Source organism: Panthera pardus, unplaced genomic scaffold (genome assembly GCF_024362965.1).
Source record: "Panthera pardus isolate Hobbes unplaced genomic scaffold, ASM2436296v1 HiC_scaffold_24, whole genome shotgun sequence".
Classification (NCBI taxonomy): Eukaryota; Metazoa; Chordata; class Mammalia; order Carnivora; family Felidae; genus Panthera; species Panthera pardus.
In genome coordinates, this window is record NW_026526810.1 from 107,693,814 (window position 1) to 107,945,070 (window position 251,257).

Below are 251,257 nucleotides of genomic sequence, written 5' to 3' on the forward strand. Positions count from 1 at the left end.
GGAGCCACCCTGCCAGCTGAGGTGCTGGCTGGGGTCCCATGGAATGGCTGGTAAAAGATGACAGCGTTACACAGTAGGAGGTGTATGCATAGAGACTACCACTCACCGGTAGCCATGGTACCGTACTCTCACCATGTAAGATGGTTGTAATATTTTAGGGTGACCGACCATTCCAGTTTCCCAGGACTCAGGGTTTCCTAGGACATGGGAATGTCAGTGAAAGAACCCAGGAAAGTCCTTGGAAAATGAGAATAAGTCATCCTATTTATGCTTTTCACTTTCTGCATTAATAAATACCATGAAATAAATAATGCTTGTCTTACATACCCAACAGGTGCATGTGAAGATAATGAGTGGCTACTTTGGAATCTGGTAGACCTAGACGTTAAATCCAACTCTGCTACTTACTTGTGGGATAATCTTGGAGAGACTATTTAGATTCTCTCAAGGCTTCACCTCCTTCTGTAAGCCCAACGGTATTTCTGTCCACCATTATCCACCTTATTTATTACGTATCACTCTTTCTTTGATATCAAACATAGGGGTCTCACTTTTCCACCGTGCCAAGGGGCATCCCTGACTTGGGGGTCCTGGTGCCCATTGGTCGTCCCTCCAAATCTTAACTTCTGTGTCCCATACAGGCTTGCTCCTTCCACAGAAGCAAGACTATGGAGTTTTTCTCCATCTCCATGGAGCCGGCCTGGCCCGACACATGGAGGGATGGCATGGTGGCCTTGGTCTGAGGCCATCCACCTACCTCCCTGGAGCACTGCCAGACCTCTCAAACATTTCAGAACTTGATGACACAAATTATAAAGTATTTTACCACAAATAAAGTGAAAGGAACATCGCCAGGGTGCCTGCCAGGTACTAGGCACTATGGTATTTGCCTTAAAAACAATGGTTCATTTAACCTTTGCAACAATTGTACATTTGTATTGAGGAAACTGAGGCACAAGGAGGTTAAAGTCACTTGTTTAAAATCCCACAAGTGTAAAAATGGTAGAACCTGTAGCACCAACATGTGAAAAGCCAAAAGGCAGACACCTCAAGCCTTGACCCCATAGCAGGTGTCACATGTACAAATACTTACAGGGGCCAGGTGGGTCATGTGAATGATAGAGGTTGGCTGGGAGGGTCTCTAGTGATCTGACAGCACAAACCCTGTCTACATGGGGTGGCCGCTTATCAGTTCCATTGGATTTCCACATGATAATGCCCATGTAGTATTTTTTTAAAAAATTTTTAATGTTTATTTATTTTTGAGAGAGAAAGCGAGAGCACGAGCAAGGAAGGGGCAGAGAGAGAGGGAGACACAGAATCCAAAGCAGGCTCCTGGCTCTGAGCTGTCTCACAGAGCTTGAACTCACGAACCACAAGATCATGACCTGAGCCAAAGTCAGAGGCTTAACTGACTGAGCCACCCAGGCTCAGTCACCCATAATGTCCATGTAGTATGGCCAAAGAAGCCAAAGTCCGCGTTTTTACACAAAACGTTTTAATTTCAAAACATTAATAATTATTCCCAAAAAATACCCCGCTTTGTTGACCAAACGTGTCAAGCTTCCTGGCTACCAGGTTTTAGCTGCTATCCTATGGTCATGGAAAGAAAAATTTGATTGAATGAGGATCCAAGCCAGAGGTGTTGATCATAGCAGAAGAGTGAGTAGTTATCACACAATGTAGAGAAGCAACGCCATTCATGTAATATGCAATTCTAATAAAGGGGACTGGGGAGAAACAGAGTGACAACCAGCTCCACTGATGTGGATATCAGGATGAACCTGAGATACAGCAAAAAGGACTAAGACTAGAAATCAGAATCTGAGGATTTTGAGGCACCAGAATAGTTTCCCTTGGGTCACCTCCTTTCCAGATATTTAAGAAAGAATGATGAGGGGCACCTGGGTGGCTCAGTCGGTTACGTGTCTGACTCTTGACTTCGGCTCAGGTCATAATCCCACGGTTCATGGGTTCAAGCTCCACATCAGGCTCTGCACTGACAGTGCTTGGGATTCTCTCCCTGCCTTTCCCCCACTCTTTCTCTCTGTCTCTCTCAAAATAAATAAGTAAACTTAAAAAAAAAAGAAAGAATGATGAATTCCCTTTGAGTTTATGAGTAAAAGCTAATCTCATTTCTTATAAGACAGTTTGATTCCCTTGTAGTCTTCTGAAAATGTCATTAAGTATCACATGATTTACCTACTAGGGCAGTTTTCCAGGAATCTCTTTGGGGTACTCTTTCCCAAGATGTTTTTTGAGTCACCCCTTCTCTGGGGCCTGGTAACTCTCCATCATTAATTGTAATTAGACTCCTCGATCCAAATCACTTTACCATGGTGTAATTTCCCCTTTGGAAATTTCTACCAGTTTGGCTCCTACTGGAACATCAGTCCATTCAGCTGCCTCTAGAGGAAGGTCCTTGATCAGCAAGGATGGAGACAAAAGGGAGGAGAAGGGAACTGAAGGAGAATAAGAGGGCCAGTTGCTGGCTGATTTCTTTTGCCTTCCCTCCAGACCCTGGCTGCTTCCAAGGGACTACCTCCCTGGCTAGATCAGCCTCCTGGGGGTCTTATTCTCTGTTCTGGTGTTCGTCATCAAAGGCCATGATATTCTGGGAAGAGCTTAGATTTGGAATCAGAAGACTTGTGTTTGTGTCCTGCTTCGATGATCTATGTACTCCTGGCAATCAGCCACTCAGAACTTCATTGATAAAATGAGAATAATATCTACCTCCGTGGTTCTTATCCAGCTGAAACACATGTATATAAGATACTTTTTGTAAACCATGAAACTTCACATACACATTGGTCAGATTGCTTTTGGCCGTTGATACTATGCCTGGATGGCTCTGTTGGTTAAGTATCTGACTCTCGATCTCAGCTCAGGTCTTGATCCCAGGGTAATGAGTTCAAGCCCCATGTTGGGCTCCACCCTGGCTGTGAAGCCTCCTTAAAAAAAAATTCTGGGGCACCTGGGTGGCTCAGTTGGTTAAGCATCCAACACTTGATTTTGGCTCAGGTCACCACATGGTCTCATGGTTCGTGAGTTTGAGCCCTGTGTCAGACTCTGTGCTGACAGCTCGGGATCTGCCTGGGATTCTCTGTCTCTCTGTTTCTCTCAAAAATAAATAAATAAATAAATAAATAATAAATAAATTTTGTAAAATTCTATCTTTAATCACAGAGGGGTTGTGGCAGAGGCACACATTCACAAAAAGTTCATCCTCCTATAAAATAGAGCGGTCCCTGGGAAGTGTTTGGCCAGCTAGGTCTGTATTTTCCAGTCTCCCTTGCATTTGGGTGGGATAGTGATTAGTGTTTACTAATGAGATATAAGCAAAAGTAAATGAGTATCGCTTCAGAGCCAAAGGTGATTAGAAGTCTGTGTTCCTTAATTTTCTTCCCATCTTCCACTGGATGAAGAGGGCTCTAAGGCCTCAGAGAGTGGCCGAATCACAAAACGAAAGGAAATCGAGTTCCTGAATCATCATGTGGGAGAAAGCCACCTGCTACCTGGGAACTTCCTCCCTGGATTATCACGTGAGTGAGAAACAAACTTTCATCTTGCTCAGGGTCTGCAATATTGGGGCTTATTTGTTATAGCAGCTACCATTAGCCTAAGTAAGAAATGAATCAAGGGCATGGGAATGTGTGTCTCAGGCAGTAAAAAGTGCTGAAGATGGACGTGTGCACAATGGCTGGAAGTGTCTTTTTTCACACTAATACACAGACCACAGGGCCAAGGTATTTCAAAAGGACATCTGCAGTGCCGTCAGATAAGGTGGATAGGCAGTTTGATGTTACACACACACACACACACAAACACACACGTGCATGCACACGCACACGCACACATCACTTAGTGTGTATATTCCGGAATGCCAGTGTTAAAGATACAATAGGTCTCCGAGGCCATCTCTTAGGACCTTATGTGTAGTTCAGGAAGCTGACCCAGATGGAGACAGCGGTGCAAGTCCATGGAACTAAGCAGTGGTGGCATCTAGACTGGCACCCAGGTCTTCAGATTCCCAGGCTCTTCTTCTCAACCCTCTTTCCCATTCTCTCTGGTTTATCCCAGCTTCTCCCTTGACAGAGTCTAACATCAAGATAACCCAGAAATGACTCAAAAGGGGGGAATGATAGGTATGAATGGATTTCATGACGTTACACCTACCATGTAATCAGCTAAAGGGCATTTTTCATTGTCAACGTGGTGGCTGGCAAAGAACGAAGCGAGCCCGTTAGCCAAACCCTTCTCCTCGCCTACTTTCTTGTGTTGTTCTGTGTCCTCTTGAACTCTATCTGCCAGCCATGCCAACCATCATTATTCCAGGACCACACCAGATCCTCTTCTATCCCTGTGCCCTGGAGCGTGCCGCTTCCTTCTGCCTCTCCTTCAGCACCAAACCCCCTCACCAAGGTAATCACTGTATTCTTCCTTCAAGACCCTACTTAAAGGTTATATTCTCCGTATGATTTCCCCAGTGCTTCCAGGCTGAGTTGGGTGTTTCCCATGGCACCTGTTTATGACATTCCTAGAGCACTCATGGCATAGAAAGGTAATTTTTATTTCTACCTTGCTGGTTCATATGCTTCAGAGGCTCCTTCCCATCACTTCGCTTTTCAGAAAGGGCAATAGCACATACAATGCTGTCACCCCTCTTCTTGCCTGAGTTGTTCAGACCAGGAATTCGGACAAAGCTACCAATCCACAGGCACTCCAGCACCATGATGCAGCCGGCTACAGAGGATTCTGCCTTTTGGGAGTGGCCCTTTGAGGATGGGGGTGGGGGGATTGGTCACATTCACTCCATTGAGAATTCACGCTCAGAGAAAAAGAGGGATGTCCCAGTCGGTTGGGGGAATGGAGCTGTACACTCATGACACAGTGTCAGGGCTGGTGGCGGTGCCTGGCCCTGTGTCAGACAAGCACAGTAGAGGGAGCACCTCAGAAGGGAGGGGAAGCAGCTGGTGATGGAGAGAAGGAAGCGAGGACCGGGGAGACAATGCCACTTGGGGAATGGGGAGAGTGGACTTGGTTCCTGAGGGCTTTCAGCACCCCATCACCAGCTGTGGTTCTGCCTTGGCTTCCACAAGAGCCCCCACCGGCCCTTTGCAGCACTGTCCCCCTCCACTTCTCGGGCTAAGTTAATGGGCTTCTGTTTCTCGTAACCAAAAAAGTCTTGGTTAAAAAAGTGTTACCTCCCCCTCTGGACTATGAGTTGCTTGAGGTCTTCCTTGTATCACCAGAGTGTAGATCGGTGCATAGAAGGTGTTCAAAATCCACCTTTGGAATGGGCGACGAGTAAACGCATGAACGAATGCGCCTCTTGGTGATCAATGCAGGGCGCCGTTTGCCCGGCTGGACTCCTGCCCCACCATGCCTCTCTGATTCAAAAGGCTCTTTCCTGTAATCACCACAGTTCTGCTACCTCTGTACCCCAGTGTCCAAACGTCTAGCTTCTGACAGGTGGCATTTCCCTGAAGGATTTTTTTGCTTTAAAAATACTGGGTCTGGCACACCAGCATCTGAGGGGACAACAGATGCCAACAGGAGATACAAATAGGAGAAGACACTTTCACCTCAACCACATCTGCTCCAGAAGAAACCCCACGTGGCCCCCTGGACCTTTTCCTGAAGAAACATGGGAGAAGCAAGCTGTATTTAGAGAGATATAAGTATAGCTTTTATTTTTTTTTTTTAAACCAACCCAACATTTCCACTGGCAACTGTCAACATAGCTTATGACATGAGCACTGTTTCTTTTTTAGTTATTTTTTTTTCTTAAAAAAATGTGTTTAAAATTAAACAGGTGTTTTTTAATTTCTTTTTTTTTTCCCCTTAAAAAATGTATTTATGTCAATGCAGAAAGCCTAAAGATCTGTGGGCAGTTTTGTGATGATTTCATATGTGTGTTCGTGTGTGTGTGTGTGTACACGCGTGTGTGTGTTTTAAAGCCAGGTCCTTTTCAAATTTGTTGGGAAAAGGTCTGTAGGCCACGGCAATCTCTTTTTCTATAAACCCAGTCTCCATGGGATGACAACAACTAAGATTCCTCTTTACTGGGGCAAGAAACGGCCCACAGGCTGGAAAAAGAGCTTCATGAGGTTTAAAAACAAGCAGGAATGTGGGAGAGATGAGAAATTCCAGTTCTTCTCTTGAGAAAATGCTCTCAGACGTGACCGGAGGGTCCAGGAGAGGTGGAAGGAGCCCCTTGTTTTCTTACCAACCTCTAGGTTTTTGCATTACCTCGAGAAATACAGTCAGACCTCTTGGTGTGGCATGTTAGAGAGCAAGGGGGTGGTGAAACTGACATTTCTCCGAAGCACTGACATTTTAAATACAATCTTTCCTCTTAAAGATCTCGCTAGGTGGACAGCTCTTCTCTGCCTCCGATGCGAAGCCAAAGATACTCGAGAAGCCATCTACTCCTTTTGTTTCCCCAGCTGCCCTCCTCTGTCATCACATACCATTCCTATTTTTGTCCCGCATCTCCTGCTTGGCGGGTCTTCCTGCAGAAGGATAAACATAAAGACACGGACACAGCAGACACAGCGAGGCGGACAGAATCAACTGGAAAGGCAGGGAAGGGAACCATGACCTTGTGTTTTAAACTGGATCTGGACATAAGCACATAAGGCTCCTCCTGCCCCCATCTCAGGCCGAGCCTGTTCTTCCGCGCCCTGCGTAGGTGTGCAAACATAGTTCCACCCAAACACCCTCACTCTCCCGCTCAGAAGAAAAGGAGCCTGGGGGGCAGGACCCTGATGAAGCCGAGAGACCCAGCAAGAGGGAGAGTGCGGCTGAGAATCCTTGCATCTACCTGTTGGCTCAGACCGCGAGCTCCTTCACAGCACCTGTTACTGACTTCGGAAAGAAAAGACACAACAAACAAACAGTGAGCAACACCTGACGGGAAAATGAAAACGAAAGCAACCGCAACAATGACTACCACGAAACGAAAAGGGAGCCCCAAAGCAGCCACACGGATAGGCCTCATTTCCATCCTGGCCAGCCGAGTCAGAGAGCAGGGATGAGCGGGACCGGACAGACAGGGGACGCCCTGTCCCCGGGGAAGGAGAAGCAAAGGAATAATCCAAAGGCGGTGAGAGGCTCTGACCTTTGCGGTGGGTCGGGGACATGGGTGGGAAGATGGAGAGGAGGTGGATTTGTTGCTGTTGTTGGTTTGTACTGAATTAAATACTTTGTAAAGTGGGTGTCTCCTCCACTCTGTTCGGTTGGTCAAGACACTGCCCTTTCAGTCCGCGGCCGGGGCCTGGGTCGGGTGAGGTTCCTGGGGCTGGGCCCCTGCCTCTGCCTCTTCTCTGCTCACCCGGAGAGGGGGGCGAAGCGCCCTTCTCTCAGGAGGAGTCCGGGGCCTGCGCTGCGGAGGCCCCGCGCTGTGGCTCAGAACCCCCTGATGTAGCAGTAGGCCTCCAGCGTGGCAAAGAGTATGTAGAGGAGCCACAGGCTCACAAAGAGCCACGTTGTGGCCAGCTTGCAGCCACGAGGGCCGCCCAGCTCCCCGCCCAGGTGGGGCCGCCGACGGTACAGGAGCACACTGACGCACACGAACGCGAAGATGGTGAAGAGGGTGACGGAGAAGGCCAGCGTGCCGGCGGACACGTAGAACTCCTGTCCCTGCAGGGCCCAGTAGATGGCGGCCACGGACCAGGCCAGGCCGATGCCCAGGAAGACGTTGATGGCGTTGCTGCCCGTGACGTTGCCGATGGAGGCATCTGAGTACATATCCTGGATGGCAGCGGCTTTGCTGGCAAACATATCTGGAAAAGGGCAGAGACAGCAGGAGCTGGAAGGAGCCTGAGACGCGGAGGGCCCACCTGTGTGTCCAGAAGGCTGAGCTCAGGAAGGAGAGGCAAGAGCTCTGTCATGAACAGGCTGTGTGGCCTTGGACAAGTTACCTCACTTCTCTGGGCTTCAGGTTCCTCATCTGCTGGAGTGTGAAAGGTCCCTAAGGGCCTGCTGGTGCTGATATTTACTGAGTGGGCTTGCTGTTCCTTTGGGGTTATTTTTTTAGTAAGGGGAGTTTGCTATCCCACCATCTACCCCAGGGAACCTTGGCCTCCTGGGAAGCTGCTTTGCGTAGATGCCTGATTATAACCATCACGTGGGGCATTCTCATGGAACACAGTCGTGACCCGATGCCCCCGGACTCAGCAGTGTGTTAGGTGCTGGATTTACGGGGACAGAGGACATGCCAGGGAACCGTGAGGTACGGGCTCAAAGAAGACAGGGCTCTGCCTTTGTAGTTAGTATGTGGGGCACAGAGCCCCTCAAGCTGTTTGACTTCAGATGCTGGCATGGATTGTAGGCATTGGAAGGACTGTCAGGGACATCTAGCCACCCTTTTACTTCACAGGTAAGGAAAATAAGGGTCAAGGAAACTACCCAAGGTAACAGGGGAAATTAACAAGACATTTGGCCCTAAAAACCTCGTGGAAGGGTCCTCTGTCTATCGTCATCCTTCATCCAGAGAGTTTCAGGCCAAGCCACGAAATCAGCGAAGCGGACCATCACATAACCTTTTTCAAGCCCCTAATGCTGCCAGCTGCTCCCTGGACCAACTGCAAGGACTTGGAAGTGCCCCAAGCTCCCTCCTTGCCCGCTTGTCCTGGCTTGCCTCCTTGTTGCCAATTTTCTCAGATCTCCTAGAGAAAACCTCTTGCCTTTTCTTGCCTATGACCTTGATTTTTCACCTCTGATCCTTTGCACTTTCTACCCACATGTGTTCCTTTTCCCCTGTGATAGTTCTTCTCCTTCCCCTCTGATAGTTCCAGTCCCCGGAGGCCCGGAGAACAGGGATCACAGGGCATCTCCTCCACAAAGCCTTCCATGGATCATCTGTCTAATTTCCCACCACCCAACACATTTCCAGGAGAGCCAACTCTCTTGCATCACTAATGTAGACATAATCCCACTGCTCTGTGCTGGGGCTTGGGGAAGAGGTTTTCCTGGAGGGTGATGTCAATTTAGCTACCCTCCAAAAGGATGTGTTCTCTCAGTCCGGGAAGGGGTTCCCTAGGTCCAGCCAGCAGGGTCCTGTCTGATGGGACTCAGCCGAACCCGCTTGTCAGAGGATGCTCTCTCTTCCTTGCTGTGGCAGTGGGGAGGCACCCTGGCAGGAGTTCAGGTTCAGATGCCTTGGACACCCAACTGAACCAAGTAAGAAGCCGAAGCTAACACAGCCCTCTGCCTACTAACTGCTCCTTGTCATTCCAGCCCAGCTTCCATAAGCCTCTCTTGGAAGCCATCCCTGATCCAGCCCAGGCCCCCTGTTTTATGCTTGCACAGCATCTCTACTTGCCCTTCATTGAACTTATTGAGATGGTTTCAACCGCAGTAGTTGAGTATGGTTTCTGTCACTAGCTGACGGACTCCACTCAGAGAGGGGAGCACGTCTGCCCTGCCTCCCACGATTGCCTCAACAACTAGCACAAAACTGCATCGGGCTCAGTAAATATTTGTCTAATGAACGAATAAATTCATGCCTGTTCCTGTTCGCCTTTGGGTGTTTATAAGAAAAAAAAAGGTGTAATTCATCACATGCAACGACAACAGCTCACTAAAGCTGCCTCTCCTGTGCTGCCAGGAGACGCTTTGTACCCCACAGGTGTCCCTCGAAGGGAGGAGGCCAAGAATGCTTGGAAACATTTCGGACGTGGCATCTTCAACTGGGCCAAACTTCTATCTCAGAGACCGCCAGAGGGAAATGGAAGAAGAGCAGAATCTATGTTCTTTGAATTACGTTGTTTGTGGCGCTCATACAACATGGAGGTTAAGAGAGTGGACCACTTACACGGGCAGTTGACTTAACTCTGTGCGCCGCAGTTTTCTCATCTGTCACGTGGGGATGACAACTATGTCTAGTAAATAGGGTTTTAGTGAGCATCACAGGGATAAAACGTGTCAACTGCTTAGCATACACAGTGGGTGACACATCAGAAGTACTCAAGAAATGTTAGCCCTCGTTGGCAATATCATCAGGAATCCCTTTGACTTTTGTGCACCTTAGGGGGCAGAGGCTCTGTTAAGCTCAGATCTGAGACAGCAAGGAAGATAATGAGGCAAAGTGTAGGGGTCACCTGACCCCAGGAATATCCTCTTTGCAAACCCGAGCACCCCTCACTCTTACCTGGCACAGAGGTGCCGAATGCCACAAACACAACAGCCGTGACTGAGTCCTTGAGCCCAATGGTGCAGCCGAAGTGGGAGGCCAGGTCCCCGATTATGGCTGTGAGCATGCCAATGATGAGAATGGACACAACGAAGCAGGCCCAGCCATGGCAGTACTCTGTGGGGGGCACGCAGGCAAACAGCACCTTCCAGAAGACCGTCAGAAAGTGCATGACGTAGTCAAAGCAGGATGGCAGCCGCTCCTCTCCTGACTCGTCCTCATCCTCGTCCCCTGCTGGAGACAAGAGAAAACAGGCCCAGGAGAGGGCAGCAAGGTCAGATCCCCACTCAGGAGGAAGTCGAGTCAACCCACATGACAAGCATTACTGGCTGGCAGGAGACCTCAGCTCTCTCCTGAGGAGTGGTGTGGGCCAGGGCACGGGCACCAGAAAACAGCTGGGAAACGGGACCTGAGTTGGGGTGCCCCACTGGTCGATGTGAATGCAGGGCACCGCGGGAGACTGGGAAACAGAGGACAGGGGAATAGGGAGAAAAGGGAGAGAGAGAGAAAGAGACTGGGGGAAGAACACAGGAGGGCCAAGGCAATGAAGCAGAGGAGGGTGGAGCCGGCTGCGTCAGGTTGCCTGCGTGAAGAACAGCGAAATCAGCTGTGTGTCCCCTCTTCGCTGGACACCGGTGGAGTGCCTAATTTTCCTGATATGCCTGCTGCAATAACCTCGTGGTTCTGGTTGTTATCCGTCCCCAGAGGGGCGGCTGTCATTCCAGATCATGCAGGCATACCAGAGAGCCCGCGCCATCCTCCAAATATCCCATGGGACAGAGCAGGCATGGGCCCCATGGTCCTTGCCAGGAAATGTGGGCAGAGTTGCCCATTCAGCAGTCTGGGAGAAGAGGATGCGCTGAGGCATGCTGGCACCTTGTCCAGGGCAACCTCTGTAAGGTTTTGACACCATCGGAGGAAGCTGGGTTGTGAAAGAGGAGGAGTTAGGACGCTTGAGTTCCAGTCACAGCTTTGCCAGGAAGAGCAACCATAAGCTGGGGATAAATCACCTCTTGTTTCTGAACCTCAGTTCCCCCCTCTGAGAAAGGAGGGGATTACATGACGTGGCCTATATTCTGTTTATTGTCTCTGTAGGGTCAAAGCAAGGTCACCAGAGGGGAAACTGGGAGTATCTGAAGCAGGCGACATGAAAAGTGGGGCAGCCGCGGCAGCCACAGCCACCCTGTCTTCCTGGCCGTACTTTTGCTCTGGCTCTGGGGCCTTAGGGATATGACCCTGTGGGTTGTTGCTATGACGACAAAGCCTCACGAAAGCAGACAAGGCTGGTGGAGCTGGGCAGTACAAGGGGGCCTTGGTGATGCCAGGAGGCGCTATTGGCGGTGGCGGTGAGACCTTGCCTGGGACCCTGGCTGTGCTGTGGGCCACCACTGAGGGAATCTGTCAGTACATGCCAAAGGAGAGGTCTGGAATCATCCAGGGTGGAGGTCTGTCAGAAATCAAGGCATAGATTTTACAAACTCCGGACCCCCACATGTCTAATCAGAAGAGTCCCCTATTTTACAGAAAAGGAGGACCAAAGTAATGAGAGGAAGTAATAATGGAAACAGGATTTTAATCAGTTTGTGTTGGTACCAGATGCTATCATTCTATTTACTTTGCTGAGAAAGGTCGAAACGGTTCCTTTTTCGAATGAGGGAATTGTGGTTCAGGGAGGATAACTTGTTCCAGGTCACACAGTGGAGCCAGGATTTGAAACCAGAAATAGCCATGCTTTTTTAGCTACCCCATGATTCTTTTCCAAAGTGACCCAGTGAAACAGGCGAACATCAAGGACTAGAGCTGGGGCACAGAAGCCTTCCCAGAAATTGGTAGCTGCTGATGGGGCTGTGTTCTCCCTTCTCTGGTGTTGCCTGCTTCTCCCAGTGAGGCTAGTACCCGTCTTGAGACCCTCTTACCTGCGCTGACAGTGATGGCCTCCATGAACTGGTCCCTCCAGGAATGGGTCCCCACAACCATGGCCAGGTTTGTCTTCTTGATCAGTTTGTCCACCGTATTCTGTCAGGGAGAGAAAAACTTGGAATCATGAGGTTAGAACGCTCAGAACTGTTGCATTCCAGGCATGTCCACATGGATTCTCAAAGTAATGGCCTTGGATGATATCTGCTGGGTCAGTCTTTCCACTTCCCTTTTCTTTGGTTGTGATGACGGATAGTGGATACTTAGAGCAATACAGTAGAGCGTAACGGTAATGAGATCAATAAACTTTGCCCCGGAGCAGAAAATTTTAGAATTTCTGTTTTTAAAATGCAGTTAACAATAGTGATAATACATCCAGGGGCTTTATAGCCCATTTATTCTATATGTTGTTTCCTCCCAATGTTCCTAGGATCTAAATGGCCGGCCCTATTCATTCCATGTTACAAATGGGGAGACTGGCCCTGGGTGGTTAAATGATTTGTTCAGTTTCAACTTCACACATTCAGTGGTGAACCTGGAACAGAACTTCTATCTCCCACCACATTACCCTATTCTTCAATTTGAGCTCACTTATAGCCTGACCTTGAACTCAAAGGACTCTTCAATGATGACCTCTAGTTTGGGGTGTTCGCCCAGTACTGGCTTTCCCATTTCTGCTATCCTCTTGGCCTCCTCTTCCTCCACAGTCAGCTTCCTGTCTGTCACCTCTGCAACAAAACAAAATCAGACTAGCTTTAGCACATTCGCCACTCCCTAGGAGGCTAAAGGTCAGAGTGTGAGGCATGGGTAGTGGGCACAAAGCAAACTGCTCTTGAGAATGGGTCCTTTGTGTACTTTTTAGCGACTCTTTCTACACCATGCTGAACATTTTATAACCATCAGACCATGAGAGGGTCCCTTTCAGGCCTGGGATAAACATTCCTATTTCCATTTTATACCGGGGTGAGCAACCTGATCCAAAGACCTTTGGAGAAACAGCACCTAGGAAAGTCACCATGTCATCTGGTGAGATATTGGAGAGTTGGGAACAAAAGGCTTTAACAATTTTGAATTACTGGGCCTGACCGTTCAACTACTTAATGTAAAAATTCTTGGGGGTCAGAACCACACGTTAATCCAAAGGGTATGTCTACTGGTTCCCATTAACATCTGTTTCCAACACCACTGGGGTTGTGCCCTCTATAAAGGAGAAAGGAGGAATATCTACACTCCATACAAGTGAATGTCATCCTCATAATGAGAACTTGGAAGATTTCCTGAAAGATTTCAAGATTTTCCAATGAAAGATCCCCAGGATTTCTGTAGGAACCAGGCCCATTTCTTCTGGAACAGAAATACTTGTTCAATCAAAATCCAGAGGAAGCTCTTCCTTTACTTTCTTTTGAGGCATTCCCTGTATCCCTCAGCATCTTGACTCATTTACCAGTGGTCCCTTCTCATGTTGAATGGTGGGAAAAATTTTCCACTTCAGCTGGTGAGTCCATTTTGAGACCACTTCACCATGAAGACATGTTTTCTGGATTAGAGTGAAATAGAGATTGAATCTTTTTATTCCCCTTTGATTAGGAAATTGCTCTTGGCAGACTGTTTCTTTCAGAGATCATTTAAACATCTTTCCTTCCAAGTCCACATTCTTACATGCAATTAATTCTTTTATTGAGTTCCTTAATTGCTTTTATTCCACACAGTGAATCTCCTACGGAAATCCTTTGGTCCTTGGATAATCTCAAGGACAAAGTGGGTCAGAGGCCAGGGAGGTCTTCTTTTCTCTCTAACTTGGGAATCGCTGAAACATAGGGACAGGTGAGACTCGAGCTCTTGAAGTTGCAAGGAAAGGAATTCACTGGAAAGACGATAAGCCAAGAGTATAAGTTACTAGAGAGGCTGTTTTACATAAGGATTTTCTTAGTTGTCGTGAATGAAGATGGTAAGAAAGTATGTGGACGATTGTTGAGCTGGCTGTTTTACTCAGTGCTTCTGGCAACAAACACAGAAGGCAATCCCAAAATGTTTGGGAGCTGTCCGTGGTGCTGTCCTCCCGGTAGTGTTGGTGACGGCTTTCGGAAGCAATTATTTCTCAAGGATCAATGTCCTGTCTATTTCTAAGTAAACAGACACCCTCTGGCAGCCTGATTTTATTCAATTCATTGATTCTGAGTTTTTAATGAGTTAATTATGAAGGTAAATCTGGGTGCATCCAGGGTTCTGGCTATGAAGTCAGTGATCCTAGAAGCCAGACTGCAAGCCACTCTGAGAAAAAGCCTTTAGGAAAAGACTCACAGATTCTTTAAAACCATGGGTACTTTTTTCTTCCCTCGACTTTACATTTTGGCACCATATCACAATGGCTATCCTAGCAGTGACCGTATTATTCTATTCCTCCCTCCCCAATTCCCCCATGTCATACTTTACATGTGCCACAAGAACTTTATTATACCAATATAATGAGCTCTCCAGTGACATATAAATGTACCTGTCTAACCCCGTGTCTATCAGTCTGGCACTACATCCATCTGGCAAGATATTGATCTACCTACTGACCTGTCCACCCCTGTGGCAATAGTCAGTTTTTCCATCTAGCTTTTTGCAAATATCTCTTTGACAAATACCAATCCTTTATCTTTGGCTCTCCCATAGCTCCACAGAGGTACTCCATATAGATGGGTTAAGTGATTGATTCACATGCCTTTAAATCAACTCTGATTTAGTGTCTTGGTTTGGTAGTAATTCCTGCCTTTTCCTATTTTTATAATTATCATTCCTTTACATTTAAATTAATTTCTTGAGAGAGTGATAAGTCTCAAATCTAAAAGACCATAATGATTCTGATAATTTGTTTATGTAATTACTGAGAATTTCAAGTGAAGAGAATAAATGATAGGTGATTTTGACATTTGGGCTGACTGAACAAACTCTCAGATCTCAGAAAAGGGGGAGGGGGAAGAGAGAGAGAGTGATAGAGAGAGAATATGAATAGGATGAAAGATTGAACAAATATTGGAGGAACAAAGAGCTTGCCAGGCCAGACAAGAATAGATGTTGTGAATGCTCTACAGGCATCCTCAGGAAGCAATGGGGCGATTTAACTAACGCCCTCACTCCCAGGTTCCTGAGCTTGGCGGGGTAGCTCAGAACGAAGCGTATCTACTCTCCATCTTTCACCACCAGGCATTGTTAACCATGTTTGCCTGTCCACCCAGGAAAATTGAAACAAGAATTGGAGATTTACCATGAATTTTAAGTCTAACCATGGGCTCCTAAATAAAAAGTTTACAGACTGAAAGATATAGAAAATGACACCTTCTTTTCCTATTTCGGTTTCTACTGGTATTTTAACAAATATGTTAAAAGTACAAGAAAGCCTAAATTAAATCACAAACTTTGTTGTGTGCATATGTGTGTGGTTGGCGGTGGGGGTGCATAGAAGCAAGAGTTGTAACAAAGAAGCTCAAACACCTTCTCAGGCAAGAAGGTAAGTGGAGAAGTAACTCCCAATGCCATGGCATTAATACCCTGGGGGAAGAGTGGAAAATATGGAGTCAGAGGTAGTTCTTATCCTGTTGGTCTAGAGAGGAAGCAAGTGGCCAAGGAAGCTAGAGTCATTTTGTTTTCCAGAAAGTAAAAATGTAGGGGTTTCCCTATTTATATTGTTATTCTTGTATAAGGCTGCCAAGAAGGCAAATGTCCTTACTATATACACTGCCCCTTCTCAAAACGAGGCTGCAGCCTGTATGTAATTTTGAATACTAGCGAATTCTGTAAGTCGTTTTGCTTCTCAAATGCTCTTAAAAATTTTTTGCATGCTCAAAGACCTGATGAAATTTAAAATGTTATCTTAACTTACATTGAGACATCTGGTATAGCTCACGCTGTCTATACTGAGAGTTAGAGTATTACTGATATGATGGCAATGCTTGTCTATCCGCTCGCGAAGTTGGATGTTGTTTATGATCTGATTCCACTGATGCAAGCATGCTCTCAAAGAAGGTGTATGTCCTACAACAGAACCTAGATTCTGCATGCGAATATGTCCACAGTAAATTCTCCAAGATTTCTATTTTCAGCCAGATAATTGTCCCCACCACCCATCATATCCTAATTCTTCTTCTTGTTCACGGCACCTGTGACTTCAAGGGTAAATGACAAATGAACCAAAGTTCTAGCAATTTAGGTCTCAGCTGTAATGAGATGCAACATCTCCAGGATCAGTAAAATTCCAGATTCTTTAAAAAGTGCGTTTCATGTTCTCACAGCAGCTCCTGGTTGTTTTTCCCCGGTTCCCTCAAGATCAAAGTATTTTCTTTCGAATCCCATCATGACCCTATCCGCTCCTGCCCCACAACATGAGATGACAGATGATTAAGACTCAGAAGTCTTGACCCACTATCTCTTTGGTAAGTTTCAACTCTCTTCCTGGTCCTAGAGAAGACCAGCTATGCCTTCACCCACAACTGCTGACAAAAGTGGTGCTCAGTGAATTGTCAACTTCCTCACAATTACTTCAAGTAGGGAAATAAACCTCTCAGTCCTTAGGAGAACTTGTCAGGTTAGCTCGAGCCCGCAGTTCCTATTAAATAAATCAAAGGACATTGGTCTTAAACTAAATAATGGCACTGGCAAGAAGTAGAAAAGATGGGGCAAGACACCTCTTACCTGGAGACAACAGGAGCGCTGTTTGCAAATGGATACCAGACAAGGGGAAGAAAGAAAAGGAAAGAGCATTAAGGTCCCATCTTGAAAGTGTCCCCAGGCTTTGTGGTTGCAGCAGTATAAGGAAAGCAGTGAGCTTAGTGGGTGAGAGCTCTGCAGCCACATGCAAAAGGCAGCATTTGGAGCATGCGCAACAGCAGCAGCAGCAAGAGGTATGAGCCACTGGAGGGACTGCTGAGCACCAGAGCCCTGCAGCCTGACTTTCCCCCCAGACCTTCCCTGTAACTCTTGGGGACTAGGGAAAAAGCAATGAGGATGGGAGGACCATTTGAGTGGAGCAGGGACAGAGTTGGTCATTCATGATCTTCTAAGGAATCAGGTTATCATATCAGGTTATCAGGCTATCATATCATATCATAGCATAGCATATACCATATCATATCTGTGAAGGAATGAGAATCCAGTTACCAGGAAAACTGTAGAGGTCGCAACCTTGCCAGCGTAGCTGGCTTGTCAGTGGAGAATATGATGCTGGGGCTTGAACAGGAGTTCAGCGTGGGCAGTGGCATAAAATAGTGAACAGTGCTCGGTCCCGCGGCTTCTATCCCTAACCTTATAATCAGATCATGCTTAGCTTCTCAGGGACTGTAACATTTCCATGGCCACAAATAGCTTCCTAGCTACCACACTGGCCAGAACTTTTGAGTTCCCCTCAAAGAATGACCTAGTGAAAAGCTAAGTTCTGCAGAGTATTTTTTTGAATGGTTTATCTTTTTATAGATACAGCCTGGAGGTTAGGGCCAGGGACTCCTACCATTTGTATCACCTGTGCCCAGCAAAGTCACTGCAACTAGGAGGTTTTCAATAAAGCTTTGTTTTTTGCCACATATTTTGGCAATTGTAATAGATCCAGTGGTGCTGCATCTCTGGATGCTGGTCTTTTTGTTCCAGAAAGGACAGGCTAAACCAGAGTCGTACCGAAAGCTATTTGTAGATGAAAGATGACAAATAGCAAGGCCCCTACATGGACTGGGAAGCTGGGTTAGACGTACCTAACACAGGGCATCCCTAGCCCCTGGACTGTACTTATGTTAAAAAACTCTTGTGACATACCACATTTTCATCTCATTGGTGTCTTAGCACAGCCCCACACTCCCTAGCTCTTATCAAATAAAAGTCTGGGCACATCCTACCACATAGTCTTGGTACAGCTGGTGACTGATGGTGCTGAGGAAGGAGTGGGGGTGGTGTCTGTGAATTGTTTCCTCTAGAAATCTCTAGGAAGGCAACTCAGGTCTATGATCCATCATCGCACAGTTGCAACCACTGAAGACACATGTGGATCAAGAATCTCTACAGTACATAAACAGGGCCAACGGGTTGACTTTCTGCTTTCTCCCATATGGAAGTCCAAGGGAGTAATTGATGAGTGAATCTCGTTGCTATATTGAGATAGATAGAAGGATGACAGAAAGATAGATAGATAGATAGATAGATAGCAAGAAAGCTTGTTCATTCTGCTCCTTCTATGGATCTGCATGGAAGAGCCTCTCCTGGCCCCCAAGTTCCAGTGGAAACCAGAAACCTGAACACATTAGTGTACCCATGTTGGCAAGACAAGGGGTAGCTCTTCCAAAAAGGTCCCTGCTGCCCTGATTTTCACTCAGATGTCCCTCCCAACACCAGTCTCATCTCTAACACAGTGAGAGGGCTTGCAGTCAGCTAGAGTTGTACTACTCTCTGGTCATTGTCTACATGATTTGAGACTTTCCATTTAGCAGTTATAGATGGGTCAGCAAGATCCAGATAGGCCAATTCTGAGTGACATAATACCTCCAGGGTGTTTTTCCTGCTGCTGCTGATGAGAGAATCTGCAGCTGAACTTTCCCCTGTATTGATCCCCAGGGTCAGGTGAGCGTCATTTATCCCTGCTCACATACCCCAGGGACATACAGGAACTAGCATAGTTCTGTGAGTAATTGGAAGCATCTGGGCAGCTTGTCAGGGTGAGCCCATTGATGTGGTAAGAGGGGGCACGAACAGGCCCTATGACTGGGGGAGAATGCTATCCTTTCCACATGAGGCTTTCAGTGTCCAGGCCCAACAGCCTTGACCATGCTGCTCAGTATTGATCTCAGATGCCTACTTCTGGACTCGGGTGTTTACTCTATGCCAGGGCAACCGTATTTCCTATTCATCCTCCCTTTTCCCCTCCTCTAGCTCGTCTAGAGCATTTAATTTCACCTCTCAAGTCTGTTTTGTTTGCCAAGAATAGAATCTGCTATTTCAAATACAGGCTTTTTTTTTTTTTTTTTTTTTTGTAATGCAATTGTCATTTTGACCATGCAAAGTCTATGCTGTTCTGAGTGCCTGAGACTCTCCCATGCAGCAGTGATAATGAAAAGCAATTTCTACTGTACAGCTTCTCACCCTGAGAACACCAGGGAATTCTGAAAATCAGGACGGGTTTTCATTTGATTCTGAGTCTAGACAATCAAGTTGTATGATCTTTTACCTTATGGTCTAATGCCAAAATATGGGAAAATCTGAAGAAACTGAAATTAGACAAGAGACCACGTCTGGAAATGCACATATTTCCTATTGGCATCTTCCATTTTGGCATCTTGGTCACCGAGAAGATCTGGAGGATACCTGTCTGCTCACCTACTCCCTCTCCAGGACTAAGCTCCACTAAGCCTTTGCTGACATCTCGTTGGACAAAGAGCCCAGTTCAGAAAAGGGGGTGGGGGTGGTGGGAGAGTCTCAAATGGAGAGTAGACAAAGGCATTTTTGCATTTGGCTGAGTCTCTTGAAGAGCACAAGGTGTATCTTGGGTCACTCTCTGTCCTGGTGTTGATCAGGGTTTATTGGGGAGGCAGAAAAGAAAAGCCTCTTTAATGGTGGAATAAAGTCATGGGTGGACTTGTAACCCATTCTTCTTGTCTGGAGCCACTGCCTTCTTTCCAGCTACCCTGATCATTTGTGCTGCTTTCATTTGCACCTAAGTAGCAGAGACTGTGGAAATTGATTAAGCTAGTTTACAATGGATACAAGGGAGGTGGGAATGAGGTGGGGCAGGTGTTGAGACGATTTCTGGGAATATTCTCAGTGGTAGTAACTGGAGGATCGGCAGGAACATAATCTAAGCAATGGAAATAGAGATTTTTTTTTTCCCTGCACTCTGGAAGTCAGGTTCATGGCGACATCTTATCAGGTGGCGAGGGAAAGATGAGTAATGGAAGATGGAGATGGCTTTTGTCTCTAGAACACTAGGCATATCCAGACCTGGGTGGACATAGAACTGGTCAGATTTGCAGAGAGAGTCCCCAGAAGACAGTGAGAACTGATCAATCATACCTGTCGATAGCCTTCAGGAGTACAGTTGCTGGATTTCTTAGCAGCTGTCCTTGAATGAAAGGCTTTATGCTGCTCTCTGTCATGTGAATATGAAATAACTGAAGAATAATCATCCTTTTTTGAAAAACAAGTGGGTCTCACTGTTCCATCTTCCATGAGGGTCCCAGAAGCATACCTCTTCTGAAGGGGAGTGTGAAAGTCCTTCTCTTGGTATTTCCCAAGAGCATCCTTTTCCATTCCCACATAGATTCCTCCAACACTTCTGAAGTAGTGGTTTCCAATCATTTTCTTCAAGGGAGGAAATCTTTCCTTACATCTTCCTTGGTTGCAACATAATCAGTCCCTGAGTAACGGAGCCCTAGCAGGTATTCCAAGATGCATGTCTTCAGGAAGAGAGGAGATGAGGCCACTTCTCTGGTGTGGGATGAGGGTTATCTTGGGATCTGGGTGACATGCCTATTTGCAGGTGCCAAGCAAAGGCAGACTCCTGTGGGCCGTCTTGCTTCTCGGGGATCAATACCAACTACACCATTTAGAGGCCCTTCTATTAGAAAACCCATTGAGTCAACACTCTGGGCCTGCTCAATGTCATTCCTTTTCTGAGGCCCTCTGGCTGGGGAGATTCCCATACCTGGAATTACTTCCTTCTTTTTGCAGACTCTCAATTTTCTGCTTTAGGGATTGCACTGTCCTCAAGTAGTCTAAATAAAGTTCTCTACCTTGGGCTAGGAATAGAGGTGGAATGAGACGGGATGGATATCAAGTGGAGGAAGAATATTTCAGGACTCCAGATTGTATGACCACCTCAGAAGCCAGCTGTCTCTCAGAGAGGTCTCAGAAGCTGTGGGCTCTGACAATTGGTATACCCTTTCATACCATGGTCTCCCCAACTGTGAAATAGTCAGATAAAACACTTACCTCCATGAAGGGCAGAGGGGCCTATGAACCCCTCTGCAAGTGAATAACCTGCCAAGCACTCAAGGAAGGTTGGGGAATGCAGCAGAAAACTGTCAAAGCATCATTGCAACATGGGCCCCGGCCCCCAGCCCAGACCCTTCCCCATTCAATCCAGGCTCGAGGGTAAGGGGTGGGAGGGGAAGAAGGCAGGGAAGGGGCACAGACATGCATGGCATCACATTCCTTTCTTTTTCTTCTCCTCCCCACCCCCCAAGGAGTTTCCACATTTACAGGTTACATGTATGTGTGGGGGCTGTGGGGGAGAGTGCAGGGGACAGTGGTGATCAGATCATTGGAGCACAAGGCGGAAGGAAGTAACTCAGTAGGGTAATGAGGAGTTCAGGCTGCAGCGCTGTCCAGAAGGTGGGAAAGGAGGACTTGGTAATCAGCTAAGGCTAAGAAGGCAGAGATGACACCGAAACAGGGTGAGAGCGAGAATACAGGAGGGAAAAGAATAAAAAAGTCCATTGGTCAAAAAGAGGAAAAAGGAAAAGGGAAGAAAATGGGGGGTGAAAAATAGAGTTGCTTTTTGCTGCTGTTGCTTTTCAGTTAAATTTTTTTTATCTTTCTTTTTGTTGTTGTCGTTTTATTTTGTTTTGTTTTTTAAAGAATCTCACACCTGATATTCCACGTTCCATCCATTTCGGTTCACCAAGGACAATGAAGAAATTCTCTTGCCTTTCGTATTCCTCCTCATCTACTATTTTAACCCTTATGGTTTTCCTGTAGGGACAACAAGAGAGAGAGTGTGTCGACTGGGTCGGTAGGTTGGTTTGTCATTTGGAGCACAGCCTTTAAAATCATTCCCCATCACTCCTGGTACATGCAGCCCAGTCCCGCCATGGTGGCATTTGACGGGACTATGGTGGATTGTATATTTCTCATATAAAAAAAATGGTCTCAGCTTTTCTTGTCTCCTTGGTCGTAGTTGTCCTTCTGGGTGTGAAGGAAAGGGAGCCAGGGGACAAGGAAAAGTGGGCAAAGGAAGGGTTCCGGGGGGACAGGAGGGAAAGGGGAAGGACAAAGGGGGTGATGGTGGGAAGGAGTCAGTTTAGATCCTGCTAATAGTTAGTAGGAGGTGAGTCAGGCAGCGCATTCCATTGGGTGTCACATGGTAACTGGCATTTCTTTGGGAAGCAGGTAAATTACCGGCCCATTGGAAATGATTCTTCTACAACAGGAAATGTGTCAACAGTGCCTAGCTGGGGTCTCGTTTTCCTTCCTTGTGTCTATACTCACTTCTTATGTGAGCCTCATAAAGAAAATTTTAAAGTATTTATGAGGAAGGGAAACGAGAGAGAGAGACAGCGAGAGAGAGAAAGGAAGGCAGAATTCTATTATCTTTGTCATTCTTTACCTCAGGGCTTCAGTGGTGGGAACTAAAATAAGTATGTATTAACTACAATATGATATAGGACTGCTTTAATATTTATGGCTGATGCACTCCTGGGAAAATGTAAAGAAAATGATAGAAGTCATCAAATTCTAAATCACCTTTATACTTCTATCACATAGGGTGATATGTCCCAAGGCTGGCTTCCTTAAATGCTGATTATCTGGGCTCTGGGGGAAAAGGTGATGGAGGTTCCGATTCATTTCTGGGTTATCTCAACAAAGCATGTTGTCTTTTAAAAACAAATCATTCAGGGAAGCAAAGTTTCCTGGAAAATCACTCCCCTCCGAAGACTGGCATGACGCTGGTTCAGCCCTGCTGTCGTGGGAGAAGTTGCTATGGGGCCTGGATCATCCCCATCTTGGTCCTTCATGGAACCACAGTGGGGTTGGCGGGTCTCAGTAGTGAGCCATGATTTTTCTTTCCCATGTTGGTCCTTCATGGAACCACAGTGGGGTTGGCAGGCCTCAGTAGTGAGCCATGATTTTTCTCTTCTGCTTGCTTTGTTTTTGGCCTGGGACCTAAATGCTCTCTAAAGGGCAAAGAGGTGCTAACAAACAATAACCTAAGATGTCTAATCAGAGCCTCTGATGTTCCCCTTCCATTCTGAAGACGTGCTCAGCTTTGCCATCTATAAAGTGGTAGACTGACCTGAGATGGTTTGTTGAACACAAGATTTGGTGTGTGTTTGTGTTTTGTGTGTGCGTGTTTCACAAGTACATTTTCAGTCACCCTTTTTGGTACTATTTTGGGACACCTTTACATACCTTGCTGAGTAGACAAAAGACAAAGCTAAATGACTAACAAGAAGAATTTTCTAGGGGCGCCTGGGTGGCTCAGTCGGTTGAGCGGCCGACTTCAGCTCAGGTCATGATCTCGCGGTCCGTGAGTTCGAGCCCCGCGTCGGGCTCTGTGCTGACAGCTCAGAGCCTGGAGCCTGTTTCAGATTCTGTGTCTCCCTCTCTCTCTCTGACCCTCCCCCGTTCATGCTCTGTCTCTCTCTGTCTCAAAAATAAATAAACGTTAAAAAAAATTAAAAAAAAAAAAAAAAAGAATTTTCTAGGAACCTCTCTCTAGGCCCTAGATATGGGAACCTCGGGCTGTCTACGAAATAGGAGCCTGGCAGTTTTTCCCCTGCAGGGACTCTGCCATGGGTTGGAAATGGGGTGCTCTATGACCAAGGGCATGGCCTTGAGGGACATGATTGATGGCCCTGCCAGGGAAGGAATGCTTCCCCAAATACTGGCCGCTCCCCTCTACATAGATGGTCTGTCCAGAAGAGGATGTTCTGACCTGCCCATTGGAAGTCCGGGATATGTGTGTGGTCATTTACATTGAAGTCAAAGGCTCCATCTACTCTGAGAAATCCTGTGATCTTTTGGGAAAGCTTCCACTCAAGTCAGAATCCCCTCTCCCACTATTCTAGCTCGTCTGCCACCTGTCTACCTGGATGCTCTTTTCAGGGAAAACAGAGTCCAACAGGTAGGCCTGCGACCTAGACCTGGAGCTCAAACCTGTACTTTCAGCTCAATCAAGGTCAGAGAGAGAAACACACCTCGACAACAGGACTATGGTGAAAAGGATGGCTCCTAAAGGCTGCTTTGGGGAATGGGATGAACCACAAATAGAACCCAAGTCCAAATACATTGATTCTCAATGTCTGCCCATGGACATCTGTGCTGAGCATCTGCGCCAGTTTCTCAAGTGCTGCCCTCCTGCTGGTGCTGTGCTATATGGTCTTTTTCTTTCCCGTATATAAAGCCATCCGGGAGAAGCAGAGAGCCGCACATATAATACTCTGGGCTCTGGCTGACTTTCTCTCTCTCTCTCCCCACTCTCTGTTTTCCCCCATATCCATTTCCCCGTCCCACAAAAACTACCACCGACTCTTGAACATCCTTCTTATGGATACCATGTGACAGGCTGGCAGGTGTTAGGACAGAGCTAGGATCAGAGAGAGGAGAGGGAGAGGTGGAAAGAAAGGAAAAGAGAGAACAAGAAAGAAAACAAAGGAACGTGAACCAGAGAGGTAGAAGAAAGGGGAAGAGAAGACAAATGGATTGGAGACAGGAAGAACCAGAAGAGGAGGGAAGAGAAGAATGTTAACGTTAGTGTGGAGGACAGGGTACTACACCTTTCTGAAAACTCATATCCACCATGCGGGGGCCCATCATCTCAATGAAGTAATTCTTGTTTTTCTCATACGCCTCATCATCAATTACCTTGATGTGAATTGTTTTGCTGTGGATGGAAAAATAAGTATCATAAGCAAGGAGCACAGTGGGGGGCCAGCCAGCTGGGAGAAGGAACAGGAAGAGAATGAAAACAGTGAAAAGATCCAGAAAGGTCAAAGTGTGTCCCCAACACCACGAGGGCACAGAGGAGAGGGGCTGCCCCAGACCCCCTTCCAGGCTCACTGGGCTCCTCTTAGGCTTTGTGTGGTTTCGTGGCATGGTCAGACTCGAAGACTGGAAAGTCAAAAGTTTGGGGTTCTAATCTGAGATACGCCACGTAACCCTGGACAAATAACGTAACTGATACACAAACAGGCTAAATAATGCTTACAGCATCCCAGGGCAGTCGTCAGAGCACTGAATTAAAGATATATCACAGCTCAAGCACTTAGGTCCTCTGTAGTGTTTGTTTCCTTAGCCCTCTTGCTTTGAGGACAAGAGAGAATTTTTTTTTTTAAGTTTTTGACTTTTGAAATGAGCAGGTGTTTCTCTGAAAGGCTCATGTTATAGAAAGGACACGGATGGGGGGGCACGTTGGCCTGTGGGAGTCTTGCCTGGAAATAGAAGGACTTTTCCCTTTCTCTGTGGCAGTGACTACCACGGGGAAGCCAGGAGGGCCATGTGGCTCAAGTCACGCATTCCGGTAATTCATAACTGGGTGCAGAAACTACAAGGCTACCTGCAAATGAACCCTGCAGTCCCAGGGGTGCGCTGACTGGATCACATTAACTCTAGGACGATCCGAATCACGGCTGCCTTATAAATCCTACAGTGATTTTGTGACTAACACAATTATATTGTTTTTATGTTAAAAGATGTTTCATTAATTTAAACATTGAAAAATATAAAGCAATTTTAGTAGTCCTGATTTGCATTTTTCTCTTTTCTTTTCTCTCCCTCCCCCTTCCTTCCTTCCTTCCTTCCTTCCTTCCTTCCTTCCCTGTTTCTCTCTTTCTCTTTCTTTCTTTTTCTTTCTTTTCTTTCTTTCTTTCTTTCTTTCTTTCTTTCTTTCTTTCTTTCTTTCTTTCTTTCTTTTTCTATTACTAAAAGCTTTAAAAACAAAGATGGACCTGGGCCTCTCCCAACCTTTGCTTAATAATGGGGACATTTCAGGACCAGACTCCACTTGAGGCCTTTCGCAGAGGGTATGGGACACTGGTGGAGGGGCGCGCATGCAGCTGAGTCTCCCCTCAGCAGCGGGATGAAGGGATGCACACAGGAGCCCCTGGGCATGCGCTCTCTCAGACTTGGGGGGCCCGAGGCCTGCCCTTTGTTGAGGAGGCTGAGGCCTTCAGCACCTGCCTTTATTTTCATATAAAGTAGGAATATCTTTATACTCTGACTTGGGACAACCTCTCTGCTCTCCCAAGCTTTCCTGAGTCACTGTTAAGAGTGCTGGATGTCTACAGAGCTTCCTCTGTCCACATTGTGGATCCTACAGAAACAAATGTAGGTCTGTCGTTCCTGAAGTGAATTAATAGCAGTTACTAATACATCCTGCCCCCCGCCAGCCCACTGTTTCAAAATCAAAGACTCCAAACCCACACCCATCCCTATCCCATACAATCCTGGCTAGCCACCACAGAAAGCATGAACGTTCAAGCTCTGAGAGGCCTCTTTGGCCTTTCTTCCTTGAGAGCAGCGGCACTGGTATTAGAGACGAGGACCTGAGATCAAATCCAGCCTCCAATTCTCACTAGCCGGGTGACCTTGGACAACTTGCTAAGGCTCTTCAAGTCTCATACGTAAAGCAGAGTACGAGTATCTACTTCAGAGCGTTCTTTTTTTTTTTAATATGAAATTTATTGTCAAACTGGTTTCCATACAGCACCCAGTGCTCATCCCAACAGGTGGCCTCCTCCATGCCCATCACCCACTTTCCCCTCCCTCCCACCCCGATAACGCATGTGAAGTGCTTGGTGGGGTGCATGATCCTTAGTAAGTGTTTACTAAATAGCAACTATTATTCCTTAAAAGTAATATGACCCCAATTTGATGTCTGAAAGTATTATATCTCCAATCATTAAGGCAGAAAATAAGGGGAAATCAATACATAGAACTGGTGACCCAAGACATGGAACAGGTTGCAAAGAGAAGTCAGGTCAAGAAAGGACTGGCTAATACAGGATGATCGACCCCAAATGAGCTCTTAGAGGGGCTTGTAATGTCAAGGGTGAGAGTACAGATACTGACTCACATTTTTCAAATTGTGGCCTTGTCAGCAACAAGCTCTGGGCTGGACAGACCACACGTCATAAGACACTGCGCTTGTGATTTTTAGTGAACGGATAAAATAGAATAAGAGATGCCATCGACAACTCAGTGGAAGACAGGGCAATGAGGACAGACATTAGTGGTGGCATAAGGAAGTGAGGGTAGCTGGCTGGGGCCACTGGCTGGAGGGTGTAGTGAGGGGAGGAGACGGGGTGTGAGACGCCCTCACTGAGATCAGTCACGGGGAAGGCATCACATCTGTTTGGAGTTAAGGCGTTACCTTGCCTGGAAGCATGAGAAATCCCTTCCAGCTCTAGAAAACCAAGTAAGCTCTCGGTTCTGCCCAACCCAAATGAAGCCACAAGAACATTTAAACTGAGTGAGAATCACCAGCCAGGTCTTGAGTTCTCTTTCAGGCATGTTCTTCCTCATTTCAGTCAACAGCAACATCGTCTATCCAAACCTGGGATCACCCCTGATCCCTTCCTTTTCCTCACCCTTCCCTCTCGACCCCACCTCAACCCTAATACATCTGCCACCATCTTTCCCTCTGCTACCAAGACCTAGAGCAAAACAACATTGCCTCTCCCTTGAACTTGGTAATAGCCTCCTAAGAGAGATCCCTGCCTTTGCCGCTTCCCTCAATTCCTAACCCCGTAACAACCCAGGATTGTCCATTAAAAATGCAATCTGGGGGCGCCTGGGTGGCTCAGTCAGTTAAGCGGCCGACTTCGGCTCAGGTCATGATCTCACGGTCCGTGAGTTCGAGCCCCACGTCAGGCTCTGTGCTGACAGCTCAGAGCCTGGAGCCTGTTTCAGATTCTGTGTCTCCCTCTCTCTGACCCTCTCCTGTTCATGCTCTGTCTCTCCCTGTCTCAAAAATAAATAAAAACGTTAAAAAAAAAAACTAAAAAAAAAAAAAATGCAATCTGAGTCCCATCACACCCCTGTAATTGGAATAAATACAAAGTCCTTATCATGGTCTATAGTATCTTAGATCATCAGCTGCTGGTGACCTCAATGATTCCATTCATAACGTTCTCCCCTTGCTTGTGAGACCCAGATACACTGGTCTTTCTTCCTGTTCCTTCAATTTTTAAAAAAAAATTTCTACGTGTATTTATATTTGAGGGGGGACGAGGGGCAGAAAAAGACAGAGACAGAATCCAAAGCAGGCTGTGGGCTCTGAGCTGTCAGCACAGAGTCCGATGCAGAGCTCAAACTCACAAGCCGTGAGATCATGACCTGACCTGAAGTCGGATGCTTAACCAACTGAGCCACCCAGGTGCCCCTGCTTCTGTTCCTTAAATCAAGCCCCTTCCCACTTTGGGCATTGTCCTTGCTTGTTCTCTGTGCCTGGGTCTGTCCTTACCCTCAACCTTTGGGTCTCCACGTAAGCATGGAAGGCCTAGGAGAGGCCTTCCACGGCCATGTGACCTTCTTCAGTATCTTTCCTCCCCATCGTCTCTACCTCCCCGCCACAGGTCACTTTCCCTCGTGTCCCACCTGCTTGTTTCCTCCAGTGCACTAATCACAGCCTGAAGTTAGCTGGTTAGTTTGTTAACTTACTTGCCCAGTCTGTCCATACTGGAAGGTAAGGGCCATGGTGACAGGGAGCCTGTCTCACTTGCTGCCCCCGTCCTAGCACCCGGCACGGAGGAGGCCCTCGCTCATGACTTGCTGAGGGACTAAAGGTGGATTTCGAACACGCCTGAGAACACATCTGCCTCTTTGCAGCAAAAACTCATTAGGATCAACAACAAAAGCCTATTCTGATAGAACGCCTAAGGATTTCCAGAGGGACAAAGAGACCAGAAGCCCAATGTCATCCATCTAAACCCTCAGCTGACTAGCCCGCTCCATTTGTCTGTCTATGGGAGAAGCTCTACAACAACAAGCCAGGACTGAATGCATGGGGTGAGGCTGGGCAGGGCTCTGACCTGCCCGCCCTGCTTCTCCTTCCAACTTTCTGCTGAGGGAGGAGCCAAAGCACGTAGCACTTCTCGCTAAGACCGGGCTACACTGCTCGGAAAAGATGTCCCCGGGGAAATCTCCCACCAACAACAGAGGGATTAGGAAACCCATTTCTGGGCTGCCTGGCTGGCCTCTCAGAACATTCCTTTGCCTTGAGGACACCCAATTCCAAATCAGGCCTCTGGTCCTCAGGGTACTGCAAAGGGAAAGGCGCTCTTTAGCCACTGAGTTCCTTTAGGGTGAAAGGGAGAGGAAGCAGCATTTCTTTGTTGAATGGTGAATACTGTATTGGAGGAGGGCCCTGTGGATTTGGCTTTATACAAGGAAGGAATCTAAGATAATATATACATTTACAATCTCAACACCATGGGAACTTTCTTATTTCATTCCCACGTCAGCCGAACAACATAGGTATTATTGCTTCCGCTCTAAAGAGGAGAAAACAAATTCTCAGAGAGGTTAAGTAACTTTCCCAGAGTCACAGAGCTCGTACCCAGCAGAACTGGGATTTTAGCACATGTACCTTATTACTCCAACAGTTTGTTTCCTACAAGCAGGTGGATCAACTCTGGATGCCAGCCCTGAGCTGTGGCCACAGTGAGGAACCACAGAGGTCTCCCATTTAAATTCAGGCGGCAGGTGAGAATTAAGGTTAACACGCGGATCTGCATTGTGTTGTTGAGTAGGTGGCTTCCTAACCCTTTGGCCTCCCTTGCTAGAAGTAGTCTCTAAATAGTCTCTGACTTGGTGACTTCTTCCCTTCTGATTTCTACTAAATGACTCTTCACCGCATCGAGAAGGGTCCTTTTTCATCGTTTCTAAATGTATCCTGGCTGCTCCAGGCCAGCTAATGCTCAGAAAGCTTCCTTGAGCCGGGGCTGTGGGACAGAGCTGACCGTGGACCTTTCAGCTTTTCTGGGGCAGCGTTCAGAAGCCTCACATCTCTGTGTTGAGATATTTTAAGTCTTCTTTCTCTCTCTAGTTGGGCACCAGAGCAGACCCCTCCTCTTCCCCTGGCAGGTTCCTGGCCCTGATTTGAGGCAGAAAAGCCCCTCCCATTTCCAACCATACCCTGACAGCCCAACACTGACATTCCCCTCACCCTTACCAAGGTCTGGGGGAAGATTCCTCATCACATGAAAAGGTTTAGGGTGCCCTGATTGATTTCCTCTTGAAAACAGGTGTCCATAGGGTCCCCAAAACAGTGCTTCTCAAATTTTGATGTGCCTATGCATCATCTGGGATCTTGTTAAAATGCAGATTCGGATTCAGTAGGTCCAGGGTGTGCCTGAGATCCTGCATTTCTAACAAGCAACCAGTACACCACCATGCTAGTGTCGGTCTAGGGCCCAAGACTCCTTGGAGAAGTCTCTCTGATTCTATTAAAAACTTTGGGAAAATAAGAGAGCTTCTCAAATGTTAGTGCCAGTCAGGGAGAAGGAGGCTGGAATCAAAGGCTAGCGTTTCAGCCAAAGGCTGGAGTTATCAGGTCCATTTTGAGACCACATTTTGAAGGGGAAACTGGAGTGCACCCAGAGTAGGGTGACTAGTATGGTGAAGGGTCTAGAAACCAAGTTTCAAATTAATTTACTAATATTTATATGGTGCTCGCCTCATGCCAGGCACTGTCCTATTCAGACACTTTACTTATATTAGTAAATTAATCCTCACGACAAACCCGTAAGATAGGAACGTGCCAGGTAAGGTGCTCTTCTCTCTGCGTGTACTATCTCATTGAATGTTGACCATAACCAATGAATTAGATACTATTTTTATCTCTATTTTATAGCTGAAGACCTGGACACTCAGAAAAGTTAAGAGACTTGCCCAAGGCCATAGCTAAATAAGGGGCAGACTTGGGATTTGAACTCAGTGTGGGTCTCAAGACTGTGCTTCTAAATGAGGTCTGATGTGTGGACCCATAGGAGAGAGGTCTGTTGCAGAAGATGACACCACTCCAAATGATTCTGGGGCTGTCACAAATACTGTTTCCAAAGCACCGAGGCCGTTGGCAGGGAGGCAGGCTTCGACTCTACCAAGCATCATCACATCAATATGATGAACTGGCTTATAAGGGAGTGGCTGCCCCATTCCTGGTGGTATTAAAAAGTAGGTTGGTGACCATGCATGAAAATGGTCATGGAAAGGACTCCTGCATGCTATAGAAAGTCAAGTAGATGACCTGTAAAGGTCCATACCCAGTGGTATACTGGTAAACCAGCTGTCTGGGGGAGAAAAAAAAAAATAGGAACTCTGATTTGTGGCATACGCCTTCCATAGTGTAAATACTCCCACTGTAGTCAATTTCAAGCTACTAAGTTTTAATAAGCAACTTGCAAAATTCCCAAACATTTAACGATAAGCTCTTATGAACTAGTAGGATTTCGTTCCAGCACATGACTGACAGTGTCAGAGTCTACTAAAATGTTTAAGAGATGTTAGGATGACAAAAGGTGGTTCTGATTGATTTACAAAAGATTTTACCCATGCTAGTGGCTCCTCAAAACGGGTAACTATCTGATAAAGTAAGGTATGAGTGGGTTTATTCAAACAAGCCTTTGGAAAAAAGACTCGAAGATTTGGCTTTTAAACGAAATCTTGCCATTTACAGTGACGTGGATGGAGCTAGAGTGTATTATGCTAAGCGAAACAAGTCAGAGAAAAACAAATACCATATGGTTTCATTCATACGTGGAATTTAAGAAACAAGACAGATGAACTATAGGAGGGGGAAAAAGAGAGGGAAACAAATCATAGGAAACTCTTAATGAGAGAGAACAAAGGGTAGATGGAGGGAGATGGGTGGAGGGATGGGCTAGCTGGGTGATGGGTACTAAGGAGGGCACTTGTTACGATGAGCACTGGGTGTTGTATGTAAGTGATGAGCCACTGAATTCTACTCCTGAAACCAATATTGCACTGTATGTTAACTAACTAGAATTCAAAAATTTGAGAACAGAGATTTGGCTTTTAAAAGGAATGTGGGTGGGTGAGGAAGCTGTGGTAGGTCAAATTTCTAAAAGTTCCATTGAAGATGTTCTGTCCTAATCCCTGGAACCCATGAATAAACTCTGGCAAACTTCCATAATGTTATATGATATAGTATATTATATAGCACAGTTGAAATATCACTCCCATAATGTTATATGATATGGTATATTGTTGACCTTAAAATAAGGAGATTATCCAGGTGGGCCTGGTTCCATCACATGGGCCCTTAAAAGCAGGGAGCTTTCTCTGGCCCAAGAAGAAGGGGAAGCCAGAGATTTGAACCATGAGAAGGACTCAACACATTGTTTCCAGTTTAAAGATGAAGGGTGTCACATGAGCGGGAATGCAGGTAGCCTTCGGCAGCAGAGTCGTCCCTGAATGACAGCAAGGAATGAGACCTTCAGGCTCAAAGCCCCAAGAAATAGGATTCTGTCAACAACCTGAGTGAACTTGGAGGCAGGCATTTCCTCAGAGCTTCTAGACAGGAGCCCAATTCAGCCAACATCTTGATTTCAGCCTTGTGAGACCCTGAGCAGAGAACTTAGCCACACAGTACCAGAACTTCTGAACTACAGAACTGTGAGATACTAAATGGATATTGTGTTAAGCCTCTCAGTTTACGGACAACGTGTTACACAGCAATAGACAAGGAATATGGGAGGCTTGCTTATTTTACAAAGTCAGGAACTGAGCCAAATGATCTCTTAAAACTGTCTTACTGTATCTATTTTGTAATCAGAATACTTTGTCCTGATGGCAGGGCCACTGCTAGGCTCTACGCACCTTTGTACAAAATGGAGAAAAGATACAGCCCTGGAGATACACAGCCTGGCAAGGGCAGGGCGCTTTCCTCTGGCTTGCATAGCCACACGTGATGCTGGGCTTGGCATGGAGAGAACTGGTTGGATTTTTAGCCTCCATTCAAGGGTCTTTATGCAATGCACAGCCTGCACAACTGTAAGCAGCAGCCCTGCTTGGCAGACTCTTGTGTGATTCACTCACTACTCCACACACATGCCGGAACCAACAGCCACATAGGACAGGCTGAGGCACAAAGATGGATTTCGCTGAAGAACTTACTACAACTTGTGGGGCGGGTGGTCAAGTGGGTGGGAGGGTGGGCAGGCAGGGAGGTACAAATTGGGAGGGAGGGGGTTTGGGTGTGCACGGAGGAGCATGCACATGATCTCTGTTCTTTGGCATCTATTCTGGACCCTTCCAAGCTGCTTGTAGCTTCTTTATAGCTATGACTACCTGAGCTGATCAGAGAAAACCCACAAAGATACAGCTTCCCCTGGGCAAAACTGCAGGAACATTTTGTCTCCACTTTTAGTTAACTCGTGACTGCTGGGCATGTCCATGGGCACAGAACCACAAGTCTGATGATTTGGTGGTCATTCTGTCCATTCTGGAATGTCTGGGCTCATAACTGAGAACTGTAGCTCATGACTGATTCACTTGCTCTCCCAAATATCCACTTCCCCAATGCCTGAAGAGCTTCTTACCTGTGGCTAAAGGGAAAAGCACATCTGAGATGACTGTATAATTACAGATCTAGGCTTTAGGATATGGTCAGAGGCGAAGTGGTACCAAAAATCCCCAAAGGGCCCACTCACTCTGTTTCCCAAAGGTCAGGGCAAAGTGATGGAACTTTTATTTCTTAGAAAAAACATTTTTTTAATGTTTATTTATTTTTGAGAGAGAGAGAGACAGAATCTGAAGCAGGCTCCAGGCTCTGAGCTATCAGCATAGAGCCTGGCGCACGGCTCGAACCCACGAGCTGTGAGATCACGACCTGAGCTGAAGTGGGATGCTTAACTGACTGAGTCACCCAGGCACCCCAGAAAAGCAGTCTTCTAAAATAGGCATCCTTTCTTCTGAAAGCTGTCATGCCTTGTAGGGCAGCTCTACGGTAGAAAATATTTTACATAATAAATTTTTATTCTCTCCATTCTTTCATAGAGGATAAAGACTGAACCCTTCATCCCAGGAATTGAAAGCTCTCTGTAGTGTCCGTCCATCCATCCATCCATCCATCCATCCATCCCTTTATCTTCTCACACTTCCCCACACAAATTCTACACTTCAATTCTCCTCATTATGCTCAAAACATGCCATGCTTCTCCTCACCCTGGAGATATTCCTTCTTCTCTCCCTTTCTCCCTTCCTTCCTCCATCCATCACTCTATGGACCCATCTATTCATCCATCCATCCATCTATTCCTTCATAACGATAACACTGAATAATGAAACCACTTAATGAAGCTGCATTAAACTGTATAATAAAATACTTCACTCAGCAAGTATTTATTAAGCACCTAATGCATGTCAGACATGATTCTCAAGCAAGAATTTCTGCCTTAAGAGTTCTGTGTAATGGGAATTAACCAAATGATTACAGTAAAATGTGATCAGTGTGACGATAGGGGAAAAATAGAGCTGAGGAAGCACATGGTCTAGAATGGCCTCACCAGAGGAAGGGGTATTTCAGCAGAGTCCTGAATGAAGATTCAAGTTGGTTTGGCCAAGAGGAGGAGAAAGAGTCTTCCAGAGAGAGGAGATGCCATGTGCAAAGGCTTGGTGATGAAAATATTCATGGTGGCTTCAAGGTGATGAAATGAATTCAGTTTGGCTACAGCACCAAGAGTGAGAGGGAGGAAGTGGGAATAGATGAGTCAGGAGAGAAGGCAAGGTCAAGGACATAGAGGGCCCTATGAGCCACATTAGGGAGTTTGGGATAGCCTGCCCTCCTCTCTACCTATCTAGGTTCCCCTTATTCCATTAAATATTACCTAGGTACCGCCTAGATCTGGAGGAGACTCTTGAATATCCAGCCCATGCTGGGTTCTAATGTTCTGACTATTGCACTAGACTAATCATGTATTGCCTGATGCATTTCCTGGCAGCCTCACAAGTAATTATCTTGCCTCCCGAGCTAGGCTGGATTTCCAGGGCTCGGAATATGTCCTGCTCCCACCTCCTTCTTTGGTTCTTCTTCAGGGCTTAGCTCAGGTCTGGGTACAGAGTTCCAAAATGCTTGCTGGATAGATGGCTCCTGATTTATCCATCCATCCATCCATCCATTCACCTGTTAGAGTAGGCAATTAAATAGACATGAGGAGGAGGAGAGAAAGGAGCATAACACACAGACAACTTCCAGGCACCACCCGGTCTCTGCCCAGACACAGCCCCATCTCCCTTATACCAACCCCTTTTGCAGTGTAGCACAGATTGATAGGCAGAAGATACAGGCTACAGAGACCTGCCCAACATTGGATCATGCACACTTAAGAAAGTTATGCACACGTATCCACTAGTAACCCTGAGGCTATTATATCATTACAATACCATTTGCATTGTGGTTTGGCCTCCCACCCCCACCCAGCGGGTTGTGCTTAGGAGGCTCATGGGAAGATGACACAAAAGGTTGGAAGGGAAGAAACCAAGGCAGATTCAACGGTGGAGCAATGATAACAAAATGGAGGAGAGGAGACCCAAAAAAAAAAAAAAAAAAACAACCCATAAAAGAACACAATGAGAAACTCTGCAAGCTGCCACCCGCCCTAAGGTCAGCAAGCTTCTCTGCTTCTGGAGTGTACTATTGCTTTCTGCTAAATAAAAAATCATTTGCAGGGCACCTGGCTGCTCAGTTGGTTAAGCATCAACTCTTGATTTCGGCTCAGGGGACAGCAAGGAGCCTGCTTGAGATTGTGTGTCTTCCCCTCTCTCTGTCCCTCCCCAGCTTGCACACATGCTCTTTATCTCTCTCTCAAAATAAATAAACTTTATGTAATTTTTTTATTTTTAAAATTTTTCTTCGACGTTTATTTATTTTTGAGAGACAGAGCATGAGTGGGGGAGGGGCAGAGAGACAGGGAGACACAGAATCCGAAGCAGGCCCCAGGCTCTGAGCTGTCGGCACGGAGCCCGACGTGAGGCTTGCACCCACGAACTGTGAGATCATGACCTGAGCTGAAGTCGGACGCTTAACCAACTGAGCCACCCAGGTGCCCCAAAATAAATAAACTGTAAAACAAACAAATAAAAACCCTTTGCTACTTTAATTCTCTGTTGAGTCTCTTGACTGAATTCTTTCCTTGGAGAAGACCAGGACTAAGGAATCCTACCACCCACCACCCCCGGGAACACAGCCACTCATTATTTATCACAAGCATGTTCCTGCTGTCATGAATCTTACACTCTTGTGATGTGAACGTGCACAGAAAACATCCCTTTTGCTGCTTCCCTTTGCTTGTGTGGAATCTCCACAAGGTAGGGGGTGCTATTCCGCTCTAGGAAATGTACTATCTCGATAGAGGAAATCAGCTTACTCACGTGCCTCAGGCAGCCCCAGGTCAGTCTTGCTTTGACCATATCACAGACCTCAAGGAGGCTCCTAAGCTTGACTACTTCTCACGGCCACCAGGCAAAGATGACAGCATGTGGGTGTGTGTGCACGCATGCTCGCATACTGGGAAAATTAATGTGCTCGTGCATTGTCCAATTACAAGAGTGCTCTCATCTCTTGAAGTCGTGAGACAGATTTCTCTCCCTCTTCGCTGCGCTGTGGCGGGGAGTGCTTCATGTTCCTGATTGTGCGTGTGTGCAGGTGAGTGGGAGCATGATGGGGTGGAGTGAGGGTTAGGAAGTTCCACTGTAAGGGGGAGAATTTGGCCTTCTTGAAAGTAGTCTCTGTAAGGGCCTTGCCCAGTTACTCTCACGAACTGTGAGATCATGACCTGAGCCACAGTCGGATGCTTAATGACTGAGCCACCCAGGCGCCCCAGGGATCTCATTTTTTAAGAATGATTCTGATCCGGGGTGCCTGGGTGGCTCAGTCGGTTGGGCGTCTGACTTCGGCTCAGGCCATGATCTCACGGTTCGTGAGTTCGAGCCCCGCGTCAGGCTCTGTGCTGACAGCTTGGAGCCTGGAGCCTGCTTCGGATTCTGTGTCTCCCTCTCTCTGCTCCTCCCCCACTCATGCTCTCTCTCTCTTTCTCTCAAAAATAAATAAAGCTTAAAAAAAAAATGATTCTGATCCAAGCAGAAAAGAGAGAAGACTATATTGTATGGACATGAAACTTCAGATCCAAGAAAAACCTTCTAGTAATTAGGAAGAGAGAAGGGCTGGTTTCTAAGGACCTGAGTCAAACATTGTCAAAGCTCCTTACGTCCTCCTTAATTCCCTGTCCACTAGAGCACATATAAAGTCCATACTGTTGGTGGATAATTTCTAGAGATCCCAGTGAATAACAAGTTCTGCGAAGATTACTGTCCCCGGGCTGGGGGGAGAAAATCCTTCAATTAGAGACTTAACTACATGGAAGATCAGCTTATTCTACAGACATTTTCTTGACTGAATCAATCAGGGACTAAACTAAGGCGAAGCCGCAGCCTTGAACAACGGCGGTGGCTCTGTTCACACACAAGGCAGAGGGAATGCCGCCCCCTGGGGTTGTGCAGTGTAGCAGCGGCTCTGGGTGAGGAAACAGCACACCGGTGACATGTCAGCCATTGTCACCGTGTGAGTGTATTGTGTTGTGGGTCCCAAAGGAGTTGTTAGAAATTTCTGCCTGTAAGACTTCTGAATGAACTGTTTTCCAGTTCACTGGAAAGGGCTCTTCCCTTCTTCTGCCAGCCAAATGGCAAATTCTTGTTTTGTACCACACAGAGGCAAAACGGGGCCCAGGCCGTCAAGGTTGGGAGCCAGAGGGCCTGAGTCCCAGCTCCATCTCAGCTGCAGGAGTGCTGAGCACTCTGTGTCCCCTGCTCTGATGTGACAACCTAGCCTGCTGCTAATTTCACAGAACCTGGCGATCTTGTCAGGAACGTAGTAGGCAAACTTCTTGGAGGACAGAGTCTAAAGGCAGAAGCTAAGATTTTCACAAGGGTAAGGGGAATAAAAATCCTATTTGCTTTGTGTTTAAAGCTCTGACATTCTGCTGATGGTCAACAGAAGAGGCTGATACAGAATAGAGAGTAACAGATCCAGGACAAGGACCGGGGCAGGGGGGGTGCGGAGGGCAAGTGAGGCATGGTGCAGAATTTAAGGGTACGCCAAACCCTTGATCAGCAATCAGATAAGTGGTAGTTTTTTTTAAACTTTATTTATTATTGAGAGACAGAGAGAGACAGAGCATGAACGGGGGAGGGTCAGAGAGAGAGGGAGACACAGAATCGGAAACAGGTTCCAGGCTCTGAGCTGTCAGCACAGAGTCCGATGCGGGGTTCGAACTCACAGACTGCAAGATCACGACCTGAGCCAGGGTCGGACGCTCAACCGACTGAGCCACCCAGGTGCCCCTGGATAAGTGATATTTTAATGCACCGTTTTAATTTATTTATTTATTTATTTGTTTTTTATTTTTTTAATATGAAATTTATTGTCAAATTGGTTTCCATACAAACACCCAGTGCTCATCCCAACAGGTGCCCTCCTCCATGCCCATCACCCACTTTCCCCTCTCCCCTGCCCCCCCATCAACCCTCAGTTTGTTCTCAGTTCTTAAGAGTCTCTTATGGTTTGGCTCCCTCCCTCTCTAACTTTTTTTTTTCCTTCCCCTCCCCCATGGTCTTCTGTCAACTTTCTCAGGATCTACATAAGAGTGAAAACATACGGTATCTTTCTTTCTCTGTATGACTTATTTCACTTAGCATAACACTCTCCAGTTCCATCCATGTTGCTACAAAGGGCCATATTTCATTCTTTCTCATTGCCATGTAGTACTCCATTGTGTATATAAACCACGATTTCTTTATCCATTCATCAGTTGATGGACATTTAGGCTTTTTCCACAATTTGGCCATTGTTGACAGTGCTGCTATAAACATTGGGGTACAAGTGCCCCTATGCATCAGTACTCCTGTATCCCTTGGGTAAATTCCTAGCAGTGCTACTGCTGGGTCAGAGAGTAGGTCTATTTTTAATTTTTTGAGGAACCTCCACACTGTTTTCCAGAGCGGCTGCACCAATTTGCATTCCCACCAACAGTGCAAGAGGGTTCCCGTTTCTCCACATCCTCTCCAGCATCTACAGTCTCCTGATTTGTTCATTTTGGCCACTCTGACTGGCGTGAGGTGATACCTGAGTGTGGTTTTGATTTGTATTTCCCTGAGGAGTGATTTAATGCACCATTTTTCAAAGTCAGAATTAATCCAAAAGTCCACGACGAACAAAATATCACAATCCACTTGCAGGACCCACCTCACCTTGACCCTGATCTACGCTAGTGGTCATTGGGTGCCTTCTGGTGTGACGGAGAGAATGTCAGATTGAGAAGCAAAAGACTGGAGTCTGAGTTCAATGGCTTAACTTACTGCCCTATCTTTACTGCTTTTTCCCTAGCCATCCACGCTCTCTGCGCGTATCCGAGGGCAAGAGGCCTCATTTCTCTCCTGGGATTTTTTTGTGGGTCATGATACGAGCGGAAAAACACAACCCTTGCTTTTGGAAACTGCGGGTCCCACTCAACTCAGTGTGTATGTATGTGCGTGTGATGTCAAGTAGGGCTCCTACTTCACTCTCCGGAGCTAACAGCTTTAGGCTTCCGGGAAGCCAGCCAACTTCCTCAACCTTTCAGAGTCCATCACTTCATCACAGCTCCCCCTCACCTGTCCTTCCTTAGCTGAGGAAGCACCTGCCCTGTGGGACAGGCCGGATCTCCACAGTGCTCCCTATTTTTAGACAATAGGGAAGGACTGGGGGCGGGGGGAGGGTGGAATGTCTTCTCTGAGAACATTGCCTTTGCACTGGGCTCTGGACAGATGGCGGCCAGCTGTCTGTGGCCCCCGCTTCTGCCTCCCTGACCTTGTCGGTCCTGGTCCACTTTTCCTCTCTGCCATTCCGCCCAACGCAAACCACCGTCACATCTGGCTGGGACCTTTGCAATAGCCATCCAACCCAACTCTCTGTTTCCATTCCTCTTGCCCTGTTGCAGTCCATTCTCCCCTCTACAGCCAGAATAAACTGTTACAAATTTATTACAGAAAATCATAACATTCCCTCCTTAAACCTTCAGTAAGTTCCCCTTGCACTCAGCATAAAATTAAAATTGCATAATGTAGCCCATGAGTTCTGAGACACCAGCATACTCAATATCATCTAGAGGGCTAGATAAAACACAAAATGCTGGGTTCCATCCCCAGTGTTTTGGATTCAGGAGGTCTGGGTCAGGGTCCAAGAATTTGCATTTCAAACAGGTTCCCAGGCAATGCTAACCGCTGGGCTTCCTGCTCCAAAACCACACTGAGAACCTAATCAAGCCTGCAAAACTCAACCTTGCTTCCCCACAGCTCACCTTCTACCGTTCTTCCTCCAAGACAGTTGATACTCTATCCTAGATGTGTTTGCCTTCTGCTTTCTCAAACCCGTCAACCTCATTCCTGCTCCAGGGCCTTTGCAATAGCCGTTTCCTCTGCCTGGAGCTTTCCTCCTCCAGATATTCAGCTTAATGTTACTTCCTTGTCCACCCAGTGTGACTGGCTCTCCAGCTACTACCCATCAAATCACCCTGTTTTGTTTCTATCGTGTTTAGTTGTTTGTTTATCTGTATATGGCCTGTTTCCCTCAACCTAATGCAAGTTCCATGAGGGCAGAAACTGTGACCATCTGATTTACCAGCACCTAAACTATCTTTGGCACATAGATGGTACCCACTATATGTTTGTTTGTTCAGTGAATGAATGGATGAATGAATGAATGAATGAATGAATGAATAATGGATACTACCAAGTGGGGGAGCCAGAATTTGAGCCAAGGACTGACTGCAGAGCCTATACCCTTAACACTTCCCATGTGATGACACTCGTCCAAGTGCTGTGGCAGAGCTAAGGCTGGTCTCCCTGACTCCATTCTTGCCCATACAACTCAGTTCCCTTCAGAGCACAGACACTGGGATATTCTTATGAAAAGGTCACTTTAATCACTCTCCTTTCCCTTCCCAAGCAAGTCTAAACTCCCTTCCTGGCCTTCAACACATGCATGAAAGGAGTCACCTTGGCTAGAACCTGGCTCTGCTGTCACTTCAATTACTCAGTCGTGACTTCATTTGAGTATATTTTCCATTGTTCCTTCCGGTGACTGATGCCATGAAAATAATCATTCATTCTGTCATTCAGGGGTTCAGAACGTGGGCCCTATGGTCAGAGATACAGTAAAATCTTAGATGGCAAGTAACTTGTTCTGTGAGTGTTCCGCAAGACCAGCAAACATTTCTAATAAACTTAAACTTGATAAACGAGCCATGTCCTGCAACAGAAGTAGTACATGACGCCGAATGTCACAAGATCATAAATGAACCAATGGTTCTCTCTCTCTTGCTGCAGGATTGTGGGTGATCATCAATGCAATGTCACATTTCCACAAAATCCTCAAAAGAAGGCAAGACCAAGTGTCATTGGATAAGTTCCTTGTTAAAGTTGCATGAAAAGAAAGATCCCTTTGAGCCAATAGATAGCAGTGATTCCGTGACAGTGAAAGCTGTCCTACCCACAATCCCTCCTGTCTCTTGTCTCTCTCACACCAGCCACGAAGGTTTTCAAAGGTAAGTACAGGCTAATTTATTTTTCTTTATATTTTGTATTATATTACAGTATTGTCATCATTTTTACATGGATATGTTTGAGTTGTAGAATGAATCATCTGAGTTTCCATTATTTCTTATGGGGAAATTCACTTTGATATACAAGTGCTATGGATTATAAGCATGTTTCCAGAATGAATTATGCTCACAAACCAAGGTTTTACTGTATCTGGATTCAGGATGCAAGAGTTTTAGGACCTGGCAAATTACTTAGTCTCTGTGAGTCTCGGTTTCCTTGTCTGAAGTGGATATGATAATAAAACCCACCTCATAAGGGTTTTGAGAGGATTGAGACAATGAAGTAAAGTTTGTAGCATGGAAACTGACACATAATAGGCAGTCAGAAATGTCGCTTAGTTTGGTGATGGTCTGTTGTTTAAGTAATAACTGGAGCGACCAGTAAAAGGATTACTCTTTCCTGGGGCACCTGGTGGCTTAGTTGGTTAAGAGTCTGACTCTTGATCTCAGCTTAGGTCATGATCTCACAGTTCGTGGGTTCAAGCCCCGCATCAGGCTCTACGCTGCCAGCATGGAGCCTGCTTGGTATTCTCTCTCTCCCTCTCTCTCTCTCTCTTCCCCTCTCCTGCTCACGCGCTCTCTCTCAAAATAAATAAATGAACATTTTAAAAAATATTTTTAAAAAGGATTATTCCTTCTCTAGTCTCCAGGATAAGGTCAGAAGAGGGTGCGATGGTTGGAAGTTTGACAAGGGCAGGGCATTTTCAAACTCCATGGTTGGCCTGAGGAACAATTATAGACAAAGGAGAGGACTGGAGAGGACTCAGCATCCCCTCAATACCATTCGTCACTTCACATCACTGCGTATTGATCTTAGCCTGTTTTAGGAAGGCTGTTCACAAACGGGGATCATCTCGCCCCAGCACCTGCCCTCCCCAGTGTTACTGAATGCCTTTCAGAGGGCAGCCTTGCCTACTATCCAACACTTCTTTTTGTTCTCTCCTGGGGCTGAGGCTGTTCATTTACATATTTTTATCCCACCCCATATTTCATGAAGAGAGAGGGTCTTTTTCGAGTCCCCACGGGGGTTTGTGTGGAGGAAACAATGGTGCCAATCTGTCCTACTGAAGGCTCCTCAACCTTGGAGAAGTTCTCCACAAGAGGTCAGGTAAGTGGAGGAAGCGTTTCAATTCACTTCCACCTAGCCTGATCCTGGCTGTTCCTCTTGACGGCTAAGCCCCGCATCCACACCTTTTCTTTTCCCAGAGATGCAAGAATTTGACCTTGTAGTCCCAATCAGTGCCAATTTCTGAAGCCCCCACTCCAATGACTTCCCCTGATTCCCCTCCCTCACTCTGTTGGCCTGGCTGGCTGGCCCAGCCCAGCTTGGCAGTGGGAGAGAGTCTGCTTCCCTTTCACCGCACATCTGTTTTGCCTCCAAATGCCGCCTCTCAACCCTGTTCAGGGCTGGAAGGTTTGCCGTCAATACGCATTTCGAGCACAACACGTGCACCCTTCTGTCCCGGTGGTGGAAATAAAATGGGCTTGGGAAAGCCTGGCCTCACAGAGGCATAAGGACCAGCTGACAGGAGCCAGCCCAGAACACCTCTGGAACCCTCGGTTAAAGACACGTTTGTTTATACCGCACATCTGTGGGCAGCTGCCTTTCTGACGACATTCGGGGCATGAAACAGTCAGGCAGAGTCGTTCACCTGAAACAGAAGGCGGTGACACTCCGGGGTGATCAAAGAAAACATATCAACAGTGACAGTAATATAATACATTTAAGATTCTGCGTCTGCCTGGAGGGCCTTTCATCAAGGATTCCAAAGCACATTCTCCAGATCTTGCCCATTCATCTGTACGGCATCCCTGGGAAAGAGCTGGCAGGTAGGTAGGAGCACACACTATAAATAGAGTACCGTATCATTATCTTTGATGCGAATACTATGTATTTAGACAGCATTTCTCTGAAGAGCTAAAGGGCTCCACACACATTAGATTATCTAATTCTAACTCATTCATACGGCAGCCCCCACACTGGCTGCCTTGCAGGTAGTCTGGAAAAGCTCTGGATCCACAGACACTCACCACCTTGATCGCTTCTCCCTCCTCCCTCGCCCCTGCTTAATTCACAGGCACTTCCCAGCGCCGCTCCCGCTAACGCTCAGCAGCCAGTACCATAGCTTGACTCACCCTGTGTACGTGCCACACGCTTGGTCTTATGCCAGTGATGCCAAGGGCCGTAGGAAGAAGACGTGATACGTGTTCTTCCTGTGGGCTTTCATTCGGGTCCAGTTTGTTGAGTTTTGAAAGGCTCATTTGTACGGACTTCGTGATTACTATGAAGATACAAGTCAGGGAACAGGGGGCGCTGACCACACAGGCCCCCGGTCGAGGCTAAGCTACGAGGATAGCCCCCCTGTTCACCTTGAAAATGCACATCACCTTTAACACTGATCAAGAGGGAAAAAAAAACAAAGACAAAAAACTGATCAAGAGGATTTTCTTCCGTTGTAAGAGCATCTATATTTCCCCTCCACTGATACCATCAGGGACGTGAGGTTCTTCGTTTACGTACTCGTTGTCCACATCACCGTCGTGAAGAATCAATCAAGCGTGTAATTATTGCCTCATTTGTCTTCCCCACTGTCCTAAGCAGTAGGAGGGCAGGGCGGTACTTGTTTTAAGTACAGGCGCGTAATAGAACTATTTGTTGAATGACTGAATGAGGGAATGAGTGACGGTGTGAATCCCAGCGAGCATTCTAATCATGCCCTTTGTTGTACTGGTTTCAGTTCCATTTTAGGGCATCATAAAGGCCTCCGCTCCCTCTCTGTGTCATCACGCACCTGGGAAATGCAGTCTCACCAACGCTTGATCCCCTCGGCCCTCAAGGAGACAGAGGGGCTGCTTGGGAAGAAACCAAATTATTTTCCCTCTCCTCTCTGTTCCCAACACACTCAGACGAATCTCACCTGGCCTCAGCTTGGTTATATGACTTTCTCGAAAAGCCCACTGTCCCCAGCAAGCTCTCCCACCTGCGCCTGTATATGTGGTGTGGTGGGGAAAACACATGACCTCTGGGGTCCCAGACACCGGAGTTAAAATCTTAGCTCTAGTGCTTACAGCTGTGTGACCTTGGCCAAGTTCCTAAGCTCTTTGAGTTTCTGTGTCTTCAGCAGTAACATGGAGATGATAACATCCACATCGGGTGGTGTGCAGGCTAAATGAGAAGACACAGCAGCAGGCTCAGTAAATCACTATTCCCTGCCCTTCTCTTCTATCCTCGACCCTTCCTTTAACTCATCCTCCCTCCTGGCTGCCACTCATCCCTTGGATGCTTCTAACTGTCACCCCTAAGGTTTTAGACTCCATGCTGGAAGTGTTGAGACTCAGACTATATTTAGATGCCTTAGCTCTTTTATCTTTTACACCACTGTGTTGCTATGGTGATGGCTGGGAGGGAAGGAGGAGGACAGCCTGAAAGGGAAGATGGAGCTCAGCCATGAAGATGGGTAGATCTGGCTGGGGACTGCTCCCAGTGAACTGGTGCTCTCCAAGGACCCTTACTGTGTATTCCATCATCAGGAAGTGCACAAGGAGACAGGAGGAGGCCCTGCCTAGTAAAGGTTCTTAAGAAAAGGGGAGATAAAGAAGAATGACTATTGAAAATTGCTCGCTCTGCTGGCCCCGTCACAGCCTTAGCTTCTGGAGCCTTCCTCAAATGGTTTCTCTATCAAACAAGTCCAGAATCAGAAAACGGGTTTGGCAGGAGAATGGCATCATGATGTTATAGTTTGGAAGATGCTCAGACCAGACTCCTTCCCAAGAAGAAAGTCCCCTTTCTTGCTGCTGAATGTGGGGAAACTCTTGTCCTGCTCAGCTCTGAAGAACTGGTGGAAGAAACAAAGAGATCAGTGGAGCCACATCACAGCACAGGATTGTCATGGATTCAGTTCGTAGGGGGAACTAAAGTCACACAAGGGCAGAGAATGATTCTTTATCCATAATCAAAACTCTACATGCTCATTGGATTTGAATGTGAGCGTGGCAGGCTCTAAGCTGATGATAAAAACTTACACTGTAGAATAAGCCAGTTTTCATAAAGGTACTACTCACACATCATTTCACTGGATCCTAAAAATGGCCTGATGAAGTAGAATTATCTTTACATGAGGAAATGACACAGAGAGATTGGCAACCTGCCCAAGTCACACTTTTAATCACACAAGATTTTAACTCCGGTGTCTGGGACCCCAGAGGTCATGTGTTTTTCCCACCACACCACATATACAGGTGCAGGTGGGAGAGCTTGCTGGGGACAGTGGGCTTTTTGAGAAAGTCATATAACCAAGCTGAGGCCAGGTGAGATTCGTCTGAGTGTGTTGGGAACAGAGAGGAGAGGGAAAATATTTGGCTTCTTCCCAAGCAGCCCCTCGGTTTCCTTTGAGCTGGTAAATGGCAGAGCAGGGATTTGAATCCAGGCCACCTATGCTCCAAATCCAGTGTTCTTTCCATACCAATGAATATCACAATTTCTTAAAGCTGAAGAAATTTGTGTCAAGAAGGAAGCCTACAGTGAAGTATAACCAAGCATAGCAGTCAAATCAGAGGTGCTGCTGTTGAAGTGGGGGGGTTCCTCTTGGACAACCTCTCCTCCCAGCCTCACATGCTGGGAGAGAAAGTTTCTCAGAGTGTAGTCATGGAAGCACCCATATTACAAACATCTGGGGTAACTGTTAAAGTGCTAATTCCCAGAGCCCAATCCCAGATTCTGATTCAGTAGATCTGGGGATGATGCCTAGGAGACTACATTTGGACAAACATCCCAGGAGATTCTTATAAACACTAACTTAACTGGAGGTAGACTAGCAAACTCTTGAGCCAAAAAATTGGGAGATGGGACATAACTGTATGACCTCTTTCTCTTTTCCTATCTGATTTCGCAAGTGCATTTATAGCAGCCTAGCCTGAGGCATCTCAAAACAATCAGGCTGGACTGTTTTTTGGTTTCCAACTGCCCTTTGGGTCTCCGCCAGTTGCTAAGCCCTGGGCTCTAGACTACAAGCTGGTCATCAGGGTCCAGATGAAATCATAGCCATTGTCTGACCTTGGTGGGTCATCATTGTGCCTAACACAGCAGATATGCATCCAAAGAAGCTCTAGGTCAGGGTAGGAAGAATGGGTACCACACGCAAGAGCACACAAGTAATGTTTATCAGGTGAAAAGTCCCAAAGGAGCATGTGAGATTTGGACTAAAATATACTTATTGGCCAAGAGCAAAGTCTGGAAAAATATACAGGGATGTGAAAGCTCACTCGTTGATTTTTCACTCACTGAAGGGTTGAGAGAACTGTACAACAAAGGAAGGAAGTTCTAATGATGCAGCTGAAGGAGGAAGTCAAGATTAAGCTAAGGTTTTTAGCTTCCCTATGTTCTAAAGACCTAATGATGCCCCCCTCCCCTAAAAGTAATGGCTTCCTCTGCTCCAGACACTGTGCTTTACACAAATAAGTCATTTAATCCTTCCCAGTGTCCTATGAGGCACTATTAGAGTTTCTAGTTTGCAGGTGAGGAAACTGAAACTATTAGAAGTTAAGTAATTTTGCCCAAGGTTACTCAGCCATAAGTGACAGAACCAGGATTTGATCCCAGTGGTCTGATGCCAAGGCCTGTGAATACTCTTACCCAAAACTAGCCCATAAAATAAGTGTAGGTCCAATTAAGTTATCATGATGAGGGTTTTTTCAATCTCAAATTATTTCAATTTTTCCCCAATTTTTTGGCGGGGGGGATGATCCCTATTTAGCTGATATTTTTGAGGAATCCGGTACTGGGTAAGTGAAGGAATGTCTCCAAGAAGGTTATTTTCCCAATTTTCCCCCCTTTCGGCTTCCTGATCTTTCAGTAGATTGCATTTAAAAAAATTTTTTAATGTTTACTTACTTTTGAGAGAGAGAGACAAAGCACAAGTGGGGGAGGGGCAGGGAGAGACAGAGACACAGAATCCGAAGCGGGCTCAAGGCTCAGAGCTGTCAGCACAGAGCCCGACGTGGGGCTCGAACTCACAAACCGTGAGATCATGACCTGAGCCGAAGTCGGACACTCAACCGACTGAGCCACCCAGGTGGCCCAGCAGATTGCATTTTTAAAGCTGTCTTTTAAAAAATGTGTTTTAAAAAACCCCACAACTAAGGACTACAATACATTTATTATGTAAGTCCTGCCTCTAAGGCAGAGCCACTGTCCCATCTGCCCCAGAAACTTTCCCCAGTGACTTGGCCCACACACCGCCTCCCATTTCTAGTTTGTAGCAACCACTTGGCATCCAACACCGACAACCTCTCTCTTCTCCCATCCTTACTGTCCTGTGAGCTCCATGAGGGCATGGCCAGGTTGTACATCTCTGTTTCTCTAGCGCTTGGTTACAGTGAGGTTAACTTGAGCCACTGAGCATTTATAAAGGAACAGGAAGTTGAACGAAGGGAAACCAAAATTGAAGGAGGCCAAGGAATTATGGGTACAAGGGGAGGTGAGAATGGGTAGCCTGAATTCACCAGCTTCCTGCGCCATTTTAATATAGGTGGAAACACTCTTGAATACATCTTTCCTTTCCCATTTGTATGATTCTCCGGGATCATAATCTCCTCTACTTATCACTTGTCCTGGGGTTAAGAAGGGATAAGTAGGAGAGAAAGGAGGATAAGGACTGAAGGAGACGTGACCTAAACTTAAATCGTGATCCCAGCTTATGATCCAAAGGAAGTTGGCTGATTCTAGTTTTAAAGCACTCCTAAATTCATTCGGCAGCTAATGGACATTTAGGCTCTTTCCATAATTTGGCTATTGTTGAAAGTGTTGCTATAAACATTGGGGGTACATGTGCCCCTAGGCATCAGCACTCCTGTATCCCTGGGTAAATTCCTAGCAGTGTTATTGCTGGGTCGTAGGGTAATTCTATTTTTAATTTCTCGAGGAACCTCCACACTGTTTTCCAGAGCGGCTGCACGAGTTTGCATTCCCACCAACAGTGCAAGAGGGTTCCCGTTTCTCCACATCCTCGCCAGCATCCGTGTTGTACGGAAACCATTTTGTCAATACATTATATTTAAAAAAATAAATAAAATAAAGCACTCCTAAATTCAGATGCAACATGACTGGTTTCTACTGTGCCATTTTGGAAACTGACCTGGTTCCTCACCCCAGCGTGTCCCTCAGATTCTGGCCACATACGTACAGTAATTCATTTTTTTTCAAGAATTCATCCCTCAGGCATGTGGCCCTCTGCTTGAGATTTCTTCTCTCTGGATAGCCCTTCACAGTTTATGAAATGCTCTTTCATGTATGACCATTCAAGAGTTTCCCAACTACCCTGTGGGGTAGGCAGGGCAGTTATCAGGGACCGCACCCTGCTTACTGCTGAAAATGGAATTGTGGGGTTAGTTTGGGTCTATTTCCTCTCTCCCAAAGGAAAACGAAATCCTATTAGAAAGGCAGCTGGCGAATGTCTTAATTTGGGGAGAAAGAAGAGAAAGAGATGAGCCAAAGTTAGTGATAATACCAGACAGCAGACAACTGACCATGTTTTGCATTCCTAGCTGCCTAAGTACCAACTTCCAACACAGGAAGAGTAAGGAAGGAATGCCACTAATTCTTTGCATTTGCACTGGGTGCTTCTGTTTACAGAGTTATTTCATTTTATCCTCACAACAACCTAGTGACATCTGTGTAGTTACCACCACTCACCTTTGAGGGGTGTGGCAATTGAGACCAGGAAGAATGAAGGGATTTACCTGAGGTCACACAACTGGTAAATGGCACTGCTCGGATTAGGCTCACATCTTCAGATGACAAGCCAAGGATCTTTTCAATACTCTATTCTTCCTTCCTCCGAAGAGCTCTACCCAAGCCATACCTGGGGATTCTGAAGGTAACAGAAGAAGTGACAGCAGCACTGACAATTAGTCGCTGAATCGGCTTTAATTAAATGATTCTGAACAAGATCATCTCATCTTGGTTATTTTCCAAGATGGAGGTGGTATCCCACATGCTTAGGCATCTTCTTTATTTCACAAACTTCCCTGTCTTGCTTCCTACAAGTGGCTGTAAAGTTGCCTTTTTTTAACCATACCCTCCATTAAGAGTAGTTTCAATGCTTTTCGCTGACAACTTTCTTGGGCTGGAGGATAGAAATCCTGTGGGTGGGTTGTTTTCTTTTCACCCTGTTGGTCATTATTCAGCCAAGCTTAACACATTTCTGCCTTTTCATTCCCCACCCCACCCCCACCCCCACACACACACTCTGTCTAGTCAAGTTTCTAAAAAAGCAAATTTGTCATTGAAGCCATCAGACAGAGCACTTAGCATTTTCCTCACATGCACACACTTTCAAAGTATTTTTCCATCTCTCTCCTGGGTTCAGTCTCTAGAGGAAATATGGTATCCGGGAGTGTGGCATTAAGAGAGTGGAACATGGAATATTTTCTGGAATTGCTAATGCCTCATTGGGATGCATCAAATATTCACGGAGGAAGACAAGAAATGGAGTTGGGGAGAGACATTAGGGACCCGCCTCAGGTCAGAAGCTGGACTGCGTGGTGTAAAGAGCCCTCGATCTCCAGAGTTCTAGAATTCTGTTTCCCAAATGACACTTGAAACATTTGAAATGGAAGACAAAGAACAGTGGACATGTTAGTACAAGGATGGAGGAAGAAGAGGCTTTATAAGGTGGACAATGGAAGGGAAGACATGACCAGACAAACTTGGGGTGGAGGAAATGGGGGAAAGTGAGTGCTTTCCTGGGCTCCAGAAACTTAGTCATTTACATATGGCTATGAGCGTGTTATGGGCAAAGAGTGTGATAGGTGTTAGGGGCTGAAGGAGTTACAAGCATTAAGTAAGACATTGTTTTTTAGCTCAAGGAGCTTGGCATGAAGCAGATCACAAATGTAGAGAAACTGGCCTAGAAGATCCGGCCAAATTCAGAGTTACGGATTCCTGTCTGTGGCCATTTCACCCAGGCTCTAATCTTAGGAAAGAGAATGGATTGGCACCCCATTTTCCATGCGTGAAATGAAACGTACAACCCATACACAAAACCATAGAGTAGTAGTAATAGTAACAATAACAACAACAACAATAATAATAATAATAAAACACATAAAAGCAGATTATAATTTTCTCTTTCTTTCCACCCACTCTCCTAGGCTCTTTTTGGTGTCGACACTGAAGAGGAAACACGGACCTGATTTCTCCTGCATAACGGTATTTGTAGTTTGTGTTGGTGACTATTTAGTGTGATGTCCCTGAGGCCCTTCTCTTAACTTTAACCTGCCCAACTCCTCACCTGCGTTGACCCACATTGACCGAATCCCTACAACAAGGCCAGTACTGTGTTGGACACCCAGTCAAGCATCATAATACGATGGTAGAGATAAATAACAAGAGTTCTTTGAGAATTCACAGTCGAATGGGGAAGGCAGACATGTAAGCAGATACTTACACTGCAAACTCAGTCTGATTACGAAACTGGGAAGGACTCTGAAGTTCCTATAGGTCTCAAGCCACACATCATTTCAGAGTAACACCTATTACTTACATATCATTTAATAGTTTCCAGGCATCGTCTCACATGCCTTATATGTGCTGACTTAACAAATCTCCACAATCCAACCAGGTAGAAACTATTATTTTATTCACTATCCTTTCAGAGATGAAATAATGGAGGCACAGGGCAGTTAAGCCACTTGCCTAAGGTTGCACAGCTAATAATGACAGAGACGGAATTTGGACTGAGATAGCCTAGCTCCACAGTCCCTTAACCACCATACCATACTGATGAGATCATAAAAGTTGCTCTCCAGTGAGACAGAAGGAGATAGTGGCCTCTGTCATCCGCTATCACCTTTGGGTTTCTCTGGCTTCTTTTCAACCAACATTTATCGAACATTCCTGATGTGCCAAGCACCATGCTAAGTGCTTTCAACACATCTCACTTAACCCTCATTACAACCGAGTGAGGCAGGTGCTAACACTATGCCTTGTCACAGACTGAACGTTTATAGGTCTCCCCCCAACCCCCGCAAAATTCTGGAGTTTCAAGAACAGTAAGGTAAGATCTTCCAGTTTCCTTGGCTTAAGACCAGCCACACCACATTCTTCACTCTGGGAATGTGTTTGTATCCACGTCTTGCTGAGACTGACTCAGAATGCAAAACCCAGGCCCCCTACTCCACAGAGCCAGTGCTGAGTTAGGAGAGCTGGAGTCCCTTGTGGTCCCCAAGGTCCTGAGTGACTGGAGCCTGGGGCTGCTGCTGCTGTCACCTTCCACAGGTGCCCACCGTCCAATGCACAGGCCTCACCGACCATCTTTGATCATTATTTAAGAAAACAAAAATTCTCCAAGGATCGCTAGCCACCTAACAAGTTTTTAAAGCCATTACAATTGCCCAAGGGGAAAAATGATTCAGGATCATTCCTATCTCCACATGTCCTGGCCAAAGTCCAAGCTAGAGTATTATTAGGATAACCATCATAAAAATGAGAAAAGGAAGATAGTTTAATAAAGAATAAGGAGCCGGCAGACAGGCAGATGGTACCCTGAAGGAGTATTGCCTTCCTAAGAAGGCTCTTGGGTTGCTGTGCAACTCCCGTTCATCTCCTGAAACTTCCTGGACCACTGGCTGCGGGTGCAGGATATCTACTGATGGCCCAGCAGTCACGTAAATGCTGTCCATCAATGGCCATAGGGGCTTGTGTCCAACAGGTTCAGGCACTTGCCACTTGATCTCATTTATCTTCACTTTTTTTTTATTGCTTTGCTCTAAAAAAAATATATATATATATATATATATCCTGAGTGCTACAATCTCCTCTCTTTCCCGTCTTAAGCAGCTACTCTTTATCAAATACTCAATTCCATTTTCTGCGTGCACAGAAAAATCACTTGAGCTGCCATTCACACTTTTGGCTCTTAAGGCAAATCAAACAAATTCAAAACAATTGCTACAAGAGCTAAAAGGCAAAAATAATTCAGCACCAACTTTTACACCCTTTGGCTTCATGGAACTTGAGCTCCATGTGCTATCCGTCATCCCCACTTTATACAAGAAACACAAGGGTCAGAACTTTGCAACCCGTGCGATTTCCAAGTGGGAAATTAACTAACCAGTCTTCCAAATATTCATGGTTCATCTACATTTGCAAGGAAGTGTGCTGGAAGCTGACAGAGTATAAGTCAGATTTTGTGCTCACCAAGAGATTACAGTATATATAGTACTTGATAGTTATAGAACAGCTACTGCAAGAAATGTGCAGGCAGTGCGGAGAAGGCTCACTTGGTAGGTATGAAAATGTTCTTGGAGAACTACCCTACGACCCAGAAATTGCACCACTAGGTATTTATCCAAGGGATACAGGGGTGCTGTTTCGAAGGGACACATGCACCCCCATGTTTATAGCAGCACTATCAACAATAGCCAAAGTATGGAAAGAGCCCAAATGTCCATCCACGGATGAATGGGTAAAGAAGATGGGGTACATATGCACAATGGAGTATCACTCGGCAATCAAAAAGAATGAAATCTTGCCATTTGCAACTACGTGGATGGAACTGGAGGGTATCATGCTAAGTGAACTTAGTCAGAGAAAGACAAAAATCATATGACTTCCCTCATATGAGGAGTTTAAGAGACAAAACAGATGAACATAAGGGAAGGGAAACAAAAATAATATAAAATCAGAGAGGGGGACAAAACAGAAGAGACTCATAAATATGGAGAACAAACTGAAGGTTACTGGAGGGGTTGTGGGAGGGGGGATGGGCTAAACGGGTAGAGGGCACTATAGGGAACCTACTCCTGAAATCATTGTTGCACTATATGCTAATTTGGATGTAAATTTAAAACATAAAATTAAAAAAAAATTTTTTTTAATGTCCTTGGAAGAGCTGGGATGGAGCTGCTCATTAGAAATACATATGATTCCTGGGGCGCCTGGGTGGCTCAGTCGGTTAAGCGTCCGACTTCAACTCAGGTCACGATCTCGCGGTCTGTGGGTTCGAGCCCCGCATCGGGCTCTGGGCTGATGGCTCGGAGCCTGGAGCCTGTTTCTGATTCTGTGTCTCCCTCTCTCTCTGCCCCTCCCCCGTTCATGCTCTGTCTCAAAAATAAATAAACGTTAAAAAAAAAAGAAAAGAAAAGAAATACATATGATTCGGGTAGATGAAGTGAAGAAAAAACAAACAGTGTGGCATTCAAAGAGGAAAATGCAAAGTGCATCCAGCAGGCCATGTGGCCAGAGCACAAAGGTTGTAGGAGCCAGTAAGTAATGGCTTATACATCCGGTTGGTGATATTCAGCAGTCCCTTCGGAATAGAATCCGTGTGGGCTTGTTTTCTGGAGAAGCCAGTGCCTACCACCTCCTATGCTACTGCCCTTTCTTTCCCAAGGGCTGCCTGAGAGGCGCAAACACTCAGAGCTGCATCAGCTGGGATAATTCCGTCCTCCCTGCCGCCCTCACGTAGTGGTTCCTTCCCCAGCAGGGCCACAAACCCCTTTCCTGCTGTTTCTCCCTCCTGTTTGCTGATATGTGGGTCACTTGCCTTAACATTGAAGACCTTGGTACCTGGCTCACAATCTTCCCGCCGGCATCCTGGCCGATGGTAGTGGCCCCCAAAATGACTAATCCAAAAATCCTTGCCCCTCGACCCATGGACCTTGTCATCTTTAATGACCTTCACCACTACTTCAGCCACCCACTCTCAAGCCTAGGCCCTGAGCTTTTTCTCATCCTCTAGAATTGCTCCGTCTCTGGAAGAACGCGTTCACCCACCCCAAAGCTGAACTTACCATCTTCTTTACCAAAGCCGCTTCTCGTCCTTTCATCCCCACGCCAGTAGATCACAGCACCGTGCATCCATTCCTGCACCTGGCTCCCTCTCCGGGCCACCCTCACTCCCGGTCAGGCACCAGATCCTGTGCTTTCTGCCTTCTTTGAGCTCACAAATACAATGTCTTCTTTCCATTCTCTTCTCAAACTCTTATTCACTGGCCACCTCCGGCCTGGATTCCAGTAACAGCCTCCCAAACCCATCCCTGGGACCCGATTTGTGCCCACTCGGTGTCATTCTCACAACCGAGCTACAGCCATCTTGTCAAGCTGCAAATCTCACTAGGCCACCCCCACTTCTTTATTGAATGGTTCTTCACTGTCCTCCAAACTTCTCAGCATGCTGTCAAAGGCCCTCTTCTCCAATGCTGCTACGCCCAATTCTTCCTTTCTTTCTCGCCCAATTCCTACACACACCCCCAGCCTCAGACATCATGCTTTCTGAGACGCTTTCCCAACCTCCCTGGACTGGTTTGGGGTGTTTCTCAGGTCGCTGTCCCACAGCACCTTGTGCTTGCCTCTGATGACAATCACGCTCAGTTGACATTTCTTGTTGATAGACGGTCCCCAGCACCAAGCAGTTTCCAGAACACAGCAGAAGCTCATGAATGTTCGTGAAATAAACAAATCAATGATGGAAGAAGAGATACATGAGAAAAACATTTTGCTCTAAATTTTTAAAAAATGTTTAATGTTTATTTTTGAGAGAGAGAGAGAGAGAGAGAGCGAGTGGGGGAGGGGCAGACAGAGAGGGAGACACAGAATCTGAAGCAGGCTCCAGGCTCTGAGCTGTCAGCACAGAGTCCACATGGGGCTCAAACTCATGAACTGTGAGATCATGACCCGAGCCGAAGTCAGAAGCTTAACCGACTGAGCCACCCAGGCGCCCCAAGAAAAACATTTTGAATACAGAGATGGAAGGTAAGGCAAAATAAGAGATCAATTTAAGGTTTCACACTGGATGATGGAGGTGGGGGATGATGGCGCACTAGACAGAAAGAGGGAACTTCCAGAAAAGGAGAAGGACTTGGCTTTGGTGAATAAACATGAGGCTCTCAATGTGGGCCTGCTGACTTGTATGGTTAGCCATAAAGGAGCAGGGCCCAGGAGTCACAGATTTGGGATTTACACACAAAGAAGAGATCTTTGAAGCCATCTGCATGGATGGCATCTTCAATATCGAATTTAGATAGAGAAGAGCAGCTGGCAGAGGCTTCTGCATGTAGAAAGTTTTCCCAATCATCCAGAGAATTCAGGTCTAAGCGAGGTTTTTTCCCCCTTAATTTTCTGAATAATTGTCTCCGTTGCTTCTGACTTTGAAGATCTGCTGTGTGTTTTTTTTTTTTCTTCTCCTAATGACTATTTCTCCTTTTTTTGAGCATATTTTCCTAACTCCAGCTGTTAATTACCTCATCACACAATCAGGCCATTGTGACTTCTGCAGGCTGCTTTATGCAGCAAGATGCTTATTTTTCTATTGGCTTCTACTGTTTTCCCCCAAAAGATCATTTCTTTGACCAACACATTGACTGGCTATTGATCCATCCACATTTTACCAGATACATACTCATACTTGCTTACTCTTACTCCTGCCTCCTGTAAGTTGATTTTCCATATAAAGTCTGTGTTCTGAATTTTCTTCTCCTCCATTTCCAGTGACTCTTTGTGAGTCCTCAAACATATTACATAATATGGACACATCCTTACACCTGCTTGTCGAGTCCAAAAGCACTGGCCCTTCACAAGGACTACATTTTACCCCTCGAACCTAAAATCAGCCAATATTTTCCTAACTGGAGTGTAAAGGTTTATTTAGTGAAATCTCAATTGTTTTTCAGGGCGGAAATATAAATGCATGAGCACTTTGTGAATCTCAGAATGTACTTTCCTATTCAGGACAGAGTCTTTGGTCTTTGGAAAGAACGTGTTGTATATAGTGGTCCTTACTCTAAATACATCCCCTGTACTAAATTTTTGCTCCTTATGGAATTACCACAGGGGCGCCTGGGTGGCTCAGTCGGTTGAGCGAGATCAGGTCATGATCTCGTGGTTAATGAGATCAAGCCCCGCATCGGGTTCTGCGTTGACAGTGCGGATCCTGCTTGGGATTCTCTCTCTGCTTCTCTCTCTGCCCTTCCCCCACTCACACACTCTCTCTGTCTCTCAAAATACATAAATAAACATTTTAAAAAGAGAGAGAATGACTACAATACATCCCTGATGAATTTGTACAGTTGGAGGTAGATTTGCCATTGAAGTGTGAAGCCGATCTCAGTTGCTTGAGTTGCCCTGGTCAATTCTGAAAGTCCCTACATGTAGCAAAAACTTCCTTCGTTCCAGGGAATGGGTCTTTGCCCCACGGGGGGGTCACGAACCGTGTTGATAATTCAGATGCCCTTTCCCAGAAAAACGTACACTCTTACACACAATGTCCTGTATATGATTTCAGGGAGTTCACGAGATCCTATGAAAAACCAGCCACTGATCCCCTAAAGGTCCCTGGGCTCCAAGTTAATAACTCCTAGACTAAGGGCTAAAGTTCAGTTGCTGATGGGTGAGGATTTCAGTAACCTCTGAACGTGCAGAAAACAGCTGCAATGAACATGTGAACGGCTGGGCGTTAGCTACAAGTCCCAGCAGGAGCTGCACGGCTTGTGTACCGTCATGCCCAGCATGGCCATCCTTCCTTCTTCAGGGCATCAAGCGCTCTACTCATTCCATTATGAGGTTTTATTTTATGGCAGCAGAGCTCTGATTTGATGATGGGAGTCAGCACAAAACAGCTCCTTTTTTTCAAACAAAAATTTGCCTCCCAGCCACTTCAGCTAAAACAAATGCACTTTATAGCAAGAGGGAGGGGAGGGGAAAAGGAGGCTCCTGTGTTAGGACATCTGTGCTTTCTGCCACCCCCCCCCCCCTTGCTCCCCACAAACCTCTAGCTCCTCACTTTCTCTAATATCTTACACTCCCTTGACCTCTACTCACCTTTATTAGATCTCATTTCATTTTCTTGAGGCTGGTGTCTGAAAATCCTAGATCAGTGCCCATCTTCTGAACGTCTGGTATTTATCTCACTCCATATTGCTCGGCACATATCTGATCTCTGAGCCGCACACCATTCCCTTGAAACCTAAGCGGCAGCTTGGTGCTTTTGATCATTCGAGTCAACATCTCCGATGTTCCTTCCCAACTTGAGACAACATAATCTCCCTCCTTCAATATTTTTTTTTTTTATCTTAGCTGACCTTTAATTTTTGAAAATATGTTTAAAACTGTGACCTGAAGGACATACCAACTTAGTAACCACCGGTTGCAAACTGCACCATAATCTAGTTTGTCTACCTCACCATCACCCTCAGAACTGCATCTACTAAGATTTTATATGTACAAGGAAACTCATTCGTTACTGGGATGACTTGAGATTTTTCTCTCTCTTCCCAAAGGACAATCATCTAAAACAGCATCAGGTTAGACTGTTTTCAAGCCAACGTTTCTCACCACGTTGCTTGCTTTCCAATACCTCCTAGCCCTCATACTTCGTTCAGGTTAGTCTTTGATTCTACTCCCAAGCAAATTTTTTCAGAGTTCTTATGGTCCTAATCCCACAAATATTTTTGAAGAACTTTATTCTTCAATCCTTAACATCAGGGCTTTACCACCCTCCCTCTGTGGATTTTTGCCAATGTGTTTGTTTCTGGCTGGAATTCTCTTCCTCCTTTGTACATCTGAGTGACTCCCAGTCATCAAGTGTCCCTCAGCTTTCCTGATGTCCTTCCTCACTCCAACAGAGACCCACATGGATGCCCCTCCTCTGGCTCTCAAGGCTCTTATGTCCTAGGGCTTAGGGTGCTGTGTCGTAGCTATTGACTTACTTGTCCAGAACCACACTCCCCACTAGAGCAAGAGCTCCTTAAGGTCAAGGACTGGGTATTATTCATCACCTAGAGTATCAACCTCCTTCTTCCAACCCTCTGCTTTGGGGTATGCTCATTCCTCTACTTCTAACCATGTAGTTGAAATGGAAGCTGCCATCTTCTTACATATCCCACATCCCTGGCAGAGTGAATGGTCTAAGTCGTTTCTGACACAAGAGGGACAGCCTGTCTCCAATATTTAAGCTAAAGATGTGAGCCTGCTGGCTGCTTGCAACTGTCTCCAACTCAGTGAAGGGAGCCAGTCTGAAAGAAGAAAGCTGGCATGAATGGAGAAGAAAGAAAGAATTCCAGAGGCATCTGAATGCCTGGTGGCGGTCATCCCTGGGACTGTCATTCTCATGCCTTGCTTATGCGAGCCAATGAATCTCCCTTCCTCAACAACAGAACAGCAAGTTGTGTTTCTGTTATTCACAACCAAGTAACATTCCCTGCCTTTTTCATCTCTTTATCTCCAGTTGCCGACTCAGGATTTGGCATTCAAAAGGGACTCCATAAACTTAGCTCTTGTTAAGCTTAAAGCCTGAAATCATGTTCGTTGTCATGTGAAATCAAAGACTAAGGCAGGAGTCAACACACATCATATTATGATAGTGTATCGGGGTCACACCTTAGAGCTATAGTGATGACTCCATACACATTCCGAGCATCTGTTTGGGTCTGAGTTTGTTCTACTGGTATCTGATCAACTGGCCTGAAGAAATGTTGACTGATTATTTGTTATCCAACCAAGAATAGTCAGCTTTTCTAGGATACAGCCCTGAAAGACAAAATGAGGAAGACTGCGTGCATACATTTACAATAATGGGCTACGTGACTGCTCAAATGGCCTTCTTTTCTTTTTTAATTTTTTTAATATTTATTTATTTTTGAGAGAGAGAGAGAGAGAGAGAGAGAGAGAGAGAGAGAGAGAGAGAGAAAGCATGACTGGGGGAGAGGCAGAGACAGAGGAAGACACAGAACCCGAAGCAGGCTCCAGGCTCTGAGCTATCAGCATGGAACCCGATGTGGGGCTCAAACCCATGAGCTATGAGATCATGACCTGAGCCCAAGTCAGACGCTCAATCGACTGAGTCACCCAGGCGCTCCCCAGTCGGCTTTCCATTTGCATGGTGGGAGAGAAGACAGTTGAGATGGACACTGTTTACGAGCTGTGGGGCTCTGGAAAAGCAACTTTAATTCTCTGGGCCTTGCTTTCCCCATTTGCCAAGTGGAGGGACTTGCCTCACGTACCTCGTGGGAGTATTGAGAGGATGAAACGAGAACACACATCTGGCGGCATTTTGTTGTTGTTGTCAAATCCTTTCGAGGGGAATCATGTCAGGCCCTTCTCTAAACACAGAGGCCACTGCAGGGCTGACAGGTCCGCTTTGATAAACATATGGCCTAAGGCAGGGTCACTGCTTCAAGAGCAAGGAGCTGAGGTGAGCTATCCCATGTCCAACATATCCACTTTCTTTCCTCTCCTCTTGGCTCAGTGGTCATACAAAGCTTCTACACACTTCCCACTCTGCCACTGCTCAGAAAGCCTCTCAGCTCAGCCTGTGGCCATGAAAATGGACGCTGAGTCTCCTGTCTCCAGGTTCCGTCCCTTGGAATACACTCGTAGGTATCTGAGTTGGGCTGAACCTCAGTGAAACCTGACAGACTGTTTCTTCACAGGCTCCCATCAGCCTACGCAATGTCCAGGATGCCTCTGCAGAACACAGCCAGCACAGTCTAAGACCCAGTAATGACAGCTGGCCAGACGGTGTGGGCCAGCATGGGCAAGCTGCCCGGGAGCCCCATCCAGTTCTGACTCTGCTTCCTTCCTTGCTGACCTCTGCAAAAGTAGTTTCCAGCAGCTTCCTAGTCTTCTTGGCTAGAAAGGGACATCTCTAACACCTATTCCATGGCCTCCCCTCCAATAGGACGCAGTGGTAGAAAGACAGAGCCTCTGGAGACTTGGGTTTAAATCCTAGCCCTGCCACGACCGTGAGAACTAGCACATGGAACACAACCTTTCTGGGTCACATTCCCAGTCTGTAAAATGGGGAGAATAAGGCCTGTATTACACTGCAAGAATGACCAGCCATCACATAGCTTCCCAGTATACAGTAGGTGCTCAGTAACTGATGTTTCTTTTTCCATCCTTCAATTATAAGAGCCCCCATCATTGAGAGACCTTCTATCTCTTGCAGAAACTTGCATGCAAACCTGAATCCACAAATAAAAATACTTCGAAATAAATTTGGAGGGTGGGGGTGTGAATCCATTTTCCTCAACCTGCTGAGACCCAAAAGCCATGTTCTGCATTCCCGTGGCAATAAGAGAACAGATAGTATGAGCTATGCTCCTTCCAGGCATGGGAAGGGGGCCGGAGGGGTAGTGAGGCTCACTTTGTCGGCATTGCTCGGGATGGAGACAGTCTGCTGCTTTTGGTGGGGAGGAGATCTGAGCTAGGTACAGCTCAGCCAAGCCCTGGGGGCTGGCAGTGTGCGACAACAACAAAAATAATTCCCATCTGCATAGGCTGCTTACACTTTCCAGAGCACTTTCTCTTCTTTCATCTGTTTTTCCCCTACAATATCCATGTGAGATGGGCATTATCGTTCCCATCTGACAGATGAGGAAATGAAGCAGAGAGCAGAGTATCACAAGTGGCTGTTGGGAATCAGAGCCCTGCTCACATCCTGGCTCAGCTGTGCGACCTTCGACTCGCTGCTGACCCCAACTGCTCGTCTGTGACATGGATCTGAAGGCACCAGTCTCACAGGGTTGTTGCGAGGTTCGTGAGGGTTTGTCACATGGGAGAAAGGCCAGAGATCTACCCCTCCCCCCCCCACCCCCCACCAGCCAGGCTCGTCCTGCACCTCAGTTTCTCCGTCTGTGAAAAGGACCTTTTAAACCATCACTTACTCCATGACAGCCTCCCTGTTTGCCAGAGGCCTGGCCACCATGTCTTTGTTTCCGTTTCCGTGCCCTTCGGCTGGGCCCTCGACCCACCGAATGTGGAGTTTTAAGGCTACTGTGGCGGCCTGAAATGAGGCTATGTCAAATTGGAAGTGCTGCTGCAGGTTTTTCCATGTGCAAGATGAAGCAATGAAAGATAGTCTGCAGACATGGAGAGAAAGGAGGCGAGATGTAGGGAAGCAGGTGAGAACCCATTGAGTTCCAGAGGAAAAGACAGGGAGGTGCCGGCAACATCCCAGTTCCTATTTTCAGTACCTCAGGAGGCACATTTGCCCTAACTTGAGTTCTGCAAGATTCCCTTATCTATTAGGCACTCAGCTTCTTATGTTTTTAATGTAAACTAGCTTTGGTGGATTCCTGCTTCTTATAACCAAACAAGGATAGTATGTGTGTGCTCTTCCCACCTTGCCCTTGATGGGCTACATCGCTGATGAAATGACAGTCATCGGCTATTCTTGGCGGTGCCCAGCTGTCACAGCACCCGAGCAAAATCCTGGACTTTAGGGGCTACAGCTGAACACAAGCCACTGACAATGAACAATGAGGCCAGTGCAGCTCCTGGACAGTTGGCCTCTGCTTTACTGGGCAAGAAGACTGCAGCTAAGCTCTCTCAAACATTTCCTTGGGCATTTCCAAGTGGGAGGCAATACAGAGTGGTGATTAAAAGCATAGGTTCTCAGGGTGCCTGGGTGGCTCAGGCGATTAAGTGTCGGACTCTTGATCTCGGTTCAAGTCATGATCTCATGGTTCGTGAGTTTGAGCCCCACGTCGGGCTCTGCACTTGAGATTCTCTCCCTGACTCTCTGCCCCTCCCCCTCCAAAATAAATAAATAAACAAACTTAAAAAAAAAAAAAGCGTATGTTCTGGAGCCACACTGCCCAGTGTTGCATCATGGTTTCAACCACCTACTGGTTGTGTGACCTTGAGCAAGTTACTCTCTCTCTCTGTGCCTCAGCTTACTCATCTGTAAGATGGAGAATATTTGTGGTACTTAGCTCATAAAGATATTGTAAAGACTGAGGTGCACAATAAATCGTCAGTACAGGTCCCCTATGGTTTTCAAGTCCTACACAGAAAACAGAAAGCACTTGGAGGAGAGGCTGTGGCAGGTGGCCCATGAACAGGTTTTGGTTTCGTCTTCTCCACTTTGGTTTTATGAGGGTTGAGGAGGGAAGCTGGTAACTGCAGAGAAGACCAAGAGGGCAGGTTGAAAAAGAGATACTCAAAGAGACTGGCTGGCTAAGAAGGGAAGCAGCTTGCCAAGTTCAAGGCAGGACCCCAGAGCTCTCCCCTGGGAGAGGAGTACAAGGAGAGAAAAGGGAAATGAAATGCTGTCCTGAGACAGGAGAAGCAGGACCATGGAGCCAGACGAAGAGAGGAACACCCACTTCTGGAGTAGGAAGGCAGGGCTCAGTAACACAAGCAACTTTAGGGAGCCATGAGGGCTCAGGAGAGACAATGCAATAAAACCAGCTGGAAATTCAGGAAGAATGGCAATGCAGGAGAGTCAGAAGGAAGCTCATGGAAATCTTGATTGTAAAGATTTTTATGAATTTGGATACCACCCTCAGAAAACCTTTGAGAAAAAAAAAAAACAACACCTCTTTGAGGATGAATGAAATCCCAGCAGCACATTCGCAGACTACGTCCAGCTCATCAATACAAAGTTGCTATAAATGGTTCTGTGCACAGAGAGTTGTGGAAAATGTATGACAGGCCAATGACACGTTACTGATTTAGGACTGCAGACTCTCAAATCAGGCTCCTTGGGTACAAAACCTGGCTCTGCCACTCATTAGCTGGACGAACTTGAGTAAGTTTCTCTACTTCTCTGAGCCACAGTTTCCCTGCCTATAGAATGGAGATGGGAATTGTCTAGGCATTAAAAATGCCTAGGAAAAGGAAAAATGAGTTAACATGTATACAATGCCTAAAACAGCATGTAGCCACGTAGTAAGGGCTCAATAAACATCAGTTGCCATCTCTCCCTGGGTGTTATCTCTCTATGCTATACATGGATATGCACTTGTACATCTCTCTCTCTCTCTCTCTCTCTCTCTCTCTCTCTCTCACACACACACACACACACACACACACACACCCCAACACATACCAACAGCTCCAACGCAAACAACCAAAACAGTTATTAAGAGCTCTCTCAAGTGCAAGGGCAGGCTGAGGGCATATTACGGCCAAAGAGCAGAAGCAACAGTTCTGAGAACCTCAGCAGCCAAAGGATGGACTTGGTTTCAGGTTCCCATCACACTCTATGCCCTCTCTCACCCCCAAATCCTGTCTTTGGGTGGAAACCTGCAATGAGTTGAGATGCCCCTCTCCCTGCTATCACTCTGGGGCCATTCCACACTATAGACCCCAAGGGCATCAGCCCTCCCCTCTGTTGTTATTCCTTCCCTGCCCCCTCCCCTCCCTGGTAGGGAATCCCATGAGCAGCATCTCAATCAATCACTACCCACCCACCCCCCCACCCTGGTTTAAGTGACACCCTGGCTGGGGCCAACTAAGCTCATGGAAAGGGAGATCAGAGGTTCCCCTGACATGTGACCAGTACGGCTGTCATGGCAAGTGTCCACAGGCTTCCAGTGGGATGGAGCTCGCCAGGAGCAGTAGCCCCAGCCATCCAAGAGGAGTGTTCCATCCTTCCCACCCTTGGTGAAACCCTCTCCTCCTTGAGGTTTTCTTTCCCTTCCTGCTTTTTTTTTTAAATCTTCTCTCTGTCCATACTGTCCCCTCTCCCTCTCTCAATCCCTATCTCATTACGCAACTGCATGGACTAAAAATACTTCTGGCAGCCGTGATCAAACCCAAACTGAGCAAGATGCAGATTTAATGAGGCTTCCATGGAAACAAGGTTCCTTTTGCCAGGCAGAAGAATGTGTCTGAGCCAGGGAAAAGGGGTGGGCAGGGAAGCTTGTTGTGAGGAGACAGAGATGTTCGTTAGATGGGACAGTGGGGAGTGAAAGACAACCTCTTGGCCCTGAAGCCTTTTCTGGAAGCCTTTTCTGGAAGGGCTTCAGCCCCATAGTCGGGGACTGCACCCACTGGAGATGGTCAGCTGCCCCATCAGCAGCAGGGGAAGAGCCACACTGTGTGAGCTCAGCAAAGGGAACCTCAGCTTCTTCTGGGCAGGAGTTAAATATTTATCACGGGAGTTCCTGAAGCAATCAAACACTTGGCAGCTGAAAAAAAAATAAATTAAAACATAAAAATAAAAGCTGCTGACTCTAGGGTTCCTGATAGTGCTCTGATTATAACCAAGAAAATACAAAGGAGAAAAGTTGAGAAGGGTCAGATGTGAAGACAGTTTCTTCCCTGCACATTTCCTTCTCCCAAGAGGAGGCATTGCCGTCCAGCCTGCGTGTCTCTGTGCTGCTGGAGGCATGAAGCTCCTGAAGAATCTAGAAGGGAAAGCTCAGTCCATCCAGGGCACAGCTGCCAGGTGGTTAAATGACCCCTGTCTTCATCTCTCCAGAGCAGGGATAGCACCTACTGTAATCCTGCTACCTCTCCTAGGCCCTTACTATTTTCTCGCTACTTTCCACTGGAAACACTGAGTTTCATATCCTGAGAAGCAGTGCGTGCACTGATGAAAAGCAAGGATCAGCAAACTATGGATGTGGCCCAAACCTGGGCCAAATTTGGCCCATGACCTGTTTTTGTGTGGCTTGTGATTTCAAAATAACTTTTACGTTTTTAAGGGTTGTAAAAGAAAGAGAGATGACTATGTGACAGACACCATATAATCCCTGCAAAGACTAAGATATTTACTATCTATACTTTACAGAAGCAGTTTGCCAATCCCTGGTTAAGAGCAAAAACTATGGAATCAGACAAACAGATTTAAGCTCAAATCCCAGCTCCCCTATAGACTAGCTCAATGAATTTATGGACTTTATCTCTTTGCCTCTCAGTTTTCCCAGTTGTAAAATGGACTAAAAGTACCTATCTTACAGAGAATGTAGGTACCAGCTTAGCACAATGCTGGTTGCATAAATGCTTATAATGCTCCCTTGGTGTGCGCTAAGTATCAGATATACATCCTCATCATTGGTTCAGGAATTCAAATTCCCAGAGTTCTAGGGTATTCCATGTATGCAGGGATCCTGGGCTACAAGGAGTTTGACAAAGGCTCTGATGATACGCATTTAAAGCCAGAACTTGCTGCTCACCCAATCACCACCCTACCAGCTGTGCTCTAAGTCCCGTCCCATTATGCACAAGACCTACTAAAGCCACTGTCATCATGTTAAGAATCGTGTGTTGACCTACCTATGGTCTTTGGAATTGTGAAATGGGAGAAGAGTGGCAAAGAACATGCAGTGAGAAGTCGGACAATCTTTCACAGTGCGAAACTTCTCGGGCCGACCTTTTTCTCATCTTCGCCTTTTATAGGAGATTGAATAGGTAAATGAGTTCAAAACCCTTGAAGAGACAGTAGCGCTGCATTCAGTCATTCCTTGGAAGAAATAATGAAGGTGCTGAGTCAAAGTGGTGCTGAGAAAGTAGAGCTGATAAGGTCAAGGTTAAACCTAGAGCGGCCACGCAGCTTTGTGTGGTCAAAAATTCAGATGGTGTTCCCAGCCAGCTGTCCTGTGAACCCCCGCGCTGGAAAGAGAAAGTGGCTAGAGGATGTAGACCTCAACACGTTCACTTCTACCCAAGGACAACACACAAATGACTGCAGGCTTTCTCTAGACGGATGGTTGACTTTTGGCACAGTCTTTGTTCGCTTTTCTAAAAAGAGGCATTCGAATTTTTGAAATACATAATTGCAATGAAAAGGCCCAAGCAACTTTAAATCATAACTGAATGGCAAAGAGCTCTATAAGGCCAAGAATGGGAACACAGAGACTGCTCAGCGTGGGAATGGACAGGAACACAATGACTGCAAACCTACATAGAGCATCCTCTGTCCTCACTGATGGTTTTGAAGGGCTTAAAAAGCCAATTTCCAAAAGAAGATTATACTTTATACACATTTTCCCCTATGAAGTTAGAAAGAACCCTAGGAGAATGGGAGACTAAGGGGTCTTATGAAGAATTCCTGATTAGATGCCAGGAGGCTCTTCTAGTCAGCTTTCTGCCTCTGGCAGCATAAGCTTAGCATATTATATGGATTTTCCATGTCTCAAAATCTTTACCTGATAATGGTCACAAACCTTCCTTATTGGGTTTTGTGAGGCCCAGAGGCGTCATGCAGGAACCCCTTCTTTGAAAAGTAAAAAAAGACTATAATAATGTAAGGTGTTATATTTATTATCAATGATGAAACGAGTAGAAGATTTCAAAGGCAGAGGTAAATTCATTTACTCAACAAGTGTATATTAAGTACCTACTGGGTGTCAGGCACTAATAAATACTGGGGATGTGGAATAAATAAGGGAGATGGGATCTCTGTGCTGCTGGATTGTGCATTCTAGAGGCAAAGACGGACATCAAATAACCACATAATTACAATTTTAATAAGTGCTTTGAAGGAAAAATACAGGGTGAAACAAGAGCATATAACAAGGGATGTAACCTAGACTGGCTGGGTCAGAAATGGCCATCCTCAGGAAATGACATCTCTCAGATGAAATCTGAGGAAGAGTTGCAGTGACCAAGGCAAGAAGATGGTAAAGCATTCTTTTTTAATTTTAATTTTTTTTTTTTAGAGAGAGTGCCTGCATGAAAGCATGAGTTGGGGGAGGAGCAGAGCGAGAGGGAGAGGGAAAGAGAAACTTCAGTAGGCTCCATGCCCAGTGTGGAGCCCGATGCAGGGCTCAATCTCACAACCATGAGATCATAACCTGAGCCAAAATCAAGAGTTGGACACTTAACTGACTGAGCCCCCCAGGCACCCCAGTAGAACATTTTTAAGGTGGAAAGAACAACATGTGAGAAGTGCCTGGGGTAGAAGTTCACAGAAAGCAAGAAGACTAACAAGAGGGTAGTGTATATGGGGGGGAAGAGTGGTACAATAAGAAACTAAAGAAGCAGGCGGAGTCCATGTCATGTAGGGCCTTGAAGATGATGTTATGGATCACAAATGTATCCTAAGAGCAGTAGAAAGCTACCAGTGGGTTTGGGGCAGGAAGTGATATGGCCCAATTTGTATGTAAAACAAGATTCAGGTTAAATTTGTGTGTCTGGCCATGACACAGTAACTGGAACAACCAGACTTGACTCCCACTGAAAACAACCATAAAACTGGACAAAATATTTGAAGAAACTCTCTTTACACACTGAATGACAAACAGTACAGAACTGTGATCCTTGAAAGAAAGAAAATACATGAACCAAGCACCACAATCGCACCACAGTCGTCCAGCCTTCCTTTCTGGGACTACTCTCCTGTTGTGGAGCAAGAAGATGGAGCCCAAAAACTGTGGTAGTTTAGCTCAACTAAGGAGGCAGAGATTAGAATTCTGGGTTGCTGAGGTGGCTGAACTCCTCAGGGCAAAGTCCCTGAAAAGGGGGAGTTATACAAAGGCCGAGGGCCCAGAAGTCTGCATGGAGGTTTTGTGCAGGTCCCTCGCAGAGAATTGGGCTGCACAAGTATGTGCAAGATTCCACAAGGCCTGAAGGGATCTTCTCCTGCAGGCCTGAGAGCTGAGTAACAAAAACTGAGATGAGGCCACACTGGGAAACACTGCAGCTCCAGCCCAGCCAGAGTGGTAAGACCCTACTGAGCATCTCAGGCGTTAGGAATAAGTGGGGTAGAAGAAAGGACCATACCATAGATCAAGGGCCATACCCTGGGGCTAAATTTAAAACTAAAAGAGGCCCATCCTAACAAAAAAATAAGACTAAGCTTGAGAGGAACAAAAGTTACAGCAATGTAACTACTTTCCAAACAAAATTCAATACTCTTTAAAGAAAGATGGCATTATTCAAACTGTTTACAATATCCCATTTCAATGTCTAGCATACAATAAATGATTACTAGACATGCAAAGAAACCAATAAATAAGAAAAAATCCCTCAAGATAACATAGATGTTCAAATTAGCTGACAAGAACTTGAGAACAGCAATTACAAATATGTTTAAGAGCTTAAATGAAAATGTATTATAATGAATCAACAGATGAAGGATCTTAGCAGAAAAATGGAAACTATAAAAAAAAACATAGAAATTCTAGATCTGGATAGCTTTGATATCAGATTGGAAATGGCATAAGAAAGGATAAGTGAACTTTGAGACAGATCAAGGTTAATTTCCCAGTCTGAAGAACACAGAGGAAAACCTTGAAGGAGGTAAGATAAGAGGGAGGGAGGGAGGGAGGGAGGGAGGGAGGGAAGGAAGGAAGGAAGGAAGGAAGGAAGGAAGGAAGGAAGGAAGGAAGGAAGGAAGGATATATATACACTACCCCCATATACACTACCCTCTTGTTAGTCTTCTTGCTTTCCGTGAACTTCTACCCCAGGCACTTCTCACATGTTGTTCTTTCCACCTTAAAAATGTTCTACTGGGGTGCCTGGGGGGCTCAGTCAGTTAAGTGTCCAACTCTTGATTTTGGCTCAGGTTATGATCTCATGGTTGTGAGATTGAGCCCTGCATCGGGCTCCACACTGGGCATGGAGCCTACTGAAGTTTCTCTTTCCCTCTCCCTCTCGCTCTTCTCCTTCCTTTAAGGAAGGAGGAGAGGGAGGGAAGGAAGGTAGACTTTCAGTGATTTGTGGGACAACATTAAGTGGTATAATCAATGTGTAATTGGAGTCCCAGGAAGAGAGGATAGGAATTGGGAAGAAAAAAGCATAAAATAATGGTTTATGATGGTTTAAACTTTCCCAAATCTACTGAAAAAAATTAACTTGCAGAGCCTAGCGGTTCAGTGGACTCCAAGTAAAATGAATGCAAAAAACAACACTTAAGCATATCAATGCACTGATAGCCATAGAAAAAGAGAAAAATCTTGATAGCAGCCAAAGAAAAGCAACATGTTATACACAGAGAAGCAGAAAATAATGGATAACTTCTTTCATAAATAACAGAACTCAGAAAACAATGGAACTCAAAGGAAAGGAACAAAACTGACAACCTAGATTTCTATGCCCAATAAATATATATTTCAGAAATGAAGGCAAAATAAAGGCTTTTTAAGATAAATGAAAACAGAAAATGTTGCCAATGATCCTGCTCTAGAAATGCTAATGGAAGTTTTTCAGACGGAAAGAAATGATACCAAGTGGAAATAGGTCTACAAGTAAGAGTGAAAACCATGACAAATACGTAGGTAAGAACAAAATACTATATATTTTTTCTACTCATAAAATCTTTACAACTCACATGAGGGCTTAAAGCAAAAGTTACAACACCATATTGTGGGTTTTATAAAGTATGTAGCTATAATATGTATCACAACAATAGCGCAAAGGATGGAGGGATGTAAAAGGGCATAGACTTCTGCAAATTTTTACATTTCAGGTAAAGTAATGTACAGTAAACTCTAAGTTGACTATAATAAGTTAAAGATGCATATTGTTATCCCAGAGAAACCAATTAAAAATAATGCATAGAATTATAGCTTTAGGGGCGCCTGGGTGGCTCAGTCGGTTAAGCGTCCGACTTCAGCTCAGGTCACGATCTCGCGGTCCGTGAGTTCGAGCCCCGCGTCAGGCTCTGGGCTGATGGCTCAGAGCCTGGAGCCTGCTTCCGATTCTGTGTCTCCCTCCCTCTCTTCCCCTCCCCCGTTCATGCTCTGTCTCTCTCTGTCTCAAAAATAAAAATAAACGTTAAAAAAAATTAAAAAAAAAAAGAATTATAGCTTTAAAGCCAACAAAGTACCTAATATGAATACTTAAAAATGTTAAAATAAGGTGATAAATGAAGAGCAGCAATGAAAAAGATGAGAGAAAGGACAAATAACAAAATGGTAGACTTAAACCCAATATATTAAGAAGCATGTTAAGTAAAAAGCAGAAATTGTCAGGAGTAAAAATAATCAAGATGCAATAACTATATACTGTTTACAGGACAAGCACTTTACATACAAAGACAGAAATAGTTTGAAAGTAAAATAATGGAAAATATAAACTATGCAAATAATAAGCACAGGAAAGATGAAGTGACAATATTAATATCAGGCAAAGATTTCAAGACAAAGAGTATTACCAGAGATAAAGAAGGACATTTCATAAATAATAAAGAGTAAATTCATCAGGAGATACAGCAATCATAAATGTATATGTGTCTAATAACAGAATTTCAAATTACATGAAATAAAAGTGATAGCACTAAGGACAGGAATGGCCAAATCCATAATCATAGATGTAATTTTTAACACACTTATATTAGTAATTCATGAAACAAACAAAATTCTATAAGGATATAGATGATCTATAGATTATCAATCATTTCATTGACATTTATAGAATTCTATACCCAATAACTATGGAATACACTTTATTTTTAAGAGCACATGAAATGTTCACCAAGATAAACCATCTATCTGCTAGGCCAAAAACCAATTCTCAATAAATTTCAAAAGAATGAAACTTTTTTTTTTCAATTTTTTTTTTTTAACGTTTATTTATTTTTGAGACAGAGACAGAGCATGAACGGGGGAGGGTCAGAGAGAGAGGGAGACACAGAATCTGAAACAGGCTCCAGGCTCTGAGCAGTCAGCACAGAGCCCGACGCGGGGCTCAAACTCACATACTGCGAGATCGTGACCTGAGCCGAAGTCGGACGTTTAACCACTGAGCCACCCAGGCGCCCCGAAACTTTTTTTTTTGAGATAGAGAGAGAGGGCTCAAGTGATCAAGGGGGAGAGAGAGAGAAGAGAGGGGGCACGAAAGAAGGAAAGAGTCTCACAAGGGGCAGAGAGAGGGAGAGGGAAAGAGAGAGAGAAGCGGGGCTCATAAGAAGCAGGGCTCACCTGAAGCAGGGCTGTGTTCACCCTAGGCGGGCCTCAAGCTCACTTGAAGTGGCACTCAAGCTCATCCAAAGTGGGGCTTGAACTCACCTGAATTGGGACTCAAATTCACCAAATCATGACCTAAGCTGAAATCTGATGCTTAACTGACTGAGCCACCCAGGCACCCTCAAAAGAATGAAACGTTATAGAATATGTACACTGATCATAGCAGAAATAAATTATGTATCAATAATAATAAGCTGTGAAAGCTCCCAAATAGTTGGAAATTAATATCATACATCTAAATAAGCTATGGGTAAAAGAGGGTCATAAAGAAAATTAGAATATGTTGAATTTAATGATAATGAGAACACAGTGTCAAAATTTGTGAGAGGGAAATTTACCAGTTTAAATATACTTATAAAAAAGCTTCAAATGTACTTGTTAGAAAATAAAGTTTCAAAACCAATGATGTAAGCTTCCATCTCAAGAAGCTAGAAAAGGATGAACAAATTAAACCCAAAGTAAGTAGAAAGGAGAAAATAATAAAGATAAGAAATCAGTATAACATAGACAAAGAGGGAAAATAAACAAAGCCAATGGTACTTCTTTGAAAAGATTAATAAAATTGATAAGCCTCTATCTAGCAAGAATTCTTGAAACTAAATGAGGGGATATCACTACAGATCCTACAGACAATCAAAGGATACTGTAGGAATATTATAAATTTAACAACTTAGATGACATGGACAAAATCTTTGAAAAACACAATTAAAAAAACTGTTACAAGATGATATAGAAAACATAAGTACTATGTATTAGAGAAATTGCATTCTTTATAAAAAGCCTTCCTATAAGGAAACTAAGTTCAAATGGTTTCACTGGTATATTCTAGCAACCATATAAGGAAAAAATAATTCAAATGCTACACAAATTCTTTCAGAAAGGGGCACTTGGGTGGCTTACTCAGTTAAACATCTGACTCCTGATTTTGGCTAAGGTTATGATCTCATGGTTTGTGAGTTCAAATCCCACCTCGGGCTTCACTGACAGTGAAGAGCCTGCTTGGGATGCCCTCTCTCCCTCTCTCTCTGCCCCTACCCCACTCACACACACACACACTCTGTCTCTCAAAATAAATAAATTTTAGACAAAAAAAATTCTTTCAGAAAATAAAATGGAAGAGTACTTCTTGACTTCTTTTGTGAGGCCTGCATAACCTTGACACTCTAAGCACCTGAAAAACTTTACAAGAAAACAGCAGGCTGATATCCACCATGAAAACAGACACAAGAAAATCCTTAACAAAACAGTATTAGACTGAATCCATCAGCATTTAAAAGGGACAATATATCAACGACCAAGTACAACTTATGCCCATAATATAAGGTTGGTGTACATGTGAAAATCGATCAATGTAATTAAACCATATTAACAGCTTTAAAAAGCAAAACCAGGGTGCCTGGGTGGCTCAGTCAGTTGAGACTTCAACTCTTGATTTTGGCTCAGGTCATGACCCCAGGGTTGTGGGATTGAGCCCTGCATTGGGCTCTGCACTGAGTGTAGAGCCTGCTTGAGATTCTCTCTCTTTCTCTCTCTCTCTCTCTCTCTCGCTCCCTCTGCCCCTCTCCCCTGTTCATGTACTCTCGCTCTCTTAAAAAAAAAAAAAAAAAAAAAGCAAAACCATATGATCATCTCAATAGATACTGGAAAAAATTTGATAAAATTTTATAAATGCAAATGGTTAAAATGAATTATCAGTCAACAGAAATAGAAGGAAAATTCTTCAATTTAATAAGAGGAATTTATGAAAAACTTATAGAAGACATCATATTGAAGGAGACTGGGAACAAAGTTAGGATGTTCATTCTTATCACTCCTATTCAACATTATACTAAAAGTTCTAACTGGTGCAATAAAACAAGAAAAAAAATAAAATTCATGAAGATAGGAAAGAAGTAAAACTGTTTGCAGACAACATAATTGTTTATATAAAAACCCTAGGAAAAATATAAAGCAACTATCAGGTGCTAATAAGAGAATTTAGAAAGGTCATAGGACAAAAGGTCAATAGACAAAATTCAATTGTATTTTTATACACTAGCAGCAAAAAATTGGAAAATGAAAATTTGTTTAATTTAAATTTTTATGTAACACAGTATCAAAAGCAAAAATACTTTGGAATAAATTTAAGAAAATATACGTAATACATCTCCATTGAAAACTATAAAACATTCCTGAGGGAAATTAAAGATCTAAACTAATGTAGACACACATCATGTTCCTAGATTAGAAGCCTCAATCTTTTTAAGATTTTAATTCTGAAAGGGACCTATACATTCAACATCACATTTCCAATTATAATCGTAACCACTTTTTAATAAAAATTGATGAGCTGAGAAGCACCTAGGTGGCTCAGTTGGTTAAGCGTCCGTCTCTTGATTTCGGCTCAGGTTGCGAGTTCACAGTTCATGGGTTCAAGCCCTGCATGGGGCTCCTCACTGACAGTGCGGTATCTACTTGGGATTCTCTCTCTCATCCTCTTTCTGCCCCTCCCTTGCTTGTGCTCTGCCTCTCTCTCAAAATAAATAAACTTTAAAAGAACTGATAAGCTGATTCTAACATGTACATGGAGATGCAAAGAACCTAGAATAATCTTTGAACAAGAATAAAATTGGGGGATTAACACTTCTTACTAAAAGGCCACGGTAATTAAGCTAGTGTGATACTGGCAAAACGACAGATCAATGTAACATAATTGTGAGTTTCTCATTTCCACTGAGGACAAATGGATAGAAAAGGGATCATAACTAAAATTGTTCTAAGAAAATTAGGTTACCTGGAATACAAGAAGAAAATGCATGTGAACAGTTTGTACTCTGTGCAATAATTAATTGCAACTCTTAATACTACAAAGAACAGCAACACTGAGAGAGAACTATCAATTGTATGGATAACATTGACCATCACTCTTTCTACTCTTAACACATATGCATCTTATTTCCTATCTGACTAAATCAAATTTATTTTGCAGCTCCTTTGTGCTAATACTCTCCCATGCATTTTCAATTTTCTTTTTTTTTTTTTAAACATTTATTTATTTTTGAGACAGAGAGAGAGAGAGAGAGAGAGCATGAATGGGGGAGGGGCAGAGAGAGAGGGAGACACTGAATCCGAAGCAGGCTCCAGGCTCTGAGCCATTAGCCCAGAGCCTGATGCGGGGCTCGAACTCACAGACCGTGAGATCGTGACCTGAGCTGAAGTCAGACGCTTAACCGACTGAGCCACCCAGGCGCCCCTCAATTTTCTTTTATGAAATAAATATCCATGGGAAAACAGACTGTTTTCAGTATCTGTAAATTGAACTCAAATTTTATCATAGAAGGAATTTGAGTATTTAGAGATGCTTTTAGAAAATAATCATCTTTATAATACAAATAATCATCCCATACATTGTTGATTTAGAAAATTCATGTATTGGGGCGCCTGGGTGGCTCAGTCGGTTAAGCATCCGACTTCGGCTCAGGGCATGATCTCGCGGTCTGTGAGTTTGAGCCCCGCATCGGGCTCTGTGCTGACAGCTCAGAGCCTGGAGCCTGCTTCGGATTCAGTGTCTCCCTCTCTCTCTGACCCTCCCCCGTTCTGCTGTCTCTCCCTGTCTCAAAAATAAATAAATATTTAAAAAAAAAAAAAAGAAAATTCATGTATTGTTAACCCTGTTTTAGTAATTTGACGATCATGATGGTGGTCAGGTTGCTGCGATCGTAATGAGAATGGAGATTACTTTGTACAAATGTGGCCAATGTGCCTTGGAGTGTGCCGGCGTAAGATCATGACACCACTGGAGCAAACTGGGAATTTCATAATGATGGACGATCCCTATGTTTGATGCGATTCAGTTCTTTATTCGATATCTCCTCTTCTACCTCTGTTATAGGAAGCTGCACATTGTATATCTCTTTGTGTCTGCAGCCCTCTCAGACTGTGAGGATTTACTTGACTTTGAAATTTTTTTTTTTTTAATGTTTATTTACTTTTGAGAAAGACAGAGACAGAAGGCGAGCGGGTTAGGGGCAGAGAGGGAGGCACAGAATCCGAAGCAGGCTCCAGGCTCCAAGCTGTCAGCACAGAGCCTGACGTGAGGCTCGAACTCGCGAGCTGTGAGATCATGACCTGAGCCGAAGTCGGACGCCCAACTGCCTGAGCCATCCAGGCGCCTCAGGATTTACTGGACTTTGAATCCTCAATGCCAAGCACAGGACTTGACCTATGAGAACCCAGGAGAAAGATTTCCAGTAGGACAGCAAGAATGTCAGCAACACAGATTTCAGCTGGGTCATAAAGGTTAAGAGAAAATTGCCTAGAGCCTTCCTGGTGAAAGGACCAGACAGGACAAAGTTGACAAGAGGCCACAAGTAGTTTGGTTTGGAGGAGCAAGCATAACAAAGAATAGGTAGGAGCTGAGGCTGGAAAGTTTAAGTTGGGACCAGCTGTTCTGACATCAACAGAACACTATTCAATCTGATCGTTTTGTATCTCTTCCTACAGAAAACCAAATAACCACGCCCTGATGACTGAAAAGGGAATTTGGTGAGCAGCTTCTTGCTTCCTCCCCAATCTAAAAGCGGTATATAAATAGGAAAGAAGATAACCAATCAGTCACAGTGGAGCCAGCTACCTTATACATCCACTACTGTGGCTGACAAATTTTATCAGAATCCTTGAATAGAATGGAATGTCTCACACTCAGGTTGTAATAAACGTTGCCAGCAGCCACTGAGTGCTTGTAGACATGCATCTATACATCAGATCTTATCAGCAAGGGCACCCAAGGCATTTTCAGTCTCAGCGTGGGGAGATATTTGGCTGGCCCAGTGCATAAAGCCTTGGGACATTTCCAGTAGAAGTCAGCCTTTTGATTTGTAGAGATACTGCAGTAGATTAATTTCATGCCAATGCTGTTCAGTGGGGTCCTAACATTCTCACAACAGCTCAGAAAGCCAGAGCACATCCTTTTATGTAAGCTGCTTTCTACAACAGGGATGCAGGATGGGGAAGTCTGCAAACTCAGGGCAGAAGTCATCATTTCTGCTCATTTGTTTATTCCAGAAATGAGTCCAGCAGAGCTCCACCTGGCAATCCTTGCAGATTTGGGGCTGGAGTGGAAAAGGATTAGAGAGAGGATGAGGGACCATAGTGGACAAATTTTGTCACCCAGATAATTTCCCTTGTCCTTCCTCTCTATTTTCCTTTCCAAAAACCTCCTTTGCCTCATTCAGGTCAGGTCTTAAAATTCTTCTCTCTCTCTCTCTCTCTCTCTCTCTCTCTCTCTCTCTCTCGCCTCTGATAGATGTTTGGCATCAATGGATGTGTTTGTCCTTAGCCTTTTTTTTTCTTGGCTGTGCTTACAATGACTTCCTAAAGGTCTGTTTTCCACCCCCTCATGTCCACTGCTACGGAGGCTCTCTGATGGCAAGAGCTTTGCCCGTCAGGTTCATTGTCATCTCCTCAGTGCCTGGTACAGCCTTGCATGTAATAGACACTCAATAAAAATCCACTGAACAACTGGATGAACAGGCTGTTGTTTTTGAGATTCCTTTCCAGTTCTCTCCAGCCATCACATGGACGTAGTGAAGACAGGCTCCACTGTGTGACCCAACTGAACGTTGCGGATTAGGGAAAAGGGCTCAGCACCCCATTCCTGTTTTCACCCTTACAAATCCCTATCCCAACAGGTTGTCTTCCCTTGCTGCCTTGTCTCCTTCTGTAGGCAGATCGCTGGGTTCCTCCCAGGGAAGAAATGCCCCCGTTATGAACCAGAGGTCTGTCCCACACAGTGTTTGCCAGGAGGACCCGCTCTGAATTAGAACAGCTACTGCTTATGTTGGCGTAGTACAAATTATACAGGAGTTTATTTACTTTTTAAAGTTTATTTCAGAGACAGAGAGCATGAGTGGAGGTGGGGCAGAGGGGGAGGGGGCAGGGGATTCGAAGCAGGCTCCGCACTGACAGCAGAGAGCCCACGCAGGGCTCAAAGAGATCATGACCTGAGCTGAAGTCAGACACGCAACTGAGCCACCCAGACGCCCCCGAAGAGTTTTGGGGTTTTTTTTTAATGTTTTATTTATTTTTGAGACAGAGAGAGACAGAGCATGAACGGGGGAGGGGCAGAGAGAGAGGGAGACACAGAATCTGAAAGAGGCTCCAGGCTCTGAGCTGTCAGCACAGAGCCCGACGCGGGGCTCGAACTCATGGACCGCGAGACCATGACCTGAGCCGAAGTCGGACGCTTAATCGACTGAGCCACCCAGGCGCCCCCCGAAGAGTTTATTTAAGAAGCTGCCATCCTTAGATGAATTACCCTGTAAACAGCAATCATATCATTTAAAATTTTTTTTAATGTTTATTTATTTTTGAGAGAGAGACAGAGTGTGAGCTGGGGAGGGGCAGAGAGAGAGGGAGACACAGGATCCGAAGCAGGCTCCAGGCTCTGAGTCGTCAGCACGGAGCCTGACATGGGGCAAGATCACGACCTGAGCCGTCAGATACTTAACTGAGTCACCCAGGCACCCCCAATCATATTATTTTAGAATGTGTAACTACCTTATGACTTTCCCTGGTTTCCTAGTGCATTGAGAAGAAAATCTGAACTACTCACCGTGATCTCAGAGGCTCTGTCTAGGTCTGTACCTAAACCTTTGTCCTGCCACACTGGCCTTCCCTCATTTTAATTTCTTCTCCAGGCTCTTCTCTGCCTCGGGGCCTTTGCATTTGATGTTTCTTCTGCCTGGATTGCTGTTTCCTCAATAGCTGCCTGTGTAACTTCTGCTCTTTATAAGCTGCTTTCGAAGGGTCTTCTCAATATAAAGTGCCATAATTGTCATCTTAGTACCCTTTCATTTTCTTCATAGCACTTTTCACAAATCGCAATTTTTACACCTATTTATTTATTACCTAAAGCAGCCTTTTCCGGTGGGCCGGAAGGTCCTCAAGGGGAGGAACTTTATTTTTATCACCTAGCACTCTCGTCACGCAGCACAGTGACTGACAGACAGATGATTCTTAAGGAAGTGGGTGGGGGACAAGCCAAGGCTGGGGGTTTCTGGTTCTGTCAGTTTGTTCTCATGTGGCCTCTCAAGCCTGGTTGTATTCGTATCCTAAAGCTGTCATCATAAATTTCCACACATCGCGTGGCTTGAACAAACAGAAATCTATTGTCTCAGTGGTCCTGGAGACCAAAAGTTTGAGATCAAAGGGAGGCGGGGCTGGGATCCCTCCAGAGGCTCTAGGAAGGTATACTTCCTTGACTCTTCCCACCTTCTGGGGGCTGTGGCCCCCACGTTGCTAATGTATCACTCCAGTCTCTGCGTCTGTCATCACATGACCTCATCCCGTCTGTGCGTGTCTCTTTTCCTCTTGTAAGGATGTAAGTCAGATTGGATTTAGGCCCCACCCTACTCTGGTGTAACCTCATCCTAACTTACTGCATCTGCAACGACCCTATTTCTAAATAAGATTACATTGTGAAGGGGACATAAACTTTTGGGGAACACTCTTCAACTGAGCACGCTGGGCTTTGTGCTCAGTGCGATTATAGCATGGGGACGTGTTGGAATGTAGTGTCTAGAACTGAACTCCTGGGGCCGTGATGACTAGTGTGGCAGGTGGGGACAGCCTAAGGCACTGGCTCACTGCAACAGAGAGCAGACCCTGCCTGCTTCTTCCTTTTATACTCTCATATTTATAAAGTCATTTGTATTCCAGAAAGGACTGTTATTTAGCCATTCTTACCTCAGTGTTAATCCCCCAACACAGAGAAAATGATCCTGCCAAAGGGAAAGGGAGATTAAAAATGAGGCGAATTAGTAAATTGTTAGCACTATAACCACAGGCTAAATCAACATGCACAGACAGAACCAGGATCGCTTAAAATTGGTTCAAAAATCCACCTCTGTGCTAAGGGAAGCAACACATTTTAAAGCGTGCCATTAGGTCACTTGTCCATCTTGTTCAGTTATAACAAGTTCAAGGTCAAACCAGAATACGGCAGCCTAACCTGACGGTGGCACAGGGGACACTTAACTTTTTCTGATGTTCCTAGGTGTTGGTGGCATTTTCCTCTCTGAAGACTCATGAATTCCCACCGCTAGAATACCTCAAACTATGCCCTTCCTAGATGGTCCTCATAACGCAGAGAAGTCTTGATTTTGTTGAAATCAAACACAAAAGGAGGCCAGACAAAAATTTTCTGAGCAGACAAAACCGGTTTAGTCATACAAGCCAAGCTTAATTTAGCTTATTTTGCAAGACAAGTGAGGCTAACTTGACCTGGGCGCTTCTTGCAAGTGGAATTTAAATTGTTCCCCCAAATTGACATGAGGTAACCACTAACCAGTTCCCTCCCGTTTAAGAAAATTCTCATATAAATCAATTACTATGGAGAATAAACACTCAGTGCCTCCATAATACAGAAGCTGCCTAGAACAATACATCTCTAAGCCTCATTCCATGTTTTGGTTGGAGTGTTCCTGTCTTTTCAGCGTGTGCGCAATAAACTTATGCTAATTATTATGTCAGTGATTCACTGGTTTTACTTCCGGCTTTTTTCTCCCCCCTAAACTTTTGATACCTTTTTCTCCAAGAGAGTTTGTAAACAGAGCCCTAGGTTCTAGGATACTTGGTAGGACAGGCTAGGCTGTATGAACAAAGATAAGTCTTGGGGGCAGCAAAAGAGTTTAAGCAGGAAGAACTTAACCCTTTGTGGACCAGATGACATTTCGCACTTGTGGGGCATTAGCACTGCTAATATCTGAGGATCATCTAGGATTTGAGAGCTGGAAGAGACATTTAGTTCAACCTTCTCATTTTGCAGATGAGGAAACTGATGGGGGAAGGAACTAAACTCAAGGACACATTTAGGGCTTTTAGCTGAGCAGGGAATGGACTCAGGTCCCTTGTCACCAGTCACCTTTCCCACTGTGCAACAGCATCCAGAAGAAAAATGTAGGTGCAGAAAAGTGAACGCAACTCTCCCATATAGCTGCTATGATTTAATTGGCATTCTCTAATCCCTGTCCCCCACCCCGAAAAATCAGGCCCAATAATGCAAAAGGCTAAGATTTTATGAGACTTATTGGCTTGAAAAAGCATTCTCTAAACATCTCTTCTCCCTGCTCCCATCCCTACCATCCTTTGGCAATTCCATTAAAAATAGCTTTGACTTGAAATTGGCCTGGAGATCATCACTCTGCAATTATATAAGCCCTCAAGTGAACGTATTATCATACCAAGCAAACCCCAGATGACTATGGTGGGGCTGTGCTGTCTGAGCCCAAAGCCAAATCCCTGCTGGGTCTGCAGATGCGATGAGGATTTCTCAGACCTACAGACGCCTCACCTAGGCAGGAGTGTGTGTATGCGTGTGTGTGTGTGTGTGTGTGTGTGTGCGTGTGTGTGTGTGTGTAGATGTTCCAAAGTCCAAGAGGTGGAGCTTCCTAATCTCAGCCTCTCTCTATGTGTCATGGCCAGGCAGGGCTGATATGAAGTGGACTTTGCAGGCTCCACGGGGGGCTGATGAATGAGGGTCTGGTTCCCTGCAGGATATGACCAGGAATTCTCTACACGGAGATGACTTGAAAGATGGAGTCACAGATTCTGGAGATGCTTGTGCTCTAAGAACATTCAAAGATCTTATCTGTAGGCCTCTGCCCTTTTCTTCTCAGATGAAAGACCCGTGACCCCATGGGATAAAGTGACATCCAGGAAACAGCAAGAGAGAGGCAAGAGTTAGGCCTAGACACCATGGCACTTCACTCCGTGCCCAATGTGCTTTCCTTATACCAAGCTTCAGGATGTGTAATCTTTTTCCCCACTCCTCCCCCACCAAAATTTGAGAAAGGAGCCCCTTCCTCCAATAAGGTGCTAAAAAATAAACTTTTGCAAAAAGTAATCCAGACACCAGCATTTTCATTGCTAGCCACTTGTCTGGGGTAGTGAGCTGGTTAAAAGAAGGGATTCTTTCGGGGCACCTGGGTGGCTCAGTCGGTTAAGCATCCAACTCTTAATTTCAGCTGAGGTCATGATCTCAGTTTCATGAGTCTGAGTCCTGCGTTGGGTTCCGCACTGACAATGTGCAGCCTGCTTGGGATTCTGTCTCTCCCTCTCTCTCTGCCCCTCTCCTCCTCCTCTCTCTCTCAAATAAATAGATTTAAAAAAAAAAAGGATTCTTTTGATTTGAATCCCAGTGCCTCAGTCTTCCCATCTGCAGAACAGGGTCAATAATGCTCTTCCTTCACAAAGTTCTCATGAGGAGTAGGTGGATTAACTCATGTGAGGCACTTGGCACAATCCCTGGCACACGGGTGGTACTGACCAAGCCGCGCTGCTCTTACTGCTACTAAGCCCAGACATGAGAAGGAGGGAGACTAGAAGAGCAACAATCAGGAACTCCAGCAGGAGGAGGGAAGGGCGTTACAAGAGAATATGAAAATGACAGGTGGTTGCAGATGCAGAGTAAGTGTGGCTTCAAACAAATCACATTTTAAAACAAGGCACTGAAGAGAAGCTTCTCCAAGCCAGCGAAATGTCTCAGTCCCTATGTACATCCTGCCCTTACAGATGGAGGAGCCTTCGGGAAGACATCAGGGTTGGTCATTCCCCAGCAAGCTGCCTGCTGCCCAGTAGCCCAGCCTACAACAGGCAGATCACAAGTGCTCCATGCTTCCTACCCTGCTTCCGCTGACATTTGACTTCTTATGTTCTTCTCTTATTCTGGAACAAGGATGGACAAGAACCGCTTACTGCAGAGGAACCACCCAAACAAGTTCTGGGGTCTTCCGAAGTTGCTCTTGACTCCTCCCTGCCTATAGCTCAGTCCCCTCAACTCTGGCCACTGGTAAGCTCTACGTTCAAGTCTTTATTTTCTCCTCGCTAACTTCTTGCGGATAATCCTTCTGGGGGCACAATTCATTCTCAAGAAAGGATGCCTGTTCCTTAACAACCTTTCCAACATGTCACCAAAGAAGACTCCAAAAGACATCATAAGAGGCCTTTTTGAAGGTTCTCCCACCCTCAAGTCTGGGGCTCTCAAGAGGAACCTGGGTTGGGGCAAAGATGATGTGGGTGGGAGCAACAGGGCGATGCAAGTAGAAAGAACATATGCACGCGTACACAGATACACACACACACACACACACACACACACACACACACACACAACTGGTCTTCTCGGCACACAGTAAAATATAGCTTTATTGGATATAGCCATTCAAATATTATCCTTCCCTTAAATATTTGAACCTGGAATGAGTTTAGACTTACTCTCCTACCATATGAAACCTCCAAGGGAAAGGAATGCTGAGCAGTTCATGCTATCTCGAACATTCAAGAGCTGTCAATGCAGGGATCCTACAGGACACTGCTCAGTAAAGTCCTGAAGCTCCACTCTTTCATGGAAGTGCAAAGGTTTTTGTTGGGAATCGTTTCCATGTGACACATTTTGCTTTTGGGAAATCAACAATCTGGGCACAAAACCAGTATTCTTCCCTCCACTCCAGCGACAAGAGCACTGGATAAAAAGCTTGATTTCCAAGGATGCCCTTAAGTCACTCATGCCTTAGGGGTAAAAGCACTCTCAGTTTTCTGAATATTGATTCCTTCACTAGGTAAATGGGAATAATTTGACCTGCTGTCCCCTATATGGATCCCCTAAGCCTTCATGTTTCTATAGGGAATTAGGGAACTTTGTGAGGGCTTTGTTATAGTCAAGCAACACTGGGGATCCCATTGTTATGGACTAGATTGTATTCCCCCTCAAAATTCGTATGTTGAAGGTCTAACACTCCCCGAAGTGATACTAGGAAGTGTGTGATGGGGGAGAGGGTGGTAAACTGGGTTTAGATGAGGTGATGAGAGAGGAACATCCGTCACGGGACCAGTGCCCATATAAGAAGGGGAAGAGACACCACAGCTTTCTTTCTCCACCATGCAAGGAAACAGCGAGAAGGCGGCTGTCTACACCTCTGGAAACATGCTCCCTCCAGACATCAAATCTGTCAGCACCTTCATCTCGGCTTCCCAGCCTGAAGAAATGTGAGAAATAAATGTCCATTGTTTTAAACCATCCAGTCTAGGGTACTCGGCTCTAGCAGCCCAAGCTAAGACATGCACGCATCTGATCTGTTCACCCCAAGAATCATACAACGTCTTAGCTGGCAGACTACCTCAGATCTCATCCAGTTGGACTTTATGAAGGATGAAACCAAGGTGTAGAAGGGAAACATAAACTGCTGAAAAAAAAAAACCACACAGACGCTCCCAACGGTGGCATGTAACCATCATGAACAGAGGGCTCTTGAGTTACGGCTTGAATTTTGGATTTGCTGCCCACCGCTGTGTTAAGCTTGCACTAGCCATGTTATGCCTCACAATCGGTTTTTCACCCTTTATGGGTTGTTGTGAACAGTAACTGAAATAATACTTAGCACACTGCCTGGTAGATAGTAAGTGTTGCATAAAGGCTAGCTAGCTACATGTGGTAGAGACCGGTAAAGACTCAGCCTCCCCTTCTGGAGTGTAGAGCTGTTGCTGGAACACGGCTGACCGGCCTGGGGTTACATTTCCCAGCCCCTCTTGCCTCTAGGGAGGGCCACAGGACTGCGTGATCACCAGAGGAGTGCAGGTAGACGCGATGTGCGCCGCTGCTGGGCCGGCTGGGTAAGCAACGGGTGCACAGGCTGCCCGCCTCTACGGGTTGGATTATGCCAGAACAACTGTGCAGCCCCAAAATGGAGGCTGTGGGGTGGAAGCTGTGAGATGGAAGCAGCCGACATCCCTGAGTAGTGGCTTGGAGGAGCACTACCCGTCCAGGACGTGAGACGTGGCTTGAGTGAAAAATACACTTTTACTGTGTAAGCCAATGAGATCGGGCGTTGTCAGCGCAGCTAGCATGAAGCACCCTGACCAATATGCTATTGCTATGATCACTAAAGTAGACAAATGCTCGGAAAATGAGAGGGCAACTGGAGGGTTTAACCAGTGTGACTCTTGCCTTTAACTTCTGAGTCTAAGGGTGGGAAAGGGGTACATTTGCAACACCCCTACTGACACTAATCCTCATGCTCAAGGGCCTACATTCTCCTGCTATTAAACAGCAGAGGGCAAAGAGGTAGAGTCCAGTCTGGCTCCGTCCTGCCCGGAGACTGACAGCCTTCCTGGTGAGTGATAAGAGGATTCTAAATGATCTCAGCCCTGGCGGTAGGCTCCTGTAAACCCCTGGCAAGACTGGTGAAAGAATTAGAAACACCACAGGAAGGGCAACGGCAGGAAGGCACTCAGACAGCCCGGTCCTCCCTTCACCGTGAGCTTGCTTATAACCAGCGACATAATTGAGCCTCGGTTTCCTCATCTGTAAAACGAGGCACTGAAGACCCAAGGATCCTTTGGGCTCTAATGATCTGGGGCTTTTACAAGTTCATCCATTCAACAAACATGTATTGAGCTCTGAGCTGGGTGCTGGACGTACAAAGATCTTTAAGATACGGTCTCTGACCTCAAAATGTTCACAGTCCAGAAGATGTTCACAAAATGTTCACCGTTCACAGTGCCTGTCGTGGGGTCAGGCGTGATGGAGGTGGCCTTTATGCTGTGTTCTCTGCCCATGTGGCTGCTTACGAGCTTCGTTTACCACCTTTATATAAAATACAAAGGCAGAGGGGGAGAAGGTCTATTTACAAGTCAAGTACCCTAAGAAAGGTCTTCATTCTGGAGCAGCCCAGAATCTGCAACATGGCAACAATTCAGAAAAGTCTCTTTTTTTCCTCCCTAGCAACTCAGGAGCACTGCATTTTAGACCCCCCCCCCCCCAAAGGAGCCCCTTATCTCATACTCCCTCGTCAAATAAAACTAAGGCTTAGAGAGATTAAATAGCTCATCTGAGGCCATTTACCTGAAAATGAGGTCAGGTCCAGGCTCTCTTTGCCCATCATCTTGATCATGGCCTTGGAAAAGAAGGGAAATTTGCAAAAGCTTCCCTGCTTTACACCCATGGGAGTCCAGGTGAGCGTCTCCCGCTGCAATGCCACCCAGACCCCTTGCTTGGAAAAATCTCTGGATTTCTTTAATGGACGCCCATAGTTCTGATGTTCGGTCGCTGAGAAAACTTGAGACCAGTTGCTTCCTTAAGTCTCCCAGGCTCAGTTTCCACATACTATACCTCTTTTGATTATGTTTAAAACTCCAGAACTGCAAAACTCGTCCTGCAGCCCAACAAGGGTAGGGGGTGGAGTGCAGATTGTGAGCCAGAGCCAACAGTCACCTTCTGGTTGAAAAGATTCCACCCTCTGAGGAAAACAAAAAGCCCCTTCCTCTGTTGCCATGGGAACAGTTCAGCAATGTTATGGATGCTCTGCAGGAGGCCGCCATGGAGCAGAGCTGGGGAGAGGGCTTTCTTGCCAAAGAGCCAGGAAGGCTGTTTGTGAAAAAGCAATTCTGTCAGCACTCCTAATCTTGTGGGGGGTGCTGGGAGTGGTTCCCCAACCTCTGGCCCTAGGGCATCTTCGTACATGGCATTATCCAGCTGGCAAGAAAAGGGGCCAGGACCCAAGGCTCACTTCAAATGACTATGGAGTAGGGTTCTCTGTGTAAAGACTCAAAGTCACTGAGAAGAGGTTTCCTCATCTCCACTGGTACAGCTGTATCCCTGTCCCACCAGCACAGGGTGACTGAGCACCTCTCATCTGAAGAAGCCAGAGATAACCAGAAAGCGAACCATGTTAGAGACGATTTGGTGGAGCAGGGGGAGGAGGGCATATATGGAGACAGTGGGCAGCCTCGAGCCTCCCGTGCGACTTTAGAATCCTTCGTGACTCCCACACCACACCACACATTCACACAAAGGTTGACACTGATTATTGTCTCCTGACCCATATTTCCTTTTGCTCTGTTTCACAGAAGACTCATTTCTCAGCCTACTGCCAGCTGTTTATGACTCAGACACACCCCTGGGGAGCGCATCCCCTGTCCAACCCTCATGAAGAGCTCCGGCTTTCCCGGCCAAGGGCAGGAAAGGGGCTCTGATTATGTCAGATGGGCCTGGGGCTCTTTGACCTCAGTCAGGATAGTAAGCTTCAGAGTCTCGGTTTCCTCATTTGTAAATTGCATGATAATACTACCTATCCATAGGATTACTGGGAATAGTATCTATTGCATGGATAGCCTTTAGCCAAGAACCTGGAGTATAACCCATATTTAATTAATGTAGATTTAGCAGCAGCTGGGTGGCTCAGTTGGTTAAGTGTCTGACTCTTGATTTCAGCCCAAGGCATTATCTCACGGTCCATAGGTTTGAGCCCCATGTCGGGTTCCTTGCTGGCAGTAGGATGCCTGCTTGGGATTCTCTCTCTCTCCCCCTCTCTCTCTGCCCCTCTCCTGCTTGCTGTCTATCTCTCTCTCTCTCTCTGTCTCTCAAAATAAATAAGTAAACATTAAAAAAAATAAATGTAGACCTAGCCAAAAAAATAAGTTTAGGCTAAATAAATTTTATAGTTTTCCCAATTGCAGGAAGCTGTGATTTCTTTCCCCACTTCTCTAAAAAAAAAAAAAAAAAGTATTATGACTACCCTTCATGGTTAGGATTATTTCAACTATTTTTTTAATGTCTTATTCTCTCCTTTTCTTTTTTTTTTAATTTTTTAAAATGTTTATTTTGGAGAGAGAGAGAGAGAGAGAGAGGGAGAAAGGGAGGAGCAGAGAGAGAAGGAGACACAGAATCTGAAGCAGGCTCCAGGCTCCAAAATGTCAGCACAGACCACGACGTGGGGCTCAAACTCACAAACCACGAGATCATTACCTAAGCCGAAGTCAGACCCTCAACTGACTGAGCCACCCAGGTGCCCCTCTCCTTTTCTTATTCTCCTTTATTAATATTTATTTATGTTGAAAACAAAACAAAAAAAAAACATGCAAGAAGGAACTACAACAAAATGTGAACAGTGCATATGATGGTAGGAGACTATGGAGGTTTACTTTTTTGTGATGGAGATAAGATAAAATATTTTTAAAAGTGGTGTTATTCAACATTCTATGTAAACTCCACCTCTCTTTCCGCCATCTACTTAAGAGGTCTTAAACATCGCCTAACTTTAATCATCTTTCCCACAGCAAATTTATTTTCAAGTCTCCACCTCCAGGCCTGGCTTCCCTCCCAGACTTTGGGCCCCCTGGGCCAGCATACATGCATGTGGATGAGCCAGAAGAATCCATAATTAATCAACTGCTCATGATCTATTACTGTTTACAAAGCCCTACCACACGGGTCTCACTTGATCCTCAAAATAACCCTGTGATAAGGAAACAAATATCATCGCTCCCATTTTACAGAAGAAACAACCAAGACAAATTAGAAGGCTTACATATTCCATTGCCATTTCAGTCGCTAGATAAATGGGGGAACTAGAAGTGTGAATCCAGGGGTGCTGATTCCACTTCAGGACAAGTTTCTCCCAGAGGAAAACACCTGGACAGCCATGCTGATTACCTACCTCTCCCCCATATCCGGTGGCTCCTCCAGCCTCTCTGTAGTGATGGCCTTACCATGTCCCCACTCACCTGGTACTCGTCTGACTTCTCTCGTGCTCTTCTCTGCCACCTCACTCTGTCAGTCATGGAGCCCTCGCACTTCTTCTCTTTCAGTGTCTCTCAAGTTGTCCCCATCCCTCCATTTCCACTGTGACCCCTCACGTGCTGGCCCTGGATGCTGCCATATATGCACTGAGGACCCAGCTATGCAATAGCCTTCCAGTTGGTCTCACTAACTCCAATCTCTGGGTCCTTCATGGTAACCAGTAAATCTTATTTACTGTCTCTAGTGCAAAAACCTCAATAGCTCTGAATTGCCTACAAAATGAAGTTGAAAATCACTGCCTGACAGACAAGACCCTTCTCTAGCTCCTGAATCTACGGATCCTTGGTTTAATCCTTATGATTCCCCCAAATCAGTCATTCAACTCTAACCATATACGTATGAGTTGCCCCAAAATGATAAATGGGTTTCTTCTCGGATGCCAAGAGATCAAAAGGTGATGTCTGCCTAGAGCCCTGGGTTAAAGAGGCTTATTATAAACATATTTGGGTCAGAGAAAAAGGGTGCCAAAATCAATTAGCAATATCTGCCACCGTTAAAAGGAGGAGAGGTGGAAGAAGGTGGCATTTCATTTGTATCCCTGGTCTTTTCTATTAGAATGAAGCTCATCTAGGCCATAACTTTACTTTTCTCCCCCAATCTAATTTTCCCTACAGCCACTTAACAGTACCTTGCACACAGTAGATACTCAATAAATATTTTTAAATGGACTCATACATTTTTCTGAACTCATTTTGACCTACAATAAAGCAGAAGCCCCATAGGATAGAGCAGTGGTTCTCAACCCTGGGGAGCTATATATTAAAAAACAAAAACAAAAAAAACAACGGATGTTTGTGCCTCACCCATATAGGTTCTGACTTAATTAGTCTGGAAAGGATTCAGCACTAGTAGTTTTTTAAAGCTCCCCAAGGTTGGGAACCACTGGTTGAAGGGAAGGGCAATAGCACTCAGAAGTCCTGCTTTTCCTGAATAGCATGTGATCATGAACTAATCACTGGGTCTCCATTTCATCTGTTCGAAAATAAAGTAGTGCTACTGTGTTATATCTAAGGTGTGTTCAAGTTCTCCCAGTTTTCTCTTCCACTTCCTAAAGAATTTCTCTACCAGTAGAGTCCAGCTCTTATACTAGGGATCTAAAAGCCTCCATCAGGGGCGCCTGGGTGGCGCAGTCGGTTAAGCGTCCGACTTCAGCCAGGTCACGATCTCGCGGTCCGTGAGTTTGAGCCCCGTGTCAGGCTCTGGGCTAATGGCTCGGAGCCTGGAGCCTGTTTCCGATTCTGTGTCTCCCTCTCTCTCTGCCCCTCCCCCGTTCATGCTCTGTCTCTCTCTGTCCCAAAAATAAATTAAAAAACGTTGAAAAAAAAAAAATTTAAAAGCCTCCATCAGATGCTCCTAGGATCAGAAGAAATGGAAAGCCTGATGTATTCTTTTTTTCCCCATTTTTCCAGCCTGCTCTAGACATTGGAAAGATTGCTTCTTATGTCAATCAACCAACCAACTCTACTAAATGATGATACGTAACTTGGGGGTCATGAAACCTCACCCACCCTTAGATGTGTGCAACTGACATTTTCTCATATTTGTGAAAAATGCTTTAAGAAAAATTCCTGAACTTCTCTTGCAACCAAGTTGTTGGCTCTAAGACTTCCTATGTAGAAAACCTAGAGCTGCCGAAATTAAGGACTTGAATGAATCCCTATTATTGTTTAGAACTATGCAAGGAGCTGTCTGGAGAAACACAAAGCAGCACAGAACTTTGTCCAGAGAAGCTTAGACTATAGCTGAGGAAAGAAAATCAACACATACGTGCGTCCACGCACGCACACACATACACACACAATTTAGAACTAAATACAGGGCCCCAGAATAACAGTGTTCAGATGGCACCCAGGGGAGGGAAAGATCTATGTTCTTCCCACCATTTCCAGCAAGGCCTCTTTGACCTTAGAGTGCTGGTATCATCCCAAACCTACTATCAAGTTTATTCATGCCATGACTAATTCCCGGCAATGGGTGGGGGTTCCCAGAATGCCTCCTAATTGCTGAGCACAGCAGGAAGTAGCAAGAAACATCTACTACCCTTCCCATCGTCTCTGCCTTCTACTCCCCTAGTAATGGCCCCCAAATTCATTTCCAAGTAATTTACATGCAAATTAGATTACAGGGTCACAGAAAGGATTGGGGTGGGGGAGTAAATGGTATCCCAGACACTTACAATTAAGGACCAAATGTCTGATTCATTGAAAAGTGAGTCTGGGTGGTGCAGAGACTAGGTTCATGGAGGATGTGGTGAACGTGGACCTGGTACAGGTCAGACATCTGAGCAATGTGTGGTAAGTGTACCGCAAGGCAGATATTTTGAACTTGCCCAGTAGCATTTCATTGACAGGTCTTGCAGACCAGTGTTCTTTGGCCATCTCCCAAGGGTTAACTCTCAACTATAATTGTTTCTCTTCCAGTGAGTGTGACCAGTAGTAGCCGAAGGCTGCTGATTGTGATGGTGAGGAATTATGCTGGGTCCTGCCTCCCTGGGACCAGCACCAGAAAGTGTCTTCCCCTGTGGTGGGCTTTCTTGGCTTAGTTCTGCCTCAGAATGTCCTTCTCTGATAGCAGCTGGTTTGTTATGTTCTCTCCAAACATGGCTTCACAGAACATGGACCATCCTGTCCAACCGCTGATTTTACAGATGAGGAGCCAGGCCCTTCCAGAGTAGGGACTTGCCCAGGGCCACCCACTAGGTGGTGTCAAGCATCATGACACTCTGATGGTTGGTACTCAGGTCTGAAGGGTACCATGAGGAGAAAAGACACTACACACTTAGCCTTTGGACTTGTTTTCTTCATTCGAAACTCTCCCGTTTGGTGATCTCATATACCTCCAGGTCTTCAGGCTCATCTCCACTCTCACCTCCCTCTAATCTGTGTCCCTCGCCCCGAACCTATCCTGAATTCCAGGACCATATCGCCATTTGCCTACAACATTTTCACATGGGTGTCCCATTACCATCTCAAAACAACATGCTGTAAGTGGAATTCATCACTGACACCCCCAAATGCCTCCACAAGCTTATTCCCCATTTTCAGATTCTCCAACCTATTTGAAGGGCAGTCCTAACCATTCTGCCATGCAGAATTGAAACTGGACAGTCATCCTTGGCTAACTCTTTATTTTCCCTCCGTAGTGCCATTCAGTCTCCAGATCTATTGGTTCTCACCATAGAATGCCTTCTTACCCGTCTCCTCCTGTCTATTTCAGTGGACACAACCCAGGCCCCATCATCCGCCACCTGCATTACTGCGACAGCTATTTCATCGGTGGTCCTCTTTCTGGATTCTCCCCATCTGCCCCTTAGCGGTCTTCCATATCCCTGCCAGACTAACTCTTTAAGAACACTGATCTTTCCTGTCATTCTCTTACTCAAATGAGCTCCTATGGTCACTTTATTGTCTAGCGAGTAATGTCCAAACCCTTCTACGTATCATCAAGGCTCTCTACAATGTGGCCATACTCCACTCCACCCTGCTCCTCCTTCCACAGGCCCTGCGATTCCTTCTCTTGAACAGACACGCTCTTCCTCCCATATTATCTTGACAAAATGCTACTTCTTCTTTAGGACTCACTTCTTTAACAAAGCCACCCCCCATCCCACACATTCTCACAGAGTGGCGCCGTTAAGAGTTTAAAGTGAAATTGACGACATGCTGGCTATTGACTTTGATATGAAGATATTAGAAGAAGCTGTACAAAAGCAAAACCGTGGACAATCTGAAGTAGTTATGGGGTGACACCTTTTAACATGTTTTATTTCTCCCAATCAAGGACCAGGCCTCAGGCTGTTAAAATCATTCTCCCTCCAGTCACTGTACCTCGTCGTACCTCCATGTTAGCTCTTACTATCCATCTCTCAAGATAGGTGTTGGCCAAAGAGTTTTCCTTCCCAGTTTAGAGCTCATACAGAGCACCAAGGAGTCTGAACTTAGGGTGCCTTGGTATTTGTCAATGTTATCACCAGGTTAATTAGCCTCTGTTGTAGTTATGGGCATAGTCCTCATTATGGTGCTAGTAGGATGCAGTGGCCTGCATGAAGTGGGCCCCCTTTTTGGCTTGGGCTCTTGGCCTAAATGCCCATGAGTGACTCCTCCACAGAAGGCCAAACAGACCTTGGGAAGGCACATTTTCCTATACAGGGTAGACCTGAATAGAATCCCCCTACACTCAAACTCATCTCAGATGATACCCTGCTCAAGACTGGGCAGGCCACACTCAATGCCTGTAAGGAGAGGAAGAGAGTTCAGATGATGATGGGGTGAACCTGAATAACCTTATCTAGACTCCTAGGGAAGTGCCTATAGAAAACATGGTGTTCTGGAATCTGACCATTCTGTTCTGGACTCCTTTGTAGGAGGGGTAAACAATACTGAGAAAACTTCCTCCCAAAGGCTACCATTACATAATAACTACTGTGTCACTGTAAGTCAGGTGTCTATGCTAAGAGCTTTATAAACATCATCTCCCTTAATCCTCCCAGGAATCCTATGTGCGTATTATAATTATTATTATTCATCCTTATTTTACAGAGAAGAAAAGCAAAGTTTAGGAAACTTTAAAAGCATTAAGTAAGCTTCATTAATGTTTTAATGCATTTATTGAACGCTGTGCTCCAGCCACTATGCTAGACACTGTGGGAGATACAGGGATAAATCAAATACCCTCCCTGACCCAAGAAGTTCACAGGCCAGTGGAAGAGACACTTAAGCATTCAAGTAAGCCTGATTTGTTAGGGAGATGGTGAGGTTGTCAGTGACTCGGTGGTCTTAATTAGAGAAAAGAATTTGGGCCAGTGGAGTTGCAAGACAGGTCAGACTTCAAAGGCAGAGATAGGAGGGCGAGTGCTTTCTGCAAACTGAACTGAACTGTAAACTACTTGAGGGCAGAATCTAATCTTCTGTTTATAATTCAATGCCAGAGATATTTATCAAGCACCTTCAATGTACCTGCCAGGGTACAATGTATCTGCCATACAGAAGGGGGGGATAGAGAGAGAAACAACACAGAGCTGTTGCCCTCAGACCTCTGGGCAAACCTCCCCTTAGTCACTAGTAGTATGCCTTCCTCTAGACACCCCCGGGATCCCCTTGCCCTCTTTCCCTCAATGAATACTTGACTGACTTCTTTGATGGTCTTCTGCTTCCTCTGGATCAGACAACCCAGAACAGCATCTGGGGATGGAATTCTGAGACCAGAAAGACCCTGGGAAAGAGCTTCACAGCCTAACGTATCTGAAGGTCACTTACCCAGCCTGTCTACACACACATTTCAGAGGAAATGTAATAAACTTCCTTAATGATACTCAACTCACCTGAGGTTTATCTGCTGCCCCACATGTGCCCACCCTTAATGGACGTGCGACAATGCTGATGACTAGGAAGTCAGAGATGCTGGGTTCCTGCGTTTGCTTCTGTGCTGTGTGTGCACGTCCTGAGGGTGTGCACGTGTGAGCACGCACGCGTGTGCGTGTGAGAGAGAGAGACAGAGAGATCGACAGTGCGCAGGTAGGTGCAAGCGATACTTCTCAGGATCACCCTCCACACTGAGAGCACCCAGGTCTGGCTTCCCCCGGCCCTCTGCAAGGGTAATGAAACCTATATCCAGGAAAACACTGGCAAGCCTAGCTAATTGACCCAAATGGCAAGGCAAGTCCTCTGGGGATCCTCGGGGGCTTGTCTGAGAAGAGCCATGAACATTCATAATAACAAAGGCAGAAAACATAACAACAGTCCATCTTGGCGCCCTGGCTGTAAATGGCTCATTTACTCTGGCAAGAGGAATGGAGTTTTAATGACAAATTGAAATGCCGCACAGCAGGCTTGGTTTTGTGCTGTAAATTATTTCGAAAGAGGCACGATGTCTTCATAAAAGAGGATTGCTCTCTGCTGTGGAGTGAGGGTGACTGGAGTCCCCCCCATCCTCACGTCCCCACCCCCACCTCCAGCGCTTCCCTGCTCCATCCGGAGGCCTACTTCTTCCTGCCTTTTGGACATTCAGGGCAGTGCATTTCATAGTGGGTTTCATAGTGGGTTTCATAGCATGCACCCTCTCTCCTGGGCATGCAAAGGAATAAAGCTGAATTTCACAAGACCAGGAGCCAGAGGGCACAGGGTTCAAGGGGCATCTGCTAATTTGCCCGGTTGGGACTTCCTGGTCTCCTTTCCACACAGGATTCGCTTTTACAGAGGAGGAAAGAGGTCTGAGAACTGTGCTGCACAGATTCCACACCTCCACGTCCATACCACCAACATCTGTTCACAAAGCAACACCGTTTAACAGCCCGTGCGGATAAGAGGCAGGTACCCCTGAAGCACTATGGTAAAGCTAGTGCTGGCTCAGCAGCCACACCCTCTGCTACATTTTCCAGGTTCCCGTGCAGTTGCAGCAGGCCACGTGACCCGTTTGGGCCAATGGACTCTAACTGAAAGTGCAATGTGTCAATTCAAGGTGAAAGCAGTGCAAAGCCTGTGTGACCCCTCCCTCCTTCTCCCCCTCCGTCCTCGCTCCCCATCTTTCCAGGTGGAGGAGCCGCCAGATGAGGGAGGGCAATATGTCCCGCCTTGGGCGTTGTGGTCTAGTGAACAAGAAATAAACTGTATGGTATGAAGCCAGTGAGAGTGCAGGGGTTTTTGGTTACCGCAGGTGCACTCGAGACTAGCCTGCCCAACGCAGCCAGCATCTCAAGGGCTCATACTCAGAATCGCGTTTCCTGGTACAGGGAAGCTCATCCCCCTTACCCCCCATTGCACAACCACGCAGTAGCCCTGTCTGCCTTGAGGCCTGACTGTGGGCAACGTCAATGCCATCAGACAGGCCTGTGTCCCACTCTGGCTCTGCCACTTGCTAGGCAATCTCAGACAAGGAGCCCAGCCTTGCCGAGTCTTGGTTTCTCCATCTGTAAAATAAGAACACCTATTTTGTCAGGCTATTGTGACAAGTGAGACAATCTGTATAAAACCCCTAAGGCACTTCTTGACACATACTAGGTGCTCAAAAAGTATCAATTCTTACCTTTTCTTTTCCTTTCTTCCTTCTCAAGATGCAACGTGGTTCTGAGTAAAGCGAGGCTAATTGGCTCACGAAAATCTACCTGCAGAATTGGCTTCATCAGCGATTAACGCTATCTAAATATCCGAATATCTGTATGTGCCACTTATTGGTTATGTTGCCTCAGACAAGCTACACAAGTTCTCTGTACCTCAGTTTCCTCATCTGCAAAATGGGGGAGCAAAGGGACCTCACTCACCAGGTCATTCTGCAGATTACGCAAATTATATTAACTATGTAACTTGCTTGATACAGTGCCTGGCACATGTAACCACTACATCTAAATGCTTTCTATTATCATTATTAAAGGTTATCTATTATTATGATTACTCTGCCCCTTGGCTAAACTCACTTTTCCAAAGCCATCTCTCAGGAGGGGCTCATCTGCGTATACATGAATTTGAGAAAGCCGAAGAACCAGAAATGTTGCTCACGTACTAACAGAAAACAGGTGACATATTTTACCAGGCCCTAGTGTGTTTCAAAGTACTCTTCACCTGTCTCTAGGCTGGCTCTCAAGATTGTTTGGTCTAGTCTTCTCAAGCGTTTTGGTTTAATTGGAATGAGAGACAAAGGTTAAAAGAGGAGAGAGGAAAAGGAAACCCTATCCAGATATCCGAGCTAAAGATCTGCTCTGCACTTGGTGCGTCCACTCATTTATCCTCCGAGCATTTATTCAGTGCCTGCTGGGTTCCAGGCATTGGGTCAGGCACCTGGGGTGAACGAGTCATTGTCTTCACACTCTGATCAGGATGAGAGACACATGAACAGAGAGTTGTACAGGACTGTGAGTGGGAGGGTGGAGATTTGTACAAAAATTTTTTTTATTTTTATTTTTTGGACAAAGAATTTTCAAGAAGACTGAGAAAGGATACCCAAAGCAGCCTGGTGTGTGTGTGTGTGTGTGTGTGTGTGTGTGTGTGTGTGTGTGTGTGCGCGCGCGCGCACGCGCACATGAAGTTTTCCCGGATGAGGTGACCTACAGCTGAGTTTTATAGGGTAGGTAGGATTTTCCTGGGCAAGAAAAGGGAGAGGGCATTTAAGGCAGATGGACCAGCTCAAAGGCACAGAGATGAGAAACAGCCAGTTATGGGCAGGGACCAGAGGCTGTCATGTGCAGCTAAAACATAAAGCCTGAAGCAGCGTGAAGGGAGATGAGGTGGGCGGGGTAGACACGACCAGGTCACAGACAGTACCATCTTTCGGATGAGAAGCCTGTGTCTCGTTCTGTTAGTGACTAAAGAACTTCAGGAGCAAGGTTTACTTTGGTGACCGTGTGGAGGATAGACTTGGAGGGGGAAAGACTAATGACACAGACCACTTAGGAAGTGATGGCAGTACAACAAAACGAAGATGATGAAGGCCTGATGTAGGCGCGGCGACAGGCAGAAGGAAGAAGGGCGTGGGGTTGGACGGAATGCAGAACAGAGCAAGCTTGGCTTGAAAGAAACTCAGGTGAACGGTGGTGTTAGCAGCTGAGGAAGAGGCAGCTCCCTGGGGGCGCGTAACCGTGAGGCACACGGGCAGGGCGTTTGGGCAGAGATGTCCAGCAGGCAATGGGATACGTGGCTAAAGGTGTAGATCTGGGTCTCATCGATCCAGAAATTGTGGACAAAACCTGAGTGAATGAAATAGATCAAGAAGACTATACAGCAAGGAAGCAAAGGTGGGACACTGAGGAGGGCCATATTTATGGGGTATGGTGGAGAAAAAGCTACCAGTGAGACAGATGGAGACATAACAGAAGAACCAGGAGAGTGCTCTGTTCTGGAGTGCATGGGGGTACAGAACTTCCAAAAGACTAGTGATCAGCACCATCGAATACAGCAGAGAAGCCTCACATGATCTCAGAGAAGTCATACTGAGGAGGGCCGAGGCGTGAAGGTACAACGGGGACACAGGGATGGTGAGACGCCTGAGAAGTCTGGATGTGAAGTCCAGGAATTGGAGGTGGAAGAGGGAAGGAGCTGAAGTGATACAGGAGAGGAGGCAGAGGATGGGGCTTCCATGCTTTGGAGCCATACAAGGCTTAACTAGATGCTCAGCTTCCATTCACTTGTGTGGCCCAGAGTAGATCATCTCACCTCTAAGCCTGTTTCTTCATCAGTAAGGGGAACATAATAAAAGCTAGACCATAGGGCATACAGTAGGTGCTCAATAAATGGAGCCGAAGGAGGACGCAGGGTCATAGGAAAGGTTTTTTTCAAAGATAGGTAGACCAGAAGTGACAGGGATGGATAGGTAAATTCAGACACCAGCCCTAGTATCATCAAATGGTGCCATTCAAGGGCTGCTCACTTCTCTTGCTGACACGGGGAGAAATCATGAGTTTCCTAGGCCCTTGCACTTGATGACAGGAAATGTGTCGGTTACAGGATGTGACAGCGTCCGTAATTGTTTATTTAGGAAGGCACTGTGTCTGTGTGAAAATCAGGCGGAAGTTCAGGGACAGTGGAAAGGAAAGGTCACAGCGATAGTTTGGAAGTGATAAGTACAGTGAGAGAACAATGGAAAAAACAGAAAGAGGATCAACCATGAAACAAGGTCCTGGGGAAGGAAGGAGAGGCTGAGGCCGAGGGCTGACTCTAACCAGCAGGAGGGGCCGTGAGACACCCACACAGCCTCCTGGAAAGTTCCCGAGGGAGCAGATTCTCACCCCGGGAGGGGAGGGAATGATCTGCCGTCACCGGGTTGCCCGTTGGCCGTGCAAGAAAGAGCTGGAGGACGGAATGGCTGATCTACATATAGTTAATGGTAGACCTAGAGCTAGAACCTGGATCCCTTGGCTCTTTCTACGGCATCTGTTGGGTTGAAATGAGTTAAAAATGGAAGAATTCGCTTGTCTTGTTTGGGTGAGTTCCCCTTATGGTGATCACTTCTTGATGGACTTGAATTGGAAAGAGGAAGCCAAACTGAGAAACAAAACGCCTCCGGTCAGAGAAAGTAGCAAATTTGGGAAATGCTGCAGGCTTCACCGTTATATTTAGGGGACCACCCTTTTGTACTATACACTATTGGAGCTCATTAGCGAGAGTCCTAGCGTCTCAGCACCAAAAACAAAACCAAAAACAAAAAGTTACCGAAGAGCAACTCCTCTTACAGATGAAGACCTCAGTTTGCCAAGCACACAGGGAATCCATGGCCAACCTGAGGCTAGAGCGGCAGTGCTCGGACTCCCAGCGGCGGGGGCAAGCGCGGCTCTGGCGGCTTTCACTTGTGGCTCTAAGTAGCTCAGAAGGCAAACGGGGAAGAGATAGGAAGCTCCTTGTCCCATCCCCCAGTTGCGTCTCAGGGCAGCCTTTGGAGGTGGCCGTCCTGGCAGTGTGGTGTTCTGAGAGGGGTATCTAGATTGACCAGATAAATTCAGCTCTTTGCTTTGCTGCTGAACACCCGGCCTCTGTGAGCAAGTGTGTGCTCTTTGTCAGTTCCCCAGGGAGGTGAGAGGAGACAGGAGCTGCAGGAGTCCACGGCCCATCCTCGGGCATCCGGGGATTCACCACATGACACAATGAGACCTTCAGATCCTTTTAGTGGGGCCAGCCAGCAACTCACCTTTCTCTGCTACCTGGCCCAGGCAACATCTCTGGCCCTGCCTACCACCGGCTGCTGTCTTCTGATTCTAATGTATTGCCGGGATCTGCCGCTCAATAAAAGCCACAAAAACGCGAGCTAGGAAATCCTTCCTTCCTCTAGCCACCGCCCCCTCCTCCAATCTCCCAAACCAAATAGATGCCTTTTGAAGTTATACAAGGGGGAGGGGGGCTTCCTTCCCCACCAGCATGGCGATAAAACTGCGGCAAGGTTGGCTTGGTGCCTTTGATGGCTGCCTCTGCCATTTGTTCAAGCTCAAAACAATGAGACCTTAAAGGAAGAGAGGAAAGAAACAATGAAATAGGATGTTAAGTGATGCCTCAAATGCTTTTGTGCTCCCAGCTCCGGCTGAGTAACCTCCACTCAACAGGCTGGACAAGTGGTCCTGATGCCAGGTTCTGAAATAGGAGACCCGCAGCCACCCTGCTTCCACCACCACTCAGAAAAAAGCAACAAAGGGGCTAGGGACTCCTTTTGGCAAAGGCAAATGCCCTCATATGCCCTTGGGTGGTAATAGCCTATTCAGAGCAAAGTGCCTGGAGGCTGGAGAGGAGTGGACACTGAGCATGTCTTTTGGCGAAGTCCAGGCATGGGTGGGAGAACCCAGGATGGGGCCGCAGCACACCAAATGTTGGGAACCACTGGGCCCACCATGCCAGGTCCCAAAGCCAGCATGCCACTCTTGATGGTTAGCATCTCAAATGCCCAAATTTCACTGATCTGTCAAGAATTCAAACAAAAAGGGATAAGAGAATACAAGCTTAAAGGGATGCTGTGATGAAAACAGCTCTGGTACACACAAAGCTTCTGGAGCTTGGAAGCACTATTGCTGGGAAGGCAGAGGCAGCTGAGGTATGGAAAATGATCGGGGGGAGAGAAGGCCATGGAGATCGGAAAGGGGGGGTCAAGCTCAGGGAACAGTCCACTTTTAAAAGGCTGGCATTTAGCCCACGTTTCACTCCAAGCCCTATCCTGTCCTCAGTTTCATGTAGTTCTCTTACTGCCCCATTGTCCCCCCCGCACCCCCCCCCCCACCGAACTCCCCTCTGTCTTACTTTCTTCCAGCTGGTGCCTATGAAGGGAACTTGCAACTCCCACTCCCTAACCCCATTTTGCTGGCATTTTTGGCTATCTCCTTTTGGTTCTCCTCCAGCACGGAGATGGAATTAAATTAAGCACACACTCCTACAGTCTAAGGAGCAACTGCGACACTGGGACGCTTTGCCTTGGATCTCCATCACTCTCTTTCCCGAACACGTTCTCTCTGCTGTCTTATTTGCTGCCTGTCTCATCTCCCAATCAATAGGTGCTTCTGGGAAAGGTGCTCTGGCTGGCCGTGTTTCCTCTCCCAGGGATGTTTGCATTTTAACAAGGGATTGAGCCTTCTCACAAAGAAAGCTTTCTTACTTAACGATATTTTAGACAGAAGCAAGATGATGGTGACCGGGAGTGGGCGAGGCTTTCTGATTTTCATCCCTGCATTTTTTTTTTCCCATTCTGTGATTCCCCATCCAAACCACTTCCGGCCCCAAACCTGGTCCTCCCCACGTTTGCCTGAAGAAAGTGAACAACATCATCGTCCCCTTACAATGAAGTAAGAAGCCTGAACACCCTTCCCATGACCTTCTTTTTCCTCATTCCACATCCAAGCCATAGGCCCAACTTGTCGTTCTTCCTGTTCTTTGATATCTAGGCTCCAATCAACTGCTGTCACCTTGGTCCATGCCATCATCACTTCTCACCTGGAACAGCTCTTACAAGTCACCGACTAGTCACCAACTCTTACCTGCACCAGCCCTTATTCCACGAGCAGCTCACCCTCACACAGCAGCCTTTCAAACACCCATCCACTTGCATGAGACCACTCAGGCCTTGCATGCAGAATAAAATCCCAACCTCTTACTATGGTGATATGGGTTGACCTGTGCCCCGCTAAGATTTAGATGTTGAAGTCCTAGCCTCTGGTGGCACAGAATGTGACCTTATTTGGTAATAGGGTTGCTGCAGGTGTAATTCGTTAGGTTATAACGAGGTCATTGTGGAATAGGCTAGGCCCCCAATCCAACATGGCTGGTGTCCTTATAAGAAGACGGCCATGGGAAGACAGGGAAAATGCCACGTGATGACGAAGGCAGGTTGGAGTGACATAGCCACAAGCCAAGTGACACCAAAGATTGCCAGCAACCCACCAGAAGCTAGGAGTAGGCAAAGAAGGATCCCCTACAGTGGGATCCTGGCTCGGCCGGCATCTTAATTTCAGCCGGCTGGCCTCCACAGCTGGGAGACAGCAAATTTCAGTTGTTCGAAGCCACCTGGTTTGTGGCACTTGCTACAGCAGCCCAAGGAAGCCAAGACACGTGGCTTCTAAGAACCTGCGTGAGGAGGACTCTGCCCCCTCCACCGAGCTCATTTGATGAGCTGTCCACATTGGCTTTTTCTTCAAGTTCTAGAACACAGGAAGCCCACACTGCCTCTAGGGCCTTTGAGTGCACTAGTCCTTTGCCAGGGACATTGCTTTTACCTCTTCACGTAATTGTTCCTTTTGGTTTTGCTTTAAATATCAGCATTTCAGAGAGACCTTTCCAGACCATCCAACCTACGTAAGTTCAGAGCACCCTGCTTCTTTCCTTCACAGCATCCATCTCAACCTGATTATTTAATATTGTTAGCTACTTTACTCTTCCACTAGACTATTGGCTGCATCAGGGCATGGACCGTTAAAATGGGATTGCTGTTTTAAGCCGAGCTCGCAGTCATTGTCTTGAAAGAGTTAGTTCACCAATACATCCTTCTCACAGTGCTTGGCACATGGGAGGTACTCAATAAATACGTTTTCAGTGAATGCTACATTCAGGGCACATCTCCCTTAAATGAAGGCAGGAGCACCCACTATGAAGCACAGAAGGGCTACTCAGCGTAGGTGACCGCAGGCCTTCATTGGAATTAGGAACAGAATCGGAAACCAGGCCTCTAAGACTTAAAACTCATGCTTGTTTTTTTACTCTCATGCTAAGACTAGCAAGAAAATCTGTTCATATGTCAAGTTTTTATCAAGCAAGTCACGTTTTTCAAGTACCGAGCAGGCTGGCCACTTAAAAGGAATCCTGAGGCAAACTAATTCGTAAAATGCGCAACAACTCCCGAAGTCGTAAGTTGTGAAAATTCAGCTTTGTGCTTAAGAGGTGGCTGGTGTTGTTGGGGCACACCCATGGGTCCTGCCTCTGGAGACACAATGGTGCTTATCTGTACCACCTGCTCAGAGGTGGATGAATTTTTCATATAAACTCCTTGCCTTCAGTCCACTTTCAGGGTTGGATGCCAAACACAATGATCTGTTCCACAAAACAACGCACCAGTCTGTTTGGTTTGAAAGCTTCCTTGCTTTCTTTTTTCTTTTTTCTTTTCTTTTCTTTTTTCTTTTCTTTTCTTTTTTCTTTTCTTTTCTTTTTTCTTTTCTTTTCTTTTTCTTTCTCTTCTTTTTTTCTTTCTCTTTTTCTCTTTCTTTTCTTTCTTTCTCTTCTTTCTTTCCTTTCTTTCTCTTTTCTTTCTCCCTTCCTTCCTTCCTTTCCTTTCTCTCTCTCTCTCCTTCCCTCCTCTTTTGCCAATTTGGAAATCTCTCAGCATCTCCTTCCTTCCTTCCTTCCTTCCTTCCTTCCTTCCTTCCTCTTTTTTTGTCTTCCTTCTCTTTTTTCTTTCTTTCTTTCTTCTTCCTTCTTTCCTCTCTCTCTCTCTCTCTCTCCTTCCCTTCCTCCCTCCCTTCTCTCTCTCTCTTTTTTTTTTTTTTTTTTTTTTGCCAATTTGGAAATCTCTCACATCTCATCGATTTCATTCTCTGGGGAAAATGGGATCTTCAGTTCACCTCCACAGGGCCAGAGGACAGATGACTTAGCATGGCCTGTCTTCGTTCTCCATGCTGGGCAATGATTCACATCCACGGTGCCCCAATCCATCACACCTCTGAGTCCCCTCATATGCCTTCCCCGGTGCAGATGTGGGGGAGGAGAAATGGGTGGCAGATGTTCCTGGGATCTGGCTTTCAGGCGAGGGGAGGCGGCAGGGTGGGGATGGCCCTACTCACACTGCCAATAGCTGCAGTCCCTGCCCTTGAGGGAGCCTGTGGCTGCAGGGCTTCCAATGGCCTGTGTGACTCTGTGGAATAATCGGCTCTAGGCTGAGAGGAGAACAGCCTGTGGTTTCTCAAATACAGACAGCAGCTGCTGAGAAAGGGGCTTCCAATATCTGGGCTGTAGACTCCATGGAGCAGGGATTTTACCCGCTTTGTTCACTGTCGCATCTTCAGTACCTAGAATAGTAGGGCTTAGGCATCTTTGTTGACTGAAGGAAAGAATGAATGAATGACTGACCATGCTTCCCACCAACCATAAAAAGCAGCTTCGACGTGACGAACCCTTCCTTGAACCAATGGTTTCTTCCCGCTCTGAGAGCATAGCTCTGGCCGCCGTATCACCCACCTACATCAAGCAGGTTGAATCTTGGTTCAAACCTCTCCTGTCATTCACTGACTGGAAGCTGCCGGAAGGTAGGGGCTTAGAGCTCCGCTTACAACAACCATCTCTTTCCTTGACCCCCCAAATTGAAGCGACCCAACCACGTGCCCTGAATTGGAGTTCAGAAAAAGCGGGCTCTGTAGCTCAGTGCAGTGCTTTGCATAGAGCAGGCTCCGGTAAACACTTGAGAATGAGGGTGTCCAGACTCCTGGGTAGGATAAGGACACAGAGCAGAGAGCACCACAGTCTCAGTGCTCTGCTTGTCTGCCATGTAGGGACAAGCAAACAGCCACCTCGGAGGTGAAGCAAAGAGGAAAATAATACAGTAAACCTTGCATTGGCTACCACTTAAAAAACACTCGCCCAGTGCCAGGCACTATGCTAATGTGCATTACGTATTTAACAGGATGTTGGACAGAACTTTCTCTGCTATCCCAACACTGGCAGCTGGAGCGCAGAGCTGAGGCAGAGAGGTCTTAAGTTTCCCCAGACTTAAAGACAGAGCCCACAGCTGACCCGATACCTCCCTCAGGACTTGGCAAAAGGCCACTGAATTGGCTCTGCCCACCCCTTCCCCTTCTCTCTCCCCTTGCTCCAGCAACCCCCCTTCCCAGTCCATAACACAGAGAAGAAGAGAGGGAGGGGTGCCTGAGTTGTTGAAGAGTGGGATTTTCGGCCTTTCCCGCTCCTTTCATGAAATAAAGGAAAGAAGACCTTTCTCTCACCCCCACCAAGCCAAGCGAAGGGGGAGCCAAGACAACTGCTCAGAAACATGGGGCTGCCTCCGAGAAGGGGCACTGGCATTCCACTCCCAGATGACAGTCTGCACCCTCCCTGGTGCCGCCATCAAAATGAGCAGAGCAGAGTACTGAGAGAGTCTTTAAGGGAGCCAGGGTGAAACCCCAACATTTCGGGAGCATATGAGAACACAGGGCTTCAAGTCTGCTGCTTCTTGCCAGGCAGGAGGCTGCTGGATGGCTAGAGCCAGCTAGTTGAAGAAGGATGGCAGTGCAATGTCCCAATGTCCCACTCCTTCCTCCAGGTACCTCTGGGCCTCCGAGGGTATCAAAGAGGAACCCAGAGGCTCCCATGGCTACACAAAGGAGAATATAAAGGTAGAGGGCAGGAATGAGCCGTAAGGTGCCCAGGCAGCTTCTGGATCAAGCAAGGTGATGGGAGAGGGGCTGGAGAAATGGGCCTGGCCTAAGGGAAATATAAGTGCCTCTTCTCTCAGAGGGTCCACAGTGACTACAGGCTATGTCAATAGAGTGAGTGACAACCCCAGACACTTCTCCTCTTCATCCTCCCTGACCCAAAACATCAGAGGAGTTGAAATGTAGAAGCGGGACAGGGTGGAGGTGTCCCAGAGGCAGGCCCCGCGTCTCCAGCGGTACCCCCAAGAACCGCGGTGGAAGTTTGAGATTGGTGCTTTCAACTAGATGGACAGAATAGCTTTCACAATAGAGGTTGCCAGGAAATCATGGACTCTGTTCAAGACATCAATCAGTTTAAGGCATATGCCCCAGAGGGGAGGGCAGTCAGTGTAAGGCTTTTGGAGACAGTGAGTCAAGAACAATAAAACTGTCCCACATACTGAGTCCAGACTGCCTAATGAACTAGTTGCACGGATGTTATGTCACTGCATACTTATGGCAGCCATGTAAGGTGTGATACACAACCCCCACTGAACAGATGAGGAAACTGAGGGTTAAGAAGGTAAAATAACTTGCCAGAAGAAGTCACACAGGAGTAGGAATCAGTGCTCTTAACTTTTGCAGAACACTGCCTCCCCCATTCCTCCCTGCGCACTGAGCCCTGGACGTGTTTGCAGGCAGAAGCCATGGGGGATTGAGAGCATGGATTCGGGGCAAGACAGCAATGGATTTGTGTCATGGCACCGCGGCCTCACACCTTGGGGTTCAGGACACATGACTTCATGAGTCTGGGCTGAGGTGCTATGAGGGTTTAAGAACACTTTTGCATACGGCTGGCAGGTAACGTAGGTATACTTGACTAATTCTTGCAGCCATTTCCTTGAAAGCCTAGCTCAAGGTGCACCCTTCTCCCTTGATCTCACATGGCACCAGTAAGACCTTCTCGAAGGAATCCTTTATCTGCAACACTTGGCACTTCCCGTGACCTGCTCTGCATGTGTTGAGTGCCCTTTCCATTGGATTACATCTCTCCTTAATTAGACTCTAAGCTACTTAAGGGTGAAACCAAATCCACTCGTCTCTGTGTTCTAAAGCATCTAGCCACACACATTGTAAGAGCTAAATCCTAAAGCAATTCAATCTATGCTCTGCTGACATAATCACCTGGGTTTTTTTTTAATTTTGTAATGTTTATTTATTTTTGAGAGAGACGGAGCACAAACAGGGGAGGGGAAGAGAGAGAGGGAGACACAGAATCAGAAGCAGGCTCCAGGCCCTGAACTGCCCAACACAGAGCCTGACAGGGGGCTTGAACTCACAAACCATGAGATCATGACCTGAGCTGAAGTCGGACGCTCAACCAACTGAGCCACCCAGGTGCCCCTGACATAGTCACCTGTTAAACAGCTGGGGAGACCTGAGGCCTATGGAAGAGAAAGATGACGACAGTGATACTGAAAAGAAAAACAATTAATTTATTGAGCACTTACTGTATGTCAGACATGGTACTAGGTGCTTCAAATGCATTCTCTTGGGGACTCCTTCCATCAACCCTGGCTAAAAGGTTTTGTTTGTTGCTGGGTCAGTTAGTTGGTTGGCTTAATTAAGAGTTATTAAGAGCTTACAGTAAGCACGGACACTGTTCAAAGTGTATTCAACATGTATTATCCCATTCAGACCTCACTGAAAGGCTATATGATAGATACTAGCATACCCATTCTGTAGGTAGAGACACAGATAGGTTACATAGATTATTTAAAGTCACAGAGCTAGAAAATGAAAGATCCAAGATTCAAACCTTTGAAGTTTGCCTCCAAAGCACAGTCTTAATCCTTGTGCTTTAGTGCTAACAAGTTACGGGACTTTCCAAAGAGTACGTAGCTAACGATTGACAATACGGAGGCGGGATCCCTCCGGCTCTAGAGCTCAGTCAGCTCCAATACATGGTAGCAGAAACAGGACTCCAAGCAGCAGTTCATAAACACAGCACTTGTTTGTTTCAACCTGTGGAGCCCTTCCCTAGGACAAGATGTCATGGGGCCCGCTTCTAACCACTTGTATTGTCAACAGGACAAGCTCTCCCCAGCTCTAGTGGGAGGAATGGTAAGGCTTTGGATGTGACACCCAAGGAAATAGTCCCAACTTTCAACTGATCAGAAATCAATTAATGCCCCACCAAAACCTAAGTGCTATAATACAGGAATATTACCATCCCAGAGGGCTATCTCTGATATCCTCCGCTAACACTCCCAGAGACTCAGTCCCTTTCTGAGATCTGTTCTCTCTCTTTCTCCCTGGCTGACCTCTTTCATCTTGTAAGCCACTCTCTCTGAAAAGGTGCTCACCTAGCTGCCACCCCTGGGATCTACAGATCTAGCCCAAGGGTCCCAGTGGCCTCTCTCTCAATAATGACAAGAGTCCTGCCATAGAACCCAGCTCCACAGAGCCCAGCCCAGCACCTAATGGCCAATGCAGTCCCATGTGAGCCAGAGCGAAAAACTGGAAGTCACTCGAGTTGGACTGAGTCAGAAACCCTACTCAAGAAACAACAGGTCTGATGTATAGGGTGACTTTTTAACTGACTGACCTTACTGCTATAAGCAGACAGGCTCCCAATCTCTCCTGGACAATCAGCCAGGGCTTTCTTGAGAGATGCTGTACCCTATTCTTGCAGAATCCGGAAAAAGAGCTAGAAACCTTCAGAAACTCTGGCTGACTGTAATCATCCAGATTCACATAAAAGTCAGGTGGGATAGATAAGCGTGGCAATGCAGACGATCATCGGTTTATCTGAAAGAGTCTTCATTTGAGTACAGGGCTCCCCAAAATATGATTTAGCTTCCATCAGCTGTTCACAAATGTGTGTAAAATAAGGCATTTGGGTAATTTTTTTTTTTTTTTTTTTTGCTAGAATTAGTGTAAAGCTACGTTCTTAGACCCAACTAATCTTGCATAGGCTGGTTGATTTTTCTCAAAGACAAACAGGAATGATCTTCTCTTGGGAATCACACTTAAGTCCAGTATTGGCTTCCAATGATTGAATGGATAGAAATCTACTCATTTCTGAGCGCAACCTACTCTCCAGAAAACACCACTCAAAAGCAGTTAGCTAAATGTTACCATTTCAGTGGAGGATTCTCTTGTTCTTTCTCTAATTCCACTTTTTTTCCCCGTCTAGTCTAGAGGGTAAGACTCTGTCTGATGCACTGATTTGGATTAAATGTATCCTAGAGTCTTCTGCTAAAAAAAAGAGGTCACAATTCTAGAATTATCCCTCAGTGGATGCAAAATTAACTCATTGCCTTTGCCTCACCAACAAAGTTTTGGTCTGGGGCCTGCACTCATTTTATTATTCACCACTGAGCACAGCCATGTGTGACACTCTAGTGTTTTCCTGAAGAACTCCATTCCTTTCCCATGTACCTTCACATAACCCCACGGGGCTCATCCTTCCTTCTGCAGCTCATATGTCCCCTAGATAAGAGCTGTTGGGGACAAGCTTTTACTTCTCAATAGCGGTCATGGAATTTTGACTTGGTGGCAAAAAGTCCTTACATCTTGGATCTTCCTTCTGGTTTCAAACATTAAGTGTTTTGGGCCTTAGCCCCTAGGACCTGTGTGAGTGCTTATTTATGAACACAGTAAAGCTCACAGTAATCCCGCGAGGAGGTGCTATCGTCGTCCTCGTTTCACAAATTAAGAGTTTTAAACTTAAGACCGTTTAGCAATTTGCCTGAGTGGCAGCCATTAAGTGGTAGCATAGAGTCTTAAGCCCAGGTGTGCTTGGTTCCAGAGCCTTGGCACAGAACTCTCTCCATCTCCTACTGCAAAAAACCTGTCCACCCACAAAGGGTTGGGTCTAAAAGCACCTCTGGAGTGTGGACAGGTAATCTGGAGCAGCAGTTCTCAAACCCAGCTATATATCAGAACCCGCTGGGACGCTTTTAAAATATACTGATGCCCAAACGCCACCTCAGCCCTATGAAATCAGAATTTCTGGAGGTAGGACCCAGCTCTCAGTATTTTTTTAAGCTCCCTGGGTAATCCTACTGAGGAGCCAGGCTTAGATCCACTCACCCACAGGAAAGGACTGAGTTCATGCCTAGGAAAGTGTTTTGATTCTAGACCCCAGAGCTGATCTGAGTTCTAACAGCAACAGTAACTTGGTGGTTTTGCTGCTGCTATTCTAGAATCCCACACCTCTCGCTACCCCCAGAGAGCCTATGCCCTTCTGAGTGCTGAAATGTAACATGGCTGTTAGCTGTACACACATTTCACGGCACCCAGGTGCTTACTTATCCTCTGTGAATTCTTCCCCCGACCCGTGCCCCTCTCCCTGTCCCTCGCCCATGGTTGGCCATTCCCTCTTGGAAGTTCCCACGACACCATGATCACCCACCCCGTACAGGACTCATCTCACTGTTCTGTCAATATCTGTAAGTCCACCCTCCACCACACTGGGAACCACACGGGGACTGAGGCTGGGTCTGGACTCTCCCTCTATCCCTGCCGTGTGACGGAGCATGGACGATGGACTCGAACGAGGTTGGTTGAAAGAATACATTCAGACCTGATACCGGAAAAATCTGTAGAGAAATCTGTCTCTTTCTGGTGCCACAGCCTCTCCTTCCATTCACCTCCATTTGACACTAAGACTTTTTAGAGGAAGCAAAAAACAAAAGTAACTCACCCTTCAAGATTTGGCTCCAAACCTACTTCTAAAAGGAAGTCTCTTGGATCGTCCCCAGCTCATAATGATCTCTTTTAGTGAATTTTGATAGTCATTAGAGTCTGTATAATTCAGTTGTCAATTGCGTTCCTCTGTTACTGTCTTCAATGGTTGTGTTTTGTTTTGTTTTTTTAAAGCTCACAGGTTTGTATTTTACCTTCCTAAAAAGAGTGTAAATTCCACGAATTTAGGGACTATCTCTAAAATGGTAAGCCATTTTGTTGGCTCACTTGTTTGATGTCTCCTGACAAACGGTCCGCTCTTTGAGGCCTGACACTCTCTGACATTACTCTTCGTGGGGCGGGCCCTGGCAACGAGCTGGCACAGGTTAAGGGCTCAGCGGGACTTTGTTAAATGAAGACAATTGGTAACCCCTTTTAGCCCGATGCCCTGAACCCACTAGGTTCCCACTAATCATATTCGCTGACTGGGCATGAAGAGGAAAAGCATAATTCTTATTGTAAGACGTGGTTCGTATGAGGCCTGGAAATTCTCCGATTAAATCCTGTTTCAACTTCTCGTTTGCTTTCGGTAAGTGCTTGATTACCTGGCTCCCAAACTGAATGAGAAGTATCAGGGAAGAATCCCTCATCTGCTTCCAAAGCCCTCGTGGATCAATTCTACACCAAGCCTCTAAAGCTTCAATTCGACTCCCTCTGGATTTCATACCTCCCCATTATTAAATTCAGCAAGTCGCTCCGGAGGAAAGCTTGCGGTGCCAGCTGGGTTGCTTGGTGTCTGCACACCCACAGTTGCACCTACGTGTGATTTCTAAATATAGAATCAGGTCTGCTGTTTCATTTCTTAATGAAGGAAATGGATACCCTGGTCCCCTCAGCAGAGATGGTGCTCCCCTCCATCAGATGCAAAACACAGGGCTCTCCTCTGTTCTGCCAACTGACGATACAGAAGGGTTCCCCGCAGATGGCAGGCCTGGTACCCAAAAATAGCCACGTTGCCAAACAGATCATTGGTTTCTGTCTTCCTTAGGTTTAGTAAAAGGGGTGGGGGAAGGAGAACAGAAGAAGGACAAAAGGAACAAATGAGCTCACCTGCCCCAGAAAACCTCTGCACCACCCTGAATCCCCAGACCCATTTTTGGCCCCACAATGGTTGCTGCCCAGCTCATGCAGCTGTAGCTACTGGCTTCGAATAAGCCACAGTTAGGGTAGCGAGAAGGGAAGGGTTCCAATGTCACCAATGAAGAGGTGCAGAGACAGGCACTCAGCAAAGCTGGTTTCAAAGCTGATGAGCATAAGGAAGGAAGGCAGAACCGAAAGACAGTATGTCCCAAGGATCCGAACTACAGGCTCTGTGTAAGATTTCCACTGGCACGCTATGCAGGTGTCTCAAAGCCACCACCAGTCGGGGATGCTCGCAATCCTTCACCACGTGCAAAAGAAAGAGAGAAAAGGCATTTTGCTTGGCCAACCCACACCCAGCCCTAGCCACTTGGGCTTCGGCTCTTCGACCTTCTTGGAAATGTAACAGCCACTGTGGGTGCTGCCCCACCCTGGGCAGTGCAAGATCTGTAGCACCCAGAGTGCCGTGTCCAGGAAATCCAAGCCAAAGCTCCTTTGGCAGGAATCTGGGTCTGCAGCAAAGCCTAGGGGCTAGTCCTTGTCTTCAAAAGGCCACCCAATCACATTTCGCCTCTTACTACCGAGCGACAGGCAAATGGGGTTTTTTTAATCAGCAGTGACTCAGTTTCCCTCTTTTAATGGTACCTGAGAAAAGCTGTGAAATGTATTAAGGGGATGAATGCTCTCCAAAGAGGACCAGCAAGGCAAGAGGGGGAAGGGCGCTTGCTTCTGGCCTTGGCTCCCACGCCTCCATCTAGCCATGAAAAAAAAACACACACACCTGTTACACATTAAAGAAGGTGTCCGTAAACAGAAACGCACTTAAAATAAAGTTCCACCAGCTAATGAAAATGTTGTTATCAGAGAAAGGCTCACAGGAACGAACTGTATTTGGAGCGATGCTTTAGTGTTCGCTAATTCAGTGTGTGCGACGACTTTATGGAATATAACTACCTCAAATAACGAGAGTCAGCTATACTTTCTGGCACAATTTTCACTACTCAAAATGGTTTTCTACAGTATTTCAAATCACAGAGACACCAGGACAGATGAACAACAAAAGAAGGAAATCATGTGCTTGTGTCTACTGCCTGCCACTTTTTACAACATAATATACGTCGCTTAGTCCTTGTAATAACTCCATATGGCTGGTTTTGTCATCCTTTTTATCCAGGTAAGGAAACTGAATCTTAGAGAGGTTAGGCAATTTACCTAAGGTCATGTAGCATGGCAGGCAGAATCCTAAAGTGGCCCTAAGATACTTTCTGCTCCCTCCGCACATGCCCTGTAGAATCCCCCAAGTGTGAGTGGGTTCTGTGAACATGGTAAAGGTTTTGGTACAGGTGAAGGCATTCTGCAGATATAATTAGGGTCCCTAATCAGTTAACTTTTAAACCTTGATTTTAAGGGAAATGATCCAGGGTGGGCCTGGCCTGATCAGAAGAGCCCTTTAAAAGAGGTGAGAGTCTCTTTGTAGCTGGCCTTGAAGAAGCAAGCCATGCAAGGAAATTAATTCCGCCAATAACCACTTGAATTGGAAAAGGATCCAAGCCTCAGGTAAGACAGAAGCCCCAGCCAACACCCTGACTTCAACTCAGCTATGTCTAGATTTTTGATCCACGGAAATTGAGAGATAATACATCAGTGTTGTTTGTGGTAATTACTTATGCAGCAATAGAAATCTTATATACACAGCTAAGGAGCTGCAGAGTCAGGGTTCAAACACAGGTCCACTTGTCTCCAAAGCTTGTCCTTTATATTATGTGAGGCCACATCTGGTTTGGTTTTTGTTTGTTGGCTTCCTTGCTTGGTTGGCATGGAGGAAGGTCTTAGCAGAAGGAGATATGAAAGACATTCAGACACCACGGCTAAGGTCTAAGCCCCAACACAAAGGACTTGAATGATGGCAGTAACAGTGACCATTTAAAAAGTGGGGAGCCTCCAAGTGTTGGGAGATGAAGGATGGGAATGGACAAGCATTTTATCTCCTCTTGCCCAGGAAGTAGCTTGTGGGAATTTAGAGGCAGCAATGTTCATACAGAGACAAGCTGATCCCTAGTGTTGGATGAGCCACATGAAATTGCCAACGTGATTGTTTTTGACATACACAAATGCAATTACATATGCTTCAACAAGTACATGCAAGGACAAGATTTAACCAGCAGTTAGGAAGTGCCAGGTCAGAGACCAGACGCTGGGAAGAAACCAAGAGCTCCGCAGGGAAGGTCTTCTTGAGTGGGAAGAGAGATGAACGAGGATATGTCAGGGCAAGGGTTCAGAGCCAAGAGGAGCAATGTCAGTGATCACATTCATGCCCCAACCATGGGGAATTTTAATTGAAGACTCTGCACAACTGTGGGAAGGATGAACACCTTATAAAACCCAAGCTTAATCTTCCAATATCTGACTTCAATTTAGTAATATCCTGTGCATGAATGAGGAAGCACAGGCAGAGTGTTCATGGCTGGGATGGGGTTATACCAATATGGAATTAACACAAGGGTCATAAAGAATACATCCCACACACCTAGTGTAATAGTTGGCATGTGGTAAGTACTAAATAAATGGCAATCTTATTATCTGGCACTTATTTGGCGACAGAAAATTGCCTTGCCACATAAGACGAAAGCAAGGGTGAGTCATTTCCAAATACAAGGATAAAAAGGAGACGTATGAGGCCCTCACAGAGAAAGCCAGAATCAGGCTGGAAAATATTTCTTTGGTCAGTGAACTTCCTCTTTTGCGTGGCACGGGAGAAGGGCAGCACCCTGGACAGCACTACAGGAGTCATGGCGCTCTTACTCCAGATCACCTGTCCATCAAGAGCAGGGTTCTCCATCTGAAGGAGTCCAGGACCCACAGGCGTGTGGTTTTCATCACAGGAGCCCATAGACGGGACTCCACTCTGGAACAGTAATTGTTCTGTTCAAGCCTCCTGATCAGCAACAGGATCTGGGTGGATAGTGTAGCATGAGGCCCGGGGGAGCAAGTCAAGTGAGAGAGGCCTCGCCACTGCCTACATGCCAAGGACCCTCAGGAGCCTGCACTATAATTATTGTAGTTGTCCCAGCCCCAGAATCCCACCAGCAAGTAATTTCACACGTAGTTATGCTTTCGGCCCTTCCTCTCCTTTTATTCTCTGCCTCTCTCCACGTTCCTGCTCCACGTTCCGCCTCTCTCCACGTTCCTCCATCTCCCAAACAAATCCCATAAAGTCCATCTCAGGATGCAGAGGAATCAACCCCAAGGTCACCTCTCACCCCGGCCCGAGGCTGCTCTCCAAAGAGAGAGCAGCCTGTCATGTTCCCTGACATCGTCAAAGAAATCCCAGATGATGATATTTCCCTCCACCTTCCTCCAGACAAGACTCTTTGACTTTCTATCTTTAGATCAACTGTCTCTTCCTAAAACCTCACCTTGGGCTCAGAGTGGGAATATAATTACTAATAGGAGAACCTGAGCAAAATGCTGGTCCACATAGGTCAGAATGGCTGTGATATGGCCAAGGTTCTATTAATTAATTACTTAACTGATAACTAGCACAATATGCCTGATGAGTGATTTAGACTAGGCACCGTGTTAAATGTTTGACAGTCGTTTCTAATCCTCATGTCAACCCTACGAGGGAGGTACTATTATTATCCACATTGCATAGATGAGAAAAGTGAAAGGTTAGGTAACCTGCCCCAGCTCCCATCACCAGGAGGTAGCCGTGCTGGGACTCCAACTTGGTCTGTGTGACACCTGGTCTATGCACTTAATCACTCTGCCCTATTACCCTCCTATGTGTATACGGGCTTCTACCCACACTGTTGCTCTTACACCTGTCATTGGCAATCTCACTGGTGATAAAGCAAAGTCCTGTCTTCCAACTCCCTGATGCTCATCCTGTGCCCCCTACTCACCTGAGTGCCACCCTCCTTACATGACAGTCATGGCTCTCTTGAGGTCAGGCTGTCCTGCCCCAGCCAGGCCTGCCTCATTTGAAGAAGGAACAAGGTAACATGTCTGCATTTCAGGACAAGCAGGTGACACACCTACATCTCAGGACCAGCCGCAAAGCACCAGGGGACACCAAAGGGAGAGAGGATCGGGAGAATAGGCCCTTCTGTTGCCTCCCAGTCACAAGATGCGAGAGTCTTGACCACATGGGGGGGCACTGTTGTCAGTGGCCCAGAGTTTAGCCATTGGAAGGGTGGGGAGGGAGAAACGAGCATGCAGTTCATAGAGCATCACCTAGGGCCTCTGGGCAGTTATTTAAGAACTACCAATGGGCCAGGACCAAGAAGACAAAAGAGGAGGCCATTATAATAGCTGTAATAAAGTAACCTGACTTGGGTAAATGGCTTAAAGGAAGTGGCCTTTATTCCCCTGGTTCCTCATATAATTTACAAGCAGGAATCCAAATTATATGGACAATTATAGTCCATATATAAGCTGCTAAATGAGGTCTGGCCTCCTTTGCCCTGGGAGCTGTGGGTCAGCGGCGTAAGGACAGTTCACCCCACCGGCACTGCTCTCCCCTGCACCTGTCCTTCAGCCATGAGCGCAAGGTCCCTCACTCCCTGAAGTGTAGAGTATGCATTATGCGGGGCTTGGGTATCAGCTTCCTGCAGCTGCTATAACAAACCTGGCAGCCTCAAACAATAGAAACATTTTCTCTCGTGGGTCTGAAAGCTACAGGTCTGAAATCAAGGTGTTGGTAGGGTTGATGCCTTCCTCGGCGGTTCCGAGGGAGAATAGATTCCATGCTTCTCTCCTAGCTTCTGGTGTTGGCTGACAACGCTTGGCACCCCCTGGCTTGTACCTGCATCCCTCTGCATCTTTGTCCTCGGTTGTCACATGGACTTCTTCCCTGTCTACCTTCACATGGCCTCCTTAAAAGGATGCCAGTTGTAGGATCTAGGTTCTGGGTAGACATGAATTTCAGTGGGTCGGCGGCGGGGGACTCTCTTCAACCCAGTACATGTTGCCAATGACGTTTTTGGCAGATCCCACATAACAGCAAGGAAGGGATGTGGGCTCCTCAAGAGGAGGGCTCAAGATGCAGGTGGGGAGGTAGAAGGAGGAGGCCACCTTGAGCAGTCAGTGTCCCCGCCACACTGAGGCACCGCCCCATTTAAAACATTTCACAGAAATCGAGCCCAAAGGAGCAAAGAAAGTCATGCACAGAACTAAGGCAATTCCCCCCACAGCTCGAAACAGCAGGCGTCCTCCCCCACAACGGACAACATTTGAATCATCCAGGTAAAATGCCAGGTAACTCAACCCATCTAACCTCCCCTCCCCACAAGCTACCATGGAAAACAGGCAAATGCCTTCAGTCTCCTTTCCTCTCCCTTCTAACCCCCAGGAGGGCTGGAGGACCCCAAGGGGCTCTGACCATGAAAGGAGAACGGGGCCCCCGGCCTCCCACTCAGCTAAGAACAATCCTGGGCAGGGGGGTTCGTGGCAAATCACAGAGCAGAACAGGATCGACCCCCAGGTTCCCTCCTTTCTGCTGGTGCGGACTCTGCAGAACTGCATCCAATCTGGGCTAAGCAGATTAGTTCCCTCCCAGTGAAAAGTTCTGGGCAGCTGAGCAGGGCAGCTCCCTGCACAGTGGCAGGGGGCTGTCATTACAAGGCCCAGATAGGACATAATTACATGCTCCCCGGAGGGAGCTCCTAATCGAATTACAGGGTGTCTCCTGAGCAGGAAAGGCAGCCCATGCTCAGAGGTGGCCGAGCAGTCCAGGAACAGACCCTCCGAGGAGCTGGTGCCAGGCAGGGGTTGGGCCGTGGAGAAGTTCAGGCACGCGCAGGCCCAGAGGGCTCCATGGATCTCGCTGAAACTGGGAGAGGAGAGGAAGTATGCGTGGAGAGCAGGGGACCCCTGGTCTTCGTGCCTTAGAAGTGAGTTCCAGTCCCATGTCCCCCTGGGCTTGCTGCAAACTGGAAGTGGTACAGAGCCAGAGGAGACGCCAGGAATTCATTCTGTTCGTTCGTTCATTCATTCATTCATTCATTCAACGGACATTTTTTGGTGTCTCTATGATATGTGACAGGCATGGGGAAGAACTGGCTGCTGTTCTGGTCTGAGGACATGGCCTGGCTGGATACCATTTACTCCTGAGGCCAACCTGTACTTATATCTGTGTGTGCCCCATAAGCCAAGCCAATTAGCCAATCTTCTTCATTTTATTTTATTTTTTATTTTGAGAGAGGGAGAGAAAGAGAGAGGGGGGGAGAGAATGAGTGGGGGAGGGGCAGAGAGAGAGGGAGAGATGGAATCCCAAGCAGGCTCCGTGCTGTCAACACAGAGCCCGACGTGGGGCTTGAACTCACGAACCGTGAGATCATGACCTGAGCTGAGATCATGACCTGAGCTGAGATCAGGAGTCGGATAATTAACCGCGCTCCAGCCATTCTTCCTAACCAGTCTTCCTGGGGCGACTGCAGGAGGAGGTCACCTCTAACGCCTCCAAACTGAATCCCAACAAAGGCCGGTGGCAATGCCTCTGTGAGGCCACAGCCTGAGGAGGACCCCTCTTCTACAGAAACTCTAAACGGGATGTGAACTGATTAGTTTTTATTTCAATTCTACCTCGTTACCATCCAGTGTTCTATTAGTTTCAGGTGTACAATCGAGCGATCCGACACTTGCATACATCACGCAGTGCTCATGACAAGAGCACTCCTTCATCTCTATCCCCTATTCCCCGCCCCCCCCCCCGCCCCCCCCCCCCCCCCGCCCACCTCCCCTCTGGCGGCCATCAGTTTGGGCTCTATAGTTAGGAGTCTGTTTCTTGGTTTGTGTCTCTCTTTCTCTTTTTTTTCCCCTTTGCTCGTTTGTTTTGTCTCTTAAAGCTCCACATACGCAACTCCTTCAACACGCTTCAAATCCTGCCAGACTGGGAACTCCCTGAGGACAGGGATTGGGTCTCTTCTCACTGTGTCAACTCACAGTGTGAGCTCACCAATGTCTGCTGGCTGTACCCGTAGTGCTGGACAACGGCCTCCTGCTTCCACTCTCCTGATGCTTCCAGCCTCACTGATTGAGCCTCTCATAGGCTCTTGGGGGGCTGCGGCGGAGCCCCTCCTGCTCTCTTTGATCATCCCTCCCTCTAACTCTTGGTCCTAAACGCCCTCAGACACGTGAGGCTGATAGGCACAGCCTCAGAGGAGGCGCCCCCGGATCTGAACACGTGGTCCTGTGCCAGCCTTGCCCTGTTCCCCAGGCAGCAGGCCAAACCATCATCTGTTGGTAGCTCCTGATGGTGCCGTGGCACAAATAAGAATCCTCTGTGCACCAGCCTGGGCACGGGTGGGGCTGAGCCAGCAGTCAAGGGTGACGAGTCCAGACTTCTGAGTTGGGCGTTAAGGAGTTTATTTGGCCCTGGCCAACTTCTCTGAGCCCAGCTGCCCCTGAATTAAAAGGAAAGCAGCCAACTCTTGCTGTTAAGGAAGAGATGGGGGGATGCGCCCTTAGACTCTTCCATAGGAGGAGAAGAAAGCCTGCTTTCAGCTTCATCACCTTATTCTGATGCTAAAATGTGGGACATAGTAGAAAGAATATGTGATTTAGAAACAGAAGATCTAGGTTTTTAAAAAAAAAATTTTTTTAATGTTTATTTTTGAGAGAGAGAGAGACTGAGACAGAGCACTAGCAGAGGAGGGGCAGAGAGAGAGGGGGAGACACAGGATCCGAAGCGGGCTCCAGGCTCCGAGCTGTCAGCACAGAGCCCAGCGTAGGGCTTGAACTCATGAACCATGAGATCATGACCTGAGCTGAAGTTGGACACTTAACCGACTGAGCCACCCCGGTGCCCCAAGATGATGTAGGTTTTGATACGTCCTTAAATCCCTGTGTTCTAGGGCAAATTACTTCATGTTTCTTGGGACTCTGTTACCTAATCTGAAGAAAGTGATAATGTTAGCCCTAAAGTATTACAAAATCCTTATTTCTTTTTTATATTTTCAAATAAATATTCCAAGTTTTATTGAGTAAGAAAAATAATAATAGTAGTCTTTTCCCTGCAGGTCTGAACGGTAAAGCCTAAGTAACCAATACTATGCCTTATAGTCTGATATATTCTGATATATTTCTAGTACCTTGATCTTCCCATGAGGTCACCTGCATCAAAATAACTTTAAACAATTAGTGCCTAATATTTTTAGAGCATTTCACATCAGACACTTACTTTGAAAGTCAGCCCTTGGCTATGTTCATTCTACTCACTCCCTGACCCCCAAACTAGAAAGTGTATTTTCTACCAGCAGTCCACATGGGTTAATTAAAATGCCATTTGTCTTTGCTTTGGCTACAATCAAATTAACTCATTATAGTAACGTGAGTTATCTTTTGCTATGTTTTATGGGGAAAAAAATGAAAATCTAATTAATTTTCAGTGAATCTTCTAAAACACGGGTTCTATGAGGAAGGACAGATAATTAAAATGGCCTGTGATGGGGAGCTGGCAGGGAACCACTGGTCTAGCTGATGAAACCCACTAGCTTAGCAGGGGTTCTGAAAGATCATGGTCTGACAAGTAAATTATCTGCTCCATGTGTCCAATGGGCATTTGTGGATCTATCCAGGGAACAGGACAAAGTTCTGCTTTGTGTAGGATGAAGAAGAGAGCGGTTCCTTGGGACTGGCCCCATATCAGAGACAGTGGCAACTTCACACTAATGCAACTCACTGAAACGGAGACTCTTGAGTTTCTTCATCCCGTGAAGTTCCTTCCATTTCTCCACCCAGGACTAGCAGTGGTAGATATTTGGCCTTCCCTTCTCATAGCCACAGTTGGCTCCGGCCACAGCCTCAAAACTCCTTTCCAAGATGGCCCCCTGGACAGTCACTATGAACTGACTGCAGCTGCCACAAAAGGAATCCTATCTTACACCCCAGCCCGGTGCCCAGGAACACAGGCAGCTGACAGAGTCACACACCGTGTCACCTGGAGATGGGAATACTCTGGCTTCCGGGGAGTTCCTGGAAACGCGTCCAGTTACAGCTCCAGACACAAAGAGGGGGTGCCTGCTGGCTCCGGCTAAGTCCAGCTGACCAGCTGTCGGGCAGGGGAGGGGTGGCAAAGGAAAGGCTGTCACTCTGTCCCTGGCGGGCATGGGAGGTAGGAAAGCTTTCTGTCTTGGTCTGGAACACAAGCCAGTCTGGAAACCCACACCCAGGAAGAGGCTTTGAAAGTGACTCAGTACCCAAATAACACACTCGAAAATGACAGCAGCTCATCTGCTGACGCTAGTCTCCTGGAGAGGACAGACCAGAAGAGGATAAGGGGGAGAGGGGGAGGGGGGGATGACCCTGGTAGCCTTGAGATTTGTGCCACTGAACATCACCCACTAGGAATGCTTTCTGTTGATCCGAGCAGAGGCCAATTTACTCTTGGCTACTGAGGCTGCGGTCAATGTGAATTTGATCCGGCTGGGGCCTCCAGAGGCGGCTATTTCTCCCATTCTCCAGCCTACCGCCCCAGCACAGACCACGGTAAAATCAGTGTTCTCTCTGAGGCACGGCAAACCTCGTTACGTGCCAGTTTTGAGGTGACAGATGATTGTCACACCTGGGATGTTTTTCGAAGTGACACTGCCCCCACTTATAGACACAGCTGCTTGGGTAGCTTACCATGGAATCCGCACGGTAACTTCGTTTTTCCACTCCGCCATCTGGTTGTGGTAGATTAACTGCTGGGGCGAGGAGAGCTTGGCTTGACTCAGGGCAACCAAGACAGATCTGGCCAGTGGCCTCTGACATGGCCAAGCTGGCAAAGTATGGACCCGTTCGATTCCCTCTCTTGAGAATCTGAGGTAGAAGGTCTTTCCAGATAGGAGCCGAGAGCCACACGGAGAGAGGAGCCATGAAGCAGGACGGCTGGTCTGTGAGGTATCACTGCAAGCTAGGAAGCGGCACGGGGGAAGGCCACAGAGAGAAGCGGAGATGCCTGGAGACAGAGACCACGTGGTCCAGAGGGGAGAGCATCAGAAAGAGAAGGTAGCCCCCCAGGGCTCCCCTGCCTGCCTGACAGCTTTCTGCTACCAGTTCTAGTCTAGGCTGATCCTTACAGTTGAACCCTACTGTCTCAACATACAGTCAAGGCAAAGACTTTGTGGGTAAGGGAAAAAGAGCACCACAGTGAGTGATTTGCTAGCTGGGGGATATCAGTCTTCTGGGTATTATCGTGAAGCCCGTTCTCTCTGTCCAAATGACAGGCTTTCGTAAGGGATACCTACAGCTCATTCTCGATCACTCGAAGAAATCGCAGATCAGACGGCAGACACGAGGCAATCCAAGTACAGATGCCAGCAGTGTGAGGGATAAGAATACAGAAGAAGACTTAAAGGAAGCGAGGAGGAAGGCGCTGAGTGTGACAGGGGTAGGAACCACAGCTTTCGTGGCGCCAGTGCCTGGAGCATGTATGATAGAGAGAGAGAGAGATGATGCACCACAGGGCGTGTAGAAGAGACGGCGAGAATTAACAACAAAGTATTCCAACGGGAAGTAAGGTGTGAGCAGGGGAATAAGGCAAACACGTGAAGATTTGCAGCCAGGGCCGTGAGCCCTAGCTACGGTGGCGGAGCACATCCTAGATGACCACAGCTCAGACAGAGAGGGTCCGGCGACAGTGGGGTTCACAAGGAGAAACCGTGTGGGATTCACAAGGACAGCATCGAAAGGTAGACAGATCGAGGCCAATGGCTCTGGAGAGAGATGGACGACGAGGGAAAAGCAGCAGTATTAGTCATCCGTAATCCATAATTCGTTCTGCACTCATATTCTGAGTTTGAGTTATTATCAAGATGTCACTCGTTTTGGGGGCGCCTGGGTGGCTCAGTCGGTTTAAGCAGCCGACTTTGGCTCAGGTCATGATCTCGCAGTCCGTGAGTTCGAGCCCCGCGTCGGGCTCTGTGCTGACAGCTCAGAGCCTGGAGCCTGTTTCAGATTCTGTGTCTCCCTCTCTCTGATCCTCCCCTGGTCATGCTCTGTCTCTCCCTGTCTCAAAAGTAAATAAAAAACGTTAAAAAAAAAAATTAAAAAAAAAAAAAAAGATGTCACTCATTTTGAAAGCACCAACTAAAGGACCCAAGACAGGGCATGGTCTGTGTCATAAAGAACTGGTTCATGAGCCTCCCCACCAAGTGGTGACCGGCTTGGGCTCAGGCTCAGGTTAAGGAGGCTGCATCCATTCATGCTGACTGTTAGCTAGAGGGGCCCAGGAGGGTGCACATCCGTAGCTGAAGTCAAATGTATACACGTACCTCATGGTGACTCCATTTTCAGAAAAACAAATTTCTCCATAATGAGTAAGTTCCTCCTTCACTTTACCTTCTTCTCTGTGCATACAGGTAATTTCCCACTTGGGTACCTGGTAGGTGGTAGGGATGGGAATATAATTCCTATGAATGATAACTACCATGCCCCCTGAGAATGTTGACCTAGTGCTTTCCTTTGTGGTCATTTAGCAAAACTCTCAAAGCATTTGATTCCTGCAAAATGTTTCTGGACTGTGAAGAATTTAAATATGAGGACTTTGCTCTATTTGCAGATCAAGGAGTTCTCTCTTTCCAACTGTCAATTATATATGACTGGTTCTAGGCCAGGGCTTCCTATTGCTTCTAGAAGTGAAGCTTAGTTTCTCTTTTATTTTATTTATTTATTAAGTTTATTTGTTTACTTGAGAGAGAGAGAGAGAGAGGGAGGGAGAAAGCACGAGTGGAAGAGGAGCAGAGAGAGGGAGAGAGAGAATTCCAAGCAGGCTCTGAGCTGTCAGCACAGAGCCCAACACAGGGCTCGAACTCACGAACCATGAGACCGTGACCTAAGCTGAAGTCAGACGCTTAATAGACTGAACCACACAGGCGTACCTACTTTCTCTTTTAAAAAACAAGAAAACAATAATACACCTGGGAAGGCGATGAAAGGCTGGACAGTTAGAAAGTCCTGCCCACTCACCCACCTTGCTTTGTCCCTTTCTATCTTTCTTGTGAATGAACAAGGAAAACTTTGACCTTAAGAACCAGAAAAGTCAAAACAAAATAAACAAGGCTGATGGCAGTACCTTCACTGGTATTCCTTTATTAATACTGCCCAAAGCCCAACTAGCTCCTCTCTAAGAAAGGAAGCCTTCTTTGAGGAGAAGTCTATTTCATTTCCTGACTGGCCAGTCATGTGATCCTCTCGAATCACAATATTCCTTTCCCCTCAAACCAACCTAATGTATCCTCAACCCCGCAGCACTGAGCTGTCTCATACCAGAGGGCAATCCAATGTGAGAAGAGCAGGGGTGGTCACACAGGACGCTCTGCTACATAGGGTCTCTGACCAAGTGAGGTACAGGGAATGCTGACCGATCCAAGGTTGCCAGGAGACCCTGCATCTTAGACCGCAAACAAATTAACCAGGAAGACTCTGGACTTCCAGAGATTTTTATAAACGTGTAAAGTTTAAGTAGACTTTGGGTGCTTTGTGGATCCTGGAGTTGGGATATGTCCTTTTTTTTTTTTTTAATTAATTAATTTATTTTGAGATAGTGCATAAGTGGGGGAGAGGTGGGGGGGTGGGGCGTGGAGGAAGAGAATCCCAAGCAGGCTCCAAGCTGTGAGCGAACCCATGCACCGTGAAATCATGACCTGAGCCAAAACTGAGAGTCAGACGCTCGATGACTGAGCCACCCAGGCACACCGGAATATGCCCTTCTTTGACATAATCTTTGACAGTTTCAGTAATTAAGACGAAACAATATATATCAGGGCCTTTCTGGGCACAATATCCAAAGCTTCTGCGAAGAAAGCCACACAGCCACATAACCTATAATCGTTCCTTTGGACCCAGAAGGAAAAGAGCTGTAGTTGAACAACCCTATTTGAAATGTCCATTGTACTGTTAAGAACCCCATTCAACTACTGGCTTAGGTACGGATTCCCTTCTCCAGGACTACTTGGAGCCAAGTACATAGCTCTGCTGTGAGTTCCACAAAGCCACGGGTCCTGGTGACCGACGGTTTCCCTAAAGCTGGAGAGAGATCTCCTTACTGGAAGTCCGGCACTGAAGGCAGAAGAAAAGAGAGGGGAAGGGATGTCACCTGATCCCACCCTCACAAAGTTTGCAGCTTGTGACTTTTCTCAAGCACAGGAAGGGCATTCTCCGGGCAAATAATCTCCCTTGCTGGCACGGGAAGAGTCTATTCTAACACCAAAGAATAAGGAAAAAGCCTAGTATGTTTTAGTTAAAGTGTAGGAGGGGCGGATTGTGTCCTGGAGCAGTCCGGAGTTTGATGGAAAGATTCCCTGAGGTTGAAACTTTATAGAGAAAGCACCTCTGGAAGGGAATGGCCTGCATCATTTTGAAAGAAAAAAAAAAAAAAGTCATTATTTCATGGAACAAGGTCTTGTCTGCAATTTACCAGCATTGCCCAAAAGATGTCCCAGCTATGCTTGTCACCTTTTCTCAGTAAATCACTAAGATGGTTTTTCCCCCACCTTTGGGCCCAATAGTTTTCTTCCTGAACAGTCTCAAGGTGAACCAAGAGATTAAAAATAGCCCATAATACGTTATTATTCCCAGTTAAGATATTAGTCACATAATACTGTTGGATTTGTACTTCCCAGAGCACTTTTCACCCAAGAAATTCTATACACTTTCCAAAGTTAACATTGTTCTGATGGATAAAAACAAGAAAGTCCAAACTGGGAGGGAGAGACATTAAATCAGTAGCGTCTACAACGTCCTTGCCAACTCTTAACTTTCTATCCTATCTAGCTGTGTGATATTAGACAAGTCACTTCCCCTCTCCGAATCTCAGCTTCATAATTTGTAAGTGGGAGGTCAGGTGCTTTCTGGCTTTTGCATTCTAATTTTGTTGGAAACTACGTGGCACAGCTAATACTCCATTCTTCTTTGAAGGAGGCCTATGCCATTTAATTACAGGAGGTCTTGACATTTGCCTGTCTGACATCAGGGACTCTGACTATTCTCAGAGACCCCAAAGGTCTATGAGCTGCAATATTCTATTATTTTGCAGAAGCGTGCTGTGAGCCTGGGATACAGGTGCAGGCACATTGTTTAGTGAGTGAGATTAATGTGCCAGCAGCACGCATATATATCTCCACGAGGTTTTGTTATTGTCTGCAGTAGGCTCAAAGGCCATAATTCTAAGGATGTGCTTTAGTGGTAGCCACAAAGGTGGGGATTCTTCTAGATCATGAAGATGTCAGTCGGATCCCTCGCAAATGTCGAGAGTTTATTGTGATGTGGGTTTAAGGTCGTCACATACCCACCCCCCCCGCTTCATCTGCTTCACCACTACATCCTTGGTGAAGGCTGCTTTCGAAACTTGAGTGGTGTCACACATACGGCAAAGAGCTTTCATTTCTCTTTTACTGAGCTTATCTCAACCACAGCACTTCTCCCATGTGTTTTGATTTGTCTATATGCCTAGTACCCTCTTCACTGGAGAAGATTCTTGAGAGCTGAAATGCCAGCTTGTCCTACTCACTTATTTATCTCCAGTCCACATAATGTATCTAGCACGTGGCAGACATTTAATAAATGTTTGTTGAATGACCGAGCACCTTTTTTGAGCAGGCACCGTGCTGCAGGTACAACTTCTGCGTATTTGTATATCGTACTTATCACTCCCCTGCAGGATAGATACTACAATTCCTGTCATCCCAACAAAATATCTGGGGCTTGGCCAGGTGAAATGACTTGTTCAAAGCTACACAACTGGTGACGGATTCACATCTGTTTGTCAGACTTCAAAGTTCATGGTTGTCTATCCTACCGTGGTGCTAAGGACGTCAATGAAGAAGTAAAGCATAAAATAAAACCACACGAGTGAATTCATCGCCCAATAGCATTGATAGGGCACAGGCCTGGCTTCAACCTGAATAGGTTTTTGGAAGAGTGTAATGAGGGCAAGATCGACGGTGCTCCGGAGACGGGTAGGCAAAGAAAGCTGCACAGAGAGGGAAGGATTGGAAGGAGGAACTGCTCCAGGCATCACACAGCTTCTGTCTAGGTACCCTGAGGGTTTCAATTTCAGTTTCCAGATTGGCATTGTAATTAGCAAGGTCTCAGGGTAGGAGCTGGGTTCTAGCTAAGTTGGAGTTGCAAGCTGGAACTGGAAAGCAAGCCTTCTTGATTCAATTAAGCAGGTCATCTGAAAAGCCACTTTGCTTCCTGGGTCTCATGGTTTGGCTCAGAGCTCTAACGCCTTTCAACTCTAAGTTGGGACCAATAGCATCAGGAGCTTCTTAGAAACACGGGATCTCAAACCCTACTCTCGACCTTTTGAATCGTAATCTGCAAGGTTCCTGGGTGGTTCAGAAGCACGTTAAAACCCGAGAAACATTACTCTAGAAGATATTCTAAGGTCCTTTCTGGCTCTAATATTTTGGGAGTTTAGATTAGGAATCTTCACAATAACCAAAAAACTAACATGTTTATTAACTAGGGTTACACAGAGATTCAAGAAGCCCGATCACCTCAACAGCGTCTTCTGAAGAATACTGTTAATTCACTGAGACTGTTATTAATGGCCTCATGTACTGAGCACTTAGCATATACAGACAACACTGCATATGGTATTTTGAATCGTAACAGCCCTCCAAGAGAGACATTATTATCCCTTTTTTACCGATGAGGAAATCATCTCACAAATTAATAAAATGTCCCCCAAATACCTGGTTCAGTCAGACCTAGAGCCAGAATCTTCACCCAAAGTACATAGAGCCCATGGTTTTTCTGCTACATCATACTGCCACTATTTGTAAAATTACAATCTACAGGATCAAGGGTAGGGCTACGATGTGAAGACAGACTAGCAGGTTACGAACTCATCCTTCCGCAAGGAAGAAAACCAGAAGGGTAGCCCAAAGTCTACCGAAGTCTAAAAACTAATGGGGAGGAAGAGACGGCGGCGACAAAGCTTGTTCACGAAATCCTGGGATACCTGGACCAGAATCGGAAATGTGTGGAGGCTGATATACATGTAGAACCGATATCAGAAGTGATCACTCATGAGGTCCATTTACACCAGGATATTATTCAAGCTGAAAACACAAAGAGATTTGAGGAAGGGTTAGTCATACTCAGAGATCCAAAGTGCACAACTGATTCTTAATGGGACAAAGAAACCGGGAGCCAAGCCTCTGATCTGTCAAAAATTACTCTTCAGTGCCTTTGGTAGATAGGCACTGAACTGGAGAAATCACTAGTCCGTCAAATCATGGCCAATGCTGTGGTCTCGAGCTCACCGAGTGCCCGACCAAAACCTCTTATATACTGACACCGCCGCACGTGAAGTTGCGTGGAGTCTGTCTTCCCAGCGAGAGCCTGTCCTTCATTTGTATGTACAAACACTCTCTCCAGAGCACATATAAACGGACAGTATTCTCTAGAAGCACAGGTTTTTACTTAGGCTAACGAATGATTATCCCTCCCAGCAAAATGACTAAACAGAGCTCTAATAAATCAATTTGTCAATGCCTATTTCATTGTGGGAGACGATATCCCCTGCTCCATCTTTGGCTAGTGCAAACAGGACCTAATTTGAGTGCCCGTGTCTACGGTTCCGAAAATCCTGGGGCTGGCAGGAACTGCAAAAAGATCCGACCCTGCCTCCAGGCAAGGACACGACCATCGTTCTCACTTTGCAGATGAGACAGTGCGGTTCTAGAGCCGAAACTAAACGTCTCGCCCAAAGTCACATTAGTAGGAAGGAATTGAGGGAGGACAAGAACAGAGTCCCCGGATGGCTGGTCTGCTGTCAGCAGGATCCAACCCCTTTTGAGCCCTGTCGCATGACCGGACCTGGGAGGAAGCACTTCCATGACACCTCTCCTTCGGTTCTATGGGCTCCCTTCTCTGTGCCCTCCTTCCTTCACCCTCTTACAAACTATGTGTTTTCATTTCCCACTCAAGGTGTTTTTAGCAGGTTCTCGGAGCAGTCTGACATCCCCCTCCCCTTCCTCAATGCCCCTTTTGTCCTTCATGCCTCCTGTTTCTACTTATTGTTTGTGGACCTGAGCAAGAATTCAGAGACAAGTTTACCCCTTACCACCCCCACCTTTTCGGCCACCCTGCAAATCCTGGGGAAAGTCATTCTGTTGCTTCTTCAGAGCTATCCATCTGAGAAAACAGAAACAAAAACGGAATACCCAGCACAAGAAGGTTCAATGGGGAGAGCCCTTATAGTGATCGAGGTAACAGAAGTGCAATAACCACGGTGTCTGAAGGACTCAGTGGACCTTCACTAACCAGAGAAGCGTTCCAGGAGCATTCTAAACTACGAAGGGAGACGACCACACTGAGGATGTATTTTCTCCCATAGTTCCTAAGAGGGGCTTCCCTATGTTGCTCAGTCAGATCTTGGAGCTCACACCTGTGACTAAAGGCAGGCAGCCACTGCCCTGGGAACTCTGCTTCTGCAAGACACCTCCAATACCCAAGCTGTATTGACTCATCTCACCTAGACTGGGCCGGCCTCACACCATAAAATAGCCTACGGGCATGTACGGTGATTGCCAAATTTCAACCACCTCAGCAATTTCCAAATTGAAGGAGAGACGCCTGGAATCTGGCTATACAAGACAACTGCAGTGTGGTCCCGGGTGGGGGGAGGGGGGGAGCCAACGGCACTTGCTTCCCTGAGGATGCCCCCGACTGAGCTGGCACCACCTCAGAATGGAAAGGAACAGCCTCGAGGTTCCTATGAGCCTTCGGCATGAGGACAGGAGGAGGAAGGAGAGACCCCACGGGTCTCCCAGCTCCTGCTTAGTCACGAGAACTCTCCAAAATCGGACATCAAAACTTCTGTCACCCCACACCTCCACCAGCCATCATTCTGAGTTCCCCTGAGGAATGTTCTGTGTCCTTAGATCCTGCCACAGGATTCCCTGCCCAGAAACACTGTAAGGTGAGAAAACCGAAGGAAGGTTTGGAAGTGGAACCAGCCAGGAGTGCCTGCCGATCCTGCGCACCTGTGCTGGAACCCAAGTCTGACATTAGCGCGCCGCGAGGAAGAGTTTTAACGACAGAGGAGATGACAAGGGATGGAGGGGGGCGGATAGAATATGGAAAGGTTACTTACACAGTTTCGTCATTCTTGAACTCCAGCTCCCCGTACACGTCTTCAAAATCCTCACCACCACCCTTGGCTGTCCCCTCTACTGTCCTAAAGGGGACGATTACTGTGCCCCGGGCACCTGATGTCCGCAGAACCTTGACTTCCAGGACACCAATACTCTCACTGACACGAATAGTGTCACACTCAAAAGTGAAGATGCCTGCGTGATCATCATCCAAGATGGTGACTGTGGCCACGTAAGGGGACGCCAGGATGGCCCGAGGCAACGGCAGACTATTGAGTACTATTGGAGGAATCCCTTCCTCTGGTTGCTCCTCCTCCATCCGGACGTTGCTCAACCTCACGAAGAAGTGTTCATCCTCCTCAAAAATGTCATCATCAATGATGCCCACAGAGAACTCCTTCTGGGTCTCTCCTGGCTTCAGAACCACAGTGCCCTCTGTGAACTCGTAGTCAGCCCCTGCATTGGCAGAGCCATCCTCTGTTTTGTAGTCCACATACACGGTCTTGGACATGTCCCCCCCTTTCCTCACCACCGTCAGGAGTACAGCCCCGCAGTTCTCCAGGCACTGGTAAGAGCATGGGTCGAAGAAGACCTTTGAGACGAAGTCCTCGGGCTCATTGGTGTGCACCTCGCTTATGCTGGAGGCCTTTTTGGCTTGTTCTGCTGCATGCTTCTTCAGAATATTGCCTGCGCCGGTCATCATACGGGTCGCTTGGATCCGGTAGAAGGCACGGCTCTTCTGTTGATGGGAAAGAGCATAGTAATTGGCCATCTCTACCAGTTGATCTAAGTCCTTCTCTGGGTATTTTTGCTTCAGATCCTTTAGAATCCGGATCATCTCCCTGCGGGACTCATCCACTTCCTTCCCTTCCAGGGGCACCAGGTTCCCATCCAGGAAGTGGGAATTCATCATTTTCCCATCCATCTCAATGCCCTTGGGGTGGTTACCCTCTGTCTCTATGATAACCCCTCGGTGTTTATCGGTGCGGTACTTTTTGTGCATGTATTTGTAGAAGAGCAGTCGCCTGTCTGCCACCCAGGCCAGAAGGACACACACTGGAAAGAAGAAGAGAGTGAGAAGGCCTTCCCAAACCTGAACCACACCAGGAGAGAAGACTGCCAGGATCATATAGAGCCAGATGTAGGCAAAGATACTCCAGGCAGCGGTGATGAGGAAGACCCGGAGGTGCTTGATCTTACGAGTCTCTCCGTCAGGGATCACGGAGACGCAGATTCCAATGATGATGAACATGTTAAAAGCTGCACTACCTACGATGGTAGAAGGTCCCAGATCCCCAGCGATGAAGCCATGACCACACACCTCAATTAAAGACAGAAGGATCTCCGGAGCAGAGGAACCCAGGGCCATGAGGGTCAGGTTGGAGACAGTTTCATTCCAGACCCGAATTGTTGTCGTGCTGGTCTCTCCGTTGGGCTTTTTGACGGTCACCTCTCTCTCTTGAGAAGTGATGACTTCAATAGATGCCATGAAGCGGTCAGCAATGATGGACACCCCAAGGAACATGTAGATCAGGGCCACAAAATAGACAATGACCCTGGCAATCTTGTCCCCAAGGGAAGGGTTCTCCGGGTACCAGATTGGTAGGATGACACCCTCCTTGCAGTCCGAGGACTCTGAGCAGGACTCATTGTTCTGTCCTGTGCTGGGCACATCCCCTGAGCCACCAGCCTCCGCCCGGAGACCATTCAGGAAGAGCACAAAAGTAATCAGCCCAAAATGGAGGAAGGCAGAGGTGAGAGGCTGAAACCTTAACCACGCCATACACAAGACTTAGCCGCTGGCTTCCACTGCAGCACCAATGGTCCTCCCGATGGGCCAGAGACCTAGAAAAGACCAGAGAGGCAGGAAAAGGCATGAGGAAAAGGGGGACAGCAAATGGCGGGTTCCCACCAATACAAACCGACGTTTCACCTTGAGCGACATATTGCACTAACATATGGGGCAGTCTCTCACTCGGAAAAAAAGATGTCAATGGGAAGCACGAATAGCTGCTCTGTCCACAGGACCATCTGGTGGAGACTCAGTTGAAGAATGGCTTAAAATAGCTGGGAATACTGGTAATGGAAACATAAGTGATACCCTTCTAGTCCTGTCTCAGGCCCCACTGTTATCTGTGAGAGTTAAGAATCAACCGAAAATAGGCCAAGCATGACCTGAATCTTCATCCCCACTTATACTATTTCCAGGCTTCTTCACCCCTACCATTTCCACACTCGAGAATTCTGCATGGCATACGTGCGCCAGGGTATATACCGAACTTTTTTCACGGATGACTCCCCCAAAATAAAATACATTGCCCTGTGTGCAATTGAGCCCACCTGGGAAAACTTCCTTCCCCAAATGCAAAACTTCTACAGGCAAACCGTAATTCTGACATTGCTTGGGGAATCAAGAGGGTTGATCGGGTGGCGAATGCTACCTGCAGTATAGCTAAACGGGGGCCCTGAAAGCTGTGCTCAAGCCCCAATACCCAGCAGCTCTTATGAAAACTTGCTTAGGAAACAGCTGAGGCATCCAGTTACAGGAAGATGAAATCAGTCAGCCGCTCAAACTCCACCCCCAAACCCTGGAAGGGCCGAGTGATAGAGATCACCATGACTGAAACGTACAAGTGGCTCTCAAATACTTTTTTTTTTAATCGTAGACACGATTTGGGGGTGAAATGCAGCCTCATCCGCCGGCCTCAGACCAGTAAGAGCGGAGCACGAATTCAGGAGAAGGAAAAGAAACTCAACAGAAACTACGGATTCATCTTTCCACTCATTGCCTCATTCAGACGCAAGGAGAATGCAAATATCCATGTGATAGCTCTAAAAAAATTAAAAAAATAAAAAATAAATTAAAAAAAAAAAAGGAAAAAGCTATTTGCCCATTTTTCCACCTCTGCTGCGCCCGTGCGGGGTACCTTTAGTAACAGAAGAATGCTAATTTGCGTCTGTACAGTACCTTAAAGGATTCAAAGTCCTGTCCTCCACATCTGTCCCCCTTTCTCCACTGTTTCCCATCTCAGAATATGGCACCTCCATCCACCCTGTTACTCATGCCAGACAATGGGTATGTGTCTGCAGGCCTTCCCCCTTGCTCCTGTCCCTTGTGCACCCAGCACTGAAGCCTAGACTCTCCCCCCACCTCTACCAAAACCATCACAGCCACCATTACTCCTCACCTCACGAATCTACTGCAGTGACCTCCTGACCGAACTCTCCACTCGATTTCCTCAGACAGCAACAGTCGCCTTTTCTAAAAACTCCAAACCTACACTGTCACATCCCTACGTGAAGCCCTTCCGTAGTTTCTGCTTATCCTTAATATAAAGGTTCTTTACCACCACTTCTCGGCCTTTTGGCTAAGATCAAGTGTACTATCTGTTCTCATCAGTTTCAAGATTCTTTACCATGACCTTCAAAGTCTCCCCCTTTATCTTCTGCCACTCTCCCTCTTACTGCATTTCAGCAGCAATGGACTTCATGTCTGGCCCTGGATGGCACCAAGTTATTTTCTACCTCAGGACCTTTGCACACACGACATCATCCACGCACGCCTGAAATGACTACTTCTTCTTGGTACCCCTACTCTTAACAAGGTTTTAGATCTTAGCTTAATATCACTGTCTCAGAAAAAATTACTCTCACTCCTAGAGACGGTCAACTTTCCCTGTTATGTCTTCTCATCACACTCTCCTTTTCCTTCATGGCACTTATGAAACTTTGAAATTACATGTTTATTTGTGGGGTTATAATAATGAATGTCTAACTCATCCATTAAACTGTGAATAAAATCAAGGCAAAGACTGCGTCTATTCTGTTTACTGTGGTGTCCTAAGTAGTCAATTAGTGCATTCTCAGCAGCTGTATGTTTTTGGAATAAACAAATATAGCCACTAAGGAAGCGTCCTCAGTGCTATGGACTGAACTGTGTCCCCCAGCCCCCGCCATTCATATGATGAGCCCCTAGGCCCCAGTGTGACTTGTACTGGGAGGCAGAGCTTTTAGGAGGTAATTAAAGTTAAGTGTGATTATAAGGGTGGGTCCTACTCTGATAGGATTGATGGCTTTATAAGAAGAGGAAGAGAGAAAGCACTCTCTCCCCACCACATAGCCAGAAAGTGGCACAGGCAAGCCAGGAAGAGAGCTCTCTCCAGAAAATGAAATGGCCAGCACCTTGATCTTGGACATTCTAGCCTCCAGAACTGCGAGAAAATGGGATTTCTATTGTTTAAGCCACCCAATCTGTGGTATTTTGTTATGGCTGCCTGAGCAGACTACCACACTCAGACATCAGCCTTCTTTAAAGCCATTTTATGACCTGGATTATAGCCATTTGCTTTAGAAAACAATATAGAGATCTCATAGACATATCCTGACTAGATTTTAGAGGCTATGTATGACCTCTTTAAATTGTACTCAAAGAGAAATTCCCTTCAGGACACAGTACAGCTTGGTGCATACTGTAATCATGAAGGCCTCCCTTCCAAAGAGCTCCATGGATTAACTTGGTTTCATATTCCCCAGAATGGCAGCCAAGTGCTGAGGCCCACATTCCCCACGGCCCAGGTACTTGGGGTCATCACGGCAGGTGCCTGGGGCTCTGACCGCCCTCAGAAAAGAGGATATGAGGATGACAATGGAAGAGTGGGGCAGCTGAAGGTGTTCCGTATCCGTGTTCAAAGGTCGAAAAGTCTCTCAAAATCTGCGATGAACACAGATCCCTCCACCCTGGAGAAACGTGGACAGAGAAGGATCTTGGCACTTTGCCTTGACCTCTGAAAACCCTCCATTTTGTGGATTCTGATAAGCCCCATGCAGGAGACAGAAGGTGGGCACAGCTGGAGCAGCTCTTTGATCAGAAGCCAACATGGTGACCGGAGGAGGCAGCTGCGTGGGCCAGCCAACCTGAAGGAGGTGGGCTATCCACAGGTTAGGGAAGAGGGCTGGCTTTCTGAAGCCAAAGGACATGGGACACTTAGGTAGTAGAGTTTTCCTGATTAACAGGGGACAGGGCTTCCTCTTCTCCCAGCCGGCAGGGAGATAAGGATCGTGGTCTTTGCTCTCCTAGGTCTTGCAAACCACCTGCGACCACTGGTTTTCTGGAGAATACGCTGTCATGTGGTCAGAATGAGGGGCCACTCTAGAAAGAGTGTTCCCTGGGGGCCCCTGGGGGGCTCAGTCGGTTAAGGGTCCGACTTCGTCTCGGGTCATGAGCTCGCCGTTTGTGGGTTCGAGCCCCGTGTCGGGCTCTGTGCTGACAGCTCGGAGCCTGGAGCCTGCTTCGGATTCTGTGTCTTCCTCTCTCTCTGCCCCTCCCCTGCTCATACTCTGTCTCTCTGTCTCTCTCTCTCTCTCAAAAATAAATAAACATTACCAAAAAAATAATAAAAAGAAAGAAAGAAAGAAAGAAAGAAAGAAAGAAAGAAAGAAAGAAAGAATGACTGTTCCCTGAGAAACAAATAAACTGAAGGCAAAGATGAAAGAAAACAAGGCAGGAAGGTAGCTAGTAAATGCCTGCACCAAGTTCTTGGAATTGACGGTGGAAAATGATCTGTGAATTCCCAGTTGTTCCTTCCGGCCCTGCCAGGAAATGGTTTCTGCTCGAGATGTCAGGGGGACAGTGGACACGGTGGACAGACACAGCCAATAGTCATTTTTGTGTGTGTGCTGTTACCCCAGCCCCAGACACAACTGAGGCAGCTCCCGACCTACTGGGGACCCACCCCAGCTCCTTAGAGAACCAAATATCTCCTGTGGTTCCAGAAGGCTCTTAATCAGCCCTAAAATACATATACTCAGGTATCTGACTCCGTTTGAGAGCCCCAACACCTCCCCAAATGGTGAAGATGTTAATAACTGTAACTAACACATCTAAGTGCTTCTCATGTGCATAATGCCCAGTACTTACTTCCTCACTTGATCTTCAGAGCAATCCTATGAGATTAGTACTATTTTTATCCCTGCTTTATATTTTGGGAAACTAAGCCTTAATTAAGTCATTTACTCAAAGTATAAAGCAAGGAAATAGAAAAGCCAGAACTCACACACAGATGACATAAAATTTATGTTTTTAACCACTCCATTTTACTAAGATGTCCCACTTTGTCGTAGAATGTCCATGGCCCCATCAGCTTCCACTTTTCTTTTTTTTTTTAATTTTTTTAATACTGTATTTATTTTTGAGAGAGACAGAGAGAGAGAGAGAGACAGAGTGAAAGTGGGGGAGGGGAAGAGAGAGGGAGACACAGAATCCGAAGCAGGCTCCAAGCCTCTGAGCTGTCAGCACAGAGCCTGACGCGGGGCTCGAACTCACAAACGGTGAGATCATGACCTGAGCCAAAGTCAGACGCTTAACCGACTGAGCCACCCAAGTGCCTCTCAGCGTCCAGTTTTCTGTGGACTTAGAAGCAATATGACTGACCCATGGACCCTGACAGGGGAGACCAACCATGTGGCAGAGCTACCTAGTCCCCAGGCGGCTTACTGGTGCGCCCTGACTGGCTGAGGCAGTCTCCCACCTGAATACTCTCTTCCCCTTCAGTTCAGTGTGACAAAATTAGCCAACGCCTATGATCTGTCAGGACTCTACCAGATGCCAATGGGCAAAATGAAAAGTAACACACAGGCTTTGCCCTCAAAGGTACAATCCAGCAGGCCCGGACAGCTGCACAAATAGGCATTTTTACTGTGATAAGTGAAGGCGCAGGCAGAATGCTGTGGGAACATGAGGAAGGCACTGAGCCAGCTTGGGGATTCAGGGAGGCGTTCTGAAGGAAGTGATCCTTGAAATGAGTCTTCAAGCCTCAGTGAGCTGTGGTCAAAAAGAAGAAGGAAGAGAGAAAGAGAAAGAAAGAAGGAAAGAAGTGAGGAAGGAAGGAAGGAAGGAAGGAAGGAAGGAAGGAAGGAAGGGTGGAAGGAAGGAAGGAAGGAAGGAAGGAAGGAAGGAAGGAAGGAAGGAAGGAAGGAAGGAAGAGTGGAAGGAAGGGTGGAAGGAAGGAAAGAAGGGAGAAAGAGGGACATTTGAGTCAAACGGATAGACCAAGAAAAGACATGGAGACATGGAAAAGCCTGCTGTGTGCTTGGATTTACAAGGAATTCAGTGTGAGGGGCACCTGGGTGGCTCAGTCGGTTAAGCGTCCAACTCTCGGTTTTGGCTCTGGTCATGATCTCACACTTTGTGAGTTCGAGCCCTGCATCAGGCTCTGTGCTGACAGCGCGGAGCCTGCTTGACATTCTCTCCCTCCCTCTCTCTCTGCCCCTCCCCCACTCACTCACTCTGTCTCTCTGTCAAAAATAAATAAACTTAAAAAAAAAAAACAACAAGGAATTCAGTGTGAGGCAGGAGGGGCGAAGACGAATGGCCAGAAGACTGGACACGTAGGAAGGACTCGGTTCATGGCAAGTCTTATATGCTAGGCTGAGATGACGGGATTTCAACCCAAGGTCAGTAAAAGGCCAATGAAAGGATTTTAAACAGGAGAACGACATGGTCTGATTTGTATTTCAGAAAAACCAATTTGGCTAAAGGGTTTAAGATGGCTGTTAAGAAGAACCAGACCGGAGCAGGATGATCAGTGAGAGATCTCTTGGAAACACAGCAGATACAGATAAAAGAGGGTGGGCCTGGAACATTTTCTGCAGATGATGACCCTCTGTCCCCATGTCACATTCTTCTTCCTCAGCTGAACCAATGCCCCAACTCAGCCCATGGCTTCTCATCCCTTTCCTGGATTATTTTCCGAACACCCCCAGGGCCATCTGCAAGGTGTCTGTGTCCTCAGCAGTGGCTCCCGACATCTTTTAATATCACTGGCAAATTTAATTAAAGTCACTGTTCCTCTGCTCTTCCAGATCATTAATAAAACAGTGCCACCAGGCCAGACTGAGCAAATTCTCCCTCCTGCTACGCCCTCCACTTTCTCCAATGGGAACACTGCTCCAGGCCTGTCACCAGCCTGGGTAGAGTCGTCCTGCTCTGCTTCTAAATCTGGGCCCCTGCACAGGCGTCACGGCCAATTTACATTAAAGTTTTAGTGCAGCCGGGCTGCACTGGATCCAACGTGTCACCGGAGTCCCTGAGCACTGCATCTTCTGTACCTCTTCTGCCTACAGGGATGACCGTCGGTACAGAGTCCTCTCTGGCAGTGCTCCCCAGAAACACAGGAACGAAATCCCTTGCACCTGCAAGAGTGGGAAAGATGTGACCTCGGCTGCTTAGGTGGTTTGTCACACTGGAGCTTGGATCCAAGGAGGAAAACATAATGGTGCTGGATTTTGTACATTATTATCTCTTTGAATCTTCACGGTGAAGGAGCTGCTATCATCATCGTGCTCCGTTTTGCAGGTAAGCTAATTTGAGCTCCCAAAGATTAAGTAATTTGCCTAAAAATCACAGTAAGTAGAAAACTAAGCATCTGAGTACTGGCAGCCCGACTCCGAGACATACGGTGTCCACCACTGGCTTGGGACGGACCCTGGATTTGGGGACCCCTTTGAGCAAGGGCCCAGGAAGGATGGGGTAGGCCTTTCTGGGTGTGCATGAGCTTGGCAGTTCTCCATACTCCAAGGCAGCCTGGAGCACTGACAGAGCCCCAGATTTGAAAGCAGGAGACAAGAGCTTTTTCCACAAGCTGTAAGAATTCAAAGAGTCAGTGAACCTCTCAGGGGGTTAGCTTCCTCGTCCAGAAAACTCACGTCGGGTTGGATGGTCTCCATAGGTCCTCTTTGACAAAGGTGCCCCGACTGCAGGCAGGCCTGTCTCTCCACGGGCAGGGAACCGAAGGGACACATTCAGGTTAGGTTGGCCCATAGCCCTGTGAGAACCAGGCACAGGATTCAGACTCCCATGGAGCCCTGAGAGTATAAGAGGGTAGGTTGAGGGAGGACAGTAGGAAAGGGGGGGGCCCAAAGAAAGAGTCAAGGAGAGCCTACCTTCTGGATCTGCCAAAAGCACATTGGATCAAATCCATTTTTTAAACAACTGCTCTTTGAATGCCCATTTGGGGCCAAGCTCTGTGCTAGTGAGTGGGAGTGCAGCCACGAATGAGCTACACCACCTCTCCACCCTTACAGCGTTTTTATCTTCTGGTGAGGGAGGGAAGCAAATACGCAATTACAAGAGCGAGTGATTGCAATGATGCCACGGGAACGAAGATCTTTTACTTGTGCTGCTCTAAGCCCTCAGGTTGGTCACTCCCAGCTGTCTCAAACCACGAGGGCAGTGGCTGCAATGCAGCACGGCTTCATGACAGAGAGAACCTCGCAGTAGTACGTGGTATGGCATCTCACCGTTCTTGCTTCTCCGATCTCCTGAGCTTGTCGTATTTGCCTTCCCTGACGACCGTCAAATTCGTAATAACATCCAAACCACAGGAAACCCCATGGGACCCTGCTGACGTTCTCCTCGGTGCCGTCGCACCAGAAGTGGCAGCCTCCCCGGGGGGGAGTAGAGCACCAGCAGGCCCTACGCACCTCATGCTTTGCACACACCATCTTAAAAATGACAACAAAAACAATAATCGTATCTATCCATCAAGGACCAGCTCTATGGCCAGAACTGCATTAAGTGCTTTTATGGCTGCTATTTCATACCCAAGCACCCCACGATAAGACACGTATTATTACCTGTGTTAGAAATGGGGGGATTTAGGGGCGCCTAGGTGGCTCAGCTGGGTAAGCATCCAGCTTCGGCTCAGGTAATGATCTCACAGTTTGTGAGTTCGAGCCCCATGTCGGGCTCTCTGCTGTCAGCACAGAGCCCGCTTCAAATCCTCTCTTCTCCCCACCTTTCTGCCCCTTCCCTGCTCACTCTCTCAAAAATAACATATATAATTTTTTAAAAATTTAGAAATGAGAGGATTTGGGCTCAAAGATTAATAACCCACCCAAAGTCCACTAGATGAGCACTACTAGGCTATGAAATTTGGTATGTCCAATGCCCAAATCTGCTTTCCAACCCCAGGGGATGAGAGGGATGGTGGAAAAGTAGGGTAGGAATCTGGAGCCCATAAGTCAAGAACCTCGGGTCCCAGAACCCTCGACCTCCTTTGGAAAACCTTCCCCGACAACACCCTCTTCCTCCACCTTCTACACCCTCATGGAAACTCCCTGAGGGACCTCAACTCTATATTGGGAAGCCTTATTTTTTCACTTTTCTGTTTCAGGACAAGTGGCCACACTCAGTGAAACTCTACTGATAGGACAAAGAGGTTGGACGTGACCTCTGACATCCTCTCTGCCTCTCTGCCTAAAATTCTACGACTCAAGGGCTCATTGATTCTATGATTCTAAGGTTTACCGGACTCTGTAGAAGCCAGAGGTTTTTGCCCTCTGCAAGTCTCTGGCAGGTCTAGGATGTCATAAACAATGAGAGTGGGCCGGAGACGTGGGAAGAGGAAAGGCTTTGCCCTCCGAAATTCTGTTTCTCCCCCTGCTGGATCTGCATCTGCCTTTAAGTCACCCCCCAGCCCCCACCGAGCTGGAGGCAATGATGGAACTAGGACCACATGCTGAAGAAGGATGTGCATTAGAATAACTCTGGAGCTCTAAAAACGTACAGACACCTGGATCCAGCTCCAAACCTACGTTCTGGACTCTCTGGGAGTCCTAGATATTGAAGTGCCTTAAAATGTCCTTGCCTGATTTTGAGGTACAACCAAGGCTGAAAATCCTGGAAGAGAAGACAGGAATGCAGCCTGACCATGACATTTGTGTCTTAGGGATTCCGACCATGAGAGACTTTCTTTGGACCAGGAGAAGAACTCTTAGTGTATAGTGAGCTGTGACATACAATGGGTAGCACAAAGTCTTTCTGTGTCCCGGACAGATACCCCACACTCCTGGACTCTTGCCTTCACACCTTGCCAAGGATTGCCTACCCATCCAAGTAGACTTTCCCTCTGTGTCTCCCGAAACCTGCCGTCTGCTTGGTTTACACGTTTACTGAGGAAACAGAAAAGATCCAGAGGTCCCTCCCATTTTCATAGGAAAAAATGACGCTGCTCTTCCACTGCCAGCAGGACAGATTTCTAGTTATTTTCCCTTTCAGCGACGATGGCTTAGTTGGCTTGTCCACACTTGTTTCCTCATGGTCTCTTAGCTTGCTCATTCATTTATTCTTTCATTCACGCATGCATGCATTTTTTATGAAACCCAGTCGGCGTGCCATGGGCTGACTTTCACAGAGTTATGAAAATTACTCTGATTTGTGCCCACCTCGTTTTGTTTTGTTTTTTTTGTCTTTGCACACTCCGAAAAATTAGAATAAAATTTCCTAGAGGGTGGGAATTTTTATCCCTTTGGTATTTCTATATCCTCAGTGCCTATATCAGTGCCTGGCATATAGTAGTTACTCAGTATATATTTACTGAATGAATAGATACATTGAATAATTGTGCAAAAATAGAAAGCAGAAGATCCAGTGATTTCTCCCACTCTTGGCAGTGTTCATATGAAGCATCCCATCTGTCGGGGATGCTGTGAGCACGGTTTTTCAAGTCTGAGTAGTATGAACAAAAAATAATCCCCTGTGAGGAGCACCCACTTCACTTGAGGCCAGTGACAGAAAACCAAATAATTACAACAAAACAAGTACTAGATTTGGAAGCCTGTGCAATGTGCCAAGAGAGCACGGAGGAAGGGAGGCCTCATGCTGTGCCCGGAATCATCAGGGCCAGATTCATGAACCAGGCCACTTGAGATGTAGGATTTGAAGAAGGAACAGGAGTTAACTGGGTGGAAGCCAGTGTTTCTCAAAGAAATAGAAAGCCTGTGCTAACGAGCACGGCAGCCTGAATGAGGGTGAGCAGTGTGGCTGAAGGAACCGGGCACCGGAGCAAAGCTGCAGAGATAAGCAAGAAATCGTTCGCAAAAGGCCTTGTACACCCGGCCGAGGAATTAGAGCATTATCCCGGCGGCAACGGGGAACCGCTGAAAGTGTTTCAATCACAGGAGGGACAAGACTGATGTTTTTCCTCGGGATAGGAGGCCTAGCACGAAGACAGCGGGGAACCCAGGTAGATGAACAGAAGCAAGGAAAGACGGGAGGCAGGAAGACGAGTCCAGAGTCTCCCAAGGCATCTGAGTATGAGGGGGGCAGAACCCGAAGCAAGGCAGTGAGAGCGGGCCTGTGGTGGAAGGTGTGGACCTGTGAGCTCTTTAAAGTAGAATCAATGCGTTCTGGGGCGCCTGGGTGGCTCAGTCCGCTAGGCGTCCGACTTCGGCTCAGGTCATGATCTCATGACCGTGGGTTCGAGCCCCGCGTCGGGCTGCGTGCTGACAGCTCAGAGCCTGGAGCCTGCTTCGGATTCTGTGTCTCCCTCTCTCTGTCCCTCCCCTGCTCGTGCTCTCTCTGTCTCTCAAAAATAAACAAACATTAAAAAAAAAAAAAAAAAGTAGAATCAATGCGTTCTGGAGACCAACTGAAAAGAGGAGGCTGGTGAAAGAATATAAATGAGGCACAGCAAAAACCAAACCACATCAGACACCCTCTTCTTCCCCAGGGCCCTGCAGAGCTCCTCCCGCATCAGGGATCTCCACAGTGCCCAAAGGCACAGAGGCCAAAGGAATCAACACAAAACCACTGAACTGAGATACACATTTTGTGTTAGGGACATCCTGTAGCAAATGAGGCCAGCGAGGGTCCTGGACTCTCCAGGAAGGGAGCAGGAGGGCCCTGGAATTCAACCAAAGCATGGGGGTGCTCCCTAGTCTGGTCACCGTCATCGCCATTTGCTCATTCGATCATCCAGACTGTGATAAACTCTGGAGACGCAGCAATGAAGCAGGTCTGGTCCTTGCCATGGAGGACAGCAGAGAAAAGCTCCCAAGATCAGGATCCAAATGCGAGCAAAGGATTTGGGGATTTGCGTACACTGGCTGAGAACATCACAGAGCGGGCGGAGTGGGATTTCTCACGTCTGTCTCGAATGAGCGTGCAGTGTCACAGACGAGAAAACAAACTCGTGAGCACATTGCCCCTGTGAAATACTGCCAGCTAGAAAAATTAGAAGTATTTTTTAAAGATCCAAAACATTGGGAGGAACTCAAATCCTAGAGTGACTCCAAGAAAAGCCTGACTCTGCTCGTGGTTCGTGAGAAGCGTCTCTGTGTGCCCATCACAGCTGCAGGTTTTTGGTTCGGCCCGGGTTTGTGTTCCCGAACGTACTGCCCATAACGTGCCACGCTCTGTTCTAGCTACTGGAGATTCGCTATTAGACCTCTCGCCTGGACTCCCGCCGTAGCTGCCGATCTTGCCCCTTCTCTTGTAGTCTACTTTCCACAAAACGGCCCAAAGTGTCTTTTTAAAACCTCAATCAGACCACGCCATCCCTCGCAACCTTCTCTCCCTGCAGAACTCCTCACCCCCTTTCTGCCTTCACCTTCTAACTTACTGCCCTTCCCTCCTGCCACTCTGTTTTGCTGCCTGCGTACTCCCCTGTAGCGAAGGCGGTGTTCTCTGAGGTTTCTAGAGCACATCAGGCGCGCACCTGCCCTAAGACCTTTGCATTTACTGTTCTCCCTGCTTCGAACACCCTTACCCTAAAGATCCCCATGGGTCACTGTTTCATATCATTCAGGTCTCAGATGCCAGCTTCTCAGAGGCTCTTCCCCTCCTCGCCTTATCCAAAGGGGGTCCCAGCGTCCCTGCCGGCACTCTCTGGAACACCATGGTTCGTTTTCTTTACAGCACGTATCTCCTGCTGAAATCATCATTGTTTCTGTTAGTCTGTCTAGTGGTTTATCATAGACTATAAACCCCACGGTAGCTGGAAACCTGTCCCTCTTGTTCGCCTTCTTGCTGACAGCATCTTCAGGGCCTCGGCCGGCGCCCGGCCGATGTGAGCGTCGTGTTTGCTGAGAGGATCAATGCTGCCTCTGCAGAACTGAGCAAATACGGGAAAGAGGCACCAACGAGGGGGGCTTCAAACCTCCTGGGAAGCTGGAGGGTAGAGAGGTAAACGGTTAAAGCCACTGGCCGCACAGGGCAGTCCGTTTCCTTCCTTCAAAAGAACAAGAGCACACAGTGTTTGGACGGCAGTTCTGGGGCTATCCCTAAACACGATTTCTTCTCTGCGCCACGGCCCCCCCCGTTGGCACCTTATCCCACAGTGTGTAGCATAACAATAAGCAACACGTGGGGTGCATCATTCGCTCTACAGATCTTAAGCCAACACTACATGCCAACGGTTTACAAAGGCCTCCGCGCTCACCTGGTGTCACGTAATCCTTTTGTGAGATCGCTCATACAGATGAGGAAACCGTGTGGGCTCAGGTAATTGCCAAGAATCTCTATGCCAATTAATAAGGGAGCCGGAAGCAAACCTTGGTCCTCCGGCTCCCCGAGGGCTCCTTCCACGAAGCCTCCAGGAGTTTAGTCATTTCAGAAAGGACCAAGAGAAAACCTCTCCTGCCAGGGCTGGGTCAAGGGAGTGAGAAGCCCAGGGCGGCTGGAGGGGGTATTGCTCCTCCCTCTCTCTGTTCCCCAGAGAAAGCCACCCGTGCTCTATCTTTTGGGGTTGCCCACGGAGAGAGGAATGCCACCCCTCTGCCCTGCTGCCTACACACCAACGGGAAGCTGGTGATTAGCTGCCTTTATGTACCTTTTCCCCGGCTCGTTCTCCAGGAGCCTGATTTATTTTAATGCCATTTAATTTCTCTTAATTTTCAAATGTTGAAATATGGAATTAAATCATATCATTGCCTGAATGGAGAACAAAGGGGCTCTGGCGAGCAGTCAAAATCATCTCTCTGAGCCACGGCTGGGGGTTCTCTTGTACCATCAGCTCTAGGGCACTCTGGGCCTCCTTCAACAAGAAGGTGCCAGGGGCAGACTCCGAGGATGGGAGGGGGGTCAGCTGTGCTCTCTCCCCACTCCTGTCACGATTCCCCTCGAAGGCGACTCCCCCACTGCTTCCTCCTGAGGGGCCAGAAGGCACAGGCTCAACTCAGCTCTTCCAGTGTCATAGGGGAGAGAGGACGCTGGTGTGGCAGGGGGTGGCCAGAGCCTCTGGAAAGCTCCCGAGCAGAGCAGTCCCACAAAGACCCTCAGCAGAGTCTGCGTGGCTCCAGACACAGCCTTCCTGGACGGAAAAGGAAGCGGGGTGCGGTGCAGGAGCATTTGGGGTCTAGAGCATTACTGGTCATTCTGTGAATGCCCCGCAGTGTTGTAGGGGGAGGGGACTCCGTGCAGGAGTGCCAGCCGAAGGCCATCAGGACACTCAACCAGCTCGGGGCCCGGTGTAGGCCACACATCCAGAGAGTTGAGTTGGCTGGCCATGCTGATCTCTAGAAACCCAGTGAGACAACAGACACACCGGGGACTTCACCACTGGCTTCTTTTATGCTAAATGGGACAGATCCCCTTTCCTGACCCCTCAAAAGTAAGGGAGGTTATTCATTTATTCACTCCTTCCTTATTCGTTGAAACGCCCACCGCAGCATGTGACAGAGAGAAAAAGCACGTGGTCCAAGAGGGGTGGGAAGCCACCTGGAAAAACAAAACAAAACACCTGCATTTCAGCATGTCCGCAGATGCGGTGTTAAAATCCAGAGGAAGGGACTGCTCTCCGCTGAAGCCTTCCCATCAGGAAGAGGCACTGGAATGGAACACTGAGGAACAGGTGAGAAGGAAGCCATGAAAAAAGGCACAGAAGAGGAAAGGACAGGTTTACTGAGGTGCCCACATAGGAACTGTGGGGCGAGAAGCTTCACGTGCAGTGGCGAACCAGGCCGTGGAGAGCCTTGAGTACAGGCAGGTGGACAGCGGCCAAACACAGGAGGCCCCTCAGGGTTTCTGTGTAGAAAAACGGCAGGCCCAGAAGGGTGTTTTAGGAGGGGGTTCTTGTACCAGTCTTTTTTTTTTTAACGTTTACTTATTATTGAGAGACAGAGAGACACAGAGCGTGAGCAGGGGAGGGGTAGAGAGACCGGGAGACACAGAATCCGAAGCAGGCTCCAGGCCTCTGAGCCGTCAGCACAGAGCCCGACGCAGGGCTCGAACTCACACACTGCGAGATCGCGACCCGAGCCGAAGTCGGCCACTCAACCTACCGAGCCACCCAGGCGCCCCCATCCTGTACCAGTCTTAATACGAATTGGAGGGTGAAGCTGGGAAGGCGTCAGGAAACTATTTTATGTAGTTTAACAATAACAGCCACTACTTCACAGGGTATGGTAAGGACTGAATGGGAAAATCAAAGTCAAGCATTTGGCAACCGAGTATCTGTCAGGTGGTAAACTCCTAGAACAGTAACTATCGTCGATACCGTTACTACTTCGTAAGAGCTTATCAGATGTACTCAGGTGCAGGTGGTAGCGATAGAGAAGATGGGGAGGGACTTCTCGGACACTAGCAATATTCAGGCAAATAAGGCAGAGGACTCAAAGATAAACTTGGGGATTTTGAGTCAAGGTGACTGGAAGTCGGATGGTGCCATCAACAGAAAGTGGGAAGTCAAGAGAAGTAGCTTCTAAGGACAAAGACAATTTCAGTTTAGCAGAAACTCGGTTTGAGACGCTGAGGTAGCACCTTGTCAGAGATACCGTGCAAGCGGCTGGAAACAAGACACTGGGCGTGGAGAGCTACAGTGACGGGGAGCCACCATCACGGCACCAACCACTGAGGGAGACTGCCGAGGGCCAGTGGGGGAGGGGAACGCGAGGGAGGAGAGACCCCTGGAGAGGAAGAGCAAGGGGGCCGCCTAGAGAACTGAGGGTCCTGGAGAGCTCAGTGTGGTGGAAGCCAAGAGGGGCGAGTTGTCTAGAAGGAACTGTCGATCTTACCTGATGGCGGGGAAAGAGATCAGAAACGAGTTCCTATATCTGGGGAAGTGAGAAGTCCTCGGCGGACGGCAGTCGAGCAGAGGGTACCGAAAAGTGGGAAAGCATGGGGCTAAGTGAATGAGTGAGGTGACGAGACGGGAGACAGATGTTTACTCTAAAATTTCAAGAGTTTGGTGAAAGCTGGCTGGAAAGGGAGCAGGAAGGGGTAGGAATTGGATGAGGGACATTCTTTTCCAGATGGCGCTTGCTGAGCATTCTAAGAGTTGGAGGGAGGGGATCCAGTATGGAGGAGAAAGTGCACAAGGCAAGCTGATGAAGGCAGCGCAGGGGCGGCCGCCCAGGCCCCGTGCAGGAGAGGAAGGGAGACCTTTTCTACTCTGAGACTAGTGGCAGGGCAGGTGAGGAACGAAGTGGGCAGGTCCGGGTGCAAAGGAAGAATGCTGACCAAGTGCACACTGCCTGCCTTCAATCTGTAGGACAAGCGTAGCAGTGCCCGACTCTAGGGGCCTCTCTTCTCAAATGGTTTCAGAAACGACCACAGGGAAGCCAGGGCAGGATTTCAGTTTCCAGTCCCACTTGGGGATCCAGGCCCCCCACGAACCAGCGCCCCTGCATACGACCAGGGAGGCATGATTTGTCATGGCAAGTATCAAAGCAGTACATTTCATCCAGGATGAAACAGAGCTGCTGTTTTGGTAGACGTGATTCTGTATACCATCCGCAAATATGTTTGATTCTGGAATTAGTCTTTATTCACTCTCCATGTTATCAAAAACGACACATATACATACACATACACATACACACGTACATATGCATATACTTGTGATTCTCTCTATCTAAACATCTTGCTCAATAGTCTCTATGGATCCAAATACGGATCTGAATCCTCCTTACCCTTCCAGACCTCAGAGATCTCAGGTCTTTGGCAGATCACCCGGCTTTGCAGCTCAGTAGACGAGGAAGTGTGTTTTACATCTGCTGGAGCCACTTTTCCTTCTCTTCTCCCTAGGGCGCCTTGTCAGTGTGGGGTTTAGAGTGCCCATACAAAACACAGACAAGCAAACACAAGCCAATCTCATTGAAGAAAATGGGGGAATGTCTTCCTAGAAGAGCAGCTCCGGCTTGTGGGCTAAAACAGAATGAGGAACCCATACCCCTCCCTCACAGGCCACCCAGAAGATGCCCAAGAGTTTCTACTGAGTTTCTACTGAGGCCTCCCAACTCCCTGCCTTGGTCTCTCTCCCTACATTCCAGTCTCAACATATCTTCCCAAATGCAAATCTGAGCAGGCACTTCAGTGCTAACAACCTTCCTAAAGCCCCCACTGGAAACAGTGAAATTCCTTAGCACGGAGTACAAGCCCTTCAAGGTTTGGCCCCTAGGGTCCTCCAAACCCCTCTCCCAGAATTGTACCCTCTGTCTTCAGTCATTTGGAAGAGCCATTATCCGTGTTAGGCCTTTGCATATGGATCCCCTGGGTCATAACACTTTCTCCCCACTCCCTTCTCTGCTCTCACCAAAGCCAACCCCTACCCATCCTATGGATCCCTTGGGTCATAACACTTTCTCCCCACTCCCTTCTCTGCTCTCACCAAAGCCAACCCCTACCCATCCTTTCTTTGTGGAATGGCTGTCCCTAGAAGTCCTCCTTAAGCCCCCAGAAGAGCTGATCTCCCTACATGCTTCCACTAGACCCAGGATTTACCTTCCACTGAAAGCAATCACTTTATACGGTAACTGCAGCTAACTAGTTGATGATCCCTGCTGGAATGAATGTGTGTTTATGAGGAAAAGGACCATTCTATTTTATTTGCCTCTGTACCAGGCAAATGGCTGGCAGAGTAGGCTGTCGTTGAATACTTACCGAACAAATAACTAATTGAATAAATGAGTGCTTTTTCCTTTCGGAGACTGACATATTTCGGAACTTCACCAAATATCTGAACCTCTAGGCAAAACCCCCAGGCGTGAGTGAGAAGGGGGTTGCCCTCTCTTCTCACCTAACCTTGGTAGTTTAAAGGGAAGCCAAGACGTGTGACCCATTTCCCCAAATCCAGATTGGAAGCAGGGATGGACCAGGGAACAATGCCCCAGTGACTACCATGGACAATACCAGCAACTATGCCCAAAGACTGGCTCAGGGACAGGGCAGGGATGGGGCAAGAACACACTCCCCCAGCTTCAGGGTTCCAGCCCAGGAAGGAGCCTAAAGGAAGGAAATGTTTTTTTTTACAGGGTGAGTTTGTTATCCTTGTTCTCTTTTCTCTGATCAGGAGACCACGGAAGGTAAGTACAAGAGACACCAAAGTGGAGATCAGAGGACCAGGAGCGGAGAGGAGGGATAACTTGGCTCTTCAAGTTCATTCGTTCATCCAGCATTTACTGAGTGCCTACAGCATGCCAGGCACAGTGCGAAGTCTTGGGGTTACAATGTGAATAAACACGAGCCATGCTCCCTCTCTTCATGCAGCTTCCTGTCTAGAGGTGTGACAAGCTTACTCAATCACGTAAGTAAATTTAGTGTGCATCTTTAAGAGACTTCAAAATAATAGGTTCAGGTTATGAATGTATAGAGAGGCTGGCCCAGTCAGAGAAGGTCTGGAAGGCTTCCTGGAAGAAGTAACCAATGAACTAAGAGCTGGAGGTGGAAGAGGAGTACATGAGACAAGAATAGGGTTGGAGTTTAGGGGTGCTGGAAGAACAATAAAGCATTCTGGGTACAGAAAACTGCATGAACAGCCTTCCTATCTCCATCAAGCTCAAGAAGGACTTCAGCCAAGTTCATTTCTTTACACTCCATCTGCTTCTTCTCAGCCCAATACCTGTATTTTATTTAAAGGAAAAGGCTAGGAAGTAGACCTGTGGGCGGGGGCTGCGGGTAGGACTTGTAGATGGTAAGCTGGGGTGATCAGCCCCCACCAAGTCACCCTCAGCTCTGGGATCAATCATCCTGGGGCGAGGAGGTGCAAGGCACAAGAACGCAGGTTCCTCTCCAACTTGGGAGGCCGGCACAAAGAAGGGCCGGCGGAAGGCCAGCGCCCCAAGAGTGCACGGGTCCCCCTATTTCAGGAAGAGCATGGCGCAGCAGCTATATTTGAAAATCGAGGTAAACAAGCGCTCGGCTCAAGTGGATGGGGCACAACAGCTGTGGAAGATTAATCACACGCGGCCGCAAGTCACGAGGTCGCCAGAGGCCCTGAGGGTTCCCTTTCGGTGCCCCACCAGCAGGCCGGCTGCTCGCCCATCACGTACCCACAACTCCCCAGTCTGGGGTGTTTCTTGACCATCATGGGGCTCGGAGCCTCGCTGCCTGCCCTTCTGAGGAACTGCCCCAATTTCTACCCTCTGCCCAGGAGCCCCAACCACCAAACGTTCAGGGTTTGTTTTACAGTCGCCAGAAAAGACCAGCGAGCGAGTGAGTGAGTGAGAGTGAGAGAGAGAGAGAGGCGGGCAGCAAGCGGGTAAATTTATGGCACTGCATTAAAGGCATTTGTTCTATTTAAACCCCCCCCCCCCACTCCCTCCACGGTTAAAAATAAAACACACTGAATAAAGACGAAATACTGCTTCCCACCCCCCACCCCCGGAGCAAATCGCTTTCTACATCTCCCCCAGTGGCTCAGGTCCTCGGAGCAGGTCAGGCAGGGTCTGCAGAGCAGCGCTAGCCTCCGAAAGAGGGCCTGTGTGCGTGCGTGTGGTGTGTGCGCGTGTGTGTGTGTGTGTGTGTGTGTGTGTTGGGGGGGGGGGGATAGTTACACACCTCCCTTCTCTACACCTGGCCGCGGACCGCCCAGACCCCCGCGGTCGGGAAGGCCCAGGACCGGAGAAGCCCTCTCTCTCCCCGCCCCCTTGGCCGCGGCGGGCCGGTGCGCCCGGGCTGCGGTTCCCGACCCGCGGCCGCGGAGTCCCGGGGTTGGGCGCGCGCGTGCGTGTGGGGCCGCGGGCGCGCGCCGCGGGGGACCGCTCTCGGCTCCTAGCCCCCGACCCCGGCGGGCACTCACTGCCCCGGGAGCGCCGCACGCCCCTGCACGGCCGGCACACGGGCACACACGCAGCCGGCCCGCGCCGCAGCATTCGGTCCCCCCGCTGTGCACCCGCCGCCCGAGTGCACACACATGCCCCGGCGTCTCGTTCTGCCCCCCCACCCCCGACCCCCCCCCCCCCCCCACCAGACACTCTGCCACAATACCACCCCCACCCCGGGCTCCGCAGACAAAACGTTCACTTTCCGGGGCACCCTCCCCCCACCTCTCCAGGCACTAAAACCCACAGGAAGGCAGCCCGTATGAATGATCTTGAAAAATAACTTAATTAACACAAGCATTCCCAAGCGAGAGCCCTCCGGGGAGGGGGGGGGGCACCCCAACCCCCCAGCCTCGGCCGCCCGCCGAGGGGGAAGGGCAGGAGGCTCACCCCATTACTCACCGTTTCCTCTCGGTCTCCGGAGCCGAGTGGCCAAGCGAGGGGGAGAGGAAGGTGCGCGACGCCCCGCCGCCCGGCTGCTCAGCGGCCGCAGCGGCTCATCGCCCCCGCGGGCTGCCCGCCGGCCGCAGCCGCGTCCGGGGCATGTCAGTCGGCGGCCGCCGCCGCCGCCCGCGGGGCTCGTGGGCTCGCAGCCTTCGGCGGGGCGCGCGGGCTGCGGCCAGGGCAGGGGGCCTGGAGAGGAGCGGGGAGACCCCCCCTGCCGAGGACCCCCGGAGGAGCCCGGGCCGGGGCGCGGGCTCGGGAACTGAGCCGGGGAGGCCCGGAGTCCCGGCCGCCGGCAGCGGGGGGATCCCTGCCGGGAGGGGCGGGAAGGCGGGCGGCCCGGCGCGCCCTGGCGGCTCCGAGGGACCCCGGCTCGCGGCCGCGTCGCCGGGGCTTTCCCGGGGCTGGGCGCGCGCCGGCTCTCCGCCTGGCACGCCGTCACCGCGGGGGACGTGTCGGCCTCGCCGCGCGGAGGGTTCGCGCGGAGGGGCTGGTTTCTGGGCGAGCCGCGAGCTTTGCCCATTAAGCTGCAGCAAGAAGCCAAATCAAAAAGCCAATCTCCAAGCCTCCCAACCGAACGTCACCCTATCAGCTGGGAGCCAGGGAGCCGCACCGAATGACAAGCCGCGCATATTTATCCTCGCGCGCCGAGGGGGATTTTCAGATAGCGCCCCGAGCAGCCGCGGGCGAGTGGACCTGCGCCTCGCGGCCCGAGGGCCCCCGGGGGGCCGAACGCGGGCGGAAGCCCTCGCCCGCGGCCACCCACCCAATCGCCGGAGCCCGGCGCCCGGGCGCCTCCCGGCCGGCGGCACTCCCGACACGGCGGCGCGTCCTGACCTGGATTCCGCGGAGTCCGGTGCTCCGGGCGGCGGGCGGGGAGGGCGGCCAGGCGGGCGCGCGGCACCGGCTTTCCCCTTGTCCTCAGGAGACGCCGCCTGCAATTCCGAAATGAAGTCTCCACCAACACATCTGTGGTTTTTAAATATAGCAGGGGACGATTACCCAGGCAGGGTCCACCCAGGCCTAAGGGAGGAGTTGAGGGGGGGATGGAGGTTGGCAGGGGAGGGAAAAGAAAACTCCCTTTTTCCCCTCTTTTTTTTTTTTTTTTTTTTTTTTTCCCTTCTGTTCTTGGTGCAGAACTCTGTCATTTTCTCAACCCAAATCAAACAACAGCTTGTGCGAGACGCTTGGGTGAGCGCTGGTATGTTGGCTTTTGGGTTTTTAAGGCTAAAAATAAGAGGGGGCTGCGTCCCAAATTGCTGCCTACCCTGGGCCTGGAGCCTGGAGGAGACATGGTCTTTTGATGCAGCAGCAGAAGTAGGGTTTGGGGCTTGGCTCAGACAAAATGTACACACGCAGCCTGAAATCGGATGCCTGTAATTTCTTCTATATTTGTCAGGCGTGGTCCTGGAGGCAGGAGGGATGGCCAGGCCTCCCCTAAGAATGAGGTTTCATCTAGTTTATCGGTGGCCATTAGGCAGATCTAAAACGAGCTTGGTGGCTGGCTGGGCCTTTGGAGAGACAGCAGTAGGGGTGCTGGGGCGGAACAGAAAGGTGGGAAGTTGTTCACCTCAGGCCTCTGCAGCCGGAAGCAAGTACGAGGGGCCAAAAGAATGATACTTAGCAAGTATCAACACCTCCTTAAGGCCTGGCGCCTTGCTAATGAATCTGATTGCATTATTTTATGTCATCCTCGTGAAACTCTGTGAGATAAGTAGAATTATTAACTCCACGTTTCTGTTGAGGAAATTGAGCCTTGGAGAGGCCAAATAACCATCCCCGGGCCACGAACAGCAGAGCCAAGGATTGGAATAAGGTGGAACCAACTAGAGTTTTCAATGATAACCACAGCAGTATGTGCAACTCCCAGGATCCCCAGCTCCCCTGAGTTCTAGAACAAGATTGGTCCAAAGAGACAAGTGAGCATAGGAGTTAGAAAATGTCTGAGCCTAGGACGACTTGAGTTCTTTTCTGAGCCCTTGACTCAGTGCTCCTTCAGCACATCATGGGTGGCTTCCACCCTGAGTTGAGTCCCGGAGGTGCTCCTAACTGAGCCTTGTGATCTCAGCCCTGCACCTTCATGGCCCGGGAGTTCGGTGGTTAGGACTGAGACACTGACTCTGTAGGGTTTCAATAATTTCTAAAGTTTGAGGATTTTAGGGTATGTCACTGGTGGGATTTTCTTTGTGTCTGTTTCCATGGAGATCCACAATGTTGATCTGTCCACAGTCAAGACCAAGAGATGGCCAGCGGGCGCATAAATTGGTGTAGCTTTTAGGGGAGGGCACTTTTGAAAGATATATCAAATTCCTTAAAAAATGTGAACTTCTTTTGACTCAGTAATTTTACTGGGAGAAATTTATTCTAGGGCAATAGTTAAGGGTGTGCTCAAATACTTACAAGGATATTCATGGTAGTGTTTAGAATAGTGAAAAATTGGAAACATCTTAATTTTTCCCCCAGAATTGGTTGAAGTCGATCATGTTATGGAATGATGTATTCTATCATTATAAAAATGCCAGTGCAGCATTCCACGTACTGACATGGAAAGGTTTTCATGATATGTTATTGAGAGAGAAGAAAAAACAGAACATGGAGTGTGTGTGTGTGTGTGTGCACGCATGCCCCAGCAGCATAAACATACCAAAATGGTAATGGTGGTTGTCTTTGAGTGGTGAGATGCCTACTGGTTTATTTTTCTATTGAAATCAAATGTGTTGAGGCATAATTTACATACAAAAAAAATCACCTGTTTTAAGTATACACGTTTGATGGATTTTGACAACAGTACATACAAGGACAACAACTGCAATCAAGATACAGAATGTTTACATCTCCCCCCTGAAGGCTTCTAGCTCCTTTGCAGTTCTCCCTCCTCCCCACCCCCACCCCCACCCCCAAGCAACCATTGATCTGCTTTCTGTCCCTGGAGATTAGTGTTGCTTGTTCTAGAGTTTTCTTCTCTTTGTGTGTTTCTAGCTCTTGCTCTTTCTTCGAGGAACATGACCCATTCACTGAAACAACAACGGCAACAATACAGACAGAATGGGTCTTGTCCTTTTTTTAGAACTACCCACAAACTGCCAGGAGCCTCCTCTTCTTGTCACCTGTGGCAGGGTGTGACTGCGTAGAAAGGTAGGAGGTGAGGGAAGCGTCACACGTTCACCCACTGCTGTAGGCAGAGCGATGCGTGTGGGTTTATCTGACCTCTAGGTACACCGAAGCGAACAAAACCCAGCCCTCCCTTCTGAGCCTCTGTGTCCTCACCAGTTCCATGGAAGAAGTAATAATAACAATAACATCCACCTCATGGGGTTGATGTGAGGATTCAGTGGCTCAGCAAGGACTAAACTGTTACGGGCTGAAGGGTCACCCCCACCCCCACCCCCAAATGTGTAGGTGGAACTGGTAAACCTCCTGCGCTTCAGAATGTGAGGTGAAGAGGTAGTTAGTTAAATGAGGTCATGAGGGTGGGTCCTGATGGAATGACTGACATTCTTATAAGAAAAGGAGATTAGGACACAGACAGGGGGAGGGAAGACCACGTGAAGACACGCCAGGAAGCAGCCATCTGCAAGTCGAGAGAGAGGCTTCGGCAGAAATCAAAACCTTCTGACACCTTGATCTTGGACTTGTAGCCTCCGGCGAGGGAGAAAACATATTTCCGTTGTTTGAGCCACCCAGCCTGTGGTATTTTGTTATGGCAGCCAGAGCAGACGAATTCAGAATCCAAGTATTCTGGCTGATTCTATGTGTGTTTGCTATATTCCAACTTTAAGGAGTTACCTGAGGTTATTTGGAAGCTTGAAACAACCTGACTTTTAGAATTAAAAAAAAGGCTGGGGGGAAGGAGACCAGCTTTTACTGAATGCACGCTATGACACTGTGCTATACACTTTTGTGTGTGTTTTTTCTCTCCGTAAATATTTGTGGAACACCTTCGATGTGCCAGATACTATTCTAAGTGCTGGGGACACAGCTACGGATAGTGAAGGTAAAAATCCCTGCCCTCATAGAACCTACATTCTCAAGGAAGAGACAGATGATAAAAATGAATGAACACAATACACGGGGCAGTGGAGAAAAAAACAAAGCAGAGGAGAAGGGTAAGGGACTGCTGAGGGAAGGAAGGGACACTGTTTGGCTTCTTAACTGAAGCGGCTTGGGGAGTTTGTCCTGGAAGCTTCATTGAGAAAGTGGCAGTGGAGTGAGAACTCAAAAGGGGAGGGGAAGGGAGCCATGTCGATGCAGGAGGCGGTGATGCCCTTCTTTCTCCAGGGGCTGGCAGCCCAATGGGGCAGATGGTGAATATTGAGAGCCTGCCATGTGGATTCTCTCTTATGCCCCATTATTTACCGTGACGCCCCAGGGCTCCACAAGTTGGTGGCACATCGCAAGGAACAGCGCTGCCTGCCTTTGCTGCCTCTACCTCTGCTAGTTTCAGGCACCGCTGTATCCAGGTGCCAGCCTTCCGCGGCCCTGGGACTAGAAAATCTGAGAGTAGCTGAGGAGAGGAAGAAGCAGACAATCAAGTTGAAGCTTAAGGTAAGTCCTGGAGCAGCTCTGTCAGAGAGAGAAAAGTTTCATAAGGAATTTTTGACAATAGGGTAGTTTAGTAAGATCTAATTCTTCCCTGTGGGTTATATAATTTGTAACCTTCTTATAACTTATATTTCCAGAATCTTTCACTGAATTATTTTTCTTCAGTTTTCCTTTAATGAAATTGTCTACTGAAGTAGAACACGCATACAGACAAGCGCACAGGTCGTAAGTATAAGCTCAAAGAATTTTCACAAAGCGATTATAATTCATTGAATCATCACCCAGAACAATAAATATTATGTGTCCTAGGTACTCCTCAGGTCCCACCCAGTGGCATTTCCTTGTCTTCAAAGGTAGCCACTCTCCTAACTTCTGAAACGCTACCTGAGTTTAATGTGATTTGGGGATTTTGTGCAAAAGGAAGCATAATGTGTACTATTGTGTCCGCTCACAGTATGTCTGGAAGGGTCACCCAGAGTGTGTGTGGCAACTGTTTGTGACTGGTCTTTGCGTGGCGTTTCCACTGAACGAATACGCCACAGTGCAATTTTTTATTCTGGTCATGATTGACATCTAAGTTGTTTCCAGTTATATGTATCTTTGGGCTATTTTGAATAATGCTGCTATGCACATTTTCATACGTGTGTTTTGGTTCACATGTGTACTGGGTTCTCCTGGGCGTTTACCTCGGAATGGACTTGACGGCTCGTGAACATGCACCTATAATGGATAATGATGGGTTTTAGCTGCTTGTAGCCGTTAACACCTGCCCCTCCCTAGCATTGCGGCATCACGTTGCTGGCAGTGCTTAGTATTATCAATCTATTTGATTTTAGCCATTCCAACAGGTGTGTATTTCCCTTTAATTGTGCTTGTCATTTACATTTTCCTACTGACTCTTGAAGTGGGAACTTTTTCATACACAGTCATTCGCTTTTGAATATCCTCTTTTGTTAAGTGTCTGATTGAGTCTGTGGCTTATTTTTCTATAAGGTTGCCTTTGTCTTACTGACCTGTGGAGGGGGGGTCTTTATATATTCTGGATATGAGACTTCTGTCATTACAAGCATTGCAAATATCTCCTCCCAGTCTGTGGCTTGCCTTTTCATGTTCTTCATTGTGTCTTTTGATGAATAAAAGTTTTTAATTTTTAGTTTTGTTGTTTTAATTTTAGAGAAAGAGAGAGAGAGAGAGAGTGTGTGTGTGTGTGTGTGTGTGAGCAGGGGAGAGGGGCAGAAGGACAGAGAGAATCTTAAGCAGGCTCCATGCTCAGTGGGGAGCCCATCATGGGGCTTGATCCCACAACCCTGGGATCATGACCTGAGCCGAAATCAACAGTCAGAGGCTCAAGTGACTGAGCCGACCAGGTACCCCTAAAAGTTTCTAGTTTTCGTGTAGCACAGTTATCATTTTTTTTTTCTCTATCCTAAGTGCTCTCTGATCCTTTGTCTGTCCAAGGTCATCAGGATATTTTTCCATGTTATCTTCTAGAATTCTTAATTTTTATCTTTAAAGTTTGGCTCTATAATTCTTCTAGAATTGTTTTTTTTTTTAATTTTTTTTTAACGTTTGTTTATTAACAGAGACAGAGCATGAACGGGGGAGGGTCAGAGAGAGAGAGAGGGAGACAGAATCGGAAACAGGCTCCAGGCTCTGAGCTGTCAGCACAGAGCTCGACGCGGGGCTCAAACTCACGGACCAAGAGATCATGACCTGAGCCGAAGTCGGCCGTCCAATCGACTGAGCCACCCAGGCGCCCCTAGAATTGTATTTTTTAAACGTTTTCATTTGAGTGTAGTTGACACAAACATAAGTTCCAGGTGTACCACGTCATGATTCAACTTCTGTGTACATTATGCTGTGCTCCCCACAAGTGTAGTTACCATCTGTCACCGTATAACACTATTACAATATCATCGACTATATTTCCTACAGTGTGTCTTTTATTCCCGTGACTTATTCATTCCATGACTGGAAGCCTGGATCTCCCATTCTTCCTCACCTATTTTTGCCCTTCCCCTCACTGCCCTCCCCTCTGGCAACCACGAGCTGGTTCTCTGTATTTATAGGGCTTTTGATTTTGATATCTTTTTTGATTTAACGTAAAGAAGGGGTGAAATTTCGTTTTCTTCCCGTGTGGACATACAAATGACCCGGGACAATTTGTTGAAAAGAGATCATTTCACCCGCAACGTCACCTTCTGATACAAACCAAGTATTGGTGTATGTATGGGTCTGTTTGTGGACTCTCTGTTTTATGGGTTTATTTTTCTATTCTGTACCTCATATGTCTTAATTTCTGTAACTTGTAAGAAATCTTGCTATTTAGTAGAGCGAGTGTTTTCGCTTCGTTCTTTTCATGAGTATCTCGGTTATTCTTGTATACATACAAATATGTATTTATTTGCAATTGCATATAAATTTTAGAATCAGTTCGTTGATTTTCACAAAAATGCCTGCCGGATTTTTATTAAGATGGCACTGAATCTATAGATCAATTTGAAGATAATTTACATCTTTATAATATTGAGTCTTTTGACTCATGAACAAGGATTAGCTATCTATTTATTTACATTGTCTTTACATTCTCCCAGCAATGTTTTGTTTTATTTGTTTGAGAGTAAGAGGGCAGAAGTGAGAGGCAGAGAGAGAATGCCAGGAGGGACAGAAGGAGAGAGCGGGGAAGTGGGGAGAAGAGAAAGAGAGAAGCAGGGCTCACCCCAAGTGCAGCTTGAACTCACCTGGAGCAGGGTTCCAGCTCACGAATCGCGAGATCATGACCCAAGCCAAAGTCAGCAGCTTAACTGACTGAGCCACCCAGGTGTCCCTATTCATTTCTGAGAGAGAGACACAGAGTGCGAACTGGGGAGGCACAGAGAATGAGGGAGACACAGAATCTGAAGGAGGCTCCAGGCTCCAAGCTGTCAGCACAGAGCCCAACGTGGGGCTCGAACCCATGAACCATGAGATCATGACCTGAACAGAAGTCAGATGCTTAATGACTGAGCCACCCAGGCGCCCTCCCAGTAAAGTTTTAAAATGTATAGGTCTCACACATACTTCTTTAGATTTATTCCTAGGTATTTAGGTTTTGTTATACCAGGCAAATGGTATTGTTTTCTTTTTGTTGTTAAACAAAATTTTATGTTGCACTGTTTTTATGGTAAATAAAATACAACTGATTTTTGTGCACTTACTTTGAATACAGTGACAGCACTAAAATTTTTAGTTCTAATAGTGGCAGACTTTGCTTTGTTCATTTTCCTCATACATGATCATGTTTACGAATTTCTTCCTTTCAAATCTCATTTTTGCATTGGGTAGGATATCAAATACAATGGTAAATAGAAGTGGACATAGTGGGAATCTCTCTGTTTTTTTCTTTATCTTAATGTAGTTCCATTAATAATGGATAATAGTTTTGATGTTTTTATTAATATATTTCTGCAATAATAATATATGCCCATAATAGTGGAGAATATTTCCCATAGTTCAATATTTTCCCATTAAATATGATGTTTGCTGTATGTTCTTTCTAGAAAATCTTTATATTAAGGAAGTTCCTTTCAATTCCTAGTTTCTTAAGGTTTTCTGAAATATCATAAACTTGTATTGAATGTTATCAAATGCTTTCTTTATATCTATTGAGATGACTGTATGAAGTTTTTCCTTAATCTGTTAAAGTGGTAAATTATATGGACTCATTTGCTAATGTGAAATATCCTTTTATGTGTATTAATGGATTTGGTTTGTTTCTAATTTGTTAAGGATTTCTGTATCTATATTCACGGTAGAGATTGGGCTGTAATTTTCTGTTCGTGTAATGTCCCTGTCGGATGTTTTCCGCAAATTTGTCTTTTCACAAAACCGTGTAGGGTGTTCTTGGTCGTTAGGATTCCCATTCATCCAGGTTCCTTTGTCTCAGTTCAGAGCTCACAGCTTCTCCCTTCCCTCCCACTGCACCATGACCTTGAGAATGGTCAAAGGGATAGAAGAACGGTTCATCTTCTGTGCAAGAGAACAGGTCTCTTTAAGAGGAGCTCCTGATTTTCATGCCTTTGAAGTTTGGAGTTGTTGTGTTCTTCTAACCCAAATGGGCCTCCCTAAATGTCTATGGCGGATGGAAAGAAAGGGCTGCTCTTGGACGCACTTCCTGCCAGTAGCAGGTAGAGGACAGTTGTGGAATAAAGAGAATGGCATGTCAGCATTAAAGCATTCTCTTCGGGGCACCTGGGTGGCTCAGTTGGTTAAGCCTCTGACCTCGGCTGAGGTCATGATCTCGCGGTTCGTGAATTCGAGCCCTGCGTTGGGCCCTCTGTGCTGACAGCTCAGAGCCAGGAGCCTGATTCAGATTCTGTGTCTCCCTCTCTCTCTACCCCTCCCCTGCTCACACTCTGTCTCTCTCTGTCTCTCAAAAATGAATAAATGTAAAAAAAATGGTTTTTCATTCAAAAACAAAGCATTCTCTTTGCCCTCTCCTCCTAGACACACTTTCTTTTCTAGCCATAGGTTACAGTAATTTGCTTGATATTTAGTGATCAAGCCCCTCATCTAATATCCAGCGGCACATCCTTTTACCTCTTACATATTTTCCAGATTTGTTTATAAAGGTTTTATTGCTAGACTGTGAGTTGCTGGAGAGAAAATATTTCCATGGCGGAATAAGCAGGCCTCATTTGCGGATTGACTAACAGATGACAGAGAAGGGGAGTCTAGCACGACTTCCAGGTGTCTGGCTTGAGCAGCTAGATGGATGGCTGCACCCGCTTAGGAAATACAAAAGGGAAAACACATTTGGAGAGCAAGGAGGAAGGTGTCATTTTGCACCTGCTGAACCTGTTGTGACGTTCAAATAGGAAATCTCAGAGGCGGCTGCAGAGACATCTCTGAAGCTTAGAAGACAAGTCTGGCTGGACACAGATTGGGAGCCATCAGCACGTAGGTAGTCACCTACGGCCATGGGAACAGAGAACACCCAGGGAGGATGTGTGGAGCTTCTTACACACTCTCTGAATCCTTTTTTTTTTTTTTTTTAATGTTTATTTATTTCTTGAGAGAGAGACAGAGTGTGAGCGGGGGAGGGGCAGAGAGAGAGGGAGACACGGAATATGAAGCAGGTTCCAGGTTCCAAGCTGTCAGCACAGAGCCTGACGCGGGGCTCGAACCCATGAACTGCAAAATCATGACCTGAGCCGAAGTCGGACACTTAACCAACTGAGCCACCCAGACACCCCTCTGAATCATTTTTAAATGATTATCCTAGAGCGGAGCTTAGCAATCTGTGGCCTGTGGGCCACAGTCTGTGGCCTATGGTCTGCTTTGCAAGTAGAAGTTAATTGGAACACAGTCATGCCAATTTATGTATTGTCTACAATTGCTTTTGCTCTACGACAGCAGAGAGGTGGCAACAGACGCTGTATGACCTGTAAAGTGGGAAATAGTTCCTATCTGGCCTTTTACAAAAACGTTTGCTAATCCTTCGCCTAGAGGTTACAACATGCACCCTTGCTTTATTAAATTTAATGTAAATTAGGCAGTTGAGAAGTCAGTTGTCAGTTTACTGCAGCTAATGAATCTTGCTCTGTCGCTCTTAAATTTTCTCTTTGGTTCTTATCCATTTTACTATCATGTGCCTAGGTGTGGCTTTCACTGAGTTTATCTTATTTGGATTTTATAGAAATTTTTGAATGTGTCACTTAATGCCCTTAAATGATTTTGGAAATGTGGTAATTATCCTTTTAAATAATATTTCTGGGGGTGCCTGGGTGACGTAGTCGGTTAAATGTCTGACTTCGGCTCAGGTCATGATCTTGCCGTTCGTGAGTCCCAGCCCCGCATCAGGCTCTGTGCTGACAGCTCAGAGCCTGGAGCCTGCTTCAGATCCTGTGTCTCCCTCTCTCTCTGCCCCTCCCGTGCTCATGCTGTGTCTCTGTCTCTCAATAACAAAGAAACATTAAAAATTTTTTTTTTATATTTCTCTCCTGTTGTCTGTCTCCTTTTCTTCTGGAACTCGTTACAGTACTGTTCAACTGTGTTACTATGCCCCACATTTCTTGTATGTCCTCATCTGGATTTTCTATTCCTTTTTATCTCTATGTTTTAGTCTAGTATTTTATGCTACCCTATCTTTCAGTTCACTAATTTCCATCTGCTCTTTTTCTTTTTTATAGATTCTAGGTTTTTGCTGAAAATTGCCATCTTGTTATCTATCCATCACGGCTATTTTAAAGTCTGGATATGATACCTCCAGTATCTAGATCTCCTGTGGGTCTATTTCTAGATTTTATTCTCCTCCTTCCTCCTTCCTCTCTCCCCCTCTCCTCCCCTCTCCCTCCTATTCCCCTTTCTCCCTCTCTCTCCCTCCCTACCTTCTGTTTTTCTTGTCCCTGGGAATGCCTGGGTTTGTTTTTTGTTTTCATTTTTGTTTTTACTGAATACTAACATTATGTGTGAAGATTTGTACACATTTTGAGTGTACAATTTGAGTCTCTGGATATTAGCTTGTTTAGAGAGGAATTACTTTTCTTTTGGGTAGGCGGTTAGGATAGAGATGACGTATCTTAATCTTGTCAGCACGTGAGTTTATTCCAGACTGTTCCATGCAGTTGTGAGCAGCGGTCTGTTTCCTGTCACCCCTGTTTCCCAAGGCTCACTTCTGTAGTGAGCCAGAACTCCAATTTTTTTGTCTCTATGCCCATCAGACTGCTCAAAATTCTACTTAGTATCTCAATCTCTTAGTTGCTACGTTCTTCTTAGCTTTTCAGTAGACCAGAGTTTATGGGTGGGTCTGCAGGTGCTTCAAGGAGTAAAGCACTAGAGAATTTCAGCTTCCTTCTCAGTACTTTCCATTCCTTTAGTTTTTTGATACTTCAGGTCCTTACTTCCTTGGTAGCTCTGTTTTCATCAAACCATAGCCAGAAGTGCACATCACTTGATTATTTTTTTAAACACAAAAGAAATACATGCTTGTTCTATCAAGTTAAATAATACACACACACACACACACACACACACACACACACGGAATAGTTTAATAAATCCCCTTCCCCAATATGTCTCCTTTATTGAATTAACTAATGTTAAGGTCTGATGAGTTTTCTTCCATTTTTTTTTTTTTTATGCTCATGTATACCAATATAGAGGTTGCTGAAGACAATTAGTTTGGGTTGGTTTTACAAAAATGGTATCACATATACACATGATTCTGCAATTTGCTTTTTACTTAGAACTACATCAATGCATTAAAAATGCATTTAAAAAATTAACTGCATAATATTTCATACTATATTTGTGTCATATTTATTAAATCGGTCTTGTTACTAGACATTCATATTGTTTCTATTTTTTTCCAACCTCACAAATACATTACTACTTTCTCAATTTTTGCCAATCTACCATGTGAAATATGTATTTAATTCTACTCCAAGATATTTAAGGTATTTAAAAAGTGTTTATTGGCCTGTGCATAGACTCCTTTGAAAACTCTTGTGTATATCCTTTGTCCATTTTTCTGTTATCAGATGTGTAAGAGCTCTCAATATAATTCATGATATAAACCCCTTATTTGCCACATATGTTGCAAATACCTTCCCAAAGTCTATTTGCCTTTTAAAATGCTCCTTACAGTACCTTTTCTCATGTGAAGGTTTTAATTTTTACATGTATAACATGCCCATGTTTGGGCTATGAATTCTGGCCCTTGTTTTCTTTAAGGCTTCCCCACTTCAAGTTTACGCAAATGTTTTCCTAAAGTTGGTTTCCTAAGATTTTATATTCCACATTTAGATTTTTCATTTATCTAGAATTTTTTTTTGTACATGGCATGATGCATGGGTCTAACCTGCTTTCCCTCCGGATGCCAATTCTATCAGCATAATTTTCTCAATAATCTACCCTTTTCTACTTGGTCAAACATTAAGACTCATATCTACTTGAACCAATTTTGGATTCTGTTTCATTAATTTGTCTATTATTGTACCAAGTCCATCATTGTTTTAAGTTTATTTATTTATTTTGAGAGAGAGAAAGAGAGAATTTGAAACAGGCTCCACATTCAGCATGGAGCCCGACATGAGGCTCATCTCACGAATCATGAGATCATGACCTGAGCTGAAATCAAGAGTTGGTTGCTCAACCGACTGAGCCCACACAGGGGCCCCTTTTTTTCACATTTTAATCAGGTTTTATGGTTGTAGTTATTTAGGCCTTTTGCCTTTCTTGTGAATTTCATTTCTAGGCATTTTGTCATTTGATTTTTTTATTAAAAATGAGATTTCCGGGGGCACCTGGGTGGCTCAGTTGGTTAAGCGTCCGACTTTGGCTCAGGTCACGATCTCTCTGTTTGTGAGTTCGAGCCCTGCGTCGGGCTCTGTGCAGACAGCTCAGAGCCTGGAACCTGCTTCAGACTCTCTGTCTTCCTCTCTCTCTGCCCCTCCCCCGCTCATGCTCTGTCTCCCTCTCAAAAATAAATAAACATTAAAAAAATAATAAATAATAATAATAAATGGGATTTCCGGGGTGCCTGGGTGGCTCAATCAGTTAAGTCTCCAACTCTTGATTTTGGCTCAGGTCATGATCCCAGGGTCGTGGGATCGAGGCCCATGTTGGGCTCGGCGCGGAGCTCAGAATCTGCCCCTCTCCCCTTCTCGTGATCATTCTCTCTCTTTCCCTCTCTCTCTCTCCAAATAAATAAACATTAAAAAAGTAAAACTACTGGAGCACCAGGGTGGCTCAGTTGGTTAAGCATCTGACTTCGGCTCAGGTCATGATCTCACTGTTCGTGAGTTCGAGCCCCGCGTCGGGCTCTGTGCTGACAGTTCAGAGCCTGGAGCCTGCTTCGGATTCTGTGCCTCCCTCTCTCTCTGCCCCTCCCCTGCTCATGCTCTGTCTCTCTCTCCCTCTCTTAAAAGTAAATAAACATTAAAAAAATTTTTTTAAGTAAAACTAAACTTTGCATTTCAATTTTGAGTCTAATTACTTTATTCAATTATTTTAATAACAATAGCCTAGCAATAACAAGAACTACCAATGGGCTAGGCATTTGTCTAAGTTTTTTATGCATATTAGCTCATTTAATCCTCAATATTTCTAAAAGCTAGATACTATCATATCAGTTCTACAGATGAGGAAACTGAGACCTAAGGTAGAATCTCTTAGTCATTCTAGGAAAACAATCTTCTAATCTGAAAATGAAAATTTTACTATTTACCAATATTTATACTAATTGCTTCATTTTATTTCCTTATTGTATTGGCTAAAACTTACAAAACAATATTGAATAAAAGAAGAAATAATAGGCATTTTTTCTTCTTCCTGATTTTAATAGAACTGATATAAACAGAAATTACAAGTAAACCCAAATGTACAGTAGAAATATGATAAAGAATTATCTATTTACAAATAATGATATAATAGTAATAACATTATTATTATTATTATGGCACAAAAAAAAAAAAGGGCTTTATATGTACAAATATCTCCCATCCTTAAAGAAACTCTTGCTCAATCCCACACCCTGTTAGGACTTCTTCCTCTGTAAGTAACAGAGTGCCTGCCCCACAGCAGTTTAAACTACAAGAAGTCCAAAAGAAAGTGATCTCAGGGCAATTTAGCAGCTCAGCAAGGTCATCAAGAAGGCAAGACCTTTCTGTCATTACTGTCCAACTGTCCGTGACACGTTTGACTTTCCTCATCGTGTCTGTAACTTCAGGAGCATGCGATGGTAGCAAACGTCCACAGTTGGTAAGAGGGTTTAATTCAGGACTACCTGTTCCATTTTGTTAGAGGCGAGGAAGTTGTCACATTGAGTGTCGGGGATGAACTAGGCCTCACGGGAGCTTCTGCAGTAACAAGGATGCTATTGTGGGCTTTTCTGGGTCACTGCCCTTGGACACTAGTTACAGTCTCTGACATTCAGAGGCTAGGTCCAGATGGGAAAGAAGGTGTTTCTATTACGATAAAGAGTGAAAGGGAAGGAAATCCTGCCATTTGCCACAACATAGAGGAACCTGGAGGGCATTATGCTAAGTGAAATAAGCCAGACACAAAGGCAGATACTGTATGGTCTCACTTACGTGTAGAATCTGAAAGAGTTGGACTCACAGAACCAGGCAGTAGAACAGCGGTTGCCGCGGGCTTGGGAGGTACGGGGAAATGTTGGTTAAAGGGAACAAACTCAGTTATAAGAAGAATAAATTGGGGGACCTAAGGTACAGCAGGGTGACTACAGTAAATCAAACTATATTGTATGCTTGAAATCTGCCGAGTAGATCTTAAGTGTTCTCGCCACTGAAAAATGTATACATATATGAAGTCATCACATTGTACACCTTCAAAAAAAATCACACTGTACAACCTAAACTTATACAACTTCCGTTTGCCATTTCCACCTCAATAAAGCTGGCCAAAAACATTTTTTTTTTTAATTAAAAGAGCACAGTGGTGATGCCCAGAAAAAGGCTGAGGCTCTAAGGGGACTCCCCAGAGGAAAGGTTGAAGGGAATGACCTAGACAAAGCGACAGCGAGTGACGTGAGCGGGAGGCAGTGCTGCTGGGCAGTGATCATGGAGGCGGGCGAGGGCGACCAAAGGGAAAGGCAGTGACACTGGACTCGGGAGTTTCGGCACCTGAGTGAGGCGCAGTCCAGCTGCCACAAAGTCACCTTCACGGCGCGGGGGAGGGCGATGACTTGTCCGTTCGTCCACTGATGGCTCAACTGTTTACTGCAAGCCAACTATACCCGGCAGCGATCCACGTGAAGACTAACCACCGGTCAACAGGACGGGTTTCCTTCTTTCCGTGAGCTTCCCTCCTGCCAGAGCGGAGGAGATAAGCAACAAGCGAAATAGGGCGCGTTTTTATAAAACTTCAGAGGAAGACAGGCGGTATGAAGACAACTCAAGCCCGGGGAAAGGCCGGAGGGTGGCTGTGGCGGCGGGGGGGGGCGGGGCCGTGCCCGTAGCAATTTAGGTGGACTCCTCAGGGCAGGGCTCTCGGAAGAGCAGGGACTTCAAATCAGTGACCCAGAGAGGCTGGTGTGGGTTGGAGGAATGAGGAGAGGCCACCCAGGCCAGAGCCCAGTCAGTGATGGGGGAAAGGGGCACGAGGTGGCGCGGGAAGCCAGGCAGCCCGGAGTCCCTGGGGCCTTCAGCCTGGTCTCATCTTCTCCAAAGACCTCCTACCTGAGATACCCTGCCATTCTTCACGGTGGGGTGAGTACTCCTCTTCCCTTCGCGGGGCTCTCTTGCCCACCTGCAAGGTACTTTGTCTAGTGCATGGTTGTTTGCAGCCAGCTGAGAAGTCAACAGAGCTAAAAATAACAGTCTGGGCTGGAGCACGGTGATTAATCTGCTAAATTCTGCAGGGAGCCAGGAGCGGCAGGGAGACAGGCAGAACAGGCCGCAAGCACCCTGGGCAGTCTCTTCCCGGAGAAATCATCACAAAACTTCTGGTCCTGATCTATTGATTATTCGCTCACCAGTGAGAAATGCACCTCTTGATGTAAAGAAAAACAGCTCTTGGAAGGTTTGCTCCTTCTGAAGATGGCGAACAGCACCAGCTGTCGTAATAGCCTCTTCCTCTGTGACGCTGATTAAAAGAGAGAGAGAAGAAAAACAATGGTTATTTACCTAATTATGAGAGCAGTATTTATGGTTGGGGAATTACACATGCAGAAAAGTATGAGGAAAAATCACCCAAGTATCACCACCTAGAGAGAACTATTATTAAGGTTTCTAATTTTATATAACTGTACAGTTAATATATATCTGGATATACCTGAGATCATCTGGGAGCTACAGTTTTGTATCCTAATTTTAAATTTGGCATTACTTAGCCATCGCTTTCCCACTGACAGTATCTTTTATAATTTCCCAAACTGGGCTCCAGGCTCCAGCCATACCAAGGGAAATAAGGCAGAGAGAGAGAGAGAGAGAGAGAGAGGTTGGGGTGGGCAAAAGCCAAAAATATGTCCCATGTGGTTGTTTTCTGAGGTAACACTATGGTGTTAAGCCTTGGCAGTTTCCTGGCTTTCCTCTCCAGTTCGTAAGAGGATGTCATACAAAGAGAACAGGAGAGACTCAGAGACCCAGGGACTGGTTTTTAGAGCAGATGATTTTATTGGGCATATAGTGGTCAGACTTCTTGCAATGCCTGGTAGATGCATTGCTGAGAACCATGCACAGACACACGCACACAAATGGCATGTAAACAAAATTTTGACCACCTGTATCGTGGCACACGTCCTGACTTTTGCCCTGCTAAGTGGGCCTCTCTAACCAGGGAAGCTGGCTGATTTTTAGTCTTAAGACATAAGGAGAGCTGTCTTCAGTGAAGATACTATCGGAGATGAACTGTTGTCTGCCTGACTCGGAACCACAACTCCAACTGCCTCCTCATTTTTGGCCCACGTGAACTCCTTAATGGTATTTGTAACGAGTTCGGCCTATGGAACATTTTAATCAGCTTTTGCATTCTTACAATTTTGGTGTCTTTGCTGTAGTTTTCACTGCTACTGTTGGCCAGGCTAAAGCAGGAGCCGAGCATAATCCCAACTCACTTCTTGACCGGCCCTGTCACAGTATATATGTAACTTTATTGTCCTTTCTTACTTATCAGAGTGCAGAGGGTCACGTGATGAACCATTGTCACTTGAGGAACAGGCACTGTTGGTTGCCTGTCCAATAGTCATTTCCTCCTTTTGCAGCCTTGACCACGGTAAGAAAGAGCTAAAAAAGCACTGAAAAGGTAGGAATAAAAAGGCTGAATAAATATAAACTGTGACTGGTCTAAGCCAATCATGGGAATCTTAAACCTCTTTGCCAGATAATCACTTTTCAGCCTGCCTTGCTGCTTGACATGGCCGTGTGATCCAGCTCCCATGATGGGCAGAGGAAAAAAATCTGGAAAATATTTCCTTCCTGATGAATAGGATCCTTTGCCCCCCTTTTCTCATCTTTGAATGTAGTAGGAAGACCTTATGCCTAGAGCTGAGGGAGGCAGCCTAGCCATCTGGTGACGGTGAGGTGACAGCAGGAGGGTGAAAAAGTACCGTGCTCAGGATGCCTATGCTGAAGGGCACAAAGGAACTGGATCCTTGATGACATTTTTGAGTTAGCAGTCAACTCTGGAATTGCCCACTTGGGGAATCTTTCTCAAGAAACAAGAAAATTCCTTCCAGTTTAAGGCACTCTTTCTTGCAGGTGAACCTATCCTAATTGATACATGCCAGTGGTGGCCAATGCATGAGAGGCTCAACTTTTCTCAAAGGCGGTGTTGATATTGTAGTAGCTGCAAAACTACAAACTAACAAATCCAATGTCAGGAGCTGACCGGGTGGGTGAATAGGATGCATTTTTCTTTCAACTGGTGGAAGCCGATCTTTCCAGAAGATGGACAGATTAAGATGAAGAAGTGGGCAAAAAGGAATCATCCAGAATCTATATTCCACACTCCTTGAGTACAGTTAAGGTGGCATACTTTTTAACTGTTGTTTTCTGTTAAGCCTAAAAACATATGTTTTTGACAACATTTAACAGAGGGAAGTTAACCTATATGGTCTAAGAACAGGGAGTCAGACTCACAAATGGAGACCTCTCAAAGAGCTTGGGACAGGCGCTAAGGAACGACATGGGGTTTAACTTGAACATGCGTTCATCCCAGAGCAGATGGCACAAAATAATGTGTATTCAGGATCAAAGGAAATTAGAAATACCTCTTAATTTCAGCTCTCTTACAACCATACATTTTAGTTTCTATCAATTTTTAGTGAGTGGTTATTCATTTTGCAAATTTGTTCACTGACAGTTTTAAATGGCCATCTTCCACACAGCATCTAAAATCGTGTTGGATCTATACAAAAACTGAATTATGGAATCTCTTCAGGAATATGGTTAAGGAAAGTTCCTGAACTTTGAAGTCAGACCAACAAGAATTCAAATTTTCTGCTATTAACTAGCTGTGACCTTGGACATATTACTTTACTTCTTGAGCCTCATTTCTTAAATGAGGATAATAATATGCATCACAAACGTCTATTGGGTGATTGAAGCAAAGAATTTAAAGTACATGGGCACATGGGTGGCTCAGTCCGTTAGGCAGCCGACTACTGACTTCAGTTCAGGTCACGACCTCACAGTTGGTGAGAGGGAGCGTCACATGGGGCTCTGTGCTGGAACCAGGGAGCCTGCTTGGGATTCTCTCTCTCTGAAAATAAATAAACTAAAAAAAAAAAAAAAAAAAAAAAAGAATGTAAAGTACAGAACATGCAGATGATAAGTAATAGCTTCTCTGTCAATTAGGGTCTAACAGGAAATGGATGGAATATGCAAATTAGGATGTTTTAACATTTTTTTTCTTCCTTACAAATGGAGTTATTTCCAAAGGAGGGAAGTACCGAGGGGAACCACATCTAGGAAAAATTTCCAGGTTAAACAAACAGAGCTGCTGTCCAAATTTAATTCACAAAGCTGTTTATCACCTCATTGTTGTCTTATTGAAAACCAGGAAACAATCCAGATGTCTGAGTATGGCGAATTGATTACATCGTACAGCTGAATACCATAAAGCTACTAAAAATAACATTGTAAAAGTAAACATATTGACACCAAATATATTAGTAATATAGTGCTAAGTGAAACAATAGTTTTTAAGATATTATAGAATCTATTTTGTGAAAATTACATTTCTATTATATTTATAATCTAGATTTATATCTAGATATAATTATTTAAAGCCAGACCCTTAAGATTCTTTGGGGATCTTTTATAAACTGCCAGCCTTTTTTCAGTCCTGAAAGTGGTAGAGAGTTGATTTCACATTTTTTAGGGGACTGGGGTGGGGGGGGGGTCATCCTTGATTCACAATACTTGGTCAGTATTGTGTTTGGTAATAGGCCCTCTCAAGTGTGTTTGAACCAGAGCTGTCTCTGAGTCTCTGTAACTTCTTTGGGGTGGGGCTCAGGGTCAAGATGGAAAAAATGCTGTCGTTTGCCTAGTGGATTTAGAAAGCACTCCCTTGCCAAGTGTTGCTTTTTTTTTTTGGTTAATTACGTGCAGGGTATCTGGAGCTAGGAAACCAATCTTCCCTTTAGAAAAGAGACTCTGAAAAGTCATTGGACTGACCATGGTTTAGCTCCACGTGGGCCAGATGACTGATGTCCATGTGTGCAATTACTTAGGACAGAATAACCCAAAAAGTACAGCTGCCGGACTATTGTGATCTGTTTTCATTGTCTGGCTGGAGCCATACCTCTGAGGGTGGAGGGATGAACTTTCCTCTACAGCAAGGGAAGTGAACTGAAGTGGTTACAGTGTGACAGGTAGTAATGATATTAACAGGAAACATACATGTCCAAAAGTGTTCTAAGGATTCTACTTGAATCACCCCTTTAAATCCTCAAAATACCCTCTGGAGAAGATACTATTATCAGTGTAATTTTACAGAAGGAAGGAACCCATACATAGAGAGGTTAAGTACCTTGTCCACAGTTAAAGAGCCAGAAAGTAACAGAGATGGAATTGGAACCTCAGTTTGGGTGCAGAGCTGGGTTCTGACATTATGATCTGTTGCCTCTGTGAAGTGTGTGTAATGTCCTTGAGTGAAGCTGGCAGGACATAAGCAAATGGGAGAAGGGGGAAGTGGGCAAACTGGAGATGAATGTCCTGCCTGAAGAGACAGCTACCAGTCAGCAACTGCTGTTGTAGAGGAATGTGGGCTCAGTGTTTCCAGATGATGTGAGCTTTCAAAAGAAAACGGAAATCTGGATTTTTAAGTAAAATTCCTAATTTAAGTTTTCAAATTTTTCTATTTTTTTAAAGTTTAATTTTTTTTGCAAGAGAGCGGGGAGGGGCAGAGAGAGAGGAAGAGAGAAAATCCCAAGCAGCCTATGCGCTGTCAGCAGAGTTTGACGCGGAGCTGGATCTCACAAACCGTGAGTTCATGACCTGGGCCAAAATCAAGAGTCAGATGCTTAACTGACTGAGCCACCCAGGCACTCCAAGTAAAATTCCTAATTTTATTTTTATTTTTTTTATTTTTTTTCAATGTTTATTTATTTTTGAGACAGAGAGGGACAGAGCATGAACGGGGGAGGGGCAGAGAGAGAGGGAGACAGAATCGGAAGCAGGCTCCAGGCTCTGAGCCATCGGCCCAGAGCCCGACACGGGGCTCGAACTCATGGACCGCGAGATCGTGACCTGAGCTGAAGTCGGATGCTTAACCGACTGAGCCACCCAGGCGCCCCTATTTTTATTTTTTTTAAATGTTTTTATTTATTTTTGAGAGAGAGAGAGACACCATGAGCAGGGGAGGAGTAGAGAGAGGGAGACACAGGATCCAAAGCAGGCCCCGGGCTCCGTGCTGTCAGCGCAGAGCCCGATGCAGGGCTCAAACTCACAAACCACGAGATTGTGACCTGAGCCGAAGTCAGACGCTCAACCAACTGAGCCACCCAGGTGCCCCTAAGTAAAATTCCTAATTTTAAAGTACACTGCTGGCCAAAACACACACATATGTAACACACATTCATACTACCATGGATGAGTAATTTCTGAACTCTATATTAAAGAAGATGGACATTTCCATGTTCAATCATACCCAAAAAAGAAGATAGCCGAGTTGATAGACCTTAGATGGGAGGGAGGAAAAGAACTCCACCATTTATTATGTTGTCATGTTAAGTAAGTTAATTTATGTCTCTGTTTTCTCATCTATTAGTTGGTGTGGGAAACAGTATTATCTCATAGGGTTTAGGTGGGGGTTAACTGGGATAACCAACTTTTTAGAATACCAACCTGGGACACAGCCAGGCCAGACTAAAATATATGTAATATATAATATATATTATAAGTGCATAGAGTAAATGTATTACATACAATATATAATTATGATTACATAAATATACTTTATTAGTTTAACAAAAAGTTTAGAAGATAAGCGTTTATTTGAAATTATACATCATTCTGTATTATTTACTTTTTTAAATTTACTTTTAAATACTTTTTATTTTTTTTTTAATTTTTTTAAATGTTTATTTTTGAGAAACAGAGTGAGAGTGGAGGAGGGGTAGAGAGGGAGGGAGACACAAAATTGGAAGCAGGCTCCAGGCTCTGAGCTGTCAGCACAGAGCCCGATGTGGGGCTCAAACCCACGAACCATGAGATCATGACCTGAGCTGAAATCAGACGCTTAACCGACTGAGCCACCCAAGTGCCCCATAGTTTCAAATACTTTTAAACAATAGCATGTTGGGGCACCTGAGTGGCTCAGTCAGTTGAGCATCTGACTTTGGCTCAGGTCATGATCTCACTGTTCGTGAGTTTGAGGCCTGCATCAGGCTCTGGGCTGACAGCTCAGAGCCTGGAGCCTGCTTCAGATTCTGTCTCCCTCTCTCTCTGCCCCTCTCCCACTCATACTCTCTCTCTCTGAAAAATAAACATTACATTTTTTTTAAATAAACAATTACATAGTGCTACTATTATCAACATAATTATGTTAATTAGGGCAATAAGAAGCTGTCCCAGAACCATTTGTTCAGAAGACTCTCTTTCCCCCACTGAATGGTCTTGGCACCCTTGTTGAAATCAGTTGCCCATAGACGCATCGGTTTATTGTGTATGTTAAGACACGTAAGACTTTTTTTTTAAAGAAGCATGTAAATCAATTGGACTAATTAGACAGGTATTACCTATTTAACTTTTTAATTTAATTATTTAATTAAAATAATAATGAACTTTATCTTTCTGTCCCATATTTTACTGTTTTCCTTTCCCAATAATACTTCTCTGAACTCCTTACAACCTTTAGAACTTGCTTCTCTTTTTTAACGTAATGGTAAAATTGAGCGGTAAGACATAAAATTCACCTTGACTTGCAGTTTTGCTCTTCTCAGGCCTGCGTGACTCAGAATCTAGGTATGGGTCCAATGTGATGACATCAAGCTAAATGTCATCGTAACAGAAGCATATGAACATGGAGGATTTTACTTCCAACCAGCAGATTTTCAGACTCGTAGAAATTAGTTTCCAGTTCTCCAGAAATGTCTATCCACATGTTTCCATAGGGCTGTTTTGACAGATTAGTTCTTTGTCAGTTAATTAGGTCCTTTGCATCTATGGATTCATCATATAGGCGATCCAGGTCTTAAAAATATTCTAAGGGGTGCCTAGGTGGCTCAGTTGGTTGAGCAACCAACTCTTGATTTCAGCTCAGGTCATGATCCCAGGGTCATGGGATCAAGCCCTGCATCGGATTCTGCAATGAGCATGTAGCCTGCTTATGATTCTCTCTCCCTTTGCCCCTCTCCCCCACTCACATTCTTTCTCTCTAAAATAAATAAAATAAATAAATAAATAAATAAATAAATAAATAAATAAATAAATAATATTCTGAAACACATTACATGCTATCGTAATTTTAACCTCTCTTTCTCAGGAAAAATAGTTTAAAATCTGTTTTCTTTAATGTTTTTATTTATTTTTGAGACAGAGAGAGACAAAGCATGAGCATGGGAGGGGCAGAGAGAGAGAGAGAGACACAGAATTTGAAGCAGGCTCCAGGCTCTGAGCTGTCAGCACGGAGCCTGATGCGGGGCTTGAACTCACACACTGTGAGATCATGACCTGAGCCGAAGTCGGACACTCAACCAACTGAGCCACCCAGACACCCCTCAGGAAAAATCATTTTAAAGCACTAAGGTAACTTAACTTGTGAAACTGAATTTGGAGTCCACATAAGTTACCACGTAGTAAAGAAATTCAGAAGTCCTGTTTAACTCGGTGTCTTTTTCTGGTAGCATTTTTTTCTTTTGAATTGTGGAGCAGTCTTATTTCCAAAACATGAATCATTTTTCACAGTATTAGTTTTTGTCACAACTAACAAACATCAAACTCTGGTGGCAATCAGTTTATTCACTTTTAGGCCTCGTAGGGCCTCTTCAGAGATCATCAAACAATTTTAGAGAGCAGCATATACATTTCTGTTTTATCGGAATCCTTGTTTTCTTCAACGTATTTCCAAATTAGAGAAGGATATTCTTCTCATCCCACACTTTGAAGATTTGATTTTATGGTAGGCCAACATTTTAACATCTTTTATATGGAAGGCAGCAATGATAGCTGTCTTACAGGCACATGCATAATGAGGCTATCTCCTGTTCTGTAAAATAAAAAATCTCATTAAGTGCCTTTGTACATTTTGAGAACTGAAAAAAGACTAAAATTTTTCATGATGAAAGCCTCAATTTCACAGGTAAACAAGCCACCTCTTGTTAGCAGTGTTAGATACCAAATGTACATGCTACTTAGAAACTATGATATATTCATTTTCTTTGGTAAGATATTTATGGACTGAATGGAACTCGGCAAAACTTAACTTTGTGCTGTCTGGTGAATGTGTAGCTAGACGAACAAGTCTAGTTTGTATTTGGATAAGATACCAATAATCTTTTGTCTTATTTTTGTGTGTGTGTGCTTCCATTAAAATCTTGGTAGAAATCAAGAAGATGAGTTGAAACTCCAGTTTTGAAATCAAAGTACACGAGAGCTGAAGGGGACATTTTTTTACATTTCAATGATTCGAAGCATCATCTACTGTTCCCTAGAAGCAGGATCTTGATGAGAACTGAAGAATTGACTCCACGCTGTAAGGCGTCAGCGCGTCTGTCGTGAAACTTTGCCCTTTTGTTTGCCCATCGGACTTTCTAGCTGCAACTTTTGAATCAAGAAACGTTCACTCAATTTCATGGAGCAGTCAAGGGAACTATAATGATAATGAATTTGTTTTTTCCCATGGGGCACCCAAGGCAATTCAGCAGCTATACTTTTCAAGTTAGCATTTGTGTCTTTTGTGGGAGGGACAATAAAGTTTTTATTGATTTAGAAGTACTTGCCTACCTCATCCCAGATTTGTGAGATCATTTCTCTATGTGCTTTCACTTCCCATCTCCACCATGCCCAATCCCAAAGACTGTGCAGTATATTGTTCTGGTTTTGTATCTCCCTAACCCAGTTGTATGTACATCTTTCCATTTATTATTTAAGTAACACATTTTGCTTTATTTTTTAGTGAAGTTTGGGACATGCTGGCTTTGGCACTATAATCATACTCATTATCTGAACTCTTAGAAAACATGGTCACAATATTCACAATGTGAAACAACAAACTAGTGCTACCTTCATAAAAAGCAAAACAGTCCGGAGGCAATTGAGCGCAAACCGCTAACAGTCATGGTTACAATGCACTTGAGATTCACACTTCAGCTGCATCACTGGGAGTGACCAAAATGGGTGATCCATTACTGTGGAGTGCAAATCATGGTTGCCCACATCGGTGGACAACCGGAAATCAACAGTGGCTACAAAAGATGGGTAGTCTATGCTGTATCTCTTTGACACTAAAAAGCAATGCTGCTTTCAGCCTCTATTCTTTGGGCCACTCTATGAAGTTTGTACTTTTCCTTCAACCTTCTGTACTCATCACTGAAAATCAGGCCTTTTTTCTCAGGGAGAGGGTCTACTGAGACCAGGACTTACAATACTAAAATTGAACACCTGACAGCAAACCGAGAGGGTTGGTCACTCTAGCCAATTAAATAAGATAATACACATAGAGCACTTAGCACGATGCCAAGGACAGAAGTGTTCATTAGGGCCTCAAGGAAGCTGAATCTGGAGTTAGGGCACAGAGATGCTCTGAGGTTTCCCAATGATGGGAACGAACTGGTCCTGCTATATGGAGGCAAGGAAGGAGACTGGGAGAGAGGTGCCCAATAAGGACTCTGAGGTGGGTCTAGGTTGGTAGCTTTATTTTATTTGTTGTTTATGATTCACCATCAAGCTGCATATAAAGCTTTAGCTAGGTTTTTTTATGAGGTCCATCGGCAAGGGAGACAGCAGTGGGGCGGCTAGACGCCAGAGAAAGACCATGCTGGAGCTGTTCCTTAACAAATGAAACTTAGAAAAACCTGGGGTACACTATGAGTGTATTAAGTCCTTGCATGGTAGAACTGCCAAAAAAAAATTCGGGACACCCTGTGAAATATGAATTTCAGACAAACAGCACTTTTTAAATATAAGTACTTCTCAAATATTATATGGGAAATAAACTAAGCAATTATTCATTTTATTTGAAATTAAAATTTAACTGGGGATATTGTATCTTTACTTGCTAAATCGGATAACTCTATTGCACTGGGCAAGTGGGACTTTATGAAATGTAACTGATTTTTTTATCACAATATGGGAAAGCCCAGAGATAGAGTGATCAATTGACAGACAACTGAAAAGTTAGAAACTAAAGGTTAAAAATGGTTATAATTGAATAGCAGTATTATAGTGATTTTAATGTACTTTTCCTAAATTCTACTTTTTCTAAATATTGTTATATTAATGTATAATTCAAATAGTATAGTGTTTGTGTTGGGGAGATCTAGAGAAGCACCTAAAGGATGCATTACTCAGAACTAGCTAGCTGTTGTAATTAATACACAAGCCCCAACTTCAGTAGCGAAACCCAATGAAAACTCCTTCCTCACATAAAAGTCAAAATGGGTGTTTTATTTATTTGTTTGTTTATTTGTTTATTTATTTATTTAATGGATTCATGGATATTAATTTTATAGTTTGAGCTAAAATCTTATAGTACATTATTTACTAAGCTGCTCAAATATTTCAGCTTTGGCCATTGGTAGTTCTTTCCGTTGACTCCTGGTGCCCCTTTGACATACCCATCAATGTGAATTTACATTTTTTACTTAAATGTTTATTTTTATTATTTTTTATTTTTAAATATAACTAATTGTCAAATTGGCTAACATACAGTGTGTAAAGTATGCTCTTGGTTTTGGGGTAGATTCCCATGGTTCATCGCTTACGTACAACACCCTGTGCTCAACCCAACAAGTCCCCTCACCCTCAATGCCCATCACCCATTTTCCCTTCTCCTGCCCCCTCATCCACCCTCAATTTGTTTTCTGTATTTAAGAGTCTCTTATGGATTGCCTCCCTCCCTCTCTTTTTGTAACTACTTTTTCCCCTCCCCTTCCCCCCATGGTCTTCTGTGAAGTTTCTCAAGATACACATATGAGTGAAAACATAAGATATCTGTCCTTCTCTGACTGACTGACTTCACTCAGCATAGTACCTTCCAGTTCAGGCAGCTCTCTTCCAAATGGGATTCAGGGACCCAGGTTACTTCCATATTGTATGGCCTTCATCTTTAATCCAAAGTTGTCATGGGGTTGTTTCTACCTCCATTCCTGCCAGATCAAATGGGAAAATGAGCATGAAGGATTTTAAGTGAAAGAAGTTTGAGTGGGAAGATTTTTATGAGCCCAGGCTGGAAGTTCCATCATCAATTTAACCTACATTCCATCAACCAGAATTTAGTAGTTGATGCCACCAGAGACATGAATGAAAAACTTGAACTGAAGGAGTTACATGTTCCTAGAATGTTTCATGTTTTTATGGCCCCTTAATAAAATTATTCTGAAAGTTATCTAGAAGGAAAAATAAGGGCAAAAACAGTCAAAAACTTCTCAAAATAAAAATGATGATGATGGGGGCGCCTGGGTGGCTCAGTCAGTTAAGCTGAGTCCGACCTCAGCTCAGGTCATGATCTCACGGTTCGGTTCGTGAGTTCGAGCCCCGCATTGGGCTCTGTGCTGACAGCTCAGAGCCTGGAGTCGGCTTCAGATTCTGTGTCTCCCTCTCTCTCTGCCCCTCCCTTGCTCATGCTCTGTCTCTCTCTCTCTCTCTCAAAAATAAATAAACGTTTAAAAATTTCAAAAGTGATGATGACAAATAAGTGCATGGAGGGGGTATTTTCAGTATCATATATAATATTAAAAGTTTACAATATTGAAATCAGAATGAAACTCATATCAAAAATAGACACACACACACACACACACACACAGAATAGAGTTCAGAAAGTGACTTAAGTATGAATTAGAAATTGCTTTGAGTAGAATAAATGGGCTTTGCTTCCAAAGCCAATATATGACATGCATTCCCTTTAAAGGATCCTACCTGGGGTTTGCACTGACTTTGGCCTCAATGAATTGTTGATGTTTTTCATTATCTGCTAGCCAACACCTCCATCCAGACCTTACTGCCCTTTTATTCAACAATAGGAAGAAGCCACCTGTTTATACTTGGGTGAAGCATGTTCAATGTCTTTGTCTGGGTAGTGGTTACACAGGTATTTACCCATGTAAAAATCCATCAGGCTGTACATTTAAGATTTGTCAAGTTTATTTTAGGTAAATTATACCTCAAAGAAAGATATTTTAAAAAGAAAAAAGTAGAATGACCTTTGAGCATTTATAACCAGGGGATCTGATTAAGCCTGGATAATTAAGAAGGCTTTGCTGGGCAAGTAACATATGAGCTAGAATTTGAAGTGCAAGATGCTGTTAAACAGGCAGAGGGCAAGGCAGACCATTCTGGATAGAAGGGCCAGCATGTATGAAGGCCCTGTATTGTAAAGTGTCTTGTAGAGGCATTCATCTATATGGTCTTTGAGAACTTTTACAGAGTTGTCTTTGACATTTAGATTCTTAAACCATCTGATATTAATTTTTGCGTATAATGTGAGGTATGGGTATAATTTTATTTTCCATCACATAGATAACCAATTATGCCAGCCCTGTTTGTTAACAAATAATCCTTTTCTACTGATCTGCTATGCTAACTCTATCATATACCACGTTTCAGTATTTGTGTCTCTTTCCAGGCTTTCATTTTATTCAACTAGACTCTTTACATCTCCACCAATGTCACACCATCCTTAATTACTATAGCTGTATAAAGACTCTTCATATCTTGTAGGTATGTCTATTCATCTCTAAGTTTTTCTACAAGAGTGTCTTAGTTATTCTTGGCCTTTCCATAAACATTTTATTTTATTTTACTTTGTTTTATTTTTAAAGACATTTGAAAGGAAATTTATTATATTTACAAGCAAAACTGGTGGCCTATGTTTTCTTTGTTCTGAAACAAAAATATTCAAAGTTTGGCATCAGCACTTAATGAGTAATAACAAACCAGAATTATACTGTGATAGGAGTCTCAAAGCACGTTGATCCTTTATACATCTCAGGTTATAGTTTAAAGCTGTGGACGTTTTTCACTAGTTCATTATGAAATTACTACTACTTCCTTTCTCTGCATCTCAATTGCCCTACAAATGTGAAAAAAAGAAAAAAAAAAGAAAAAGAAAAACGGCAATACAGACCCCAACGGTAGCTCACAGAAATCTTGAAGACTTCAGCCATCTATCCACGTTTACCTATGGCTATTCAATTTTGCAAAAGAATCAAATAACCTCATTTACCAGTACAAGAGAAACATTAGGTAATTTTATACCTCGGAAGATCTAAATTAACTGTGGTAGGATTAATGTGTTAGTGGTTTGCACACTATACAGTTAAATGCTAAAACAGAATGGGCATATGATAATTCCACTTACAGAGAATTTCAAATGAAGAGGAAAGTTTCAGAAGCCATATTATTTAAAGCCGAAGAGAAAACCCCTTACATTTTAATTTCTGCAAATCTCTCAACAACAAAAAAACTATTTCTGAAGAGTCTAACAGACCAACTAAAAGCAGAAGCAGCTTCTTTTCACTCAACCAAGGGGACACGTCTTCAGAAAAAATGAAAATGTAGACAATTACAGCCAAGACTCTGATCAAGATCTATGCAGGGAAGTAATGGGGCATAATTTAGAATTATATACTTGGAGCAGTTTGAAGAAGTTCTCTTGGGAAGAGCTGGTGAATTGGCAGATGAAATGTATGCAGTGATGCACAATGTGGAGCAGAAGAGCTGAGTAGACCCCCTCCTCTGAAGATTTTTTTTACAGCCAGAACAGGAAACCTGAATAGCTGTGGTTGAAACCGAAGGAAGGATTTTCTTCCTACCAGATGATGTCAGAGAAGGCTGAATGAATGCCTGTACCCAACTGTAGAGTGTCTGAAAATGTCGTGTTTATTTTCAGTTCATTCTCCTAAGTTTGGGGCTGCTGGGCTTCACAACACTCCCGAGCACTGTCAGCTTCTGTCTTCATTTCATCTAGCCGACCCAGTTGTGGTGCCACTGCTTTGTCACATTCACTAACTATCGGTGACTCTTTTATCTTAGTATGTGATGCAAAGGAATCCTCCAGTTCCAAACTAATGAATTTCTGCTTGGGGCACAGTATTCAGGTTCCAAAAATAAAATACGAATTGATTGAGAGTCTGATTTTAAATACGGTAATTTTCTGGAAGCACAAAGGGACCTTCAACAGCGTGGACTCAAGGTTCCTTCACATACCAACACTGGCTTTCTTCCCTTCATCCATTATTCCCCAACAGGGCTGTGCTTTATAATTCTCTGGTAGACATATCTCTGTGCTTTCTTCTGGGACCAGCCTTCTCCACTTCTATTTCCCCAGGCCTGACTATAGCATAAGCTACCAAACCCAGAAGTTTACTTGTAACTTATTAAACAGTCTTAGAAAATGTAAAGTCTTCTATCCAAGGTTAATCCAAATATCTGCAATCACTACCTCTCCCCGACCCTAAACATTTTAGAATTAGCTTTTAAGGGGTGCCTGGATGGCTCAGTCAGTGAAGTGTCCAACTCTTGATTCCGGCTCAGGGCATAATCTCAGTCGTGAGATAGAGCTGGCGTTGGACTCCACGCTCAATGTGGAGCCTGCTTAGGATTCTCTCCTTCTGCCCCTCTCCCACTTGCACATGCACTCACTCTCTCTCAAAAAAATAAAAATAAAAATAAATTTAAAAAAATAGAATTAACTTTAAAAAATTTTTTTCTTATTTAAGTTTATTTATTTACTTTGAGAGAGAGTAAGCACAAGCAGGGGAGGAGCAGAGAGAAGGAGAGACAGAATCCCAAGCAGGCTCCACACCATCAGTGCACAGACTAATGTGGGGCTCGAACTCATGAACCGTGAGATCATGACTTGAGCTGAGATCAAGAGTTGGATGCTTAACCAACTGTGCCACTCAGGATCCCCGAAAAAGAATTAACTTTTAAGATCAGAAAAACATTTATTGGATTTTGATTGCAATTGCATTGAAAAAATACAAGTATTTGAGAGAGAACTGACAGCTTTATGATAATGTTTTCCAATCCACGAACATGGTGTATCCCTTGTTTTATTTGGGCAACTTTAATTCATTAAAGGTTTATCATTTTTTTTTCAGTGAAAGTGTTGTGTGTCTTCTGTTAGCTTTTCCTAGGTATTTATATTTTTGAAGTTTCCATAAATATTATTTTTACTGTTTCTTGTTGCTAAATAAAAATGTAATAATTTGTGTAATTACATTTTACCTAACAGACTTGCTAGATACTCTTTAATAATTTGTCTTTAGATTATTTTGGATTGTCTACAAAGAAAATCATGTCATTTATGAATTATGACCATTTTATTTACTTCTTTACAATACTTATAAATTTATTTATTTCCTTGCCTTACTGTGTTGGCCTGGGACTCCAGAACAATGATTAATGTAAGTAGTAACAGATAACCTGTATCTTCTAATAAATCTTAAGGAGAATGCTTCATTTTTTTCAGAGGTAAATATGATATTTGTTGTAGGGTTAATTTTGTTGCAGCAGGAAATTTCCTTTTATTTTTAATTTGCTAACAATTTTTTTAAAAGTCATGAAAGAGTGTTGAAATTTAACTAAGTAGTTGTATAACTTGAACTGGTTATATGGTCTTCTTTAATCTGTTAATGTTGGAAATTATATCAATTGATTTTCAAATGTTGAACCAATGTTGCATTACCAGAATAAATTAAACTTAGTCATAATGTAGTATGTCTTTTATATGTTGCTAAATTCAGTTTGCTAATATTTTATTTAAAAATTTTAAATCCATGTTCATTATTGAGCATTACCTATAATTTTCTTTCTTATTTTCTCTTTCTTGGATTTTAATTATCATGATTATACCATTCTCTTAAAATAAATTATAAAGTATTCTCTCTTTTATAAGTTTCTGGAAGAGCTGGTTTAAGATTGGAATTATCTATTTCTTGACTGTCAGGTAGAATTCAACACAATCATTCAATAGGATCTTGTTGATTTTCTGGCTGGTAGTTCTATCAGTTTCTGAGATGGGCTGTTTAAGTCCCCAGCTGTAATTGTGGTTTGTCTATTTCTCCTTTCAGCTAGATCAGTTTTTGCTTCATGTAATTTGAAGCTCTGAAGTTGAGTGCATACACATTTAGGATAATTATATCTTCTGTTAAGAGTTGAATTGTGTCATCCAAAAAGATATGTTGAAGTCATAACTCCTGGTATCTGTGAATTTGACCTCACTTGGAAATAGATGTAATCAGGTTATAATGAGGTCACGTTGGATTAGGGTCGGGTTTATAAGAAGAAAAAAAATTGGACACAGACACAGGGAGAAGGCAGCTATGTGATGAAAGAGGCAGAAATTGAAGTGATGCATCTACAAGCCAAGGAATGCCAAAGGTTGCCAGAAAACACGAGAAGCTAGAAGGCAAAAAGAAGGATTCTCCCCTACACGTTTCAGAGGGAGCATGGCCTTGCCAACACCTTAATTTCAGGATTTTACCCTCCAAAACTGTGAGATAATAATATATTGTTTTAAGCCACCCAGTTTGTGGTACTTAGGAAACTAATGTATCTTCCTAGTGGACTGATCCTTTATCATTGTGTAATATTCCTCTTTGTCTCTAGTAATATCCTTTGCTTTGAAATCTACTTTATCAGATATTAATATGCCACTCCTGGTTTTTTAGATCAATGTTTGCATCGTAAATCTTTTTCAATCATTTTTTTCAACCTACCTATTTCATTGAATTTGAAGTGAATTTCTTGTACACAGCATATTTTTAAGTGATGTTTATTTATCCATCCCACTTATCTTTGCCTTTTAACTGGTGTATTTAGACCACACTCAAGGTGATGTTGTTAATGCTTAAGTCTGCAATTTTATTATTTGTTTTTGTTTCCACTAGTTCTCATTCCTTTGTTTCTTTTTCTTGCCTTTCTGTGGGTTATTTGAACATTTTTTTTAAATGTAGTGTGTTTGATGGGGCGCCTGGGTGGCTCAGTTGGTTAGGCGGCCGACTTCGGCTCAGGTCATGATCTTGCGGTCCGTGAGTTCTAGCCCCGCGTCGGGCTCTGTGCTGACAGCTCAGAGCCTGGAGCCTGCTTCATATTCTGTGTCTCCCTCTCTCTGACCCTCCCCTGTTCATGCTCTGTCTCTCTCTGTCTCAAAAATAAATAAACGTTTAAAAAAAAATTAAAAAATAAATGTGGTGTGTTTGAGTGGATCTCTTTGTATACTTTTCATAGTGGTTGCTCTAAATATTACAATATAAATATATGACTTATTATGTTCTGCTGGCATCAACATTTGAGCATTTATAGTGAAGTTTAGTAACCTTACTTCTATTTAGGTCCCTTTGCCTTCTCCACTTTCAAATATCATTGTCTTGAGTATCAGGTGGTGTTACAGTTTTTGTTTCAGTCATCAAATATGACTTCTAGAACTCAGGAGGAGGAGGACAGTCTACTGTATGTACCCATATTTCTAATCTTCCCATTGTTCTTCCTTCCTGATGCTCCAAGATTCCTTCTTTTATCATATCTTGTCTCTTTGAAGACGTTCCTTTAGCTAATAAGGGTAGGTCTGCTAGAGACCAATTCTTGGCATTTTCTTTCCTTCAAAAGTGTCTTTATTTCCTCTTCATTCCTGAAGGATAGTTCCACAGGAAATAGAATTCACGGTTGACAGTTCTGTTCTTTCACCACTTGAAAAATGCACCACTTCCTTCTGGGCCTGCATATTTTTTATGAGACATCTTCTGTCATTGGAATTAGTGTTCTTTATAGGGAATGCATCATCTGGAAGCTGCCTTGGCCCTTCTGGCCAACCTGGTAGTTCTCAAGCCTCAGCAAGTACCCGCAGCCTGGGTGATTAACTAAATCTTTCTTCGTGTATCTATAGATCAGGCATTCTTTTCGAAAACAAAGCCCATCTACACATCACCAAATTCTCTTGCACAAACTTCCCTCCCCTCTGGGCACCAAGGAACTAGACCCCCTTGCACAATCTCCAAGCTGAGATAACATCTGTAGCTGGCACCATCAAGTCTCCATGCAATCAAAAAATGCTATGGATTGGGGCACCTGGGTGGCTCATTCAGTTAAGCATCCGACTCTTGATTTTGGCTCAAGTCATGATCTCATGGTCGTAAGCCTGCTTAAGATTCTCTCTCTCTCTCTCTCTCTCTCTCTCTCTGCCTACCCCCCTCACTCTCTCTCTCAAATAATAAATAAATAATAAATAGAGTAATGTTACAGATCAATGCACTCTCTTTACTGATTAACTGCCCTAAACTCCTTTAAAAACCCCTGCACCAGGCAGAAACCTTAAAGCTGGCCTTTGGACAAGATTCTGCCTCTTCCCCAGATTGCCAGACGCCTGAAAAAAGCTCAAACTCTTTTTCAAACAAAACTCTTGAGTATTGGCTTTTTGAGTAATGGGCAGTCAAACTTGGGTTTTGGTAACAATTTCTATTTTCAAGATTTTTTTTCTTTTTCTGAAGTTTCCATAAGTTTAATTATGCTGTGTGTTGGAGTAGACCTCTTCGGATTTGTTCTGTTTGGGATTTGTTCATCTTGAATATATAGGTTTGTGTCTTTTGCCAAATGTGGGACGTTTTCAGCTATTATTTCTTTGAATACTCTTTCAGTCTCACTCTCTTTTTCTGGGACTCTGATACGAATGTTTGCATTGTCTCACAGGTCCCTGATCCCCTGAAGCTCTATTCTTCTTTTTCCCTCAGCCTATCTTACCTCTTGTTCATACTGGGTAAGTTCTATCGATTTGTGCTAAAGTTCACTGCATCTATCCCTGGTCATCTTCATTCTACTATTTAACCCAGCAATATAAAAGACATTTTTAATTGTATTTTTCAGTTCTATAATTTTAATGTTTCTTTTTATATAACTTGTTTCTTTGCTCACATTTTCTGTTTTTTTCTTGTTTGAAAAGAATTTGTAATGATTGTTAAAGCACTTTACAATGGCCTCTTTAAAAATCCTTGTCAGATAATTCCAACATCTGATTCATTTCCATATTGGTATTAGATGATCGTTTTTTCTCATTGAAGTTGTGATTTTCTTGGTTCTTGGTATGATGAGTGATTTTCAATTATACCCTGGACATTTTGCCCATTATGTTAAAAAAAAACAACAAAAAAACAACTCTGGTCCCTATTTAAACACTTTATTTTAACAGGCATTTACCTTGTTTAAGTTTAGCATGCAAGTTCTATCCAACTTTTGTGAGCTGTAGTTTCAGTGACAGTTTAATTTTCAGAGCCTTTGTGGTATTATTTTGGTCTACTTGCTTTTTTCAGGTGACACTGGGATTCCCACTTGTTCCTGCTGTTGCTGCCTAAGAAAACAGAAGGATTTGTGCAGACTGGGCCATCTAGTGTCCTCCAGCAAGGAGAAGGGAGCCTTAGTTCTACAGGGACAAAGAAGCTTCCTGGCTGGGCAGCTTGTTGTGGTGGGGTCCCTCTTGCTGATGACCTGTCCTCCCACCCCAGTGTCTCTGGATGGAGAAGGGAAATCTCAGGCCCATGAAGACAAAAAGGTGTGCCATGCCTTGCTACTGTTGTGACAGTGCCTCTCCTGTTCATGTTATGTGGCCTCTCTAGTGTCTCTGACTAGGAGAGGGCAGTCTCAGGCCCACAAGGACAAAGACAACTTTCCTGCTTGGGATGCAAATTGTGATGGGGGCCAGCGGTCCAGTGCTGCTCAGCTGTCCCAGTATCTCTTGATGGGGGAAGTGAATCTCAGGCCCAGAAAAGTGCTATCCCTAACCACTAATCATTAGCAGGGCTCCTTGCCAGTGATGCCAGGCTCGTTGGGTGGTGTTTTCCTGTTTGATACTGGTGGGGAGACGGCAGGGGGAACGGGAATGGGAAGTGGTGAATGAGCCAACCTGGGCTACTTGCTGTTGCTAAGTTGGGTGTTCAGAAACACTGGGTCTGAGGTGCCGTTGGGTGAGGTGTTTGTAAAATACGCTGCTGCTGGGTATTGAGATTCCAAACCAGTTTGCCATCTTTTTACAACCTTTTATTAGAGTTCTACTTTGGCTACCTTTTGTGTTACTTCCAGGGTCTATAGATGTATTTAGTGGGAAGGAGCAGGGAGAAACAAATCTACACCATCTTATGTGAACTGGAAATTATTTACTTATTCAGTTCTCTTACCATTTGTAGACTATTCAGGTTTTCTATTCATTCTAAAATCAGCTTTGGTAAGTTAAGTTTTCTAGGACTTTATTAATTTCATCTAAGTTTTCAAATGTGCTGTCAAAAAGCTTTCACTTTATTGTCTTTAAATCTCTATAGTTATAAAGAATTACCTATTTTTTTTAAGATTTTATTTTTAAGTAATCTCCAAAACCCAACGTGGGGCTTGAACTCACAGCCCTAAAATCAAGAGTCACATGCTCTATCAACTGAGCCAGCTAGGCATCCCAAGAGTTATCTATTTTATAAGCCCTTTTTTTTAAATGTTTATTTACTTAATTTTTTAATGTTAATTTATTTTTGAGAGAGAGGGCATGAGCAGTGGAGGGGCAGAGAGAAAGGGAGACACAGAATTTGAAGCAGGCTCAGAGCCTGATGTGGGGCTCGTACTCACAAACCATGAGATCATGACCCAAGCCCAAGTCAGTAGTTTAACCGACTGAGTCACCCAGGCGCCCCTATTTATGAGAGAGAGAGACAGAGTGCAAATTGGGGAAGGGCAGAGAAAAAGGGAGACACAGAATCTGAAGCAGGCTCCAGGCTCTGAGCTGTCAGCACAGAGCCCAACGCCGGGCTCGAATCTACCAACCATGAGATCATGACCTGAGCTGAAGTCAGAAGCTTAACCAACGGAGCCACTCAGGTGCCCCATAAGTCTTTTTGAATAGCTAGTTTATACCTTTGATGAGTCTTTCAACTTTATGTTAATTTATTAATTTCCTCCACTCTGCCTTTCTTTGGGTTTGTTCTCAATTCTTTTCCAAATTTCTTAAATTGGAGACTTAGCTTATTAATTTTCAGCCTTTCTTCTTTTCCAATATATGTATCGTTTAAGACTATAAATATCCCTATAAACCCAGCAGTACTTACACAGAAAGTTTTGATATATAACATGTGGTCTCCTATAGAGGAGGGATGCCAGCTTCACCCAAAGTTTTGATGTGGAGACTGATGACACCACACATATACTGAGAGTATGAAAAAGTTTATTCCTGACATAATAAGGTTTTCTGGGGAGTAAGATAAGCTTGAAAGCAGCTCCAAAGATGGCTTGAGAGAGCAGGAAGGGGCAACTGGCTTGGGATTTTATGGTGGTTAAGGGGTGGGTTTGAGGTGAGAGTTCCCACAGGTTGACTAGAGCTTGTGTGGCTTGAATGTATCAGAGGAAGGAAAGAACATCCAAACTTTCTTATCTCCTTGCCCAGCAGTGAGATGAAGGCGAAGGAGTGGTGGAGCCTGAAAATCATCAGCAAACATCACCGATGGAGTCAGACTCTTTATGGCACATAATATTACCACTATAATTTATTTCTAAATATTGTTAGTGCCATCATGACTTCTTCTTTGACTAAGAGTTGTTTAGAAGTATGTGTGTATATTCTAAAGTATCTAACTACACGGTGTTTTCGCTGTATTTAAAAACTTCTAACTAGAGGTGCCTGAGTGGCTCAGTCAGGTAAGCGGCCGACTTCGGCTCAGATCATAATCTAGTCATTTGTGGCTTTGAGCCCCACATCAGGCACCACGCTGACAGTGTGGAGCCTGCTTGGGATTCTCTCTCTTCCCCTCTCTCTGCCCCTCCCTGGCTTGTGCTGTCTCTCTCACTCTCTCGCTCAAAATAAATAAACTTTAAAAAATAAAAATAAAAATTCCTAACTAAACCACATTGTGATTGGGGAATGTGGTAGTATGTTAATTTTGGTATGTTTCACAAGAATTTTAAAGGAATTTTAATTCTCAAATTTAGAATGTAATGTTTGAGTTACTTTTCTCCGCTTGTTTTAAAAATTATCCTTTTCTTTGTTGTCTACGATTTCACCATGACTTGTCAAAGTTTTCTTTTATTTATTTTCTTTTATTTATTCTATTTGTGATACATGAAGGCTTTGTGTGTGTTTCTCATAAAATGTGGAAAATTCTCTGTCATTATCTCTTTGAAGATTGCCTCTTCCTCCTTTTCTGTTTTCTGTTTTAGACTTTGAATAGATACTTCTTGGAACTTGTTGCTCTAGCCTCCTTATCTAATATTTCTTTCATTTTTGCATTTTCTGGATAATTTGAATTCTGGATAATTTCTTCCAATGTACCTTTCAGTACACCAATTTTCTCTAAACTGTTCTAACTTGCTCCACTGAGTTTTATCAGTCTAATTATTTTATTTTTCATTTCTAGAAATTCTTGCTGGCTGTTTTCCAAATCTTAGTGGTCTCCCTTCAAATTCTTTTATTCTTTGAGCACATTTTGAGCTTTTAAATTTTTCTTTAAATATATTAAGTATGTTTATTTTATAATCTATGCATGACCATTGGAATATGTTAAGTCTTTTGGGGCCTAATACAACTGTTGTTTCTTTGGCTGTCACTTATGGGGCCTTATTTCTGCCCTATTATCTGTTTTTCCTAGAGCTGTTTATTTGTTCATTCGTTCATTCATTCATTCATTCATTCATTCATTTTGGAATCTTTGGGAATGCTTTGGGATTTCGTTGAAGTCGCATTCCTGCAAAGAAGATTTGCTTTTGCTTAAGGGCACTATATCAACCTGGATACATTAAATTATCTATTGAAAGTTTTTAGAGATTTCTAGGAGTCACATAGATTGTATGCATTTGGCCTCAAACCTACTTTGGGCATGCCTGTTATTATAAATTCTCATGGGAGATTACCTACCTCTCCTTTGTTACAAGTTTGAGACAAGTAATTTTCACCCCTCTCCTCCTTTTTTTGTAGAAGGTTTGTTTCTCATTTTCCTTTTGGGTTCTAGCTTTATGAAGAGATCTCCTGTTAGACTTCTGAGGTCCGACTTCACTCCTGTTCCCTGGCATAACACAGGCACTGAAACCCCCAAAGATCAAAATCTCCAGGGATTAGGAGAAATCCCTTTAGGAGAAATTAGGGATTAGGAGAAATTTCCCATTAGGGAAAAAGCAGACCTGGGTGCTCTCTTACTTCTTGGGAGTTTCTCCTAGTACTACTTTTGGCCTCTGTAAATCCTTTCATTTGTCTCAACTCAGAAAATCTTTAAACAAATTTTTTAAAACAGACTTTTTTTTTTTTTTTTTTAAGTTTTAGGTTCACGGCAAAATTGAGCATACAGTACAGAGAGTTCCCACATACCCTCTGCTTCCCTCCAGTGCCACAACCTCTCACTTCTCTGATGGATCTCACTAAAGTTGTTAATTTTTCAGTTTATTTAGCGTTTCCCTTGTTGTTGAGACAGAATGCAACTTCCAAGCTTCCAGGCTTCCTCACATGGGAGACCAGAAACCAGAGTTTTACTTTTCTTTTTTATGGTTTCTCAGTGGTCTCCCCTCATCTACGGTCAACAATTTTTAAAGATATCTTATTTACAGTTTTAATTACTTCAGTCTAAAAGGGTTATTCCAGGTATCTAGTTGGCCAAAGTATCCAAAATGGAAATCCTTATTATTTTCTTTTGAATCAGAATTGTTCGCTTTCTAATTTGGCAATTTATGTTGCAACTATCCAATTTATACTGCAACTATCACTTTGAGAGTTCTAGTTTCTCCTCACGCTGACCTAGGCATACCTTGAACACAGTCTGAACATCTTTACCTATATTACCTACTTCGTTGTATCTCATCTTTATCTAAATGCCTATCGTTACTAACATTTTATTGACTTGTAAGAGTTTATTATTATAAACCTCGTTTGCCATATCTTATCTATTGTATCTTTTCCCCAGGTACTCAGTTTCCTGTGTTTTTTTTTTTTTTACCTTAAATTTGACGTATTTCCTATTCCTAAATTCCAACTCAAAAATTCTAATTCACCAGGTTTGAAGTAAGCTCTAAGAATATGTATTTTAAAGAAATACTCGGGGCGCCTGGGTGGCGCAGTCGGTTAAGCGTCCGACTTCAGCCAGGTCACGATCTCGCGGTCCGTGAGTTCGAGCCCCGCGTCAGGCTCTGGGCTGATGGCTCGGAGCCTGGAGCCTGTTTCCGATTCTGTGTCTCCCTCTCTCTCTGCCCCTCCCCCGTTCATGCTCTGTCTCTCTCTGTCCCAAAAAAAAAAAAAAAGTTGAAAAAAAGAAGAAATACTCAGCTGTTACTGTGAACCACATCCTGCAAAAATACTAATAGATACTATTAGTTTCATAGATCATTAGATAAATCAAAAAAAAGGTACTGTGACTCCAAGACTGCTAGTCTTCACACTATACCAGTTACACCTTTCTGACCCCATTTTGGTTCTTGCTTCCTTCTTTCTCCATCCAATTTTCACAAGACACTACCCATTACTACAAACATGAAAATCCTGTGGCAGATAAGAGAAGTATAAGCTGCTTTTCTAGTAGACATGAAGTCATTAAGACTGCAGACCTTGGGGCGCCTGGGTGGCTCAGTGGGTTGAGCATCCGACTTTGGCTCAGGTCATGATCTCGCAGTTCATGAGTTCGAGCCCCACATCAGGCTCTGTGCTGACAGCTCGGAGCCTGGAGCCTGCTTCAGATTCTGTGTCTCCCTCTCTCTGCCCCTTCCCCGCTCATGTTTTGTCTCTCTCTATCTCTCAAAAATGAATAAACATAAAAAAAAATTATAAAAAAAAAAAAGACTGCAGACCTTAACACCAGACAGATCTGGGTTCAAGTCCTGGCTCACAGGATTATTTTTCAGCTGCTGTGTGATCTTAGCCATGATTACATAAGGTTAATCTCTTTATGCCTCAGTTGTCTCATTGGTAACATGTAAATAATCAAGACACTTAAACTCACAGTTAGAATAGCGATTAATGGAATAGTATTTGAAAAGCAGAGGCTTCGAAGCGTAGTAAGTGACCGATCACTAAATAGTAGCATTTCTGTGTTACTATTTTTTTGCTGAGCTTATGAGAATTTGCTCTAATTTTTGTACCAAGGTCAGGGCTACAGTTCTGCTTCAGATGCAGGTAATAAAGAAATATATTATCTGGAAAGAATTAAAAACCAACTGAGTAAAAGTCTGCCTGCTTTTTAAAAAAATTAATTATTTCATTTTTTTTTTTTAATTTTAGAAAGAGAACACACGAGCGGGGAAGAGGGGCAGAGGGGGAGTGAGAGAATTTTAAGCAGGTGCCAAGAGTCCAAGAGTTGGACAGTCAACTGACTGAGCCACCCAGGCGTCCCAAAGTCTGCCAGCTTTTTATCGTTACTATATAAATCTGGAATTCTAAACAAAGTACTATTCCCTGAATATTTTTTGTTGTTGTTGGACTAGGTTCTAAATAATTGCCATGGCTACTGTTAAGTTTTTATTATACGTGACCTTCAAGGTAGCACTTTTGTTGCTTATTCTTCAGTAAACATTGCATTCTACATGGAGGTTAACGATGAGAGCTCTGGCCCTTGCCGTTCAGACTAGCTCCATTCATTCATTCATTCATTCATTCATTCATTTACATCCTAGTTAGCATATAGTGCAACAATGATTTCAGGAGTAGATTCCTTAATGCCCCTTACCCATTTAAACATCCCCTCTCCCACAACCCCTCCAGCAACCCTCTGTTTATTCTCTATATTTGAGTCTTTTATGTTTTGTCCCCCTCCCTGTTTTTATATTGTTTTTGCTTCCCTTCCCTTATGTTCATCTGTTTTGTATCTTAAAGTCTTCATATGAGTGAAGTCATATGATATTTGTCTTTCTCTGACTAATTTTGCTTAGCCTAATGCCCTCTAGTTCCATCCACATAGTTGTAAATGGCAAGATTTCATTCTTTTTGATTGCTGAGTAATACTCCATTGTGTATGTGTGTGTGTGTGTGTGTGTGTGTGTGTGTGTATATATATATATATATATATATATATATATATATATATATATATCTTCTTTATCCATTCATCCACTGATGGACATTTGGGCTCTTTCCATACTTTGGCTATTGTTGGTAGTGCTGCTATAAACATTGGGGTGCATGTGTCCCTTCAAAACAGCACACCTGTATCCCTTGCATAAATACCCAGCAGTGCAACTGCTGGGTCGTAGGGTAGTTCTAGTTTTAATTTTTTGAGGAACCTCCATACTGTTTTCCAGAGTGGCTGCATCAGTTTGCATTCCCACCAGCAGTGCAAAAGAGATCCTCTTCCTCCGCATTCTCACCAACATCTGTTGTTGCCTGAATTGTTAATATTAGCCATTTTGACAGGTGTGAGGTGGTATCTCATTGTGGTTTTGATTTGTATTTCCCTGATGATGAGTGATGTTGAACATTTTTTTTTATGTGTCGGCTGGTCATCTGGATGTCTTCTTTGGAGAAGTGTCTATTCATGTCTTTTGCCCATTTCTTTACAAGATTATTTGTTTTTGAGTTTGATAACTTCTTTATAGATTTTGGATACTAACCCTTTATCTGATATGTCATTTGCAAATATCTTTTCCCATTCCATTGGTTGCCTTTTAGTTTTGCTGATTGTTTCCTTTGCTGTGCAGAAGCTTTTTATTTTGATGAGGTCCCAATAGCTCATTTTTACTTGTTTCCCTTGCCTCTGGAGACGTGTTGAGTAAGAAGCTGCTGCGGCCAAGGCCAAAGAGGTTTTCGCCTGCTTTCTCCTCGAGGATTTTGATGGCTTCCTGTCTTACATTTAGGTCTTTCATCTATTTTGAGTTTTTTGTGGATGGTGTAAGAAAGTGGTCAAATTTCATTTTTCTGCATGTCACTGTCCAGTTTTTCCAACACCATTTGCTGAAGAGACTGTCTGTATTCCATTGGATATTCTTTCCTGCTTTGTCAAAGATTAGTTGGCCATACGTTTGTGGGTCTATTTCTGGGATCTCTATTCTGTTCCACTGATCTGAGGGTCTGTTTTTGTGCCATCCATGCATTCATTTTGAGAGTAAGTTTGTAAGGGTTCATAATCATTCAAACTAACTTTGGGTGTAGTTTGTTTCTCCAATTCATATGATACCACACATTCTGGTGTTCAAACAAAAAATTCAAATAATGATAGCACAGTGATTGTAAAGACAAAGATACATTACTTCAACTCTGTCACTGTATGTGATAGTGAGGTTTTTATTTGTACTTAAGGGGTGCTTGGGTGGCTCAGTCAGTTGAGTGTCGGACTTCGGCTCAGGTCATGATCTCGTGGTCTGTGAGTTCGAGCCCCACGTCGGGCTCTGTGCTGACAGCGCAGAGCCTGGAGCCTGCTTCAGATTCTGTCTCCCTCTCTCTCTGCCCCTCCCCCACTGATGCGCGCGCGCGCGCTCTCTCTCTTTCTCTCTCTCTGTCAAAAATAAATAAAAATGTATTTGTACTTAAAATTTTAGATTATAGAGATATTTACAAGTTGCTAGAATTGATCCTGAAGAAATAAAGACATGGCAGTTTGCCAATTTTTGAATTTTGTTGTGAAATTGGATTTTCATGCATCTCTGCTTATCCTTTTGTTTAAAACTTCTCTTGGGACGCCTGGATGGCTCTGGCGGTTGAGCGTCCAACTCTTGATTTCAGCTCAGGTCATGGTCCTAGGGTTGCGGGATGTAGCCCTATGCAGGCTCTGTGCTGGGCCTGGAGCCTGCTTAAGATTCTCTCTCTCCTTCTGCCCCCCTTCCCCACGCCCACTGGCTCTCCTTTTCAATTTAAAACTTCTCTTAGGGGCACCTGAGTGGCTCAGTCAGTTAAGCGTCTGACTCTGGCTCAGGTCATGATCTCATGGTTTGTGGGTTGGAGCCCCACACCAGGCTCTGTGCTGACAGCTCAGAGCCTGGAGCCTGCTTTGGATTCTGTGTCTCGCTCTCTCTCTCTGCCCCTCCTGCATTCACGCTCTCGCGCTCTCTCTCTCTCTCTCTCAAAAATAAACATTAAAATTTTTTTAAAAAATAAAAATAAAAAATAAAAAAATAAAACTTATCTTACTAGTTTATCTTGCTTCATGTGAAAACTTTTGAAGTGAAAATTAATGAGAAATTAATAACAAGTCTTGCTATACTGTCCATTAAACAACAGTATGTGAAAATGAATTCTCATAAAGCCATTGACAAATCTGCAGAAGTCAAGGCCCAAACAGAAACTGTAATGTTCTTATTCTTTACTATGATAAACTAATATGAAGGCACAAGTTTTACTACACACACACACACACACACACATACACACACACATATATGTAACAAGTGTTAACCTATTCTTTCTCTCCTTTTTCTGCTCTCTATATATTTTACTTCTTAAAACTTTTTCAATTATATGATTACAAAGGGAAGTTCAATAAAAGAAAATTTCCACTTTTTTCAAAGCTTTTGAAATGGAATTTTCACTTTTATTTATTTTTACTGACATGACATACTGTAAGGTTCAAAAAAAGAAACGTTCACTGTTTACATGTTTTCTGGCCATTATTATTATTTACTTCATCTCATGATTATTCCTAAAAATAACTCTGTCATCAAGAGGAAGAAATGTTAAAAAAAAGAATTAATCTACGCCAGCTGTCAAATACCCTAGATAGAACACTGGGTTTAATCCAAAAATAAGTGGAGTCTACTTCCAGAGCAGTCCAGTTACATTTTTCCCTGTCAAGCATCAGGGTTCCCACCTCACCTTCCTGTGTCCTTTCTGTTCATTCTTCTCTCTCTTCTCTTTCTCTTCATTGCCTCACCCAGCTCTGAAGTGCTGTTTTAATATGATGGACCCAGTGATAGTGGAACTGGCTCTGCGGTGAATTCATCAGAGAACAGGCTGCACAGGAAACTGAATGAAAGCCCGTGTATCACAAACCAGAAGACCAGGAAAGGTCAGAAAAGGATGCTTTATTAGGTAGCAGAGTACTGGGCTCAATTTCCTGTTGTGAGGACTCTGAATGGGGAGCATCTAGATGTCTCCACAAACTGTTTAAAGGAGCAGTCCTGTGATGGGGGAAGTGATGTGGTGGGGGAGGCCGATGAGATGGGGCAGAAAAGAGAACCTAAACAAAAGGCACCACAAGAAAGAGAAACGCTTTTTCAAAACCACAATGATAAAATTCCTTTTTTTTTTCCGCCAATGCTTTCTTGTCCTGAGAGTTGGTGGGGGTGCCATATATCCAAACAATACCAAAATGACAGAAAAAGTCAATAGGTCTGGGTCAAAAATACTCATGGAAAATTCAAAAAAGAAATTTAAAAAGTAATAAATATGTAAATAAAACAATGTTATAATGCTAATAAAATGAAATAGTCACCTCACTACAATTTAAGAAATATGAATAAATAGAGAATCAACTTGCCAAAGATTTAAAAAGTCACCAAGTGTTGGCATGGTAAGACAGAGAAATAGAAAGCTAATACATTATTTGTGGAGTATAAATTGGTATCCTGGAGAATTTAGCAATATTTATCCTCAAAAATCTATATTCATTGTAACCTACCCCTTTAATTTGTACAGAGGAAATAACTATAAATTCTGATAATGATTTAACCCTACGTAAATTAATTACACAATTATTATTTATAATATAGAAAATCTGGAAATACCTCAACTATCCAAAAATAGTGGTTGGTTAGATTATATCTTTTGACTGGAAATTTATCCAGTGATTAAAAATTATGTGCTATCAGATATCTAAGGACATGCAAAATATACTCTTAAGTAAAAAAACAAATTACTAAACATTATTCCCTATGCTTAGAAATGTAACTGGAAAATATATATTGAAGTAGAAAAAAGAATCTTTATTCCCTTCTTTCACTTCACTCCCCCTACTTGCTCTTCCCTAATTCATCCCAATCCTGAGCGGGAGTTGCTAGCGTTTGGGCAAATTCTGGGATTCTGTTTGGTCCAGTTACTGACTGGGAGCCATTGTGTATTAAAAGGTCCTATGTGTAGCTCCCTCTCTCTTGCTTCCTACTGCCCCCATGTGGTAGGATTGGTAAACTGAACGAAGATCCACTTGGACTAACCAACTTGCAAGTTCACCTAGTGTCTCTTTATATTCATTATTGCTTAGCCTCCTGTACCTTGTGGTGATCTAGAGAATGGAAGATCGCAAGAAATGGAATTGGACTTGGGAAGAAGTGGAAACTCTGCTAGGCTGATAGGGAATAGGTGCTACAGCTATCCTTCAGGGTACTCAAGGTCCAGGCTGCCTGTGTAAACCACAAAGCAAGGGAGGGGATTAAAAGACACAATCAGTTATTCAAAGGCATAGGAAAAGAAAGCTCAAGGGGTAGAAGCCCCTTCTACCAAATCCTTTTGTAGCCAGACTTTGTCCAAATCACAGTAAGAAATGGTAGCAAACATCTGTTTTTATTTGTCCTGTTTTTCTTATTCTGATAAGAGCACCATGATTTCTTCCACTAAGGTTTTTAACCTGCACAAAGCTGAACCCTTTCCTGGCTTTGGGAGTTTTAACATGGCACTATCCTGGCGGAGAACAATGCATTTCTCTGTCCATGGTATTTTATTTGGAGATGAATAAGTGCACACAAAGGGAAGATGTTTCCTTGGAACTAGATGACATGTTTGGAGCACTGAAATGAACTGCAACTCTATAAAGCCTGGAAAATCTGTGTGAATAAAAGTGAAGAAGTCATCCAGGAGAAGGAGAGACCATTTGCTAAATGTGATGTCAGTAAATCAATACCTGGTACATAAGATATGCCATAATATTAATACCAACACAGCCAGTAGTAAAACACAAAATCTTAAGAGTATATTTAGCTTACATACCAAAATTTGATCACTGTCAGAAGAGTGGTCACAGATGAACTGAGGTTATCTTTTCCTTCTTGACTGTTTTTTGGGTTTTGTTTTGTTTTGTTTTGTTTTGTTGAGTGGGGACATGCTTTTCCAAGGCACAAGTCGAGTGGCTAATAACAAGAGTGTAGGATCTGGTAAAATGTAGTAATTCAGTTACGACAGTAAAAATGCAGAAAGGACAATGATGTGAACAAAGGAAAATTCTAGGGAGTATCAAGATACAAAAATTCAGAAGGCTTAATTAGTGTTCAAGTCTAAGAGGCCAACTTTGGGTTTGAAATGAGATACAAAGAAAAAGGTCAGAATCTGCCTATACTCTGGTTCCAAGGAAGAAGTAAAAACAAGGAAATGGACAAAGTAGCAAAGGGTCAAGGTAATTTCCTGGAATAGAAAATACTGGAGGGGCATCTGGGTGGCTCAGTCTGTTGAGTGTCTGACTCTTGATTTCGGCTTGGGTCATGATCTCACAGTTTGTGAGTTCAAGCCCCATACTGGGCTCCATGCTGACAGTGCGGAGCCTGCTTGGGATTCTCTGTCTCCCTCTTTCTGACCCTCCCCTGCTTGCTCTCTCTCTCTCTCTCTCTCTCTCTCAAAATACACAAATAAACATTTAAAAAATTTAAAAATTTAAAAGAAAGAAGAGAAAATATTGGAGATTCCACAAAGTAAATGTTGGAGATTCCACATACAGGATGGAAGTCAGTGATAGGTCATTGTAGTTTAAAGGATCATAAATAAACACCAGCTCTCTAATGGTCTTTCTAGTGTACCTGTTTAAAAGTAGCAGAATGGGGTGCCTGGTTGGCTCAGCTGGTTGAGTGTCCAGCTTTGGTCAGGTCATGATCTCATGGTTCATGAGCTCGAGCCCTGCATCAGGCTCACTGCTGTCAGCGTGGAGCCTGCTTGGGATTCTCTGTCCTCCTCTGTCTCTGCCCTCCCCCCGGCTCTTGCTCTCTGTCTCAAAAATAAAACAAACCAAAAAAAAAAAAAAAAGGAACAGAATTAAAAAAAAAGAATATAAATAAATAAATGTAACAGAATAAGCAAGCAAAAAAAAAACTGGAAAATTCAACTCCATAACTGACAGTATGGTAAACTATATGTCCAGTTCCAAGCTCACACTGCAAAATAATTTAAACATCTGGATAGTTTTTTTTAATCCTCCCAAGTTTTTATATGCATATAGGTATCCTAACAAGAAAGTAAGGGAAATTATCCAAGACCAAAATGGAGTAAAAGGCAAAAAGATAAATACTGTAAGACAGGTGAAAAATCCCTGGACATTAGAGTAAGAAGACCTATCTTCTATCTAATCAGAGTTTCAAGATGGACTTGGTAAGGCAATATTCCTAAAGATGGAGGCTGGAAGTTTTCCAGACTGATGAAAGATAAGAACATTCAGATTAAGATTTCCAAACCCCAAGCTGGATAAATTAGACTTCCACACCCAGACACATCACAGTGCATTTACAGAAGAGCAAAGAAAAGAAGACTGTAAAAGAAGCTAGAAAGAAAGGCAGATGAGATACGAAGTAATGGCAGTTTTTACAAACAGCTGAATTCTCAACAACAATGGTACTGGCCATAAGACAGCAGAATCACACCTTCAAAATCTGAGAAGAAAACATAGTATCGAATATCCAAGAAAATAAATTCTCACTCAGGAGAAAAGGGATGAAGTGAGTCTTTTCAAACAAAAATAATTTGCTATTAAAGACTCAGGTGAAGGACTCTAAAGTCTTTATGTCACACACAAAAAGAAACTGAATTTAGTAAGAAAATGCAATGTAGGAAAACAAAGTGGTAAATGTATGAATGAATCAAAATAAATACTGACTGCAGAAATGGTATTAAAATAGTATCTAATTTGGGAGAACCATTTTCAAAAAAATAATATCCTGGGAAATATATAAGTTCGGGAAATTAAAGTTTTCTTGTCCTTATATTATTTTAGAAAAGGCTAAAGATAATAACTTTGTATTTTGTTACAGACAGTAATGCTACTCTTCAGTATTTATGATTCTACTCTCCTTTGGGAAACGTTGGGGGCCTGTACCTCCTTGCCTACTGGAAGTTAGCACTGGCCATGAAACTAGCTTTGATCAATGAAATATGAACAGAAGGGTCACTTCCAAGAAGTATTTAGGAGTTGGTTTGAGTATCCATTCTCTCTTCCCTTTGCTGCTGTGACCAGTGACTAGTACTCTTCCTGTTGAACCCTCCTCAACAGCCTGTAACCCACAGTGAGGATGAAATCTTGGTTCTTTCTGAAATTTTCAGATTGTTCATACAACAATATAAATTACTTTATCCCAACAGAAACAAGCATTGGTACTGAGAGCAGTGGGTGAAATGCATACAGAGGTGAGAACATGTAATGCCAAAATGTTTAGTAAAAAGTCATCTGCCCTATGTTGGGAGACATATCATGTACCTAATAAAGTTATGTGTGGCTCTAAGGGAAGAAGCTGGAAAACAACTTTACTACTGAGTGTTGATAACTGTCTGCATTTGACCATTTCCTTAGTTCAGGAAAGAATTTGCATGTTTACAAACAGGAATCAAAGGGAGTAGAGAGAATATGGAAATTCAGGGACTTTCAGAAATGGAAAAGAAAACTTCCTCACCACCCCAAATGTCAAAGCTAAATGTAAAAAATATTTGAGCAACAAAGGCTAATTATAACTCAGCCTTGAGGCAAAAGTCAAAATAAAGGAGTGCTCATTGTAACTTTATGAAAACTACTGGATGGATGAAGAACTTCAAATTGGGAAAAAGCCAAATAAGGGTATCGTATCCAGCAAATTGTTCATTTAGATAAAATAACTCAAAGTAAATAGCTAAAAGTATGTGTTCTTCCCAGTGACATCGAGTAGACTCAAGTTACCTGATATTAAAGGGAATAGGGACGTAGGGATATATGTGTTAGAGAAGAGAAATAAAACACTCTAAAAAAGCATATTTATTATAAAGAACTGCAGATATGGATACTGGTACATACAGCTGATTGAAATCAAATAGAGAGCAAGTCTATTAAGTTTGGGGGAGTCTTACTGCCAGAGGAAGCAGGGCAACAAAAGGTGGAGAAAACTGCATGGCCCACAAGGAGGTTCTATTGCCCTCGTTTTCCGATGAGACCAAGAAGAATAATACAAAAGGAAGAACTTTCCAGAAGGTAGAGTCAGGGCCACAGCGAACAATGGAAAAAGAAGTCCTTTCACTCTCTAGAGTAGACTTAATCAGGAGATATTTCCCACCCCAAAGAGGGAGGGCCTTAACCATATGTGCCCACCAGAATTTCAAAACTGCTACGGACCAGTGATTACTATGTTTCACGGAATTTTTCTTTTCCAAATGGGGGTACTTTATGCTGTGCTTATTTCATCATTGTATACTGGGAGCGTGTAACAAACCGAATTTTTCTTTTCGAATTTAAAAAAAAAGTTTATTTATTTTTGAGACAGAGAGAGGCAGAGCATGAGCAGAGGAGGGGTAGAGAGAGAGGGAGACACAGAATCCGAAGCAGCCTCCAGGCTCTGAGCTGTCAGCAACGAGCCCAACGTGGGGCTCGAACTCACGAGCTGTGAGATCATGACCTGAGCCAAAGTCAGACGCTTAACCTACTGAGCCACCCAGGGGCCCCCAATTTTTCTTTTTGGCTCAAAGGCCTTGCATCAAGAGCAAGTATATCAAGATCTGTTGTAGAGATTGCTATGTATCCATCCTACCCTACAATACAGAGGAAACCTGATCCTGAGCTAACCTTTCTCACTAGATGGGAATTTGGGGTGGCTCTCCTTTGACATGGGAATAAGTTAACCTACATTTGGTGAGCAAAAGGGCAAACTGTGGTAGACATTACATCTCTTCATCAGTATTTCAAGTTTTCCTTTCCTTCTACTCACACGAGAGGAGTGCATTTCCCTGCTCCACTAATTTGGGTGTGGTCCCGTGACTTGTGTCCAATGAAATATGAGAAGTGATCCAAGGAGGCGTATTTAAGCACCGCTACAAACTGTCCATTCTCTGATCTTCCTCCTACAACTGATGCTCCCAAATGGTCAATCTTCCATCAGCCTACGGTGCAGAGGGGGCATGGAAATCTTTACAGTTATAAGCCACTAAGAGTTTGGGACGGTTTATTCCCAGTGCATAATACAGTCTATCCTAGTGGATACTGGTATACAAGTTAAAATATAAAGAGAAATAAAAGAATATAGAATATAATTCCAAACTGTTAGGGGAGAACAGGAATGGAAAATTAAAAATCAATCAAGAAGACTCATAATAAAGAACAGTCCTCTACACTGAAGAAATAAAATCTTAGGAAAAGCTTGCTACATTGCCCTTCTCTTACTTCGCAGTAGACCATTAGAAACTGTCAATAACAATCAATCAAGAAGAAAGTACATTAGAATAAAAAAAGGAAAACAGAGAGAGAGCAACAGAGGGCAGCAAATAATATGGTAGAAATCAATTTAGATGTACAGTTGAACTTTAAACAACATGGGCCTGAACTGCATGTGTCCGCTTATATTTCTTACAGTACAGTACTGTAAATGTATTTTCCCTTCCTTATGATTTTAGTAACATTTCTTTCTTCAGCTTACTTTATTGTAAGACTATAGTATGTAATACATATAACACACAAAATATGTATTAATTGACTGTTGATGTTATCGGTAAGGCTTCCAATCAACAGTAGACTATTAGTAGTTAAATTCTGGAGAAGTCAAAGTTACATGTGGATTTTTGACCACGTGGGGGTCAGCACCCCCAACCCGTGTTGTTCAAGGGTCAACTGCATTAATCATATCTTGGAAGGTTTCTGCATTAATAATCTCCAAATCTCAGTGACTTACAGAATCTGTTTGTTTTTCACACACATTGCATGCCAGTCTTTGGTTGGCCTTAGCTATTCAATCTGGAACCTAGACTGAAGGAATGGCTTCAGTCTGCCACAGGTATGGTGGCGGAAAACAACTCGTTAGAACAACAGTGACTCTGTATATACAAGCTTCTACTGAGAAGTAGTACATTTATTTCTACTCACTTCTAATTAGTAAAAAACAAAAACAAAACAAAAACACAAAAGAAATCATTAAGGCCACGCATCTTAATAGACTTAGATGTCAATGGGGTTATAATACTTTAGTAGGGACAGGCTTAGAAGAGACAGGGATTGTAAGGAGGGGCTGTTAGGAAGGGCCAGGGACAATTTTGATAATAATCTACTTTACCAAATATAAAACTGATCCCAATAAATGGAAATTGTCTAGACTATCCAATTTGAAGTCAGTGATTATCACACTGGATTAAAACTAATCCAACCCTCTGCTCTTTATAAGTGCCTCACAAAACACAAGGACAGAAAAAGTGTGAAAGTCAAAGCATGGGAAAAAGAGACTAGGAAAATATTAAAGAAACTTGGGGTAGCTATACTAATGCCATACAAAATAGACTTTAAAGCAAAAAGCACTTCTAGAGATAAAGATGATCACTACATAATGATAAAGGTCTCATCAGAAAAATATAACAATTCTAAACTTTATGGCTTAATAACATAGTCTCAAAATATATAGACAATTTCACTATCATAGAGGAGGATTTTAACTAATTTCTTATAATAAATTAAATAGAGCAAAAAATAAGGATATAAAGAATCTGAGCAACACAATTAACAAGTTAAATGGAAAGCAGAGAGAGAGAGAGAGAGAGAGAGAGAGAGAGAGAATACTGTACTCAACAGCTGTAGAATATATTCTTTCCAAGCACAAAATATTTATGATCATGCATACAAATGTCAGTAAATTTTCAAAAATTAGTATCACACAGAACACTTACTTAACAACAATAAAATTAAGTCACAAACCAATAACAGATGAGTAAAACCATTCGCCGTGTTTAGAAATTTTAACATTCATTTGTGGGTCAAAAAATGTGGTAATAGAAATCAGAAAATTCTCAGAACCAAATAATGAAGAATGTCATATTCAGTATTTGCGAGTAGTCAGTATTTGCGAGATGCTGCTAAAGTCTTAGTTTGGGAAAAATGGATAATTGTATGTTCCTAAGTAAACACAAAAGGCTCAAAAGTAACGAACTAATAAGCATTCCAACCTTAGACATTATGGGAAAAATATAGAACAAACTTTACAAGGCACAAAAGATATAATCAAGTTTTTTATTAAGAGAGAAATTACACAATTACATAAGAAATTTGGGGCCAAACACATGCCCCTGGATGCCTGTTTTAGACCAATCAGCATATCAACAGTATCTTTTAAGGTGCAAACTTACAACTGTGTAAGAGAAGAAAAAGGGAAAACCTGTAAGGAAGGAGGGGCAGCAGCCAGAAGCGAACGGAAGAAGCAAAGCAAGACTGTGGTTTCAGCTGGGTCTAGCCTCAGCCCCACATCTCCAGGAGCTCTGATGCACACAGCACACCACAGTCTTTCCCACCTTAGCAGGGGAGTGAGGTTTCTGTATCTCCGTAACAGGCATTAGGCAGTCACTGCTTGCAGGCTGTAACAGGGATAAGTAATGCATAACTTCCAGACACCTCCTGGTGATGTTGTTCCAATCTACCAAAGGCAAGCCTCTTGAAAATGTTGCAAGTGCATTAGTAGCGTCGCGTGGAGCAGCTGGAGGAGAATGCGTACACCAAGCCAAGGAAAGCAAACTCAGGACGTCTGGACGCAGCACCAACATTGTCTGCTGTGCTCCACCCCTTGAACCACTCAGGTCCACTTGCTTTACACATTAGGTTCACTCCATTCTTTGGCAACTTCTGCAGGATTCTAGTTGATTACAATTTCTATGAAAACTTAAAAGAGAAGTTAGTGGGATAAACTATAGCCTCCACAGCTGCCGTCAGTCCTGAGGTCAGAACTGACAAGGATGATTTCCTTTCTTTACTAGCCAGTCTACATTCCCCTCACCCTGTGCTTGCATTTCTGCTGGTCTAGGTGGCTTCCTGTGTGGTACTGTCACCTGAGGGGTCTGAGACTTTGGTTACCATGCTGTTGTCTGGCCACAGTTAAGCTCTGCTTGCCAATTTACAAGGTCTGGATTACCAAGAGATACCCCAGTGGCTCACATGAGTGCTACATATAAATCTTCCCTGCTACCAGTATGTAGCAGTAACCTTGCCTTCCCATGAATATCATATTCAATTACCCTTTCAAGTATGGTAACTCCTTTCTCCTCTTGCTGGTCTACTGGCACAATGAGCATAAAATGACCAGTGGCAGCCAACACCTTAAGTTTAGTGGAACTATTAATGTTTCCCTTATTGGAAATGTTCCCTTTCTAGAAACCAGGACCTCTAGTTCTTCAACTGAAGAGCCCTAAAGTTTCAGAAACTGGAAGCAAAAGTTTCCCAAGTGGGTTGCTGGAACAGAGCGATCCTTCCCAGTCCTTGGCTCCCAGCAGTAACACAGAACCATACAGCCATCACTGATTTAAGGGGAAAATGGCAAACCTTTTCTTTAAAGTGCCAGTCGGTACATATTTTAGACTTTGTGGACCATACAGTCTCTGACCCGACTACTTAACTCTGCCGACGTGGCCTAACAGAAGCCACAGACAATATACAAATGATGAGTGTGGTTGTGTTCCAGTGACATCATGTTTGTAAAACAGTAGCAAGCCCGATTTGGCCTCTGAACCAGTTCGCCAACCTCTGCTTTAATATATACATATACTGTATCCTGAAGGAATACCTTTGTAAGACATCACCTTCAAACTGTTGCTTCGGCTGTGTCTCTTTGAGGCCATTCCATTGCTCTTTCAGGCTAGCAGCTTAGCAATGATGTGGGCTGTAGTGGGATCAGTGAATCACAGAGACATGTACCCACTGCAGAACCGCATTTTTTTCATAAATCGAGCCCTTTGATCTGAAGTGCCAGTATGTGGGAGATCCCATGTCAGTAAATCAGATACTCTGTGAGTCCTTGAATAGAGGCGCTGACCAAGTTGGTAACAGGCAGGAAAGGTAAACGCACACTTAGAAAACATGTCAATCTTAGTCAAAATGAATTGCTGCCCTCTCCAGGGTGGAAAGGGTCTCAGGTAATCACTAAGTGGCTCCTCAAAGATTCGCACACTAAAAGGGTCCGGCATCCGTCTCCGTGGTTGACAGGGAGGGTGGGAGCAGTAGCAAGGTCAGCTTTGATGAGGGACGCCATGCTTCTGTGCCCAGGCGGAGCCTTCATCTGTCCGCCATGGCTACTCCATTCATGAATCCATCACATCGGCACTGTGGTGGCCCAAGACCAGAGCAGACTGATATCTGCACTGCAATCTGGGTAGATGGCTGTTCAGTGATCTGTTTGCAATGATCTCCTGCCCCTTTACTATCCTCTTTCCAGGCAAGCATCAGAGCAGCCTCGTATGCAGGGAATAATCGGTCAGGACCTAGACACCAAGTGGTCTAGGTTTAGGTGCCAGTCAGTCAGATTACTGTCAGCTGCTTTACTGTTTGTTTTTTTAAGCAGCCTCACTGAGATGTAATTCACATGCCATAAAAGTCACTCATTTTCAACGTATAATTAATTTTATTATATTTCCAGTTGCAAAACCATCATCACAACCTCATTTTAGAACATTTTCATTACCCTAAAAAAACCCTCATGGTCCATTTATACCCATTCTCCATTATCATTCCCAGCACTAGAGAGCCACCAATTTATTTTCTCTCTCTTTAGATTTGCCTTTTTTGGATATTTAACATAAATGGATTCATACAATATGTGTTCTTTTGTGACCGGCTTTTTTCACTGAGTATGATTTTGTAGCTCATCCACGTTGTAGTATGCATCAGTACGTCATTCCTTTTTATTGCCAAATTATATTCCATCGTATGGCTCTACCATATTTTGTTTATCCATTTACCAGTTGAGGGATATTTAGATTCCTTCCACTTTTCAGCTACTGTGAGAAATGCTGCTATGAATATTCATGTTCAAGTCTTTGTATCAAGGTTATATGTTTTCATTTCTACTGATGATCTTAAGGAAACTGGATTCAGGCACCTTGAAGAAGGAAAGCCTCCAGTCCTATGTGAAGTTAGGCTTAGGTTTGTCCCCTGCTGCTGAGCTGAAGAGGCAGTATCCCCAAGTCCCAACTGTTTCATTTTTAGGCAACTAAGGAGCACTCCCAGGATCACCATCATCAGTCAGGGCAGGGCATCTACAAACAGCCTACATACTTCCTTAATGGTGACACCTTCCTTTTTACAATCAGGAACAAGACATTTCTATATAACATTGCACTGGAGGTTCTAGCCAGTTAAAGGCAAGAAAACGAGTTAAAAATTACAAGAACTGGAAAGGAAGAATCAGAAGTGTTATTCAGAGGTGCGGGGAAAAATCAAAATAATTTACAGATAAATAACTGGAATGAGAGGTGACTGTATTTGGAATCAAAACCAAAACATACAACTCAAGTTCTTTTATATATGCCATCAAAACCCAGCTTTTAAAAGATAAAGCCTAATTTAGAGAGAAGATTACATCTACAATAGTATATAAAAATGAGGTAGCTAGGAATAAATCTAACCAAAAAGGTGTGTGCCCTTCCTGAGGAAAACTGTACTACCTTCTTGAAGGACATTGCAAAAGGCTTCACCCGGTAGGAAGATGTGCTATGTTTATGTGTGTGTGTGTGTATATATATATATATATATATATATACCCAATATTGCAAACAAGTCAGTTTTCAAATTGACTTATAGATTCAATTCAATCTAGTTTTGGTTTTTGTTTATTTTGTTTTCTTGGTTGGTGGCTCAATAAACTGTTTCTAAAATTTCTATGAAAAAACAAAGGGCCAAGAATAGTTAGGACATTCATGAAGAAAAAGAATAAAGTAGGAATCTTGTATTAAATATCAAGGCTTATAACTAAGCTATATTCATGAGCCCAAATGGTACCTGTACAGAAACAGACAAAAACAGACTGACAAATGGGAACAGAGAACTTAGAAACAGACCACATATATATGCAAACTTGATTTATGTCAGAAGTGATAAAAATGGATCAGTGGGTTAAGAGCCTTTTGATAAATGGTGCTGAAAAAATTGTTCATCCAAATAGTTAGATATGGAGCCTGGCTGGCGCAGTCTGTATAGCATGCAATTTTTTTTAATGTTTATTTATTTTTGAGAGAGAGACAGAGACAGAGAGCAAGCAGGGGAGGGGCAGAGAGAGAGGGAGACACAGAATCCAAAGCAGGCTCCAGGCTCTGAGCTATCAGCACATAGCTTGACGCGGGGCTTGAACCCACGAACCGTGAGACCATGACCTGAGCCGAAGTCGGATGCTTAACTGGCTGAGCCACCCAGGCGCCCCTGTATAGCATTCAACTCTTAATCTTGAGGCTGTGAGTTCGAGCTCGACATTGGGTATAGAGATTACTTAAAAATAAAATATATTTTAAAAAAAACCAAATAGATATGAAATTGGAAATCAATGTGTCATCATCAGCCACACCTAAAACTGTGGACATTGTATGATGCAGAAATTCCACTCCTAGGTACACCTGCTGAAAAGATTTGCACATTTTCACCAGAGTTTATGTAGAAGAATGTTCACAGCATTTTACACATAAGGAAAAGATAAGGGGGAAAATCCAAATGTCCACTAAGAAGAGAATCCACAAGTCACTTGTAATATATTCACACTATAGACATACACTAGAGAAAATTAATGCATGCAGCTCTATGAATCAAAACTTCTAAACATTAACCGGAAAAAGTATCCAAATAGTTTATACAACATGATTTCATCTATATTGAGTTAATAAACACATAAAACAATATATAATTTAGGAAAACTTACATCTGTGCTTAAAATATAAAAATAAGGGGAGTGATAAATCATCAAATATCTCAAATGCCATGATGAGTGGAGGTAGGGGACTGGTTTATGCAGGGCAAGTCATGAAATCAGGTAAAGCACTTCAAATACAGTGGTGATATTCTGTTTCTTGGTTGGGTGGTAGGTCTAGAACTTTTTTAAATTGTTGCTTCTATACTTTAAATTACTTCACATGCATTAAATTCAATATTTAATAAAATTGTTGCATACACATTGTAGGGTCAGGATGGACCCCAATTCAAATCTGATTGAAACGTGGACACAGACACCAAGAAGGTATGAAAAGATTTATTAATCGTATAATAAGGCTTTCTGGGGAGAACAGGGTCGTTCCCAAGCAGGCCCAAAAATGGCTTGAGAGAGCAGGAAAAGATCGGCGTAAGCCTTTTATGGTGACTAGGAAAGGTGACTAGAAAAAGGGTTCCCATGCCTGCTGCGACGTTCCACAGGCACAAAGGAAAGATCACTTTGGCTTTCTTATCAGTTTGTCCATGTGTGGGACAGGTGGTGAAGAAGGAGAGGGGAGGTTTAAAAGATGTCAGTTAAACATTAAAAAATGGAGTTACACTCTTTATAACAAAAAATATTTTAAACAAAACAGTAACCAAAGGAAACAAAAGGGATATTTGCAACTTTAACAAAGGAAACAAAAGGGATATTTGCCATTTTGGAAGTAACAGATCTGTGTTGGAAGGGATATTACCTCTCCCTTCTAGATACCACTTCTCCCATTCTTCTCCCAGGAATATCCCACTAGAGGAAACAACTATGGTCAAACAAACTTTGTAGAAAATTTAAATTCTTTACTATTCCACAGAAGAAACTCAGTAGCAAGAGGAATTATTATAGTAACATAAACTTAGATATCAAGTCTTGTGGAGTGAAAAGAATGAGAATTGCTCATGATGTTTAAAAGTTCTTGAGATTATGCAGTATTATAAGTATCAGCTGGGCCTCTCTGGTACCTGAGCTGAGCCCAAAAGGAACCATTTGCCATGGTAGTGGAATCACCACCATGGTAGTGAAGAAATTCTGCAACTCTTAACCCACTAATTGCAAACGAGTACCAAGCTTGAAGCCTTCTCCCCAAGTAAAGTATTTCCTTCCTACTGAAAAGATATAGACAATGAATTATAAGTACATCAATTTTTGAGACACCTACTGGGTACAGCTGCAGACATAAAGACGAAAAAGATGTAATCTATGCTCTTTAGGGGCTCACAGTTTCTTGTATTACTTTTGTGCCCTAAGGTGTGAAAATGTAGACTTACAGAAAACCTACGGCCAGATTGATGGCTCAAATGATAAAATAATTCATCAGATTGCTTTCAACGTACTTCAATACTAAGGAATACACGAGAACCATTACAAATTGTACCTACTGCATGATGAATGCTCGCAGAAGGAAATATACATGCTTAAGAAAATTCTTAATAAACAGGTTGGGAGTGAATGATAAGACCCTGAGAACACAGGTCAGTGGAGCTAAAGGTGAAGGAACAGATAGCTAAATTTCTCTGCATTTGTAATGATGAAAAATGTGGGATGGGCAGAGAACAAGAGGAGAGTAAATTTAAACGGGAAATGTTTGAGAAGCTTTCAGGAACAGAACTGTATACCCTGAAATTGTAAGCTGTGGGCACAAATGAAATGCAAATCCCTCCATTTCCCCCATCTTTGGTACAGCGTTCTACACACCCACACACACCCATAAAACTTTTGAGTAGGGCTGTGTTGGGCAGAAAGAAAGAAGGGCCAAACATCTGGTTTCATCTACAGTATCAGGTGAGCACAATTACAATATTGTAAAAATACTTATGGGCCAAGTGGTATCCTAAGCTCTCTACATACACTAATATATTTAAGAGTTCTATAGTAACTTATTTAATGATGCTCAAGGCAAACCTATAAGGTAAGCAGTAATATTTTTACCATTTCCTAAGTGAGACATCAAAAGCACAGAGAAATTAAGTAATTTGCCCGAGGTCGTAGCAGCAGCTAAGAGACAAAACTGGCTCTGGGTGGCAGCAACATGGAGAGCAGGTATCCAAATCCTAACCAGAGTTGGAGCATAACAAGCCAGCTCCCCCGCAACAGGAATGTTGGGAGAGCTGGCCGACTGAGGACCACAGATGTGCAGAGGAGAAGGTGAGAGGAGACAGACTCAAGATGACCACCGGACAGAAGTGCAGAGCAAAGGCCCCATGAGCCCAGCAGTCTACACTGATGTCCCCCAGAACAGAGGGCAAGTTCTGACAATGTGTACCATGGCCCTGTCCTTTTGGGAACACCTGAGGGGCATGACTGAGGAAAGCCTAAGGTCCTACCATTTACCAGATGGGGCTGTTGAAGACCAAGAAGCAAACCGAACAAACTTCTCAGACGATCTCTACCCAGGGCCCTTAACCACGGTGTCCTCCAGTACAATGTATGCTCCTGGTGCATAAATGTATAAATATATGTGCGTACATTTAATATCATTTCTTTCCACGTAAGACATATGCCTTAACTCCTTTCTTGGGTGTTAGTTTCCTTTTAGATTCCTTTCATGTCCACACTTTTGTCTCCAAGCAAGTGACTTGGGTATTTTGCTGAAAATCTTTCAGCAAAGATCACCATTTTTCTAAGACAGCTTTCATTTCTGTTTAATTTCTATCCTGGTGGCCACCAGTCTCTCAACTTCACCTTCTCCAAATTATTACTGCCCCTTTCGCCCTACACGTTCAGTGAATTTTCTGATTCTGAAATCTTCAAGGGTTTCCACTGCCAATGTGAAAAAGGTTTATGACCTTAACCAACTTAGTCTTCTCTCTCTAATTACCACTCCATTCTCTACCTCCCTTAACTGCAAAATACTTCTCAGAAGTTTTCCACATTAGCTGTTTTCACTTCCTTACTTCCCATTCTCTCTTCAATCCACTCTAAGTCACCCTTATCTCTATTCCTCCTTGGAAATGACTTTCGTAAACCCTGACAACCTTCACATGGCCAAACTCAATAATCAGTTCTCTATTCTCTTCTCACATAAAGTCTCAAGCATCTGGCACAGGTGGATACTGTCTTCTTGAAAAATTTTCTTCCCTTGCGTTCTATGTATGATGCCATTTCAGGATAAAACCTGTACGGGTTTTGGTTTTACTCTGATTTTTTTTACCAAGCCTCCTTTGAAGCATATACTCATTTGTCTTCTATCCTCTTCATACTTCCACCTTCTTAAGAATATTGATCTTGCCTTATATTTCAACATAATCAGCTGCTGCTTACTAATACAAACATGCAAATACCAAGACCTCAGAAAGTTTCCTCTAACACAACAGACTGTGGTGGCTCTGTGGCTTAGTTAGACCTGTTATCTTTCCTGAGTATCTGCTCAGTTGTCCTGAAAGTAACACTACCCCTTTTCAAGGTTAAATTCCCAGAACTGATCACTTCCTCCTCTGTGCTTCCTATGTCATGCTCTTATCACTCTCAAAGTCCCCAAACCCTCCATTTCTCTCACTGGCCTATAGATCTGCCTTTATCCACAGATGAGAGTTCCTTGCAGGCATACAATGTGTCTCTGTGTGTGTGTGTGTGTGTGTGTGTGTGTGTGTGTGTGTATTTCTGATAATTTGCTCAGTGCCCACGACTCAACAGCCATCCAAATAATTGATGGAAAACACTTGGATGAAATGAACTAGGCCAGGAGGAGCAATAAGAGAAGTTGATGGTTGTTACAGAAGCCTGCGAAACAGGAGAGCTGGCTGGTCACCCTGCCCTGGCTTGCCTACAGTGAACATAAGCTTGTTCATGAGCTTTGAGTCTCTGGCTGTTACAGGCACCTCTGGGGTGGGGAAATGTGCTCCTCAGAGGCCTCACACACTGTTCCCATCCACATCCTCTCCTCATTTGGCTGAAGAAAAAGCGCTGAGGCAAAAAGGCTTGAGTTGAGTCTCAGATTCACCATCAACTAGGAGGACATTTCAGAGCCACAAAAGCCCATCTGTCAGATGTAAATGACTGTCCGGTTTCAAAAGGCCATTGTAAAGCTCAAATGAAGACTCAGCTGACTGTGCACTCTTACTCACAGTTTATTTCCAGATCCTACAGAGTGCCTAGGATATAAATGGTGCTCAGTAACGTTTGTTAAACCAACACAATGAGATCAACCTGTTCTGTCTTCTATTTCCCCCATACTGGTGACCAGCACAAGTCAGAAATCTTGGAACCTCACTCACTGAAGTTTCACGCTCTTTGTCAATGCCACTTCTAATCTGTCATCCTATCTGGTTAGTTTCATGTTCTGCTCCAGCTCTATATGCCTCAGTTAGCATCCTCACCCTTCCTCATGTGTTTTTCATTCTACTGATAATAGATTTTTTGGCTGATGCTAGTTTTTTACTGCTGTGAAGTATGCGGCGATGAACAATCTCATGCACGTATCTTGATGCACAAGCACACGTTTCTGTTTCCAAATTGACTGTGCCAATTTATACCCCATCAGCAGTGTGTGAGATTTTTAGTTATTCCACATCCTTGCCAATTCCTACCATTTTCCTCTTTTAAAAAAATATTTTAGCCATTCTGCTACATGTGTAGTGGTATCTCATTGTGGTTTTAATTTGCATTTCTTTCTCTGATTAATGAGGCTGAGCCCTTTTCACATTTGTATTGGCAATTTGGATATCCTCCTTTGTGAAAGCTTTGTCCTTCTACTTTTGATTCATAATTCATAAGTCCATTTTATATTATGGACACAAGCCCTTTATTGACTTTATGTGTAGCAAATATCTTCTCCCAGTTTAAAGCTTGTCTTTTCTCTTTCTTAAAATTATCTTTTGATGAACCTAAGTTCTTCATTTTGGTATTACCCAATTTATCAATATTTTCCTTTATAGTAAATTGTTTTATATCCTATTTAATAATTATTTTTCTGGGGGCACCTAGGTGTTTCAGCCAGTTAAGCACCGGACTCTTGATTTCAGCTCAGGTCTCGATCTCACAGTTTGTGGGTTCAAGCCCCATGTAGGGCTCTGTGCTGACAGTGCAAAGCTTGCTTGGGATTCTCTCTCTCTCTCTGCCTCTCCCCACCTCGCATATGCGCTGACTCTCTCTCAAAAATAAATACACTTAAAACATTATTTTTCTGCTCTTAACTAATATATTATCTAATATTACCTAAAATTTTAATAATCCCTTACATGGAGATGTATAGCTAATGAAATACTGATTTTATGTGGTAATAGGATAGGAATCTTTTTTTTTTTTTTTTTTGGCACGTGCACATTTCTTTGTCCTAGCACTATATACCTAGAAGTTCTTCCTTTACCTTGTGTTTTTAATTGTTTTCATAAATCAGGTATTGATATGTATGGGTCTTCTCCCTGTAATCTGCATTATTTTTTGACCTTGGCTATTTGTCTATCCTTGCACATATACCTTAATTACCGTCTTGGGCAAATCTCAGCCCTGTGAATTTCCATCATAAACTTTAGAATCATCTTCTCAAATTTCACAAAATAGTTGCTGGGAATGTCACCAGTGTACATTGAATTTATAGATCATGCTGGATTGAGATATCTGTATGATTTCGAATCCTATAATCCATGAAATGGTAGGTACATCATACATTTATTTTAGGTCACTTTTTAGCCTCAATAATATTTTCTATTTTAGTTCTTGAATGCCTTTTATTTGATGCAAAATACTGGCTATTTTTATGCTAATATATATGGTATTCTTTCTAAAACTAACTTTCATTTTTTTACCCTGGTATATAGAATACAATTGATTTTTGTCTTTTGATCTTGAAATGCAAACTTGTTAAACTCATTAATTCTAAAAACTCATTTGTGGAGCTTTTTGGGTTTTTCACACAATCACATTCAAATAATGACATTTAAAATTTTCTTTCCGATCTGTTAACAATTATTTTCATTTTCTTGCTTTACTGGATTGGCTAGGACTTCCAGTACATTGTTGAATATAAGTGGTAGGGATAGTGTGGGAATCCCTGATCTAATCTCAAAGGGAATGACTGCAACATTTCGCCATTAAGCCTGACATTTGTTGTAGGTTTTCTTATAATCTGGCATCAGAAGAAAAATTTTCCCCTCCATTTTTAGTACTATTGGTAGCTAGACAACCTAAAGATATTCCCTCACTGTTTTTATAGTTATTTTCCTTATCATTGGTTTTCAGCAAATTGTTTGTGATATGCACTTAGGACTATTACTGCTATTACTATTCTGGATGTAGTTTGTAACAATTCTTGAATTTGCAGCTTGATATCTTTCATGAGATTTGGCAAATTCTTAACCATTAGTTTTTTCAAACGTAGCTTCTGCCCCATTCATTTTGGACTTGCTTTCCAGAACTTCGGTTATGAATAGGGAAAGGGTTGACATTAGGCGAGGAGAGATAAGGGAGCCTCAGGGAGGCAGACTGCAGGTGCAAGTGGGAGGCTGAAGAAGCGACATATTCCAGACCTGCCTGGGCTAGGCGCCATGAGTGGAGCTTCACAAACTCTCTGATAAGGTCAGGGACAAAAATCCTTGACGGCTACCCAGTCAGGACCTCTCTCACTCTCGAGAGCTTTATACTTTCCCTCGATAAACTCTTATCGCTTTGTTCACTCTCTGTTGTCTGCGAGATTCATTCTTCCACTCCTTCCACTCGCCTTTAACGGTTATATGTAGATTAGACATTCTCGTGGCATCTTCTTTGTATTTTACCTTCTCATCACTATTTTTCATCATTTTGGGTCTCCATGTTTTATTCAGGATATTTTTTTCAGAACTTTCTTTCAGTTCGGTAATTCTCTGTTCAGTTGTGCTCTGTTTCTCATTATTTTACCCACTAAGTTTTAAGTATTTGTTACTATTTTTTCATATTACAGTATCTTTTGGCTCTTTTTCTAATCTACTATGTCTTTGATAGTTCCAGTTCTCTGCCAAAATTAAAAATCTTAACTTTTATCATCTTAAATCTATTAACACAGTTTTCTAAGTCTCTGGCTGGTAACTCCAACAGCTAGAGTCCTCATGAACCTAATATTTGTTGTTTCTGCTGATTCTTGTTTATGTTACATGTTACCTTGTCTCTTTGTGTGCCTAGTTATTTCTTTTCAAATTTTATCTAACATTACATTTCCAAAATTAGAATTAATCTGTGACCTAACAGTGTTAACATTCTCCAGAAAGAATTTCACTTTTTCTTTTCCTGCCAGTGGCTAGAGTCAAGGGTAATCCAAAATACCTTGATCCAAATTCAGGGACTGAGATAATGTGTGTGTGTGTGTGTGTTTATTTTTGAAAGAGAAAGTGTGAGCGAGGGGCAGAGAAAGAGGGAGACAGAGAATCCCAAGCAGGCTCTGTGCTGTCAGCGTAGAGTCGGATGCTTAGCGGACTGAGCTACCCAGGCACCCTGAAATAATGTTTTTTAAATTTTTTATTTAAAATTTTTAACGTATATTTATTATTTATGAGAGAGAGAGAGTCAGAGTATGAGCAGGAGAGGGGCAGAGAGAGACATAAAGAGAGACACACACACACAGAATCTGAAGCAGGCTCCAGGCTCTGAACTGTCCATACAGAACCCAACCCAGGGCTCGAACCCACCAATTGCGAGATCATGACCTGAGCCAAAGTCGGATGCTTAACCGACTGAGCCACCCAGGCGCCCCTGTGGAGCTTTTATAAGGGCACTGATCCCATTCATGAGGGCTCCACCCTCATGACCTAACCACCTCCCAAAGGCCCCACCTCCAAAGACCATGATCACATGAGGATTAGGTTTCAACGTGAATTTGCGGGGGGAGATACGAACATTCAGCCTATGGCAGAAATACTCCCACGGGAAAAACAACACCAAATTCCATACTCAGCTCTCTGGATTCCTTTCTTCTCTCCATTCACAGCCTGATAATCCTTTATCTTATTATATCTTGTATGCCTCAAGTAGATTTTCTATTGTAAAATCGACCTAGATTTTCTGGTTTTCTCAGAGTTTGATCTGAATTACCTGGTCTATCACTATTGACTGTGGAAGCCCTGTAGTTATTTCCTTAGTTGTCGGTTTTCCCCCACTCCACTGTAAATTCCTTGGTCATTTCTGCAGCACCAGATCCTGTCAGCTAGCAGATGCTTTATAAACGTTTATATCAGTCTAGGTTACTGCTTTCAAGTGTGAAACAGATTCTTAGTGATCTAAGCTGCTCGCACAATCTGGGAAGGTCAGAGAGCCAACCACAGTCACTCTGAGGCCAGAACAAACCTGGCTCCACAGATGGTCCAGGGCAGATATGGGCGTTGCTTCTGACAGGCCCAGGCACTGCAGACTGTATCACAGATCTCACTCACCAACACTGGATTCTGGGCACTGGTATTACAGTATTGCTGCTGCTAAACAGGAAGACCCGCAGGGAAATGGATGGAAATAGAGAGTGGGGAAAGCTGAGGAAGGGAGGGCAAGACAAGGGCATGACGTTTTGGAGAAACCTGGCTTTGTCAAGGAATTGACAAGGAATTCGATCTCTTTTCAAACACTGAGCTAGAAATCCTGTAGAACTGGAAAGTAGAGGTTTACTGATGCCAAAGTGAATTATACCATTTCCAAAGACTGAGCAGATGATACAAATGACTAAAAGGACCCAGAAAGATAGATTCCACTGTGACCACCCCAGCCCTCCTCTTCCTTGCCCTGTAATGCCCTGCTTGAGAGACCATGATCTGTCTCACATATTCTTCTTTTCCAAAGTCCCCATACCCCTTACCATGGTCTGAGCAATTTAAATTCCACTGCTTTTCAAAAGGATTTCTTCAAAAAATAAAAATAAAAATAAATAATAATAAAAGGATTTCTTCAGAAACTGCTATGTGAGCCAAGGGTCCCAACAACCTCTATGTCAGTGCCTTTCAAGTAGATTAGACTTGTTAATAAAAATTATTATATTTCTCACCTGCTTCGATACAGCTTTCATAATAAGAGTGTTTCTTCAGAAGCACAGGACTCTGCAGGGACTATCCTCTGGTTTTCAGCCATCCTGCCCACAGGGCATTCATTCCAAAAAGGAAGGAGTAACTCTCAAGAGGCCTAGGATGGTCTGACTTCGCCATAAAGAACTCCTTTTTGTTGTTGTTGCTGAGAGACAAAGAGAGAGAGAGAATATGAATCTCATGGAGTCATAGGCTCCATGCTTAGGGAGGCCCGACATGGGGCTTGACCCTGAGATCATGGCCTGAGCCAAAATCAAGAGTAAGACACTCAACCGACTGAACCACCCAGGCACCCCAAGGACTTTTTTTTTTTAATACACTTCGCTATTTGCCAAAAGATCTGTCAGCAATAAGAAATGAGGGAAATATCCGTTATCCCAAAGCCAGAAGACCACTTCATCTCATTGCTTAACTGAATTTTATGAGGTTCCTAGGCAGTCTGGTATCTTCTTTTCCCGTTTAAAGTCCTTCTATAATTGTCTGCTATATTATGTCCGGGGACTTTAGTTGTTCAGAGGGAGTACTAGGGGGCACTCACGCTCCGTCTTGGTCAGAACTAGAAGTCCTCTCCCCATGTATTTTTAAATTTTTTTTTTTTAACGTTTATTTATTTTTGAGACAGAGAGAGACAGAGCATGAACGGGGGAGGGGCAGAGAGAGAGGGAGACACAGAATCGGAAGCAGGCTCCAGGCTCTGGGCCATCAGCCCAGAGCCCGACGCGGGGCTCGAACTCACGGACCGTGAGATCGTGACCTGAGCCGAAGCCGGACGCCCAACCAACTGAGCCACTCAGGTGCCCCGTCCCCCATGTATTTTTAAAGTGATATCATCCTAACACATAGATATAAATAAACAAAGGACAAAGCTTTCTTTTAGATAAATAAACTACCTCCTTTTTTCGTTTCTTCAAAATTACAAATAACACTGTAAAGAACATCTGATAAATATTTACTTTGCAGAGGCGGAAATGTGAGGTCAAAAGGCATACCCATTTTAAATTCTGATAAATGTATCAAATTCATCTCAAATTTATTAATACCAACAGTGTGCATATTTGTAGACATCTTCACTAATCATTTCACTAATTATACATTATCAAATGTTTTAATCTTTGACAATCCAACACATAAAAAATACTATTTAAATTCTCACTGACTCGTATTTCATTAAGTTTGAAAAGAATTTAAGTGTCCAGTGGTACCTTGTGGATAATTTTTATCTCATTATTTAACAATTTAAAAAGGTTTTTTTAAATGTTTATTTATTTTTGAGAGAGAGAGAGCACGAGCAGGGGAGGGGCAGAGAGAGAGAGGGGGGAAGACACAGAATCGGAAGTAGGCTCCAGGCTCTGAGCTGTCAGCACAGAGCCCAACATGGGACTCAAACCCATTAACTGCTAGTTCATGACCTGAGCTGAAGTCAGACGCTCAACCAACTGAGCCACCCAGGTGCTCCTTAACTATTTTAGGGAGATGATGTATACGATGATGTATATGTAAAAGCTTATCATTTGCTTTTCAAACATATTTAAGATGTCTTATTTTTTTAATGGAAGATTATGATGATAATGTTGATCCTTATTTGTGAGATATTTCCACCTTTTTCCTGTCACACTTAGATAGGACTTCCCCCAAAACAATAAAAATATTCTTGTGGTAAGAAGGATGATCCCCCACCACTCCCAAAGATATCCACATTCTAATCACTGGAAATTGTGCATATATTTTCCTACACAGCAAAAAGGAATTAAGGTTGCGGACATAACTAATGCAGCTAACAGGTTGGCTACAGATGAGAAAATACTAGATTTAGAAAGCAGCAGGTCACTGATGATCTCAGCAAGGGAAACTGAGGAACAGAGAAGAAGCTGAAGCACCAAAATCCGTATGTTTTCAAGAGCATTATCTGAGAAGGAAAGGAGAAAATTATTAGTGTGTCCCTGGTACTTTAAAACCCTCTTCTGAATGTTGTTCCATAAAGATTAGCAACATTTATCAGAGGATATAATCTACCTTGAAGATGTTATAGTAATTATGGGCTTTATGCAATAACATGCTGCTCTTTAATATAATATTACTACAAGGAAAAGTGGATGCATGACTTGAGTTCATTCCAGTAATTTTGCTATGTTATGAGCACATATTTTCTGTCTGCCTGACTCCAACTATGCCAACAGGTTAGTTAGTATATTTGACACACGACCAAAGATTTTATAATTTTATAATCCTTCCCAAACGCACACCATGTTGGGTTTACAATTAAATGGCCTTTGTCCACGGCCTAATTAGTATAATTGGACTTAACTCCGATTGGAAGGCCTACCTCGCCGCCCACAGCTTTATCCAAATTATTGTGTTTATGGACAAGGCGGCCACGGAAAACAACCTGCACAAGGTCACGCCGCAAATCAAAGGAGTGGTGTGGATTCCAACTGAGGTCTAACTGGTTCCAAGGCCTAATCGTTCCATCGTTATACCAACGTCAACTTGCACTCCCTGGAGCAATGGAACAAAGTCCTCATTCTCAGGGCACTCGGTGTAGAAGGGAACCCAGAACACAAGAGTATCAAGTGAGCAGTACTGGCACAAAGAACAACACAGCCATCGCTTTGGGAATCCCTACCATTTGGCAGACGTTGGGCTGAACGCTTCATACATCCTTTGGTCAGCTACGTGAAATACGAATCAAGTCCATTTCACAAACCAGGAGACTGACGCAGGGAGAGGCCGAAAATCGCACAATTATTAAGCGACCGCATCGAGTCCCCCGTGACCGCAGTCCGCAGGCTTGGCAAGTACCCACACCGGGGTTAAAATCTGGCTCTGACGTACGTTAATTTTGTTACCTCCGGCAAGGGTCGCCCTCGACGCGGGCTGCCTTAAAACTCCCACTCCCCGGACCATCCCTCGAGCGCCAGGGTCCGGCTCTTCCGCCCACTGCGACACCCGTTCCCTGCACCCGCCCGCCCACCTCTTCCTCACGTCTCTCTGCTCTCACCTCGCCACCTCCATCACCTCGCACCAGCGCGTGTGCAAACACGACCGAGCCGTCCGACGCGGGCCCAGCGCGCCTCCCGGATCTCAGCAGCTCGGGCTCCCCCGCGACGAGGACGCCGTACACCGCCAGGCTGGCCCGCAGTCGCCGAGCTCGCCGTCCTCTCCGGACCGACCCCCGCCAGGCAAAAGCAATCGATCCCTCGCCACAAACTGGCGCCTCCGCCCGGAAATGAAGCGGCAACGCTTTGGTTCCGCCGCCTTGGCCCGCAATTGGGATTTAGAGACCGGAATTGGGTTCGCTGTCGCGTTCAAACTGATCTGGAAAGGATACTTAACATACCCCAGACTAATTCTTAGAACACTCCCTTGCACATAGCCTCCGTGGATACTTGTGGGATGGAGAGCTTGCCGGCTTCATTTAAAAAGTAAAAATTTTTAAGTGCTATGAAAGATTAGATCGAATGGTAATCCGTGTAGTATCTTGCTATCATTGAGCTTTCGGTGGTAGTGCTTTTACTGCCAGATGGCCTGTAATCCAGTCACCTATGAGTGTCTGTTTTCTCCTTCAGTGACCCTCCAGCACACCCTTCTGTGGGTCATCGGAAGGCTAACGGAACAGAGATGAGAAGATACCAAGGCTGGCAGTCCAACAGGCACACGAACGTGTGCTTTCGGTAGCTTAGGAAGCAGCCCCCACATGTACCATTTGCCAGGATGGGTCAGAGAAAGCCTCACCTATCAAGTACTATTTGAGATGACATAATAGAGCGCAAGTGGCACGGAATAACATTTCCCACGCTATCCCTGAAATCTTCCCATCTGTCCTTGCTTCTGTTTTGCCACTGAAATGTCCCTGGTTTAACCCTTTATCTTCCCACCTATTAAAGTAGCCCTTGAGTGGTCACCAGAGGAGAAAGTCCTGAACTCCTGCTTTTAGGGCTGCTCCAGTAACACTCATGTTCACAGGACTACAGGGTCAAATATGGGGTGGGGGAGAGGAAAGAAACTTCATTGTGACTTTCAAGTCCATCTTTGACAATGCTGAAAGTTATTTAAGATACAAAAGATGGTGGGATTCTTCTGCCCTTGCCTGCAGTGTTCATTCTGATTTTCTTAGCAAGGAATATCAATCAAGCCTTTTGTACTACAACTTTGAGGTCAAAGGCTGCCTTCCTGCCTGTATCCCCTATTTACTCCATACTCCGTCTAGAGGAGACAGCATTCCCTGAGTATTCTGCGAACTTCCACAACTACAAAGTGCACCTCCAGGGAAACCAGGTTCAGGAAGCCTCTAGACACCACAGGCAGTGTTGAATTAATCCCTCCTCAGCACCTGGGACTCATATATATCACAAAGTACTCATCACAGTCTATTATTTTTAATGTATAAAGAGTGCCTTCACTATACAGCTGAACTTTGAACAACACGGGGGCTAGGGGTGCTGACCCCATGTAGTTGAAAATCTGCATGTAACTTTTGCCACTCCTCCCCCACAAAAAAACTGAACTATCAATAGCCTACTGTTGACTGGAAGCCTTACCAATAACATAAAGTCAATTAACGCATATTTTATATGTGTATTATATACTGCATTCTTACAATAAAGAAAATGTTAAGAAAATCATGAGAAAATATTTACAGTACTGTACTGTAAGAAATCAGCATAGAAGTGGACCCACACAGTTCAAACCCATATTGTTCAAGGATCAACGCATGTAAGGATATAAGGAACATGAAAAGAGGAGAGTACTACTGTTTGAATCTCCAACATCTATACAAGTCTCTAGTGTATGGCAAGTGCTTAATAAGTGTTCAATGAACGAATGATGATGTAAGTGATTTTAATAAAAGTCTTCTCTGCCGGTCCCTTTATCCAGTTGGTGCTGTGAAGGAGTTCTGTGGCACATTTTGTTCAAAAACACTTTCTCCCCTGGTTTGATAGAAAAAGCAGCTGGAGTGAGCCAAAGAACTGAGCTGTTTAAAAAGTTTTTTTTTTATTTTTTTTTTAATGTTTTTATTTATTTTTGCGACAGAGAGAGACAGAGCATGAGCAGGGGAAGGGCAGAGAGAGAGGGAGACACAGAATTGGAAGCAGGCTCCAGGCTCTGAGCTGTCAGCACAGAGCCCGATGTGGGGCTCGAACCCACAGACTGTGAGATCATGACCTGAGCTGAAGTCAGACACTTAACCGACTGAGCCACCCAGGGGCCCCAGAACTGAGCTGTTTTAAAGCTTCTGGCTCTGTGCTGCCCACTAGAGGAGCCTGAACTATACCAAGTGGAGCCTGTTTTAACATTCTTCATTGAATAAACATTTTTTAGCATGTGTTCATCTAGCACTGTTACAAATGTCAAAAACAGTGTCCCTGCTCTCAGGAGCTTGTATCCTCACACACAGTCACAAATGGAGATATGCAGGCTTTATGACCTTTAGAAAAAAATAATGGTCCCTACCCGACCCTTTGAACTGCGAGTGAATAGGAGGGTTTGTTCAATTGGGAGTCAGGATAACTAAAGTTCAGCCCAGGATCATCTACTAATCACCCGGGTGACCTTGGGCAACTCGTCTCTTTTCCTCTGGCTTCATATTCCTCTTCTGTAAAATAAGGACCTTATTCAAAGATGGGTGATCTTTTGAGAAAATTTCACATTCTCTTATTCTGACACCTTAATAAATGCAGGCCCTACATCAATTGTAGGAGAAATGGAGGCTTTTAGCTGGCATAAACTGATGAAGCGTCTAGATTTTTTTCTAGCAAAGAGTAGGAGATGTTATTTTCTGGGGCCAACTGTGGCCTGAGTGCATGGGTTGGCACTTGGCTATCTATGGGCTTCTCTGATCTTTACATACCAGATCTTAAGAGAAAGATCATGGTAAAAGCAATTAGCAAAGGAAAAGGGGGAAAGAGGGAACAAGACAACTGTGGTGCTTCTTGATTTCCTTAATGGGAGAGGAAAGCAGCAGATAGGGGATGGAAGGCTGCCTGTGGGGCCTTCACAATATTGTAAAGTCCAAGGAACTGCTTAGGAGTGGACACCTTTACACCACTTTTTCAAGATGTTTTCCCTGTGTGCTTCCCAATATACTTAGTCTGCTCACCCAGGCCCTTCCCACAAAAATCACCAAACAAGCCTGAAGAACCTCCCTGCTGGGCCTTTGTTGGTGAAGAGCTGGGATTTCCGAAAGTGGGGTGTTTTCTCACACACGGTGTCCAGTGTAGGATTTGGGAGTTTCTTTTCTTGTTCCCCAATGCCTGAGGAAAACTTAATTTGCCCCGAAGAAATTCTCCAGATCAAGGAAAAGGCGATGTGCAAGGACATCATCCCTTTATGGCACAGGAGTAAACATGCCCCCCGGCGATGACATGGACTGGTGACTCATGCTGCTGAGGGCAGACCTCAGAGCTACCTGCCAGGGCCACTGTCCCAGATGGTCCCTCCCCACTCAGGTGCCCACCATGTGCGTCTGGGTATGTGTACATGTGTCTGTGGGGAGCAGGATGTTTGTGAAGCAGCAGGTTCGAAGGCCCACCAGGAAGCTTTAATTATTACTGCCTGCAGGCATCTGATGCTCAGGAGCCCTGGTTTCTGGTGTCAAGGTTTATGTTGGCAAGAAAAGGGAGGTGAGAAAAAAATAGGAGAAAGCGGAGCACAAAGCACGAAGGCAGAGGGAATAGCTGTAGAAAGGGAGTAGAGCCCAGCTGGTTGGCAGCTCCTCAGAACACCAGATGTGGAAGATTTTCTCGTCTGTGCTTTGTTAGGACTCCTGGTTGTGGAGTGCAGGGTTCATGTGGTTCTGATGCGCTGAAGGCATCGGCAGGTCCTTGGGGAGCCAACTCTGCACACAGAGGACACAAGTAGCTGAGGCGGCCGAGGCGATTCGCCCAGCCTGGAATCTCCTGGCCCCACGGGATCTAAAGGGAGAATGCAGAGGGAGAACAGTCAGGATTCAGGATTATGGGACCCCTATAGAGAGAGCAGCCCTACGCCAGGGCTGGGCTTCACGGAGTCAGAGCCGCCAAATTCAGTCTTGTGTGGTCTTAGCACGCCCTCTGCTGGCGATAAGCAGTGACTCTAAGGCTTTCTCACACCAGGATGCTGGATGGGAGCATCACAGACGTCTCGTGCCTCTCAACCCTGTCGTCCTCGAATCTAGTCTCCACTCTCAGTCTCAAAAATCCCACTGCAGCAATCTGTCGTCCACTTTCCCCCTATCATTTGCTGAGGCAGCTAGAAGGTTTAAACATTGTTTAAGGGTCAAAAGGCAGAAAAACAGTTTAAAAAAAAAGTTTTTAATGAATTATTTGAAGCCATGACTTCAGACAGAATGTCTATCATCTGTAAGCAAACCATTTTTCATCTACTGGTCAATGATAGTACCAACCACTCCTTTATCACCTATCTTCTCTGCCTGTTTCTCTACTGAGTGCCTCGCATACTTCACTAGGTTAACTGGCTGAGACAACTACAAAACTCCCAATTCACAGGCAAGTTAACGGAGACTGAAGTGGGTTATGTAATCTGTGTAAGATTTGTAATCTGTTTGTCATGTTTGTAATCTGACAAACTGACAAGATTCCAGTTCAAGTCTATCAGTTTGTGTATTTTCCCACTGAACTTTGCTGTTTGCAGAAGGGACATAGATCATGCAGATCTTTCCACACAGGATTGTTACTGATAGATGTCTGTGCAATGTTATTAAAATAGTTTTAGATGTGACATTTTGTTAAGAACTTCGTTATTACTAATAATTGTTACCTATTTAATAGCTAACATCTGTCAAGTACTTTCTCTATGCCATTGTTCTAAGCTTTACATAACTAACTCACATCAACTCTATGATGTTGCTACTGTTATTCCCATTTTCCACATGAGGAAACAGGGCCACCAAGTAGTTAAATATTTTTCCCAAGACTATACATGTATATTTAAATTATCGAATGTAACGTTCCTCACTATGGTTCCTCACTAGTTCCCTGTGGCAGAAAAGAGCTTATTTTCTGTCAAGTGGTTTTCTGCATCTTGATAGGATTATGTGGTTTTTACTCTTAATTCCATTGATGTGGTATTACGTACTAATTTTTTAATGTTGTCAATCTTGCATTCCTGCGATAAACCTCACTTGATCATGATGTATAACTCTGTGTTACGGGATTCGTGTGCTCATATTTTGTTGAGGGTTTTTACATCTACATTCACAGGAGGTATTGGTCAGTAACTTTCTTGTTATGTCTTTGGTATTTTTATCAGGATACTAGTTTCATAAAATGAGTTAGGAGATGTTCCATTCTCTGCTACTTTTTTGGAAACGTTTGTAAAGAATTGGCATTTGTTCTTCTTTTGAATATTTGGTAGAATTCACAACAAAGCCATCTGGGTCTGGGTTCTTTGTGGGTATTTTTTTTTTTAAACCAATTCAGTACCTTGTTATAGGTCTATTCAGATTTATATTCCTTCTTGAATCGGTTTTGGTAGTTTGTGTCTTTCTAGGAATTTGTTTATTTAACCTAAATTACCTAACTCATTGGCATAGAATTGCTTATAGCATTCCCTTAAAGTTTTTTTAACTTTTAATTTCTGTAAGGTTGCTAGTAATGTCCCCCTTACATTCCTGACTTTAATAATTTGGGTCTTGTTTCTTTTTTTATTTTAATCAATCTAAAGGCTTGTCAATTTTGTTGCTCTTAAAAAAAAAGAAACTTTGGGGGCGCCTGGGTGGCTCAGTCGGTTGAGCGTCCGACTTCGGCTCAGGTCACGATCTCGCAGTCCGTGAGTTCGAGCCCCGCGTCAGGCTCTGGGCTGATGGCTCAGAGCCCGGAGCCTGCTTCCGATTCTGTGTCTCCTTCTCTCTCTGCCCCTCCCCCGTTCATGCTCTGTCTCTCTCTGTCTCAAAAATAAATAAACGTTAAAAAAAAAAAAAAAAAGAACCTTTGGTTTCATGGATTTCTCTATTGTGTTTCTGTTCTCTTCCGTTTACTTCTTTCTAATCTTTATTTACTTTCTGTTTGCTTTAGGTTTTGTTTGCTCTTCTTTTTCAAGTGTGTTAAGGTGAAAGGCTAAGTCACTAATTTGAGATCTTTTCTTGAAATAGATGTCTATAGCTACACATTTCAATCTAAGTGCTGTTTTGATACATCCCGTGGTTTTGGTATGTTGTATCTTCATTTGGATTCACCTAAAAGTATTTATTATTTCCGTTTCGATTTTTTCTCCAACCAGTTGGGACATTCAATTACATTTCATTTTCATATACATGTAAATTTCCAAAATTTTCTCTATAGTTGATTTCTTACAGTCCTAGAACATGTTTGAAATTAGTATGATTGAAATCCTTTTAAATTTATTGAGGCTTGTTTTATGGCAAAAAGTTTATCCTGGAGAATGTTTCATGCGCACCTGAAAAGAATGTCTTCTTCTCTTGTTGGGTAATCCATAGATGTCAGGTCAAGTTGGTTTACAGTGTTGTTCAAGTCTTCTATTAACGTAGATAGATGGTCTTCTGCCTAGTTGTTCTATCCATTATTAAAGGTGGAGTACTTAGGTCTCCCACTGTAATTATAAAATTGCCTTTTTCTACATTTTTGCTTCTTATATTATTGGAATGTGTTGTTAGTTGTATATATGTTTTATAATCGTTGTATCTTGACTATTGATCATTTATCATTATAAAATGTTCTTCTTTGTCTCTTGGAATAATTTTTGCCTCAAAGTATACTTTTTCTGATATTAGACAGCCAAAGCAGCTCTCTTTGGTTACTATTTGCATGGTATACATTTTTCCATCCTTATACTCTGAACTTACAGTGTCTCTGAATCTAAAGTGAGCCTCTTGTAGACAGCATACAACTGGATCATGTTTTTTTATCCATTCTGTCAATCTCTGCTTTTAAATTTGTGAATATAATTCTTTTATTCAATTTAATTAATGTAAGTAATTCAATTTACTTAATGTAAATTGATAGGGGCACCTGGATGGCTCAGTCGGTTAAGCATCCAACTTCAGCTCAGGTCATGATCTCACGGTTTGTGGGTTCGAGCCCCACATCAGGCTCTGTGCTGACAACTTAGAGCCTGGAACCTGCTTCAGATTCTGTGTCTCCCTCTCTATCTGCCCCCCTTCCCCCTCCCTCCCCCACCCCCCGCTCATGCTCTCTCTCTCTCAAAAATAAACATTAAAAAAAATTTCATTAATGTAAATTGATAAGTACCCTTTCGTATATTTTTACTATTTTCTACCTGTCCTTTGTATTTGTTTCTTTTGCTTTCTTTTGTATTAGGAAGATATTTTCTAGTGTAACATTTAATACCTTTTATGATTTTTAACTACATTTTTGAGTGATTTTCTTAAAGCTTACTCAAGGGCTTACAATATACATATTACTTACCAGAATCTACTTCAGATTTATACTAACTTAATTCCAGTAAGATATAAAAACTTTCTTCCTATTTACCCTGATCTTTCCCTACTTTCTTGGTGCTATTATTTTTATACATATTATAGCTATGCATTTCACAAACCCAACAAACGTTATAATTATTGATTTATGCTCTTCTATGTATTTGGAACAAGTTTTAAAAAATTATTTATAAACTTAAATACTAGCCTTCTTATTTATCATGTTTGGTTCTCTTTGCTTCCTGTGGATTCAGTTATCTGGTATCATTTCCTTGCCCCAATAAAGCTTCATTCCCACTCCATTCTCTTACTGTATTATTGTCTAATATATTACATTTCTATATGTAGATCTCAAAATACATTTTATAGAAAGGGTTCTACTTGTTCTTAAACAAATTAAGAAGGGGAAAAATTGTAATTGTACTTTTTTTTAAGTTTATTTATTTATTTTGAGAGGTGGGAGGGGCAGAGAGAAAGGAAGAGAGAGAATCCCAAGCAGGCTCCATGCTGTCAGTGCAGAGTCTGATGTGGGGCTCGGACTCACAAACTGTGAGATCATGACCTGAGCCAAAACCAACAGTCGGATACTTAAGCAACTGAGCCACCCACGTGCCCCCGTAGTTGTACTTCGTAAAAAATAATTACCCAATTACCTTTATCAGTGCTCTTTTGTCATTTCTTATGGATTTAACTACTTTCTGGTATCATTTCCCTCTCTCTTTCCTCAGTCATGTCTATTCTTTTTTTTTTTCTTTAGTCATGTCTATTCTATGGATGACCCTATCAAAGGCATTTCTGTTACACGGTTTTTGATTTCTAGAATTTCCCTTTACTTCTTAAAACTTCCATCTCACTGCTTACATTACCCATCTGTTCTTGCATTTTGTGTATTTTTTCCATCAGAACTCTAAACATCTTAATCATAGTTATTTTAAAGTATCGATCTGATAAATCCAATATTCCTACCATATACGAATCTGATTATAATGCTTGGCCTTTTCAAACTGTGCCTTTTGTATTTTAGAATGCCTTGTAGTTTCTTTGTTCAAAGTTGGACATGATATCCAGTTGGCCTGGGTAAAAGAAACTCCAGTGAAGAACCTTTAGGGATGTGGTGGTAATGTGAAGGGGGAGGGGAACATTCTATAATCTTATGATTAGGTCTCAGTCTTCTAGTCATCGTGGTCCCACATGACCTTCACGACTACTTTTCAGTCTTCCTCCCCACATCCTCACCCCATTTAGGTGAACAGGAAGGCTAGGAGGGGCTGATGTCGGGTATTTCCCTTACCACAGAGTTGGTTAGACTCTGGTAAAATCCAGTGTGATTAGTCTCTAGCAAAAGTCTCCTTTGAGGCCAGGCTTTTGTTAAAGAGAACAAAATTTAGGGGACATGTTTCAGAATAGTTAATTTTTCCTCCCCCTACTGAAATCACAAGATTTTCCTCTAATATTCACTGCAAGAACCTGGTGGGGCCTCAGGAAGTAAACCTCATAAAAGTGTGCCCCTGGCCTGGTCTCTAGGAGTTTTTAACTCAAATTAGTCCATGCTCAGTCTCCAGTAATTAGGCAATTACCCTTTAAGCATTCCTACCTGGTGTGGCTTCCAGGTGGTTTCTCCTCCAGGTAACCTGTGATCCTCTGTATTTGCGTGTCTCAAATTTTCCAGTGGTGGTTTTGTTCTGTGTCTTCAATTCTCTCATGGATCAAAGAATAGTTGTTGATTTTCAGTTTTTTCAGCTTATCCTTTGTGTGATGATGGGACGTGTGACTTCCAAGGTTCCTATCTGTTGGACCGGAAACTGAAGTCCCCTATGCAGTTTTTAAAGAAACTGCCAAAGAATTTTCTAGACCACTTGTACCATTTTACATTATACCAGCAATGTGTTTGAGATCTAGTTTCTCCACATCTTTGCCAGCATTTGGAATTGTCCCTTTTTTATTTTAGCTGTTCTAATAAATGTGTAGTGATTTCTCAGTGTAGTCTAAATTTGTATTTCCCTAATGACCAGAGATGTCAATCATTCTTTTCAGGTGCCTGTTTGCCATTCATATACCCTCTCCAGTGAAATGTCACTTTATGTCTTTTGACCATTTTCTGATTGGATTGTTTGCTTTTTTACAATTGAGTTTTTGGAGCTCTTTATATATTCTAGATAGGAGTCTTTTAGCAGATATGTGGTCGACAAATATTTTCTGGATATTTTCTCAAATATTTTCTCAAATATTTTCAGTCTGGAGAGGTATTTTCTTAACACGTTCTAATGGTATCAATGCAATCATCAGGTTAAGACTTTGGAGACTGATTAGTAGTATTATAAGCAAAACCAAAACTCTTATCAGCCTGTGATCAGTATTATTTTTCTACATAGGTTTGACATAAAATCACTGTGTAATGTTACTTTGACTTTTATCCAAAGTATCTGTCATCACATTGCTCGCATCCAGGCTTCTGCAGGTCTGAGATTTTCTTCCCACTGAATATGTAGCAAGAATTCCAGTGGATGGCATTTTTGTCAAAAAGAAAAAAAGAAAGAAAGGAAAGAATCCACTTAGGTTGTCTTAGTCTTAGTCTTAAGGATTTCTGGATTTCGTCCTTGGAGGAGGTCAGGATCTTCCCAAGGCCTGGGTCCTCGAATATTCTTCCAGTCATCAAAAGTGGAATCCTTTATTTTCTATATAGCCACAAAAATTAAAGCATATATATTAGTGTAGGAGGCATGTAGCTTTGATTAGGACATCACTGATTCATCAATGAATAAATGAGTGGAAAAAATCCAATTTTAGCAAATAAATCAACTGCATATCATGCATAATAATTGAAAAAATGGCATATCTCTTAGGGTTTGGAAGTTTTCTCGCTTGCTAGTCATGTTAATTAGACTATCTTTCCCCCCCATCAGAATAAAATTATCAAATTATAGAGGGTCTACATGCTTTATTTCTGAGAATACAAAGAAAGGGAAGAAGCTGGGAAAACAAAAATCCAACTCCGAAGGTTAAACGAACATAATAATGACTAGCATGGGTTAACATGGGTAATGGTAGTAAGTAAGAGGGGAAAAACAAAGGTAGAGACCCTAATGCCTGCTAGAAGGAAGAAAAGAGGCCAAGATGATTTGTCCTGCACATGAGAAATGAGCCTGAGCCAGAGAATGAAAAGACATTCCCCAGAGCTGCCGTGAGCCAATCCCTTTCAGTCAGTAAAACCTAGTTTCAACCAGTCTGGATCACTGTACCTTCAGTGAGTGTGAAGTATCTCTCAGCACAGAGGTAGGATAAAGGGAAGAATATAAAGGTTTCTTCACCCTTCAACACCACTCTGACAACAAGTTTTCTACAACTGCTTTATCTGTTCTCAAATTACTGCTGAAATAATATAGAAAAAGAGACTCACAGAACACAGAATAGCTTATATCCAAAGATAAGGAAAATGACATAAATTTACATGGACCCTGGTAACAAAAATAAAAAGGAGCATTTCTCTTTTACTAAGAAGCTGTATAACCTTGGGGCACCTGGGTGGCTCAGTCAGTCAAGCATCCGACTTTGGCTCAGGTCACGATCTTGCAGTTCACGATTTCGAGCCCCGCATCAGGCTCTGTGCTGACAGCTCAGAGCCTGGAGTCTGCTTTGGATTCTGCATTTCCCTCCTTCTCTCTGCCCGCCCCCCACTCACACTGTCTCTCTCTCTCTCTCTCTCTCTCTCTGTCAAAAATAAACATTAAAAAAAAAAAAAAAGAAGAAGCTGTATAACCTTGGACAAGTATTTAAGCTGTCTGGGCGCTATTCCCTCCTAAGTAATAATAAAAAGGCTTGACCAAATGGTCTACATGGTTTCTTCAGTTCTCAAATTCTATGATTTCCAAAATAAGTAAAGGAAAATTTATCCCCAGACAAACCCTCCAGAGCCATCACTACTGACATAGTGCTTATAGGCTGAGAAGGAGCAAGTTACAGGTTTTGAAAAACTAGTGGGGAAGCAGAGAACTGAACCACTCTCTAAATTTCACTTATAGGATGTCTGTATTAAATATATGTGGATGAACAAGATTGTACTAATTTAAGGTGCAGGAGAGTAAATTATTTTAAAGTTTAGTTATGAAATGATTCAGTTACAAAAAGGTCTGAAGAAAGAATAATGGCCTCTACCCAGGTAACGTAAGATATATGCTCAAGAGAACTGAAGAATAATTCTTCGATGGGATGCAAGTTGGTAAAACAACTTCACGCACGTGGGTTCCAAGTCTTCAAAGATCTTTGGTGAATGAAAGAGTCTCTGTGGAATTCTGCAAAACATGTACGGTCACTGAAGACTACACCGTACACGTGGTGGGCAAGACCACTTATGGCTTACCACTTAACCAACTGCTACAGAACTGAGTACGGAATGGAATCAAGAAGAAAGCAGTGTCAATACTGATTTTCAGCCCTGCTGGTGTGGGACCTCTCTTTAACACCGAGTTGCTCCTTTGGCATACAGCTTAGACACCAAAAGCTAGTCTTTAGAAATAAGGATCATGCCAAGAGGAAGACCCGCGTTAGACTCGGTCCAACAGAGCTTAAGGCCAAGCTCTGACAAGATCCTCTGGGGAGGCAATTTGGAGAATGAGTCTCATAGGGTTACAGCAGTTTAGGGAACGCCAAAGTCTTTCCACAGATCCTCCCTCAAAAAGACAAAACCGAGCTCAAAATGATCAGCCAATAATTGAAGTGCCTGCTAAAATGAGAGTCAACGTTCTTCAATGTATTATTTATAATGTTCACCTTTCAAGCAAAAATGATCAAACATACAAAGAAATGGGAAAATATGACCCACAGTCAAAAAAACGAACGGACTCCAAGAAATGGAGCACACCCTCCTCACCACATCCTATATTAAACACTTTGGTTTCTGATCAGATGGGTGGAAAATGACACCTCATTATAACTTTAACTAACATTCCTGTAAGTTTAGTACCTCTTTATATGTCTAAGAATGATATTTATTTCCTTTTCTCTGTAGTCTTTACACGCTTTGCCCATGTTCCTACTGCCCACCTAAATTGTTAAACTTTTCCGTATTGATCTGCAGACGCTCTTCATATTTAAATTAATTCATCATGATAAGATAAACAACAGTTTTAGGATGTCTCATTTAACCAGTGACTTTACATACATTTTTTAAGGCTGAACTTTTGAATTTTTATATATAAACTCATCAATCTTTCCCTGTAAAGCTTTGGAATTTTGTATCACATTTAAATCAGCTTTTCTGACTCAAGACCACAGAAAAGAATCTCCATTTTTTTTTCTCCTAGTATTTTTAGCATTGCTTTTTTATTTTTAAATTCTTGTTCTATCTAGAATTCATCCATTTATAGTATATGAAATATAGATCCATCCTTATTTTCTTTCCAAATGACTACATAGTTAGTTGCCCCGATACCATACTGTTTAAGATAAATAATTTTCTTCTGCACTGGTAATCATTTCCGTTAACCTTAAGAGAGAGCGAATCAGTCACTGACCGGGAAGACGGTTACAAAAGAGAGGCTGTATTAACATACAATACATATTAACGTATGTACCTCATACTCTGATTCCAATGACACTTTATTCATTTTCAGCTTTTTTTCTAATTCAGGATCAATCTGTAGAAAAGAAAGAGGAGCCGTAAGTTGTTCAAGTCTCTTACATTCAACTGTGAATGTAAAAAGTTATATAAGGGATGGCTGGGGTGGTGTGGCAGGTGACAAACACGCGACAAAATCTCTCCCACCCGATAGCGTAATGACAGCTAACGTACTACCACCGCTACTGTAATTATCAGCAGCCTGTATTCACCAGCACTCTTCATATGCCAGGCATTCTGACATACATTATCTCTTGTAATCCTCACCGAAACTTATGAGATAATTATTATGATGATGATCACAAGTGAAGATAATGGGACACAAGGAGTTCGAATCGCTTGTTGAAGAGGAAGAAACTGGCTTTGAAACTTGGCCCTCTGCCTCCAGAGTCCATGCTGTTAACAACCACCCTAAATGATAAATAACATAAAATACAAACAAAATAACATAAAAATACTAATAAGTATAGTGCTGCTCTTGAAAACAAAAAATAAGACCTTCGATACACCTGAAATAAAGAAGCATCGAAGAAAAAATTCAACAGGAGTCCACAGTAGTAAACAGGAGCTGATGCCATGTTACCTATGCGTGGCAAAGTGTTGAGGAAAGAAGAATGTGATCACTGAAACTGATAAACAACAGAACCCAAATTAAAACAAATGGAATAGCAGAATAGTAACTGAACACAGCTTAAGACCATTAATACACTAGGGTGCCTGGGTGGCTCAGTTGATTGAGTGTCTGACTTCAGCTCAGGTCATGATCCCAAGGTCATGAGATCGAGCCCTGTGTCAGGCTCCACACTGAAGGTGGAGCCTGCTTGGGATTCTCTGTCTCCCTCTCTGTCTCTCTGCCTTTTCCCCACTCATGCTCTCTCTTTCTCAAAATAAATAAACTTAATTAAAAAAAAAAGATCATTAATACACTAGAAATACCATTAGAATAATGCACAAGAATTGGGATGAAGGAAAGAGAAGGCCTATGATGAAAGCTACATCTAAAAGCCCCAATATAGTTCTGTTGGGGATTTCAGAATTAGAGAACAGAGAGAATGGAGGAAGGGATATAATTAAATAATTGACCAGTAATTAACTGAGTAATATTTAGAAAAGCATGAGTCCTCAGCCTGAAACAACACAAGAAAAAATAACCACAACAAAACAAAAACAGCCTATTCTTAATTGAGTAATAGTAAAGTGTTAGAATATTAAGAATAGGGGCGCCTGGGTGGCTCAGTCTGACTGAGTGTCTGACTTCAGCTCAGGTCATGATCTCGCGTTCAGTGGAGTTCAAGCCCTATGTCAGGCTTTGTGCTGACAGGTCAGAGCCTGGAGCCTGCTTCGGATTCTGCGTCTCCTTCTCTCTCTGCCCCTCCCCAACTTGTGCTCTCTCTCTCTCAAAAATAAATAAACATTAAAAAAAATAACACAGTCATTTGGCTTTCTCTTTCAGTGATGTTTGGACCATGCTGGCATTGGTATTGTAATTGTTCTCATTCTCATTATCTAAATCTTAGAAAACATGATCACAACATTAACAATGTTAAGAATTAAACTAGCTCTATTTCAAAGGAAAAAGAAAGAATACTTAGGATTATAATGCACTTATATGCACACTTAGGTCATATTACTTGCAGCGATGCAACAATGGATGGTCCATTATTGTAGTTCCATGGTTGTTAGTATTAAGAGTCAGGAGAACAAAAAAGAACCACCACCACTAAGAATGGCGATAAGGTAGATAAGGGGTGTCTGGGTGGCTCAGGTCAAAATCACACAGTTCGTGAGTCTGGGTTCTCTGCGTCTGGCTCTCTGCGTTCCGCTCTCTGCATCCAGTTCTCTACGTTGAGCTCTCTGGTGTCAGCACAGAGCCCATTTCAGATCCCACTTCAGATCCTCTATTCCCCTTTCTCTCTGCCCCTCCCCCATTTGCACTCGGTCTCTCTCAAAATAAATAAGTAACCTTAAAAAAAAAACAAAAGAATGGCATAAACTATGCCCTATGTATTTCACACGAGAATTGAAAGCTAGTGCTTTCAGTTCATTTTTTTAGCCCACCTCTTGGATTCTGTACTTTCCTTTCCACTTTCCTTACCAATGACTGAAAAGCAGGAGTTTCTGTGTTCTGGGATGCCAGACTTTCAGTACTAAAATCAGGACATTTCCAGGCAAACTAAGATGGCCAGTCACTCCAAATCAATACTGTCTTTCTCCACCCTTCTCAACACTTCTCAGCGAACTTATCCTAGTCTTTCTCAACGACATTTGTACTCTCAACCTCAGACTTGATCCCCCCCTTAATCTCAGCAATTCTGTCCTTTTGACTCCCCCTTGCTCTTGGTCTCTCAACCCTAATAACCCCAGTTAACCTCAATGAATCATCCTGTTAATCCCTCTCACATTCAGTCCACCTTATCCTCTTTATCTTGTCTGAACTCAATCTCGCCCAAACACTGACTCTTGACTTCATCTGAGTTTGACTTCTGAACATCAACCAACCTGGACTTCTCAATCTCAGGTCTTGTCCTCTGATCCTTCTCACTTGAACTCTGTCCACTCAGCCTCCTCCCATAGACTTGACCATCCGCATCCTCTCAACCTTGTTCTCGTCAACCAACCTTGTCCTCTCAATTGCAATGAACCTCATTCTATTTCACCTTTCTTCTCTTTAAGCCCATCTTCTAAACTTCTCCTATTAATGCAATCTCCCTCATTCTCTCTCCTTAACTCGGTGAATGGCATCATCATTTATCCAGTCCACAAAACCAAAACCTCAAACTGGGCAAGACATACTCATTTTTTTATATTATATACATCACATTAGTCATCAAATACTATCAATTAGCTACTAAAAATTTTTTTTCTGGAACCCATTTATTTCTAACTTCATTGCAAATATTTTATTTCAAGTTTCATTACTGTCCATGTGTACTACTGCCAAAGCACCCTAACAGGTCTCAACTCTCCCCTTCCACCTTGCTCAATCCCCATCCGTCTTGTCCCATCCATGGCCAGAGGGATTTCTAAAATGAACATCTGACGATATGCCCAATACTCCTCCTGTGTTATAGAATATCATTTTCAACATTTAGCTAACACTCATCCAATTTTTTTTTAAAGTTTATTTTGAGAGAGAGAGAGAGAGCACGTACACGTGCTCAAGGGAGGGGAAGAAAGAGAGGAAAAGAGAGAATCCCAAACAGGCTCTATTCTGTCAGCATGTGGAGCCCCACATGGGGCTCCAACCCACAAACTCTGAGATCTGTGAGATCTGTGAGATCTGTGAGAAACTGTGAGATTATGACCTGGGCTGAAATCAAGAGTCAGACTGAGCCGCCCAGGTGACCCAACACTTACTCATTCGTAGGGTCGTAATTCAAAGGTTAATGCCTCTAGCAAACCTTCTGTGATACCCCTTTCCCAAGTCTAAATTGTATGTCTCTAGTAATGTTTTATGCAAAACTCTAATATAGCATTTTACTGGGCAATGATGTAATTTGTTTGACTACATTTTTATACTGGATGTCTTCCAGCCTAAATTATGCCACAAGCTTTGTAAGAACTAATTTCTTGAATCTTTATCTATAGGATCTGCCACATGATAAATACATATGACAAATATTCAATTATTTTTCAAATATGTACAATCATCCCACTTCCAAAAGTCAGATTATTATAACTTTCATCTTAAAGGGAAAGGGGAAAAAATTCCTTAATAAAATAAGTAGGATGCTAACAGACACTTTTTAATACAGTTGATAATTGCTCTATTACCCCACAGAAATCACACATTCTTTTTAAATTTAATATTTACTCTAATATCTAATATCTTTAAGACTAGTTGGAATTGGCGTTTCTCTTAAATCATAAAATTAACTGAGAAAACTAAATAGGCCTTTACTCTTTCTTTTCCTATCGATAATTACTAATTAATATTATATATTATATATATTTCATTAGCAGACCTCAGTAACATTGGTAGTAAATCATATATATATTTCATCACACATATATATTTATATTTATATATAATATGAATATTAAATATCATATATATTTATCATATATAAATAACTTGGAAAAAACTCAAATATCACAAATGGCCACAAACAAAAACTACATATTTCTGAAAGAATTAACCAGGGTTCTTATGTAACACTTGGCTTGAATTTTTAAGTAACCGTGTAATCACAGAAGGTGAGAATCCTAACACTACCTCGAAATAGTCATGTAACCTTAGGCAAGTTACTTAAGTTCTCTGAACCTCAGCTTCCTCACCTGTAAATTTCATATATATATATATATATATATATATATATATATATATATATATATGCATTATATATATGCATTATATATATATACACACACACACATATAATTTATTATTTATAATGAAAACAATTTTCTTTTACTGTTAGTATATCAGTTTATATATCCATATAATTTATAAAATTACTGGTATTAATATGAAATGGAGAAATAAAATGGGAGTGAAACTGTCCCACATTCTTCAGTCCCTCCTAAATCCTAAAAACAACTACACCAGAGTCCATTTTATTGGAGAATACAGTATTGTAAATTTTCCAATGATGAAGAAGATTACTAAATTCTTTACATTTCATGATTCATTTCCAGATCATCACTCATGTTGTCTTACAGAATAAGGAAAAGTCCAAAGATTATATGGCCACCTTGAAAAGCAAGACAAAACTCAGACTGTTTAACACTGCATATACACATGTAAACCAGAACATACATATACACAGACACATGCTGAACACCAATTACAGTCCTTACTTTAATTTTCACAGCATCGTAGCGGATTTGTGAAAACTCACGAAGACCAAAAGAACCTCCAACAATCAGCACCTAAAACAAAGAAAGGAAACAATGAAACAAAATAGAAGTGCAAAATTCAGTCTAGCTGTAGATTATTTATCTAAATGCCAACAGTGACCGCTTATATGAAATCCGATAGATTATTTTTCCTGGTGAGTTGCCATTCATCTGTTCAGAGTAAGTGCAGTATATACCATTACAAGAAAACATTTTAGCCCATTACCAAATACCAGAATCAGTACCCCATACTCGACCTGGTTTGGACAAGAAGGGAAGGAAAGTAGCATTAACATATACCTGGTATTCCAAGTCCTCTTCCGTATGTTGTTGAATAAAGATCCTAGGAAGCATTAATACTTATCCAAGAAAGGAAATAACTTCAGCTTGAAGATAAATGTAGTACAGAAATTACGGCATATTTGACTGATACTCGATGAAAAGGATGTATCTTTTGAGGTCTTTCCAGTAGTGCTGGGTTTCACAGCACTGAATTCAACATCTTCCTCTTCAATATTATTTATATGTTTAGGATTCATATTTTGAAACATGGTCCTCTAGGTCCAGTATAGACATAGAGACAAATATAGAGTAACATGTTTGGGGGAAAGGCTACTATGGTACTTTCCATTCCAAGAAATAAAACAAAACAGGAAACCTCTAAGTATCTAGAAGGTACTTTAACACTAGTGGTTTTAAGATCCGGCTTTGGTGATTTTGAAAAATAAGAAACAAAATCATACTGGCATTCACTGGCACATGCAGGTGACCTCAGGTTAGTGGCCACAATCACAATGCTTCTGAATGGATCTCCTTTTTGGGGCAAAGGAATCTATAGAGAGGATGGTTTTTACACATGCCCTGTGATCTACACAAATATAATTACTACACTACCTTTTAAGGCAGTTTTCTTTAAACTTTTTTTAAGGTCACTTCTCTCCTTTTGTTCTGCTAAAATGCACAAAGCTGGTGTCTTCACCTACACCAACACCTATTCATTCCAAAGTAATAAACTATTATGTATTTAAAACAAAGTGGCTTTTGTCCACATGCTGTACTGAAATTGTTTCATTTACTATGACATCAAGACTTGCTGAAGCAAAATAACTTGCCAAGGTGGATCAGCAAGTAAGAGGGGTTGTTGGGCTGGATTCCAACTCTGGTTGGTGTCATGTCAACCTCAACCTGTATCTTCAAAGATGAATGAGATCTTCAGGGAACTCGGTGTAGGGCTGTAGACAAACATATAAACACCACAACTACTTTCAATGTGCCTTAAAGTTATCAATTACAATTTAGCGACTTTTGAAAGCTGTTACAGTGTGGCAGGTACGGTGCTAACCACTCAATTCACAAGGTTTTACTGAACTCCTAACAACAACCCGGGAAGAATTAAACCAGTTCACAAACCAGGAAGCTGAAATATAGAGATGCCCGAAATTGTACAGTTAAAGTAAATACATCTATTTCGACGATCCACAGCATCGTCAAAGGGTAGCAACAGGTTAAAAAGGCAAGTTTAGTAATCACCCAGTGCTGGAATAAAAGCTGGTTCTGACCTCGCTCTCTGAAGCACATCCTGGTAACTCTTAGGGAGGGTAAAAGATCCCAATACCGGCGGGGGCAGAAGTCTAAGACTGCCTAGAAGCCTCTTCCTAGCCCAGGTTGCTGCTCCCCGACGGCCGCATCACAGACCCTAGCAGCCAGGATCCTGCCCACCTCGAGGCTCCACCCCTTTCGGAATCCGGACCCACCCCTTCCGGAATCCCGCCCCACACGTTTTCCTGCCTGCGCTCACCAGCATGGGGACTCCGTAGCGAAGGGTCTTGTTCTTGCGCAGGGCGCGCATCACCGCTTGTGTAGACATGACTGAACTCTCCGACGCACTTGGACGTCTAGCTCAACAGGCCCAGCGCGGCCTCCCGAATCTCGGCAGCTCGAGCTCCCTCCCCACGAGGAAGTCCTTCACTCGCCTCCTTTCCTTGGTCTCCCGATACTCGGTCCTCCCTTGATAGGCCTCCTCCAGGCAAAAGCAGTCGATGCGTCGTAACACGCTAGCGCGTCCGGGCGGAAATTCGAGTGTCGGCGGTTTGGTTCCGGCACTCTGGTTTGCAATCGGGACTGCGGCGTGTAACCCTGTCTGTAGTCATACGCAAATGATGTCGAAACCCGTACCTCCCACGTTTGGGGTCTTGGCCAACGTCTTCCTACCTTCCCAAGCATATAGCCGCTCTATAAAGTCAGCTAACCAAAAAGAAAAAAAAAAAAAAAAATTGAAGCTAGTACTACAGTTTCTTGTACTCTGGCTCTTTGTAGGATGGGGAGTTTACCGGCTTGATAGAGATTTTTAGAAATAAACCGCCACGAAAGGGTGGGTTGAGTGGCAATCAGTGTAGTACCTTGCTATCACTGGACATTTAATGCTAGTACTTTTACTGCCAGATAGCCTGTAATCTTCAGCCGTTTATGAATGTCCATTTTCCAATCACTCCGCAACCCTCCGGCACACATTTTTGCAGGTCATTCGAAGGTTCGAAGACAACAGCGATGAAAAAAATAACAATCCCTGTCTTAAAGAAAGAAGCTGGCAGTTTAATGGGCAAACAAATGAACGTGCCTTAAGTACGACGGTTGCTCAGGAAACAGCTCCCACGTGCCATTTGCCAGGTGAGTCAGAGAAAAAGCCTCACCTACTGAGTACTATTTGAGATGCCATAATATTATAAAATACAGGTGACACGGGGTAATATTTCCCAGGCTAGCCCTGAAATCTTTCCATCTGCCCCTGCCTCTAGTGCCACCGAAACGTTCGTAGTTGAATCCTTTGTTATCTTTCCACATACTGAAGTCACCCCTGAGTGGTCTTCAGAAGAGAAATACCAACTCTGCCTTTCAGCTGCTCTAATAATAGGCCCATGGGGTCAAATATGATAAAACAAACAGAACCGGAATGGTGGTTCTCAAGTCTGTCTTCCACACTGCTGAAAAGTTATTCAAAAAGCATAAACAATGAGATTCTCTTGGTTGGCTTTGTTCTTTGCCTACAGTAGTGACTCCAATTTTCTTAGCAAGGAACTTCGGGCCCTTTGTAATATAGTATGACTTTGGCCTGCATTTTCTACCGCTCTTCTTCACTCACTCCATACTCCATCTTGGAAGAGATATTATTCCATGAGTATTGCATGAACTTCCACATCTTCAAAATGCAGTTTCAGGGACACCAGTAAGCCTCCCTTACTCCACAAGTGATATAAATTCTTCCCTCCTCAGAGCTGGAGTAGCCTTTGACTAATACATATCACACAGCACTATCACACTGTATTACCAGTCTTAGTGTATGAAGTCATTGTTGCTCCGAATAGCATAAAAGCAAAATGAAAACAGGAGAGAAGGAAGGATACTTCAGAGTTTGAATTTGAACCTCGGGATTTACTTTTTGGTTCTGAGGCTGAGGAAATTAGTCAAACCTCTCCACCCCCTTTTCCCTAAAGAAGCATCACATGAACTGATCCAAGGGAGAGTTTGAAGTGATCAGGACAAGCTTTATTAAAGGGAGACTGAAAATTCCTCACCCCTATTTCTCCAATCTTCTATCACCCCAATCTGTCCAAGGAAGAAACTTCTTGCAAACTGGGGAGCATTTAGCCTGAGAGGTTAAGTCAAACTTCCCAGGTGGGGAGTGCTGGGGAAAAACTATGTAGATTCATGGGAAAGAGTCTGGAACAGTTATAGAGTGCAGGAGAATTTAGGATTGAAGGAATGGCCTTATAAACAATGTTGCTATGTTTTATGAATAGGGTCTCCTTCAATGTGATTTTGTTGTACTTTATTTTGAATTGTTTGACTTTTGCTGTTTGTTGTATATTTGTTCATTTAATTCATCTCTCTGCAGAGAAGGAACCAGAGAGGGTCATGAGATTTCTTACAGGATGTATTGTGAAGGATGCAAATTTTGCATATAGCTTTCCTTCTTTCCTCATTCACTTCCTTTCAATATTTCAGAACTCATAGAGCATCCAGGTTAGTTCCGTATTATTTCTCCCACTTTCCCTCATATCCTAGATGTGAAGGGCACTCCTCTAAAGTCCAGGCCTTTTCCTACCTTCTCACTATATAAAACCTCTCCCTACTGGATCAAACACCAGTAAATGCTTACTGCATTAAGCTAGTAGTTAATAATGGATTAAGTCGTACACATATATTCTAGGTAATACTGTAGCTAATAATCTGCTACCCTTTTTAGATAAAGCATATATTCAATTTAGGTAAATATAGGTCTTCAGTCTCTCATTTGTTCCGTTATTTAAGTAAGCATCTATGAGATGGCTCTGAAGGAGCAACTAAATAGTAAAAATTACAAGTATGCTGGAAGATTGTCAGGGAGCAAAATTTGGAGCGATGGGAAATTTAAATGCCTAACAAATAATATTAAATAGGTGGTAAACTCCATTGTCTGTGTTTAGTGCTCACCTTAAACATTACCACGGTATACCTCAGTTTCTCTGTTAAATCCAAATAAGTGATATTTGTCACCCTTTTTATATTTCTTACAAAACCCACAAAATTCTTCATCAGTATGGGCTCTGTTGCCTTCTCAGAAACACGACTCAAATCCCATCTGTGCTTTCAGTGTTCATCAACAGTCACAGTGTTGATTCAGCCATCCCAACTGTCATACTTCCAAGGGGGAGGATATGAAAATGCACATCCAGGAAACAAGGCATCTCCACCACCCGTGCTAGTCTTTTAGGACTCATATGTTTTTGATATGTAGGCAAGTTATGTTTTCCTCCAGTATTTGCTCTACCATCACTTAACTCGTGCCAGTATATAGGAGCATTCGTATCAAAATGACCAATCTTGAGAGCTTTAGCACTAAGGTTAAGTTTTAGAACTGTGGCCAAACTTAATGGCTATGGGTACCAAAAGATTAGTTACTTCATGAATCTTTGTTTGCTTTCCTAATTGACACCTAATATCTAAGTTGATTCACTCAAAAACCTTACAAAGTCTGGAAGAGCACGATTCCAGATCCATTTTACAGATGAGCACATTGAGGCTCAGAAAAGTGAAGAGGCTTGTACAAGGTCAAAACTGGGTGAAGTAGCACAAATGCCCCGACTAGAACTAAACATCTACAGCATTTGACAATACTGACCATCTGATTCTTGAAATTTCCTCCGCCTGTGGCCTCTGTGGATGTTTGGCTCTCGTGGATCCTCACCAGCTTCGAGCCTTATAAATAAAAACTTCAGCCTTAGAAATCTTAGCTGGAGTCGTCAGCCTATTCCAGTTTTCTTCTGTATCTCAGTGACTCTCCAAGTCTAGTGTGCACAGAATCCTTGCGAGAGCTGATCAAAACACAGATTGCTGGGCTACATCCCAAATGTCTGATTCAGTGGGTCTGGGACGGGACTTGAAAACTGGCTTCTCTAACAAGCTTTCATTCGTGTGATCCTTCTGCTGGTCTGGGGACTACTCTGTGAGAAACACTGCTCTGTCCTTGTTCCCACGCTCTATCCTCTTTCCCTAGGTAAAGTCAATTATCACATTGGCTTCAAATTTTATCACACTGTGGATGACTTCTGGCACATTTCCAGCAGCATAAATGGTTTTCTAACACTTCAAAGTCAACATGTCACAAAGATTTCTTTTCCTTTTTTTTTCTTTCTTTTCCTTTTTTCTTTCTTTCTTTCTTTCTTTCTTTCTTTCTTTCTTTCTTTCTTTCTTTCTTTGTTTCTTTGTTTCTTTCTTTCTTTTTTTGTCCTTCCCTCCATTCCATCTAATTTCTCTGGCTATAACCACAGTGGCTGATAGTTGGCTACTCAGCTTCCAATCCAGTCAAATGTGAAATCAGTTAAAAGGAAGCCTTTGACATTATTCAGCTAGGAAAGAAATTGTTTCTCCCTTAATGCACATCTCTCTTGTGATAGTGATCATTAACATTATAGTTTTAGAATTATTCCTGTTTTTGTCTTATTACTTTTTACAGAATATGAACTATGGGATGAATGTGACCATGTCTAATACACTTCTGTCTTCCCTGACTTCCTTTGTAGCCCTAAACCACAGTCCATGACTTTTGGGAAAACAAACAAAATAGCCGCAGCAAAGGTGACAAGAACTTCCTGTACCATGCTTTATAGCGAAGACTCCCCAAGTAGTGATTCCTAAACCAAACACAAATCTGCTCTGCAACACTTTGGAGAAAATCCAAGGTAAGTCTCCTGTACCAAAAAAAAAAAAAAAAAAAAAAAAAAAGTGTTGGAAATCTCTTCTGTACAGATTAATGAAACCAAAATATTAACAAAATCCAAAGTTAATTACATTGTCTCAAAGTGCAGTATTAGCTAGATTACAGCAAATTTCATCATGGAGAGCAAATCAGGAAAACTCTAACCTTCCAATTGCCATGGGACTAAAGCCTATCTGAAAGCTTTCTAAATATTGTCTATTAAACTAACTAAGGCTTCCTTTCTGGGTAGACGATTGTGTGCTTTTGTGATATAAGTCAACGGTGAAATGGGATTTTATCTATTGAAATTTATGTTCAAAAAAGCTTTGTAGAAAAACGTCTATTGAGAATTGTAAAGACAAATGTTTGAATAAAGAGCAAGTAAAGTGTACTTTTATCTCAAGATAAATTTTTTGAAAAGGAGACCATTTAAAAATGGCCTGTCTATTTGTGTGTTTTAAGTGTTTGAGTAACATCTTTGTCCACCACTGGTTTAAAAAAAAACGTGGGGCGCCTGGGTGGCTCAGTCGGTTAAACATCTGACTTCAGCTCAGGTCTGTAGTTCGAGCCCTGCATCAGGCTCTGTGCTGACAGCTCAGAGCCTGGAGCCTGCTTCAGATTCTGTGTCTCCCTCTCTCTGACCCTCCCCCTTTCATGCTCTGTCTCTCTCTGTCTCAAAAATAAATAAACATTAAAAAAAAAATTTAGGGGCGCCTGGGTGGCTCAGTCAGTTGAGCAACCCACTTCGGGTCGGGTCATGATCTCATGGTTTGTGAGTTCGAGCCCCGCGTCAGGCTCTGTGCTGACAGCTGAGAGCCTGGAGCCTGCTTCTGATTCTGTGTCTCCTTCCCTCTCTGACCCTCCCCCACTCATGCTCTCTATCTCTCTCTGCCTCAGAAATAAATAAACATTTTTTAAAAAATTTTTTTAATTAAAAAAAAATTTAAAAAACACAACAGTTAAAAATCATTGTACATATAAAGTTTCCTGTAAATCAAAACATAGTATGCATCCAATAAAACTAAAACTTGACACTCAAAAGTGAACCTACTTCCTAAAGTAACCACTGCAGTCAAGTAACACTGTTTTTCAAATTTAAATTTTCCCAGCTTTACTGATATAGAACGGAGATAGAACATTGTATAAGATTAATGCATATACCATAATGATTTGATTAAGGTACATATTGTGAAATGATCACCAAAGTAAATTTAGTTAAGATCTATCACCTCACATAGTTACAAAATTTTTTTTCCTTGTAATAAGAATTTTTAAGATCTCCTACAACACTATTAATGAGACTATTAGTAACACTATTTTGAATAATCCCTAAATCATGAAGGATATCAAAATAACAATTATAATTCACATGGCAATTAATAAAAAGGAAAAAACATCATATGACAGATGACAGAAAATAAACTTTTGACTTGTAATGAAGAAGAACCAAAAAAAAAAAAAAAAGTATAGAAATTAGTGAAAATAAAAGCTAAAATAAAAGAAATGGAAAACAAACAAAACCAGAAAAATGGATTAATATAAATCCAAAAGCTGGTTATTAGAAAGAATCAATTCAAAGATTAAAGAAAAAATATTTAAATCTGTTAGGAATGAGACAGAAAACAAAAACAGAGATCTATAAGAAAGTAAAAAAGATTGCATGAGAATTTCAAGTTCTATTACCATACATTGAACAGCAAGAGAAATTGATGATTTTGTGATAAAACATAAAAGTGAAACATCCCAATTACTGAGGAAATTGGAAATTTACCATTAAGAAGGACTAGACCCTTGGCTGTGATATAGGAAAAAACATTCATCTTAATTGAGTCCAGCCATAACTATCTTTCAAAAGTCCAGTGAAAAACTGGTCTTTCTAGCAAACAGCAGTGTGAGTAGATTGGGCGAGGTTTAACAACAGTGGAAATAAAATATATTTTACTTACTTCTCAACATCCATCACAGCACAAGTTCTTTTTAAAAAGGATAGCTGGGGTCTGGGTGACAGCGGCCTACAGGTCCCCTACTGTCATCCAGAATTCTCAGGCTTTCTGCAGAGATTTGAAAAACGGCAACAAATGGAAGTATCAGCATCTTTAGTTCAGCATCCTTGGCTGTGGAGTAGATAGATTCACTTTTACCTGAGAACCCTCTACAAGAACCATTTAAAAATGCTTGGAACTATATAGTGAATAATTACACATAGTTCCAGATTGCAACATGGGAACCTTGATAGTTCATGAGGCCCTTTATTTCTTGTTCTGTTTACCTGGATTTTTGTTTCAATTTATACATTACATGAAAAAGTACAAAATTCAGAAAAATAAATCAGAAACATGGGAAAGCCAATAGAAATGTTTTAAAGTACTTCTCTTTAATCAGTTTTGTATCCAGCTTCCTTTGATTTGTGGAACTTATTATTTTACAGAGTATTTTAATATTCCTTATGATTGGGAAAGAATGCCAAGACGGTATATGCTGTTGGGAAGATGCGTAGGCTGTGCGGTGATTGAGGACGCCTGGCACCATTTTCTGCATAGGCTCTTACATCACAAAAGAATACATAAAATATATTCATAAAATTCATCATGAATTTCAGGTGCCATTTGGGATGGAAGCTGACTATGCATATCCGTTGGAAACTCTGATTTTCGGAACTGGATTTTCCATTGGAATCATGCTTCTGGGTGATCATGTCATTCTTCTTTGGGCATGGGTGACCATTTCGATAGACACTATTGATGTCCATAGCGGTGGTGACATTCCTCTCAACCCTTTAAATCTGATCCCTTTCATTGCTGGTTCTCAACATCATGATTTCCACCACATGAACTTCATTGGAAATTACGCTTCAGCATTTACATGGTGGGATAGAATTTTTGCAAGAGACTCTCAGTTTATTGCCTACAATGAAAAGGTGAAGAAGGTTGCAAAAAAAGACTGAGTAAATATCTCTTCTAAACCTTCCTGAAGGTACTTTTCCTGAATTGAAGTGAGTAGCTACATTGCTTCTGGGGAGCAGAAATGAACAACGATACAAAGGACATTAACAACCTTGAACTATCTTCCTAGTGGGAACTTTTTCTACTCTACATAAAAGTTCTGTGTGTGTAGAAATAAGTAAATAGATATCGAAGTACGATTTTCACGAGGAAGTTTCAAAGTTGCTAACCTTACAGAAAGGTTTGAAGTAATGGAAGAAGTATTCATCTATGTCTTTTCCCCGATAACACCATATTCCTGAAGTTGAAATTGGTCTTTAAAATCTTTTAAATATATAGTGGTCATTTCAAAAACTCTTAGCAGGGTGTTAGTCTCATATTGAACTTTAAGAATCTTTTAGAATTTGCCTAAACATCAAAGTATCACGAGTTGAATCACATCAAATGACAGTGTGAGTGAGGCTGCCGAACCAGGAAGAGCCAGCACCGAGAACCTCCACTCTTGTCCTCAGCTGACCAGTTTGAGGGAATTCTCTTTCTTTGAGAAGTCCTTTTGGATTGCAAAGTACTACTGGTTTCCATAAACGAAGGCCTTTCTGAATTGTTGTAAGTGGAATATTTTAGTCTGAAGGTTTTCGGGTTACTTGAATTTTTTTTTTTTAATTTTTTTTTTTTTTTAACGTTTATTTTTGAGACAGTGAGAGACAGAGCGTGAACAGGGGAGGGGCAGAGAGAGAGGGAGACACAGAATCTGAAACAGGCTCCAGGCTCTGAGCAGTCAGCACAGAGCCCGACGCGGGGCTTGAACTCACGGACCGTGAGATCATGACCTGAGCCGAAGTCAGATGCTTAACCGACCGAGCCACCCAGGCACCCCTTGAATTTTTTTTTTTTAATTGAGCTTTATTTCTGCTGTTTACCCTTTCATTTTTGTAGGTTAAGTTTTCATTATACCTAAAACTGTATCTTGAAACATTGTGAACTGACTTGCTGTATTTGCACTTTGAACTATTGAAATAAATGTGATTTTTTTTTTGTCTGATTATCTTGTTTCCAATTTTGAACATCAGCTGTCATTTTTATTCTTATAAGGAAAAGTACAGAAACCATTAAATTATTAAATTTTGTAATAAAAGGAATAATTCTTTTAAAAAAAGGATAGTAGGAAAAAGGACAAGGTAGGAAATAGGAGACTAGGAGAGAGGATAACATCTCCCTTGAAAAGATACTTTATGGTCTTATACTCATTATCTAAAAGAATTAACCTCTACTTAGCACATCCACAGAAAAGCCAGATTTATTTAAAGTCTGAAATAAATTTCCTGACCCCCTAAAGTAATACTGAGATAGAGAAAAGCTTTTAATACTTTCCCCACGTCAGCAGTCTGTCATTCACTTTGTTCTAGCCAAGACCAGCTTTAAATGAGCCCTGTAGTAATGCTGTTAAATTTCCCTATACTTGTACTCCACCCCCCCCCCCACCCCCACCCCCCCCACCCCCCCGCACCTGCAGCCAGAGCCAGATTAAAATACACTTGTTTCCTGTATCCCCAGTGCCCTGAAACATTGTATTCCTCCTCTAGTCAGTTCTTCTTGGGGACTGTTGTATAGGTAGTTTTACTGGTACTTTAAAGGAATTTGCCATTTCGTGAATTCAAGGGCCTTTTCCTTCTGAATGTATGATCATAGGGCTTATATCAACTTCCTCTGACAGTTGTTTAAAAGTTTCTGAAAGCATCTGAGTTCTTACAGCCGGTCCTTTGTGTCCTCTATGGGAGGAAAGCTTTTTTACTGTCTCTATATATTGGTGTCCGTCAAACAAACAAAAAATACCATTTTCTGTGCAAATGCAGAACTGATACCCAGAGAAAATATTAGAAGGACAAGGGGAAGGATTGGAGACTAGAGCACTGAGGAGAAAAAGAACCAAATTTGAAAACAAAACGTAAATGCAGAAGAAGTTGGCATTAGGGTGGGCCAAGGGATGGAGAAGCTGATGTTAAAGGGCTAATTTGTGGAGGCTTCTGTGGCCAGGCAGATTGGGTTACAGGGAGTAAGTAGGCGCCGGATGGAGAGGAGCTGTGCAGGATGTAGCTGGTGCCCCCAGGACCAGACAAGCTTGAAAACAGAGGCTGAGAATTGACACAGAGGAAATGACACAGAGTTAACAATCTCACTAGAAAAGAAGTGGAGGAGAAAACACACAAACTTTAAAGTTTATAAGAAAACCCTGAGGGGAAGAGTCTGACATTTCTGAGTAACCAAAAAGTTGGGGAGGGGAGGGATCAGAGAGAAAGGGTGGAGTGTGGGGTGAAAAGGGTCTCAAGAAGCAGGTGGGAACTAAATTGTGCAGTGGCCTTCGAGTATTTTGGATGGAATCCTAAGTGCAATGGGAAACTTCTAGGGGTTTTTAAGCAGAGGAGAGACATGTTTGAGATTTGTTTTTACCAGAATCTTTGGTCTAAGACAAGCAAATTGGAGGGAGACACAGTGGCTAACGAAGAGGGCAGTTAGAAAGCTAATGCAGTGGTCCAAGCAAAATTGGATGGTGGTTTAGACTACAATTCAAGGAACAGTGTGACAGGCTGGGAATGGTCAGTACGAGATGGAGTAAAATGTGTAAAGCGACGTGCCACTGAAATAAATGGGCACAAGGACTATAGGGTACCCAGGGTCATTTGACATGGCTGGAGATGGACCATTTTCCTTTGCCTTAGATAATAGTTGCCCAGAAAAGCGAACTTAAAACTTCCTTTTCCATAAAGTGGTTTCTAATTAACCATTGACCTCAGATACAAAGTTTGAAACACCATCGCACTGTGGTTGAGGGTGGATTAAAGTTGTGATATGAGAGAATCACTCCCCATTAACTACTTGGGGCCCTGGAGGGTATATATTGCCAGACCCCGCAGGCAGTGGAACTAGCCATAATTTTAACTAGTAATTTATTATGGATTAGGAAACCAGCTAACCGAACTTGTTAGAAAATTATATAAAATAAAACTGAAGACTTTTTGCACATGGATTTGGTGATATTTAGTTGTTTGGGTTTAAAAAAAAATCTTGTTGCTGCTTCCGTCCTTCTTGGTTATTTTCTAGATAGTTCAGATTACCTTTGGATATCTCAGTCACGTCTGTAGGTTTGGGAGTAAAGGTAGAAATTAGAGGGACAGAGAGCCCACTATAGTAGTAATGGTAGTGTATTCACTATGTATTTTATTTTCTGTATTTTGATGTTTTGACATCTGGGGCCTTGCTGACCCAGAAGGGACTGCTCCTCCCAGGGTTAGCCGGTTTTTACAGAGAGTAAACAGCTGACTCTCTCATGAGCCTACTTTTCAAATACAAACCAACCAACCCGGAGCCTACGCTCCTTTGTGGAGCTCTCACACTCAGGGTCATTTATACACATGCCCTAAACACCCCAAGGCCAGGTACCAGAAAACTAGGGAGAGCTCCTCTGCCACACAGGCCACTGCAGTTGTTCAAACTAGCCAATCCTAACCCTATATATCTGGTCTTGCCTGTTCCTTCCCATGCAACCATCGTGAAGGTTCTTGTCCATACTTCCTCCCTTTTCCTCTGCCTTATGCCCAATGCTAGTACTTCCCTGTATGGTCCCCATGGCATGGTGTGTCCCCTTCTCTTGGGAACTGTGCGTAACGAACTATCTTTTCAATGTCAGCAGTCTCCTGATCTTCTGGCCTTACTATACCTCAATTATTCTATTAATACCCAATATCTAAAACAGGAAAACTACCAATCCTTTCTGATTCCCTATCTTCTATCTGCACCCAAATAGGCTTCTAGCAAACAAATTTTCCATGAAAAAGTTATTATTCATTCTTCTACATTCTTCATTATTACTCATTCTTATATATTACTTATTATATATAGTTTTCCTCTTAAACACACAAGGCAAGAGCAATGTGATGGAGTATAAGGAGCACAGAAAAAGTTCTGGTCTGGCTTCAAATCTTGACCCCTATCCCCCATACTGTGAAGAGCTCAATCTAGCCTATTGGAAGATGAGAGGCCATGTGAAGAATCAAGGCACCCTAGCCAATAGCCAGCACTAAACGCCAAAACAAGGCCATTCTGGACTACCTACTTCTGTTCCACCATCAGATGGATGAAGCTGCATGTGACCCAGGTGTTAGCAGAAAAAACACTCTGAAACCCACAGAATATTACTAAACTATTGTGTTAACCCACTAGGTTTTGCAGTGGTTTATTACGTAATTGACAACTGACATATCTTCTTAGCTCCTCAAGGGAGAAAAGCCATTCTGTACACACAACAACGATAGACTAGTCCTTGGACTTCAGGTCTGAACTTTGTTTAAGCCATGTGACAGAGCAATGATGACCAAGATAAACTGCCTTTTCTCTTTATACCAAGGTCAGCTACATGCAAAGTAACTTGGACCAAAGGTCAATATTCAGTTTTGACAAGTCCATTCTCATTCTGTGGCACAAACCTATTTCTGCCTTCTACGTATCTTGTCAGGCTTTGGGGGAGTAGAGAGGGTACAAATAAGATAGTAAATGTTGGTAACTGTATGTGCCCTTATCCTTATCTCCTGTATCAAAGCTAAGCCCCAAACTGTTCATTTAGATTTCTTCCTTTCCTCTTTCCATTGTTCTGTCAGAGATGCTATGCTGTTAGAAAAATAAGGACGTATTTATTCAATAGCCTCCAGAATAATGTGGAAAAAATATTGTAAAGGTTCACTGACAAATGCAACAAGTTTTTGTTGAATGCCAATAGGGCTAGGCGGTTAGATCTACTTTTACTTCATTTGCTATACCTGGTATCAGTAGCAAAGCTTATGAGAGATTATCAGCTATTTTAATGGCTTCCTTGACACATTTAATCTCTGGTGATATTCCCTAGGGACTAGGGTTTCATGTCCATGTGTCTTCCATTCCAAGTTGCAACAGGGCATCTATTTGATCTGAGAAACCGACAGCTGTTCAGATCCAGGCATCATAAGATCAAAGTAGAAAGGAAGCAAAATAAGGTTCATAAGGAAAATAATCTTATAGGAACTAACATTTTAGCCTGTGGGTAAAATGCACATACATTCAGGAATAAGAAACTCGTATTCAAATCAGCATTGCAAATACAGAATTAAATTGGAATTCAATTCAGAAATCTATAAACTAGTAATAAGGGTCATCCCATTTGCCTGTGATTGGTTAATAAATTTAATGATTACAGTAAATACAAAGTTCTTTTGTAAATGACTCTGTTAATGATTGTCTTGCATTTGAAAACACACTTCAGCCCCCTCCCCCTGAAAAAAGAACATGAACAGTATGGAAAACGTTTAGGAACAAGACCTAATGTTTGTATAACTTCTTTAGACACAGCAATACTTTCTTTATAATATAGGCTGATATGGTCCCAAGTGCATCGGGTAAGCAGACCAAGTGCTTTGTAGTATGTGTGTGTATATATAAACGTCAACATCAGGCAAGAGTCTATGGCAGTTAAGAACCTGGTTCCGATCAGAACAGAATTCCTTCAAATACTGTCCTCCTTCTGATCACAGTTGTCCTTTTGGATGTGAATGCTGGTCTCAAGATCTGCAGACAAAAGAGGAACAGCAAAAGGGG

The 251,257-nt window shown here is 44.2% G+C and overlaps 2 protein-coding genes, 1 long non-coding RNA gene and 2 pseudogenes across 15 annotated transcripts; 2 read left to right on the top strand and 3 right to left on the bottom strand.

Annotated features, from left to right (window-relative positions):
- Positions 1 to 5,666: 5,666 nt before the first annotated feature.
- SLC8A3 (solute carrier family 8 member A3) lies at positions 5,667 to 150,175 on the bottom strand. Of its 8 annotated transcripts, none has more exons than XM_019451391.2 (8): positions 150,071 to 150,175; positions 127,972 to 129,817; positions 24,628 to 24,734; positions 16,790 to 16,807; positions 12,719 to 12,843; positions 12,115 to 12,214; positions 10,157 to 10,432; positions 5,667 to 7,787 (listed from the first exon to the last, which is right to left on the bottom strand). In XM_019451391.2, the coding sequence occupies exons 2-8, from the start codon at positions 129,753 to 129,755 to the stop codon at positions 7,411 to 7,413; spliced, it is 2,787 nt and encodes a 928-aa protein (XP_019306936.1). In that variant the 5' UTR covers positions 129,756 to 129,817; positions 150,071 to 150,175; the 3' UTR covers positions 5,667 to 7,410. The 8 variants fall into 8 exon arrangements, with proteins under 8 accessions (XP_019306936.1, XP_019306938.1, XP_019306935.1 ...); XM_019451393.2 differs by lacking the exon at positions 150,071 to 150,175 and adding an exon at positions 149,192 to 149,483 and having other exon boundaries at positions 10,157 to 10,429; XM_019451390.2 differs by lacking the exon at positions 150,071 to 150,175 and adding an exon at positions 149,192 to 149,423.
- Positions 131,321 to 131,399, top strand: LOC128773368 (U2 spliceosomal RNA; annotated as a pseudogene).
- A 12,905-nt stretch (positions 150,176 to 163,080) lies between the features above and the next one.
- LOC109268239 (uncharacterized) lies at positions 163,081 to 218,974 on the bottom strand. 4 transcript variants are annotated; one of them, XR_002080532.2, is made up of 6 exons: positions 218,236 to 218,603; positions 217,392 to 217,518; positions 215,576 to 215,757; positions 175,896 to 176,027; positions 164,956 to 165,361; positions 163,081 to 164,585 (listed from the first exon to the last, which is right to left on the bottom strand). It is a non-coding gene; the product is annotated as an uncharacterized LOC109268239 (long non-coding RNA). The 4 variants fall into 4 exon arrangements; XR_008417251.1 differs by lacking the exons at positions 217,392 to 217,518; positions 218,236 to 218,603 and adding an exon at positions 218,611 to 218,974; XR_002080531.2 differs by lacking the exon at positions 217,392 to 217,518 and having other exon boundaries at positions 218,236 to 218,602.
- A 3,220-nt stretch (positions 218,975 to 222,194) lies between these two features.
- On the bottom strand, positions 222,195 to 238,470 carry LOC109268236 (cytochrome c oxidase assembly protein COX16 homolog, mitochondrial). 3 transcript variants are annotated; one of them, XM_019451387.2, is made up of 4 exons: positions 238,257 to 238,470; positions 236,420 to 236,491; positions 231,576 to 231,638; positions 222,195 to 222,523 (listed from the first exon to the last, which is right to left on the bottom strand). In XM_019451387.2, the coding sequence occupies exons 1-4, from the start codon at positions 238,323 to 238,325 to the stop codon at positions 222,326 to 222,328; spliced, it is 402 nt and encodes a 133-aa protein (XP_019306932.1). In that variant the 5' UTR covers positions 238,326 to 238,470; the 3' UTR covers positions 222,195 to 222,325. The 3 variants fall into 3 exon arrangements, with proteins under 3 accessions (XP_019306932.1, XP_053745523.1, XP_053745524.1); XM_053889548.1 differs by lacking the exon at positions 222,195 to 222,523 and adding an exon at positions 228,340 to 228,680 and having other exon boundaries at positions 238,257 to 238,465; XM_053889549.1 differs by lacking the exons at positions 222,195 to 222,523; positions 231,576 to 231,638 and adding an exon at positions 228,340 to 228,680 and having other exon boundaries at positions 238,257 to 238,469.
- Positions 238,471 to 244,928: 6,458 nt separating this feature from the next.
- On the top strand, positions 244,929 to 245,690 carry LOC109268234 (methylsterol monooxygenase 1-like; annotated as a pseudogene).
- The last annotated feature ends 5,567 nt before the right edge of the window (positions 245,691 to 251,257 follow it).

Bases quoted from the DNA above. Each gene is read 5' to 3' on its own strand.
- SLC8A3 (XM_019451391.2), bottom strand. From the start codon at position 129,755: ATGGCGTGGTTAAGGTTTCAGCCTCTCACCTCTGCCTTCCTCCATTTT. The intron at 24,735-127,971 runs GTAAGTAACCTT...TTCCATCCACAG, and splicing joins TTCAAGAATGACGAAACTGT to CAAAACAATTCACATCAAGG. The intron at 7,788-10,156 runs GTAAGAGTGAGG...GCCCTTTTCCAG, and splicing joins ATTCGGCACCTCTGTGCCAG to ATATGTTTGCCAGCAAAGCC.
- LOC109268236 (XM_019451387.2), bottom strand. From the start codon at position 238,325: ATGTCTACACAAGCGGTGATGCGCGCCCTGCGCAAGAACAAGACCCTT. The intron at 236,492-238,256 runs GTGAGCGCAGGC...TCTTTGTTTTAG, and splicing joins GCTACGGAGTCCCCATGCTG to GTGCTGATTGTTGGAGGTTC. The intron at 222,524-231,575 runs GTACATACGTTA...TTCTCCCTTTAG, and splicing joins CATTGGAATCAGAGTATGAG to ATCCCGTGGGGCCAGGAGAT.